Source organism: Penicillium chermesinum, assembly GCF_028974085.1.
Source record: "Penicillium chermesinum strain IBT 19713 chromosome Unknown utg000009l:1.0-952002.0:1.0-954369.0, whole genome shotgun sequence".
NCBI lineage: Eukaryota > Fungi > Ascomycota > Eurotiomycetes > Eurotiales > Aspergillaceae > Penicillium > Penicillium chermesinum.
This window is the reverse complement of record NW_026695319.1, coordinates 26,284-299,018: the sequence shown is the minus strand read 5'-3', so window position 1 is coordinate 299,018 and position 272,735 is coordinate 26,284. Positions and strand designations below refer to the sequence as shown.

The following is a 272,735-nucleotide window of genomic DNA, read 5'->3' as shown; positions in this document are numbered from 1 at the left end:
AGCCTGTATGCCCCCGTGTCGAGTTGCTCATTCTCTGGCATATCGTCAAAGATTAACCGTGGGAGAATCCATTTGGGAGATCTCGACCGATCCTCGGAGTTGACGCCATACTCCGAGTAAATGCTATCCAATGATACTTGCACTCGCGGCTCTATGATAGTTGTCTGATATTCATGAGTTTCTAATTCCGTGGGTGGAATCCTTGCGAGCAATCTTTGACGTGCCGCTTCTGACTTGGGCTCTGACGGGGACGGATGGGATTCTTCCAACGCCGATTTGGACAGAGGGTACCCTGCTATTCCCTTTGCGAGCTCGACAGAGCCTGTTGCTGGAGAGAACTCCTGGGCCCGGATGGTCTTGACGCACAATTCCTGTGCCTGAGCAATCGAATATGGAAGATCGAGGACAAACACAGTACAGTCTGGATTAGCATATAGAACGTGGGGTCCCAGACCCCCCGTCATGGTTGGAATTAGAAATCTCCTCTGATTCGACGGAGAGCGGGCAAGACGGACTTCGATGCGGGCAGAACGGGCAGATCCTCCACAACCTGAGCCTTGGAAGCACGAGAACTGCTTACGTTTTCGGGCTCTGGAATCTGGAAGATGGCACAATTTGAATCAAGTTTCTCCTAGTTGATACAGCAGAGAGCTCATGAGGAATCCTACTTTCGATGCAAATGCAGAATGGGACAGTCTCGCCGCCGCAAATCGAGACAAAAAAAAACAAAACAAGAAAGGACGCCCTATGGCCGTTAAATCGAAAATACATGGTCATTGAAAGTGGCTCCATGAAGATACATGTCTCCCCTTTAGACACCAGACTTTTTTTACCCCAGTCCCCTTCCCCAGAACTCGGTCAAACCTCCCTACGTGGCCGATCACCGATCCAGCGTTCGATCAGGCGAGAGGGAAGATTCAAACCGCAACGCAGATAGCTAGATAACCCGCTCGATCTCCATGATAAACAGCAATTAGAAAAGAAAAGAAAAGAAAAGAAAATGAAGCGAGAAAATGAATTTGTACATGTAGAGGGAAGCAGGAGAACTCGATTAAAAACATATGCATAGATCAGCGCTGGCAAGGTCAGTCAAAGCTGCTGCGAAGAAGCCACTTTATCGGCACAGAAGGGGTAGACTTGCCCGTCCACGTCGACCTCCGCCCGGCTGTCCCTGCACAGATTGTGCTTGGCCATAGTACTGCGGAGGGTATGGGTACATCTGAGCAGACGGCATCACTGGGCTAAATTGTTGCGGAGGATAGTTGGATTGGCCTAGCAGAGGGTTGGGTCCCGACAGCTGGGGTGCCTGCTGGGCAGACATAGAACGCAGGTTCTCAAAAGAGGCTGAGCCGGTAGGGTAGCCAAAGCTGGCACCCGGCATACCCGAATACATACCACCCGGAGACACGCCCCGACCCTGGGCGGCGATGTAGGTCTGATACTGCAGTTGCTGTGGAGTGAGAGGAGCCACTGGATCTTGGAACACGCCATTGTTCATGTTGCCAAGGCCGGTGAGGGGGTTACCGAATCCGTTCATGCCATTGTTTGAATATCCGTCCAGAGAAAGATTGTTCTGGTCGGCAGAGATGGGTCGTGAGCCATCTGGATTTTGTCCGAGCACGTTTGGTGCAAATTGGCTGCCGAATGGTCTATCCAGGGGCGGCTGCGAAGGGAAGTTTGCACTTCCATGGCGGGATGACTGGCGGTGCTGCGACCTCTCCGGGGTAGAGGCATGACTTGCTGCATGATCCCGGTTGTGGTGGTGCTCACGTCCACCACCGCGCGACGAAAGACCCACTTCGTCCATCAAACGCTTGTATCCTTGGCTGGGAGAAGCCTTCAGTTTAATCAAAACTTTAGACACGTTCTTCACCACCTCCGCCCGCATGCCCTCATCAAAGAACGGAGTAGTCAAGACCTTGAAGATCAAGGTGGCACCAGAGGTCTGGTCACTCAGGATCTTCTCTAGGACTTCATCGCCAGGACTGAAGAAGAGGGCCTTCAGCACAATGTCCCGGGCTTCTGCCTCGTTACGCTGGTTGATGACCTTGAGCACGGTAAGATAGGCCACCTTGTGGGTGCACAGGTGAACGAGATGAGGAACCAGTCGAGGCGCGAGAACTGTGCGGCGGCGAGGAAATGTACAGGTGTCAAGGAACCAGGTGAGAAGCAGTGCTCCGTTGGCGTTGGTAGCCAGCTGCACGCTGTGGAGGGCAATGGCAGCCGCGAGTGTCCGCTGCTGGTCTTTCGTAGCGTGATGGCTTTCAAGGCAGGCACGCATAGCCCGAGCACCGAATCGGCCCTGGGCAACCTCCCACATGCGACTGAGCATGCTCTCAAAGATGAAGTCGTTGAAGGGAGCGCCGAATCGCAGGCAGCATTGGAGAACATAATTACCATACTGGTCGAGGAAGAGGGGCACGGCGTAGGGGCGAAGCGCCTCGACAATAGCTTCCATCTGCGCGGGTGTCTTGGCGACATCGATAATCTTCTGTGCAGCCCATGTGCCATTCTTATGCACGCCAATCTCAGCAAGATGAGGTGCAATCTGAGAGAGCATCTGCTCCTTGGTAGTTTCCGAGCAGAACTCGAAAAGCTTTTGTACTACGGTGTTACCGAGATAGTCAGAAGATAACTCAACGATTTCGGGAAGCATTGCCCCGGCGGTTTCTTCTATCTCCTGAACAGAGCAAGCACCGTTGTCAATGCGCTTGCGAATATCACGCAGACGGGGCGCATCAAACATGCGGGTCTGGCTGGATTCTGCAACGGGGGGGATCTCATCTTCATATGCCTGGAATGCAATCGCATTCTGGATAGTATCTGTGATGTGCCGGGTGTCTTCCTCGTTCGCACCAAACTCCTTGACGATATTGATCATCTCAGGAAGGAGCTCAGGCAGCGCCGGAATTTGAGGAATGGCACCGTGGGAGTCAGCTCGGTCGGTGTCATCTGCCGAACCGACATTAGACTTGAAGTTTGGATCAGGTGTAGGAGAAGATTGGATTCCATTGGCACCTGGTGTGCCAGTGGCAGACACGCCGGGGACCTTAGCATAGCCAATGCGCACGGGACCTGCGCCAGGAAAGATTTCTTTGCCATTCAGAACTTGTTTGGCCTGAACTGCGGACTCCAAACGCTCGAAATTGACAAAACCACAGTTCTTATGAGTTAGCACCCGGGTCGACTCAATGTTGCCGTACAGGCGGAAGATGGCTTCCAGAGAAGTCACTGTCGTGGACACAGGAATACTGCCGATCCAGAGCGCGCGAGTCGGCCCATCTTGGTTGTTCTCGTCTGCCATCTCACCAGTAGCCCGCAATCCCAGGGCCGAGCCACTGGCTCCACCGAGATGCATAGAAAGAACCGCATCGGTCAATTCCTCGTATTCGCTGTTCTCTGCAAGCAAGTCTGCCGAGCTGAAACTGTTATCAAGTCGCGAAGGCCCAGTGATGTAAGGTCGAATAGAGGATCGCTGGGGGGGAGCTTCTAGAATACCAGCCGTGCGAGCACGAGGACGGCTGGCTGAAGCATGATTAGCAAAGGCCTGGACGGCCAGATTGTGCTGGTGGATTTGAGCCTGGGTTGCAGCCAGCTGAGCGGCTGTTGCAGCGGCGTTCGGGGTAAGTGTACCCGAAGGAGCATGCGCGTAACGATTCTCATATTCCATGTCCTCGTCATCCGCGTATTTCTCCTTGGCATTTACGGAATACGAGCGAATGCGATTATTATTCTTCATCATCGCCAGCTCGGCCAAGAGTGGGGGCAATGTAGAGGCTTGTTGCTGTTGAAGGAGGGCTTCCATCGAAGGGCGTGCAAGAGTGGCCCGGGGTTGCTGAGGGGTCTCGGCAAGGCCCAAATAATCCAGTGTCTTGACATCGCTGTCTGCCAAGCCACCGCCAGAGAATGAAGATTGGCTCGGAGAGGTAGGACCTTCGGAAGATCGAATGCTCGTCAAGGTTGTAGCCCGTTCGCGTCCCGTCGACCAATTTGATGAAAACAACGAAGGGCCAAAAGGATTACCCGAGTTCAACAGGGTGGTTCTCTGGGGCATCGAACCAGCCCGAAGGCGCGACAGCGACGCGGGGTTTGGTGGAGCTGCTGAACTATTGACCTTCACACCTGTGTCTAAGCCGGACATTCCAGGAGGACGGAACGGACTCGTAGAAGGCGTTGGACGGGACGTCTGCGACATGAACGGCTGCTGGAGTTCCATCTCGTTGAGGGTGCCCATGGGCGGGAATCGGGAGGGCACGGTGCCTGCTCGAGCTCTGCGCCCAGAGTTTGAAGCCGTCCCACTGGACGGAGGGATCAAATCGGGGAAGCTATCCTGGCTAGGTGACTCGGGGATGTTTTCGCGAAGCGGGGTTGAGTGGCCACTGGTCGGCGGGCCCCAAATACTAGGGCCGACGCCTTCCTGTGCTTGGATCTCACGGGCCCTATGGAATGATCAATTATTAGCAAACCTTTGTTTCTTTGGCTGGATATCTCATCGGGGGATGAGCGAGCTTACCGCTTCGAGTACAGGCGCGTCCCCATCTCAGATGGGGATCCAGCCCCAAGTCGCGCAGAGCCAATCGAACCGGTAGAGCTAAAATGCGTCCGTGAAGAATTTGATCCTGCCAGGTCGCTGGGCGAACTGCGCCCCGTTGATGTACCCGACATGGGCTGCGTTGTAGGGATGTAGTTAAAGTTCATTTGGCCTTCCAGGTCGTTAGACCAACGATTGATAGAGTATAGCCTTCAGCCTCGCAGCAAGAGAGAGATGTGAATTCCTCCCACTTGATGGTGCTATCGTAGTTATGAGCCGTGTCAGCTCTCGGAGTCCGGATCTTCTGCTTAGAAGAGGATGTACGGAACCGGCACCATGTGTAGGCTTCGTGAGGGCCGAGCTGTCAAGGGAGAGCAGGAAGAGCGGTGGGTTTCAAATGGGTTGAAAAGGAAGGATCAGACGTAAGACCTGGAGTAAGGAGAGGAAAACAATGAGCGTTGGCGGGATTTGCGGGAGTGGAGGTAGATGTTTGTGGCAGGTTGAGGGGAAGGGGCAGCAGGCACAAAAAATGGGGGGGAGGGGTTGACAAAGCAAATTGTCAAAGTGGAAGAGTGAAGCGAGGGCATTGCGGCCTGTGGAATGGCCTTCTCAAGGAAATGCTCACCGTAGATGAGAGGATAGGTATCGCACGAGGACAATTCTATGTGTGTGTGAAGTTCCGGTCCGCAGGCCAAAACCAAGACAGATAGCTGCAAACCCTCCGTGTCGGCGGAATCGTCTAGGTTGACTGGGGTCGATGCATAAATTTGTCAGGAAGCAAATGAAAGCGAGAATGAAATTGCAGCAACAGAGCACTCGGAGCGATGGGAAAAAAAGAAGCAACGGAGGGTCGAAGGGATCGAGGTGGCTGGATGGCGCGGATTAGTTTGCGCGGCTCCGGCAAGAGGGACCCGAGAACCAGTGAAGCGCGTCCAACGACTAACCCGAGAATCGCAGGGTAAGAATACAGAAGTGAAAGAGAAGAAAGCGAAGGCGAACTGAAAGTCACGGAAGGTGGGAGAGAAGGGAAGTGAAGGGGAGTCGGATGTCGAGGAGTTAGTTGGTTGTGGTTGGTGGAGAGGCTCCTTCCTCAGCTTCACTTTCCGTTTCCCACAATTCAATTGTTTGGCTTACTTGCTACACATTCCCCTTTCCCCCCAGCGCTGCGCGCGGACTACGTGAATTACAATAATACATATCCCAGGAACTGGTCGATTTGTTCAGCTTGGAGGGCCCGGCATCTTCTGCAAATAGAGTGGAGTTTCACACAGCCCCAACGATGTCATTGCTGTTCGAGACTCGGGACTCTACCCGGGACTTAGGGATGCCAATATTGATTTATGCCCTGAGGTTCAACCCTCCCGGCTAACAAGAGCCCATTGCCCCTCCCCCTAGAAGCCCAAGCGCTACATACGTTGTCTGGCTTGGAATGCTGTTAAGCAGACATTGGAAATCAACCGACCGCCCCGCATGCTGATACGTCTTATAGAATCTAAAAGGCTAAGCACACGGTCCAAGTCAGACTTTCACTCTATCATACCTGCTGGCACGATTCCCTTGTAAGCCTGCAAGGGGAGCCGCCCTGATGCTGATCCGAAACCGCGGCGTCCGAGCTGGTTTGTGAGTGGTGCGCGCAAGGGATGGATCAGGTACGTGTCCTTCTTGATCTACTCCCGGGATTTCGGGGACTTCACGTCTTTGATCTGTATGTGCCAGATGTCATCCCTTATTCGCCTCTGGATGAAATGTCTCGACTATCTATCTGTACTGGTATTCCAAGGTCTGTTCCAGTGTCGGGCGATTCTCGGTTGCTTCTGCACGGAAGCCCCGGGATGAGGGGGGTAGTGGGGTGCCACTAAATATCTGCCTGGATCAAAGGATTTCGCGGATCTTTCTAATATGCCGTTCGTAGATGGCTAGGCACCATACGCTTTCCCATGGCGGAGGGTATTCAAATCATTTAAGTAGCCCCGCATTGCCTTGCTGGGTCAAGGCCAGTATTGCCAGAACTTTGAAGGCTAGTAGAATACTATGCTTTTGGGACTAGCTGAATCTTGGAACTTGGAGTATTAGAAGTATGGAATTATTGACGAGCTAGTTTGGCATCCATTTTCTGGTACGGGCATGGAGGATTCAATCGATAATAAGTCTGGCTCTGGGAGTGTAAATAAAAGTCCTCAAAGCTGGAGACATATTTACATTCGTGCAAGCAAGCCACCACGCCCAAGACCAACGTGCATGTCAAAGCCTTCATTCGATAGCATATTAAGAAGAGCTCAAGCTTTCAACGCATGCGTTAGGAACTGTACAAGCCCTCGCGCAAACTGCGTCATGTCGGACATCCAATGTGTTGATGCAAGGTTATTGCGACAGTACTTATAAGAGGCCATTTTTAGACTGTTAAGCTTTTTGGGATTAGACCATCGATAGTACACAAGGGTATGTTGTAAACAGCTGGAAGCTCTACTATCAAATGGTTCCATAACTCAGTTGGTTAGAGTGTCATGCTAATAATACGAAAGTTTATCGGCACGTGAAAGTCGAGGGTTCGACCCCCTCTGGGACCATCTTTTTGGCGTACTTTTTTCTCCCTCCTTTTATTTTTCTTTTTTCTTTTCTTTTTGTTAAAACAGAAACGAGAACGTGTTCGCCTGTAATTGTCATTGGCGTTCCTACGTCGTCTTCTCACCACCACTCACTCGACAACAAGAGTTAGTAAGAAGTGTTCTACTCAACCTTCGAAGATAGACCGGGGTCGGCCGCGAGGACAATTAGATTGTTACTCTTGTATCAAGACAACCAAAAATCTGTGCATAAATATTTGGTTCTACGAGTCAGCGAAATCATGAGCTTGAGCCAGGGCAGGGGCAGCCATATGATACCCACTAATTCAAGCGCATGATTATCATTCAAGTGTGAGATTTTCCCGCCAATGTCCAGGATCTGTCAGAAGGCCTTCGCAAATTTTATCGGTCTGACCTCGACTCTGGTATCAAGACCACACTCTATATAAGCAAGAGCACACAAGCTATGCAGAGCACATAGTCAACCCATCAGAATACGTTTTAGTTGGGGTTTCGTCTCCCAAGCGTGAGAGCTTGTGAGGGATTTCCTTGGCGTAGACGGCGGGAATTGTATATCTGCCACAACCTTCCTAAGGGATGGAACTCTCTCCCTGTTATCAGCCCATCTACCATAACTACCGAGGGAATCTAGCAACAAATATCTCATAGATTTAACAATTCGCGTTCAATACATCAAAACTTGGTACGGACCATTAGACTGAAAGAGGATTGACGGCCTGAGGCATACAAATCACCATTTGTCTGTCGCGGCTCGGTGTGTCGCGTTTGTCCTCCGCAACCATCTCCAAAATCATGTTGGCAGATACCCATCCTACTCTCCTACATCATCTTTTATACTAGTATACCAAAATTCTGATGTCAGAGCCGTTATACACAATAGGCTTGATCATCTACTCATCACAGAGTTGCTCTCTGCAACCACAGCGCCCACTTCGAATCGTTCACAATGGCCGACGGCCCGGAAGCAGAGCCTTCATCAGGCTTTCAGTCTTCGGAAGATGAGGCCGAGGAAGTTGCAGTCGAATCACTGGTACAAGGACGTGCCAAGCGAAGCACGGCAGGAACGCACATGTCCGCCCTGATCGAAGCTGCGGCCGATGACGACTTGACCCTACTTTTCGAGGAGGTGGAGGATGACAATGACTTTGCGGCAGAGGCCGACGGAGCCGATGAGGAGGACGAAGCGCTCGACTCCTCCTCAGACGAGGATGATCAAGGACCGAACGCGACAAATGACTACGAAGGCGAGAAGGAGTTACAGAAGGCAGAGCGCAAAAAGCGTCGGGCACAAAACGACCTCCGATTCCAAACCTTGCGCAAGCGCGTCAAGATCGATCCCACCGCCGTTTCGTCCGTTTCAGTTCCTCCCCGCCCGAAGAAGAAGTCGGAACGAATCTCTTGGATACCTACGGTCGAAGATGGACCCACGCGGTCATCATCGCGTCGGCAGACCATGGTTAACAAGGAAATGACACATGCCCGCTTGAAGGATAGCCAGGAGAAGCGCATTCGCATTATTGCAACAATGAAGGAGGCAGAGAAGCGCAAGGCTCACCTCAAGCCGAAAGCAATGACCCAGGAAGACCATCTCGCGGAAGCGGCACGCATCGAGCGTCTCAACAGCAAGAGTTTGAACCGATGGGAACAAGCCGAGAGGCGAAAGGCAGATGAGCGACGGGCCAAGATCGAAGCTCTTCAAAACCGCCGTCTGGAGGGGCCCGTCATATCCTACTGGAGCGGATTGGCTACGTGGGCAAACGGTCGTCTCATTCGAGTAGGCAAGGCAGAAATCAAATCGAAGCCGGAGAAGGATACTACGAAGAAAAAGAAGTCCGAAAAGGAAGACAAGGCATCCGTGCCAGTGCCAACGCCAGCGCCAGCACCAGCGGAGGAAGGCTTGCCTCAAGGTACTCCAGGTCCAACAACGACCCCAATTCCAGGCCCTGTTCCACAAGCAGATTCCTCAGCTGTTCCTCCAGGCGAACAGTCCCCAGCAGTGGGTGGTTCGACGGCCGCAGCTTCTATGCCAACACCAAACCCACCCACAGATGAGTCTATACATCCAGTCACGGCATCTCCTTCAGTCTCTACCAACCACCAGCAAGAAGAGCCGGAGGGCAAGCAGGCGGACAAAAGGAACATAGAGGAGACGCAGAAGGAGTCGCAGGGCGAGAAGGCCTCCGAACCGTTACCGCCAGTTGTCCCAGAGAAGGAAGAAACCAAGGTTGCCGAGGAAGGTCCCTCAGAGCCTGTACGTATGTCCCCGGAGGGTCACCCTTGCCAACTGTGGAGATTGTCACCCGTAACGAGCGCGATGCCTCCGAGAAACCCCTTGCCAATATCCCCTCTGGGGAGAAGGACCCGGCGGGAAAAGTGGATTCTATGGAGATTGATGCGACTCGCTCAGAGTCCAACACCGCCGAAGCCGCCAAGGCGAAAGAACTCCCACCAACGACCGGTTCTCCACCAAGCGCCAGGGTACCAGACAATCTAACTGAAACGGCCGGGGAAACCACCCAGACCAAGTCTACATTGAATGCCACTGGGGATTTGCCAGTGCAGGTTACACCGTCTGATACTCCAACTGCCCCGCCGGTCTCTCAGGCCCCTCCAACCCCTCATAACGCTCAAACCCTCCAAGCTCCTCAGACCACCACGCCAACGCCTGCCGCGCCTGCCCAAAATAATGCTATCACAGCACAAGCAGATGGCCCTGGCGCACTGGTGCCAAGTCAGCCACCCGTGGTTAATGAGGCATCTATGCAACCAGAAGTCCCGGCACCTCCACCTGTCATCGAGTACACAGGCCGCAACTTGACGATCCTCGAGAACTTTGACGATCGGACCGCCCATAGCAAGAAGTATAGCATGTACTTCAATGCCCGAAAGCCCCCGAGACTTACCAGTATGTGTCCCGCACCGATTCGTGAATTCGCGGAAGATAGCCAGGAAACTAATTATTTGCTAGAAATATCCTCCTCCCTGTGTGTCATCACCTCCCTCCCATCCCGGTATCGGGATCCTGAAACGGCACTGCCCTATGCCAATTCCTACGCCTATGGCCAGATCCGACGTATCATGTCGGAGGGGTACATCTGGAGTTCGATGCTCGGCTGCTTCGTGGGGCCTGGCGAGACAGCAGCGCGTGGAGTTCCTGCCCGGTTCCTCGGAGGGGAGAAAGAGCTGAGCGAGGGGCCCGAATCAAAAGAACCCACGACAACCGAAGCTGCAGAGACGTCCGAACCGCGCAAGAAGCCGGCTGCTCCGACCGAGCCAATGGACGTCGATTCGTAAACGGGCCGAGCCAGCGACGCATGCATGTACTAGTATGATATGTCACAATAGATACCCATTCAGTTTAGAAGCTCCAAAGTCCTTCAACATCATCCCGGCCCCACTTGATATCATTGACTCAGTGGGCATCTCACACGAAAACTCTGTCAAACTCTGTCCAACTCTGTCCAAGTGTCAGTTCAAACTCAATTCGCGCTGTCACTGTCACAGCTCCGAGGCAGCCGCTGGCAGAAGCCAAACTTAATCGTAGTTTCCTCAGCACTCATTGCCTCATACAGAGCAGCCCATTGTCCGAGGTCGCTTGTACAACTGGGCCTTCCGTCGCTTACCGGGAGGTAACCGTGGTCGCCTTCCCTATCCATAAATAGCCGTCCCGAGGTCTATTGTTTAGCTCTTATCAGTTTGAACCTGACGATGTCCGTCTCATCTTCATCGTATGAGGCGGCGCATTTTTATATAGCTGCAACGCTATTGTGCCTTATCTCTGTGCCGCCTCGTACAGCGCCTCCGTCCAACGAAACACACTCTCTGTTTTGCCACTAGACCAGCTCGGCAATCGTCTCTAGTTATTCGGCAGTGGAGAGAAGGAGCAATTTCAACCGTCTCCCACCGGCTCAAATTTCACCGAACCGTAGCCGCCGGACCAGCTCTAGACACCATTCTCGTATATCGTATCCAGCCTTGATGTCATGGTATTCGCCAGCACCCTCTATTCATAGAACCGTTGATCGAGACTTCACATCGATCGGTTCCAGAAGACAGGCCTCACCGTCGCGAAGGGAGGAGGGTTGTCGTGGGATGCGACACTGGCCTCATCGTGGACCCTGTCAACCCCTCCATGACAGCCGATCTCCACTGATTTTCCCTCAGCTCCACTTGTTTCTTTTTTTGTCTGTTTTCTTACTCTCTCCCTTCTTCTTCAGCGTTTGGTAGCTGGTTACGTGGTCCGATCTGCCGAGCCCTAGCATTGCGCGGTTCGCAAGGCCCAGGCCTGGAAAACAGGGGCATCTCCATCGACGCGAAGTTCGGCTAGCGGAAGATCGACGTTTAGGATGGTGCCTAGTAGTGCCTGGACGGGGAGTCAAGTTCTAGATTCCCAAGCACGGACTTGGCTCGACGTGTCAAGGACGTGTCACCCTGGCGGTGGGGACTTTGGAGGGGTGGTTCCACCGTGTCTCGTTTGGGGTTCTCGAACCTCTGCACTTTCCGGTGGCTTGTCCTCCAGGCGGGAAATCCAGGGCGTTCACGGCTTCTAGTACCTACACGGATTGCCGACTGCCCTATAACTTGAAAGATCTGTGGATGGCGTCATGGGGGTAGTTTATTCTGAAAGTTTATCTGTGCATTCGTTCCGAAGATGTCGTCAACCAAATAGTAATCTTTTTTTTGTTATTGCATCATTTGAGCCCTGAACTGGGAAAACCCCAGGAAGGCATGATGTGATGTGGCGTAATGTTAGAGTTCCAGAAGGGTACGCAAGTACGGAGTACGGAGTACACGATCCTGAATCTGGGACTGTGTACTCTAGCGCTTGGGCAGATCCGACTTCCTCCGGAAATAAGCTCCCCCCCATCTGCGAGATCAAACAAGGAAAAAAAAAAAGCTGCAGCTTCTACGCGCTGTGTACATAGTGGGGGGCCCCCTCAAGGTTGGCTCGAGTGTTAATGTTAACCCCAAGGTCAACACCCCCAAGGTTATCCGCGCAATGTAGGATGAATCTACCGAAGAAAAAAAAAAACCGGAAAAAAAAAATTAAGAAATAAAAACTCTGACTATGGGGAATGTCGAGAGATCCACTGAAGATAAATATAGCGAAGAATCAAAGGCGTGCGGTGACGTTTGCGGGTAAAGGGGAATTGAGTCAGCCCCGGCTATGGCCTGGAGGATTACGCGGTCCTCATTGGCGTCCGGGGGCGATTGGGAGGTGGTACCGGCACACTGCAGGTGGTGGGGAACTTGATCGTCCCAGAAGTCTAGAACATCTTCCATCGCACGTTCTCTTGTCCTGCTCTCTCGTTATTTATACGGTCTAGTGCCCCTGGTCCCCTCTGTTTACAGAAGACCTGCCTTGCTTCATTCCCAGCTATTGCCACCTTTATCGGCCATATTTTCCATAGACTTCTCTGGTATGCCCTCCTTGTTCTAGAAGCCTTCCTGTTGGCTGGTCTCATCCTTATCTCCCCCACTCTGGGTAGATAACCGGGATGTGGTGATACCCTTGCTAATGCTTATCAGCCTAGACGAGATCTTGCACATATTTGCGGGGTTCTAGAAAGGGGAAAAAAGGGGACAAAAAGAAACTGGTTGCCCAGTTCTTCTGCAAGATCCCGAAATTCCTAGCGGTCAAGAATCAAAACGGTCAACACGCAATTAAATCACGCAACTTTGTGCTCCCCCTTTGTGCTCCACTCCAGATAAGATAGTGAGGCATTTGAATGAAGCCATTCGGCTTCACCGCCATCCATATGACTCAATCTTCTCACCGTCGCTTTCCTTCTTCTCCTCATGCCTCTAAGTCTAAGTCCTCTCGTCCTGTCCTACATCGACGGGGTACTTCGGCTGTGAACCCGTCCATCTCCAAGCTGGGCCGTGGTCATTCTGGGCATTCGAGGGGAAGCAAGGATTGCAACGAGGAAGCCTCCGAGTTCGACATGTCGGCCAGTTTTCTCAACTTCTGGTAAGTCAAAGAGATTTCTTCTATATTTACCCTGAAGGACCTGAAGGGCCTGAAGGTTCTTATCTCTGCATCCTGCAGGGGCATCCTGGCATACCGTCTCCCTGGACCGTGCGGCTGTGCTTATCAGCCTTCTTCAATGTTTTAAAATAACTAACACCGTCTCCGTAGTGCCATGTGTGAGAAACAGATCACCGTCCCCAACAATTCCCTCCTCTACTGCAGCGAAAGGTATGTCTGATGTCTCACTAGTGATCCTTATTTTAGGGTCTTGCCCCTCCCCGATCTCCCCATGTCCTCCTCCCCAGCCTTCCTCTTTCCTAAATGAGCGCGCACGCGACCAAACCCTAAAAAGCTTCTCCATCCCTTATTAACACCCGCTCTAGCTGCCGCAGAAAAGACTCTTGCAAGCCTCTCTCTGCCTCTCTCCCTTCTGTCACCAATATGTCCTCCATGGCAGCCACGTCTCCACCAACCTCTCCACCCCTCTCTCCCCGAACCATTGTGGCGCCCATGACTCCCACACGCCCTATCCCTGCCATCAGGATACCCGCCGACGCCCACGATGCCAAGTCAGATCTTGACCCCACGGAATGGAAGCCGTTAATATCGGCCCGTGGCGCCGGCACCTCGCTGGCCTCGTCGGATGCCTGGACATACTTGTCCCACTTCCACGGCGGCGACAACAGCATGCTCATCCGCCGCCCAAGCCGCAGCAGCGCCAGCCTCCCCGCTCTGGTCAGCCATGAGAGCGCTGTCGCGGTGCCCTCGCTCACCCACACTCCTTCCACCGTCGCTTCGTCTTTCAGCAGCACTGCCTCGGATGACCTCGTCTCCATGTACGAGGCTAATGCTGCCCAGCGGCCCTTGCCCTCCCGCCACCACAGCTACTTCTCGGCGCCCAAGAGCGTTGAGCTCATCGTTCCTCATGTCGCCTCTGTGACGGAGAAGGACAACGGTGTCATGGCTTTCCATGAGGCTGCGTGGGAGACCCGCAAGAAGACCGCGCCGATCACTATGACCAGGGCTGCTGGACAGTCTGGTATGCGGGTCTAGAGTAATTAAGAGGATCTCATGGTGTTTTGTGGCACTTGTTCAGATGAAAACTGAATTGTGGGATTTTCCCTTCTGCGTATCTTCAAACCCTTGTCTTGCTTTTTTGGGACCTCGAGCGGAGGCCGACGATATACGACTGATGGATTGCTGGAATTGGGCTGAAACAATGATCATCTTCTCACGTGTTAGCTTCCGGCCAATAGACTTCTTTAATCTTGGAAAATTTTTATGACCCCAGTGTGGCCATTGGCATGTGCATTGGTTTTTTACCCTAAAAATAGAGAAAGATAGGAAAAGGGGGTTAAAGGCCGCGCCATATTGCCCAGCAAATCGGATAGATGGATGTTGCCCCGGAAAGCCCAAGTTCGGTTTGAGTACCGTATCGATTCGATAATGAGGCCTTTCATATTCCCCGTCACTACGGAGTAGTACTTTCGGAAGCGAAGTTGGAGAGATCTGTGATTTCCAGAGGCCTGACTACTGCGTAGATCATACTAGAAGAAAATACCCCTAGCTACTAGTACTCGGCAAAACGGCAAAACGGCGGTGTCGATCCAGGCCGCAGAATTGATTGCCAAAACCTTAGGAAAAGTACATACCTTCGCAATAAATCCACGAGAATATGAATACACGAACAACGGAGCACACTCAATATCCCAAGCCAAAAAAGAGCGAAGGGCCTCCGCCAATGAAAAAGCATCAATTTCCACCAAAACCATCCAACCCACTGTAACAACTCAACAGGAGCGCATCAATCTCAATACAACGACACCCCCGACCCCCCCTAAAAGTCAGGAGAGGTGAAGCAACAAGACCAACAGCCCTGGCCAGCCTGATACAAAGGCGAAGTCTACGGGGAAAAAAAGAAGAAACGATTAGCACTCGAAGCCCTTAACAAGGACGAAAAAAAAGGGTAAAAACAAACAAAGAAACAGAAGAACTTACATAGGGCGCCTGACACTTCGCCTCCTCTTTACTACCAAAGCAAGTCCCCATACAGAACGAGTTCCCCAAATCGAGCCCATGGCTCTGCTTCTCACCGGTTACCGGCGCAACGACCGAGCCGGGACTCATCGAGTCCACCGGCGCGATGCCGCCGCTGGGCACATTGCCCATGTCGAAGCCTCCCTCGGACCCTGACCGGAGCGACGAGTCCGAGGCGTAAGGAATTGGCTGTTCGGCAGGGACATCCGGGCCGTACCCTGGCATGGGGGATCCGTCATGAGAGATATTCTCCTCGTTGCCGTTGCCGCCGGTGTAGCCGCCGTGTTTGGTTGTTGCGCCATTGAAGCTCTCCACGTCTGGCGTAGACTGGAGGCCGCTGAGGCCCGCGGGCATGGGGAAGCCTTCCTTGGGGTGGGGCTTGCGCATGCCGTGGGGGCTGTTGGCGGCGTGGGCGATGCTGTGATGCAGGGCTGGGTTGGAAGAGGACGGCCTGGCGGAAGCGGAGGCGGAGGCGGCGATGGACATGGAGGCGGACATTGAGTAGGAGGCGATCTTGTGGAATGTGCTGACCTTGGCTTTGGGGGTCAGGTAGTAGTGCTGGTATAGCATCGGGTTGTAAGAGGCCGATGCAGACGCGGACATGGGGCTTGCTGGAGAGGCCTGGGCTGGGGTTGAGATGGGGGTTGGGGTAGGCTGGAAGGACTCCACGGAGGGCGCATAGGCGTTTGAGATAGGCATAGGCATCATTTGGGCGGAGCCTGAGGTGGCTAGGAGGGCCGCCGAGAGGGCGAGGAGGGAGTACTGCATCTCGGTGATGCTTCACGGTTGCTGGCTGGTTAGAGGGTAGCTAGGCGCAGTTGGATGTCGGAAGCGTAGTTGGTGGAGAGAAGATTGGGAGAATCCGTAAAGATGGATTACATGGAGGTCATATTGGCGAGAACGCATTTCTGTCTCCCCAAGGGGTATATTTGGGACTTGGTGCACGCATTCTTGGATACGCGTGCTGGAATGCGCGTTTCGTATACAAAGCTGCGGTTCCAAGGTTAAAGTATTTGGAGTATGGAGCGCCAACCTTAAAGAACATCATGATGGGGATTCCCCATCATGGATGATGATAGCAATTGGGGTATCTAATTGGCATGATTCCACCGGCATTGAGAAGTCGTGAAGACGTAAATATGAATATTAGATGGGCACGGTTGAGAGCGAGTACTGCTCTTCCCTTTGCGCTAAACCACATTTGTAGGGTACGTGCATGCGCCATTGGCTCTTGTATTGTTTGTATGTAAACTGTTTTAATACTTCCAGGGTTGTGCCGATCGCCATAGTTCCGGGATTCGAAGCTGTCCGTGGTTGAAGAGATCGGCGCTATTGGCCCAAGGCTGCCAAGTCACCTGCCAGTCAACGGGGTATAGTTATGACAGCTACTCCGTAGTGGATACATCAGTGGGTGCTGGGCTGTTATTCACGGCTGTTCTCATGGTCAGTTGACTATTTTTTTCGTGTCTGGTGGTGAAAGCGGCGAAAAACCCACTCTTCCACACAATGAATACGAGAGATCGGCCAGATCCTACCACCTTTTAGCCGCAGTAGCGACGTATATTGATTTTGCAGAGTTTTCAGAGCTCCGATAATGTCACAGCAGAGTAATTGTGGTCATCCTATGCAGATTTGCCAGACTCCTGGAAACCCCGAGTTGAAACCCCGAGTTGTAGCCCTGTGCATGGTTTCTTATACAGCCCCATCAGGACAGGACGAGATTTATAGAGGCAAGATAGAGTGTAATCAGAAGAGTGCTCCGACACCCCAGGCCTAAATATGGTTAAGTACGACTGGCTGTTAGCTAGACGTACTGCAAGCTGAATCTGGCCCACCTCGCAGTTACCGTGCGAGTCGTGATAGTTGTACTGCTGGGCAGACAGCTAGGATGCCTAACTCGGTAATTGGACGGAGCTTTGATCCGGCCTTTGTTACCTCTCGAATGCTCATACCCACAACCACCAACTGCTCGTGCGGCAAGCCTCCGCGAAAGGTAGTCTTAGGTATCATGCGATACCCTGCCCTCATTAATTAAACCCCCCCGCTCCGGTCTGGAATACAGAGAGCCTTGGCATGCCCACACAACGCTGTCGCCTGGGGATGGGGTTTCCAATGATGTTATGACATGCGCCTGTCAACTGCTCGCCATTATTTAAGAGAGGCTTGCTCCCACCCTTTGCACCGAGAGGCGTTACCGAGCAAGCTCGCCTGCAATCAAGCAACTTTGTAGTTGGTAGCTTTGGGATTGGACTGGGATTTGTCATAGATAATATGCTGTCCACTGGTCCACGGGGCGGGGGGAAGGCATGGGGTCTCCTTACTGCAGGAGCGAAGCCCCGGGTTCAACACGCGACTGCTGCTTGAAAGATCCACGGGGGAGGGAGCTGTACGGTATCCCGGAGGGGAAATCTTTTCCTGATCGACCAAAAGTCTCGTTACTCGGTTAGCCTGACCTCGTCAGACACGACGCGGTGCAAGGGTTTTCGCCTCCCTTTTCAGCCATATACAAAACGCAACCGCGCTTGGACACGCAGCGTCCAACAGCAAAGGGAGGGTTGAGTTCTGATGGCCATGGAGGTTCGTATACCCCGGAAAGTTTCTCATTACCCAACAATGCTGGTGTCTGCGTGTAACTGTGACGCTCGTTTGGACTCTGAGTGTCGAGTGGAGCCGGAGGCCCCAATAACCTCGCCAGGAATCATTTTCCATGTCCGAGGCCAATCGACGCCGCAGAGAGGAATCATTTTAGGGCTTCGATTTCCCCTCTAGTTTTTCCCTCGAGAGTGTGGAATCTCATCCGTGCCGGGTCTCGACGAGATTTCCACAGAGGAAGACGCCGTTGGGATGCTCTTAGGATCAAATTTCCTGCCCTTGTTGAAGAGAGGCACTTGTTCTGAACGGACATACATTCTGCCAAGGCTCTTTAGGCTCTTCAGGCTCATCTTTGGCGGCAGTCTGAGAAGTCCACGTTGTCCAGAAGCCATCCCAAATAACAAACCTCAACACGACCTCCACGGCCCAATGCGGTGCATGTCACTAATAATCCCATGAATAAACAGCCTCAAGCCAAATGAATGGCCTGCTAACCAGGCAGAACGTGACCTCTAGGTCCCAGAGGCAAGTCGGACCACTAAGGTGCTTCTCTGACCGTGCACGTGAAAAAACGGCTGTTTTCAGGAAGCAGGGCGACTTATCAGGCAAGTTGATGAAAGTATACCCCTGATAACGATCGTTACTTAGCCTATGCGACAGCGTGGAGAACGACTTTCGGATTTCCCCTATTTCGATCAGCGACTCCGAAACCTGAAGGCCACGAACGGGTAACCACGACCCTGGACCAGCCAACAACAAACTCATTGAAAGAACTTGCGAAACGATCCATCCATATCGGCCCATTGGCGCTGCAGGGTGTGATACTGGCCTCGCCGACCATGTAAGAGCCAGCACCAGCCAACAGACATTGACCAGGAGATGGAAGCGGTGATTACTTGAATCGGCTTCATGAATTTGGAGCTTGGATACTGTCGACTGACACATCTTGCTGCTTTGTACCCTGGGTCATAGTCAAACTTGACACCACTCGAGAAGAAACAACGGTCGCTTCGGAGACTAGCTGCCGTCCTTATCGACATTATCATCCAGGGCAGCTTCAATTTTTGTAACAGACAATCATCGGAAGAAGGGATATGTGCGGCATATCACAGCCTGGTAACACCGGCAATAGGATCTGGCCCAGGACTGGGAAGGCTGGCCCTTGATGCCCACATCGCCTCTTTCTTATTGTGGTGTTATGCAGCGCTCTGTCGTCTTTCATATCTGTGGAATGGATCCCGATGTCGACCCTTCTGAATGACGTGCATTTTTGAATTAACATCCAGTCTAGCGCGTTACTCGTTTGATTTCAAGAGTACAACAGCGGCCGTTGACCTTCGCGTTTGCGTATACATGTGGAAGAACGAAGATACGCAAAGGGCGACTCTTGGGCCCTGGCGGGAGTCTATGGAAGACTTTGTGACGGCTAAGTAGCTTTCGATGGAGCTGGTCGGAAGGGCTATGGCACGTCCGCCGACGCAAGATGGGACCAATAGGGGACATCGTATCGAGGAAAGCTTCTGAAATCTTCACGGAAACAAAAGGACTGCATCAGCATTAACGTTTCTGGCACATTGGAATCATCGGGGTAAGTTACCTTGGACATCTTGATTGTTGGCTAGATCCCTGCGCCGGATCAAGCTCGACCCCTCAGAACAGGCTACTAGGCGACCCTTCCTGCTCGACTATCAGTGTATCCCGGAAGCGAGGGAAGGTCTTTATCATGACTTTAGGCGGTTGCTTGACGTGAGCACGTATGCCTGGTACCCTCGACTCAAAGCCCTGCCCCAATTAGCACCAGGGTGGCGAAAGATGAACGAGACGAACCTCACCTACTCCTTCAGGTTCGCGTCAAGTATGTAGCCCTTGCAAGGAACCTATTGGAGGAAAGGAGAAAAGATGTACAAATGCATCAAATTTCTACCACCTGGATGGCCAACTGGCAAACTTCATCGAATGGCGGAGGTCACGGTGCCGGGTAAGGGAGAGAGGATGCTCGGTTGCTAGGAGATGAAGTCAATATTCAATCATGAGGCTGATACGACCCCAGTACTAAGGCTTCGAGGCTTGGCGGTCGAAGCGATGGCCAGAGAACTTTCCGTGCCATCTGCGAAAGTCTGAAGAACTTTCTCTGCAGTTGCCTTTGCCAGGAAAAGAGGGAGATGAGGCGAGGAAGTGTTCTACCCGAACCCACCAACAGATCCAGTAGGGCCTCTGGACTGACCCAATAGGGATGCCGCGAGCAGAAAGACCAAAACACCAAGTCTTCAGATACGTCAGTCCCCATGACAAATATGAATTTTTGAACTCTAAATCGCCAATTCACTTGCCCCTTCAACTCGTGTTTTCCCGCATGCTCCAACCCGGGAAGGCTGAACGGACGTTGTCGAAACCCTTCGATCCTCCATTCACCTCTCTATGGCCCGAGTAGACTTGCCAGCCCGCCAATCCGTGCCCTCGATTGGTCAGGACACCTTTTCCGTCCCGGAACATAGCATACCATATGTCATATGTGAAAGCTCAACAACCTTCGAGCATCGCAAAGGGCGGCCCTGGCGGGCTTCCATAGGCAAAGGGCCTGTTCGATGTCCATGAGGGATGATGAGATCCACATAATCCCGTGGGAGGGCACTTACGCTCGCACCCTTTCGCGAGTCGGAGGCAGTTCACGAGCTGCCTTGCAATTCGCAATGCATAATACGCCACGTTCCTAGATTGGACGGGAGAGTAACAGGGGTCCAAGACCCATCCTCTTTTCACTCTTTTCTCCCCTCTCCCCAAATATTTCCTTGCTCAGGTCTCCACGGATCCCTAGGCCGGTTGAGTCTTCATTTTAACCTGTTGGTCAGAGCAACAGAGTGTGACAAAAGTATGGCCACCCACTTCACTTCTACTGTTATGCCCACTACCCCCACTGTATCGCTACGTCTTTCTATCTCTTCAGCCTCTATTTGCGCTCTTGCATTTCTTCTCCCCTCCAGTTCTTCTTTTTTTCTTTTTTCTTTTTTCTTTTTTCGAATAATTTTTGGCGCCGATTTTTGAAAGCGATTCTTCCTTTCCCTGCTTTCTCTCCAGTGCCCTCTGACCCCCTCGTCTGCAACCAGGTGGGAGTTCACTAAAAGTCTGTCTTTTTGATCCCAGACACAGTCTACCGAGACAAGCTTCTGTCCGGAGCAGGCTGCTCGCCTCCTCGAATCCTGTATCCTGTAGAGGGGCTGACTCTCCTAGGCGGCATTCGTCATGTCGAGCCGAACTTCACGAAACGAGGGAGCTTCCTCCAGTAACGCTAATTCGAACCGCAGCAACAATAGCCGCCAACGGCAAGCACAGCCAGGCGGGGCACCGAGGTAGGCAAAGCACCATCTTTATCATTGATCGTGTTCTCTTTTTTTTTTTACCCCTTTTGCCCTTGCTGTCCTCTCTTATGCCCGTCTTCTTTCTGCCCTGTTATCTTTTCCTTCCTGTCTTTTTTTTTTCAAAGAAAAGAAGGCGAGAGTGGAGCACAACCAAAAAAAAAAGCCCAATTCGTATTGGTGATCAGATGCTGAACTCCGTCATCCTGGGGGCGCTTTTGTAGGGGCAACAACGATGTTACCAGAAGTTTGGAAAACGAAGCTCGCGAGTTCGCCCTTGGCCTCAACCTCGAAATAGCCTATTATCACGCATTCCTCAACAAATTGCTCAATGTTATTTCGAAAGGTGACGATGAGTCCATTGCCCGTGTTATCTCGGTCATCCGCTCGGGCGCATCGTACACCGAAATTCTTGATGTGATCGACCAGGTCTCCGAGAACAACGGCTTGTCCAACGGGGACAGCAATTCAGGGTTTCATGGCCCCGGTACTTGATCTTGCCTCGACGTCGCTCAACATTTTTTTTTCTTTTTCACAGGGAGGAAAGGGCAAGACTTGTTTCCACCCGAAGCGTGGAAACAGTGGGGGATCTGCGTGACTTTCGGCGTGGGTGTGCGGGTTCAAGTCGATAAGGGTTGGCTCGAACCGGCTTTTATGGATAACCCGGCATTTATGGATAACCCGGCATTTAGGCCTGATGAAGTTGCCAGTACGGTTGGATGTTCATGAATTACAACAGGTGTAATGACCCTTGATGATTTCATTCTGTTTGCCTTTCGCCGCTAGGCAATAACTGCGCTGGTTCGGCACCTGTGATATCTGGTTTCCACATACGGTTGGGGTTGACTAGACTCGTACAAATTGGATGACGAATGCGCACAAGACTCGATTGAGGCAGGAAGCCGAGTCATAATTGCTTCACTGGCTTCGTGCTTTTACCTTTGGCCGCGGGATAAGGGATGGCAAAGGGCAAAACATCGAAGACGTTAGCTCATATTTGAGAAGCGGGGCGTGCGACACATCGCTGATATCATCGCCCGTGGCTGACGTCCGTGTTTGGAACTTTAGATCCCTAGAGTAACTCACTTTGTTTGTACAGAGATTCCTGTCAAGTATTCCCCTTGATTTCGTGTGCCTATTTGAACCCAAACTGAACCCTTTAGAGCCATTCTGAAAGACATCGAGTCAATATCCCGAAACCATGTACCGGCTTGGAACTGGCAAAGAACGCATGGATTATAACCTCAGAGCCAATCGCAGCCACAGCCGCAGCCGCAGGCCGCCTAGATCGAGCTTCGGGTCACTTTGCAGGGGTCTGCGTTTTCATGAAGACTGAACCCAGCCCGTTCTGGCTCCTTGTGGGTGGAAAGCGCAGAAAGTCCAAGGAGAATCAAGTCTCCGGTTTCATGGCACTTGCATCCCAACTATGAGTGTCAGTTATGTGGTGTCAGGGTCCAAGGTACGCTCTAAAAACGGTCTAGCCAGTGGCTCTGTGGGCTGGAGACGGAGTCTATCTCCGTGTGGCCGGAGCAATAAGCATCGCCTGATGCGCATTGTGGATACGCCATGGCCCTTGTTTCCCACCCTAAGCCACTTGCCTCTACTTTAGGTTAGTTCTGCAGGTGGTCCTGGTCAGGTATTGCTACGCAAGCAGTCCCCAGGACACTACTGTTGCCCAGGCTCGAGTCTGACCCGGTAATGCTTTGAACGTGTGCCAGCCGATCCGAGCCTATGGCAGGTTGACTCCTTGGGGGCACGCCTCTTGCGGAACAGGATCGTTGCAGAGTGCTTCAGGAGCCATGGGCTTACATTGCCTTTTTCTCCGTTTCTCCTTTTTGAACCGACAGACGCCAGTTCATCGCTTTCGCCCTCACATCCCTGACACATTGACACATGTGAATTGCGAGCCTCTCTCTCTCTCTGAGACGGAGTTCAGACGAAGAATTATTCACAACGAGCTCAGGCATGCACCCAATTGATGTGGAATTCATCCCATCCAACACGGCTCTCCCCGATCCCAAAATCCCAGCAGCGCATACCCGCGGTACCCCAGCGAAAACATCCCCATCAAGGCATCAATAACACTCGAGTAGCCCCTTTTCCCCAGGAGAAGCACAACTATTAACCAAAGTCGTCCACACACGTCTCCATCCCGTCCTTCCAACACCCGCTAGCCAACGCCCCATTTCTCATACACCCCGCCCCCCCCTTACAATTCAAATACTCAGCATAGCCGCAGCAACTCACAACTCATCTGCAGGAATTGCGAGCCATCAGTACCTTGTTCCTGCAGCTTCCTTCAGGCTTAGAATACCCATAGACCACTGGCAGGCAACTGTGCTAGGGCTTGTGTTGACACAGCTGCATAGCGAGCTCCGATTAATACCTGACTCCTTTTCGCTGCTATTATCTAATCAGAGTCACGAGAATATTCTCATATACGACATGAAAAAGCGCATAATCCTAAGCCTTATATCTCTTATGTTCTCGGCGTAAGAGGTCTTGTGCTGGGGGTTTTAAGTTGTACGAAGTGTCCGATTAGTCGCGGCTGGCGGTGCCGGATAAAGCTGTGCTATGCGTTCAAGATAGGGCTTGGGTATTGCCCCTTCGTACGAGGGGTGGCTGGTTCTCGGCCTGTGGCTTTGGAGCGGAGCTTGTGTCAATCCTCTCGGCGCTAGGTGCAGATCATGTCTAGCCCTTTCCCATGAGGTAATACTAGTGTCCCGGATTATCAGGCGCTGAAGGAAGAAGGGGTTTTTGACGAAGAAGAAGTGAGCTTTGCAGGCATTTACATGCCTTCGCAAGTCGAGGCTTGATATGCAACGGTTGCAGATTCTGCTAGGCGCTGGTCATTTTGATCAAATTCTTTCATTTCCGCAAATCTAATAGAAACCTAGTCCAAGAAACCGTATCCACACATCCATCCGAGCATATGCATTCGTACGTTTTCATAACTATAGTCTTTTTGGGTTTTCTAAGGAGTGCACCGACCGGTGAAACGTGGATATAGCGAGCAATCACGCACGGTGTAACGGGCACACAGCCAAGCCAGGAATCGCTCCAGGCCGAGACCGTAACCGCCATGGGGGGAAGTACCGTACCTATTCAAGAATTAGAGTCTATGCCCGCGGGGGTGACAAAAAGGATAAGGGAAAAAGAAGAGACTTACTTGCGCTGGTCGGTGTACCAGTAGTATGGCTTAGGATCCATGCCCTCATGCTTGTAAGCGTTCATAAGCTCGTCCCAGTCGTCCATTCTCATACTTCCGCCGACAATCTCGCCAACGCCGGGCATCAGCACGTCGACACTCTCGGTAACGCGGCGGTCACTGTCGTCCTTCTTCATGTAGAAAGCCTTGATCTCGGCGGGGAAGTGGGTAAGGAAGATGGGCTGATTGATAATATCGGTCATCTTGCGCTCGGCAGCCTCGGCAATGTCGTCGCCGAACTGATGAGGTTGGCCCTCCTCGTTGGGAATGTCGTGCTCGCGCAACCACTCGATGGCGTCGGAGTACTTCATGCGACGGAAAGGTCGCGAAGGAGGCTTGAAATCGGGGTTGAGCTTGTTGATGTAACCAGCAATCTCGGGTTCCGCGAGGGTAAGCTCGATCACGCGGCAAATCATGTTCTCGAGATGATCGAGCAGATCATTGAATGTGATGAAATCCAGCTCGGCTTCAATGTGGGTGTACTCCGACAGATGGCGGCGGGTGAGAGACTTCTCGGCACGGAAAGATGGGCAGACACAGAATACATCGCCAAGCGAAGGCAGACAGGTCTCGAGGTAGAGCTGGGAGGACTGGGTCAGGTAGGCGTTCTCGCCGTAGTAGTCGAACCCGAAGAGCGTGCTGCCACCCTCCACTTGGGTCTGGACCATGGCAGGTGGTGTCACCTCGAGCATCCGTTGTTCCTCGAAGGACTTTCGGAAAGCGCGTAATGTTGCGGCGCGTACCTTCATCACCGAAGAAGAGGTCTCACCACGTAGCACGAGGTGGCGGTTATCAAGCAGAGTCTGGGGGTCGGCATCCTGTGATACACGGTTTGTAATGGCCTCCTTGTCACCAGCAGCGCGGCCGATAATGGTGAAAAAGTCCGCGTGCAGCTCACGGTCGTTGGGGGCGTGCTGCTTTGGGGGAACCGAGCGCATCTCACCGTGGATGGCAATTGAGGTCTCGAGGGTCAAGGTCAAAATGTCGTACGTCTTGACCATGTCACCTGTCAAGATAACCTGGAGGTAGCCATAGCCATCGGCGAGGGTGAGGAAGACATAGTCCTTCTGCGCGCGCATACGGTGCACACGGCCGAGCACGCGGACTCGGGTGCCAGGGGTGTCGGATTCGGGGGTACGCAGCTTCACGATCTCAGGGTCGGTGGTGTCCAGGCGAATGCGGACGGGCTTGGGCAGCGAAGCATCCTCGGTAATGACAATCTTCTTTGCATCCTCAAGTACCTTCTGGCGCTTGTCAGCTTCGGCCTTCTCACGGATTGCCAACTCATGCTCCTTAGCAGCCTTCTTCTTGCGCTGCTCCCACAGGTTGGTAGCCTTCTTCAACGCCGACTTGGTAGCGGGCTTCCACTCAAGCTTGGCAGCAGGATCGACATTTTCGCCGGGCGCATCGGTTTGGGATTTGCGAGTCAGATATTGGATGCCCTCAGTGGTGGGCTCATGGTGCATGAAAGCATACACGAGAGTTTTGTAGGGCGCGGATTCAGTGCCGGTGGCGGTGGCGTCGTCGAGGCCAACATCCTCGTCGATGTAGATTGAAGGGGCCATTCTGTGGAAGCCAATTGAGGGTAGGGATGTGGACTTTTTTGTCAAGGGGTTTCTAAGGTGGGATGAGTCGCATTAATAGTGTGTCTCGCATTGTGAGTCATCGAGGGGATAGATAAGAGCACTGTGCATCTTCCAGGCCACCAGCAGGGGGGCTCTCCATACCAGGCTTCAATTTGGGAAATCAAGGCGACCACGGGATTCAATGGCAGCCACGCGACCCCAATTTGTAGAATCACACACGTCGGGGAAATCGGCGGAGGGGTAAATTTTGAGCGATAGCGATGGTTCCCCACGTGTGCCGTGTTGCCTGAGGCAGCGACGCTTTGACCTCTGAGGCTTTGATAGTTCGGTCGGATATTTCAATTCAAGTTAGATTGTAGGTAGTTTGGCTTTTCATAAGTGATCTTGGAGCTCTGGAATCTTGGGATCCTTGGTCAGATAGAAGCCTGAGGCTTCAGTCGGGAATCCCTTGCCATAGTAACTGCCGTGACATATAGAAGTACAAGAGGAGATGAATGTGGGGGACTGTAGCACCTGCAACTTCGGAGAACTATTCTGAAATCCAAATCAATGGACAAACACAATAATTCGAACATCTCCTTAATTAATCTGCCTTTCGTATTCATGTCCTAATGTGAAAGGTGGATCAATACCACATGGGACCTCCAAGTTGCGCATAACCGTCACGTGCCCACAACCCATGTTCGCTATCTTTTAGAGTTTAACTCCATAGTACTCCAAATCCTATGGCTACCAAAAGCATCAGAGCTATGTTTGAGGAGAATGAGCTGGGGGATGACCTGCATTTATTTTTTTTTTTCAAACATTTATCCTACCATTCAAGCTGAAATGCCTGCCGCTGAAGCTCGAAGCACCTGCCAGGCATCGTCATCCAACAAGTATGGCTTCAGTCTGTGAAATATGCTATCGTAGAACTGTGTTCCCCTAACTGGTTGATCTGTGTTTGCGGTTAGTCAAGACTCCGAGTTTTCTGAGAGATCAAAGAATCTCTAATGTATTTGCCCAATTCAAACAAATTTTCAGCTTCGATTTGGGAGGATTGGTGGCGAGATCTGTACCACGGCTTCGAGTATAGTCATGCATCAGGGCATCCATGGAGAGATCATGATCCCGAGCAGACACAAGGCGACTTGGAAGTAACATAAGTACTAATATGTCCCTATGACCTCACACAGGGGCACGGCGCTGGTGATTGGCGGGGCGCCCTGTTCCAGTACTGCAGGAGCCACGGAACTTTGAATCTGGGGGAATTACTTTGTTTTCAGGCTCCTAGACAGGGGGGGCCGATAAGGGGGCTGAAGAACATGAAACTCTGGCTTCAAAACAGATCTACGATCTTTTTTAGTTTAATTAATCAAGGTGGTTGGGTCGAACTAGTTCGCGCGCCCCTTTACGGTCCCCCTAAAAACTCCCCTTTTTACCATATGGGAACCATCTCCACCAGGGATCTCTCCCCTTTTCTCTTTCCTTCATACCTTCTTTTTTCTTTTTCTTTTTTACTCCTGCAGACTTGGGACTCTGGGGCTTGTCGTTCACTGTAAGTTGGACTCTCATCTCTTTTAATCCCAATCCCCTCATCTCCCCTCTCTCTCTATTTTCCCCCTTTTCCCTTGACCCCTCGGCACTTCAGCCTTGTACCCGTCTGGCGTCCCTTCGAATCCACTATCCCCTTTTAGCTAATGTCTTTTCTCCTCAGACTTTCTTCTTCCCCTCCCTCATTTGCTTTCTTCATATGAGTTTGTTCGTACATATTGTGCGACATTCATAGGGAAACAAAAAAAAAAAAAGGTTTAGCCGCAGGTTCGTTCCCTCTTGGCCCCAAACCCTCGGGATGAACATTCCAATTGACCTGCCCTTCTAGACACGTCTCTCGTTTCTTTCTTTCTCCCTCCCTGCGCGCCGAATCTTCTTTTTTTTCCCCTGCTTCTTTTCCTCGACAGTTCCCCTGAATGCAGCCCTGAAACCCTCGGTTCCTCGGGCTTTCTTCACACCGGTGTTTCTCCCTCCCCCTGAGGACCACCACTTTTGGTCGGAAGTCTTTTGGTCACCTCGCCATGCAAAACTCGGATGCATCGAGCATCTCGAATAGCGCGCGCTTTGGACCCTCGAAATACAATTTGCACGGCGAAACAGGCTTTTCTCACGGCGCATACAGTTCCAATAACAACCCGCAAGCATTCTCGAACCGCTCCCGCCGCGCCAATATTCCGGCGATAAATACCGCCGCTACAGGCCAAACCGCTGACATGGCCGCCGGGGCTGGGTTCGATATGAACTTCACCCCCCTCCTCCCGTCACAACTGTTGGTTGGCAGTCCCTTCCAGCCCGGCACCCCGTCTGCGTTTGCGTCCCCACAATTCGCCAGTTTTGGCGGCTTTTCACCAGTCAATGGTAACGGACATGCGCAGAACTCGCAAAACCAGCTTGGAAGTCCCACCCAGGGCATGCAGGGTTTACACAACTCGGGGATGTACCCGGGCATGATCTCTACCGATGGACTAGGTGCGTCCCAGCTGATGGGCCCGCAATCTCCCATTAATGGCCTGGGTGGTTTGAATGGTGCTGCGTTAGGCAGCCCAGCTGCGTCAGTCTCCCCAGGGATGTTGTCGGGAACCAGTCGTACGGTGTACCTAGGAAACATCCCCGCTGAAACAAGCGCCGAGGAAATCCTGAACCACGTGCGGAGCGGGCAGATCGAGTCTGTGCGCCTACTGCCAGACAAGAACTGTGCCTTTATCTCATTTTTGGACAGCAGCTCCGCAACTCACTTCCATTCAGATGCTATTTTGAAGAAGCTGGCAATCAAGGGAAATGACATCAAAGTTGGCTGGGGTAAACCGTCTCAGGTCCCGACGTCCGTTGCTTTGGCAGTTCAACAATCTGGTGCCTCTCGCAATGTTTACCTTGGAAATATTGCGGAGGAAACCTCGGAGGACGATCTGCGTGAGGAATTGGGTAAATTTGGCCCCATTGATACGGTGAAGATTGTCAAGGAGAAGGCAATTGGATTTGTGCACTTCTTGTCCATCAGCAATGCTATGAAGGCCGTCACCCAGCTTCCTCAGGAGCCGCAGTGGCAGGCACCGAAGCGTGTGTTCTACGGCAAGGACCGCTGCGCTTACGTCTCTAAGACACAGCAGCAGAACGCGGCCCAATTCCTTGGAATCGCCCCAGGATATGCGCATGTTTTGAACTCGGCGGATCGGGATTTGATCTCGAATGCGCTGGCCCAGCAATCAGTCGCTGCGGCGGCTGTGGCCACTACAGCCGGAGGAGTCAACAACCTCGGCAACAGGACTATTTACCTTGGAAATATTCACCCCGAGACTACTATTGAAGAGATCTGCAATGTGGTGCGAGGTGGTCTGCTGCACCATGTGCGCTACATCCCGGACAAGCATATTTGTTTCGTGACTTTTATCGACCCCACCTCGGCCGCCTCCTTCTATGCCCTGAGCAACCTGCAGGGATTGATGATTCACAACCGTCGATTGAAGATTGGCTGGGGTAAGCACTCTGGGCCTCTTCCTCCCGCTATCGCCTTGGCTGTCAGCGGCGGCGCATCACGAAACGTCTATATTGGAAACTTAGACGAGGCTTGGACAGAGGAGCGCCTTCGCCAGGATTTTTCGGAGTATGGTGAGATTGAATTGGTCAACACGCTGCGCGAGAAGAGCTGCGCCTTTGTGAACTTCACCAACATTGCCAATGCGATCAAAGCAATTGAAGGAATGCGCAACCGAGAGGAGTACCGCCGATTTAAGATTAATTTCGGAAAAGATCGTTGCGGAAACCCTCCACGCCAGGCCGGTAATCACGGCAATGGCTCACAACAGAATCGCAATGGGAACGGCCTTGAGGGGCCCCAGTCTCCCTCTCCTGCCTTGAACGGCTTCCAGCAGAACCTGAGCCAGTCTGGCTCTCAGTCCAGCCCGACTCGCCCTGCAATCTCACCCGCACCGGGCTCTACTGGCTCTCAGAATGGCCAGCAGCACCGCCATCCTATGCATGCCGTGTCATCCCCTCAAGGAGTTCTCAATGTGGGCTCTAACAACCCCCCTGACTATGTACCTGAACCAGATGTCTGCTCAGCAAGCACAGGAGCAAGAGGGTCACTTGGGAGATTCCCTGTCCCTGGGTGGCTTGCAAGGACAATCCCAGGCACCACCGCAGCACTCCCTCTACAACGGGGGCAGCAGCGATCTTGCCAGTGGAAACATCGATGCGCCGCTGCACCAGCACCAGCACAAGCCCTCTACCAATACTTATTTGAGCGTCGGAGGCTCCGGCCACGGCCACCATGCAACCGCTAGCACCAGCAATTTGAGTGTTCCCCGTGCATCACACTCCCGAGCCGTGAGCTTGCCGTCCTTCTCCCAGGAGCCCTTTGGGCCAGTATCTGGACAACCTGGGCATATCCGCACTGGGGCTTCCCACCAGCCCCAGGCTAGCTTCTCCAGCTTTTCATCGGCTTTGGGTGGGTTGAACCACCCTGGCTTTGGACTTGCCATCCAAAACGAAAGCTCCCTGCCCGGCTGGGCTGAGGAGGAAATTGGTGCCAAATAAACGCTATTTCACTCTGGAGATGCATCTCGACTCAAATCTTCTTTGGTGAACTCTAATGGCAATCTTCTGGACTGTTCTACCTTTTACTTTCCCTCTTCTCTTCTCTTCTCTTCTCTTCTCTTCTCTTTTCTGTTTCTTTCTTTTCTTTTCTTTTCTTTTTTTAACATATAGTTCACTTTACTGTGATGCCATTTCGTCCTTCAGCTTCGTTTCTTGTATTGGTCTTAATATTTCTTTTTTTCCCCCTGACTCTTCGCCATTCTCTTCTGCCTATTTCTTTTTTTTATTATCTCTGTTTTGACTCCACCTACATGCTGTCGAACACCCTTCGCCTACGACCTACTTTTCGTAATAACCCTTTACCCCCTTACCACTTTGTATTGCTAGCTGGCTATGTCTTTTTTTTTGGTTCATTTCGTTTCCGATTTTTACCCATGACAAGGGAGGTAATGTTGACGCCGGTTTTCGATTCTTCGGGGGAGCAGACAGTGGGGGGTGTCCGTGGCGCGCTGGCAGGTTCTCAATCCTGAAGATAGCCCTATGTCTGCCCTACTCTTCTTCTCTTTTTATTATTTGTCCTTTGCGCCGTTTGGCAGGTTGCACCGGGCGGCACGATCCAGCGAAAATACCCCTCTTCCTTGCTCTCGGTCGTCTCGTGGTGTGGGTTTGCGAGGTGATCGTCATGCGCTGCAGATGTGTAATTAGTGGAAAGGTTCCCGCGGAGGAATGAAATGAGTCGATGAATCTTTGTCTTGTGTAGAGAAAAATCCCTTATACGTTAGGCAGGCCTAGACGTAGAAGTAAACAGTGTAGTGCTGCATCCCGCTGTACGCTCGTCCGACGGGCTCGGCGCTGTCTTACGCACGCTTCTTGATGTGCGAGTCCACATCCTTGATTCAACTGACGTCTACGCGGGGCGCCCGGCAGTGTACGGCCTATTCCAGACTTTTTCTCTTTTGTGTCTTGTGATAGGATTCGGGGACGAGGATTCAGCGGCGAGGAACCGGCGGCGTCGGCAGGGAGAATTTCGCTCGAGCCCTAACTAATCTTTTCTGTTAGCAATCAGAACTTTGACGTCTGGCCAAATAGAGATTGCAGGGAATGTAGTGTGATAATGGCATAGATCTGGACCCAGACGGCGAGATCGTGTAGGAGGTAGACTCGTCGGAGAAGTAATTGGATTCTTTTTGTGGAGAATGATTGAGACCTTAGGTAGTATGCCTATCCAGGAGCAATGTCCTTCATGCTTCTAAGTCCCTCGGGGTTTTAATGAATGACTGATGGGAATGAATGTCGTGTGGCTGGGAACGCACCTTGGTGAACTCGAACGAGGACTTAGGGGAACTGGAGACAGTCTGGAAGTCTTCGGACTCTACCATCTCAGCCTACCATCTCAGCCATCGATGAGATGAAAGAGACAGCATCGCTCGTGACGAGGAGCTTTTTCATCGATGACAGATGGATTCCATGAAGTCAGAGCGCTGGCATACGCAGAAGGTGTTCTCACAGAACCAGAGAGAGAGGCAATGCTCAAGGTGTGTGTAGTTTTCTCAAACCCTACCTTAGGGCTATCTGGAAGTACTTCGAAATGCTCGACGCGATTGACACAGTGTACGGACGGGACTATCTTACTACTCATCTACAAGAACTCTTGGATCAGGGGGAACATTCCAGGGCACCAAAACCGGTTCCCAATATGCCTTGCAACAATATCCTCCACATAGCCAGTTCCATTCCTGAAACTCATATCAAGGGTCAGTAAACCTCCGACCACCGACAACCGACCACCGACCTTCCGACCCCCCATGTGAAAACCAAAGAACCATGTCCTCCATCAACTCTATGGGTATAGCCGTCGGAATTTTGAAAGCCCCCATGGTAGGAGCCACATAACTCAAACGACAAGCTAAACATAGACCTAATCAAAGGGATCATCTACCACGACCAAGAACGATATCCCTGCCCATCCAAATTCAGCCTGAGCAGACCCCCAACATCTCGCCTCCCCCCCTCTCTGTTACAGCGCCCAGATACCCTTTTTGATACCGTTAATGTTTTGATATTGAAATACGATGTGGATCATCGGGCCCCTCCGTTCACCCAGCGGGTTTATCAGCGGTGTGAGCACGCAAGCCAACACTATCCTAGCCAAGATATATGACGCATCAAGACACCAACGCGCTTCGAACTGTTGGTTCCCACTGGTGAGTGAAGCAAGAACTGGATTTTCTCACGACTGCGCGAGTCAAGCGCGAGTCAAGCCCGCAGTGCCAGCTTTGCCATTGGCGCCGTGGCTGGCTGTAGACACCAGAAGGGGGAAAAGAGAAAAGGCCCAAAAAAAAAGAAAAAGAAAAATTGGTCCGCGGACAGAGGCCTCAGCCATGTCTGAGCCGATCCTGGCCATCGCAAAAGCCAACCATGGAATCGAACTGGGGGGGCCTATGTCAGGCTTTCATCAGTTTGCACTGCAGGAGTTGACGCACCACTTGTGCAACTCTGGTGAGCCCCGTCCAGAGAACGCCCCCCTCCCCGCGGTGGCCGATCCCAACGGCGCTTCCCACCGAGGTCAAGGATTGGCGGTGCAGAGCTCGTATATTGTGGATTCGTGCGCCTGTCATGGCTGCTTTGGGCAGCCTTGTCGGCTTTTCTTCTTTTTCGGCTTTTCCCTTTTCTTCTTAGTGAAAACCCCCCCCCCTTTTTCTTTTTCTTGGTTCACGGGTCTTTCTCTTGGCTGAGGGGGTTGAGCACGGCCGGATGCAGAGAGGAACTAATTTTACTGTGAAGGCATCGGGAATAGTCTGGGGTTAACAACCACTCATCCCACGTGGAAGCCCACCCATGTGGGGGGGGGTTCGATTTGGGGTGGAAGTTCTTGGTCGGAATAAGCCGGTCATCCGCACATGTTCTCCGCCCTGATGAGAAGAGACGGATATTGAAGTTGCATCAGGGGGGGTTTCCTAGGTGTAGATGGGTTGGGAAATGGGGGTTGGTGGTGTTGGAAGGGATATGTGAGATGCAGCTGTTCCTTGTTTACTCCGTACTTCGGTATAGACTCGACTATCGGTAATTCGCGATAGGCTTTCCAACATATGCATATGCACAGTCCCACTCCATGACACAGTTTTTTCCAGTCTTTTGATTCTTTGGATGAATAACATCCAGTTCTCAACCTCCAGAATCAACTACAAGAACTACATACAGACCAGGCGCCCCCTGCGATGCCAACAACGAATGAAATTGCGTCTGACAGCCTGCATGATTTGAAACGGTTCAGTCTGCATGCATCATGCGGCCGATCAAACTCGTAATGCGATCTAGCAGCCACCAAAGGCTCATCCCTCATCCCCTCTACGTCTCTGGCCCTGCCATTCGACGCTCCAGGACTCCCACGCGGAATGAGCCGACAGCCGACTAAACTGAATCGCCCAGTCGCCACGCGGTGAATCTCCCCCCGAATCCTTCCTTCGATGATGCCATTCCGCATCTGGCTCCTATAGGGGTTCTAATCGTTACCGCGTATTGGAAATACCACGCTCATCCCCGATATGGGTATTTAGCCATTTTTGTCTTTTCCTTTTTCCCGTTTTCCCCCCTCCTTTTGCAGAATTCCTGCTCATGACGCGGCAAGAACACGAAGATCTGACGCAGCCGGAGAGGATCAATGCTGGATCATTCAGTCGGGGAGATCCCGTCTGTCCCGCTGCAGAAAATCCCGTGTTCTCCGCTCGGCGCACCATGGTTGCCTTGTCGAATAGAGGCCTTCTCTCGTGGAGCTTTGCCGGTCTTTGGAGGTTTAAGCGAGCTGAACAGGCTGTGAGGCTCTGCGGTTCTTAGTGGTCGACACGGGGTCATGGTGTTTCTTTTCAATTTTATTTTATTTTTTCATTTATTTTTTATTTTTATTTTCATTTATTTTCATTTATTTTCATTTATTTTCATTTATTTTTTTGGCGTATTTGGCGTATCTGGCGTGACGGCTAGGGTATTCCAAGTGGTCCCGGGGGGGCCTGGTGAAGTTAATCGGTGCCCGGGCGGTGATTGGTGCATTTAGTTCAGGAGGGTTCCAGAGCTAATCAGGGCAGCCGAAAGGAGGCTGCCAAGCGATCCTGGCGTAGACTATGGAGCCCTTTGATGGTCGATATCAATTTAATAGTCTCATATAGGTTTCTGTGGAGTTGATCATCGGAACGATGGGGCCCTTGACTTCCCCTCCAGATACACTCTGGACTAAGAGCGCCAAAATCCAAAAGAGTGGGAAGCTCAAAAAGGTTGCTCGTACACAGACCCAACAGTCTCCACGGTCGTTGAACGCCTGTACGGAGTAAGCGTGCCAGACTTCCAAGTTTCCCTGGGTTCAGGTACGTACCCATTCGGAGACCAACCGGAAGACCCAGGATCGTATCTGGTTTCCGTGCAAGAGCGCTGCGCGTGTGCCACAAAACTCAGATCAAGCCCTCGGGAGACTCCCGTTGCCTCCATAGATAGTCAGGTTGATACCTAGGCAATGGCGGAGCGTTTCGGGCAGGTGGCGGTTGGGCCTCAGGCGTGATAGAGTCAATGGGTTGATAGCCTTGCCAAGAAGGAATTTCGCCCCAATGGGACCGATTCTTCACCGAGATGTTTAATTCATCTCCGATCTTCATCTCGGCCGTTGAGTTCCTACTGCGCTGATTCAGTCTTCGGGTTCTATAGTGACCAGTGGGCCATGAAGCCCATCTCTTGCCTAGAAGAGACGAAGAGGTGTTCATCGTAATCATGCGGCGATTTCAGATCAAAGTTCGTCGAGACCCATAGAGGAAAATAGAAAGAAAGGGAAAAAGAAAAAAAAAAGAACCAGCTCCGTACTAGAGAAGAAGAGCGCCAATGAAAGAAGGGCACGATACACAGCGAGTTCTGTTCATATGCGCAGGACGCCCTTGAACAGCCAGCTTTCGTCGGGAATACCCAGCTAGGGACCACTTCCATCTAGGCACTGTCGATAGTTACGCAAGTATCCTGACATCAATCACACGATGATCCTGGCAAGGCGTCCAACCTCCTCATGATCTCTCATTTGGTCTGGATACCTGGTGCAAGGCCCCAGCTCTCCGACTCTTCCGGTCCTCCGTCCTCCGTTCCGTGAACGATTGGCCCTCTACTCCGTAATCCTTTTTTTTCCCCCCATATGGAGCATGCCATACTGAGCTACGGACGCCAGAAGCGAAGCCGGCGACCCATATCCTTGTACGGAGTACGGAGTACCATTTTCCGTTTTGCAATATAGTCCGCAATAACCTAGCGCTATTGGCCCCGGGGCTATGGTATGGGTGTGATGGCGACAGCATTAGTCCGTCTTGGGGTCAGCCCTTATTGGACCCAGTGAGCGAAGGAGGAAGGAGGGAGACACCGTCAGCACACCCGTCTAAGGTATCGCAGCATCGGGAACTTTTTTTTTTTGTCCACTTGATGTCCATGTCATCGATGTTGCGGGTTAGTCATGATGATGGAAGCATCATGTATTGCGCTAAAGTTTCATCTTCATGTCAGCCTTTGATCTCTGCCTTGTAACGCGTGCAGATAATCGTCCGGCCTGCACCTGATACAGGCTTTTTGCTGCATCCACGATGCAGAACAGGATGCACCATTTCGTAAATGACCGATTCCATGGCTCCGATGGGTCACATTGGAATATTTCCTATCCAATCGCCATCTGGCTGCTCAATTATCCAACTGAGAGCATCGGGGATCGGGGTTTGGGGGAAGGCTTCGCCCAAAAGGCCAAGAAAAAAAACCAAAAAAAAAAAACTAAGAAAAGACAAGAAACGGCCGAAAGCCTGCCACAATCTACCCATTCCCTCATGGCTTCATCGCCCCTTTAGCGACTCTAGTTGCGTGATCCATTTTTAGCCGATCATCGAAGGAGGTAAGGCATTGCAGATGCGCTTCACCGGTCGTGTTCCCCTCGCTTGTTGACCGATTCCTGCCAAGAACAGCACCGCTCCAGCCAGAAACGACATGCCCAGAAGTCTGTGGGGGTTTCGATGGGCCGTGTCGAATACATAGGGCAGGATCTGCGGCCAAACTTGATTCTTCAGGATTCCCGGGGCCCGCCATAAGTGTTAAATTGGGGGCCGGAGAACGCTCCTTTCGTTCCTTCGGACCCCTTCGAATACCCCCCCCCCCCGGCCGTTGCTGCAGCACCCTAGACAACTCTATAATCATCGCTTAGATACTTGCTGCCTGAATCACGAAAAACGACATGTCACGAAGGGACCAGCCGACGTAGATCAGTTCATCTTGTTCCGGGACTTGTATATAGCACTGACGTAGCGGGTGGTTCGGGTTGAGAACCACGCATACGCACAGGGAACAGAGTCGTATTGTTGTATAGTGTCAAAATTCCTCCGCTCTGATATTGTCCACAGGTCTCGTGAGCTTGGCCTTGACTGGGATGCTACCCTACGACCGTTGGATCTGTCTCCCCAGGACGGAACTTACCAGCCCGTCAGCGGGGGCAGATGAATTGTCCAGCAGATCTCGGCTCATCTGACACACAAGAAGGGAGTGTTAATGCCATGTGTCTCTTCCCTTCCTGCACATCGCTCCCTTTTCGTGATAGTTCAGATTAACTCTGAAACGACCCAAAACAAAGATCTTCCCCCCCCTTTCGCGGGACGTAATATTTGGACATCAAGCTTGAGTTGTACATTGTGGACCAGCATCGACACCCGAGAGCATTGAAAAAGCCAAGGTCTTATCCCAGCGGCCAGTAGCCCCCGAGCGCCTAAGGTGCCAGTATACAGTGAACGAGACATTCACCGTCCTGAGATTCAAAGTCCTGGACATGAACCTAGATCGGAGTTATAGGAATGCGATACGGAGTACATTTGACTCTATACATCCCAGTGAATGATCCGAGCTTGGCCTAGTACGTTCTGTCCGTCACCCGGCATCCACGTGTTTTTTAGTGCGGGCCCCTGCTTAGGGTGGTCGAAGCGTCCACCTCTCGTGTTCCTTGAGGAAGCCTTTCCCTGAACCCGCCCAACCCGACTCGGCCTAGCGTCCTGTAGCTCGCATGTACCTAGAGAATAGTAGGAGGGATGAAGCTGGTTAATGCCGAAACCTTTCTTTCCCTTCTCTCTTCCCTGCATTTGAGGAAACGGGCCGCGCGCAAACCTAGTCCGCTTGTACGCATGGGAAGGTATCGGACCTTCGCAGTGAAGAGATAATAATAGAGCAGCGGCTTCGATTCTCGACCTTTTCCAAATCTTATCAAGGAATTCAAACTTGCCCACGATCCAAGACGTATCTGGTAAGAAGAGAAAGCTCCGTCCAAGTGTACGACGGTGCATTATCTCAACCCCCCCCCCCTTATCCTCCTATCTGATGGGGGGGGAAGATTGAAATCCCATTGCAGAAGCTCACAAAACGTGGGCGTCTGGGACGAGCTACTTACCTGCCACATAGGGTGATTCCTAGCGAACCTTGCCATCCCGCTCCAGGATAAGCTGTGTGGCGTGGCTAAGGGGGCTTCCTGGCGTCCTGGCGTCCTGCCGGGTTGAATTTTCTCCGAGGAATAGCCTAGCAGCTCCAAAGGAATCAAATCATGTAATTCATCCAACCTCACATCCTCCTCCACGGGTTCCTGATAACAGATGTTGTCAGGGGGAATGCCTCCGCAGTAAAACCGATGTTTTTCCCCTCCAGCACCCCGTAAACACAACCAATCCTAGCCCCCCCCCCTCGGCGAAAACCCTTGCTGAAATTCTCTCCCGTCCAGGCCTCCCATTCGTCCACTCGCTTATTCTTCAGCCTGTGATTCGTGCGACGATCTCTTCCCTCGTTGGTGTTTGGCTCCACTGCATGTGGCACGCTTTCCGTGACGACTTTGTGTAGATCGATGCCAAGCCGCTTCCCTGAGGGCCGTTGTCCAAGCCCCGAGCGGAGATGGCGGAGAAATGTGAAGAGTCCGAGATGAAGCTGGGAAACGTCTGAAGCTCTCTCTCTCTCTGTGTGTGTCCAAGCCCGTCTCATTCTACGGTCATCACCAGCCCTTTTTTTTTGTTTTTTTGTTGTGGATATTTTTTTTTCCCCTTCAGCATTACGTCGTTTAATTTCCTTCCTGCCATTTTCCTCTCTGAGAGAGGCTTGCGAATTTGTTTTAAAGTTTTTGCCTTTCCCCACGTTGGCTGGACCGAGCGGATTCCTCGCAGATTCTTCCTGTTTTCAGAAACGCATGTCAGACGGGATCATTCAGGCACCGGGCCTTGGGAGCAGACACTGCTTTACACAAGGCAGGGCAAAAGTGCAAAACAAAAATAAGAAAAAAGAAGAAAAGAAAAGGCGTCCCTCATTCCAAAGCCATATCTGAAAGCTAGCAGTGACAGCCCAAACCTTCACTCACATGAGGAGCCCTGGACGTGGGGTCTGAGAAGTGGAGGCTTGTAATTACACTAGTTTTTCTAGGCCCTGCTCTCCATGCGGCTGAAGGAGGGGAGAAGAATGGTCCGGCTCCGGCTCCGGCTCCGGGTGAGGTGGTTTGGTCATCTCTTCGGCTCGCTGTCGGCTGTGGATACTACGAGATAGCTCCAAAAGTTACGACTAGACAAAACACAAAACGATGTTACATATCTGCCCACCTTTTTTGTTACAGAGGAGGTCCGTCCCTCTTTGCCCGGCTCTTGCGCGGATTCCCGGCCCTTCCGCACCTGTCAAGGAAGCCCTCGGAGATAACCGGACTCCAAGCTGCCACGAGGCAGATCAGCCGATCCGATTCTAATCCTGTTAGATCGGACAAGGCAGGTTCGTTTCCTCAGGCCTTCCGGCTCGAGCGAATCAGGGCGCCTGGTTGGATTTCCCAGTTCGGAGAAGGTTGAAAGTGAACCATGGAGTCGAGCAGCGCACACCCAACTGAAATAGCCTTACGGTGTGATTGGATCTTGCAGCGAACTGCGGCAATCTGCGGCGTTATTCGGGGAGGAAAAGAAAAGCCAAAAGCCAAGAAAGAATAAAAATAAAAATAAAAAGTAAAAAAAGTTGTTGGGTCGGTTCTAATCCAAGCTCCTTCACTCCTGTACTCCTCCTAACCAGAGGACGCCCTGGAACCCGCTTGTGGCATGTTCGCATTGTCTGGGCAAGAAGTGTTCATTTACTCGTTCCGGTAATGGGGGGAGAGGGCGAATCTCATAACAGAACACGGGGAATTATGATCATTTGTGGTCCGTCCCTCGGTGGGGCGCGCTAGCCTTGATAGCCGACATTGGTGGTTTTGTGGTCTTTTTTAGGGCATTTTCTTTTTTTAGGCCCGTCTCGATTGGGTATGTCGATGTCCATGTAGGGTTGAAGCCACTATGCTCTTTTGCGCAGTTGACTGTGCCAAATCTTGAACAGGGGTATGCTTTAGTGCGCTTGCATGACGGCCGCTCGAGTCAGTTTATGTTGCATTGCGTATCTCGTCTTGGGGTTTCTGCTACTGTAGAGTTTCTGTGCAGGGAAGACCAAAGGAGGGGGACGGAGGGAAAAAGGGGCGTCATCGTTTTATGACATCAATTTATGCGACCTTATGAAGTTGTTTCTGGACGCCCTGACAAGTTACAGATCCCTAGTACACAGCGCTTGTGCGAATTTATGGATATTGAAAAAAAAAACAAAAACAAAAACAAAAACAAAAAAAAAAAAAGCCAAAAGCGAAAAAAGAAAAAAAAAATTTGACGCGACTTCCAGAGATCTCGAACCAACATCCAACAACTCGCACGCATAAGTGCCAAATGTGGACAGAAGTCCGCCACTTGGGGGGAGGAGAGTTGTCTGGTACCGAGTCGTAGACGGCGGCTATCTAGTTTATTGTGCAGGGGTGTTGATTTGCGATGGCGCGCTGCGCGAGTCGCTAGTCGATCGCAGCCAAGGCAAAAAAAAAAAGAAGATCCATGCCCCTCCTGCGCCATCCACCCATGCAAGGTGGGCAAATTGGGAATTTGGAATAAATCCCTGAATCTCACCACAAACCCTGCTTTCCCCTGCACAGCGATACTGTACGGAGTACACAAAGAGCACCAGGGCGGGGCAGCGTGGACTCCAGACAACGAAGACCCCTGTCGAGTTTCTCCGATTCGCAAGGTATCCATAAACAAGGTAAGACAATGCACCAGCACTGTCGATCCCATGGGCAATCCCTCCCGCGCCATCGAGAGCGTCAGGCTCGATTTCCGTGATTGGCGGAGGGCCCGTAAATTATTGCCTGGCTATGATGGCTGCTCTCCGGTGTCCACGTTTTCCCACCCTGAGCTTGGGCCGTGGTTGGCCGTTGGATCTTCCCGTAGCGGGATAGTGTATGCATGACATGACTCGTGCACGGTGTGAATGTGACAGGCGCAGTAAGTAAGGGGGGGGGCCTGCGCTTTTTTTGGGGGGCTTTCCTAGTTACGGTTTGTCCCCACATGTGCAGATGGGGCTTCCTTGGATGGCACAGTCAACTATGCAGCGAACTTGCACCGAGAGGGAAGTCGCGGAGTGCCCCATCTGATCTCCGGAACCGTTTCGGTCTCTCCGGGCGGGTATTGGGCTTCACGTGATGGCCTGAGGCTGCGGCTTAAGCGACTAACGCCCTTGTGTAGTCCTTGTGATTGGATTCAGGGCTTCGGGTGGGCCCCGAGCTGTGGACGCTCCGGCCCCCCTCCCCACTTGGGGACAAAGAGGACATGGATCGAGAGGTTGCAGGGACAGGTTCTGGGCACAGTTGACCTGGATCTGCACGGAGGAGAGGCGGGAGGTTTCCACGACCTGTTCGAGTCTCTCTTTTCCCCTTAAGGTTTTCCTTTTGGGGCAGCCCTGGAGGCTTGCAGGGGCCATGGACAACCAAACAAAAGCGAACAAAGAGACTGGGTGCCTTCCAAATCACGGAAAATCATCGGGGGGGGGGGGGGGGCTTGAAATCTACTGAGGCTGGTGGCTGGATTGGGTCTGGGACAAGTTGGGCTATTTTGATCCAGACTGAGGTCTGTCATTTTGCATATACAAGGGTGGCGCGCGGTTATTGCAGAAAGCAGAAAGCATGGGCCACGTAACCAATGACGGCCTACTGAAGCTGTGCACAGGATCGGGCCCCGGGATCGAAATGGGGTGGAGTTTCTCGTTAAGCGTATTACGGTTGTTGCGCTTGAGATGGCCATTCCCCCTGCTCTCTCCAATCCCCGGCCTGAAGAAAGGGCACTCAGGAATCACGGCGGTCAGACCGGCGGTTCTACGCAATACTGATGGGGGGAGGGTCAAACCGTTTTTTGACATCATATCATGAGGAGGTGTCCCCATTTAGGCGGCAAGTCGGATGATCTGGAAGTGGAGATACAATTCACGAGCCTCGACTCTTCAGTTGCATGGAGAAAGTGGGGAGGCAAATCTCAACTCGCAATGGGGACAGCTGCAAAGTCCACTTTTTTACCTTCCCATTCGCAGGAGCCTACCAAGAGAAACCTACAACAAACCCTGCTGTGGCAGATGAAGAAAGAGAGAGGGGGACGCGCGATTATGCGCATCATTCCCTTCCCAGGGACCATGGTTCGCGTAGTGGTCCCCCTCGGACAATTAACGAGCCCTTTTGTAGCTCCTCCCGGAAACAGCGCTCCGACTTCGCCCTTCGAGAAGGATTCTTGATTCTTCATGGCTTCATAATAAATTACACCGTGGTTATAAAACGGTCAAAAGGCATGTGCTGGCAGGGCTCCACCCTCCTCTACAGTCCCCAATTTGACCTCGCATTAGCGCGTCGCTGTCATTTGCTACACGGACCCAGGGCTGCGGCGTTGGTTACGGGTGACTTCGGTGCGTCCAATAGAAGGCTAGCCTTTGTGTTGGTTTTCTGATTTCTGTTTTTTTCTGTTTTTTTTTCCCTTTTTCTTTTTCTTCCTTTTTCGCTGACTCTTTGTCCCTTCCTGTTATCTTCTGGGTATTGTTGGCATCATGTCTTAGCCAACATGCGTCGGAGCAGAACCGAAACTCTACGGCTCGAAGGACGCCTTAATTCCCCACTTTATCCGTAGTTCATCTTTAGCTTCGACGCTCGTCCCTGGATGCGCTGCTCACACGGAGTAAGAAAATAATAACAGTGCCTATAAACCATCCAGTTAATCGACTTGGCATGAAGACGGGAACTTTATGCAACAAAAGGTCTTCTGGGTGGCCTTGCGCAAGTCATGGCCGGTTGGGCTAAATATGGCAGTTACGATTCTGCCAATCATGTATAAGGTTGGCTTGGGCCTCGCCCGAGGCTTTCCCCTTTCCCATCCCAAGCTCCCAACGGCGGCTGGTCCTTTGTTCTGAAGATTCGCCATCCCTGTAGTTCGGAGTCTTCCTGGTACTGTAATCCGAGTTCTCCGCCTCCGGTTTAACAGATCGTTCATTCACGATACCTGGAGGTCTCCACCTAGTGCCCTGGTGCCCGAGGTCTCGAAAGACTAAAGTTCAAGGTCCTGTAATTTAATTTGGCAGTGGGCTCCCCCGCGTGTGTTCGGAGGACCCCCATTGCACTTGTAAGAAATGAGAGAGGAACCCCCCCCAAAAAAGCGCCGAATATTCCCAATACGGAACTTGTACTTTTCCCCCCCCTTCCCATCGCCTGTGCAAGAGATTGTGTCATCGAGCAGCTTGCAGCCCTGGCAAACTGGCTCTTTTCCAACCGAGTCCCGTAGTGCAGGTGATCAATCAGGTATTAGAACCTCGCCCGATCCATACTGCGTGGATGCCGAAAAGTGGAGGAAGAGCAAGGCCGTAGATCGCCACTCTTCACGGGAAACAGTGGCAGGTCAACAGTAAAGCTTCGAAAGCCATGACTTCTGGGGGTGGAGCCGTGGCTAGCTGTATCTGCGGTACACCATACGGTCTACAGGGGGCCAAAAGAGCAGACCCAGGAAAGCGGTCTCCTGCACCCAACAGCACAGTTAGCCTGGTCCTATTTTTTCCAATTTCGGTTTTTTCTTTTTTCCCTTTTTTTTTTTTCCAAAAAAAAAAAAAGAAAAGGAAAAAAACATTTGAGGAGTTATCCCCGATTTTTCGTGATCTTCTATTCTCTGAATTTCCGAGTTTCTGATATTACCCTTTTCTCTATTTTCCATGATATTGTTTTTTTCTTTTTTCCTTTTTTATTTTGTTCTTTTTTTTCTTGCCCTTCCCCTCGATTCTATGCTCTTAAGCCCGTGTGGTCCAGGTGATCGGCCTTGACGGGTACTCTTACGATCTATAAACTAAGACTATCCTCTCGTCATTTTCTTCCTTTCAAGATCTTATTTTTCAACCCCCCTCACTCTTCCATACTCATTCCTCTTTGCGCTCTTAGCATTTCATACTTTGACAATATTATATTTCAAAAGACGCTTTGGGATTTCACCTTCAGATCATTCGGGACGCGGACACCTAGGGTTTTCGAGTCCACTACCTTGCAGAGCCCATCCGTCCAAAAGGAACAAGAAGGAAAGAAAAGGAGGGGAAAAAAAAAAAGGAACAACAAGCTCAATTCCATAAAAGAAAAACACCTTGATACCTGCCGCCAACAACAAACCGCACCCCAAAATGGATGCGCGCTCAGAATACTCTCAACCAGCAAAGCGCCAAAGTCGCATGAAAATCGACTCGCTGCTGAACCCTCCATCCGAAGAAACGGATTATGACCACTATTCCAAACCCTCCTATCACTCCACCTACTCCAGCCCCGACAAATACTGGCAATACCGCTATAATCCCGAGGACTACCACGATGTCAGCCCCGCCGCTTCAACGGCGACCACCCACGTCAGCAGCGCCAGTAGCTCCAACTCCGCGCCCATCAACCCCAACCAGCAACATCACATGTTCCTCTCCTACAGACCCTCAGGCCCGGGCTCGGGCTCCGCCCGCTCCTCGCCAGACCCTTACCACCCGCGCGAGCGCTACGATTCCGTCTCCAGCAGCTCGAGCACGAATGGTACGGAGCGCCGCCGCCCGCCGCGGCCCAAGTACGAGGAAGAGGAGATGTATTTCATCTGGTACCACCGCGTCGACCTCTGCCAGGAGTGGAAGGAGGTGCGCGAGAGCTTCAATCGGCAGTTTCCTAGTCGGCAGCGCCGCGGCTTCCAGGGCATCCAGTGCAAGTTCTACCGCTTTATTAAGGAGAAGAGGTGTCCCACGCTGCGAGAGCAGAGGCGCATGCGGGATGGCGAATTTCTGCGAGAGGGCACCTCCCTGACGGATGCGAATGGTGCGCCGAGATTTGGGGTCGTTGAGTGGGCGAATGTTTGGTATCCGTGGATGAGGGAGGATCGGGAGACGGCCATGCAGCGAACGTCATGATTTCCTTATGAGTGGTATGGGGAGGTGTGATTTTATCTTCTCGTTTTCTGATTGTTTTACTCGATGATGATTTGGGAGGTTGGTTTCTACCGTCGGCTTTTCTCCAAAGATACCTTGTTTTCTTTTCGTTTTCTTTGCCTTTTTTCTTTTACGTTCCTTCTTTTCTGCTTGTTCTTAGCGTGGGCACTCTGTGTGGCTGTCGGATTCTGTACATGGCGTTTTGGGAGGAACTTTCAATCCAATGAGCTTGTTCATTGGTTTCAGAGCTTATTGGGGGTTTTGGAATGTCTTATTTTAGGTATATGACTCTACCGTCGGCAACCAAATGTCGCACACTGCCACTTTACGTGATGCAATTGCCTTTCGAGCTTGTAAGCCCATTTCTTTCTATATGCGACATCCATGGCTGGAGAAAGTCCTTGCCAATCCCCGGGTTTTCCTCAGGCTTCAGGTTTCTTTTCTCCACCATCGCAAGCCTCTCGCAAAGCCCTAGATAATTCAAACGAAACGCCCGAAACGGTTCCATGCGTCAGAACCTCGTAATGCCTGGGGAAGGATTGCAGTGGATCGCCTAGCTCAACTCCGGTACACAATCACAAGGGACTTCAAAAATCATGATCGGCCGTCGGTAAATTCGGTAATACAGACATTGCCCATGCCAAGCCGCAAACAACTGAGAAGTGGGACCTCGATCTGCATCTTCACGCAAGGGAAACACCGTCACCCCTTTGCTCAGGTTCATGCAGGCACGGGGAGAGCGTTGTCCGTGATGGATCGGGGATAACGGGGACTAGCATTCCCGGCCGCGACCGGTACCATTGGCGTTATTAGGATACTCCTACATCCATGGTTCTTTCCCGTTATGCCTCATAGTGGACTTTCTATCATAAAAGATATGAAAGCTTTCACAAGCAATACACCAGCGATACACCAGCGATACGTAACTCTCCAAGCTACCTGGTCTCCAGGGTTTCTCACAATTGCATAGCCCTCGTACGTGACCTGGAACCCTCCGTTCTTCCGGGGGTCAACTAGCGCAAGGTTCAGGCTAGAACAACTTTTTTTTTTTAACCTCGACGGTGGGTACTAGCGATCCTTCGCGGAACTCGACTCGATGTCCCCGGTTAATCCTGACCCCAAGATGGTAACCATGATTCAGGAAGAATGATTTCTTCAATATATTGGTTTCTCCCATGTGGGGACGAAACCACCTGAACCGACTCGTGGGCAATCCTTCTCAGACTAGTTATGTCACTAATTCCGCTCCAGGTTCTCCACTGAAACGATCCGGCAAATCAAAAGCGGATCGTCGCTCCGAAAGTGCGGAAAGGATTTGTCGATACATATGGCCATGTGGTTTGACTCCACTGTTGCTTCACCTCAAGCCCGCAAAACGCCGCAGCGAACCACGAATCGCATTAGAGTTCGCAATGGGAGCAGCTCCCCGAGATGGAGGCTCTACTTCTTGGCACTTTGAGCTGCCTGATCTGGTCTAGCTTCACGTTGCGACCGGAGTACAGAGCAATCGTAGCATCAACGGGGCTGTCTGCAGGAGCAGTAGTTTCAATCTGGCTTTCTAGGCGTGAAGGTGGCACGGAGAAATTCATCTTATGGCTCCACCAGATAACGGTTCCATTGGATTCAAATCACCTCGACTCGATAGCCGAAAGCAGTTAAACTAGGCCTCCAAGCCATAGGCGCAAACCCCCCCCCGGCGCCCCAGTCTGCTGATTCCAAATGATCTCTATTCTACCAGCAGGGCAAAACCTCCCCCACGGCTCCAATTGCTCTGTTCCAGAATGAGTTCCCACCTTGGTTGCCCGCCTAAAAGCATAACCCTGCTGGTCTCGCGGTCTCACAATCTCACGAGAGTAACCCAATCTCCACCTTCCCCCACCAGTCCCAGTGGGGGTAGCCTTCGGTATATACAAACCGAGAAACCTATCTCCAGGCGATCCCACCTCCCTGTTAGCATATTAGCAGAATGCCCCGGCTAGGGATAGCACGGGAGGCCTATTATGCGAGGGACGAATAGGCAAGAGCGCCGCGAGCCTCCAAATCTATTTTAGCGTCTGGGCCAAGCCAAAGTAAGACCTAAGCTGCAGGCCTGCAGCAAAGCCTGCAGCCCAGGGCGTGGCGAGTCGTGAAGCCAAGAACTCGCTGGCCCTAGCTTTTTCCAAGTTCGTGCTCCATCCTGGCCCCCAAGTATACACTGCAACCCCCATAGTTAATTTAGTGGGGAACCTCTTCGGAATCTTCCGCGTTTCTTAACTGTAGGGCTTTGCTGACGCATGGGCCGGTTGGCATTTGGAAGATTAAAATAGCGTCACATTGGGCCGCCCGTGCCAAGGGTGGGGGAAAGGAGAGAAAGGTGTTGTCACGTTGCTATTCCCGCATGCGACGGTAGCCTCTCGCGGGTATTCCTGGTAAATCTGCGATACGGGGGCTTGTAGCGGCATGGGCGCCGAGAAGAAAGGCCGAAGATAATGCGGTTTTGCTGGGCCACTTGTCCAGCCATGGGGACAGGGCAGACAGGGCAAAAAAAAGAACTGGGAAAAAAAAAAAAGGGAACTTCTCGGTTTGAACAGGCAGGTCGGGTTGGAACACCTTGCGAACCACCGAGCCAAGATCTTTGTGGCATCAGCACTAAAGGGGGCAATCTGCAGGCCGATTGATTTGGTCTGATTTGCTCGGCCGGGTTGGTTCCGTGAATCTAATCGTTGCGGATCCTTCATGGGCTTCTAGAACTTCGCGGCCTGGTGGGGCGTCTTTCGGCTATGGTGGTAGGTGGCGCGCTATTGTTATTATTCCCGGGTTCTATACGTGGGTTTCGGTCTTTTTCTTTGGCACTTGATTGCATTGTTCAGGCGGGCAGTGGCTCGTGCCTCTAGCTCATGCGTTGGCTTGCGACAGGGCTTGCGAGGAGATCGTGGGGGCTTGACTCCGAAGTTGATGGCGCAATGTGCATACTCACGTTTTCATTACGAGATAGAGAGAGGCAGAGTGCGGTGAGTTATGTTTCAGCATCCGTTCCATTTATTATTAGGGGCATCTCAAACTAAAAGGCTCTCACGTGAGAGGTCCTGCAGAAAGGCCCATTCGACCCTGAAGACCTTGAAACAAACAAAAAATCCCACTTTTCGGAATAGCGGAATAGCAGAAGGTGGCAGCAGCCTCAAAATATCAGACTCCCCACATCCAGAAAGCAAGAACAAAGGTATCAGAAAGAACCAGTAGCCTCAGATATTGAATCCCACAGATTGAGAGGGGGCAACAACAAAAAAGTTAAGAAATAATTGAACGTAACCGGGAACGGATGCCACTCCTAATGGGCTGAGGCGTCTCTTCAAACATAAATCTCGAACCCGTTGTCGGCGGCATCGGCGTCGGCCTCCGGCTCAGCTGCATTCCCAGCTGCACCTCCAGCCGCCATATCAGAGTCAGCCTCCGCCTGAGCTTCAACAACAGTGGCTTTCGCCATGGGAGACGATACCATACCGTCGCCGTGGAACCAGTCGGCCGTGCACCTATGTGCAAAAATGAAGTCAGTCCTTATCCTGTGCAACGCGTTGCCGGTGAACGGGGGAACCTTACGGGTCCGGCATGAAGTTGGGCGAGCAAGGGCAAGTGTTCCACCTCGGGCTCAATGATCAGCTTCCGCATCATGTCGTAACCGTCGGTGATTCCGCAGAAGAAGAACCAAGCGCGAGCTTCCTTGGCCTGGAACCAGTAAGTAACAGTGCTCAATCGATGGCAGGGCCCGGGGAGTACATACCGCAGTGGGCTCGAGACGATACTCGAGGCGCTCAAGATTGAGCTCCTTGGCGCTGTCATAGAGTTCCGTCACAGTCATATGGGGAGGCACAATGGCATGAACGACACGAGTAGTGCCCGAGTCGACGCAGCTCAGAATGTGAGACGTCAGCTTGGGGGAAACACCCTGCTCAACGGTGATTAAATGTCCATCCACACGAATGCCGCGGGAAACCTTGTCGTAGTAGTTCTGGGCAGACGCGGCAGTGAGGAAGTCGACGTTAGCCTCACGACCATTCATGGTGACGCGGTCGATCTGGCCTCCGAACACGAGGCAAAAGACATCAGTCAGTTTCGCATTTTCGGGAAGGTTCTTGAGCACCACGCGGCGCTTCTCTCCCGCGGCATTAATCTTCTTGTTGATTTCCATCATCTTCAGACTATCGAGGAACTCCTTCGGCGTGCGAATTCCCTTAACGATCTCGGCCTTCTGCGCAGTTGGCACCGAGTGAGAGGCGGGCGTGAAAGCAGGTGCCTCCGGATTGATGCCAGAAGGAGACTGACGAGGACTGTTCTCCTCAACTGAGTAGGAAACGGTACTGTAAATAGTCTCCTGAGTCTGGCCCGCAGAGGTGTCCCCAGCTGGATGCGTGGCGATCTTCTTGATGGAGCTCAAACGGGTGACGATGTCTCCCTCGGTGGAGATGAACTGCCCATCAGTGGCTTCTATTAGCAACTTCTCCAAGCAGTCACATTCACGATGAATAAGCAGGACAAGAATAATAGCTCGTTATGAGCAGACAGAAACAGTAGATAAGATGAGGAAAGGAGATCACGGGAGGAATGAGAAGCAAAAATTGAAGATGCTGCCTTGGTAACCTACAATGAACTTGGTCCAGATTGTAGAGGTGCGACTCTTATCAGCGAGATGAGACTTGATGAATTCGTCAGATAAAGAACCAGAGAGTAAGGCTATAGACACGAAATAGGGGATGACCCATGGGGTGCAAGCCATGGCGCGAAAAGGGACTCACCGTCTCGTCAATGTTTGCCATCGTCGTCTGCAATTCGAGGCGAGATGCGGCATGTCCCGCGTGCAGTTCTGTGGAGGCGTGCTTGCTGCTTTGCAAAGTCCAAGTTGGACCAGTCGATATCCAGTCGCCGATAACCTAGTAGCAAGCTCGTTGAGTATCTTGTAACTTCTTCAGTTTCTCAGGGTCAATAGGGACTAAAGCCCCGGCGTTACGCACAGTAGCCATGTTGAGATTGTTTAGTATGCACCTGTGGCGTGTACGATCAAGACAACAAAAGAAATTCGTCAGAAGACACGAAGCAAACGCTGAGTTAGAAAAGCAGCGAAGGAGAGAGGGAGATGGAGGGTTGAGAAAGGGAAAAGGTGGTAGGGAGCTGGAGAGCTGAGAACAGCAAACAAACAGAACAGACCAGGGATGTCGTCGCGTGGGTTTAACGCGTCAGTCTGCCAGCCCCAGGCGGCCAATGGGAGTGTTCTCTAGGCTATTATTCACTACTTTCTGTCTACTATTCCCCGTCATTCACTACCACCAGGATCCAATATCCCCCAGCTGTATGAGAGCCAGTCCATCTTTAGTGGAGAGAGACGTCTATACCGAATGAGGAGGCCTTGGATGTGCTAGACTGCCCGCATCATACTAGTAGTTAGATTTACACGGCCTAAATATCTGAATGTTATTTGTATCGATATTGATGCTGTCCCGTATTTGCTCATAAGCCATGAGCTTCTAATAACCCGGATAACCAGGACATGCTGGACCATGTATCTAAATATTATTTTGTCTACTGGTAGAGGGAACTCTTCATTTACTATCAATTGAAATCAATCTAAGTTGATGTTTCTATACCATAGATTGGGAGCGTTCGGAGACAAGGTATACTGGTATTGGTCCATCTCACGTGTAACTCTTTACCTTACATGCATGCTTATAGCTTTGATTCATTCTTACTATGGCCGCCCCTGACCTTGAGAGCTACTTTGAAATGAGGATCCGGACTTGCAGCTTCCTACCATATATTAATAGTGCACATATAGTTCAATTTTCTTAACGACGTCCAGAAACTAGATCACCTTAACGGAGTTTGCACAAATTAAAGCCTAGTCAACTACGCACACACAAGTCGTAAACTGGTGCAGGGGAACATTGTCCCGCTCAAGGAATTATTTATAAGCACATGATGACACGACTCTAGCTTCCAGAGAATATCTGATCAAGGCTAAGAACAAAGACCTGGGTCCCTTCTAAGCGTGATGTGCATTTAATCAACTCAATCGAGTAATTGCCCAAACGGGGCAAATAAGCTTCGCGGGGTTGCTTATCGCAGTATCTGATGCCCGCGGGGTGAGACCGCCCATAAATACTAGTAAATAATTACTACCCTGGCATGCCCTTGCAAGTCTTCTTCAGCTGGCACTCCAAAAAGCCTGATTCCAAGCGCTATCACCTCCCAGCTGTACTCAGCGGCGCTGTCTTAAACACGCACTACACTTGAAGTTGTGCCTGCTCCGCCTTCGCTCCCCGCAATGTCGCAATTCAAACTAATCAACTCGGACGACCCAGTTCCTGGCAATGGAACTCTGCCATCGGAGTTCGTTTTGAAAACCAAGGCTGAGACAGACATCTGGGCAAAGCCGCCTTCCACGACGCCTTTCTCTGCTCCTGTGCTCTACCAGACGGTTGCCCTGGACTCCTTTAAACGCGCTCGCGTCTCGTTCAATGCAGAATGGACGCTCAACTACGATCAGGGAGGTCTTATCTTTGTTTTGCAGTATGTTGATGGATCGAAGAAGTTCATCAAGACCGGCATCGAGCACACCCATGGCAAGCCTCACCTGAGTGTTGTCGTAAAGGATCGCTGGGCGGACTGGAGCTTGCTTCCAGTGCCCTCTGGCGGCAGTGAAGCGACTCTGGAGATCAGTCGGGAGCCCGATGACAGCTTGTGGATCTATGTGGTGGAAGGCAACCACCGATCTCCAATCCGTGAGGTGACTTGGATATTTTCCGAGGAGGGTGTGCAGGAGACATGGGTTGGGGTGTACGCAGCACGACCGTCTACGGGAGGTGAGCTGGCGGTGACCTTCGGACATCTGATTATCGACCTCCAATAGCCTTGCTAGCACAATTACAACTTCGTTTCTAGCGGCCTGCTTCGTCAGACTGTATGAAACTTGCACAAAATTTTGGCGTTACTCCTGGGAAAACATCGCGATATCTAAACATAGACATTATCAGCACGGGCCAGACTTTGGCTGGAAGAGTCCGGAGATTAAGGTGGTCGTGCCAACTCAACCCTGTACCAGATCTGGCCCTCCTAGCACCTCATAGGGTCTAGAAATATGATGTGAACCTGCGCAAGGGCCGGTCCAACAGATCGATGATTCTCCTGGTTACACTATCCGTTGTGTCCCACGTGCCTGCGCCAGTGTGACGCGGTCCCGTAGCCTTCGAAGGTTCTACGGTGCGACAACTCGAATATACAGAGATGAGGAAGATTATCTAGCTGTTAACTTGATCTATATGGTGCAGACATAGCTTTCCAATGCTCTGTATTGGAATGCCAAATCCCAGTCTGCTAAGTGATCGGATGGTTTCATGAAGGCCTCCGGTCCAGCCGCTTCGCCCCTGGTCGGATCATCATCTTAACTATCGACCATATCTGATGTAATCCTATCGTTTATGCTTGGCCGCTATGTAATGATTCTGGTGACTAGTAGTTAATATTTCTGCTTTTTTGATATGTGCAAGTCCCCGACGAAGAGTCTTCGCGATTTTCTTCATGTCACATCGTCATAGTGGGCCTCAGAACGGAACGCTGCCAACCGATCAGGTAATCTGAAAACCACATCCCCCCGCCTGACATCCGATGCTCGCTCCACCTGCTCCGTACTTCTTCTCGTTGTCGCATGCCACAGTGTGTCCGAGCTACCCTGCTGTGTTGCTGTACATAGGGTCCTCGCAGGTTGCAATCCTGCACATGACTCACCTCGTCTAAGTGTCCCGGAATGGAAATGCTAAGATCAGCCTCTCAGCTCGTCCCTCTGCCACCGCGCTCCGTCAACCTGCATAAGTGCGACCGCTGATCGTGGCTGAGATTTGCTCACTGCGCTGCAACTAGTCTCCAGACCTGGTCTGCCGACTTGGCTATTTCCCCTTACAGGAAGCCTGCTCTTCCCTTCCCCGCTTGAAGACATACTAAGGCACGGATTTATCCACCGATTTGCTTCCGAGTCGCAGTTGCTTTAGCGTCACCGGCTTCGTCGACAGCCGCGCTTGCCTACATCCTTTTGCGCCGCCAGCAACCCAGTTTCTCTGATCTATTTTCGCTATTTATCCTCTGAAGACCCGACGCGCTGATTTGTCAGTGCTTCAATTTTGCTTTTTCTATATTTCCACATCGGCGATTGTCCTGACTGGCTAAGACCGCCCCCATATACAGCCCAGTTGCCGTGCTGCCCAAGCGATCGCTAGTCTAGCAGCATTACCGTGCCCTCTTATGTGATACATCAACTCGAATCTGTATTTCTCTAGGGCCTGGCGGGGCTCTATTTCGTCGATGCTTTTGCCGGTTGTTCCCTTCTTATCAATCGCTCGTGCGCCAAATTATACAGCTCCCTCCAAAAGGGTTCACTGCCCGTTATCGGTGATACCTGATATATAGCCTGATGGAAACCTGTTCGTACACACGTCTTTTCATCTGAACGTTCGAAACTCTCGAGGCCACGGCCATGCCGCTTCTCGATGCCCGCGATGCCCCATCCTACGGAACCATTTCACGGGAGGAGGACTCTGCATATGAAGAGGAACAGCTGCTACAGAATCACCATGAGACAGACGGAGAACTGAGTGACGGGCTGGACGAGGCACAGGAGGGTGTACGCAAGATCGAAGCCATAAACATGACTTGGACAACGCGGTCTTTGATGATTGCTTATTGCAGGTTCGTGTCGTCTGCCTTGGTACCATGCCATGCATTACTGACCCAACTGAAAGTATATTCTTGATGGCCTTCTGTACTTCGTTGGAAGGCCAGACTGTTGCATCATTGTCAGCGTACGCAACCAGTGCTTTCAGTAAGCATTCGCTGGTGTCTACTGTACTGGTGATTCAAAACGTAGTCAATGGTGGGTTACACAGCATAGAACGGATTCAGATCTTTCAGTCAGCTAACTAAACCTTCGCTTGCCAGCCGTCATCAAGCCACCGATGGCGAAGATCGCCGATGTGTTTGGTCGTTTCGAGGCATTCTGTCTCAGTATCCTGATCTATATACTTGGTTATGTGCAAATGGCCGCGTCGAATAATGTGCAAACTTACGCCTCCGCTCAAATATTCTATGCTGCCGGGTCGACAGGCTTGCAAATTCTGCAGCAAGTATTTATTGCTGATAGCAGTGATTTGTTGAACCGTGCATTTCTCGCCCTGTTGCCGGAATTCCCGTTTTTGATCACTGTCTGGCTGGGCCCGACAATCGCGGACGCGGTACTTCGGTCATCTTCGTGGCGGTGGGGCTATGGCATGTGGGTTGTAATCCTGCCTGCTGCATTTCTCCCTCTCGCGCTCTCGCTGTTGCTGAACCAACGGAAGGCCCGGCGATTGAATTTGATAAGGCCTTCTAGGCGCAAGCGCAAGCGGAGTCTCGCTGCTGTTATCCGAAAGACGTGGTATGACTTGGATATCGGTGGACTCACCCTCTTATCGACAGCGGTCACTTTGCTCCTTGTGCCTCTTACACTGGCGGCGAACACCAAACAGGGATGGCAAACTCCCAGCATCGTCATCATGATGGTCCTCGGTCTGGTCTGTTTGGTCGCAACCCCGCTATATGAATCGTCCAAGAAGCTAGCACCGAAACCATTACTTTCTTTGCATTTGCTCAAGCAACGAACAGCCCTGGCAGGTTGTGCTTTGGCTTTCTGGTACTTTAGTAGGTATTGATGGAATTTCCCACCACGCACAACGACTAACATCTCTTGAAGTGGCATTTTACTTTTCCGTTCAGCCGTATCTCAACTCCTACCTGCAAGTTGTTCAAGGATACGATGTCGGCACCGCCGGCCGCGTCACCCAAACATTCGCTTTTACCTCAACCATTGCCGCGTTTGGCGTTTCGATTTTGATCAAATATACCCGTCGATACCGAATCTTTGTGACTATCGGATGTGTTGTCTACATGGTCGGCATAGCGCTCATGCTCCTTTGTCGCCAAGAGGGGGCAACACATTTCCAAGTCCTGGGCACCCAGATATTGGTGGGGTTCGGCGGTGGTCTAGTCAACGTCCCCGTTCAGCTGGGCGTGCAAGCCTCTGCGAGCCATCAGGAGGTCGCTGCAGCGACAGCGATGTTCCTTACATCCATGGAGATGGGTGGAGCTGTTGGGGCTGCAATTTCTGGCGCAGTCTGGAGTCATTTGATCCCTCGCAAGCTGTATCAGTATCTTCCTGATGAGGTCAAGCCTCAGGTCGGTGAGATTTTTGGGAAGCTCACAAAGGCCCTAGAGTACCCTATGGGCTCTCCGGCCCGCCATGCCATCAACCGGGCCTATCAAGAAACCATGAATCGCCTTCTCACCTTCTCCATCATTGTTACTATTCCTCTTATCCCCTTGAGCCTCATGATGACGAACTACAAGCTTGACCAGGTGAGACACCGTGACCCCGAGCCCATAGTACTTATCTGAAGATTACCACTGACCCTGAGCAGATGAGCAATCGCCGTAACGAAGTCCATGTTGATGAGCACCCACCACCTCTGGAGGCCGAATCAGACCTTAGCCCCCACAAGCATATATAAGGACTCGCAGTTCCTTGGGTCAACTTACGATCCATGCATGATTATGATTATACGACTTGTCTTCAGTTCTTGTCTTCTTTGAATCTTGTTTCTTAGATTACCCATTGGGTTTGATTTTCCAGCACAGATCATCCAGCACACCAGCATTCATGTTTCGCGCGAAGCCCTAGTCATTCGCATTTTTTCTTTTGAAAGCGGGCTGTTTCAAAATCCCTACTTGCATCTGGCGTTGTTTTTAACACGGTATACATACCAATGCATGCCTTGGTGTACCATGCGATTTGATAGACATGATCCAAGATTCCAATGAAAGCTTTTGGTCTACGGTTTAGGAGAGTCCAGTGCCCCACCTATCCTATTGAAGGCCTTCTCCACTGCTGAAACGTATTGTATCCCACTCATTTCTCGGTTATCGCGACATTCATCTGCACGGAGATCAGGTTCTTGCCTTTGCCTACCTATGGCGGACCAAGGATTGGTCGCTGGTCAGCAAGCATTCAGATCCTGACTGCTCTTGCAGGCCTCATGTCTCACAGCATCTGTAGGCAACAGTCCACTCTCAAAATAGTGCCCAATGACAGTATCGTCCTGCCTAAGTATATGATTCGGTGCCCTGAATTTGTCTTGAAACAAGAAAGAACAGGGCGCCTAGGACAACGGCCAGTCCCGTGACGGATCTCCCGTGTTGGGCCCCCGCCATTCGAGGTATAACACTCGCCAAGCCAATGGGGGTCTGCCAATAAACAATTAACGGTTTTCCCGCTCGAAGGCCAATTTCCAACATTGTCGTATCCGAGTCGTCAATCTACGATACTTCCCCCGTCTTCTGCCTGGAAGCACTTCCACGGACTCTTGATTCGCAGGAGAATCCCCGTTGAGCCTGAAGGCTGGCTATAGAAATCGCTTCTAGCAGTATCTTACCACACGGATGCCTGGCTACTTACGCCTTGGGGATAAGGTGTGCTGCAGGTACCTGCATATCGCCGCATGCATGCATCCTTTCTTTAGGATCTGGCGATGCGCGGCGGCTGGCTCAGATATGGTCTACGGTGCCAACAAGTCAATCCTTCCTAGTAGCAGATGCACTCTTTGGTATGTGACATGTGAGGAGTCTCAACCTTAATTCAGGAACTCAAGTGCAAGTGCAAGCTCAAGTCCCTGGCGATGAATCGTGGAGGGTTATTGCGGAGACATTCCGCGAGGTTAGATATAGGGGGAGGGTACTTTTGCCATTAGCGCAAATTCCGCCACCAAAATCGAAAAGCGTACGAAGTACTCCGTAGATGAGCAGGGCGGTGTGGGTTCGGATAGCCCCTGGACGCGGATAGAGAAGGCTTAGAACCCGCCATCCGACCAGGAGAACGCCAGTCAAGCTCCGGAAAGGGGCGTTCTAGACGCATGTGATACTTCCCGCAGTTCTTGTGCTTCAGTGGCTGCTGTTGCGGCTCGAAGGCCTTACTCTCGGCACTTTGAGTGGAGGCCATGATAAGTCGGCTTAAATCATATGACACCTTAACATTGATGCAATTGACAATTGGTTGGATACGAGGGTCTGGCGCAGGCTTTGCTCGTTCAAAGGGGGGGGGGTGGTCGCTAGGCGGAACTCCGTAGCTCATGCCGGGGCTTCAATACTGCTTTTATCTTCCCGGGGGGTTGTCCCGCTTTGTGCTCTTCTCCACTGGGATTCGGGGGGGAGCTTAGGAGCTTGGGAGCTTCCCACGAAGACGTGAAGAAGGTTATTCAGAAATCGTCCGATGCAGCGAAGTAGCTAGATACGGCCAAGTTACCCAGTAGGCAGTACCGCTGCAGAGAGCCACGGGCGCTTAAAAATCGAGGTCTTTGATACGGAACCTTGGCATGTTCCGTACCGGTTAAAGAACTATGGGCTCTAGAGTAGGGGGGTTTCTGTACGAGATGCGGACCCGCCGGGTTAGCATTGGTATCGGAGGGGAAAGGGGGTTAATTAAGAGCACAAAGAAGAGAACTCGAAAATCGGTGTCTTATCTTTTTTTTTTTCCCTTTTTGCTTTTTGCTTTTCTTTTTCTACGAAGAGCACGCGAAAAAGCTAGAAGTCGGACAATCAAAGAAGCTAAAGGTACAGTAATTTTGTACGGGCGGCGTATCTCACGAGACTGTCTAGACTCCAACTTCGCGGGTGTGTGCCCCATCCAGTCCAGAACCACAGCTCTTCCTCCCTTTCTATCTTTCAACCTCCCTTCCCCTCAAACCCATCCTTCTCCATATTTCTCATCCTCGTCGACGCTTCGCCTCGGAGCTCACAATATGGTTGTCGCTACCATCAAGTAAGATGCCCCTCTCCCTGCCGAGCGCTTCCCCCTCCTTTGGGCTAACCCCGACCTTCCAGGTGTGTCGTGGTGGGGGACGGTGCTGTCGGCAAGACCTGTCTGCTCATCTCCTACACAACCAACAAATTCCCTTCTGAATATGTCCCCACCGTCTTTGACAACTATGCCGTGACTGTCATGTAAGTCCCCCCCTACCTGGAGGCGATTCGGTGCCGGCCTGACGAGCCCAAAAAAAAAAAGAGAGAGAGAGAGAGAGAGGAGGAACCGGAAAGCACAAAGGCATCTTCCAATAAAACTGACGCTGCGATTCTCCCATGCAGGATCGGTGATGAACCTTACACCCTTGGTCTTTTCGATACGGCCGGTCAAGAAGATTACGATCGTCTGCGCCCGTTGTCATACCCTCAGACCGACGTTTTCCTGGTCTGCTTTTCCGTCACGTCGCCCGCTTCATTCGAGAACGTCCGAGAAAAATGGTTCCCAGAGGTTCACCACCACTGCCCCGGTGTCCCGTGTCTCATAGTCGGTACCCAGACCGACTTGCGCGATGATGCCAACGTGCGCGAGAAGCTTGCCCGCCAGAAGATGCAGCCGATCCGCAAGGAGGATGGTGACCGGATGGCCAAGGAACTCGGAGCGGTCAAATATGTCGAGTGTTCTGCTCTGACACAGTACAAGCTCAAAGACGTTTTCGACGAGGTAATTAGCTTTCCGGTTTCCGCAATCATGAATCCCTATTCCTATCCCAGTGTCCGGTATCTTCTCCCGCGGCACACGGAACACGGACAATTTTTTCGGACCACTCCTGGATTCGTGTTCACCGCTAAATGTGCGATACAGGCTATTGTCGCTGCTCTCGAACCTGCGCCAAAGAAGAAGTCCAGAGGCTGCCGCCTGCTGTGAACACATCTTTACGGCAATATTATTTTTCACAGGTTGGTTCCCTCCCCTTCTCCACAAGGCCCTTGCTTTTTTTCCCCGCGGCTTCAATTGACCGCTTGCCTCCGTGCGACCTGCAGATACGATGGAATGAACCTGCTTTGTTTTCTGAAATCTCTTATCTTATTGGATCAGGCACATTCATTGGGGAGCCGGCATTTGGGATATGGAAATGGATCCTGTGTTTTATGGGTTAGCGTTACTATCTGAAGCGATTTGACCGCGTTTCAACCCCGATGGTCTCGGCGACTTCCCATTTGTACTCGATCTGGCGATCTCCCAAAGAAACCCCAACTTGCTTTATAATTCCCCAAGGTTTCCTGCTCCTGGTCCGTCTGCCCGTTTTATTCTTCCTCGCCGACTTTGCTTCCATCTCTGTCCTCCACGGAATTCCCGACTCGTCCCTCTTAAGCGCCCCTGGATCTCTTTTTTCCCTTTCTCTCCTTTACGCCATTTACTGAAGCTCCAGCTCCCCCTCCCTTTCTCACTCCCGGACATTTTTATCTCCATGCTCCTCCATGCGTTTAACCTCTTCTCATCGTCTCTCGGCGTTGGACGTCAGGGCGTCGTGTTTTTGGCTGGCCGATGAAACCTTTGCCTCGTTTCTTCTTTACACCTCGCTGCGAAATTCTTTTCAACCTCGGTCTGCACTTCGGAAGTATGAATTTGAGCTTGCTGCACTTTTTCTGCCTGTCACCGATCTGGATTTCCCTGCATGCCGGTTTATTTTCCCCTCTCATCTAATTTTTCTTATCTTCCAGGCTGCTGGCCTTTCGAGATAAGCATTCTGTCGTCATCTGCTTTACACGTGCTTTTCAAGTAAGCAATTATCCTGGATCTTAGACCAATGCAGAAGATAACCCAATGGATGGATTCTTTCACGGATTGAGCTTTCGTAGATGGGGGCAGGTGTTGGGTGTGGAGCTCCGAGAAAATTAAGCATTTCGCCCACATTCAGGGACTTGGCAAATACCCCAGATTACATAGTAGCTAACATAGTCAAAAGAAAAGAAAACAGATTTGAGGTGGACATCTCTTCATTTCTCATTCTCCAAGACTACAATCATGATACTCGTATATGCATATTTTGAATCAACCGCCCGGTTTACAGTTCGTCCTTGCCAACCTTGGCCTCGTAGGCCTCGGCAATCTCGTCCTTGCGGCCATACCATCCGCCCAAGTTCTCCGAAACGCCAGACTTGACCATGCTCGTGATAATCTCGAACGCAACCTGGGCCGCGGCAAGCGCTGTAGTCTCACCCTTGTTGTCATAAGCAGGGGAAACCTCCACGATATCAGCACCCACGAGGTTCAACTTCTCCAGCCCACGCAGAATACGAATGAACTCGCGAGTCGTCCAGCCACCAGGCTCGGGAGTACCCGTACCAGGCGCAGTCGACGGGTCCAACACATCGATATCCACAGACAGATAGACCGGCTGCTCAGGATCAAGACCGGTACGCTGCATGATAGCATCCACAACACCCATAGGACCCAGCTCGTCAATATCATCCGCATGAACCCGAATAAAGCCCTGCTCCGGTCCCGGGTTCGTATAATCCCCATCATCAACCCCCGTCAAGCGGGTGCGCAGTCCCGCGTGCGCAGAAGTAGAGTTGCAAATCAGTCCCTCCCGACTCGCCTTGTGGAAGAAGCTCCCGTGGTTGAACTGCGTCTGCTCCGACTGCCAGTACGCCGAGTAGCGCACGGGATTCCACGTGTCAAGGTGCGCATCGAAGTGCAGCACCGTAATCGGCTTCTGGTAGATCTGGTACAGCGCGCGCAGCGCCGGCAGCGCAATGCTGTGGTCACCACCCAGCGTGACGAGCTTGGGGTGGCCCGCGCCAATGCTCTTGTCGCCTTTTGGCGCCGCGTTGACCGTCTTCCGCGACCCCAGCTCCAGGAACGCCTCGTACATTTGCCGCTCCGCCAGCCCGTTGTCGAACGGCGTGATGGGGATATCGCCGCAGTCGGTGATCTTGGCCCACGACTGGTACGGGTTGATCCCGGCCCGCGTGTTGTAGCTGGTGCCGGACATCTGGCGGGCGCTAGCGGCGCGGATGGCGCGGGGCCCGAAGCGCGCGCCGGGGCGGTAGCTCACGGCTGTGTCGAAGGGGGCGCCGATGACGGCGATGTCATAGTGCTCGGTGGGTTCGACGAGGCACTTGACGGGCTTCAGGTGGGCGAAGCTGGCGATGCCGGAGAAGGACCACTGCGAGGGTTAGAAGGATGTTCTTTTGGCAATTTGACCTTGGAATTTGCACGGAGTCCTGTCCAAATTGGATATTAGATGCTGGTTCTTCTTTGTACGTACCTCCTGATCCCACTTCTTCAACAATTCCTCACGCTCATGCTCAGGCACGACCTCGGTATCGCCGTGGTGAGCGCACGCTACAGCAGAGCCGGCCAGAGCCAATACGCTCAACAAAGACTTCCAGGCAGGCATGACTGGAAATTGGAGACTGAATGGAAGGAGGGAAGCATGGTCTTTTTTTTGGCGGGGTCGCCACTATATACTGGCTCTCTCCGCCGGACTTCCTAATCAGTTGAGCTTTATCGATCTAAAAGGAAAGAAGAACAGATAGAACGGCCCCGCATGGCACCCCCAGCCAATCACGCCCGTTGGTGCCGCCAACCAATGACTACAGTCGTGCAGACTTTCCCTTCTTGGCTGGAACTCCTTCGCTCTACATCCTTTTGTCTTATACCATGCGTCGTGTTGTGGTGACGGGACTAGGTGCGGTAACGCCCTTAGGTGTAGGTAAGTGGTCACTTTCTTTTTCGTCGCGAGGTTTTTCCACCGACGGTGATGCGGCGTGGGACAGAAGTAGATGCCGATGAACTCCTGAAGCGACTTGTCAAGTCCAGCAAGCTTGCTGGGCAGCTAAGAGGCTCTCTGGTCCTGCCCAGAAGTGAGCACAGAAGGGCCCTCGGCCAAAATCTCGAGGGGTGCTAGTTCTCCACTTCTGGCAACCGCATCGGGAAGGATTGAACCAATGGCGGGACGGCCCAGTGCTTCTGTGGACTTGACATCGGATGGCGCTGCCTTGTTTGTCGGTTCTATGGATGATCGCATGGCATTCGGGGAGGGGGCTTTGATTGTTTGTTTCTGAGCTCGGAGCTAATTGAAATGTTGGGGAACTATAGGCGTGCCTCGCACTTGGAAAAGACTGCTTGATGGTCATTGTGGGATCGTGAATGTCAAACATCGAGATGCACGTTTTGCGGAGCAGCCATGTCAGATCGCAGCTGTCGTGCCGCAGGGTGCCATGCAAGATGGGGGCTGGATCGCGTCGGAATGGTTGAGTCGCGGTGTAAGTATACCCGGTACAATACGATCTTGCATTCAGGCTATAGTTTCTCATAAGATTTTAGGATGAACGCAAGATGGCTCTGTTTGCCCAATATGGAATTGTTGCTGCTGAGGAAGCACTGAACGATGCAAAGTGGAGACCATCCGAGTTTGAACAGAGAGAAGCTACAGTACGAGGCTATGGATCATTCAGTCTTCATCGAGTATCCAGTGCTGATTGAGCAACAGGGCGTCTGTCTTGGATCGGGGATTGGGAACTTTGATGAGATTTATAATACCGTGATTGCATATGACAAAGGAGTAGGCGCTCTTACGATCGAAAGTCTTTCCGATACTGACGACTCCCAGGGCTACAAAAAGGTCAATCCATTATTTGTACCTAAGCTATTGATCAACCTAGGGGCTGGCCACATCTCTATGAGGCATGGCTTTATGGTAGGGTAGAAGTTTGTCACGGTCATACCTTTGCGCTAACATCATCAGGGCCCAAACCATGCAGCGACCACGGCATGCACGACCGGGGCCCATTCCATCGGCGACGCAGCAAGGTTCATTGCCTGCGGTGATGCGGATGTGATGGTGGCTGGTGGTGCCGAGTCATGCATTCATCCCTTAGCCATCGGCGGCTTCGCCCGTGCTCGAAGTCTAGCAACCGACTACAATGATGACCCAGAACTGGCTTCAAGGCCTTTCGATGCCGACCGCGCTGGCTTTGTGGTTGGCGAAGGTGCAGCAATGCTTGTTTTGGAGGACTTGGAGCACGCCCGTGCCAGAGGTGCTCGCATCTATGCCGAGCTTAAAGGCTATGGCTGTTCCAGCGATGCTCACCATATGACTGCTCCCAAGGAAAATGGTGAAGGTGCCTATATTGCCATGAAAAAAGCCCTCAAGCAGGCTCAGGTCAAGCCTGCGGCTGTGGATTATGTTAATGCTCATGCCACGTCGACTGTCGTCGGCGACGCCGCCGAGAATACGGCCATCAAGTCGCTTCTGCTAGGCCCAGAAGGCAAAAACAAAGCTTCTGAGGTGAATATCAGCAGTACCAAGGGTGCTATTGGCCATCTCCTCGGCGGTGCTGGAGCTGTGGAAGCTGTGTTCAGTGTTTTGGCAATTCGTGATGTAAGTGGGTCATAATGCTTTGGAAGACAGTATGACTGATTTGTTCAGAATATCATGCCGCCCACTCTTAATCTCAACCGGCTAGCTGAGGGCTTCGACTGTAACTACGCCCCAGGCAATGCCCAAGACAGGCAGATCGATGTGGCTCTGACCAACAGTTTCGGGTTTGGTGGAACAAATAGTAGTCTCTGCTTCACTCGGTTCCACGAGTGAACGAGGAGCCCCCCCAGTGAATGAAGAACATGTACGATACTTGTAATATATAAGTTGCCCTCCCTAGAATTTCCCATTGGAAAGATTTTCCAAATTCCCATTCGTCCTTCTCTTTCCCACTTTTATCTCCTTTTGCATGACGGAGATTGTACGTCCATCCTGTTTTTCTCCCTTCGACATTCAGTCCCATTACCAGCGCCCACGTGACTTGCTCCAAATGCGGAGCCCCAGCCCGTCCTTCGATCTCGAAACCCCAGGGCGCGACCGATCCCCTTTCTGTTCCACTGTTCGCGATCCTATCCGTACTGAATTGCCATCTAGCGACCTCTCGTGCCCCGAGAACCCCACTGCTGCGCTAATCATGGCGTCAAACGGGGATGCTGGCCGAGGTGAGCGCCACCCGATCTGCTCCAACGCGCGCCAAAGAGACCGAAGGCACTTTCGGTCTCAAATCGCATTGGGACGAGAACCTTGAAGGCCATGAGGCTAACTTGTCATCCTCGATATAGCGTCCGGAAGTCTGGTGGATGCTTCGGGCTACAAATTTACGGAGAAAGATACGAAGCCGGGAAAGATGAAGGTTAAGAAGACAGCCAAGGCTTCTACCAAGAAGAAGGCCGATGGTACAGTTTCATCTGGGATCCAGGACCAGGACGCGTACTAACGGACGTCTCCAGATGTGAAAGATGGCCCTGTCGACAAATCACCTAATACCTCCCCTCTGCCGAAGCTGGACAGCAAACTCGGAGCATATTTCCCGACCGGGAAACCGCGCGAAGACGACCTGTTAGAAACAGTGATCTGCAAGCATTGCAAGCGCCCAACTTTGAAACAAACCGCCCCAGAGCACATTCGTGGATGTCTGAAAGCCAAGCAAGAGAAAGCCCGTAAGAAGAAGGAGGCACGTGATGCTATCAACCGTGCTAAGAACGCGGATGGCAAGGAGGACGACGACGCTCGTGATAGGGTGGACGATGACTCCATGAAAGGTCAAAAGAGCGCGAAGAAAAGTGCAGTCAAGGGGACTGATGACAGCAAAAAAGGCAAAAAACGCAAAGCTGACGAGGACGACGGCAAGGAACCCAAGAAAAAGAAGAAGAAGGACGAGCCTAAGGCCAAGACAGCGAAGCCCAAGGGCCCTGTGGATGTTGAGAAGCAATGTGGTGTCACTTTACCTAATGGTGCGCAGTGTGCTCGCTCCCTGACTTGCAAGAGCCATTCAATGGGGGCCAAGCGATCTGTTCCTGGCCGTTCTCTCCCCTATGATATGCTGCTTCAGCAGTATCAGAAGAAGAACCAGGCACGCCAACAAAGTAAGTCGCGCAAACAATCCCATAGCTAAAACGGGACCGATGGGCCAAAGACACGGGGCTAACAAGATCACTTTTCGTTTTGTCCTTTTACAGAAGCTGCCATCGATGCCAACGCTCCACTCCAAGATGACATCGACACAAATGGCCCGGTGGACTCGGATGAAGAACGAGATACGGTCATGGCTGCGATTGCACGATCAAATCCAAGGCCTCTTGAGAGCCATACTCTCATTAGTTCGAAAACCAAATACCGTTATGTTCGAATTAAGGAGCAAATGCTTCATGCCTTTGGTGGCCGCGGCGGCGGGGGGATTTTCTCTACGGACGATAGTCAACAACCGCTGTTTGGTGGCAACATTTTCCAACCATTTGACCCGATGGATGTCTCCCAGTCCTACCCTCGAGCGACACCGGTGACATCTCTACCGATGGAACCAAGAAGCCCTCTGTCACGGTTTCATGAAGATCCAGCGACAAAATGATTTTATGACCCTCCTTCTCTCTCTCTTTTTTCCATGTTGCCAAGGATCTCTTTACGGCGTCTTTTGTGAATGCTGGCGTTTCCTGTCGCAAGAGCTTATGTGGATATCCCCTCCTTTCCCTTCTTCGAATTTTTTGTATCTTTTATATCCCCCTTCCTCTTGGCTCATTTTCTGTCGGCTTGGGGGCGTGGAACGGAGACGGGTCTACTCTTTGGGGCTTTGTTTTTGGTTTTTATAATGGTCATGACATGATACCCCAGCTACCAAAGCACACACACTCGGTTCAAAGTAGTTTGCAATGAAATGCGTTGAGTTCAAACCACGAAGCAGCCGCGATATCCATAAGTCCTAGTCCTTGCAGATTCCATGAGGGTTTGCAGCTATATCCGTGATTGTGTACCTACATAGCTCTGAGCCCGGAGCCCTGGAGACCCGTGATTGGATTATGTGATGCATCTGCCTGAGGCCGCAACGAGATAATCATCTTTAATTGCGGCGATCATTGTTCCTCGAGCCTCAGCCATAATGCGAGCCCACCTGCAATGCTCGGTGGAGCTCAGTATTCACTGATCAACCGACCTCTTACTTCCGCTTTGCTCAACATTCACATTGGTGTGCACCCGTCATCCTCGCAGACTTCCAAACCGCAATCATCACATCCTCGAACCTCCCCCGCCCCCTCGCCCTAAGTGAATGCATATTAGTTCTACAGACGAGTCTTCGAACCTCATCGAGATCCAGCTCGAACCCTACCTCAAGCCTTACCCTGCCTATCTCAGCATTTGCCCACAACCGTCCACCATGTCTCACTCGGTCCCAGATCTGGACTCCATTGGCATTAAAGCCCATCCGGAGCTCGCAGACCAGTTTCGCCGAGAGGTTGCTCAGCTCCTGGGGCGCACCAACCTCAATTTCCCAGGCGCACAACCAGTCAGCTTCTCGGCGAAACACCTGGCGGAGCTCCAGCGAGAAGACTACTATGTCTGCGAAAAGACAGATGGCATTCGTTGCTTGATGTACTTTGCGCACGGCGATCCGGAGTCCGACACGCCAGAAATTCATTATCTGATCGACCGCAAGAACGACTACCGTTTCGTCCCAGGCCTGCACTTCCCCCAGCCCGGTGACTTCCAATCATTCCACGCGGACACTCTGGTAGATGGCGAGCTGGTTTGCGACACGGCCAAAGATGGCTCGCAGGAACTGAAGTACCTCGTCTTCGACTGCCTGGTGCTGGACGGACAAAGCCTCATGCACCGCACTCTCGACAAGCGGCTAGCCTATCTGAAAGAAAAAGTCCTCAAGCCCTACAATGCTCTCTTCGAAAAGTTCCCCGAAGAGAAAGCCCACCGCCCCTTCGTCGTCGAAGACAAGTCCACCCAATTCAGCTACGCAGTGGACATGATGTTCCGCGACATCATCCCTAAAGTCAAGCTCCTCCACGGAAACGACGGCCTGATCTTTACCTGCCGCAGCACTCCCTACCGCATTGGCACCGACGAGCACATCCTCAAGTGGAAGCCTCCATCCGAAAACACCATCGACTTCCGCATGCGCCTGGAGTTCCCCATCTACGAGCCCGACACCGACGATGAAGCCGACGGTATCTCTGACCCATACCCGGACTATGATGCCCTCCCGATCTGCCATCTCTTCGTCATGGTCAACGCGGGCGAGCACCGACATTTCGGCGAAATGCATATCACCCCTTCCGAGTGGAAAGACATGCAAGCGCTGAACGTCCCGCTCGACGATGCCATCGTCGAATGCTACAAGGACGAGAATGGTCGCTGGCGCTTCCATCGCATCCGCGACGACAAGAATGATGCGAATCACGTCTCGACGGTCGAGAAGGTTCTCGAGAGTATCGAGGACCGGGTCACAGAGGAGGACCTGATCCGTGCTGCGCCGGCGATCAAGGCGGCTTGGAAGAATCGGAACGATCCTCATTCGAAGCCGAGGGGGATGCCGCCGCCTGCGAATGGGAATGGCGTTAAAAGGAAGTATGAGGAGTGATGGGCCAGTTGAAACTGAGCAGATCATTTGTGTAATTTTTTCCCCCCTGATCCCATTTGCAAGGCGTTCGGTGTCATTTGCGTTTTACCTGATATGTAACTTTTATTATCGTGTTCTGGAAGTGATCACTCCGCTGGGACCGCGTACCATGGGGAGGTTATAGGGTCGTAAACATCAAAACGGCGTTTTGAATATTTGACCAATTATCCAGGCTAGTTATTCTTTATCAATTTCCCTCATCGAGGCTAAATCCTTATTCACTATTATAATCCTAAACCATGCACGCGATCCTCTACTTCCAACAACAATTAGAAGTCCATGCTGCCGCCCCATGGCATTGAGGCCATAATTTGCAGGGTAGTTAAGTTACTCCAGAGCTGCCAGTAACCGAGTAAAATCCAGCTACGAAGCTGCGAGTACGTATTGAGCTCTCTACAAGCAATGCATGCGCTAGAGTTTAGCAACCCCTGCCAAGGATAGGGAAACTAGTAAAATATTCATCAAAATACAATATAAATCGAATGGCATCATCCAGGGACGCTATCTACCGCTTCTTGATGCTAGTGTCGATGTTGCCGATGGCCCAAGTGGCGACAAACAAGGTAATCACACCCGCAATGATGGTTAGAGGTTTGCGCAGGGCATCCGTCAACGAGTGCTCGTAAGTAACCTAGTTTCTAGTTAGCACGTAGCTCGAAAACCGGTACAAGATATATCAACTTACCACCAACTGCGCATCCCGCGCTTCATCGGTCAGACTGTCGACCTCCAGGGTCAGAGTAGTCCGGCCAAGAGTATCCATGTAGGTCTTGAATCCTGAGAGGCTAGCATGTATTTGGTTTGAGCCAGGAAGGCCATTGCTGTTCAGACCCTCGACGGTCTCAAAACGAACGTGTTTGGCGCCCTCGGGCAGGATTACGCGAACAACGACGTGCTCGTACTGGACGCCCTCAGACATCTTAGGACCCTGGAGGAAAGGAACCTTCAGAATGTGAGAGTCGGCGCCGGCGCCCTTGCGCAGAAACCGGGACAGGTCGCTGTTCCAGCCGACCTTGAAGCTGTAGTTCCAGCCACCGAAGATGGGGTAGCGGGGTTTCAACTCCAGGTTGGCGGCGGTCTTGCCGTTACCTGGGCGGTAGCGGCTGGTAGATACGTTGCCGATGTCGTCGATGAAGTACGGGTCCACGGAGCCTGGTTGCAGAGGGTAGGCGAGTTCACGGACGGCGGAGGAAGGGGCCTTCTGGTAGTTGGCGAATGTCCACTCCACCCGCGAGAAGTGGTTCGCCAATTTCGAGCCATTGTTGCGAAGCCAGTAGCGCTCTTCGGTGGCGAGGTTGCCGCCCCAATGCGAGACCTCAATGTCGCGTTCCAGGCGAGTGACGGCGATCACAGGGTTGGTGAACTCGTAGCGCACTGTGATAGGGTATTCGGTGCCCGGTGTCACCTTGGCGGTATCATATGGTCCATATGTGTAAGTGGCACCCTTGCGCTCGGGGTCGGCTCCGGATTTAAGACCTGCGGTTGAGGTGTAGTCGGGGACATTGGCGTTGGGGAACTTCAGCTTGGTCTTTTGAGTCACAGTTTGGTAGGCTGATGGCGTGTAGGCTGAGAAGGTGTAGGTAAGGAATTGTTGGTCATTTTGCTTAATGGTTGCAGGGAGCGGGCTCAATGCAGCCAGAATGGAGTAGGAGATGCCCAAAGTTACTTGAGCTTTCGGAGCGAGTGGCTCAGAAAGGTGCACCACGAAGTATTGGTTGCCGCTGTAGGGAGGTCAGGGTTACAGGCACATTTAATTTCATAGCGCGATGCCATTGACGTCACGAATAAGGCTCACCTTGATGGCTCGGTCACTTCCACTTGAAAGCGACCCTTTTCAGGAGCTTTCTTGTCACGAACCTCGAAACCTCCCACGCGATCGAACACCTCGGACGAGAAAGGAATATAGTACTGGCTCTGGGGCTGCTTGTCGATATTCTCCACCACCACATTAATAGTCTCGCGGACGTATCCCTTTTCTAAATTGGTGTTCCGAACCAAATTGGTGTTCCTGAAGACCTGAGGAGGCTTGAAGTCGGCTGGTACAGCGATCTGGTATGGCGTAGTCAAGTTGGAAGCGGTAGCCAGGCTGGGCACGAGGAGCCCGAGCACCGTGGCAGTGAAAAACCTCATTGTGTCTGAGGGTATCACGCCGGAGCACACAAAGACTCCTGACAATTCCTAAAGAGACGGCGTGGGAAAGGGGGGTTTAGAGAGATGGGAATTTCAAGATCGAAGCTGATGAGGTGTCCCCATTGTATACGCAGTACGGCTAGCGCGGCGGCGTCTGCGTGCACTCCGCTTTCTTATCGCCCGATAACAGAGCTTCTCCCCCATTTTTGTACTGCGACGTTGTCGGCACGATGTTTGCTGCCAGGGCTGCCGCTAAATCCAGGAGCTGGAGGCTTCGTCTGCCTCTTTCGAGAGGCTTGCACGGGCTCCAGAGCTCCCCACAGAGCAAGTTTCTGAAGGTATCGGAAGAGGTTCGTGATGCAGTCGCAACTGGCAAGCCCGTCGTTGCCCTTGAGACCACTATATACACTCATGGTATGCATTGGAGTCGAATGACACCCCTTGTCTCTCATCGAGCAATTGCTCACGGCCGTAGGCTTTCCGTTCCCCGAGAATATTGCGCTGGCGATGCTACTGGAATCAGTTGTCCGAGCCAACGGTGGAGTCCCCGCAACAGTGGGTGTGCTCGGCGGTGTTGCCCGGGTTGGCATGAATGCAGAAGAGATTGTTCAGCTGGCTTCAACTGTAGAGAACAAGTCGGCGATGAAAGTCTCACGACGAGACCTCGGCTACATCTGTGGCATGGTATGTATACGCGGTCCGCCTAGTATAATTGATAGCCAATTAAACCTCCCCAGGGCCTTGCAGGGAAATCGATTCACGGAGGAACCACAATTTCCGGGACCATGATCCTTGCGGAGCTAGCTGGCATCAGAATCTTCGGAACCGGCGGACTAGGTAATTGATATCCCTGAAACAAAACAACAACGTCATCTAATCAAGGCATGGTTAGGTGGTGTACACCGAGGGGGAGAGAACTCCATGGATATCTCTGGTGAGTCTCCATTTGCTCTCTCTCAAAGCCCTTCACCTGACCATTTTTTTTCCAGCCGATCTCACGGAGCTGGGACGAACCCCGGTCACCGTGATCAGCTCCGGATGCAAGAGCTTTTTGGATATTCCCCGGACTCTGGAGTACCTAGAGACAGAGGGTGTCTGCGTCGGTACCTTCGCTGATGGTCGTGAAGGCCCAGTCGATTTCCCTGCATTTTACACTCGAGATAGTGGCTTCCGTAGCTCTCGAGTCATCGAGAATGAAGCCGAGGCTGCAGCCATTATTTGTAAGTTCAGTATTCCAATGCTATGCCGCTCGTGGCTCACACACATTCAGATGCGCAATCAAAGCTACCCGTGTCTTCTGGTATTCTCTTTGCCAACCCGGTGCCTTTAGAGCACTCCGTCCCCAAGGCTGAGATAGATCATATCATTGAGGAAGCCATTCGCCTTGCTGAGGTGGAAGGATACAAGGGCAGCGATAATACTCCCTTTGTTCTATCTAAGATCAAGGAACTGAGTGGAGATAAGAGCGTTACTGCAAATAGGGCTTTGGTTGAGTCTAACGTGAAGCGCGCTACTCGCGTAGCCGTGGAATTAGCTAAAATGGAGGAACTTGACCGGGGATCTGGGTCTCGGTGAGTTGGCTGCTAGGCATAATTTATATCGAGAATGAATTACTAAGTTTGGAGATCATCGTGGTAGTACAATGCCTGCAAGCTTAAGCCCTAGTCTACTGGAACAAACAGCCCCGAAGCAAAGTGCTGTCGAGACATCCGAGCCAGCCGTGGCGCCTCTCGAGCAAGCAGACATTCTAGTTGCCGGTTCACTCGCAATAGACCTTGCTTGTGACTTTGCGCCCTTCTCCGAAGATCGCACCCAAGTTGCCCCCGTCCCACACACTTCTAACCCGGCCGCTATCGGGCAAAGTCTCGGGGGTGTCGGCCATAATGTTGCCCTGGCAGCAAGTTATGTCGGCAGCAAAGTCCTCTTCTGCAGTGTTGTGGCAGACGATCTCAGTGGCCGCGCAGCCCTATCCTCCCTCGAAAAAGAAGGCCTTAGTTCCACGGGCGTTCAAACCCTCCCAGGGTCATCCGGTGCACGTACAGCACAATACATCGCCGTCAACGACACGAAGAGAGACCTAGTCGTTGCCATGGCCGATATGGGAATCGTCGAACTACCCAACGAGCAACTTGATGTCGACGGGTTCTGGGGCCCACTCCTCGAAAAGACCAAGCCTAAATGGGTCGTCCTGGATGCGAATTGGCGGCCCGACGTCCTCGCGAAATGGGCTTCACTTGCCAAAAAGCACGGCGCCCGCGTAGCCTTCGAGCCTGTCTCAACTGCCAAGTCCAGCCGTCTATTCGGCCGCGGTGGTGGGACCGACGTGGCTATAGGCCCTGCGCGCACAATCCCCGACAATGCAATCAGCCTTGCGTGCCCCAACCGGCTGGAGCTGACTGCTATGTATTCCGCGGCCCGCGAGGCCCTTCTGTTCGAGTCCCCGGGCTGGTGGTATATCATCGATGCCATGGGTCTGTCGTCAAGCGGCTCCCGCGAAAAGCTCGTCTATCTTACTTCTGCAGCACTGGTTGACGAGGGTCTGCCCCAGCAGTCTATCCAGCTTCTTCCGTTTATTCCGTGCATTGTGACAAAGCTTGGCGCCGATGGTGTCCTTCTCACTCAGTTGCTGCCTCCGGGAGACCAGCGCTTAACGAACCCTGCTTATGCCCAGTATATTCTCTCGCGGGCTTCGTCTACCGAGTCACTTTTCGGTGGTGTCTATATGAGACTGTTCCTCCGGAAGCCACGTTAACGCCTGAGGATGTGGTAAGCGTCAATGGTGCCGGAGATACTCTGCTAGGTGTCCTCGTTGCGGGCCTTGCCAAGGGAGATCAAAAGCTGTCTATTGAGAACATCATTCCGGTTGCACAAGAGGCAAGTCGGAAAACAATTACAAGTAGCGGGGGCGTCAGCTCTGAACTGCGTGGTTTGCGCAATCGGCTACTTCTGTAAAGATACATCAGAACGCCCTTTCATCCCGTTCCATATGACCAGTACCGGCACTTTCAAATACATACATTTGACTTTGATTTTTAACCTAATCACCCAATCTCATCTATCAGCATCAAGACTTTTCGTCTCAAGCCATTCCCCATAATCGCATAGAAGCAGGCATGGAAGTATAATCAATTCCCCGATCTATCCAACTATGCCCTCCACAAACTCTATAAAATGCTCTATTGTATTATCCAAACGCTCACGGAAAGCTGACCAGCCAATTGCGGGCAGCATTAACTTCCTCCGACGCCTTCCCATCATCAACCAGATACCGCTGATACGCCTCCCGCAAGAGACTCTGTCTCGCCACCTCACAATCCACCCGAATATCCTCGATCAACGCCTCCATTGAAACATAGTCGAACTCCGGCCGAATATACCCCAGAATCAGCAGATGCAGCTCCGTGCCGTAGAAATCCGGCAGTCGGTGGAACTTCGGTTGCGGCACCGCCGTCGGGGACGGCTGTGTGAGGGGAGGCATGATATGGATTTCCTATGGACACGTGAGAAACCGCCACAGGCTCTCCACGGGGTGAGGAGCAGAAAGAGATGCGGGATGCAGGATGTGGGATGGGGGGGGTAAGATGTTTATCTGCCTCGCACTTACCACAGACCGCACTTCATTCTTATAGAACGGGTTATACCCAATGCTCAGGACGGCCGGGAAGAGAGTCGTTTGCGCCGTGGCTTCGGCGCCGTCGGGGACGAATTTCTTCGGGTCCAGCGCGACCACGCCGTAGTAGACGCCAGTGGTCAGATCCGGGTGCTCCACGGACAGATTGTCTGCGGGGATGTTCGCGGTGGGAATTCCTAGCTTTTGGCACGGTCAGTTCTGCTGTTCCTCAGATTCTGGCGGAGCTCGGACTACACACGTCTTTGCTGCCACGGCCAAAGCCTTTGATCACTGGGCCGGACAGTCGTACGGGTACGGAGCTTCGGGGCCGGCGTCTGGCCCGGCGACAGCATCGCGTGGCTTATCAGGGCGCATGTTGAACGGCTGGTCGTCTGCTTTGGATGGTGTGGGGTCGTTGCAAGCGTGGGGGGCGCGGGGAAGGGACGTTGGTAATCTCGGCGGTCTTATATACGAACAGACGTGGTATATTCCGATTGGAATACTTTGAGCCTAAGGGGAATCTATAATCTCGAATGCGAAAGCCATCCAGTGGCAGCGAAGAGTCAGAATTGGAGATTCGAATAGGCAGGGGGACTGCGTTATCGATAAGGCGCCGAGGCCCTCGATTGCGGTAGAAATCCATGGATCCGGAGGGGGGAAAAGCGCGACATAGGGGTTCAATTTAGATCAGCGAAGTCAAGTCTACTCTTCTACGCAGGAAGAAGCCTCCACGGATTGAAAATCAGCATAAAAAACCACGTAAATGGCATTATATCTCGTTCAAACGCAATCCCAGCCCAGAGATATGATTTTTTTAAACCCCCCGTAGAGCGCCGAAAGCCAGTGATATGTACGGACGCATCGAAAACCACGAAAAATTGAAGGCAGATGGGGAATCATACAGTCCCAGAAAACAATATTAAACAAAAGAAGAAGGAACGCAAAAAGATGAAAGCCTAAAATAAAAATTTGAGGCAGAACCAAGCTCGGCCAAGACAACCCCAAAGTCCCATAGAGAGAATGTAGAAATGAGAAATGGCACATATCAACAGATCATAAGAAAAAGGCGAGGCCAATTTCAAGAAAGGAAAATCAAATGCAGGGCAGAAACTAAAAAGCTGCATCAGCATTCGGTTCCAAAGAGTTAAGAGGATAGTAACACGGTCACTCACATTCATCACGATAAGCATCGGGATATCGAACACATCACGCTTAACTGTCCAGCAGTACGCGCATTCGACCTTGCCATCCTTAAACCCAAGCTGGTTCATACCAGCCTCTCCGGCAATCCCACCCTTGCGAAGGTGGTTGTTCCATTTTCCATTCTCGTCCGATTGGGCGACGTCCATGTCGTCTTTAGTTTTGTATTTGAGGAGCTTGCATCGGGTCATCACACTACCCCGAGAATCTCCAAATGCCAGGCGCGCAAAGTCCTCGTAGAATCCCACTACGCTCTCATCGTCCATGAGCTCGGCCAAGAAGACGGGCTGTGGACGGCCGGTGGTGTGTTCGACCGAGCTGCGTGGCGTAAAACTGCCACGAGAGGTTGTGCCGGACGCTGGGGCTGATGGACCGCCACCGGTATTGACGTTCATATTAGGCTCCTTGCCTAGAAGCACGTCTTTCTTCCATCCAGTCAGGATACTGAACTCTTTGCCGACGGCGGCGATCTCGCCCGTCCGTCGGCAGACGATGGTGGGGGTACCGCATGCGTTGATGAAATCCTCGTACTCCCAGAGCGTTCGCTGAAAGCACTTCTCCATGAAAATGAGGTCATCGCGGTTGAGGGTTTTCGTCGTGGCGATAAAGGAAGGGCGGATCGAGGCTAGTGCCTTGGCGATGCGCACGGTCTTGGACGGGGAAAAGCGTCGTTGGATGAAAGCAGTGAGGTTGTGGAAGCCACTCGTATATGCGTAGGGTTCCTTGACGCTCTCGTAGATGGAGGATGGGTTGCGATGACGTCGTTTCGATCCGACCTGCAGTTGTTGGTGTTTTAAGCTAGGAGTAGTGATCATCGGTCGCTGGCCATTAGGGGCTAGGCTGTTTGCCTTGGAAGCCGAGCCATTGAAGCCATCATCGAACGTTGCGGGGTTCACATGTGGACTGCTTGCATCGGCAGGGCTGGTGAAGTTGGCAGGGCCGCTCTCAATAGCGAAAGCATGCGGCCCATCTGCTTTCATGTGTGTAGGCAGCATGCCGTTCTGGCCATAGACACCACTGACGTTCACATGCGTTTGGCCCGAGGCTTGACCCGTCGACCAATCATTGAGCAACGGATCGCCGAACATGAACGGCTGATTGCTCGGGCTTTCTCCAAACCCTGGAGCTGGCGTGGAGAACTGTGCGGATCCACTCCGGCCGATCGATCCACGCTGCGTTGCTGAGTCGCTTGGAGAGTCACCGGCGCCCGTAGCCATGTGGCCTAACATCCCGAATTCGAGGGCACCATATCGATTCTCAAAATTCATGCTGGATAAATCAAAATTGAAAAGGGCAGGGTCGCTTGGATCGAAGAACGGGCCGGCGAAAGGATTTTGGGACTGGCTGGTGTCCCCGGAGAGCGCGGTACTTGGAGTAGGTTGTTGGGTCACGGATGATAAACTCGGGTTCCGACCGTTTTGGGTAGTTTTGAGGTTGAATGTGGGCGATACGGGTGACTGTGTCGTAAATGGACTCTGGTTCAACGTATCCTGGTACAAATTGTAGGACCCTGCCTGCGGCTGCGCCTGTGCCTGCGGTGTGGGGTAGTAGCTGTTACTGTTCGATTGGGGAGTCTGTTTATTTGTGCCACCGCCGTGGCCAGGTATAGACAGGCTGTTGCGGAGATTGTCATTGTAGAAACTGCTGTTATTGCCGACACCGGGCATCAGTGCTCCGTCCGGTGCATCGTGGAGGTATTTTGCTTTTTTCCGGACACCGTCATGGCACGCATCCTGTAACCCTCGCTTGATACAGCGCTGGCATGGTCGCTCGTCGCCTATACGGCAGAAAAAGGAAACGCGGTAGGTTAGCCAAGAGATTTCTGGTTTCCAGATGTAGATAGATCGTCAATGCATACCGCACGTCAAATGGGCTCGCTGGCAGGCAAAGCAGGCCCGGCGGGCCTTCTTCCTGCGCGGTCGCGAAGGATCCTTGGCATTAGCAGCTTTGCGACCATTTTCTGCCTTGGCGTTGCCATTCATCTTGTCTTTGCTCGAGTCCAGTGGCTCAGAGTGCTCTGTAGTGTCGGCAGAATCGCGATCGCTGCGCAGATCAGCTGGGGCCGAGCCGTTCTGAACGTCGACGTTCATTGCGTCATGTATCTCGCTGCGCGGCATAGAATACAGATCTCACCCGCGCGTAATCACGCGCTCTGGAGGCTCTACGGAACGACGTCCGGGAGAATTGTAGCTGGCACCTTCGTAGTCTCAAGTGTCAAGTGTCAAGAAGCAAGAAGCAAGAAGATCATCCGCGTCACCTAACCTCGGCGGAACGGAAGCGCGGATGCGCAGTTGCGCGCAGCACGAACCCGACTCAAACGCTTGAATTCTTCCACCACGCGGTTCGCTCTGGTACTAACGAGGACACTTTACCTCCTCCAAGGACGGATCGGTTGGAGGGGCCCCCGGATGCCTTTCACGCGCGCTTGCGGGGAGCCCGAGGATGCTCTAGCCGAGTCAACGGGTGTAACGAAACGCAATGGAGTCGAAAACCAGGTATGTGAGGAGGTTGGCGCATTGAATGGAATTCGTGAGAGGAGTTGGAGGTCGAGGGATCCACGCAACAGGCAAAAAAAATGCCGCAACGGTTCAGAGGGGGGGAGTTTGAGCTGGATCCGGCAGTGGAGAGTTGAAGCGGGCAAGGCTCTTTCGGCTGCGGGGAAAGCGAAATCGGAGAGGAAAAGCAACCCGGCTTGTCGAAGCTTTTTAGCAGCGTGGGGGAATCAAGCGCTTGAGGACTTGGGTTTCTTTTGGGAAGGAAAGAGGAAAGGACTGGGGATGTTCCCGTGACTTTGTGAAGCCGCAGCATTGACAGGACTACGGCCCGATTGACCTGTGGTCTGGGGGGGGGGGGGGAACGTAATTTTTAATCTTTATAATCATTTAGGGCGATTCGTGTTCCAGATTTCAGGCCCTGGAAATTACTGGGATTTACTGGGATTTACGGGGATTACTGGAATCCCTAGACCTAAAGTACTGTGAGTACTGTGCCTCCTAAATGGGTCATAGATCCCCTTGTCGCTTCACGACAGCTCCGGGCTATACTGGTGCTCTTTGAGGCTTCCAAGCCCTCCCCAAGGCTTTTCCCTATTTCCTTTACCTAATTAGAGACTCAGAGGCGTTTTAGCCGCCAACGTGCGGAAAGGCACCCAAACTTACCCAAAACCCTTCCCCGCTCAATACGAGCTGGAAGCTCTGAGGTCTGCGGGAAGCCTGGGACTCACATGCTGACGTTTGGGCCATCGGCGACAGGTTGCTTGTGGTACCTTAGGGGCTAGGTAAAAGCAAAAAACGGACTAGCCATATTGGTTACAGGCATTACAGGCCTTGTTCGCTTTTAAATTACGCATCGAACTATGAAGTGATTGGCTCAAGTGCGGCAGATCGTACTCCTACCCCCGCGACTGGGGCAATTGCCCACGTGTGGTCCAAAATGAAAGTATCTGCGGGCTTGGATACAGTACAGTATATGGTTTCTTGTACTGTACCTCTCCGCACGTCCTTCCGGAATTTCCTGCAAGAATAATTAATAATTAAATGGTAAAAAAAAAAAAGCCTCACCTAGTTATTCGCGCCGCACAGGCTCTAACCCGGTTTCCTCCCCTCGGTCCCGTTTTCGCCCGAGGCTCACAGCTGTGCGGATGCCTCGGCTTGATCACTTCTAATCCATTCCCTAGATACGAGGTGCGATGCAAATACGGCTCATGAACTTTCAATCCAAATCAGAAGACCACATGATCTGGTACATTCTTCGCAACGGATCTGAAGGGGACTGTCGGAAAATTGTAATCAAGACGGGCTTAAGAGCCGGCGGTACGTGGTCGTCAAATCTGATCGCAAAATCGGCTATCATGGAGAAAATCCATTGGACGATGCAAGCCTTGGCAACCTAGGCCTGTCTTGCATCGAAATCGAGGGCAAAGCGGACACTGTACGGCGTAGAGTCATTCATTGTTCTCTGCCTCTGGCATCTGCATTGTAATCTCATCCATACGCACCACAGCTGGAATGTTGGGAACCTTTGGGCCATGGGACCGAGCGCGGTCCCTGTATATCCCTAGTTTCACAGGATCACACTAGAACTAGTAGCTCGCAAAGCAGCATGCGTTGAGGAGCGAAGTTGGATTGCACCAAATGAACCGCACCTGCAGTCGTCCCTCTGCAATGGAGTCAGGGGCAAAAGAGATGCTGTATTGAAATTATGTACTGCATATTATGTATCTAAGCCATGCCATGGTAATATCGCTGTTAGGTAACAGCTTTTTTTAACTTTTCAAAGGCCAATGGATCACTTCTGGGAAGTCGCAAAGCGACTCTTCTGTCGAATACGAGCACCGAAGCGGAAAAAGATATACCTGGATGACGGTGAGCATGTGTTGTTTGAGAAATGCCGCACAATGACCAAGTTGTATTGTCATGTTCCATAGCGGGGATAGGAAAGTTGCCCCTGGAACGTCTGCCCTGAGACTGATGCAGAGTCCCAGAGATCCATACCCGGATCAAAGCGCGGACATTTCCTTCGAGAGTGAGGGACGAGTCGAAACTTACGGGAAGGGAAGCATGGCCAAGGTCAAGAATCCAAGCAGCGATGAGGCCCAGTGATACCCAAGCTTGTTGTACACTATTACCGTTAGTAAATATGGACCAGGCTCAGTGATACTGCTTGAGAGCAAGGACAGCATGTTTGGACGTTCCAAAATTACACATCTTCTATGCAGCGCGCAGAGTAATTAGGAAGAGAAAACTCACTTTGAATACCAAAGAGAGGGAAGATCCCTCCAAAGCTGGATCGCAGGAAGCTGTTCGCTGCCAACGCACTCGCTGCAAAGGTGGGATAGGCGTCCACCAAAAATGTGAAGATACCCGAGTAAACGAGGATCGTTCTACAGTAACACGATCTGTCAGCACAGTGGAAACGCTCCAAAGCTCAACTGCTCCCTTTAAAAGGCAACTGAAACATGATAAGATGGGCTTACCCTGCACCGAACACTGCACTGCCGATGATTGGGGCGATCCAGTGAACATCAGAATAGATTGTCCACGCAAAGATGAACATTCCAATAGTGACGAGAGGGGCGCCTGCGATTGCTATACCTGGTGTCAACATCTACTTCCCCGTACAGAGCAAAATCAGAGCTTACCAGGTGGCAGCCGCCATTCGGGGCGAAATTCATCGTCCGCATCTGCCCTCCGTCTATGGTTTCGCTCCAACCGCTTATAGTTGCGACGCCAGAAGGGATCAGTCAGAATGCCACAGACCATACCAACAAAGATACCCATGAAGCAGAGACCGCGTTGCCACAACTCGAAGCCGTACACGTTTTCGAATACCAACTGGAAGGCTCCGAAGAACAGGTAAATAATACCCAACAGAATGGCTGAGAATAGACAGAGATTCAGACACATTGGTTCCAAAACCAGGAGAAGAATTGGTCGGTACATAGAGCGAAGCACTGTCTGCGCCACGGATCTGTTCATCTTTTCAATGGGAGCAATCCACCGATCGTCGCCGGTTTCTTTCCGGAGTTTCTGTGCTTTACGCCTGAGGAGACTATTTCTTGACGTCAACTTCTGTGACAGATATCAGAAAATCGAAGAGTGGATACGCACACCGGATGGTAAGTTTCGGGGACGAAGAAGATGACCGAAATGAGGATCACACCGGTCCAAATCATCAAGACCCAAAAAGTCCAGCGCCTGTGATGGTTAGTGAAACGGTATTCCCCGACGAACCAAGAGATATACCTACCAGGAAGTGTATTGGTTGATGAACCCGCCCACCCTGTATCCAACATGAGCTGATGAAATATATTGCAGGCGTCTAGAACTCACAGAGGACCAATCTCTGGCCCAACGAATGGACTCGCTGTGTAAAGCATCATCGGCGCAGCAAGCTGTTGTCGATCGAACATGTCCCCTACGGTACCACCAGCAACACTTAAAAATGCGCTCCCAGAGAGACCGTTGAAGAAACGGCAGACAAGCATAGTCTGCATGTTTTGCGCCACGGCACAGGGGATGAGCCAGATCAAGAAAAGGAAGAGGGAGATAATATAGACCCATCGCCGGCCATAGAACTTGATCGGGCTGCGTTAGCCTTTTTCCCAGGGATCCTGACATTTGATCCACGTTTGCTATCCACGACGTACCTCGGACAAAGGGCTAAGGAAGAGCGGGCCAAGGCCTGAGATACATCCAAGAATTAGCAACAACATTCGTTGGAGAGTCCAATGGGCGACTAACCGAGTCCCCAGATGAACGTCGACAGGCCCAGAGTGGCGACTTCCTGGGAGCTGTTGAATTCATCCATGATTTGGGCATATGTTGTAGTGTACATTGAAGATGTACACGTCCTGCCTCGGTTAATATTCACCCCGTACTAGTAGTCAAGACTACTTCAGGTTTCAAGCTAAGGGGTCATTTACTCACACGCACGCTGACCCCAGGGAAACCAGAACGGTGATAAGCCACCGACGACCAAGACTCATACTCCGCGGATTCAAGGTGTCATTTTCATCCCAGCTCACGGTGAATCCATTTTCGTCCGCAGCCTGATCCTGGTCTTGGCCAGGTTCTTGCTCGACATCCTGTCTATTCACACTCACCCCGTCACTCAAAGACCAGGCACGGTCGAGCGATCGAGAGGCATTGGACTGCTGTTTTGATATCGGCTCCTCGCGGGTCCTTGGGTTGCCAATGGGCGCGAAAGCAGTATCTTCCGTCTCAGACTTCGAGTGCTCCGGGTCCCCCCGAGCTTTTTTCAGAGATGGAAAGCTTTTCGGGTTCCATGCTGCTGCGTGGTTGCTATCCCGGGGACGACCCGAGGTCGGCGATCTCTCCGCACTCCTCACGCTAGTGGGCAGCAAATGCCCGTGGGGATAATATTGATCAATAATATGCCCTTATGTTGGCCTTGAGGGGGGTGGAAGGAAACGGAAGCGACGGAGTCAGGAGGCCGGGTACAGCCGCATTATATGGGGAAATGGGAAGGAGAGATAAGTCGATGGAATTGTTCAAATAGCATTTAGCGTGTTTTCGTACCTCCCAAGGTCGGAGCGGGCAAGCTGATTAATTACTAGCTGTCGCAGTCGTCATTAGCCGCTTCGGCGTTAGCGTTGTAGGCCATACATTCCACGAGGCTGCACAGATTGAATTGGGCTTTTCTTTCTACACTCTCAGGGCCAACACAGTACGTTAGCTTAGATTATACTACTATGCTTCAGTGTATCATCAATATCCAAAATAAAAGCAAACGCCGAGTCAAGCGACTGACGTTCGGTAAAACTAAGATTTTTGCGTATTTCCGAGCCCACCGTCGGCCGCCAACGCCGATTGTTCTCATCAACAAGCCTGAGAGCAAACCCCCTTACTTCGACATGAGAAATCCGATATTAGAAATCAGCTGGGAACTACCTGGCCTCAAGATCATCTCAGATTCGACCTCTCCGAAACGTCCGGTTATTTCAATTCCGAGATGCGAAGCGATAATCCTACTGTTCGTCGGCATACAGTAACCGGTATGCCGAGAGCGACAGCACTGATCTCGGCTTTCCCTCTTGCTAGGTATCTAAATGCCTACAGATTGCATTGAAAGCCGTAACTCAATAGTTTATAGACCTTAATTTACCTATCAAACTTGGACAGCCCTTCAGATGTTGCTGAGAGTAAAAATACACCGTCCGAACGGGCCGTGCGGGCCACGCGGGCCTCCCGGATCAACTTTCGGAGGCCTGCAAGGAGCCAGAAAGTCCGGAGTGCCAAATGTTTCCTGATGAAACCAAGTGGTTTACCCAAACATAAGATGCGCTGGATAATGTACCTTGGCGTAACGGACGAATCAGATGAAGCATTTCAACGCGAGATGGGCCGGCAAAATTGGCTCGAACTCCCTAGATGCAGTCGAGAAAGGGGCGGTTGATATGCTTGCGATTCGCTTCCCAGAAGTCTCTAGGAAACTCTTGTGAAACCGTTGGCCGATACACAAGATACGCAATCAATGAATACAATAGCTCGGATTAATACTGAGCACACCGCTAGAGCAATTGACCGGCCTATTCTCCAAGCAGCACAGAAACCAAGGTCAAGAATATCAATATGGGTATGTTCAATTAACTAGGTTGCTAAGACTACAACAATAGACGACTCACTAATACCGCTATAGCGGAAGAAACTCCAAGCAAAGCCCATCACAGCAGTAATCGCCAAAGACCCCGGTTTCTCCGAATCCACCCCCAGAACGCCTGACAGTCATGTAATCGATGCTATCCCCAGACAGTTACCAGATAGCCTAAAATCCGCCGATCATGGTAAAGTCAACTGTACATGGATGTGAAATACGCCGACATATCTCCAACTTTTGAATATCACACAAGCTTCTACAGAGCTTGAGCCAATTGGCTCATGGCGCCTCCGGCATTCTCTTCTGCCCATGAGCCCCAAAGAGCCTTCTTGCCGCGGATCTTCAGTGGAGCGCCAATAGTCTTTGAGGGTTGCTCAACTTTGACAGCGTCCTTGGTTGCCAGAACAAGAAGCTCAAAGAACATCTTGGTAGCATCGGCCTTGGTTGCGCGCTGCTCAGGAAGCAGGTCCTGGAAGATGACACTCTTCTTTTGTTCTGAATCGCCCAACTGTTCGCGCAGAATGTGAACGGCGTGCTTGGTGCCAATGGAGACGGGCTCGGTATCCACAGGATGGATCGTGTCATCGAGCTCCTCCAGAGGCTCAGCAATGCCTCCATCGTCACTCAACTGCAGATCTTGCTCGCCGTCATCTCCGGGGAAGTCAATCTCAGATCGCTGGTTGAACGTGGTATCAAGGCCAATGCCCTCGTCAAGTGGAGCAACGGCATCGTCGTCCCCAAGGTCCAGAGCAGGAAGGTCGGCAGCGGCAACATCCATGTCAGAAATTCCACTGTCACGCTTGCGCTTCAGCTCACCGGCCTTCTTGACGGATTCCAAAGACAGCAAACCACGAAGTTCGGGGGCTAGGCCGCGGCTACGCTCCTCGCCAAAAATGCTGGAGACAAAGTTTCCATTTTGCTGGCGAGTCATGAGAGTGAGGTAAACTGGGTCGCGGGGAAGGAAAGAAGTAGGCTTGAGGATGGCGGAGCGGTCCTCCTGCTGCTCCCGAATTTGACCTTGAGAGAGATGATCATGCTCATCCATCTCAATAAGTCGCTGGCGCTTGGTACGGCTTTGTTGGGCAGCAGCTTCAGGCTCAGCAGATGCCTCACGGTTGTATTCTTCCTCCAATTGATTCATCTGTACAGATCCAGCGTCTGAAAGAGGACTTTCGGTATCGCGGTTGAACCGGTGTGTATCGTTTGCTCGGGGGGTCAGTCCACCAAAATCATCGTCTCCACCAAAGTCAATTGGCGCATCGGGAAGCAAATCATTGACATTATCATCCAAATCCATCTTGTCCAGGGGAACATCGTCCTCGCCCAAGTCGAGACCCAAGTCATCATTATCATTGAGTTTTCCGGCATCGCTGTACAAGTCGTCTTCCATAGGGCGAGGTGGGGGTGCATCTCGACCAACTTCCATGGTGGTGTCCAGTCCAAGAGGCATTTCATCTTCACCCAGGTCCAGATCAACGAGGGAAGGGTCCTCGAGGCGCGCGGGCTCCTGAGATACTGATCGTCGGAAGCTGCTATCCGGGAGAAGTTGGCTTCCAAAGTCCAGAGCGCCAGCCTGCTTGCCTGTAGACTCAAGATTCAGATTCTGAGGAAAGAGAAGAGAAGCATCCAGGTTGGTGAACAGATCAGATTCAGTCAGCACATCGGGAAGAGTAATGCCACCCGGGGCAACAACAGTGGTAGTCAGATCATTGTTGTTTGTTAGGCGGAAAGCCTGGGAGAGGAAAGCGTTAGAGTTGGTTTCGTCTGATCTTGGAATATAGTCTCAATCGGGTCATACCATTTTGATCTTCATCAATGCTTCATTACAATCATCCAAAAGGTAACGCGCTTTGCGGCTGTAAATTCGCACAACACCGAGCAAGAGCTGGCCGCTCAGCCGCAGAGCCATGGGCGCTTGCCCTTGGTCGACAATGGCATTGACACTGCCCTCAATGTCAGACTGCAGGATATGCGACTTGGTCAGTTTGCGTTCGATGTTGGCCGACAGCCAGACACGGGCCAGCGGACCGGTCTTGGAAAGGAGGGTTTCCGAATAGAACATGGCGCGTAATGTTCAGCAAATGACACTATACAATAAGAATAGAAGTCTTCTGAAGTTGGAAAGGGATGAGCCCGCCCGGCGCGGGGTGGAGCGTGACAGGGGAGTGACGCGCGCGCAGTCGAAGCCGGGAAAACAAACGAGTCGGGAATGAGTAGCCTTTCTGCCTCTTTTCGCGTGTAAATTTGACTAGGACCAAATGTGCCCAAGTTCGCAAAGGAGTGCCTTGTAGGTGGTGATGGCAGGTGCGACCAGGGTGAGGCGGGAGCGATTTAGTCAAGTTGGCAGAGAAACCAGAAAGAACGAGGGATGCGCGTGGGAATTTGGGCGAGTCAGGTGAACCCAGCCACTTTGGGCCGCTGGGAATGCTTGCTGATGTAATGGGGTCTGGCAAGATGAAACGGGCCCCGGGCCCTGCCACAGCAGCCTAGAAAATCCAAAATGCGAGAGGCTGGGAATGCGCGTGGCTTGTCTGCACTCTGATTGGGCGTTCGCGTCTGCCCGCTAATCCTAAGACATCCTGTCGGATTATCTAACTTCCGGTTGACTCCAGGTCCCCATTAGGGAAAGCATAATCATGGGATTCGAGAATGAAGACCGTTTCCATACAAGTTGGACTCTTGGAGATTGATAGTTATGCACGTGGTAGGCTCGGTATCGACGCAGGATTGACATCTGGTGTTTTCAGTCTATATATCTTCTCTGCATCGATAGGGGGTGCTGTGAAGTTGTCCGTGATTCCAGTACACGGCCCGTTCCCAGAGTTCCCAGTTCCCACTTAGTTCCATCCCCAGTCTGGAACAAGTCACCATCTCCGAAGCTTTGCTGCCAGATCGCTTCTCCAGCACCCCTCTCCCTCCACATCCAATTGAGGCGGGATGAACACTGGCCTCCGCTAGGCTTGACGCGTTGTTTCTTTCTGCCAAATCCGATATCCGGCCAAGGCATGAGAAATGTCAAGGTCCGCGACGCCTGCGTTACCGCTGCATAATGCACAAAAACCCGACTCGCGACCCTCTCCCACAAACCCCCCTAGGCACGCGACTAGATGTGCCCTCATCGGTAAGCTCCGCCCCTATCGTTTCCTTGGGATCGCACCAATCCAAGCGCTTGAAGTCTGCTAAGGGGCTAACCGCTGTTTCATTCCAACAGACCTCAACCTCCACGTACTCATGGCTCGAACCGTACGAAACTGCGGAGCGCTTACAAACCTCTCTTAGCCATGGACTGACTCCTGCAGAGGCTGAGATAAGGCTTGCTCGTGACGGACCGAACGAACTACCGCATGAGGACCCCGAGCCCCTATGGCTCCGATTCCTGAAGCAATTTCAGGAGTCGCTCATCCTCCTTTTATTAGCGTCCGCTGGCATATCATTTATCATGGGCAATTATGACGATGCTATCAGTATTACTTTAGCCGTCACAATTGTCGTCACTGTTGGTTTTGTACAGGAGTACCGCTCGGAAAAATCTCTGGAGGCCTTGAGTCGCCTCGTACCGCATTACGCCCACCTAATCCGCGATCTGCCATCCGCCTACGGAAACAACGAAAATGCCTCGCCAGGGACTGCTAGGTCGGGCATTGAGCTGGGAGAGCTTCGGAGCAAAAGCCCGGGTACCGCGTCAGCTGCCCTGAAGGCTTCCACGACGGTTCCGGCAAATGAATTGGTGCCCGGAGATTTAGTTTTGTTCTCCACTGGTGATCGAATTCCCGCGGATATTCGAATCACTGCAGCGACCGACCTCTCAATTGACGAGTCTAACCTGACCGGCGAGAACGAGCCGGTCGTGAAATTCTCAGCGGCACTTCGCAGTACTCTCGGAGCACCGGCTCAGGCTCCTCAAGGCACCACGCCCCCTCGATCCCCATTTTACGATGCCCCGGCCTCCGGTGCTGTTGGAGCCGACATCCGTCTGAACGAACAGCATAACATCGCGTTTATGGGTACACTGGTCCGCTCGGGGTATGGGCAGGGAATCGTCATCTCCACAGGAGCGAAGACAGAGTTTGGAAGCATTTCAGCGTCTTTGCAAGAGATCGAGAGCCCCCGTACACCCTTGCAACTCTCTATGGATCGCCTGGGTCAAGAGCTCAGTTATATATCATTCGGTGTTATTGCATTGATCGTAGTCATTGGTCTTTTGCAGGGAAGGAAGCTCCTCGAGATGTTCACTATTGGTGTCTCACTTGCCGTGGCTGCTATCCCTGAGGGTCTCCCAATCATTGTCACCGTCACATTGGCTCTTGGGGTTCTTCGCATGGCTAAGAGAGGCGCTATCATGCGTCGACTCCCCAGCGTTGAAACCTTGGGCTCGGTCAATGTCGTTTGTAGTGACAAGACGGGAACGCTCACCCTGAACCATATGACCGTGACCAAGTTGTGGCATTTCGATTCGGCTGGACCTTTTGATGTTCAGCGGGACATGGCTTCGGTCCTATCGCCTGGGCCAGCAGCTCGCACTATTCTTCGAGTGGGTAATATCGCAAATAACGCCCGTCTCTCTCGCATGCACGCAAACTCCCCGGCAAGCGCATCCTCTGCGGCAATTCTATCCTCAACTGTTGACCAAGACTCGACAGCAGTGAAAAGTCGCTGGGTCGGTCAGCCTACGGATGTGGCTATTTTGGATCTTCTAGATACTCTAGGAGAAGACGATGTTCGTGACAGAATCAGCGCTCGTGTTTCGGAAACTCCATTTAGCTCCGAGCGAAAGTGGATGGGTGTCATCATTGGAAGCAGCTCTGGTGACTCTAGTGTGGCATATATCAAAGGTGCTCTGGAGCAAGTTTTGGCCCGTTCAGATACGTATCTAACCAAGGATGGCCGGGAGGTTATACTGGACGAGCCTCGGCGCAAGATAATTCGAGAAGCAGCTGAGAACATGGCAGCTGAGGGTCTTCGCGTCCTTGCGTTTGCCAGCGGTGCTGTGCGAGACAAGTCAAGAGGCGTGCGTGGCTTTGGCAGCCGATCTCCAACCCCGAACTCCAAGGGCAGCCCTGCCGATGACGACGACCGGTATAACGGACTGGTGTTTGCGGGACTTGTCGGCATGACTGACCCGCCTCGCAAGGACGTGCACAGGTCTATCCGACGACTGATGTCTGGTGGTGTTCGGGTCATCATGATTACAGGCGACGCTGAGACGACCGCCGTGGCCATTGCAAAGAAGCTTGGCATACCGGTCACCGAGTCCGCTGGAGCCCGCTCGGTTCTAAGTGGTCATGATCTCGATCGTATGAGCACCACTGAACTTGCCCAAGCAATCGCAACCACTTCCGTCTTCGCCCGTACCAGCCCAGATCACAAGATGAAGATCGTGCGTGCTCTGCAGTCTCGCGGGGATGTGGTTGCCATGACTGGCGATGGTGTCAACGATGCGCCAGCTCTTAAGAAGGCCGACATTGGCATTTCCATGGGCAAGCTGGGAACTGATGTTGCCAAGGAGGCAGCCGACATGATTCTAACAGATGATGACTTTTCGACTATCCTGCGAGCCATTGAGCAGGGCAAGGGGATTTTCTACAATATTCAGAACTTCATCACGTTCCAGCTCAGTACCAGTGTGGCTGCTCTTAGTCTTGTGCTTCTCAGCACGACTCTCGGCTTCAAGAACCCGCTGAATGCTATGCAGATTCTGTGGATAAGTACGTTTCGCGGCTCTTCATGATTCCACCCCCTCCTTTCTGCATGCTTTTGCTAACCTGTTCTCCAGACATACTCATGGATGGCCCACCGGCTCAGTCCCTTGGCGTCGAACCTGTCGACCCGATGGTCATGACCCGGCCGCCACGGCCCAAGCACGCACGAGTGTTGACCAGGCCTCTCATCCAACGCGTTCTCACTTCCGCCATGGTCGTCATGCTTGGCACACTTGCCATTTACATCCATGAGATGGGCGACGCAACCGATGGCCAGCCGCTGGGCAAACGATCCGGCGTAGTCACCGCTCACGATACCACGATGACCTTCACATGCTTTGTCCTTTTCGACATGTTCAACGCATTGACCTGCCGCAGCGAGGGCAAGTCAGTCCTGCGCGGCGAAATCTCACTTTTCGGAAACAAGATGTTCAACTACGCTGTCTTGGGGTCATTAGCTGGCCAGGCCTGTGTCATCTACCTTCCGCTCTTCCAGCGCATCTTCCAGACCGAGCCTCTCAGCTTTGGCTCCCTGTTTAAGCTTGTCTGCCTTGCCAGCACCGTCTTCTGGGTTGATGAAGGCCGCAAATACTATCATGCACTTCAGCGCCGGCGTGGCCTCGGCTCCGGGTATAGTGCCAATGTCTAACATGCATTTGATCTGGGTGGGTGCGAGCATTGTTTTCTTTTAGATGATTTCTCTGTGTGAATGTTTGTAACCTACCTGGTTGGGGCGATATCCCCTTTTATACATAATAGATTCGCCTAGATGGGCTTTGGTTATTTGCCCGATGAATGGATTCCGTTTACGACTACACAGTATATCTTCGCTCGGTCTATAGCCTCGCAAATCTGTTGTTTACGACGTTTGTCGAGGGTCAAAGACGGGCATTGGTCTTGGGCTTGAGCCTTCTCTAGCTTCCGATCCTCTTAGTAGTCCCTCGGAGACACCCCCTGGGCTTTTCCATATCTATTGCTTGTGTACACTTGCCTATGTCTTTTCGCTATGTACCTTTTGTCACCTCTTCCTGTAGTTGCTCGCTAGTCCGCCGAGGGCTAGATGCAAAGCGATCAAGCTCCGTATCGCAACATAGAAATAAACTATGTCTCCTCTCGATCTTGCTTTCCCTGTTGGCTCCTGAGGTTTCCAGCCGGGCTTCTCTTCTGTTCACACACATGGCAACCATCCGGCCACGCCCAGTTCCTTCCTACCTATTCGATTCCCGAGACTTGAGCCAAAAGAAAAAAGGATTTAACTCAAGGGGATTTTGGAAAAAAAATCAAAAAAAATATTTGACCGACGCAGGGGTCGAACCTGCAATCTCTTGATTCGTAGTCAAGCGCCTTGCCATTGGGCCAGCCGGCCTTGCTTGGGAAAACTGGAGAAAGAGGGGTATCTGATCTCGCGTCAAACTCTGCGAGGCTTCTGTGGGCCTTGGTTGGCCTGTTCCATTCAAAGTGGGGCAGAATTTATGTGAAAAGTGGGACCCGCGGTGGTACGTCTGATGAGTAGGATGTGGGTTGAAAAACTAGTCGTTTGGGCTCCAGCTTTGGTAGAATTTTGATACCATAGCTGCTGAATCCAACATTGTAAGCCCTGGTAGGCTCTAGACTTCTTCTCTTCTAATTTGAGTTGTATTGGTCATATTGAGATTATATATCACGGGTCAGGGGTCGAAGGCAAGATATATATTGCGAGTCGCTTCTGGAGCTCGGGACAAAGCAGGCTTACTGAACACCACTCGAATTATCCTAATTCCAATATCAAAGCAAATGAACAGATCGACCGAAGTGCGACTCGTAACCAAGTAAGCCTCGTGTTAGAAATACCAGAAAAGCAACGCAATCTATTGTTCTTGATGCTCTAGCTAATCTATATACTTATGCTTATAGAAGACAAAGGCTCACTCTTGAACCGGGAACCCGTATCCAACCAACATGGCAGGTTCATCAATGTTATGATGTTGATAGCTGTATACCAGTTAAATCCTGCACATGAGATACGGAGCAAGAGCACTCTTACCTCAGAACACCAACAGCACCCGGCTCGAGCATCAAAGACAGAGGAAATTCGAGTGGATACCCCAGCCAGCGCTTGGTGAAGGCACGAAGCAAATGGCCATGGGCCACCAGGACGATGTCGCAGGGGTTCTCTCCGCGCATGTTGCCCTTGTGGATGGCGCGGATCTCCTGAATAAGATCGTCAATACGGTCACTAACCTGTTGGGACGACCTGAATGTGATCGCGGTTAACTGTGCTCCAACCAATGTGTCCATGCCCCGACTTACTCTCCACCTTCGCATCCGTCCCGCCAGATGTCCCAAGGCCTCTCGGCGTCCAGACCATGGTCTTTACGCAAGGCGCGGATCTCCTTGGTGACGAGGCCTTCATACTGGCCATAGTCCCACTCGGCAAGTCGCTCCGTGAGCGAGACTTTCTTGGCATCGTGCAAGGCCTGTCGATCGGCCTCCGAGAAGGCGATCTCAAACGTCTGGACGGCCCGCCGACGAGGGCTCGTGTAGACGTGGGCCAGATTGGCGGGGTCAATCAGCTTGCCCGAACCGACAATGATCTTGCCGGAGGCAGAGACTTGGTTTTCTCCATTCTTGGTAAGTTCTAGCTCAGTCTTGCCGGTATAACGGCCATTCTGCGACCATTCCGTCTGGCCTAAACAGGTTAGGATGGGACACATGCAAGGTCCATAGCTGGGGCGTACCGTGTCGGTAGAGGAAGACCCGAGGGGTACCGGCGTCTTTGTCGGGCATGGTGAGATAATCTACGGTGTAGAGGGGGGGCCTATTTTGGTTGGATCGAACTGGATATCAGCGAAGATCCCACGCCACCTTCAAAAAGTGGGGGTTGCTTCGTGGAGAGGGAAAAAAGAGTCTCCGAGAAACCAATCACTCCTTCACCGGAGTTCGGTGTGCAGCTTGGTCTTTTCCCAGATTGAACCCCGGAAAATCCCTAAAACCCCTACGCGCAATCATGTGGGATAAGATTCAACATATTACAAATTGTTTTGTGTCCGGTGACGTTGGTCTTGCAGGAGCTTGTCGAGGTTAATCACTTGGACCCTGTGATATGATACCGACGGCCCCACCGATGGGAGAGGGACGAATAAGATCTCGGATAGGGAAACATGCGATCAATTGGCGGAATGCCAGAGGTATTGAGCTGCTAGTGCTAGGAAATATGAATCAGCCTCAAGAAGAAACATTCGCCCAACTTAGCAGAGCACAGATTTCGAAACTTCAGTGCGACTGTGCGCGCCGGAAATGCTGTGGGCTGACTAGATAGCGAGACCATAGCGCCGTGACACGCAGAGTTTCCGACTTTAAGGCCCGAGGAGATCGAGGCTGCCAGGGGCTGTTTCAGATAAAGCTGAGTACCTACATTCTATGGCAGTTGTCTCACAGTCGCACATACCCCACAACTCTACAAAGTATGTAGACACGCGTTCTATGCAGTGGAGCTTCCGAGGAATGGGTCTTCTGCACTTCTGCACGTGATTACGATATTCTGGCACTTGAGACGGCAGATCCGAGTCTCTCAAACTATGAAGTCTTAGTGGAGTTCCATGGAAGAGCTAGAGATCCTGCAGAGAACTATCGGCCGTGTCAAAATTGGGAGAAAGCGGAGCCCATGCGACGGGCAAGTCGATGACTACTACTGCAGATATTAGAGTTCGGATCGGTGGCAGGCAAGACGACTAGGAATTGACGTCTACTAGGAGTAATGATATTTAGTGAGAGAGGTTTTTTTTTTTCCCTGGTACAGTCGACTCAAGATGTACGCAATGTATAGCCTTTCTGTTCAACGGAAATTGTAGTCGAAGGCATTGGCTTCGCAATGGGAGTGAAAAAGCTGCCCGAACCGGGAGAACCCGGCAGCGGCAAAAGCAGCTTATCTGGAGCCAATCAGCATCGCTAGTTGGTGTTGCTTACTAGAGCCCGCTAGACCGAAAGCGGCAGAGGCTTAACCTGCAGCGGGACCCGATTTGGGCCCACTTTGGCTCCACTGGCGGCCGGTGGCCAAAATGGTTTATCTGCAGCCAATCACAGACACGAGAAGCGTGCTCAGCCTGTCCAATTACCCGCCGCTGATAGCGAAGTTGACTTCTTGCAATCCTCAATCATGTCGGGTCCATGATAAGCCCCTTCGGTTATGCTGTCCGGCTCAGAATTGGAGCTCCAGGGGACCCCAGAAACACGCCCGCAGACCGATAAGCTATCTTTGTGTAGGTACCGTGGCGGTGGACATGGATAATTAAGTGCATGTTCTGGAAGCTCTGCTGGGACTATATAAAGGGCGTGGAGAGCCGCAGGTACGATGTGTCAGGGCTCTTCTTCCCCGGAGAGATGGTCTCCGCTACCGAATCGGAGACACCTCGTGTTTCAGCAAAAGGAACCTGCGAGCCAAGACTCCATTGCAAGATCCACGTACCGACGCCTTTCGGACGTCTTTCAAGTTTCGCCACTGCGGCTTTCGGAGCCGGTCCCCCTTCAGGTTGGAGTTCATGATGATGTATGGGTTGTATTGCTGATGATCGTTAGAGAGTGCCATAAATACAATATCAAAGAATATCAAGAAGATCCCAGAATATCTCCCAGGTCCAGACTTCCAAGTCCCATTCTAGTCCAATCAACAGCGTCCCGTTCGGTGTACAGCCAAGCCCGGGGTTTTATCAGCTGTGGGAGGGGATTATCCCATTGCTGTTGTCATAATCTTGTTTGCGGCTTGTTAACCTTTGGAATTCCTCGGTAGCCGCGCCTAAAGGTTCTTTTTTTTTTTTTAATTAGATTGGAGACTAGGACTGCCTTGCCCGAGCTGAGACCATCACTGACCAGGGGCCTCGTTGCTTTTTTTTTTTTCTCGGTGCCCCTTGTTATCTGGGCTCTCGCTGGTCCGATTTTAGGCCTTGGTGGGCCGGTGTCGATCCGAGTGTATTGCCCACTCCGCAGCTGTTCCCAAGGTTTCCATTTCTTTTTATATTTCTGCTCTGCTCCCCCGTGGCGACCATTTCCTTTCCCCCCAGAATCATCGCGTGCCTCAACTTTTGCCGACCTTATTTCTCGCCATATCCCTTCCAACGACCGACCTTGGAGTATCCAATTTCTCTTTTCACCCCACAGACGAGCTCTTCGAGCTCACCCGACCTCTGACTATGTCGGACTTCAACGGCAAAAGCGCCTACGCGCCGGACTATGCTTCGTACAACTGGCTAGGAGCTCCCTCCGACTACGACCTCTCGACAAACCCCGACCTGGGCGGTAACTCCCGTACGTGACGACTGTTGTGGTATCCTCGCTGAGAAATTGCGCGCTCTAATACTCTTAATTGCCACAGGCACCGAAAACTTGAACAAATGGTTTCAATCGGGGGGACCAGGCCTACATTATTGTGGCCTCCGCAATGGTGCTGATCATGGTTCCCGGTCTGGGTTTCCTGTACTCTGGTCTGGCCCGACGAAAGTCCGCGCTGAGCATGATCTGGGCCTGTATGGCTTCTTTCTCGGTCATTACCTTCCAATGGTACTTCTGGGGTTACTCGCTCGCCTTCTCCCCCACGGCGACCAACGGCTATATCGGGAATCTGCGCAACTTTGGCCTGATGAAGACTTTGGCGGCTCCCAGCCCCGGCTCCCCATTAATTCCAGACATACTTTATGCGTTTTATCAAGTCAGTCTTTTCTCCCCCCGCCTTCAATTGCAAAGAAGGCGACCATGGACAATCTCTAACATGAGCAGATGCAATTTTGTGGTGTCACAGCAGCGATCGTCATGGGAGCTGTCGCCGAACGCGGTCGGCTTCTCCCCGCCATGGTGTTCACTTTTATCTGGGCGACAATTGTTTACTGCCCGCTGGCCTGCTGGGCCTGGAATGTTAACGGATGGGCTTTCAAATACGGTGTGATGGATTACGCGGGAGGAGGCCCCGTGGAGATCGGATCTGGATTCACGGCGCTGGCTTATTCGATGGTCCTTGGTCGCCGACAGGAGCGCATGATGCTCAACTTCCGCCCTCACAATGTCTCGCTGATTCTTCTCGGCACGTGCTTCCTGTGGTTCGGATGGCTTGGATTCAACGGCGGTTCCTCGTTCGGTGCTAACCTGCGCGCGACAATGGCCTGCTGGAACACCAACCTGACTGCTGCTTTTGCAGCGATTACCTGGGTTCTGCTCGATTGGCGCCTTGCGCGCAAGTGGTCTATGGTCGGTTGGTGTTCCGGTACTATTTCCGGTCTTGTGGCCGCTACCCCAGCTTCCGGTTTCATCACGCCCTGGGCGAGTGTGATTCTCGGAGTCGTGACTGGTATTGTTTGCAACTACTCGACCAAGATCAAGTACTGGATCCGCATTGACGACTCGATGGATGTGTTGGCGGAGCACGGTATCGCGGGCATCGTCGGTCTCATCTTCAACGCTCTCTTCGGCGACGACTCGATTGTAGGCTTGGACGGCGTGAACACGGGCAGCGGTGTTGGTGGATGGGTCATTCACAACTACAAGCAGCTTTACATCCAGGTTGCCTACATTGTCGCCGCTGCAGCCTACGCGTTCGTTGTGTCCGCCATTATCGCCTTCGCCATCAACGCCATCCCCGGCCTGAAGCTGCGCGCTTCCGAGGAAGCAGAGCTCCTCGGTATGGACGACGACCAGCTCGGTGAATTCGCCTACGATTATGTCGAAGTCCGCCGTGACTACCTCGCCTGGACCCCCCAGAAGCAAGTCCAGCTGGAGGACGGCCACCATATCCCTGACGATCAGCGCTACGGCATCGGCGAGCACAGCGAGGATGATGCTCGACGGCCGAGCTCCCAACGGTGTCAGTCAGAGCAGCCACGGTGGCAGCGATGGGGACATGGCCATCCATGAAATGAAGGTCACTCCTGCGCCTCGTCAAGCTGCTGAGCGGAACCCCCCCTGACACCGGCGAGGCAGTCGAAGTGCCTTCCTCCATCCTCCCCGGCAACGAGAAGACGGAGGGCGCATAGACCGGACATTTCTTCTTCTAGTATTCTTTTCGTTTCTTGTCTTAAAAATTTTGTCCATATTCCCCCCCCTTAGCGTGTTTCTTTTTTGGCATGTGCAAAGCCTGGCGCTTTGGCTATATCACCCTTTTTCCTCCTATCCTCTCATCCTTGATTTCCTCCGACATCTTTTATATATCCCATCTGCCGCGCCCTTCGAGATTCCGAATATCAAACCCTTTTCCTGCTTCTCACACCTCCGTCCACCTCCTGCCCCTTTTTGCACGTATATTGGAGAAGATGAATCTGCCTCTTTTGTTTTTCTCTCTGGCGTTTCCCCCTTGGGACGAGCGGATGTCATTATTATGTCTTGGGAGCTGAAAATGTACTTGCATATTCCATGTTCTGATCCAAGCACGCGACGAAGTTCTGCTATTGCAGACTTGAAGATATCTGCTATACAATATAGAGACTTTTTGATTTTGAACCCGTCCACGTTCCCGATTTTACAAAATCATGCAGATAAATCGTAGCAAAATGAAACCAAGTTAAATAGACAAATTATAAACAAAGCTGCGCTACTCATGCTATGCCATTTCAAATATCCCGCACCGGAAGCAATCCGTCCAAGTGCCTATATAGCCCGTCCATGTATCAGACGTAGCTTTTACCCACGTCTCACCATGCCCCGGACACGCACCCTCTCCTCGCGGCCCAGCTTCTCCACCACCTCCGCCGCCTCCCCACCACTCAGCACTTCATCCCACTCATCCTCATCCATGCTCATTACCAGCGTCATCTGCACGCAGCGCGCGAATGCCTCACGATGACGGTAGCGACCGGGGACACCCGCCCCACCAACATCCACTGCAGCACTCACCAGACCCGCGATGTCGCGCTCCAGTCTCGCCGCGCCTAACGGGTTCACACGACCCTGGTAAGACCAGAGTCTTTTCTCAAGGAGTCGAGCAAAGTAGGCAATGGTGACGGTCAACAGTCGGTCAAATGCTTGCTGCGTCATGATCCGGGCCATTGGGCCGAGGAGCTCGGCCCAGCCTTCTGCGAAGCGCGGCCGGACAAGCTCCTTGCTGCCTGGATCGTGGTAGTCGTCGTGGCTGTCGGGGGGCGTCCGTTTCATCGCCGGGCTGGTACTCGATGTCGCGAAAGGCGTCGGCGAGGATAGGTCGTAGGCGATGCTTGATCAGGTTGTTGAAGACGACTTGGATCCCGTCCGTGAGGAGTTCGTTGACTTTCGCCTCGAAGGAGGTGCTGAGGGATTGGAGGGTCTTGGCAACGCGCAGAGCGGAGGCCGGATCTGGGAATCGCGAGAGTAGTTGCTCAGTGACTTCGGGCTCTTGCCCTTCGCTGGAGGGGGGCTGTTTGGAGCCGGTGTTGTTTTGGACGATGCGGCGGATGTAGTCGACTCCGACATCAAGATTGTTGATTTGCACTAGGAATGAGATGATGGTCTGCTCTGGAGGCTGAGTGCCTGGGGTAGGCGCTCGGGGATAGTATTCGTCGCGCATTTTACGCTGCGTCATGCCGATGAAGTCGGAGCCAAGGACTCGTGAAAGGGTTGGGACCACACTGGTTACCACGGTTTCCTGAGAGGTCGCCAGGGACTGCTGCAATACTTTGTCCACGATATACATGATCGTATCGACGGCCGACGTTATGTAGGGAGGGTCTGCCCTGATTTGCTGGTGTAAGCTCAATCCTGTAGGGGATTCATCTAGCTGGAATGCCTTCTCCACGGATCGACGGAAGAAAAAGGTTGTCATCACGTTGAATGGGTTCACCAGTCGGTCATTGATTTTGCGGGCCAATGTGGACTCCTGTAGGAAGGAAGGCGGTGCGAACTGTTGTTCTTCGTCACCCCTCGATTCTTCCGTAGGAGGCTGCGGGCGAAGTCAGGGCTGATTGTTCGTTTGGGTCATGTTATTCTTTGAGGGGGAAAAAAAGTCTTACGTTGCAGGCAGTAGTCAAGAACCGGCAGTACAGAGACCACCGGCCCAGCATGATTGCCATCTCGTTTAATATTTCGTCGATCTCTCTCATGTCAACTCCTTCCTCATCAGTCGCTGGTACTGTTGGTGATTGAACGCGAGCCTGGCCCCGTTGAGTAGGCAAGAAGCTTTGCACAAGAAATGTAAATGCATAGGATTTGACATCCATCAGCTTGCGATCCACATGCCGCTCATCGCTCCAGGTATCCAGAACAATGCCACCCTGAACATCGGCTTCAATCTGTAGACGTTCAATCACACGAGTCATTTTCCCAGGGCCATAGTGGCGCTCAACTAGCCCGCTATGGCTGTCAATGATCCCGGCAATATGCTCGAACAGCTTCGTCAATGCATTGGCGTAGAAGAAGCCGTCTTTGTTGGCGCCGGTACTATTCAGGTTACCACGTGCTCGTGCAGCCACCCCTTGGCAGACATAGCGCCCGTACACGTCCAACCCAACCTCAGATCGACCAATCAGCGGGAATAGCTTGAAGAACCGAGTAATTTTAGCCCCGTCGTTCTCCTGAACCGCCTTGTCAAACTCGCGCAAGAATAATCCACACAGCGATTCAGCTGCATTTTCCAGAGTCACGCTCGGTGGGTCGGGCACTTCTGCTGTAGGGACCATCTCCGCTGCAAACGCGCCATTGATCACCGCAGACGGGACCTGCGACGCCCGGTGCAGATAGCTGGCCGCCGTTTCCCAATCTTGCGAGGCGCCCATAGATCCCGCCACTCCCAACGCACAAGCCTTGAGCTCTGCAACCTGCTCGACTACCTCCAATGTAGCCTTGACTCGCGCCTGTTCGAGGTCGAGCCGGCGGACGGCGCGGGAAATTCGGTCGGCGGTGCCTGCGGCTTCAGAGAGCATGCCATGGCTGATTGTTCGCGTAGTGGCCGTTTGTGTGCCGATATGGGCGCGCAGGAGATCCAGGCGACCCAATTCGCGCGAGAAATCCTTTTGTGAGGTCACCAGAGCATCGAGGCGGGCGGTCACGGAGGCTTCTTGGGTGTGGAGGTGGGACAAAGCGGCCTTTATCTCGGCGACGGAACTCGCATTGAATACATCGGGTTGAGCAGGGGACTCATTGGTATTCGCGGGATTTGACGGGGAGCCACGACCGTTGGTCAGGTGAGAGACGGCCATGGTTTGGGGCTCAAAGTGGGAGCTTGTGAACTCCACGTTGTTGACAACGATACGAAAACCCGCAGGCGGTGAGTGCGGACTTTGAGTCTCTTATCGCCATCAGAGAGTAAAAAAGCTTTTGAAGCTGAACAGGTAAATGCCTTGCTGCCTGTCCTGTGAGAAGCTGCCCTGGAATCTGGAAAAACACCGACTGCCTGTGTTTGATCTTTGAGTTGCCAATCCAAAAGTCTTTGTGTTCCTCATCTGCCTTTTCCCCCACTCCGCAACTACTTTATCTCTACTATCATCTTGCGCTTGGACGCTTGCCGTGATAGTCTGTCGCAAAGGACTTTACTACCGTCGCCATCGGTCGCCGCCACAGGCGTCGTCATACAACCCCCAGAAGACCTCGTGGCCGCACCATGGGCAACGAAGAGTCGACTGTGGTGGATGATTCCACTCCCCCATCGGTGCTGGAATCGCGCACTATGGAGGGGGTGGCCAAGTACATCAAAGATCATGAGGTGAAAAAGATAGTAGTCATGGTATGTACAGGAACGAAGTCTAGGAAGTATAGGGGCTCATCATTCAATCTATTTCGAATTTAGGTGGGAGCAGGAATCAGTACCTCTGCAGGCATACCTGATTTTCGATCTCCGGATACAGGTCTCTACGCGAACCTCGAATTCTTAGATCTGGAAGAGCCGGAGCAGGTCTTCGACATCAGTTTCTTCCGCGAGAACCCTAAGCCATTCTACGCCTTAGCCAAGGAGCTTTATCCCGGTCGGTACAGACCTACCATCGCTCACTCTTTTATCAAGCTACTCTACGATAAGGGTATGCTTTTGAAACACTTCACCCAAAATATCGACTGCCTCGAGCGACAGGCCGGGGTTCCGGGGGACATGATCGTGGAAGCCCATGGCAGCTTTGCGACCCAGAGATGCATTGATTGCCAGAAAGCGTTCCCTGACGATCAAATGCGCGAGCATGTTGCACAGGCCTCGATCCCACACTGCCCCGACTGCAATGGGCTCGTCAAACCCGATATTGTCTTTTTTGGAGAAGCCCTGCCCCGCGAGTTCTTTGAAGAACGCTCCAAGCCGGAACTCGCAGAGCTGTGTATCGTGATGGGGACCAGCCTGACGGTCCACCCATTTGCTAGCCTGCCTATGCTCTGCCGAGAGGGAACCCCCCCGTGTTCTCATCAACATGGAGAAGGTCGGTGGATTGGGATCTCGCGCTGACGACGTTCTCCTCCTGGGCGACTGCGATGCTGGAGTCCGGAAATTTGCTAAGGCTATGGGGTGGGAGGAGGAGTTGGAGGCGCTGTGGGAAAAGACGAACCCAGACCCCAAGGACCGGGAGAGGAAAATGCGCCCCTGGAGGACCGCGATGAACAACTGAAACGAGAAATTGAACGTTTGACGGAGGACGTTGATCGTACATTGGACTTGTCCGGTGCGTACCAGGACCGAGTCCGCGCACGGTTGGGGCAGTCAGCCTCACAATCTAGCTCCAGCTCGCCCGAGAGTGGACTGGGCCATGTTTTCCCACACTTTGGACGCCGTTCCCACTAGATCATGAATTGAGATGAAGCTACCGAAGTCTCCAGGTTTAGCTTTTACATCATTGACGCAAATCCAGCTTGCGTTTAGTTCCCGAAGATTCTCCCCGTGTATCCCCGCTTCCGAGAACCAAAGCCTAAACAGTAGCTTTTATGAGCATGACAAGCAAAAATCAAAGGAAAAAAAAAACAAAACAAAACAAAACAAAGAAGCCATAGCTGAGAAAGTAGTAAAACAAGACATCTGAAAATGGGGCGAGGTGATTCGTGGGACGGCGCAGCAAAATGCAAGGAAAGCGAAGCCCCGAGCTTGGGGGACTTTCCCACCGGGACCCAAACCAGGTTGATCGCTGCCCCACGTTCTTATCGTCATATTTCCTCCCTTGGTTTCCTGCCCCTCCCATCTACACCTACACCTCCCAAAACACACCATGGTTGGAATCGGCCCCAAACAACCTCCCTCTCGCAAGGGTGAGCTCGATGAATTCGATTTGTGTACTCTTCCTGTGCTAATCACTCCGTCTGTCCAGGGTCCATGCATGATCTGCCGCAGAATCTTCTGCAGCAGATCAAAGACTTTGAAGATGTCTTCACCGTGGACCGCCAGTTGCTGAAGAAGATTGTCGCTCACTTCGTCAAGGAGCTGGAGAAGGGTATGTTTGGACTCCGCGACTTTCCGAAGTATGAATGCGATCCAGGCTTACGATAATTAAACATTAGGCCTGAGCGTCGAGGGCGGAAACATTGTAAGATCGCCAGAACGCCGAATCGAAGCCCTGCAAGTTCGCTCTACTAATAAAGAAAATTAGCCGATGAATGTTACCTGGGTTATGGGATTCCCTGATGGCAACGAACAGGGTACCTTCTTGGCCCTCGACATGGGCGGCACCAACCTGCGTGTTTGCGAAATCACCTTGACCGACAAGAAGGGCGCATTCGATATCACTCAGTCCAAGTACCGCATGCCGGAGGAGCTCAAGACAGGTACCGCCGAGGAGCTGTGGGAATACATTGCCGATTGTTTGCAGCAGTTCATTGAGTCCCACCACGAAGAGGAGAATCTGACCAAGTTGCCCTTGGGTTTCACCTTCTCCTACCCGGCCACCCAAGAATACATCGACCACGGCATCTTGCAACGCTGGACGAAGGGATTTGATATCGACGGCGTCGAAGGTCAGGACGTTGTGCCTCCTCTGGAGGCCATTCTGCAAAAGCGGGTATGTCAACATCCGCGCCATCGTTCCCGCGCCCCATCTGAACTAACTATGTTTTCAGGGTTTGCCCATCAAGGTGGCTGCCTTGATCAACGACACCACCGGTACAATGATTGCTTCGGCATACACCGATCCTGAAATGAAGATCGGCTGTATCTTCGGTACTGGTGTCAATGCGGCGTACATGGAGAACGTTGGATCCGTGCCAAAGATTGCGCACTTGAACCTTGACCCCGAACTGCCGATTGCTATTAACTGTGAATACGGAGCGTTTGACAATGAACGCGTGGTCCTCCCTCTTACTAAATTTGATGAGATCATTGATCGCGACTCTCCCGCCCCGGCCAGCAGGCTTTCGAAAAGATGACCGCCGGTCTCTACCTGGGCGAAATCTTCCGGTTGGCCCTTGTGGATCTGGTCGACAACAAGCCCGGCCTGATTTTCAACGGCCAGGACGTGTCGAAGCTTCGCAAGCCATACATCCTGGATGCCTCATTCCTCGCCAAAATTGAAGAGGACCCCTACGAGAACCTGTCCGAGACCTATGATCTCTTCGTCCGCGAACTCGGCATTCACCCTACCGAGCCTGAATTAGAGCTGTCCCGCCGCCTAGCCGAGCTGATTGGAACCCGCGCTGCTCGTCTGTCTGCCTGTGGTGTGGCTGCTATCTGCACAAAGAAGAACATCGAGTCGTGCCACGTTGGCGCTGACGGCTCCGTCTTCACCAAGTACCCTCACTTCAAGGCCCGTGGAGCCCAGGCCCTCCGGGAAATCCTAGACTGGAAGCCTGAAGAGAAGGACAAGGTCGTTATCATGGCTGCCGAGGATGGTTCCGGTGTTGGTGCTGCTCTTATTGCCGCCTTGACCCTGAAGCGTGTCAAGGCCGGTAACCTGGCAGGTATCCGCGACATGGAGGAAATGAAGACTCTACTGTGAGCGGATCTCTCTTTTTCGAAGCTGGAAACAAAAGAGAGAAAAGAACACAAGTCGCGAAGAAAGGAAGGACTCTGGATATCCCAAGCATTTCACGCGCCGTTTCACTGTCTTTGGTCATGCGAATTGGTAAATTTTGTCAAGACGGTGGCCAGACTTTGATTCTGTATACTCCGAGGGAGCGAGAGAACAGACTCCTCGCATGCTCTACTAGTAAATTAGACCACAAAGATCAATGGAATCTGAATTCTAGCGTTCAAAGATCAGCAAACTAGGAATTACTAGGAATTTCGCGAAGTTGTGAATTATGTACGGGGCCGGTGGGACCTGATTCAAGCCGATAACCTTAAAAAGCCCAGGTAGGCGATAATGAGATTATGACCATCCAAACCATATTGACCCCAAAACTTGCATGCCACTAAGTTATGCTGCTAATGATGATAATCTTAAACACTCGGCATCTCGCCGAACTGTGAAACGGCGCGACTTGGTGGAATTGACTTTTGGCTCAACACGCAATCTGCGCTTCGATGTCGTGATTTTCTCCACTTATTCACCAGTTCTCTCAGCGCCTGGAGCCGTGCCAATTTAGGCTGATAACGACTTGACAGGACCTTTTCTTCAGTAATCCTAGTATAGATATCGCGAGAATAATTAGAAATGATAGTATAATCAAACCGGGAGCATGTGTCCGACGCCTTGTGTCCTGCTGGCGACGGCTCCATCTCGATCAGCACTTTGATCCTCGAATAGAGCTACCCCCGGACCTCTAGGCTCTAGTGGGGCCTATAGCATCCAGCTTATGCTCCACTTAGGCCGTGTCAACTGGAGGAATTTCCCTTAAAACCCCGCGAGGCCCAGGAATCGGAGATCTTGCGGAAGCCGTTTCGTTTTGCATCTGGGAACCTGCGGCCCTGTACTCTGACAAGATCTATTTACCCGGTTCTTGGTCGATATGGGAAGCGAGAAGGAACTCGAAGCGGCGACTTCGCCTCCGCTGACGACCACGGCGTCCTCGGATCTCGACGAGAACTACGATACCTATCGGCGGTACAGGGGCTTGGTGTATACGCCTGAGGAAGAGAAGGCTGTGCTCCGCAAGATTGATATGCGGTTGATTCCGTTATTATTTCTGATCTACTTGCTGCAGGTTCGTGGCTCCTATGGCGTTGGATGCTCATTTGCTCATGAGGCATAGTATTTGGACAAGAACACCCTCAATTTCGCGTCTGTATACGGCTTGAAGCAGGGCACGGGTCTTGTGGGGCAAGACTACTCATGGCTTGGTATGTTGTAGGCGTCTTGGATATTTTGCTAGGCTGCCATTCCTAATTAGAGTCTGCTCCAGGCTCTATATTCTATTTTGGCTACTTGATCGCGCAGTACCCGGCCGGGCTGGCAATCCAGAAACTGCCGGTCGGGAAATTCCTCGCATCGACGACGATTGGTAAGATGTGATAATATGTATTGCATGAACGGAGTAATATATAGCTAAAATTTGGTGATATAGCGTGGGGTGGTATTCTCATGACTACGCCCGCATGCTACAACTTCGCTGGCATCGCATCGAATCGGTTTGTCCTGGGCATGGTTGAGGCAGTCGTCAACCCCGGCTTTGTACTAATGATGGGCATGTGGTATACCGCAAGAGAACAGCCTCTGCGGCTAGAAGCATGGTACTGCACCAACGGCATTGCAACCATGTTTGGAGGGTAAGAGACCATTCTGCCTTCTGCCGGGCAGGACCCCAGCTCACATATCGATCAGTCTGCTCGGATACGCTATTGGGCACATCACAAGCGGACTACCCAGGTGGATGTACGTCTTTATCATCTTCGGCGCCTGTTCCGTAGCCGTTGGTCTTTTTGCCTTGTGGCTCTTGCCCGATCTCCCTTCGACAGCGACATTCCTGGATGACCGTGAAAGGGCCATCGCAGTCGAGCGTGTGGCGGTCAACAGACAAGGTGTCAAGAACGAGAAGTTCAAATGGGAGCAAGCGTGGCAAGCCGTCCGCGATCCCAAGACCTGGCTCTTGTTCGTGATGGCGATCGGCGCGCAGGTGCCCAACTCGGCTCTTACTAGTGTATGAGCCCTTCGTATCAACCGAGGCAGAAACGAGGCTAACGAAGGGTAGTTCACGTCCATTATCGTGAAGTCGTTCGGGTTTGATACGCTGGGCACCCAGTATCTCCAAATCCCCGGAGGCGCCGTCCAGTTCCTCACTATTCTGTTCGGAGGAGTCTTCGCTACGAAATACGACAGCAAGTTCCATGCCCGGAGTGCTTGCATGATCTTCGCCAATATCACCTGCATCGTCGGAGCAGGCCTGCTGGTCGGGCTGCCCGATTCGAATAAATGGGGTCGTCTCGTCGCGCTTTGGCTCTGCTTTTTCCAGGGGCTCGGGTTCAGTATGGCCCTGACGACTCTCAGCTCCAACATCGCTGGGTACACGAAGAAGCAGGTAACTAGTGCGCTCTTGTTTACTGGCTACTGTGTGGGGAATATTATTGGACCGCAGACCTTCAAGTCGAGCGAGGCGCCTGGGTATCACAGTGCATACATCGCGTGAGTGACGCGGACATTGTCCAATCAATCCACGGCCATGGCCGAGCTGACAAGTTTTCAGAATGCTCGTTGGCTATGTTGTCAAGCTACTTTGCATTGTCAGCCTGTACTTGTACATGTACCTCGAGAATAAACGCCGAGACAAACAGGCACTAGAAGAGGGAGTTTCCGAGGAGGATGCTGTGGAAAATGGCATGCTGGTCTGTTCCCTTTCCTGGCTGGACTCGCATAGACGACTAATAATTTTTACAGGATCAAACTGAGATCGAAAACAAGGGTTTCAGATATGTATTATAGTGCACTATATTAGTAGGGATTGATGCAAGCTCCGTCGAAGAAAGGCAACGGGGGAAGCAAGCTCTGGCTCGGTAATTTTATTTTTCGCAGAAATGACTATCTGAGTACTATGAATATTTTGATGGGTGACCGATGATTAGATAGGACTAGCCTACTAGCATTCAAATCCTCCGTACAAACATGGTCAGTGCTTGTACAAGTAGAGATTGGGTCCTCCTTAGAAGGGCTGATGGGCCAACGCCTCTGCAGCAAACGGCGCAGCGCCATTTCTTGGGAGACCCACTCAACATTGCTAGAAATGGACTCTGGTAGTGTATCCCCAGCCTTTTTAGCTTACGGAGAACTGTCGCCAATGAACGATGATATCATATAGTAGGCTCTGGGGGGGCCCTAGTGAGATCCCTGGCTCTATTTGTAGACTTTCATACTGGACCTCCTACGGGGAATAGAAGGGCTTTCTTAGAAGAAAAAGAAGATAAAAAACAAAACAAAACAAAAAACAAAACAAAAACAAAACAAAAACAAAACAAAACAACCATAGAAGATCCTCCGTGGTCGCGTATGGTCGCGTGTTTGCGTGGTCGCCTCGTAAGTTGCATCGTAAGTTGTATAGAACAAAGTGCTTTGTATACTATCACGCGGTGGGCAGGCCGGCCACAAACGTCAACAACACATGTCCCGCTACTGCGCATACACCAGTTCTTCTCCAAGCGGCCGGACAAGCCGACACGGTTGATGAAAAAAAGGGTGAAGAAAGGTGAAAAAAAAAGGTGTTCGCGTCGAGAGGGAATAGTGTAAGCCCAATGACACTGTGCGGCTGGCATGCGCAAGCACAGAGGCCGGCCGCGGGTTCCAAAAATAAGAATAATCAGGGTGTTCCAGAGAACACTTTCAGTGATTAAACTGAAAAGAACAGATACTACACTTGATCTAAGCCAATTGGCAAAGAGCGCTGAAAAGGAAAAGAAGAAGAAGAGGAATGGTAGGAGAAAGCGACTGACTATATGTCCGGGGTAGAGGGTCCGTGCGCAGAACTCCCGCTAGCGTCCAAAGTGGGGCCTTATGACACGCCAAGAAGCGAGCCAATCACGATAACGCAGGCTAGTATGCAGCGTATAATGCCAATCACCATTGCTTGCATAGCGGGGACATTGGCTGGTTGCTGCAACCATGAAGTACATAGTGTGGCAACTGGCGAATGGAAACAGCCGTCTTCCAGATCAAGGCCTTATCTCCCGGTATCTGGCTTTCTACTATCCGCATTTTCTTGTCTCGAGTGTCAGATCTACCGCGGCAGGCCAGACTTCACATCACTTTTTACAGCAAAGATGACGCCAACGTTGCCGTCCATGGCCGGCGGCCTTGGGATGGCGGCTCCACTGATTGAGGGTGGTTAAGGGCATCCAACACCACAAGGGATCTGCTTAGGAGTTTTGCGGGGTTCGCCCCAAGTTTACTCGTGTCAGAATACGCCTGCGATCATGGGTGGACAATAGTCCGGAGATCCAAAGATGTGAAGAAACAAAGATAAGACTTATTGCATGAACATGATGATGACGAGAACTTCGGCAGGTACGAGGGTGCTGTAAGGATGGTGGCGTCTACCTCCGACCAGTTGTTTCTGGTGGTGAATTGTCACCAAATGCTTCGATTGTGCCCAGTACCAGGATGGTGACATCTACAAGAACCATACGGACCTGGCATGCTTCCATGACCGGCTGCTCGGTACGACCACGGATGCTTCCTTCACGTTGATCTCCAGAGAGGACTTGTAGGCTTGAGGGAGATTAATCAGGTGCCGAAGGCGCTAAAGGGTATATGAAAGTTTCTATAGGAGAAAATCGACTGTTCTAAAATATAACACGTTCAATAAATATCAACGCCAGAAAGATGCATCGTGAGGCCCCTTGTTGCTGTGGACCCCAGGCTTTCAATTATAAATACATGGTGGTTTGGTCTGTCCTGAGACTGCGCGTCGTGCTCCCCTTCTATATCCTCTCCAAGGCTTTATTTTCGCGCCCGACTTTGTTTCTGATGAACCCGCCGGTAATGGTCGCGCATATTGTCCATGCGACTGAAGAGTCGAGGACACCCTTCCCATTCGCAAGTGATGGTAGGGTTATGCCGCGCCTCGTGTCGCGCACGATCTTTTCTGCTTGAAAACCCGCTGGATATTGATTTCGGGCAGCCGTTGTGTCGGCAGAAGAGATGTCGAGAGTGGCGCTTGTAGTGTTTGCGGAGATCACAGACTCGCTCGTAGGAATTCTTGGAGTTGCAGCTGGGGAATGTGCAGCGCCAGGTGCCATCTTCCATTTGGGCGCCCAGGTATGAGAGATCGGTGGTAGCGGGTGTTGGAGAGGCGGAGGGAGGTCGTGAGGAGGGCTGGGGAGATTCCCCCCAGACTGGACGGAGCCGAGGTTGGCCATGAGAATAGACTGTCTGCATGTGTTGGGGCGGAATCGCCGTATAGAGGCATCTCCGGCATGGTCGGGACTTGCAGCCATGTATAATCTTCGGTTGTAGGGATGGTGCTGCCCTGGAGGAATGGGCTGTCCATGGCGGCCATGTATGGCGAGTAAGTGTCATAGGGCAGAGCACATTGTGACTCGGGTGGCATGTTGAGATGTGGAAGGTGGAAGCCTTTGACGCCGTGGCCTTCGTACCCTTCGTACCCTTCGTAGCCCCCGTAGCCCTCGAGGCCCTCGAGGTTCTCTTTCCGGGGATAGTCGTACAGAGGCATGAAGTGGGAATCCATAGTTGAAAGTGAGCTTTGGGGTGAGCTTTACGAGTACGCAGTGGGGTTCTCCATGGCTTTAAGTAGATGACCACATGGCGCGACTTGCGTATCGCGCCCGCATCGACGTAGGGCTGGGCTGTGCTGGTGAGCCGCGGTTGGCTGCACCATACGAGCGGTGCTGATCGCTGCCCGTCTCAGGACCTTTTGCCTAGAATTGGCTCAGCTCGAGAAGCGCGCTAAGATTGCGCCGACAGCTGAAGGGCGAATCGCTGGCCGTGCCAGAGCGGCCAAGCCTTCAGCTTGGAGGGGCATGGCCTCCATCACCGCCATGTCTTGAGCCTCTGCCATATTATTAAGTGAAACTGCCCCCAAATCTGTCGGTGTGCTTTCCCCTCCTGAAGGTTTTCCCTCCCATGGGAGTTCCCCCCCCCCCTAGCGGCCCAGACCGCTCAACCTCCTTTGTTCTGCTTTCTCCGTGATATTTTAAATCCTCATCACACGCTAAAAACAACTTTTGGACGAGCCGACCAATAGCCCCCAACTCAGCCCAACCCAGTAGTCCAGCTTCCTAATTCAGTATCCCGATTACCGCGGAACAGACTACGGAATTAATCATCCCCCCCTTTACGCGGAAGAACCTCCGCTGGTGACCTCTTGGTTCTATCTGCTTTGGAGGCTTACTCGCTTGGGTAACCTGTCATTCTGTTGCTGTCAAGACTCGGTGACGTCGCTGACTTGCTACCGATTGTCCATTTGCATACCGTATTCTGGGGATGCTCGCCGTCTTCCTCTCCAGCTCGGAAGGATCTGCCTAGGGGCTTAGTTTCTAAGAAGGCTTACAAATGACCTTTACGACAATTGATGACCGATAGCTCCTGGAAGATCAGGTCAGGCTATAGGGGAAACTTGGGCATGATGCTCTAAGCAACACAGCCCCACTGGCGGTGCCAAATCGAGGCAATGCAAGCTTCGTGGACTGATAGGGCTGGCGAATGACATGCCAGGCGAGAACAGGAAGTGGGACTGTAGGACGTCGTGGATTCTTCATCAAGGAACTTGTTTCCCACTTTGATCCCGGCAATTTCGGGGCTAAGCATATGGTTCTTGTCAGTCAACCCCCGTCCTTCCAAGGTTCCATGCTATTTTTGTTCGCGAACGGTATAGATCAAGAAGCCGGGCTGAGCGGAAGGACCCTGTCACTCATTTGCATCCTTTTATTCCTATTTTATTTCCAAGGTTCAAATTTGGTAATTTCTTTTCTTGTCTTCTTTTTTTTTTCAAAAAAAAGGGGGGAAAAAGAAAAAGAAAAAAAAAACATCCCTGCCGTGTAATTGCCGGCTCAAAGCTTATAGGCCTTGGCTACGAGCTGCGCATTCACTGGGGTGAGCGCCTTACCGGTCTGTTGGAATGATAGGATGTTTTCCATACCCAAGCGCTCAAACCCGATATGCGAGTCCAGAGAAGCCCCTGCGTTATGAGACATGACTTCCACATTTTTCATCGCGGCCAGTTCACGGTTCACCTGAGGTTCGTTGAAGTGCACGTCCAGACCCGCTGCAGAAAGCTGCCCGCTCTTCAACGCGTCGATCAAGGCCGTCTCGTCCAGGAGTTTCCCCCGGGCAATATTCACGATCCGAGCTCCGCGCTTCAGCTTCGATAGAAGTGAGGCGTCCAACAGAGTCTCGCCGCTGAACGGAGTCGCCACCACCACGCAGTCGGACTCCGCGAGGAGCGTCTCCATGGACTTGTGAAAAGTGGCCTTAGATACATCTTCCAGCTGTTGCGGCATCTTGACGAGATCGTGATAGAGGATGTTCATGTCTAGGGCCTTGTATGCCTTTTCAGCCGCCCGGCGACCGATCTGGCCAAAGCCAATGATCCCCAGGGTGTGGCCCTTCGGGTTTTGGGACACCATGGCCAGGTTCCGGTTCGCGGCGACAAACTTGTCGACATCAGCTGTGCGGGCAGCCATGGCGGACCATGAGAAGAGACGAAAGGTGGAGATTACCAGCCAAAGGGCCGCGTCGGCAACTGACTCGGTGCACGCGGCCGCAGCATTGCAGTAGATGATACCTTGAACGGGGCTGGGTCAGCTGTTTTGCACCACATTGGATAAACTGCAGTGATGATTCCTTACCTCTCTTGGCCAGGCTAGCAGTGTCCACCCAATCAAACCCAGCGCCCGCGCTGGCGTAGATCTTACACGAAGACGGCAGTAGCGAGATCAGTTCCTCATCCCAGTTGCCCATCTCTCCCCCGGTATTCCAGAAAGGTCGGTACATGGCCACAAAGTCTCCAAATTTGCGGTCCTGCAGGGCGCGGATGAAGTCCGGGCGCGGCAAGCTGTACGACCGGCGCACCTCGAATTGCTCGCTGAATTTGGCGTAAAGTTCATGGTTCCAGCGGATGTCGTCCCCCAAGTGCAGCACAATTGGTTTACCCATTTTGCTATGATACATAGATGGTTCTAAGGGAAAATGCCTAGTTCGAGAGGCCAATTCTAGGAGGGAATCACGAATACCCCCGCAGGTTTGTTTAAATAGAAATGGTTGCTTGTCTGGACGGCATTTGGACGGCTATTGAAGATATTCGGCTATTCATATCCGAGCGTCATTCCTGGCGGTCGTTGGAGATCTTCCCATGCCTTTTCCACGCCGGCGCTTTGCTTTTCTGGAGTTTCCTCGCAGTTCAAAATTTCGGGGAGAAGACGCGCGTGAAGAATGGAACCCGGAATATGTCGATGGCTGTTATAATCGGCCACTATTAGGGTACACCTGCCCGATCATTCCCGCCACAAATTGGTGGCAATTCACTACTTAACGCTAATTGGGCGAAATATGTAAGTTTTGCTCTCAGCGCCCCCCTCCCGGTCCCAGTCCCAGTCTACGGGACGAGAAATAAGCATGGCTCTTCAAACACAAGCGCCCGCCCGCTAGGTTAAAGCCAGACAACACACCAATATTTCTATTCTCATAGTCTGGAGATTTAAAAGGCATTCTTCTCTAAGTACCACGACCAACGGCCAGCATGGCAACGCTTGGAATCATTGTCTCCTACCCTGGTAAACATCGGATAATGAAGGCCAGTCTCCAGCCCTAAATTCCTTGCACGAATTAACTATACCCTTGGCCGGAGCTGCAGCCAGGACCAACTACCTGAATGCCGCCCAGCCAGACTTTCAACTTCGGCAAATAGAACAAGAGAACTTGTCCAAGTGAAGGGCATCAAAACAGGCTTTTGGAGAGACAGACTTCATCGAGAAGCGAGAGGGATAACTCCAAGTTGGAGCTCTGGAGCCATATTTAGTTACTAATGTACACTTGAGATGGAAGGGGTCATGTCAAGCTGTCGTTATTCGTGATTTTTATCTTTCTAGACCATATCCACTCCCTTGTGCCTGTCACAGCCCACTAGGATGATTCCTGATTCCGAATACTACTAGCAGCTACCGGCATTCATAGTAGGACCCAAGTACCATGATGAGTGTAAAGCCCTTTTTAAAGACCCGTAGCAGCTACTTGATGGCAACAAGGAAAGCATATTTTGCTGACTATGTAATGTATTTGGAATAAGACGTGTAAACGATTGACCGCAAGGCAGAGATCTCAAATTACAAAACGACCCCGCCGGAGAACGCCCAAGCGCAAGGAATACGCGCAGAGACAGCTGCATTTGTGTTCAAAAAGGCACCAAGAAGATAGGAACCTAAGGGCAACCAAGGGCAAGGTCAATGCAGTTCAACCGGAATGAGCGTCCAAGGAGCTTAAATTAGGACATAAAAAAAGGAACAAAAGGAAAAGGAAGAAAAAAAAAAAAATCAAAACCATGACTAGCATCAAGACAAGTCAGTAGTCTCCAAGCGAAGGTGGAGTAAGCAAAACGCAAACACTCGGAACTCCGTAAACCCCTGTAGTCCAAACAAAGAGAACGCCATGTGATAAGCGAAGTGAAAGAAGTTGTATAGAGCCGTACAAACGCCAAAAATTTCCAAGTCCAATCCATACTGATATCCCAGTAACCTATTGCATTGGTAAACAAATAAGAAAAAAGAAAAGAAATTGAAGAGGAAAGGGAAAGAAAAGATCATCCAAGCCGTATTTTCGGTCATCCCTATATCTTCGTGGGTCTCTCTAGCCTCGTCGGCGACGCAGCCCGAATTCTGCTTCCTGCAACTCGCGGATGAGCCGCAAGCTTTCAGCATCGGGCCCTTCTTCATTGGCAAAGTGATTGGAATGTTTAGATTGGTGAGGGGATAGCGAGGCCGTTGCATGTCTCTCAAAAAGCCTCTCGGCCATGGGTGAGCTCTTCTTTGCGTATGACGACGAGGGACGCGATGAAGGCTTCTTCGCAGAAGACGGTGGGCCGGGAGTACGGCGCGTGGTGGACGTTGCGGGCTTGGTCGTCGGTTTGGGGACACGGCTCACAGTCGCATCGGGTAAATGCCGTTCAAGATGTCGCGGTTGACGTGATGAATGGCGAGAACTGGAATTCGGGGTTTGGAGTGCGGTAGAAACCTCGCCCTCAACAGATGCAATGGCTTCACCTTCCGGAACAACGTCCATCTCGTCAGCCAGCGACGTCGGAGGAGATACCAAAGATGCAGTTGGCTTTGATGACGCAGACAAGAGACTGGGGTCTTTGGCCTCGACCGAATCCGCGTGGAAGGCAGGAGGTGAGGCATACATCTTCTGGTCAAGATAGACTTCACTCTCCTTAATAGGTTCGGCGGTGATTCGATCGATATTATGGTACGCGACACCGTTATGTCCATAGGGAGGCACCATTGGCGCCATGTGCGCATCGGTTCCGCCATGACTGAGAAACGCTGGATGTGCAATTGGAGAAGTACTTTCTTGCTTGGTCTTCTTAACAGTAACAGGCGTGCTCTCGTCTTCATTCGGCCGCGGTCGTTTTGCAGTGGCAGTACCGCGAGGCTTGGATCGTTCTTGGGCCTTGATAGGATCGATCCGTCCATACTCATCGTGGATGCAGCGGCGCTAATATGGTCAGTCAGCATTGAATCGAAGGGTACCCCGGGGGGCCCCCCTGGGCAGAACACGATATAGAAGTTGAAGCTTACCTTGCTTTTCCGGCAGTCGTCACATGCCTTACTTCGGCCTTTCTTGCCACCATTGACATCGGGGCTAACATCATTGAGCCCGTTGCTTGCCATAGGTGCACCCATCATAGAATGAAAAGCCGGTGTATCAAAGCGCTCCAAGCCAGACAGACCATTCCCTTGGAAGTCGGTTTGGGAGGCAATCGCAGCCAGTGAGTTCAAGGCAGATACCGCATCCTGTGCCAAGGACGATGACGGGGTACTCATACCGGAAGCAGGAGCAAACCCGTTAATAGCCATCTGCCGGTTCAGCATCAGATCACTTGGTTCATCCTTGTGGCGGCATCGAATGCGCCTCTTACGGCAAGCATCGCAGGCGACTCGCTTAGGAACCAAGCCCTGATCCTCGTGGTGCAGATCGTGACCTCCCGCTATTTGCGTCGCGAGCAGCGTGATCAGATGCGAAACCGGCTAGAACATTTGGATCGTTCTCAGGTGGAGGGAAATTGCTGATGCTAGTCGAAGGAACTGGAGTGGCTTGAATCTCCACAACTGGACCTTGGACCGCTTGACGTTCTGTATAGGTACGCTGTGCCTCAACATTGCGCTCAGATCGTCGGCTAGGTCGACCAGCAGGCCGTTTCTCAGCAAGAGATGCCTTTGGATTGCTTTCGATAATGCCAGGTCGAGTCCACAGCGGAGCTCGCTCATTGCCCCGCTTCCAGGCCACCCAAATGCCGAACCTCCTGATCACATCGATTGGGTCTCCGACTCCCTTTGGGATGGAGCGCCGGACCGCATTGCTCACCTCACTCGTCACACCATCCACAGAATATGAGCTGGCGATGAGTGCTGTCCGAAGAAGATACTTAGTCAATTCCGGCAACCCCTCGAGCTCTGCCTGGGAGTAGAACCGAGCATTGAAGTAAGGCGAGCCTCGTGGTTCGTTATTGGTTCGATCAGCAAATTCGTAGTAGACTGGGTAATGCCGGTGGAATCGATAGGTTTCATCTTGGGCAAATGCGTCTAGAACACTCTGCGGAATGGGATCGTCCTCCAAATACCGCATTGCTGTATACCACTGGATTTTCTGGAAGAAAGGATACCTGAACTTCTTGGGAACCTTGGTGTCTTTCTCGATGTTCAGAATCTTGATCTGCATGCCGTAGTTCATCCTGGTGAGGAAATTGCCTCCAATCACCAAGCTGTTCTCTGGGGTCCATACTGCATGGATCCAGCCTGACGGGATCAGCATGGTGTCACCTTCAGAGAGATCCACACGGTAGCATTCTTTAGTTTGATTGCCCAGGAAGATGGAATCTTGTGCTGGGGAGTTGCACCACTCCTCATATTTCTTCAGATGCTGATCTTTTGGTGGAATGAAGAAAAAGGTCTTCTTTCCTTTGAGGATATGATAGTACACCGACGACCCACCAAAGTCGATGTGAAAGTCCGTATAGCAGTCGGCGACCGACATCAAACAATAGAACTGAACCTTGGGGAAATCACCGATAGCTTGGAGCTCTTTTGGCCAGACGGCATCTTGCAGATCTAGATCGCGAACGATCTTTGGGCGCTTGATGAGACGGCCGAGCCTGCTTTGCGAGACCTCTAGACTGATAACGTTGCGCACAACCTTGTTAGGCTCAGAGCTCTCGTAGTAGTCAGCCCACTTTTGCATATTCCATCGCTTGTCTTCTCCTTGCTGAGATTTGACATCGATGACCTCAACTCTCTCCTCAGGGCCATACAGCTCAGCGACGGCCCGAACTGTCAGACCTCTGGGGATGACCATGTCCAGCTGATCCTGACCGCAGTCCAATGTCTCTTCAAGGACCGTCTCATTCCTAGGGGCATGCTCCATCAAGTCATCAAACATTTCCTGGGTGGAGGTTTCTTGCACGAGGTTGTCAAACTCAATATCCTCTTCCGAGACCGGTGCACTGGTGTTCCAGCAGGCCGGGATGACCACGGGCTCGGTCCAGCCACTGCCACGTTCAAACCATTCCGCGGTCACGAGCTCTGGTCTCATGCGGGGAAAAGTCTCTGGCTGGAATCGTATTTTCCCTTGGCGAATAGGTTCCAGGTAGTGATGCTCCACCGTGTCCGTGGCAGCTTTAACCACACCTTGGTTCAAGCCAGCGTAGTCAATAGCAGTGCGAGCCCGTGAAGATTTTCGTACAAATGTCGTATGTCCGTGTATGGGACGACATTCGCGGCAGATGAATTTATCAACAGTCCGAATCTCCCGGTCATTCTTAAATCCCGCGCAGACGATATGAAACCAGCGTTTGCATCCATCGCAGCCTATCCAAGTGTCCTCGTCTTGCTCATCTGTCAGGTCGGGGATCCGAACCATGTGGCAAGCAGCACAGCTTGCTTGTGTTGTGTCACTCTCCGACTCTTCTGTCTTCGGAATGGGGTCAATTCCTGGAACATCGGGCCTGTGCTCTCCGCCGTAGCCAGCAAAGCGGGAGATATCAGAAGGGGGTTCTTCGTTCTCGTCTTCCCAAACAGTCGGAGGTAGTGTCCCAGCACTCGTCGTTGGGCGAATGCTACGGATTACAGGGCGGGAGATGAACGCAGACCCATCAGAGCGAGATCTCATGCGTGATTGGGGTATCCCATTATCTGCCCCAGGATGAGTTCCGTTGGTGAAACCGACTCCAGAGTGTCGCATTGGGTCACCTCCATAGTAACCTTGAGACTCATCGATGCTAACATGCTTTGTATGAGCCTTGGGTTGGAAATTCGTAGGTCGGGCAAGGTTTAATAGGAGCTCCGCATCTGTAGTCATACTGTCCATCGGATTAGGGTAGGAATTACTCGGGGGTATGACCCGAGCTTGTTGCGGGGACGGTTCTCTCTCGGACCGAGGGCGCTTTGCAGGCCTCTCGGGGTGACTGTCTGATGGGAATAGAGAAACATTTAAGTGGGAATCAGGAGTAGGTGGTCGGTGAGGAAGTGGGGTAAAAGTTGGACTGGTCGCAAGGGCAATGGTCGCGAGGGTGTCGATTGTAGAATTTGATCGGCCATGGCCCGACCGGTGGTGAGAGCCCCGATCGGTGGCAGTAATCTGACCATTAGTTGATCTGCGCTGATCACCGTCAAGGCTCGTGGCCCGAGTGATGCTGCGCTCAGCCCATGGCGTGCGGAATTCGGCGGTGGATGGTGTGATGGGTTCGACGGCGCGTCGCGGCGGGGATGGGGTTCGGTATTGAGGAGGGCGCTGGCCCAGAGGATTCGAGAAAGAAGCAGCGCTCATCATATTTGCTGTCTCTAGAGGATCCGAGGCCAGGAAAAATGAAGGGCTGCAGGCGCAGGTGTGTAAATATGTGTTTGCGGCAGGTGGGTGCAAAGCGGGGACGTTCGACCACACGGACTAGCGAGAGGCCGTCGCAAGGAAGAAGCAAGTCATTCCTGGCAGGCGATCATCCGCATCGGAATCCGAGAGATGAACGTAGATGTTCGAGGAATGATCAAGAACGGCCGGAGGTGGTAACTGAGGTAGGCGATCCGCGGAGCGCTTCAGTTGAGGGGGGTTTCAAGTTGAGCGGCGGAAGGACAAAGGTGCCGAGAGTCGCGCCGCGCAGCTTGCGGGCAGAGACGTATAGCGAATCGAATGCGATCCAGTCGGCAGGAATGAATTCCTGCAAACTGGATAACACGCGGATGAATCGCGAGAGGATGGGTCGGTTTCAAGGTCGGTGGTGCGAGGAGGGGAGGTGAGTCGCAAGGCGTGCGAGAGGGAGAAGCAAGTCCGACTCAGCTGGCCAGGTATGTACGCGGGGATAGGGTCTGGAAAGACACTGCGCTTTGGGTTTGCGGGATTAGGTAGCGAAAGAAAGGAAGGCAATTGGAGCTTAGAATTGGGATTCGATTGATCTGCCAGAACGAACGAGAGGAAAACATAACGGAGTGCCATTCCTCTGAGCCCCGACCTCTAGTCCAGTTGCGACGAGAGCGTCTTCGCCGAGCTAGACTGCGGAATACCGTAATTTACGCTTAGTTTGTTACGGATCTAGGCAGCTAGTAGTTGGAGATCCACGATATCTCCCATCTAATCGGTACCGCTTGTTCCGTATTGTCACTTGCTTACTTCATCTGGTGTCCCGTGACCACCACTAAGCCGGATCGGGTCGTGCCAAGGCCGCACCTCGTGCATTCTGCGTGTCTTGGTCTTGATCCTATACGCCTCGCTCTTTCGTACTACCGCTGCGCCGATACCCTGGGTATCTAGCTCTCCATTTCTATTCCGAATTTCATCACCTAACTACACCCCTTTTTCTCTGAGGATGAGCCGGAAGCTCGCCCCCAAAGCAAATCGGTACGTTTCAGTTCTCGTGCCCCTCCTCTGGCTTCCACGAACAGATGCATCTATCTTCGCAGGGCATCTTTCCTGCTCCTATATCTCAGAGATCATGATCTCTAACACGCCTTATTTTGTCTAGGATTCTCTTCGTCAAGAACCTCAAGTATGAGACCCCATCTATACGCACTCGCTGCTCTTGTGACCATCTCGATGCCAGCACTATCTCTGCAAAGTTTCGCCTTGATCGCTGACTTGATCCCCACAGCTACAACGTAACAGCGGAGCAACTTTTCGATCTATTCGGGAAATTCGGCCCTATTCGGTATGTACTGCGAGAAATTCTGAAGTTACGTTTAGGGATTTGCCACTAACTTTTTTTTTCTTTCTTCTTTATCGCAGGCAAATTCGCCAGGGTATCGCCAACAACTCAAAGGGAACGGCTTTCGTGGTTTACGAAGATGTCCATGACGCTAAGCAGGCATGCGATAAGCTCAATGGATTCAACTTCCAGAACAGATACTTGGTCGGTATGTTGCATACGACTCCTGATGAATGCGGGCAGATTGAGAGCTCTAAAGCTGACTGGAATTTTCCTGCAGTCCTATACCACCAGCCCGAGAAGATGGTCCGCTCACAAGAGGATATCACGGAGCGCCAGGAAAACCTGGAACGTCTCAAACAGCAGCATGGGATAGAGTAACGCGACGCGTCAAGGCTCTTTGCCCCTCCCTCTGCTAGCATTTAGCTGCACATCGTGCTGCAACGGCTCTTCCATTCTATCGATTGCGGGTCGGTTGAAGGGGTTTCTGGCGTTTTCGTGATTTCTGGGTTCATTCTTTATTTCAATGAGTTCGACATCTGGAGAGTGCCGAAGGGTTTATGGTGCTTTTCTTCTTTTCTCTCTCTTTTGATATCCTCTTTTCTTCTCGACCGACGTCGAGAAGCTTCTCGCTTGAGAAATATGATCGTCGAGAGATGGGACTCTTTTTCTTTGTGCATCTTTACTCACCTATTATTCCATTCCGTGTCCCTTCGCAGGAGATCAATAAATCCTATTCTGCTCGGCAAAAGAAGATTATCAAGTCCGATGGTATCATCAAGATGTAGTGTGGTAGGGACCCTGAAGAAACGAATCTCATACCGCGATAAGAATAATATCGGCGGAAGATAAGGATCCTAGCGTAAACTCTGCCCGTCATCAGGCCTCCACTCCATGCTGGGTCTTGGGAGCGACACTGCTGGGAGAGAAAGCCCTTATTGTGATTAACTGGTTACAGTCTATAATGCTCGTACTTCATAACACGAATAAGCTCTTGTTTCTTTATTTCCTTTCATCTCAAGTCAACCATGTTGATATGCATTAGCAGGCTACACCATCACCCCTAAATTTAACCGCGCCGATCCCGTGCGGGGACCGACACCGCCCCAAACCTCTCGCTCTGGTTGTAACGCTGCGCCTTGCCACTCCCGGCTCCAGATAAATCCAAAGCTCTCAGTCATTATTTCTTCGTCTTGCTGCAATATCCCACCCGAGTAACCCCATGAACGATCGTCTGAAACCTCGATAAGCCCGTCCAGCGACTATTTGGACTTCGCCATTCCATAAGCCTTGGTGCGTGAGGCATCCTCCCGGTCGCCTATCCGTCATCGACTGGCATCGCATTCGCAGTATGGTTTCCCAGGCTGTTTATCTTGCGGCGAGAGCCTCAACAACTATTATTGCTGTGGCATCCCCCAGCACAATGCCATCGCCATCGACGTCATCTCAGTCAACGCTTCACTTCCTATACTACCATGGTGTGACTCCCCCCCGGTCCAGTGGAGGGCCCAAACGACGAGAGCAACGAATGTAAGCTTCTTGGGCCTTTTTCAATTCTTGTACAGGCCGCACTGGGGCTACTCGCCTTGCTATCCCTGGTGTTCAAACGATGGAGAGAACGCCCTCAGCGCCCAATCAAAGTATGGGCCTTCGACGTCTCGAAGCAAGTGTTCGGCTCAGCGATGCTTCACCTAGCAAATCTCCTTATGTCAATGATATCTGCGGGCGAGCTCGAAATCCACCGAGAGTTCAAGCCGAATCCCTGTTCTTTTTACTTGCTCAACATCGGTATTGATGTGAGTTGCCCGTTTTGCCACTTGATATCGCATATCTAATGTCGACTACAGACCACACTCGGTATTCCCATACTGATTATTGCTCTTCGTATTCTGAATTTTTTCGCGTCCTACACCCCTCTCGCCAACCCCCCTGAATCGATCGAATCCGGTAATTACGGTCAACCTCCCAGAGCCAGCTGGTGGCTCAAGCAGTCCTTCATCTACTTCTTGGGTCTACTCAACATGAAAGTTTGCGTCTTCTTTCTAATCCAGTTTCTGCCTTTTATTGTAAAGATCGGTGACTGGGCGCTTCGATGGACGGAAGGAAACACTGCGTTACAGATTACCTTCACCATGCTCCTTTTCCCGGTCATCATGAACGCTATTCAGTACTACATCATCGATATTTTCATCAAGAAACCCTTATCACACGAGCTCTATACTGAAGAGCGAGGTAACGCAACTTCCGACGAAGATCTCCATCGGCAAGGCCTTCTCGCGGGCATGGATGAGGATGATGCATCTGACGATGATATCGCGGCAGACCCTAGGAAGACAGCCTCCACGGACACTAAAGCCGCTATCGCTGAATCAGAGCAGGCTCTGGCTGAAGATACTCCCGTTCCTCCATATGAGCCACCCGGTTCGAGCTCAAGTGGCGATGATCAAGATAACAAGCACTCGCGGCCAGTTGGATGATCACTGTGGACGGAACTTACATATCGGGCGTTTGGGAATTTTTTTTCATGATCTTCAATGAGCGTTAACGGGTAAACGATCTGTCTTATACATGTGCAACGCGTGGACTCTTTTGCAACTATTGTCCTACTGTAACGATATTTCCTTCAGTAAACGCTACGAATGAATTTCAGATACACTCTATAATCGCGACAAATCCAGTGAAAAAGCGCGAGTTCAGCAGCCTACAGCGAAGGAACGCCTTCCGAGTTATCTAGCCATAATACCTAACCGGCACACCCTGATAGACCGCGCAGACGGCTCTGTGACCCACAACATCGTTGCAGTGGATAATACCGCCACCCACACCGCCTTTATCTGCCGGCAGTGCAAAAATCAGACCGAAAAATATTCCAGTCCCGCGGACGCAAGCCTCAAGTCGCCGATACGAACAGCAATTCCGGTCCAAAGGTCATTGACCTTCAAAAGAAAACATGGCCAAAGCAGCGCTCAAGGAAAAGTCCAAGCCGGCGACCGCCCGGCCTGCATTCGATAAACCGTCTGCCAATCAAATCCCATCCGACGACGATGTCGATATGGATGAGACTAGTGACGACGAGAGTATTCCTGAAAAGGACGAGACTGAGAAAAAGCTTGAGCGCATGTTGTTTGGAGATGACGAAGGGTTTATGGGGGCATTGAAAGCCCAACAACAGCGAGCTGATGGTATGCAACTCGATTTACACACTGAAAGAGAAAGTGAGGGCGAAGAGGATGCCGAGGACGATGAGAACCTCGAGGAGCTGGCCGATGAAGACGTATGTGACAAGAATACATGCTTGCTGTTTCTATTCTTCTTCTCTTGGCTTTTTCCTGACGTTCTATCTCTTCTTTAGCTTTTCTTCCTCGACTCCGGCACTGCGGCTGCATCTACAGATATCATTCCAGCACCCGAGACCCCATCCGACGATGACGAAGAGGAAGAGCAGGTCCCTGCTATTTGGCATGACAGTGATGATGAGAAACTAGCCGTCTCACTCGCAGGCAAGGCTAGGCTTCGCAAACTACGTGTGGCCGAGTCGGAAGACGTAATCAGCGGCAAAGAGTACATTCGACGACTGCGCCGACAATTTCAGAGTCTGCACCCAACACCAGACTGGGCAAACCCTGAAGCTATAGCCAACCACCGCAATGCCGGATCTGATGCAGAGGACGCAGATTTCGACGAGGAGAATGACCAGTTATCTGTGCAACCACTGGCGAAGTTGCTTCAAAGCTCTGCCGAAATTACCAGCATCGAAGAAAATGCCTGGTCAGCCGGCAAGCGTAAGCTTCGCCAGGAGGTGCTTGATATCCAACGTCTAAAGGACGTTGGCAAAGCTCAGCCCGTAAGTACCTATATGGAATTCCCAGAAGAGTTAAGGCTTACCCCCTTTCATAGTCATCTATCGACTCACTCAACTTTCACCCTCACTACCCGCTCTTGCTATCTTCTGGCCCTGCATCCACGCTCTTCCTGCATCACATTTCTCCATCCGCCCTGCTCCTAACCCTCTCTTAACTTCATTGCATATCCGGCGCACACCAATCCACACTTCCGCGTTCGCCCCGCCAACAGGGAACAAGATCCTTGCGGCCGGCCGCGCCGCTACTTCCATATCTGGGACATGGACACCGGCAAAGTGGACAAAGTAAAGGGCACAGCGGACAGGAAAGAAGAACAAAAGACTATGGAACGCCTAAAGCCCTCCCCGTGCGGCCGATACATCGGCCTAGTCGGTAGCTCGCGCAAAGGCGGCGGGCTAATCAATATCCTCGACTCCAACACCGCCCAATGGATCGCCCAAGTCCGCGTCGACGGTCGCGGCGGCGTCGCAGACTTTGCCTGGTGGTCTGACGGTGAGGGCATGACAATCGCCAGCAAGAACGGCGAAGTGACTGAGTGGGATGGCCGTCTGCGCCGCGTCGTAGCCCGGTGGATGGACGCTGGCGCCGTGGGCACCACCGTGCTTGGGCTGGGCGGCCGCTCGGGCCGCACGCAGCTGGGTGGAGATCGTTGGGTAGCTGTCGGCAGCTCGAGTGGTGTTGTCAACGTGTACGATCGGCGTGATTGGGCTGCCGCCTATGCGGCATCTGCGGACGGGGCCCAGGCTATCCCGCGCAACCCTACTCCCACCCGCGCGCTCGAGCAATTGACTACGCCGACTAGTCATTTGGTCTTTTCCCCGGATGGGCAGATGTTGGTTATGGCTAGTCGGTGGAAGCGGGATGCGCTTAGACTTGGTATGTTTGCCTGTGCCTGTGTGGTGGAGTCCTCAATGCTAATTTTGTTCGAACAGTTCATCTGCCTTCTTGTACTGTATATCGCAACTGGCCTACCGCCAATACGCCATTGGGTCGTATCTCGGCGGTGGCCATCTCGCCAAATTCAGAGCAGTTGGCAGTTGCTAATGAGCAGGGCCGTATTCGGCTCTGGGAGATTAGAGGATAGACATAGAATCCCTGCTTTTCCCATATTATGCTTGTATGTGTGACCGATTCGAGTTTCTTTCTTTTCTTTTCTTTTTTTCTTCATAGACCAGTAGAAAACTGATACTAGTGGTGTATTCTCGGTGTTCTATGGCTGCCAGTAATAAATACCCGTCAGATTCACAGGAAAATTGCACTTTGCAGGTTCGCAACATTTTTCTATTGCAGTGTAATAGTATTTAGATATGCACGAGCTATCTAGATGATATTCTAGATCGAGGGGTCATCGCACAAGGTATCCAATCAAAGTAACGCCAAACACCAAACTCAAACAGACGCCGAATGTAGGCCAAGGTGGCTGAAAAAAATTTCGTCGTATCATGCCGTCCATAGATCGGTCGAGCAAGACAATTAAACGCACCACAACTGGTCTGTCGCATGTCTATACCAGTCCTTGATTTCACAATTCAGAACTTGAAAAAGGAAGGGGTATATATAATCAACGCAGTCAGATAAAGCAGCAAAGGGGAGGGGTATCAGAAGATCAACAGGTCCAGTTCAATATCAGATGGAGTCTCGAATTAGACAAGGAGACCAGTCTGAGCCTTGACACATCTTGTTTCGATTCAGACGTTTGAATCGAGGCCCAAGGGGCCCATTCACATAGTGATACTGACCGGCGAACCGGTACTGGCGAGTATCACCAAGCGGGTAGAATTTGTCGCCCCAATGACCGCGGAAGTAGAACCATTCAGTCGGCGCATTGGGGGTAACCGTGGATGCACGGAGGGTTTTCTCCTGGCCGTCATAGGTATATGTATGGGAATTCAGCAAGGGATCCCAGAGGGGGCCCTTGTCAGTAACATCGTACAGGAGACCCCATGGCAGAATGTACGGGTGGATTCCTGCAGTTGCATACATGGCATGACTGCCTTCTGCTGAGTAGATGACGGGCTGTATGAATTAGCATCGATCATCATTGCTCTAGATGTAAGAGGAAAAAAAAATTGTACTCACACGGCGGCCGATCTTTTCTACTGCTTCATATCGATATGCTTCACCGGCGGTGTGAGCGCTGAAAAACAGAGCCTTGGGTTTGCCATGGTGGAATCGGACCAAACAATGTTCCCAATCGCCCACATGATTCCCGAAACGAATATTGAAAACAGCGTTGCCCAGGTTGAAGCTGTAGAAGAAGAACCAGAAGGCATCAACAACGCCATTACCCTTGTCGATAGTGAGCAGCACGGCTGGCGCATCGCTGCGACCACCGGGGCTTCCGGCCAGTGGTTCTTGGGGCTTCTTGCCGCCGTATCGTTTGCGTAACTCTTGACGGAAGCGTTTCCGCGCTTGATCCCACAACCGTGCCTGTTCCCGCTCCTGCTCCACGCGAGTCTGTTCATCTCTTAAATCGGTCCAATCGTCGGTGTCTTCAGCGTCGCCTGGATCGGTGGGGTCTGGTTGTTCATCCCAACCGGGCCTCATTTCATCCACCGGGTCCTTTTCCCGGTCATTCTTGGGTATATTGGCTTCTCCTTCCAGCCACGGCGGCCGACTCTCCACATTGTCGTTACTTGTAAGGAAGACATGGCGGCCATTGAATTCATTCAGTCGATCAAGGTCATTGAGAGTGAGGCGACCCCCGTCCGCTTGGATTGGGGTGTAGTTTAACGAAGGTGTGGTGTGATAAAGATGTTCGGCGATATCGCTGGGCCAAAATTGTTCTTGGGAGTAAAGGTGGACGAGTGGGGCGTACTCGAAGACATAGTCGGGGATCTCCCGCTTAGATCGCTCCTCGGCAGCCCACTCGGACTGATTAGCCCCGCTAGTCCAGAACGAAGACCAGAGCCCGGGCTCGGCGTCGGGCTCGGCGTCGGGCTCGTCTAGCGAGGTCCAGCTGGCGGGATCGCGGTGGCCAAAGGGCGAATGGGCCTTCTGCAGATGCGCCAGTCCGCAGATGCTGAGCCAGCGACAAGCTTTGCGATCGAGCCAAAAGCGAGAGGTCGCGATCCAACTCCTCTCCTCCCAGTCCTCCTCGTACCAGACAAAGGCACTCGGATCGAGAGCCCGCGCGAGACTGTTAAGAGATACGTAGATAATCAGAGTGGACAGAGTCACAATGGCTACCTGGGCTTTGCGTGTCATTTGCCGGAGAGGGGGACAGACCGCCTAGCGTAGGCTGATCTGCAAGCTCAATGTCATGAACGGGGAGGCCAGCCTCAGGAAACCCGGTCGACACCGGAAGATCAATGCAGGGAGCAGCTGATAAGATCTATGGGCATGCCGGGGCTCTGGGACGAGAAGTGACAAGAGGAGGTCAGTACAACAGGATGGGGAGGAAGGGCCTATAAACAGTCCATAGCGGGTGGCCGAGACTTCCGATACTAGCTTAAAGCTTCCCTCGTGAACAAGGTAAAAAAAAAATGGAAAAAAAAGAGGTGGATCAAATAGGTAATCAAAATGGAAAATGAGAAAAAGAAAGAGGTATGGAACAAGGCAGAGAGAACGTCCGGGAACGTGCGGAAATGGAGATAAACGAGATGGGTCCGGATGCGATGACCATCAGACCCGAATCTTCCATGGGGAATCCTCTGCAGAAAGGAAGATACGGAAGACTCGGATACTTACGAGCGCATGATGCTCATGCACTCGACTGGACCTCAGGCCTGCCCAGACATTTGCCAGGGTCAGCCGGTAAGGCTGAATGCCCGAACTTGGCGCTTCCTGGAACCCCGAGAGGGGGAAACGTCGATCAATTAGGCCAGCCCCCTCTCGTTTCCCACCCCCCATCTACGTATACACATCAGAGAGAGCTATTGAATCTAGAATCGCGTGGCCAAGGTAGTATTAAGCACCCTGGAACGATCCATGGATTGACCCTACTGTCCAATCACGCTGTAGGCGCAAAACAGCAAGGATACGCCATCTACGCAGTACCCTGACTCAGTTGCCACCTCCTGCGGGTCCAACCCCTCCTCGTACAACACCTAGTGCCCTGACGCTCTCGCACACACGCCAAGTACGCTACATACATGCCCCGCAACCTCCGAGATCCCGCTTCCCCATCCTTCCCAAGGCTTCACCGCTCGGCTGTTTTGATACCGCTTCCGGCTGACTCAGTTCTTTTACCGTCTTCAGGGCTCCCAGGAAGCAGCCCAGAATGGACGATTATGAATACGAATACCATGAGTCAGAAACCGAGGTATGGAGACTTCGGGCCCGGAGAAGATTCGGATTTAGCTCACCTCTCCCGCAGTCCTTCTACTTGAACCTAGACCTAACGTCCATCAACGGTCTTTTGCGCCCCCCACGCAGTCGGCAGGTTGATGTACCCCTCCCTTCCGAAGAGGACCCAACGCCCTATGACCCTCAAGGCGACCGTTTCTTCGACGATGGTGCTCCCCTAGATGGCCCTGAAGCCAGCACGTTGTCTACCGAGCGAATCCAAGTCCTGGGCCTCGACACGTGCAATCCTGTCGTCTCGTATTACAACCAAATCTTCAGTTGCTCATGGGCCGATCAGATCGGCACAGAGCTAATTTTCTCCCATCCGGAGGAGGACGCAGGCCTGGGTCATGACCAGACCTGTCCACCGCTGCAGCAGGGCCCCGCTTTTCACCTGATTGCTGCCAACAGCGTGAAGCTCTTGGGACGCAAAGCAAACATCGCGTCCAGTACAGGCCCGGCATCGGTCCCAGAGGCCAATCCTCCCGCCAACTCTATATCTACCGATTCGTCATTGGCATCCACTCAGGAACCGACTCCCAATGCTGTGCCTCGGCGGCCAGAACCCCCTTCGCATCAAGCGGCATTCATCCAACGTCTGCAAGCCCTCAAAGCTGCCAAGGGCCAGACGGACACCGTGCGTACTGTCATGAGTTCTAAGCGTGCCAACCCTAATCTCATTGAGCGCTTGAACGCGTGGGCTCGCACCGAAGCGCAAATGGCCAACATTCAAAGCTTAAATGAACGCGCTAGCAATGGTGACCAAGAAGCGGAAGACGAATTGCTTCAGATGCTCCGAGATCTGGATGATCAGAATGTCCAATCGGTCTGAACGACCCTATTCGGCAGCATGTCTGAGGCATGGTCTATATTTCACTAGTCTGGTAATTCCCAGTTTTAAGAGGATTGAAGATAACGGCGGAAGACGGCGGGAGATGGCGGGAAGGTCGTCCATCCCCCCCGGACTGCTTGCATCTCATGGGTGCTTAGTGGCCGTCACGTGATGAGGTTCCTACGTTCCCCAATTTTCCGATCTGTATGGCCAATGCGATCGTTTAGATACCCATGCACAACCTGTGGTCATGGCGAACTCCGGCGACCTTGGTTCTCTCGTTATCTCTGGGGCTGATGTAGGTCTCATGGATTGCTGGGTGAACACTGAAAACCCTCGGTCCGGAGCGGCCCCACCTCCAGCCTAGGTTACTTTCATGGAATAAAACTTCAGGTATGAAAGTCCTGGCCTTCAGGGCTAGTGATGTGAAGGTGACGTTAAAAGCGTTGATCGCGGCTGTTTAAAAGGTCTTTACCTTCGCTCGCGGTAGTCTGCCGCGGCCGATCCCTCTAAATGCGACCGATCCCGGCGATTGCTATCCATGGATTATCTTGCCAGCCTTACGTGCGACTTCGGGTGCTCCACAGGGGGTGTTGTTCGATGACGTCGTGATCGGCAACTGGTCTCTTGCTCCAGGACAGGTATGAGGTTCTCGTTTCACCGCTCAACTGGCCGGGGTAGAGGTCCTTTTGTCCGGGGGACTTCGTAACGAGTTCGCAGCTACATTTGATCCCGTCTGGCCAGAAGTACGTCGCTAAACCAGAAAGACGGATGTATCAGGGTCCTCAGCCCGGGTGCTCTTGCGCCACACCGCCAATCCATACTATCTTAGTGGTGAATCCCTGTCCGCACCAACCGGGTATCCTTTTCCGCTAGAATAGGTCAGAAATTGAATCTCGATCCTGAGTGATTTCACATGAGTGTAATGCTGCAGTTTCCTTCCGGAGCCTCCTCCACGTCCAGCAAGCCCTCTACGTCCATGACCGTCTCCGTATGCAGCTTTCTCTACAGATGGCTGGCTCTACTCGCTCCAGATCCGATAGTCAAAACAAATTTCAAGAAAATGTCAATCTGAATGAACCCCTATTGCTATTAGAAAAATCGATTGACGCCAAAACTCCCCCTTTTTATGTAGCCATTATCCCAAAGTCATTAGAGTCGTGCCAATTAAAGAGGCAGACCAGAAATTCGTCCGTCACGCTGATGCTGGAAAAAGAAAGAAGAGCAGGGCAATTTGCCGCGAAGACCACCCGAAGAGACACGAGAAACAAAGAAGAGAGACCGAGATCCCGCACCTCGCATTTTCGAACACAAGATGATAAGATATGCCGAGTTCGTCGAGAGGAACGAGATGAAGGAATCAAGCGCATGGCCAGCCGAGCGTAGAAAAGGGCGTAAACGGGGAAAAGAAATAAGAATAGAACGGTTTAGCGGTAGTGGTACAGATCTCGGCCCGGAGGGATAGATTGGTTTACTCCAGACTCAAGCTGGGGATTTTCTCCCGTTTGCCGCCGGGGGCTTTGCCAGTGCTGTTGGTTGCAAATGACACTGGAGATGGCGGCGGTGCAGGAGGGAGGTTGTCCACCAGATGGGGCCGCTTGTCGGGCTTGGCATTAGATCCAACCATGATGGCGCGGATATCCTGGGTGAAAGAAAGAGCCTCGTGGGAGGTAGGCGGGACGACGGTGACGGGGGCAGTCTTGGAAGACATGGTGCTTTTGGTTGGAGATAGGAAGCTGGGGTCGGGAGCTTTTTGTAGGTGTTTCGTAGAATGATACCTCGGCACAGAGCGGAGGCGAATTTGAAGTTCGGGAGTCGGAGGACTGGAGATCTTTGATGTTCAAGCTGTTTTGTATAGTCAGCTTGTGCTGTTGCTTGTAGACATATGCCTGTCCTTCCGAAACTGCCCGAAGAAAGCGTTCGGGAGAACGGGGCTGAATGATGTAACTAGCACGGGCTCCAGATAAACTCACATGAAGGCGGAATGCAAGACTCAAGTTGGGGACCTGGCAAAGAATGCCGGGGAGATGGGGGCTTTATGGAGAAATTATGGACGATAAGCCAGGGTTGCAGGGGCTGAAATCCTGGGTGTGGATGGGGCGTTTGTACACGTTGGCGAGATAAAGTCTGAGAGCAGCAAAAGTTGTACAAGTACTTATAAGAATGTTCAGATCTGGGGCCCCCCCTGGAATGGTCCTCTTAGTTATACCCTCCCAAATGCTCAAGTTCCCACTCTTTTTGGTTTAATCATTAGCCGGGGAATAACCGCCTCACAATTCAAAGCGGGAAAAAAGCTAGAAAAGGAAAAGAAAAAGAAAAAGATGTGGAGTAAACTAGTCGGGGCATTCGTCAAGCCCCCCCTGGCGATGCTGCGACCAAAGTACTCAAGGCCCAGACCTCAGCCGGTTGGGGAATACATATAAGATCGCCCAGCCTGATCGCCTCATTCTCCTCACCCCCGTTACCCAATAATTGACCAAAGCCAGGGATGGGCATCCCCGACAGTAGTTCTCCCTCGCCTGATACGTTACCAGTGTGGGGAAAGCACTGTCACACATCAGGGAAAAAAGTGATCCCCATGGAACCACCAGCTCAAGGGCCACGGGCTCCGGGGAACCGGGGCCAGAATGCCGGGATCCCCCTTTTGCAATTCCCAAATGCAGTACCTTCCTAGTTGATTCTGAAAGCAAAACGGCGGTGGACAATATTCCTAAGTCCTTCCACGACTTCTAGCCTCGATCGTCGGGTGAATACCGGCGCGGCACCCTCTGCACAAGATCTTCCCAAGGACCAGACTGTCGGGCGTGCCAGAATCGCCTCGAAGCAGTCGCCTCTATACGGATCATCCCTTCTCTAGAAGCCGTTGACGCGAATGTTCACGTCATAGTAAAGAAAACCAGGGTTAGCACTGCAGGTTTGACCCTCGGATATCGACAAAATGTTTCATCCCGTCGTTATTGCAGGATTAGGGGGCGCTGGACGTGCCAAGTGGAGCAAACATGTCAGGGGTGACGGGCCAGTTCCTCCAATTGCTGAAGGGTGAGAAGAGCGGTGGAATTGCCCAACTCATCATGGGTATGGCGAATAGGTTTCCCCCAATATGTGGAGTCTCCTGTTTCCTCTATTGATTCCAACGCTTTTCCCCGGACGATAACAGGGGGGGAATTCCGCGGAGGTTATTGTGGCGCCCTGCAATGCGCTCTCCACTTTTCCACACAATGGGATTTTCCGGGGGTCAAGGGAGCCCCATATTATTCATGCCGGAGATTCCCTTGGAGAGCGCTTGATGCATTCCCTGGGGAACCAACCTGCTTCGGATGTTCTATGCACCATGATTACGATACATGCCAGACTTGGCGCCATATCTCCCCCTTATATGTAACAGCGCATCCCCCCCTGATGATGTGGCCTGGGGCTTTCTGAAATGATCAGCGTCCACTAGCTGATGGGTCATACCTGCCAAGTCCGGTGGATCACTCTGCCCCCCGGATTTGCAACCCCATCAGCCCTGTCACCTATTGAATCGTGCCAGCTTCTATGGCCGGCCTTATTGAGGCCTAATGTCCAATGAAGCAGTGCAATCAATCAAGATCAGCAGTCAGACTCGGCATCTTGTCGCTTCGTGGCGTGTTACGAGCTTGTCATCTATCACAGCCCGTTCCTGAAATAGATGCTCGTGGCCGCGGCCTAATAAAGACTGATGCTCACTGGACACCATTATCTTTTGACCCTAATCGTACTTTGAGGACACCTGGTGTTCCTGGAAAGCAAAAAAAGTACCAGAAGATGGTTCGTCACTGGAAATAGTCCCTGAATTTTCTGGTTCTGGAGGAATCCTTATTGATTGGCCCTTTAACCCCGCAAGGTGGCCATAATTCCATAACACACTTTCCACCAAGCAATCGGAGGCTAAGATGTACGACAACTTTGGAATCCATTGTATATCCCGACTCGACAGGCGTAGGCAGATGTCATCTTCAGCTGGCAAATCTCATCATCCAGGCAAACTTTTATATCATGAGATAGTAGCTCTGCTATTCCAAATCTCTGAGCAAAATCAATGTTGCCTGTCGCTGCAACCTTTACGTCGTGTCCACAGTTCGGAAAGTGGGATTAGTAACCAGGACAGAATCATGGATGTCTTGTGCAGACTCTGCGGAGGGAGCCGTCTCGGTAGTTCATCCGAAATGTCCGAGGAAAGGATCTATCGAAGGCCACACGGTTTTTGAGTGTAAGTGGAGATGGGCGCTAGGTTTAACATCGGTCGTGCCGGAGCAAAACATATGTTCCAAACCCCAGACATTCAGTAAGTGGACTCGTTCAGTTAGGATACGTCACTAGCGGGGCGAACAAACAAGGCTTCCGCCCGTGACTACCATTCCCAGGCCCGCCTTCAGAAAGATCGTGATGCAGTTCCAGCTGGACTAGGATCTCGGTGTCTGGTAGTTCCTCCTTGTCAAAACTATAGACACGGAGACAGCATCAACCCACCCACCACCTCTGCCGTCCAGATCATCAAGTTTCTTATCTGGCAGTTTTCAAAGGCTAAACTGACTTACATATCCACATCCCTGCTGGCGGCCTGTCTGCATGCCCCACACAGTACGCCATCTTGTCGTATCCAGTGGATCTGGCCCTGCCAACATTGTAGTCATGGCAAACCTGAAGACAGTCTCAACCCAGGTCAATCTTAGCTCAAACCTAATATACTCGCGGATGAGAGAACCAAATTGGAATGGAAGGCCCGTCTTCAGGATTTGCAACCCTTCAGGTCTGGTCGACCGTGTCGAAAGGCTAATAGTGAGCAATAGTTCGCTGTTGCTGCTAATCCTTCCTTGATGGATGATTCCCTCGCCGCTTTATTTGGGTTTGCTATATTTATGTAGCCCGAAGTCCCATTTCTTGTAAGCAGACTAGTATGCACTCTCCATGATATATACAATTTTGTCGGTCATATCGCATCTAAATCTTGCACTTCGGTACTTGTTACATTGAATTCCCCTCCATACTAGGATTCTTTTATCCTTGCTTTCCTATCATGAGGTTTTTCGGATTATGGTATCAGGATCACGATCTAATACGAATAGGAGTAGTGCGCAATTGAACGGTAATAAGTACCTCAAAGTCGAGGTCAATACAGAGAGGACCCGTTGTCCGTCATATATAAAATGGTGAGCCCTATACCACCAGGCTAGTATAGAGGCTAGGGGAGAGTTCTGAAATTTGGGAGAGCTCAAATCGTATACCGTACTGGATCCTTTGGCAGTATGTCTGTGGCTCTTTTCGATATTGATAGTAGAGCGTGGTAACGCCTTCAGTTGACGGGATTCAGTCTCGAAGGCCGGAAAACCCATGGAGTACTCCATAGAGTACCTTGAATTAGGGACTTCAGGTACATTGTTAGGTGTTTCAGTCCGAAATGGCTCCGTTACCCCCAACGAGTCCCACTTTATTGAAAGTCCCTTGGCTTGCAAGGTCGGAGGAGCCAGACTGAAGATATCACCACATCCAATACTCTGACATATTCTGGACCCTTCAAACGGGACACATCATTGGAGTCCGGAACATCCTTCCCCTTCCCAGCCAAGCTATTACCTCATTGTTCGCCGATCGGAATCCTCTTCCAATCGCGAATCCGCCGAGAGGGGCAAAGCCCAAATTATCACGTAAGAACCCCCCCCGCCACTCCAACGGGGCAGGTGAAGATTCTTTCGACGGGCGATCCATCCCGCCTGGTGATTCGCTCCTGGGGCATAAACGTGCCTAGGGGGACCTTGGGATCGAGCCACTACCCCGCGTGGACGATCCAGGTACCAGCCCCTCTATGGGGCGGTGACCGGGCCGGCGCAGCGAGCGACCTCCAACGAACCTGATTATTTCTCAAAATTTACAAATCTTTCCCCATTCCATGGGGTCGTCCGTGCGGGACGACCTGCTGGTGGCCTTGGTCTGATCTATTAGCGGTCCCTGGGCGAAAATCCCCCGGACTCTAGCCACAATTTGACCGCAGAAAACGTGGTAGGGCTGGGGCACGGGAGCCGGAGAGGACACGATTTGGCAAGATTTGGCACAATCTGAGGCATTTACTTTGACAACTAAGTTCGTTGACGACCTTTGCATGACACATCGCATTCCACAATATTCGACACACATTACTTCGATGAGGCCATTGGCGGACACGTCCTGTCTACCCCCCAGGTCCCCTCGACTGGAAAGTATGACCATCTCAGGTGACTATACCCCTTGGACCGTGCCCCCTAGAGAAGCGGGAATGGGAAATGTCTCGCTCTTATTGTCCTTTTTTTAGCCGTTTGGCCTCCGCCGGCTCTTGTTTGAGGCTTAGAGAATCACTTGACTGCGTCCAAAAGCATTGAGGCAATTAATTGCCCATTTTTCACGCTATTTTCGGCCCGCATGACGCAGCGGGATTTTCCCAGTCGGCTTTGCCCTCGGAAAAGGGCGATTTGTACCAATCACCATCGCGCCTATCGCCGGCTCTTAGTCATTCATGGGGAACGAGCGTGCGTCAAGTGGAGCTGGAGCCCTTCGAGACCGTCAACCAACTCCGCCTACCGTCGGTTATGACTGGCTGTGCCAGACATCCTGTCGCATAGGGGATTCCAGGTTTTGGGTTTGGGGGGGGTTTACAATTAGGATTAAATTTTTTCTGCTTTCTGGTGGCTTCTTCAGTTCCTACTTAAAAGGGCCCGCGTACCCCGGATTTTCAATGAAACCGTAAACACTTCCTGCTTCGATCGTCTCGAACTATACCGCTTAGTTGGTCCATGGCGACGGTGAGTCTTATCTGCCATTCCCTTTCAATCCCGGTTTTTTGTTGTTGTTGTTTTTTTGCCCCCTCTCTTCCACTCTCGATTTCCTTTCTAAACCCATCCCCCTTACCTCTTATCGGTCCCCGGAACCAGTTCCTGTTGGGACGGAAAGGGTCCTTTTGTCGATAGAGAAAGAAAAAAACGGGTCTAGGCAGCGATAAGCGCACATTCCTGTGCGCTTATCTCTCTGGGCCCCGCTGCAGCTCCCCAGGCCGACAACCAGTCTTTTCGCAGTTTCTAATTGATCTCTAGCGTTCTTTTCTTTCTTCTCGAATCTAGAGTCTTCAGACCAACATGTCCACTCCCATTTCCTCTACCACCCCCGTGTCCGAGACCTCCAATGGCGATGTGCCCCCCCGCACGCCCTCTCCCCAAGCTGGTCAACAGCCAAGATGGCAGCTCTGGCCCTAGTACCCCCATTGGTTTCCAGCGCCCTCACAATAAGCACTTCGATCATGTGGTAGGGTCAGCTCTGCGACAGCCTTCGCCCCAGCCTACTCATCTGGGAGTGCCGGGCACTCCCCACCGAGTGCTTTCCGAGGAGGACCCTGGTTACGTCGCTGCCACTTTCGAGGGCAAGCAGAAACAGATGGAGCAAGGTGCGTAATGTGGATAGTGGAGCGGCGCCGGGTCAATTTCTTTTCGCTAACAAATCCCAGTGATGGATCAATTGGAGGAGAAGGGCTTCTTTCCTAGTGATTTTGTCGTTTCTGAAACCACCTGGTTTTACAACATGCTGGGTATCGACGACACCTACTTCCAAACCGAGACCGTAGATGCCATTGTGACTCAGATCCTTTCTCTTTATGCGGCCAAGGTCGCGGCCTATGCGCGGGATGACAAGCAACTGGAAATCCGCCTCGACAAAGAGGCTGAAGACCACGCCGTCTATATCGACACCAGTAGGCCTGGTGTGTCCTCCATGCACGGTCCTCGATATGAGCAGCGTATCGACGAAAAGTACCTGAACACCTCAAAGGGCTCGGAAAGCTATCGTGTGGAGACTTTCCGTTCCCCCACTACTCTTCCGGGGACAATGGCCAGCAGCTTCGTTGCTACTTCGTCTACAAGTGCCAATTCGCCAATCCCAACCCCTCGCCGAACGAGACCAACATTGAAATCGTCGGCGAGAAGCGTTTCTTGCAAAAGGCGACTGAAAACACCAAGGCGATTTACCAGGAGATCATCACCACCGCCGTGGGCCGCACTGGTCCTGTGATCGAAATGTTCGAGATCGAAGGTAGTCGCGAGAAGCGATTGGTAATTGCCTACCGCCAGGGCTCTGCCATGGGTTTCTTCAGCGCTTTGTCCGATTTGTACCATTACTACCGCTTGACTAGCTCCCGGAAGTACGTGGAGCAATTCTCCAATGGTATCACTGTTATTTCAGTGTACCTTCGTCCTTCCAGCAATGCTGAGGTTTCCTCGCGATACCCCCCCATCGAGGCCGCGATCCACCAGATTATGAAGGAGGCCTCTCTCCTGTACTGTATCCCCCAGAACCGATTCCAGGGCCACTTCGCTACTGGTCGACTCAGCTTGCAAGAGACCATCTATGCTCACTGTGCGTGGGTGTTTGTACAGCAGTTCCTCAACCGTCTTGGCTCAGAATACAACTCTCTTGCAGCCTTGCTGGACTCCAACAACAGTGTTCACGCAGAGCTGCTTTCCAAGATCAAGAAGCGCCTGCGCACAGAGACTTTCACTGCCGACTACATCTTCGAGATCATCAACAACTACCCCGAGCTGATTCACAAGCTCTACCTTGATTTCGCCAATACCCACTATGTGCAGACTCAGGGTCCCAACGGCGATGATTTCTTGCCTACTCTCAGTTACCTCCGTCTGCAGGTGGACGAGGTGCTGGACAGCACAAAGCTGAAGCAGTTGATCCGGAGCACCACCATGAACGAACATGACGAGATGGTCATGACTTCGTTCCGTGTCTTCAACTCCTCCATTCTGAAGACCAACTTCTTCACTCCCACTAAGGTGGCCTTGAGTTTCCGTCTGAAGCCAGACTTCTTGCCAGAGCATGAGTACCCTCAGCCTCTCTACGGTATGTTCTTGGTTATTAGCTCTGAATTCCGCGGCTTCCACCTGCGATTCCGAGACATCGCGCGTGGAGGCATCCGAATCGTCAAGAGTCGAAATAAGGAGGCATACGGCATCAACGCTCGCTCGCTATTCGACGAGAACTATAACCTTGCCAACACTCAGCAGCGCAAGAACAAGGATATTCCCGAGGGCGGTGCAAAGGGTGTCATCCTCCTGGATGTGGCCCACCAGGACAAGGCGCGGGTCGCCTTCGAGAAGTACATCGACAGTATTCTTGACCTCCTTCTGCCCCCCGTGAGCCCCGGTATCAAGGACCCTATTGTCGATCTTCACGGCAAAGATGAGATCCTGTTCATGGGTCCTGATGAGAACACTGCCGAGCTGGTTGACTGGGCTACCGAGCACGCTCGTGCTCGTGGTGCTCCTTGGTGGAAGTCCTTCTTCACCGGGAAGAGCCCCAAGCTGGGCGGTATCCCTCACGACACTTACGGCATGACCACCCTCTCGGTCCGCCAATACGTGCTCGGAATCTACCGCAAGCTCAACATTGATCCTTCCACCATCCGCAAGCTGCAGACCGGTGGCCCCGATGGTGATCTGGGTTCCAATGAAATTTTACTGTCCAACGAGAAGTACTGTGCTATTGTCGACGGATCCGGAGTCATTGTCGACCCTCAAGGTCTGAACCACGAGGAGCTCCTGCGCTTGGCCAAGAAGCGTGTCATGATCTCCGAGTTCGACCTATCCAAGCTCTCCCCGAGGGCTACCGCGTTCTGGTGGACGAGGTGAACGTGAAGCTTCCCAGTGGTGAGATCGTACACAACGGTATGATGTTCCGGAACACCTTCCACTTGCGCCACGTTGAGAAGTTCGACACTTTCGTCCCCTGTGGTGGTCGCCCCGAGTCAATTGATCTTTCAACTGTCGGCAAGCTTATTCAAGACGGCAAGGCTATTGTTCCGTACATTGTCGAAGGTGCCAACTTATTCATTACCCAGGACAGCAAGCTCCGCCTGGAAAAGGCTGGCTGTATCCTGTTCAAGGACGCTTCCGCCAACAAGGGTGGTGTTACTTCGTCATCTTTGGAAGTTCTCGCCTCGCTTTCTTTCGACGATGCCGAGTTCGTGGCCAACATGTGTGTTGGTGAGGACGGTGCTGTGCCAGAGTTCTACCAGGCCTACGTGAAGGAGGTCCAGGAAATCATCAAGCAAAACGCCACTCTCGAGTTCGAAGCCATTTGGCGCGAGCACGAGCAGACCGGTGTATTGCGCAGCGTGCTCAGTGACCGTCTCAGCCTCGCCATCACCAAGCTGGATGAGGAGCTCCAGCAAACCGAGCTCTGGCACAACGTGGCTCTCCGCCGCTCTGTGCTTGGAGACGCTCTACCGCGTCTTCTTCTGGATAAGATCGGATTGGATAAGATCCTGGAACGAGTGAGTATTTCCCTCACACCACACATCAATCATTCCATCAGTACTGACTATGTGCAGGTTCCCGAGAACTACCTTCGTGCCATCTTCGGTAGCCACTTGGCTAGCCGATTCGTGTACGAGTATGGCAACAATCCCAGCCAATTCTCCTTCTTTGACTTGTAAGCTCCATTTTTCTGCACCTGCTGATTTTCCGGGCCTTGATGCTAACCAGTGTACAGCATGACCAAGCGTTTGCAAAAGATCCAGTCATAGATGTTCATCCGACTGCGACCAATTCTGTGTTCATGTTCATCTGTTCAACCCCGGCGTCCCATGAAAGATATACTTAATAAGGAAACTTAGCCAGTGCTTGTTTCCCTTGACGAATGTATGGCCTAGAAAAAGTCTATCGAATTTCCAATTGCATTGGCATCGAAATGCTCTGGGGTACTCCTTTGTATCTGCGCTAAAAGTGCTTCACTCCGTATCATGATTTGTAGTATATCCGTCCAGCGTGAAATACCTTGTTCAATTAGCCCGAATCCGATATTCGTGCTTGACAAACTCCGCGATGATGAGCACAATACTGACGGCCTAAGTCACCTGTTAGTCCTCGGAGTTTCCGGGGGAGCCCCTGTGTTCTCGTCTTTTCAGGGGCGAGAAAAGGAAAGACGGGAAAAAGCAAAGGAGATTACTCACCAATAATAAATCCACGCCCTCGGCAACCTCGACCTCCCATCTTGGCATTGACCCAAATATATGAGAATCAAGCACCCGTTCCTTGCGCACATAGATGATCCGCTTTTCTCCCATCGTGACAATCGCCTCCGTGCTATTGAGTTGCACCACCTTCAAGTCCACCATTGCATTCACCGTATCCACAATGCCGCCCTCAGACCTCGGCCTGGGCGGCGGAAACGAGGCCGTCGAAGCCGGCGCCGGCTCTCCCGGAGGCTCAATCGCATCCAGCAGATCCCGCAAGGAAGTACTCGAGAACCGCCTCACAGACTCATAAGACGGCAGCGGCGCCTGCTGGCGATCCGCACGCACCTTGTCGTCCTCATCAAGCGACTCTTCACTCTCCGCCCCGCTGCCACTACCCTCGCTCCCCCCATTACCATGTCCTTGGCCATTGGCCTCCCCACGCCTCACCCCCCGCGCATGGTCCTCCGCTAGCACGGCGCTGTACGGCGGCGGTGTATACGGCGGTGGGGCGTCGGGCTCGGGCTCCTGTCGGCGGCGAAAGGGCGGGTTCCGGCGCGAGGAGGAGAGCGTATGCCGGCGCGGGTGCGGGCTGCGATAGGCGTCCAGCCGCCTGTTCATGTTCATATTCATATTCACCAGCTCGTCCGCGTCCCAGCGGCCCGAGGCGAGCGCGTTCTCGAAGCGGACGGCGATCTTGATCCCGATGCCCCAGCGCAGCTCGGCGCTCAGCAGGTCATCGCCGACGCCGCCAGGCCGTTTCACGGTCCATTGGCCCCGCCACCAGATCCGGCGGAGCTCGAGGAGGGGGCGGCCGTTTGGGTCGCGGATCTCGCGGTGTTGCGAGTTGCTCCAGAGGCGGCCGAAGACGGTGTAGAGGAGGGTACTGCGGCGGGGGCTGGTGACTTCTTCGTCGCTGCGCAGCTGGTGGATGCTGAAGTCGCGGCCGGAGAGGGTGTTTTCGCGGATGACGCGGAGAGTGGTGGGGGCGTTGGTCAATCGGTCTGGTGAAGGGGAGAGTAGATGTGAGCGGCGGAGGGCGACGGGTTGGTCAGGGGGCTGCAGGGATGGGTTCGGCATGGCAGCATTGTATTCTTGGGGAGCCTGACTTGTTTGAGGGGCGTGAAAATGGGGAGATCTAGGAGAGCTGTAGGGTTAAATGGAGTCGCGTAGTGCAGCAGCGCGGGGTGGACTTGGCGGTGGTATGACTGGCAGTAATAAACCGCTCGTGCTCAAGGCAGCCATTTATGGGCGAAGGAACTATTATTCTTTGGTTCTTGGCATTACGGCTTAGACGTTTTCGATAGCGGAAGTGAGGGGGTGTTTTAGTGTCGTAGACTAGTATGAGATAAGAGCTCAGGTGGAGGTACCATTGGGGGGACTGAGCGGGAGAGGGGAGCGTGGGAAGATCAGACCGCGAAGTGCCCCATGGTCTACTCGTAGTCGATCTTTCTCTCGAAGAACTAAACAAGCGACGAAGTAAACAATACTTGGCAGGTTCAGGTACGGCTGTCATCCGCCAAGTTCCATGGAACGGGGCCAACAAAAGTAGGACTCCGCTCAAACGGTCCTCCTGGAGGGAGGCTAGTGATGCACTAACGTGCAGGATAATGGGGCCAATCATCTGGCGGCGGGAATCCATGTTCCCTGAGGTCTAGATCTATAACGTCTCAATCAGAGAGTGAAGCGAGATTTGGGACCACCGCCGGTCCTCTGCATACCACACATCGTTACACCTATCAAGGTCTCCAGAAAGACACGCACCAAGGTCAGTGTCGACAATCCAATGACGGTGGATACTATTGTATAGATCCACTTCTCCCTATTCAAGTTCCCAGCATAATTGTGTACATAGCATAGCTGCTATGCAATTATGCATACAAGAGACATGCGTCTCGGGGGCTTGACAACAGACAAGAATGGAAGTGAGACTCCATGTTGACCATGTGCTCAAGCGACATGCGGAACAGAAAATGTGTCAGACAGTTCCAACCGAAACGGATCAGGACATCTCATGGGCGCCAGGGCGGAATCTCAATATCAAACGGGTTGAGGCTTTAGAACTTAAGGGGGCATGATCCTAAGATTCCATGATCAGAGATGATCGACGAGAAGAACAGCCAGGATAGCCCGGAATACCCAAGATACCAAGGATACCCCTGACGCTAAACCTAAGCCAAGATCTGCGTTCCCTGATGCAGAAGGCGGGGGAGTATAACTAAATGCCTCCGCCACCTCGTGGCTGGCCGCCTGTACTTGATACGCGCGAACCTGAACGCCATCTGTGGATCGACGGCGCGTATGGCAGTATCCGGTCCAATTCCCAAGTTCTGGGTCTCAATTCTGCTCCCATTGAATCCTCAGATCGGGGTCCTCTTGAGCCCGGTGGGGCTGACCAAAATTCCAGTCCCACCGCATTCCGGGGCGCACAAGTTTGCTGCCGTCGAATTGGCCATCGTCCTCCCGGACCCTACGATTTCTGCTCTTAGCGCAGGCTTAGCGACAGGGAGTCAAAACTGTAAATTCCACGATGTATTCCCCATATGCTACTGTTGAGTTCGAGGGATCCCTGTTCCTGAACAGCCTGCGGGTGGTTCCAGAGGGTTCTAGACTGATCACCATGGATCGGCTTCAGGAACACCAAGCGCAGACACGTCTGCTCCGGCCCACTTGACAATTTTCTTGGAACGACGCCACTGGGTTTAATGCGAGATGGGGGTTATGACTTCAAAGGGCGTTAGTGCCGTGGGTCTACCGACCATCGAAGAATCTCCGGTCACTGGCTCGGCATTCGTCTCGCAATGAAAAACCCTTCTCCACCCCGGATCACGCGGCGTTTCTTCTTGCTTTTCCTCCAGAGCATGACTTACCTTCACTTCTGGGGCTGCTCAGAGGACTTACTGCCGTACTTGCAAACGCTCTGGTACCCGAGTTAACACTCGTTTGTTCAGGAGGAAAAAGTGCATTATTGTTTCTTTGGAGTCAAATTCGAACTTCCCCACATTCCCTGCCCGAGCCCTTTGCTTGAACTCCGCATGTTTCCGCGTGGCTCCGTATGTCCGATCACCAAGAGAAGCCTCCACCCACCGAACCTCCTTTGAGAGATTCATGGGAGCGTGGAGAGGAGAGATCGTCATATGAGGATGAGACCCTGCATCCAGAAGCCAATGCGAATGCGAATGCCAATGCCAATGCCAACGCCAATGCCAATGACGCATTTAGTGACCGGCCGAGCACAAATTCGATCTCGCAAAGATGGAGGACTGCAAGCCAGCGCATTCGCAATCGCTCTGCGAGTATAGCGCAAGCTTTCGGAAGACCTCATGAGAGAGAGGAAGACGGGTTGGAAGCAAGCCTTCATCCTGAATTCTTCGGTGCCACCGATGATCTGAAGAGTTTCCAAGCTCGCCAGGCGGGCGATACGGAGGACAGACTGCAGAACGTCAACCATGGTAGTCAGGCTCATGCTTTGTTGAAGCAATTGGGATTACATGGTCATCATCGTCACAGTTCAGAGGCCCAATCGGCCCCATCGACCGGCGCTTCAACCCCAGCTTTCGATAGTGGTGCATCCACCCCACTCAATGGGGGCCTCCTCTCCCATCTACTTCGGGTATATGCCAATAACATAGGTACTGGGAGCAGGATCAGCGTAGCCTCTTCCACCGAAGCGGATCCCGAGACGGAAACTCTTCCGCCAACCACTACGGGGACAACTACCCCAACAGGAACGCCAGGCGGAAAGAAGGAGAAGGTCAAGTGGTACAACAGTGGAAACAACAGCCAAAATGCAAGCAAGTTCAATTTGAACCACCTCAAAGGTGGAGACAAGCCATCCAAAGCGCCTGGACACCATTACACGTCCTCTCTCATCTCAGCATCGATGGGCATGGGAAAAAATCGGCGTCCCGGCGGCCGATGGGCCGCCGCCAATGACGGCCAAGGAGCGCAAGAAGCAGAAGCGCAAGAGTCAAAAGAACGTGAAGCTGACCGTTCACATTGCCGCTCTTTTGGCTCGTCAGCAATACATGATGCAGCTTTGTCGTGCCCTGATGAAGTATGGAGCCCCCACCCATCGTCTCGAGGAATACATGATCATGACCGCGAATGTGCTGGAGGTAAATGCGCAGTTTTTGTATATCCCAGGCTGCATGTTCATGTCCTTTGACGATCCCCTCACTCGTACCACCGAAGTCAAAATCATTCGTGTTATCCAGGGCTTGGACTTGTCCCGTCTAGCTGAGGTCCATAGCGTCTACAAGAATGTCGTGCACGATGTTGTCAGTGTTGACCAGGCTACTACTGATCTCGATGAGATTATGCAGCGCAATCCGCGTTACAACAAGTGGCTTCTGGTGCTCTTGACTGGGCTGGCGAGTGTTGCCGTGGGCCCATACTCATTTTCTGCCCGACCCATTGACCTCCCCATTATCTTCATTCTTGGGAGTATTGTGGGATTCATGCAGCATATTCTTGCCCCCGCCTCAGCCACATACTCAAATGTCTTGGAAGTTTCTGCGGCCATCCTGACCTCATTTTTGTCGCGCGCTTTTGGAAGTATTGAACACAACGGTCAGCCATTGTTCTGCTTTTCCGCGTTGGCAGAGTCGTCCATCGCACTCATTCTCCCAGGCTTTGCGGTGCTGAGCAGCAGTTTGGAGCTTCAATCACACCAGATGAATGCTGGATCCATTCGTCTGGTCTATACAATCATCTATTCTCTGTTCCTGGGGTATGGTGTGACGGTTGGCACCACTATCTATGGATTGATGGATAAGAATGCGACGAGAGCCGAGACCTGTCCTGCTAACACTCCTGAGCTATGGGGTAACGAATATATCCAGCATTTTCCCTTTGTGGCGCTCTTCTGTCTCTTCGCCGCTCTCATCAACCAAGCCAAGCCGAAGCAGCTCCCGATGACCGTCTTCCTGGGCATGTGTGGCTATGTGACGAACTACTTCAGTACGAAGAAGCTGGGCGCAAACCAAGTCGCTAATACCGTGGGTGCTTTCACGATCGGCCTCTTGGCCAATCTGTACAGTCGCTTGTGGCATGGTCATGCGGCTGCAACTATCATCCCCGGGATATTTACCCTGGTTCCTTCGGGTCTTGCGAGCAGTGGTTCGATTATATCCGGTCTATCCTATGCGGACTCTGTGGCTGATGGCAGTGCTGCGAACAGCACAAGCGCTATCAGCTCCGATTCCCAAAACTCTCTCACCTCGCTGGGTTTTGGTATGATCCAGACCGCTATCGGCATCTCGGTCGGATTGTTTGTGGCCGCGTTGATCGTGTATCCCCACGGAAAGAAGCGGAGCGGCATTTTCAGCCTCTAGACAAAAAAAATGTTCCCGGTGTACATATCATAACTGGTGCTTATCTTGCATTATCCCATAGCGAAATTGCATACGTAGCCTTTTTCAAGATTTCCAATGCATTTTTTTTCTCTCTTTTCCCGTTTCCTTACAGCGTCAATACAGCCCCCACGAAAGCGATCCAGGCCGGCAAATCCGCCACCAGCATTCGTACTCGGTGAACCGCCAGCCACTGGGCCATCTGCCCAGTAGGCGAGTCCGCCGCATCTGCCTTCTCCCCCTTACTCTCCCGATACCTCTTGTTCTCAATGATTCGCTGCACAGGGCCCGCCACAAAGGGGATGAACGCCAGATGGCCGATTGCTCCTACTAGGCCCATCCAGTAGAACCGTGTAGTTTGAAGACCTCCTCGTTGCCGGTGAAGGTATAAGTTGGCCGCTGCCGTGGAGATTGTGGTGAGGTTGAGGAGCAGGACAGACAATACTCCTTTCCCAAAGACCGTCTCATACCATGCTGGGACAATTGCGTCGGACTGGGTGCGGATGCTTGGGAGTAGGAAGGCTGAGTTGGTAACGAGTTCCACAGTGGCATGGACGAGGGTGCCTGTGCTGGATGCGAAAGGCGCAACCTGTAGCAGGCGAATGGGGTTGAAAAGAAGTCCTGACGCCATTTCTCCTATTCTAGAATAATCTCTCAAGCTTGGGGTTTGTTTCGAATGGGTTCACGCTCTATGGATGGAGGACGAGACATCTTATATACCTTGGCCGTCGTCAGATGTTCAATTATGATTATGCGAACGAGCCAATCGGATGGCAGAGTCGCAAGAGTTCAAAAGTGCTTAGGCTGTCTTTTTGCGAATGGGCCAATAGGAAGTCCACGTGCCGGGTTAGACTCCACGCAGGCATGAAATGGGGGCGATTTTTGCCGCCTACAAAAGTACTGGGATGGGCCGGTGAGTTGAAAAAAATTCAATGAACTTGATGCAATGTAATTACAGATATGTACACGAGAGGTTTCTGTATGTCCTCTAGACCCACACTTCGTTGGTGATACCGTCAAACTTAGGTCCTTCCTCATGTTCCGTACGGGAGAACTGGGCCAGATGCTCCCAGTGTTGCGGATACTTCTCACGAGCCCACTTCTCGACCTCATCTTTCCAGTACTGATGCGGCATTGCATTGTAGAAAAGACCAATTCTGTCAATGGATTAGCGATTAAGAAGGCCGAGCAAAATCGGGTTCGGTCGGTACTTACGTTGTGCTCGTGGGCAGCAAGCCAGTCTCGGTTTCCATCTGGTCGATGGCACTCGTGGCCATGTCAAACTCTCCTTGAGCCGCGAGTGCCTCGATGTAGGAGGTGTAAAGCCTGCGGTCGAGGTTGATCGCCAGTTTCTTGACCTTGGCCATCATCTTGAGAGCTTCTTGCGCACCATCGGGGTGGTTCTGGCAGACCTTGAAGAAGATCGGGATTGTCTTCTCGGATGGTCCCTCATCTGACTGGAGAATTTGCCGGAAAATAGCCATGCTCTTTTCCGGCATCTCGCAGGCAGCATAGGCTAACATGAGCCCGTTAAGGATTCGAGTATTCAGATCAACGCCGAGATCCAGTTTCAACATATTGTGTACCAGCTCCAGGTTCTTCTCATCAGCTGTGCGAGCTAATCCCTGGAAGCAACGCGCGTAAGTGTCGGGCTTGGGCCGAGCAGCCCAATCTTCTGCTTGGCGCATATGACCAAATACCAAGACCCCAAGATCGCTGCGCTTTCGTTCAAAGAAGGCGCTCATGATCTCAGTCCGCACGCTAACGCCAGTCTCAGAAAAGGCTAGCTTGAGCAATTGATAAACTTCCCAGGCGTCCGTATCACTCTGGCCCATGTCCAATATGAAATCGGTCAGGGAGATGCGAATCAGAGTTTTGCCTTCACTGTCGAAGGTTCCGAGACGAGGGCGAAGTAGTTCAGTAACGGCATCCCAGTCATGGCGGTAAAGCAACATACGCGTGAGCGCCGCAACCGTTTCTGCTTCTAACTGCACATTATCTTGGAATAGGGGGTCCAGAAGTGATGAGATTTGTTGGAAGAGGTCATCTTTTTGCTCTGAGAGACAAAGCATGGTGATGAGCTTGTTGGCCAACGGCAAATTCTCACTTGCCAGAATCGCTGAATCAACCTTATTCTCCAGTGTAGCTAGCGTCTGTTCGACATCGCCCCTTTGAACGAATGATTCTAGTTGGAGAATGTGGGTTTGCTCATCAGGCGCAAGGTGCCAGTGCTCGGCCAGCTGGAAAAACTCATCGGCCAACCCAGGAGCTCGTACACTGTTGGCGTATTGGAGCAAAGCATTGACATCACCAATATTCAGAGCTTGGGAGATGCGGGGTTCACCTGCTGTCCATTCCTGGACGCACTGTTTTAGTGAGGTCGCGCTGCTGCCATGTGCCGCCTGCCATAACAAAGTAATCCCAGCAGTCTCGCGAACATCTTGGGGAAGTGACTCAAAGATAGGCTCTGCCCAGGGAGCCTCTGAATTCAATATCGCATGTTTGATAGTGAGGATTTTGGTGGCCATCAAGGGCTCATAATTTCCAGCAATGGGGCATTCATATGCGTGTTTCGCAGCCTCAAAAGAGCCCTGCGAAATTAAGAGGTGGACAAGCTCCTGATGGGATTCTTGGTCAAATTTGACGCCGTAGCTCTCCAGCTCCTGGCTGACTTTCCGCAGGCTGTATTGGTCATCTTTCTCAGCGTATCCTTTGAGGACAGCCAGCCAGGGCGAAGGTTTGGCCCCACGAATTTGACCGCCAAATTTCATTAGGACATGGCGAGCCTCCTCAGGATTCCCGTTATTTGCCTGGAGGTTGGTGTAGAGAATGAGTGCCGGGCGTGTTATGGAATTAGGCCCAAAGCCATGATCTTCGCATAGTTCGGTGTAGACGAAGCGAGCAAGCTTGAGTATAGTATTGCGACATTCCGGGAGAATCGGGCTCTTCCGAGAGCACAAATAGAACTCTTTCGAGACTCTCTACGGAAAACACATCATGCCATTCCTTTTCCGTCAAGTCTTCTTGTTGTGCCTTCAAGTGCTTCCAGGTGAGGGATAGCAGCCGCGCCTGAAAAAGATTAATCACAGCCGGAGACTCTACTCGGGAGGTGAAGAACAGGTGAAATGCATTGACAAGGATATCATTTGGAGGTGCTCTGCTCTGGTCCCCTAGAGACTGTTTCAAGTCTGTCATGGGCTTTAGACCCTTTTCTGAGGGCAGTATCTCGGGCAGGCTCTCGCCAGATGCGTTTGCGGTTGTATTGAAGGCGAAAAGCGTCCGCCGAGATGTATAGGTCAGATTGGGCAGGCCCAATCGTACTCTCGAGGGAGACGTGTATAAAAGTTGATTTCGGCATCGCGAAAAAATGAGTGGTTCGTTGTTTATGAGCGCCTGGAACACCCGCCTTGTGAGGTGAGACTGCATGGTTCGGTCTCCGTGGCCGAAGATCAAGCCCGGAAATGCAGCAATGGCTGAGTGTCGATGATATTGAGCGCGAGTAAAGCTAATGGAAGCTCAAGAAACTGGAGTTGATCCGCGGAGTCGACTCGAGGCGGAAGGCGGTCATGGGCAGAAAACGCGCGAAAAACGTTCGGCCTCCTTGGCGCTTTCAGTCTCCGAATCCTCCGACAACTTCTGGAGCGCAGGATAGAGCCAGGTATCAGTTCAGCATGTCCATGAGCCTCTTCGCTTCTCTGTTGCCACAAAATGGCCTGAAAGCTGCTGTCCCATCAACATGCCGCTGGAGTTCGACGGCCGCTGCTGTAAGCGCCTTCACCTCTCAGCGAGTAGCAGCTGGACAGAGTATGTCAATTGCACCCCTCGATCCTTGCAAAGAGATTTCGCTGATCCAAATAGGCCGTCAAACTGTCAGCAAACGCAAGGTAGCGAAGCCAAATCGCCTACGATTCTTGGAGGACCAGAAGGCCCAGAACGAGAGCCGAGCCCTGGAAAAATTCCAAACTCGCAATTGGCAGAGCGGTGATATCTACGCTCCTCGAGATCTAAGTCCTGTTGAGATGAAAAAATGGGGTCGTCGGCAAAGTCCCTCAAGGGATGCTTTTGATGCCTTGAACTTGGATCCGTTAAGTCTATATAAAGTACGCCTTGCCCTCTTTTGTTCCAGTTCCTACCGGTACAAAAAAAGAAAAACTAATAACTTCCATGAAGAACTTTTCGATCATGTCCGAATACGTCTCGCCTTTAGGCCGTATCAAGCACCGGAACGAAACCGGCTTGCGACCTGTCAACCAGCGAAAGATTGCCAAGGCCATTCGGAGAGCTGTAGGACTTGGCTTGATGCCGTCTGTCCACCGACACCCTGAGATTCTAGCTTCGGAGACGAAGGCTAGAATGGGAGGCTTCTGAGAGGCTCCTCAATTTGTTTTTTTTTTCACTATTCGACCATGCGGTGGTTGCCACAGCGCCCTGCTAGGCGGCAGTCTCTCAGGGGGCGGTGTATTGTATTATAAGTATCTAGCGTTGATCAAAGAACACTTCAGCATATGAGTCAATCTGAATTTCTATTTTCCCGATCCCATCGAGCTCCAGGCCCACTAAGAAAATGTCGATGGCCATAGATTCTATGCATCAGTCACCCGAGCCCGACAAGCAAAATGCCAGGATACAATTATGGGCTATATTTATTCAATGCATTTGAAAATATTTATGTAGTGCCATAATAAGGACCATCGACTCTGAGCAGTGTTTCATCAACAATCAGGACTATGAGGGCGAGCTAAATACGGTCGCCTGGAGCGGGCTTCGTCATTGCGAATCTGCCATCGTCCCGCCAGAGCTTCCCGCCTTCCAAGCTCCGTAAACAACTCATGAACGCTCTCCTTTTCAACCGCCCCCTACCACCTCCTCAGACTGCTATCAATGTCAATTGTCAACGGTATGTGATAAATAATCCGAACACTCTGTATTGATCAGACATACTGCGACAAATATACATCGGCACGGAAGGAAAACTAACTTAACCCCGCAGAGTCCATCTGGGCTGCAAGCCCCTCCACCACTCGCGGTCAAGCCACCCAGCTCTCTTCCGACTCCAAAGGTGAGCGACTGGCTTATGGAGTGAGTGTCTTGAAATAGGCTTGCTGTGCTCCTGCTGATGCTCTACTTTAGTCGAATAAATCCGTTTTCGTGCGCTCGATCGACAACCCCGCAATCGCCCGTCAGTACACCGAACATAAGTCTCAAACTACCGTCGCCCGGTTCTCACCTTCCGGATTCTATGTCGCAAGTGGCGACGCTTCGGGCATAGTCAGAGTTTGGGATTGCCTTGGGGACGGAATTACCAAGGGCGAATATAGCATCGTCAATGGTCGAATCAACGATCTGGCATGGGACGGTGATTCGCAGCGAATTATTGCTGTAGGCGATGGCAAGCAACGATATGGCCATTGTATTTCCTGGGACAGTGGAAACACAGTGGGGGAGATATATGGCCACACGCAACAAATCAACACAGTGTCGATTCGACAACAGAGGCCTCTGCGAGCAGCAGCCGCTGGTGACGATAAGAAGCTGGTATTTTACCATGGAGCTCCTTTCAAATTCAATACTGGCATTGGAGACAAGCATACGAACTATATCTATGGCGTCGGTTTCAGCCCAGATGGCTCGCACTTGGTGAGTGTAGGCGCTGATCGCAAGATCTGGTTGTATGACGGCAAGACTGGAGAGACCAAAGGTCAGATCGGCGAGGGTGAACACAAAGGCAGCATTTTTGGTGTCTCTTGGTGTAAGGATTCCAAGAAGTTTGTGACTGCCAGTGCAGACCGAACGGTGAAGATCTGGGATGTGGAAGCAGGCAAGCCCACCCAGAGCTGGACTCTCGGAGAGGAGGGTGCTACAGCGGTCCGTCATCACCAGGTAGGAGTTGTATGGCCTCCTGGTCGCAGTGACAACCTACTTATCAGTTTGTCATTGAGTGGAGACTTGAATTATTTGGTCGAAGGCACTCCTCAGCCTCGCCAGGTCGTTCAGGGCCACCAGAAGAGTATTACCTCTCTGACCGAGTCTGTTGTAGACAACAAGAAGACTCTGTGGACTGGCAGCTTTGATGGGCGGGTCTGCAGCTGGGATGTCGCCTCGGGCATCGCAGAAGAGGTCGATGGAGAGGGCCACCCTGGATCTGTTGCTGGTTTGGCTTCAACACCCGAGGGCGCGGGACGGATCTATAGTGTTGGCTGGGACGATACTATCCGTTCTATTGATGCTGCTGTGAAAACTTACACTGGGAGTACGACAAAGCTTACTGGCCAGCCGAAGGGCGTGGCTGCAGGCGATTCAACCGTCTTGGTCGCGGCTGCCGAGGCCCTTGAAATATACCAGGATGGTACGAAAACTGGCGCCTACAAGGCCAAGTTCCCCATCACCACTGTAGCTGCACATGGGACTGTGGCAGCGGTTGGCGGCGAAGATGGATCAATTCAGATCGGCCAGGTCTCCAGCTCTAGCTTCTCCAGTCAAACCGATATTAAAGCCTCCCGAGACCAGATTTCCTTCTTGGCGTTCTCCCCAGATACCTCCCTTCTCGCCGCGGGTGACTTCCGTGGTCGCATCCTGGTCTACAAAGTGGCCGATGGCAGTTTAGTCACGGATAGGTGGACTGCTCACACGGCACGTATTACGTCCATTGCCTGGAACCCGACAGGAACGCACGTCTTGAGTGGCTCCCTGGACACCAATATCTTCGTCTGGAGTCTGGCCAACCCAGGTGACTGGGTTGAGATGAAGAACGCTCATAAGGAAGGCGTTAACGGCGTTGCATGGGTGGAAGGAAGCTCGAAATTTGCTTCTGCCGGTGCGGATGCTGCTGTGAAGGTGTGGAAAGTGGAAGGATTGAAATGAGCTGGTATCTATCACAATCGAGAAGTAGAAGTTGAGCTAGACAAATCAACATCCCGTGTAACTCTTTGACCTGAAGTCCTAAGCGTCGAGAAACGGCACTAGCAAAATACATGCAGATGCACCGGGGCCAGCGGGCCACACGCTGAGTCAAAGTTGGCCACAGCTTTCCAGTCCTCGCGTCCCCCGCCACGTCTCCCAAATTCGTTGAGTGCAATTGCATCTGCAGGCCCCTGGTGTATCTGTGGTGTTCTCTCATAATGCCGCGCCGAACTCGCTCGTGAAACATACCTGCCGATGCCATCTGAAGCTCCAGGTAGCTCCAGCCGCTCTTTGCGGCCCAAGGTATGTGTACTCACCGCAAACTCACCAGCGCCGAGATATTGATCCCCGACAGCTACCACAGGTAGCTACGTTTATTCTTCCCCGGACTGGCCAGCGCCTCAAAGGCCTTCTCAATATCCGCGGCTCCGGCCTAGCAGACACATCCGACCGGAACGATGACGAGCGGCGCGGGTTCATATCGAACGAAATCCAGACACATCACGAGGGCGACACTACGCCGCTCTACGAGCGAGTACAGGGAGTGCAGACATGGATCTATCAAGGCTTGGCCACAGAGCATGTGATCCCCATTTTAAAATGTGGACTGGCCTACGTGCTTGGCTCCCTCGCAACTTTTGTTCCCGCCCTTTCGGCCCTTCTTGGCCATCAAGATGGTAAACACATGGTGGCTACGGTCACGGTGTATTTCCACCCGGCAAGGACACAAGGGAGCATGTATCGTGCCTCGATCTGTGCATTGCTTGCCTTTTGTTACTCGGCATTTCTATCGATTACAAGTATGCTTGTGGAGAATCTCTTCCAGGACACCTTCGACCTCCCCGTACTAGGCCATGCGCTGGTTCTGATCGTATTCTGTGGCGGCGGACTTGGGTTCGTCGGATGGACCAAACAGCGACTGGGCGATCCATTGGTTAACGTCGCCTGCTCACTTACGGCGCTCTCCACCATTACTGTCTTGACTAAAGAAGGCGCCGTCCAAAATGGAGATCTGTCCCTCAACAAAATTCTCCAGGTTTTGAAGATGGTGATCATGGGAGTCGTGATAGCCATGGCGGTCTCATTCTTAATCTTCCCCACTTCTGCGCGTAAGGACCTTCGTAAAAACCTCGTGAAGGCCGCTGACACGTTGGCTACTATGTTGAGTCTCATCACTGCAAGCTTCTTGGATGGATCAGAAGAAATATTGGCCTCGGAGAAATTTCTGAAAGCTGAGAGGGATCACCGCCAAGCTTACAATAAACTGGACGGTTTGATACGAGACGCCAAGCTGGAGCACTTCCTAGCTGGAACGGAGAAAGAGTACCGGTTGGAAAAACGACTTGTCCGATGGGTACAGGATATCACCCATAACATGGGAGGCCTGCGCAGTGCCGCCGCGTTACAATTCAGTCTGATTCGAGAGCCAACTGCTGCCGACTCCGACACGCCAACTGGTATAGCCACACCCAACGCAGGTGAAGCTATGCCGCTCCAGTATTCATGGTCCTATACAGACGGATCGTTCCTTGAACCCATTGAAGAACGCCCCGAAGAGGACTTGACAGATGGGAACTCAACACACGAGTCAGTTTTCAGCCCGGCGGGCGTTTTTAGCATCTTCATACAACATCTTGGCAGGCCTATGGTAAGTGACTACCAAACTTAACGAACAATGCCTCCATGATGTTTTTGCTGACGAGTCAGCATTCACTGGCTTTCACACTGAAGGAAATATTCAATGAGATCCCATTTGGACCTGCTCCTGACTACAAAGTGTCAGTGGATAGTCGGCTTCGAATCAGCCTTGACCGGGCACTGGATCTTTACCGACAGCGGCGACGAGAAGCTTTGAAACTGCTTTACCAGCAGACCGAGGCAATGAGGCTTAAAGGCCCCGATGCCGAAGCCGATTTGGAAGAGATCTCAGCCAGCTGCGGTCACTTCAGTTTTTCCCTTTTGGAGTTTGGAGAACAACTCCATGAACTATTGACGATCCTTGACGAGCTACAACTCGAAACCGAGGAGCGACCAAACGGACGTTCCTGGGGCTGGATCAAATTTTGGAGAGTAGAGAAACCCTCCGAAACAGGTATGCTCGCTACGCCATATTATAAGAATGTGCTAAAATGTCTTAGATGAACCAACTCACCCGGAGACAAATACGCCCCGACCATCCCTGCAGACTCAGCTCCAGTTTGATCAGTTAAATGCAGCCTCCCTCAATCGGAAGCCTTCAGCGCCAGTGACCGAAGCTACGATCAAACAAAGGATTGGCTATCGGTTATGGAAATCCCTCGAAATCATACGCCGTGACGACATCAAGTATGCCATCAAAGTTGGGCTGGGAGCCGCTCTTTATGCGTTGCCCGCCTTCTTACCCTCAACTCGCCCTTTCTATCAACGGTGGAGGGGCGAATGGGGTCTGCTCTCGTACATGTTGGTATGTTCCATGACAATCGGCGCCTCCAATACCACAGGATATGCCCGTTTTGGCGGCACTTGCCTTGGGGCCGTGTGCTATCCTATTCTGGCACATTACGGATGGTAATGTGTTTGGTCTTGCGTTCTTTGGATGGTTAATGGCGACATGGACTGCCTGGATTACACTTGCAAAGGGCAACGGGCCTTTGGGCCGATTTATCATGCTCACATACAATCTTTCAGTTCTTTATGCCTACTCTCTGACGCAAAAGGAAGCCGACGACCCAGATGAAGGGGGTGATCACCCGATCATTACTGAGATCGCCCTTCACCGAGTTGTTGCTGTGTTGTCCGGTTGCATATGGGGTATTATCATCACCCGCATTGTCTGGCCAATTAGTGCCCGCAGTCGATTGAAGGAAGCGCTGAGTAGCCTTTGGCTACGGCTAGCGCTTGTCTGGAAACGTGATCCATTGTCAGTGATGGCGACGAGTGGAAGATCTACTGTCTATATGACAGCTCGGGAAAGACTCTTACTCGAACGCAGTCTGTCCCGATTGGAGTCTCTTCGAGTTGCAGCAGGCTCCGAGTTCGAATTGAAGAGCGCGTTTGCTGATATTCCATATGCCAACATTCTGCGGGCTACTCGCAGCATGGTAAATGCATTTGATGCGATGAACTTAGAGCTCTTGAAGAACGAAACCGCCACTGAGGGAGAAATGCGTCTCCTCAAATACACTGCCAGGGAGCGGCAGCAGCTCTCTGCTCGCATCAGCCATCTTTTGATTGGTAAGTCCGCGGATGCGCAACATGTCCTTCGGAATGCTAACTCTCCATTAGTGATGGCTTCTTCCATGAAACTTGAATACCCCCTGAGTGACGTCTTACCCAGTGTTGACCACGCACGCGACCGACTCTTGGCTCGTATCTATCATTTCAGCCAGGGCGAGGAATCCTCCGCCATGGTGGAAGAAGATCGCGCTTTGCTGTATGCGTATAGTAAGTTGCTTCCCTTGACGCGAGGCTTCTTGAATTGGCTAATACCTCTTCTAAACAGTCTTGGTGACGGGTCAACTGTCCAAGGAGATCACTGCGATCCTGCAGGACATCCGAGATCTATTCGGCGTATTGAACGAGGACGTAGTGCAGTTTGTATAGCATGGACCATCGAAAATGAACCACATATTCCGAAAATCCAGAAATTCCCGAAGTTCCTTGACTAGCCGTAAGCCCGCAATGAAAGCTCCCTGAGTCTTGTATGCTACAATTCCACTTCAACCACGTTCTATCGTTTCGGGAAGTGGAAACCGTTTCTGGCGGGGACCTCAAGGCGGGAAACCTTCCACCCTTCACCCTTCGCCATCGCCCTTTTCATCATCGATCCATCATCCTTCCCATCTAAACCATCCTCCATCTTCGTCGCATCCCCTTCGTTGGGTCCCATGAATGTCTAGTTCCTAATCCTACCTGCGCCCTTCGGCCTCGCCTCGTCGCGCACCTGCGAGTCCTCCCAGCCATGCAGATCGACCCGGCCGCCCTGAGTCGCACTGACTCGGTGTCAAACGCGGCCAAAAATGCGGCGCAAAATGCTCCAGCGACCGTGAAGTCCTCGAGGGCTTTGATCTCTGTGCCGAGGTTGGATCTGGAGCGTGCCTACACCGATCTCAAGGCCGCGATCGGGGATCAATGGACCGAGTACAAGGAATCTACAGCCCTCTTTCTACTAGGTACGGCACATACACTCTGCAAATTCCTTACTTTGTCCCTCAATTCGTACCGGACATTTGGCTGGCAAGACAGCTGGACCGATACTGACATCAGACGTAACTAGGACATTACAACCAAAACGAGTACGCGTCGCGAGTCGACCATATCCTTTGCGCCGACCCCAAGACCGAACATCTTCATAACAACTTTGTCTGCGCAATCATCGGAAACCTCACGCGAGATCTCCCCGATCATGGCGTAGCGAATTGGGTGTCAGCTAACGACAAACCCTCGGTGGTATCGAAGCCGGTCTCGGGAGACGCAGCGGAGCAGCGGTTGAAGACCGAGGTGATGCAGCTTCCTCCTCGAGATCGCAGAAGAATCAAAGCAATTCCAGACGTATGAAGCCAATTCTATTGCCGGAGTTAAAAGGTTGAAAGGCGAGGAGGCTGACAGATTTACAGCGTGATCCAAATGATTCTGTGCCCAGTGAACTGGAAGAATACCACCTGGCAAAACAGATCAAACTTCCAAGCCAAGTTCCTGCAAGTGCTGGAGGACTCAATAAGACTAGTAAGAATACCGCACCACCCACGCAACACGCATCTGCTCGTTCGTTCGAAATTGGCTCTAACCACCTCGGAAATTTGCAGATTGGGAGCTAGAAATCCGGAAACGATACGCACAGCCTCTTGCCGCCGAAACGGGCGAGTTTCCCGACGCCGAGTCTATTCATGCCCGTATGGTCCCTATCTGTTACGAGGAATCTCTGCCTGGCGGTGCCGGTTTACCGGCCGCTGAATTCATGGCCATTGCGACCGAAACGTTTGTCAAAGACGTGCTATCTTCCGTTTTCTCGCGTACACGCTCCAATGGCCCGTCCGGTACGATCAACGGAATGATGATGCGTAAATACCGACAGCAGCTCGAGATCGAAGAGCTCGCCTTCACACGTGGTGAAATTACCAAAGACACTGCAACGGGACTACTTCCGGTCGAGGCCAAAGAAGCTGCTATTCGAAGGCCCCTTGGCGTCCGAGATCTGCGCCAGACCCTCGAGCTTAATCGTGGGGTCTTGGGACATATGCCACTCATCATTGACCAGGTCATGGGTGGGTACTTTGAAGATGAGCTGGAGACCGAGAAGCAAGACAGGTTGGAGAACGGCGGCACTGATTCTTTTGACGTCAAAACCATCGAGGATGATGAGATGGATCTCGACGATAACGATGATCTCTTTTCAGATTGGGAAGGTGGCACCGCCGCAGATCATGGTCAATTGGGCTCACTGCTCGATGAGTGTCTCTCCATGGCCGCATGAAGATGACAGAGACTTGACAACCCAGTCGCGATTATCTTGGTGTCTCTTCTATTTTCTATTTTTCTGCGTTCCAAGATCCGATCAGGTGAAATGTGGCGTCCGGGGCTTCTCTAACAACCACTGTGTGGTCATCTTTTACTCTAGCATTATGTCTTGGCGTTGCATCTCTTTTTGTGATAATGGTTTCATTTCTGCGTGTTGGCAACCTTTCACCTTTCTGTCTTACGCTCTGTCTTCCCTTCATGGTCAATCGCCTTTGATGTACAGTACTTTTTAAAACGGATGGATTTCGGGGGCCTTTTTCTTGAAACTACGCAGACATGCAAACAAGGCCTCTCCTTCGAGACAGAGGCCAAGCTTGTTCGATACCCATATGAATTTGATACATGATTTCGAAACTTGATCACATTTCGGGGGCTACTTTAATAGCCAAAAGCAACAGTACAGCGGACAACAGGAGAAAAGCAGGGCTATCATGCCGTGCTAGTAGACGCAGCCAGACCCACTTCGATTTCTATAAGAAGAACGCGTTCTCACTGCGGTCGACACTCTACTAGAAAACAGTAGGTTTACCTCCAATTATTCATGCTAACAACGTGGACTGAACGGCAAACTTAGAAGCGCTAGAAGACGCAAGGCAGGAGGGGCCGACTAATATCTTCTATACAACCTTGGAAGAACTCAAGGATGGAGATGTTCTAAAAGAGTTCTTCCACGGTAGAAGCCGTGAACTGCTAGTACTCTTCGTACTCATCTTAGTCCCCAGATACACATTATGCACCTTCCGAATCTTTCCTGCTTCCACGAGTCACATATAGTGTTTACTCTATTACAAAGGACCTACTCGGCAGAAATCACAGACGACGAAGAGACAGGGAAATTGTTTTGGTATCATTGCACTAGCTAGCTACGTATGATAGATAGGTACGTCAACTTCAACTGGGGGACCCTCAGTTGGCATTCGCAGCAGCTTTCAAAATCTTAGGCGACTCGCGCGGAGGAGCCAGGTCTTTGGAAATAGAACTGTCTCACTTCATCATGCCTGGACTCGCTCAAAAAACACAATTGGATATCACGTCGGATCGTTACTCAACGGCATTGGCAGCGGCCTTCAAAATCTCCTCAGTTGAGTCGCGTGGCGTATCCAGGTCCTTGGAAATAGACTGCCACACTTCACCATGCTTGGGCTCGCTTGAAACACATTTGGACATCACGTCGGCTCGTTTTTCCTTCGGAAATGTCAGTAGAGCACTCTTCTGAGAAGAAGCTGGTGTACTAACCTCGGTCCCATGCAGCGTCAAAAATTTGTAATACCAAGCCCACCCATCGCCATAGTCACGGTCTGCGACAATGGCCTTTTCGAACCAGGTCATTGCCTTTTCTAAGCGTCGCTCAGACCAGAAAATCCGGGCCACGGTGACAAACAAGGCTGGATCGTTATCCACCTTCCTGATGGCTTCGAGGCAGCGTGTCTTGCGCTGGGCACGATTCTCCAGGTACCAGACATTTTCACTCCAGAGCAAACCAGATTTCGGGAGTTGCTGGAGCGCTTGGGCCATAATATACTGGGCGTTCTTGATGCTACCGTTGCGGCGTTCCAGACGTACACTCTCCAGCCACAGCAACTCGCTCTTCGGATTCTTGATGCGTGCCTGATCGAGAATGCCACGAGCTCGAACCACCACGCCGAGCTTTTCGTTCACCCGAGCACCCAGGATCCAGAGCGGCGCAGAATGGGGACAAGCCTGATAGCCAGCATAGTATGCTTCACGAGCCTGGGGCAATTTTTTGAGTGCTTCGTAAATCTGCCCCTTGCTCATCCAAAGTTTAGCAGCCTTCGGGTAACGAGAAAGTCCGTCGTTGACCAAGCGAAGCGCATCTTCGTTATTGCCGTATCGTCTTTCAAAGGTCACGCTCTTGACCCAGACGCGATCCGTCCCAGCCTCTTGGCGAGCAGTGGCAAGCAGTTCTCTAGCTTGTTCGATTTGGTTGGAATCCGCTTCAAGTTTAACGGCAGCAAGCCAAATATTCTCATTGCCGGGATTTTTGTCGAAAGCAAGGCCGAGCACCTTCCGGGCCTCATCGATCTCACCCGACTGGGACAGTTCCTTCGAATACTGTAGCCAAAACTGTTCGCCTTTGGGGCAGGCCTCAACCGCTTGCTTCAGGACCTTCAAGAGAGCCTCCTTCGTGCCGTGGACGCGCTCCAGATCCACCGCTGCATTCCAGAGAGATTGATCTTCAGGGAACACACGCACTGCAAATTGATAAATGGCGCGGGCTGTTGCATAACTACCACGGCCAATACAGGCCTTTGCATCGTCCTCCCATACGACCTTTCGATCGTCGTTTTCGCCTAAGCCCCATCCGAGGGTCTCGCGGATGATGGAAGCACAAGTCAGAACATCGCCTTCCTCCTCGCAACGTTCAGCTTCTCCAATCCATTCTTCCCGCTTTGGCATCGCATTCTCTCGAGAAAGAGCCTTGACCGCACGCTCCATAATGTTAAGTTTCTCAAAGGAGCCCCCTGTTTGCTCATGAAGACGGGCAGCAGCTATCCAAATTTCGCGACTTGTAGGGACAGCCTGGCGTGCCTGGTTTAGAATCTGCTGAGCACTTTCGGCAGTCTTCTGCATGCGGGCTAAAGCCAGCCAAAGCTCCACTGCCAAGGGAATAAGTTGAACTGCCTTGGTGAGAAGCTTGCTCGCTTGCTCGGCGTGTTCCTCCAAACTGACTGCTTCTTTCCAGATCCGAATCGACGTACGGTTATTCTCAATAGCCCGACGTGCAACATTTTTCTTCATCTGGGGGGTCCGTTTCCAGTCTTATCGCCTCAACCCAAAGGTTGGCCGACTTTGGAAGCTTGTCAAGAGCCTCAGCAGCAACGATTTTCGCATTTTTGCCTTCATGCAGTCGGATATTCGCTAGCCATAAATCCTCACTCTTTGGGCAGTGCGCGCAACCCTTCTGGACAGCCTTCTTAGCAGCGCCAAGTCGACCTGCGTTCTCCTCAAGGTTGACGAGGGCAAGCCATCCAGGGGCGTACGTTGGGTTGCTTTTGACCACGTTTTCGTAGAGATAACGATTTTCTTTGACTTCGCTGCTCTCGCTTGCTTGCGCCCTCTTTTCGATTATGTCAAGCTCCTTAAGATACTGCTTAGGATCAACGCTAGTAGCACTTCCGTTGTATTCGGCGTCCTTCGCAGCTTGATCCAGTCGAAGCCTGAGCGCTTTTCCACGCGCTCCACCGATTTCCGCAAAGTCCACTTGTTCACTCTCCGGTTCAGCAGCTTCATCGTCGGCAATTGTCGAACCATACTGGGCAGATCTGCTAGCACTGCCAATGACGCTATCAGGAACAGCATAGGCCCGCTGTCGTTGGTTTTCTCTGGCACGACGGTTCTTGCCGGTAAGGTCGCCTACTTCCGGGATATTTTCCCATTCCTCCAAGGTGACAGAGGCGAGAGCTCGTTTTTCAGCGGCGAACTGCTGAGAAATGGTGGGGTTTTTCCGTTCACGTTCTTCGCGTTCGCGTTGCTCACGAGCGGCCCTGTAGATTGCGCACACGGGTTAGCACTGTATCCAAACAATCGGGGATGAGGGCGAAGACTTACTGGCGTTTACGGGTATGCCTAGTTTGCTTTTCCTCGATCATATCCCATATGCGGTCGGCTTCCGCGTCATCTGCATCGTAAGGAGCTTTGCTGAACAGGCCAACCTCGTTGTCGGGGTCTTGGTATGGATCATTGTCGTCTTCGTCAATTTCCTTCTCTTTCCCTTTTTCACGCGAGTTATTGATGTAAGCTGTTGGTTTTCCTTTACCCAGTTCTTCAGCTCGCTGTTTGAGGGCTGCTTGAATATCCTCAGGCGTTGGGCCTTGACGCGCAGGGCCAAGGTCTGACTGGGTCACGAATCCAGTCGCACCTCGACCCAGGCCCGCGACGTAATTGGCTGGTGCTGGCCGCTTCAGAAAGTCCTGGTCGGGTGCCATGAGTTCGGGTTCGATGAGGCTATCGTTGGAGTCAAGGGTCTGGTACCCTTCCGGGGTGCTTGGAAAAGATGTTGAACGCTCCCACCGCGACGACATGGTGCTGATCGAGTGGGGACGGGTAAACTAAAATCCGTATCCGGGACCCACCGATAAGAGATAGTACTGTGGCGATGGTGAAGGTTGACGGAGAAAAGAAAGTCCGATGGGGAAGGTTGACGGAGGAAAGAAAGTCCGAGCCCGGGGCCCCCACAGATAAGAGATAGTGGTGTATGCAGAAAAAAAATGTCCCACAATCAACAGAGCAGCCTTTACTTGGACAATCCTGCTTGGATCATACAGCCCCCAATGCCTAAAGCGCCGTACAAGAAGCGCAATAGCGCACATGCAGATGCTGCAGCAAAGACTAGTGCTGCCCACAGCATTTTTAAAATGAATACAGATATCGGCCAACACGTTTTGAAAAACCCCGGCATTGCAGAACAGTAGGTTCACTCATAGAGGACGCTCCTTGCACCGGACTAACGCCAACTTCTTAAAAGAATCGTGAAAAAGGCCGAACTGAAACAAAGTGATATTGTGCTTGAGATTGGCCCTGGTACCGGGAACTTGACGGCCAAGATCCTGGAAGAAGCGAAGAAGGTTATTGCGGTTGAACTTGATCCGCGAATGGCCGCCGAAGTCACCAAGCGATTCCAAGGCACACCCTCCCAAAAGCGGCTCGACGTCATCCTTGGCGACGTGATGAAGACTGAGCTTCCCTACTTTGATGTCTGCATTTCCAACACTCCTTATCAGGTGCGCCTCCTAGAGTCCCTATCTCACAGGTCATTGCTGATATTTCTATCGGAAAGATTTCATCGCCCCTCACATTCAAGCTGTTAGCCACCCTACCAGCGCCTCGGGTGTGCATTCTCATGTACGAATATATCCTCGCCCTCGACGATGTATCTTGCTAATGATTTTATTTGGTTTGTAGGTTCCAGCGTGAATTTGCCCTTCGGTTATTTGCCAAACCCGGCGACAAGCTCTACAGTCGACTTTCTGTCAATGCGCAAATGTGGGCCAAGATTGATCATATCATGAAGGTTGGCAAGAACAACTTCAAACCCCCACCTTTGGTGGAATCTAGTGTGATTCGCATGGTCCCGAAGGTTCCACGGCCGCAGATCAACTATGAAGAATGGGATGGTCTGTTGCGCATTGCCTTCGTGCGAAAGAACAAGACATTGCGAGCCAGCTTCATTGGCACAGCCAGTATCATGAATATCCTGGAAGCTAACTACCGCACCTGGTGCGCTCAAAACGATATACCTGTGGAGGACGGCCCCGTGGAGGATGCAGATGGCGATACTATGGACATGGGTGGAGAGGATGCGGGAGCAGAGGAGGCAGATGAGGCGATGGAGATGGACGATGACGATGACGTGCCGGACTTTTTCAAAGAAGAGACAAACGCTCGCCTCCAACAGGCGCTCAAAAATCAGTCGCAGCGAAAAAAGCGGGGGAAGGTTTCGGAGGTGGTACGAGAAAAGGTTCGCCAAGTGCTAGAGGATGAAACAGGGCTGGCAGACAAGCGCGCCAGAATGTGTGATGAGAACGACTTTTTGAAAATGCTGTGGGCCTTTAACCAGAAAGGCATCCACTTCAATTGAGGCAGAATGGGAAAATATTAATGATTATCAATAAAAGATACCATTTTCAGGAGGCGTGTCACCCGCAGGCCGGAGATGGGCACGGGAATCCTGAAACAGACTCTGCCATATAAATGCTTCACTTAACAAAAGTTCAATGTCCTTCTCCGTCCAGTCTTTTGTAGGCAGTGCCTGAAGGAACATCATAACCTCCTAGGTAGTGTCAGCTGAATTTTTGTCCAATCCACCAACAAGAAGACGTTGCCACGTACCTGAAAGTCCATCTTTACTAGTTGATCTGTCCATTTGACCAGAAACGCAGCACAAACGTAAAGATGGAATCGTGAAAAGCCCTGCTCCTCAGCCTAAGTTGATCATTAGCTCTGAATCATAACACGAATTATTGAATCGCACATACCATGTACGTGTCCCACATGCGGATTGTGTTCTTGATACTCATTTCACGCATGAGGAGGCAATTCATCCATCGGAAACTGAATTGCATGAACTCGACACCTTCCTGTTCAAGGTGTTTGGCAAGGGAAGCGTCAATTCGCACTGTCAAGTCCCGCAATGCCCGAACCTGGCGATGAATACCAGGCTGGGCGTAGATGTAATTATCCTGGATGCCATCCAACAGCTTTGTCAGACACCAGAACGTGTCGGCTTCCACAGCGTCCAGCACACTTCTGGGGAGTTGGCCCGGGTCCATACCCTCTTCCACATTGAGATCAGTTATATAAACCCCGAGGAATACCTGCCAAAATGGCGTCGCAAGGTCGTTGATACCTTGCACATACCCACTCGCTGGATGCCGGATAGCCCATAGATATAGGATTCGCTCCAGAGATCGCTGTGTCGCTTCATATCCGTAGAGGGGGATATGTGGGCTCGTTCGAGGAACATCAATGCTAATCTGGTGCCAGATCGCCTCGTCCAGTCCTCTGCCACGTCCAGCGCTCGCAGCTGGAGGGTTTGCTGTAGTGGAGCTGCCGCGCTCAAAGGCTTGCCTTACGCCATCAAGATACTCCTTGCGCTTCCTTTCGAGGGTCGATATGCGTCGTTCACTGTTCGGGGGCAGGTAACCAAGCAAGAGCTGCCATGTCATGGGTCGAACTTCCTCTGGCACCCCCGACCATGCAAGGTCTCGGAGTTCAGTGAGAGACACCGTGCTCGCCTGTAAAATGCGTTTGAACTTGTTGATGCGCGAGATCCGACTGGAATTAGTCTCTCGTTCCTTGGGTGTGGCGTTTGTAGGAAGCGTAGCATGGTTAATAAGATTCAATGCATTTGCCGGATCTTGTAGAATGTCCTTGTACTGCGGTCGGAGGATCTTGCCGTCAATTTTGCGTGCGCTTGGGTACATGGGCGTCCCTCGCTCTTCTGCAATATCCGAGCTATTTGCTCGTTGTCGATTGTTGCTGGACAAGCCAAATCCAAGCGAGGTGTTGCCCGAAGATCCACCAGGGTCAATGTTCTTAGGTTTGATCGAAGCAGGTGTCTTCTTTCGCCTCATGCTTGCTAGGCTTGGGAGGCCAAATTCATCTTCATCCTCATCGAACACAATCTCGTCATCTTCATCCTCCTCCTCCTCTGCGGGGTCCCGGTTCCATTCATCAGCCCCTTCGGTCATGACGGCATAAGGCTCTCGTGGAGGCGATGCGATATTTCCTGAACGGTGGGCCAAGTGCGATGACACATTGGCAGCAGACGGCTTGGGTGGCGTTCGGGGACGCGTGGTAGTTGAAGATCCTCTATCAGATAGTTAGCATGAACAATTTGCCCACAATGTTTTTTCTCACGAACTGTAGGATATTGGCATGGGAGTATGATGCGCCGACCACGGTGTTATGCCCGTAGACATTCGGTGGCTGGTTTAGTGACGTAGAGCGCCCAGCCCAGAATGGAGAATCTGTGCGTCTGATATCAATTAGTATAGAACAATTAACAGGGACGGGCAGGAAGGAAGGAATAGGGCAATGTGGTACATACTCGGAGTTGTCTAATTTGTCGTGAGCGGACTGTGTTTAGCTATCGCATTGCAAAGAACCCTGCGGGGGACACTCACCCACTTGTACCATTTCCTTCGATGCCCATTAGCGTTTACCCAAGACTTGAAAAGCCCGAATGACATACCTGGTTTCCCTTTTTGTTCGTCATGGCGATCTATGAAAAGGACAGCGCGAGCTCGGGATGTCGAATGCGGGGCGCAGTGAACGCACTTGATGTCTCCTCCCGCCTAGCCACAAGGGGGTATAACCTTAGTATAGCATGACGTGGAGCTAGTGTGAGACCGAGTTGAGTTATGAGAGCGAGTAGGGAGAAGGATCCCAGGAGATCAGACCACCTCAATCACTTAATGTATCAACCCGTTTGAACCTTGCAGCATACGAGCCTAGAAACGTCAGAGCGCTGCGTATGTAAGCCACGGCTCCTCCGCCTCAGGGCTTTTCCCTCCCTTCCCAAGGTTCAACTTGTTCAAACGTCCACTCTCTTTCCCTCTTGATTTCTGCTAGGCAAGTCGCCACTGGACGGAGCTTCTTGCTTTTCTTCATTTCTCTGCTCGTGCTCGAGCTCTCTTCCATCCAATTGTCCCTTGTCTGATCTGCAGCATCTTCCCCCTCCCAACGCCATGGCCGAACCAGAAGATCTGGAAGAGGATCTCTTCGCTGACCTGTAAAGTCCCCGGCCAGCATTAAGCCGACGCGTCGATCGCTGATTTTTACTATTTTAGCTACGATGCCGACGAATCTACCAACCGTACTACCTCTGCAGTAGAGCCGGTCAAACCCGCTGAACCTGTCGCAAGTGACCCTTCCCCAGCACCTGCGCCAGCTGCAGCGCCAGCTCAGGATCCATCGCCATCTGAGCCATACCAACCTCAGGCTCCTTCCCAGCCCGACCATAGCGCAGAGTACAACAACGGATCCCATGGGGCTAGCATCAACCCCGCAGCTACTCCTGCCGAGAATGAGTCTCACGGCACTGGAATCAAGGAAGATGGGTGAGTACTGACTTCTTCCCTAGTTCTGTTTTCTTTCTTCTCGATTTATGCTCGGTGGCGCGAGTTGCTATTTCACGGATATGCGACTGGGAAAGATCCCAAAATAAACCGGACCCAAATATAGACCATGAACTTCTACAATCGGAACATGGGAGCAGAGCGGCAAGAAATCCAATATGGCTATCTCTTATGCATCATAAGGGTTGATCAACACAGTCTATGAGCTCAGTGATCCTACCAGTCTGGCTGGGTGGTTCCTTCTTGATGACCTAACGCGCCCTTCCACCATGCCATGGTCTATTGTCGGCCGTCAGTTTCCAAAAATGATGACCTAAACAAATCCCAAAACATGAAGGAGCATACGAGCTGGTATTCCAAGAGGTGGTCTTTGACACAAGGGCTCTTTGGCCGCAAGAATCAACCATTTCGTTGCGAGCGACATATATAGTACAGCGGATACTATATAGCCTCTTGTCGATATACCTTGATAGAGCAGAGAGCATGAATTAGCAGCGCTGTCCGGTGGGAGGTTTATCCGGCCCATTCAAGCTAGCTTGGGGCTCTGTGAGACTCACGTCCTCCCCCAAATCAAAGACAGAAAGACAGAGACAGAGACCAATTGACTCCTTACGCCTGATATTTCTCTGTGCCCTCTATCTCGCTCTCGTTCCTGGGTGCGTGTATCAAACATTACGTCCAAGAGACGGCGTTTACTCTATGCTCATGTAAAACACGAGACCTTCCTGGTCTTCATACATGCTCGCTCACAACGTATATCGACATCGACATCATGGATCCGTGTTGGGAGCTCCGGAAATACCAGCATATCGTGAATAGCAGCTTAGCGCCACCAGCCTCTCCATCGCTTTCGTGTTCTCGTTATGTTTTGCATCTTCAATACCAACTGGAGTTTGCCTTAATGCGGCAACAGTTGTCCTATATACGCTTTTGGATTGTCGCTGATTATCATGGAATAGAAAAATGTTCATTGGCGGGTTGAATTGGGAGACAACAGATCGTATGTACCATGATCGTCGAAGAAAGGTTCCTGGGTCTAACTTCCAACAGAATCCCTACGCGACTACTTCTCGCAATTCGGCGAGGTCCAGGAATGCACCGTCATGCGCGATAGCACTACTGGTCGCTCTCGTGGATTTGGTTTCCTGACCTTCCGTGACCCGAAGACTGTGAATACTGTCATGGTGAAGGAACATTACTTGGATAGCAAAATCGTAAGATTCCCGACCTTCATAAAACCGCAAAGCTCATCACTCACCTTTGCCTTTCTTTAATTTCCAGATTGATCCCAAGCGCGCAATCCCGCGTGATGAACAAGAGAAAACAAGCAAGATTTTCGTCGGTGGTGTGAGCCAAGAGGCTACCGAGCAGGATTTCAAGCAGTTCTTCATGCAATTTGGTCGCGTGGTCGATGCCACCCTTATGATTGACAAGGACACTGGGCGCCCTCGTGGATTTGGCTTCGTGACTTTTGACAGCGAAGCTGCCGTTGAAAATGCCCTTTCTATGCCCCTAGAGATTCTCGGCAAGCCCATTGAGGTGAAGAAAGCTCAACCCCGTGGTAACTTGCGTGATGAAGACCGAGGAGGTCGTCGTGGCAGAGACAATTTTCGGGATATGAACCAAGGAGACAGCTCCCAGCAGCAAGGTGCCCAGCAGGGAATGACTGGCGGTATGACCCCCCCAGATGATGGCGCAATACTGGCAGCGAATGCAGCAGTACTTCGCGATGATGCAGCAGCAAATGGCCATGGCTGGTCAGGGCCAAGGAATGGGTGGAGGCATGAACCCGGCAATGCTACAGCAGATGCAGCAGATGCAACAGATGCAGCAGATGCAGCAAATGAAGGGGATGAACGCGCAGCCACAGGGGAACATGAGTCCTAACCCTCAAAGTCCCAACACGGCTGCTATGCAGCCAATCAACCCTGCCATGATGCAACAAATGCAGAATCCAGGCCAGGCGGGCAGCGGTAATGGTGGTGCTAGCCCTAATCCCAGTATGAGCGGCAACTACAACAACCGTCAGGTCGGACCTGGTTATAATGCACAGGAGCAGATCGCCTTTGAGCAGCAAAAGTATGAACAGCAGCAAGCCCGTCGCCATCTGGAGACCCGCGCTTTCTCTCCCCTATCAACAGGGTGGCCCAACTTCGTGGGAGGGGATGTATGACGAAGTCCCTCAGCCTAGCATTCCCACAGGACCGCAAGGAAACGGTATGAAAATACCTCTCGCCTTAAAATGTCGTTGACCTTGAACTAACTCGATCTAGCATCTACCCCTCAACCTCAGGGCACTCCTCCAGCAAATGCCCCTACCGGTCCCCGGAACGCTGGCAAGCCCGGTGCGAACTACCGCGGCGGTGGCAGAGGAGGGCACCGTGGATTCCACCCCTATTCTCGCTAGACGAGTCTGCATCGAGGTTCTCCTTTCCTTTTCTTTCTTTTCTTTTTTTTTCTGTCCGTTCGAGTATCTCTTACCATCGTGGAGACCTAACTCTTGACAATTGTTTCTGAAAATTCTTTTTATTACTGGACCTGATGGGGCACGGCCTGTTCTTTTCTTGTCTTTCTTGTTTCCATAAAATGAACAGCCCATCCAGCTGACGGGTGATTCGATACGTCTTTCGAATAATCAAACAGATGATTTCAATTATTTTGCCCTCTCATATCCTGTGTAGTAGATAGATGTAGTGTTCTGCGTCCTAGTGGAGGACTTGTCCAAGCGAATGCCCTTCGGGCCTATTGATCCTACGCAGAAAGCTTTGTGCACGAAGATCTTAGATTCTAGTTCATACTCTTCCTGGTCATACTACGCTCTCTGAATATATCACGAAAGGATTTTGCAATGACAATCTATGACCGATGTACAGGAAACACATTTTGGAGATGTAGCTAAGGTCAGATCAAGATATAAAAGGGAAAAAAGAGAGGTTGGATGCGAAGGAACGTCGAGATCCGAGATGTAAGCACGAGGATATAAGAGGTACAGTAGAGTATCGTAGGAGAGAGTGTGATGCTGTAGGTATAGGCAGGTATGAAGAGAGCGAAAGGAGGGGGTGAAATGAAAGGAGTGGCGCCACAGTAATTAAAAAATGAACTCGTTCGGCCTTCGGACAACGCTAAAGAATACCAGTCAAACAAGAAAAAGAAAGAATTCTTAGTGGTGTAAAAAAAAAGGCCACCGGCAAGACCTGATTGCTCGGGAAGAAGGTGCGTACGCAACATGACATTTCTAGTACGCCATGCCATAGCCGGGGACAGTGGGACGCCGCCCCTCAAGTGACGGGCTTCTGCTCCGGTCATCATCTCGATAGTCATCACTAGGATTGTGGCTATGTGCCACGCCGTAGTCCGCGTAAACCAATCCTTTGTGGCTACCGGCCGAATCAGGCCGATCAGCAGGGTGGTCGTGATACGGTTCGTATGGACCTGTGAAATTGAAGTTGCTCATCTCGGTATAGTCTTTTCTTTGAGGGTGATCAATGAGAAGAGACTCCCGCGCATCCAAGGGAGTGAGGTCGTCCAAGCCATTGGCCTTCTCGGCTTCTCTCCTTCGCTTCTTGTGGATGTTCTCTCGGAAGAGCGAGATCATAGCATTGACAGCGATGAGGATTGCGAGAACGGCAGTGAGAACGGACTGAATGACTATGAGCACAACACCCGTCACTGTTTTGGTAGTCTGGGAAAGACCCAGCTCATCAATGAAGACCAGCACGCAAACCACAGACAGCACACGCACAATCTGGATGGTCATGTTGATGCCCATGGTCGATTTACGAGCGTAGGGCCGACCCCAGAGCAACAGGATAAGGAGGAGAGACTCGCAGACCAATTGGGCAATGGTTTGCGCCATACCATGGCCTTGTGCACCAGCAATGATACAACCCTTGGCCAGCATGTATACGATGAGCGGCACGAAGAGCCACCAGAAGTCTGTCTTCGTGTTGTCGTAGAAGAGACTGTATTTGCGCCAGGTTTCCTTGTTCTCGTACAAGGAGCTGGTGTCTCCTTCGGCCTTCTTGTACTTGCGAGCGATGTGAATGATACGCCAGGCGAAGAAGGCCAATACGCCAGTGAACACCACCAAGGTCACCCCGGCCAGGAGCTTGGCTGCCCATGAGTCACCGTTCTTGAGCTGATATATACAATACATCACCCAGATAGTATAGACGATAAGGATCATGTTGGTGATGGTACGTGCCATCAGGCCCCAGTAGTCATTGCGGAAACTCGTTAACTTCTCGGGGAATTTGCCGTAGAGGGCCCAGACCTCCAGGATCACTTTGAAGAGCAGAATTCCAACGATGACTGCAGCGACGACAATCGCAAAGATCAGCAGAACAGTCATGAAGATATTCGCCGAGGGAACCATGAGCTCCTCGGCAATTTTCTTAATATTATCAATTTCACTGTTGCTGGAGCCGTCCGAGCTATCGGAGCGGGGGATCAGGTTCAGAGATCGACTGATCAAGTCCAGGCTGCGCTTCGTGGCCGAGGCGTTTGCATTCGAATTCGACTTCAACGTGCCCAGGTAAGTGTAACTGTCGTCGGTTAAATTGCCGCCCGTCGCTTTTCGGAAGTTGTCGATCGAATCTTGCAAGCCATTCCAGGAGATGAGACCGGTACTCCAGGCGAAATTCTTGGTGAAACTCTGGTAAATAGGAGGATAGCTGACGCTGAGCATGCCATTGGTAGCCATTGAGTGAAACCACCCCATCACATCGCCGAAGCCCGGACTTGACGAGGAAGCACCGGGGTGACCACCCACAGCAGCCATAGCAGAAACTCCAGTAAACGCTAGTGCACCGGCCGCAATGCCTGCCGATACCCAAGCGACGCCCGTCACATCGGCTGACTTGCCATTGGACAAGACCGCGTTCACGCATGCGAGATTCTCCTTGTTGTCTTCGGTTGAAAGGACCAGCTTGGCTTGGCCATCGAGGTCGGGAACCTTGAATGCGATTGATGGGATTTGGCTTGCGATATCGTCGGGCACAGCCATCTTGCCTTGTGCTGAAAAGTTACCGGACGGGACTGGTTACGGCGATATGAGTTAGCTGTTGGCTCCCCTTTCCATGTCGCTCCTGCGGCTCCTGGCGGGGTTCGAGGAGCAAATGGTGAGGAGAGAAGGGTTATCTACTCACCGGGACAGAGCTCGTCCACATGGACCTTGGTGCCGCACGGATCAAAGCTCGTGCTGTAGACCTGCCTGCCATAGGCAGTGACCGTCAGAGTAGCCATGACTTTTTGTTCCTTCGTATTGGTACCAGCCACGTCGAAGACAACTTCTTTGCTTGAGCGAGTGTAAGAGACATCCAGTTTCTGGACCTGGATAGGAGCGTCAGATTGGCAGATTTGGAAGCCCGAAGTACTCAGAGTGTCGGCCGCGAGCACCTGAGGGGCAGCACCCAGGGCCCAGAGGGCCCAGAGGAGCGACCGCATTCTGACGCACACAGGCTGTATGGCCTGGATGCGATGTGAACGAGAGAAGAAACCGGTATTATAAAAGCGCGTAGAATCGGCCCATACAAGCACAAATTGAGAGAGCAGTGGCAGGATCAACCTGGCACAGATAAGAACAACAAAACACAGCAAGAAGCACACGGTCGCAAAAGAGAGGAAGAGAGTGTAGGAAGCGCGAGACAGGGTGGAAAAGAATGCACCACAATCCAAAAAGCGAAGGTCTAGACACAAGAGAGTGTGAGGATGCGCGGCGGATACAACCCCCCTACGTCCAAGCTTGTCCCCGACCCTGGACTTGCACTACTCCATATCCAGGTAAGGGCATTGTAATTTAGAAATTTAGTACGCCGTAAATTGGGAAAAAAGAGCCTAGGGAAGCCACCCCAGGCTTTTCCTCTTGTCGAGGATTGCCCCTGAGATGGGCCTTGATTGGCCCGGCAGCTGTTTCAGAGTCAATCGCCCACCCCCTATTCGTGGAGCCTTGAGGATTTTCCTCCTAGTTGGCTTTTGCGGATTGGATGAGATCATGCCTAGAGAATCCACCTTGGGCAGCGCATGTACTGCGTACTCGTCAGCCGTACGTTCTGTGCGAGCAGGATGCGCATGTATCAGGGCACCCTACCATGCATCTCTTACAGATACTACGGAGTCCTTTTGCGACCAGTTTACCACGAGTCAGCAGCCCCTGAGAACGACTATGGCCTTCCTAAGCGTTTAGGTCCAGGTTAGCGGTTCACTAGTGGAACCATGGCACGCGCACAGCTTCCCAGGCGGCCCGGCCGTCATCCATGGCTCCAATCAATGTTCAACTGGCTTAATCAACCAGCTCCAATACTCGAGGCTAAGGGAAGGGAGCCCCGCCACGCCACTTCAGCCACAAATTTCGATGCAAGGTACTGTAAACGTCAGGTACATCCCTGTACTCGAATAGGGGTTGTGTACGGGACAGGTCAACATGACGCGAACTTGGTTCTCGGCTCGGTAGAGCACGGTTCCATACCATTGCTGATGAGTCTAGAGTCCTGTACGTCCTGTCAGTCCAGTCAAGTCTTGTGCGAAATGCGAACCCGCCACAATTGTCGATCGTCCCGGAATATGAGATGGTCTAGATGCCCCGTGGACCGTCTTGGCGGGATCAGAGAAAGTCGCGTGTTTTTGGGGGGTCCGTTGCTGGAGGACATAGACCAGTCTAGAAGAACTGGTATACTGTACGACTGCTGCTACTTTCTCGATGTCTTCCATTTGTCCTATCGACTCGGGTCAACTCAGCCACGTACACAGGTAATGTGTTCGGAAGCCATTTTAGCGATTATTTACTTGAGACAAGGGCGCAGCGCCCCATCCTACAAAGTGGCGTCGACAGACGAGCTCCCATTACGATGGATCATTCCAAGTAATCTCTTTTGACAGGTAGAACTAACGGTCTCGCACTCTTCAGATTCAAGAGGGAAGAAGAAAAAATATAAAATAAAAATAAAAAGAGAAAAGAGAAAAGAGGGGGGGGGAAAGACTTTTCATCGGACCGCTCTGGTGCTGCTCAAGAGGTCGGCTCTGGCTCAAGCTCTAAATAGTATACAGTGCTCCGTACATGCCCCATCTCTTCTCACATTGCTTAAGCGGAATGTGGTGAGTAGGTTCTGGTGAGTAGGTTCTTCGCTGATCCATAAATAAACCATGCCACTGTGCCAATACATTGCAGAGAATCAGCTTATCCACATTCCAATGTAATCATTTAGGCAGCCCCGCAGCTCCAGACCGTGAATGGTAAAACAAAACGATAGTCCGGGACCTCTCCAATTCCATTATGATTAATTCACCGAGGGGAAATCTTGGGCGGGCTCGCCCCGCCAAGGTATCATGTTCTGACCACCTTGGTCACGGCAAGTACTGTACCTGCAACAGGCAGGTATAGATGATATAGCCCAAAGCGCGAGAATGGGGGAAGGATCCGTGTCATTTCTGTCCCGCTTTGCCCTGCATCTCCCGCATTGCTGCTCTTGCGCTGCGACTTCCTCCCAGTTTGGGACCCTTGGAAACTTCGGGTCTTATCCGTCCGTGTCGGTCGCGCGACTCTCTTACGGGACTGCATTGCATCCATGAAATCTCGACGGAATTGCTCGGCAATCCGGTCATCGGCGGCTTGGTCGTCCCCGAACTCGTCCTCCTCCGGTTCATCGTACACATCCACTGGTAAAGACTTAGCAGAGTCGAACTAAGGATAAGGCCATTTGGTAGCACTTACACTTGCTTTCTCGCATAACTTCTTCGACCAAGCGATCACGCTCAATATCTGCACTGGTCCGACGTTTGGATTTGCGCCATGACTTGTCAGTCGTGGGACGACTGGGCTGTGTCTCGATCCCGGACGTATTAGGACCCTCCTCTCCAACTAAACGTCTGGTCGCTGCTTCCGTCCGTGCGATATTCCGCAATTTGGCTTCCTGGCCAAGGTCGATTTCATGTAGTTTGCCCAGTGATGCAGGTTCGCGTTCTTGCTGCCCAGCAGTAGATGCGCTCCGTGTATTTTGTGTCGTAGCTGTTAAGTTGACTGCTGGGTGATCTGGTGGTGGATTTCGTTGGAAACGCTTAGCCATCTCGGAATCTATATATGCCATCCTTATCTTGTTAGTCTGCAACTCGACACGCAGTGCGCTATGGCGGAAGGGGCAGGGTTTCAAACATGTGCTTATCGACATCCTCCGTCTGTCCGATATCCGATGTGAATCGGTCACACATAGCCTGGACTCGTGCTTTTTCTGCATCTTCCGCCGACAGTAGTGTTGGCTGCTGCCCTCCACCCGATTTCGGGCGTGAGGTAGCAGAGAACTCTATGCCACCTTTCCGAGTAGCATGTGGCCGTCGTAGGCGCACAACGCCTGGATTCTCTTGGGAGTCATCCGCGTGAATAGCTTCGGAAGGTCGAGAAGTGTTTCCACTCGTAGTCGCGACGGCTTCTCGAGCTAATGGGTGTTCTTCTGTGCTATCGTCTGGTCGTCGCCGTATGAACTTCCGTCGCTTTGCAGATCGAAAAAGTGGTCCAGGAGAGGGACTGGTCTCAGTATCCATGCTGGGTTGAGAGTAGGGAGTGAAGCAAAGAAGAGGAAATGAGCCTCAAGGAAGACAAAAGATCAGGGAGGGTAGAAAATGAGCCGCGGCCCTAGAGACGTTGCGATGGGTGAGGTCATCTCGATCGTTGGCCGCCAAGCAGATCCAATCCGTCTCCGCCAAAAGCTCCCGCACCGAAAAAAGGCCGCTTTCTTCCCTCTTCACCCTCCCTTGTCCCTCGCTGCGCGTGGCTCTCACTTGTTGTGTCGACTCGAAGTGGTTTGAGCCTCTTTAAATACCTTCCTTCCTCGTGCGTTTCCGCTATGAATCCCTCTAATCCGCCTCAAACTGCCGAATATGGCGGAGGTACGTACTTTGCGCCAGCGCCCTAGATCTCTTCTCCCAGCTTGCGAGCCCGCCCAGTCACCATCCATCCATCCAGTCTGGAGCACCTGCTAACGTATGTCGCGTCGCGCCTAGATGAGGTCTCCGCCATTGTCCTAGATCCCGGCTACTCCACAACGCGCGCTGGTTTCGCCGGTGAAGACGCTCCCAAGTCGCTCATCCCAACCTACTACGGGAAATACAACGCCGACGGCCAAGAGAAATTGATCTTCGGTGACGACGTGTTTGTGACCCCGCGCCCGGGCTTATCCGTCCACAATCCCATTGGTAGGGATGGAATTGTCGAAGATTGGGATATGGCCGAGAAGGTGTGGGAGTACTCTTTCACGTCGCGACTTACCGGTGCCAAGGCGAGCGATCCATTTCACAACGGATTGAATGAGATCCCAAGCGAGGAACTCCCGACCGAGATGGAAGTAGAAGCAGACGAAAAGCCTCTGGCAGACAGTCCATTGTTGATGACAGAGCCTGGCTGGAATCCGGCCAAAGCACGCGAGAAGACAATTGAGATTGCCATGGAGAAATGGGGCACCCCGGCTTTCTACCTGGCACGCAATGGTGTTCTTTCCGCGTAAGTGTATGCTAGGTATTCACTTTACAGCCAATACTGACAAATTTTGCAGCTTTGCGTCTGGTAAGGCTTCCGCGCTTGTCATTGACATAGGTGCCTCGAACATCTCTATTACCCCGGTCCATGACGGTATGATTCTCAAAAGAGGCGTGCAGCACTCTCCGCTTGGGGGTGACTATATTTCATCTCAAATCCAGGCATTGTTCAAAAAAGAATTCCCCGCAGCCAATTACCATCACGCCCCATTACTTGATCAGCTCCAAGACCGCTGTGGAAGCTGGACAGCCGCCCCAGGCCAAATACAAAACTTTCCCCGCCGATAAAGCCCCAGATGCTTCATACCGCAGCCTTCTCGAGGAGCGTACGATCTCCGAATTCAAGGAATGTGTGGTCCAGGTCTGGGCTGGTCCTAATAAGCTCTCTGCCACCGGCCCCAATGGCGTGTCAAACGAAGAGGTCGCTCGCACTACCCCTGGTCGACCCTTCGAGTTCCCCGACGGCTACAATCAGGTCTTCGGTGTTGACCGGTTCCGTGTGACCGAGTCTTTGTTCGATGCTAAAGCGGCCATCCCAGACCCAGATTCGCCTTTCCCAGCCCCAACCCCCTCTCAGACTCTGCCAGAGTTGATCAAGGCCTCCCTTGCCGCTGTGGATGTGGACCTCCGTCCCCATTTGCTGGCAAATGTGGTTGTCACGGGTGCCTCCAGTCTGCTCTATGGCTTCACTGATCGTCTAAACCATGAGCTGATGGCTCTCTACCCTGGCCCACGGGTGCGAATCTCGGCACCTGGCAACACGGCTGAGCGCCGATTCGGTTCGTGGATTGGTGGAAGTATTCTTGCCAGTCTGGGCACTTTCCATCAAATGTGGATCTCAAAGAAGGAGTATGACGAGCATGGGCCCAACATCGTAGAGAAGCGCTGCAAATGATTTCAGTCTCCTGGGTTCAAATACCGGTTGCCTAGTCTGAATCTGCCTACATGCTTTGGTACTCTTTATTTCTCCCGTTGTCTTCGGTATAGGCGTTTTTTTTTTTGAACTTTCCCTTTCTCTTTTCTTTGCTGCTTAGGCGCTCGCTGGGGCTGTGCGGGTTCAGGTTCTGTCCTGAGGACCCGAAAATGAATTGTCCATGTTCCAAGACTAATTGTTGTGTATGAATAATGCCATTGCAACTGATCTGGTATTCGAGTAATTCTATGAGAAGGATCCCGTAGGGGGCGGGGGTATTGTATGCAAAGAAAATCAACCGCTATGCTAATGAGAAGAATGAGGGTAATATCAGGCGGGACCAGCCGCAATGTCGAGGCAGAATATAAGCCACAATGTTAAGTTGAATGTTTCAGCCTTGTGCACAGTCGACAGTCTGCGGTCTCTGGATGCTCAAGGATGGAAGTGCTGTAATGATCGAGCCTGCATCTCCGCCTACTTCAGAAGCGCCGTCGACGGTATCCTCACCAAAGTTCATGTCTTCGTCCAAAATCATTTGAACGGATACAACATGGATCCGCGGAGAGATTTCAGGTCTTCGTTTGAAGGAGTACGTATTCAGAATTTCAGGTTCGTCTTGCGCCCATGACATCTGCCTCCTCAAACCGGTGGGAGATAGTCCATCTTTGTTCCCACGCCGGATACGCAGCGCATCAGAAGGTTTAGCTCGAAAAACGCTGCTTGGCCACCCTTTTGTAGTTTTGGTTAGGGTGCGTCCACAATTGCCCGTCTTGTTGGCCACAGTATCCCATGCATCGACCACCCGGTCCGTCTTGAGATACTGGGAGATTTGTTCTTTCATAGATTCTCCGCGCACGGGAAATCGTGCGGATGTTGGCTGATACATATTAGCGGCAGGATCAGCCGTTGATCCATGTGGTGGGGTCTGGAGATGGCCGTTGGACCAGAAAGACTTTAAATGTTCGATCGAGGCACTGCGTGATTTGAGTGCCCGAGCAGGGGCTGTCGCTGGCCTACTCTGTGTATTGTCTAATTTCATGGTGGAAAGTCGCTTAGAGAGGAAAGGCTTAGAGAGTTTCCTGCTTAAGCGGCCTGGAGTTTGTGGAGATGTAACTGGTGGGGTCGAGTCTGCTGGGACCAAGGCACTGCATGATTTTGCTCGATTCAGAGCTTGTACTGTTTTTGCTTCCTTCGCAACTTCAGTTTGAGTTGGGCGATTGTTGCCAGGCTCGATAACAGGTGTCCTGGCGGGAGTTTGCACGGATCTTCTTGGCTGTAGAGAAGGATCCCGGGGTAGTGGTTTGTTGGAGGACATTGGTCGAGACCATGGTGTAGTGGGACGCCTTGTAAAAAGCTTGTGTTTGGCTGGTTGAGAGCTGCCCACGGCAGCGAATGATCGCTTCTTCGAGTTAGGACTTGACAACCAGAGAATGGGCTTGGAAAACTTACCACATCCTTCCGGCTTGCTATGCCCACTCTTCTCTGCATCTCATTAGTGGAGACGGCGAGCTGGCGAAGAGCTTTCAATAGTGCTGTACCACGCCGACGCAGCTTCCACAAAGCTACAAGCCAACCCTCCAGATTATCCATCATTGTTTGGTAAAAAGGCTTAAGGCTATCGGACTCAAAACAGCCTCCGTCAGCCAATCGAATCATATACAGCCAAAGAGCACTGATCGCCTCTTTTCCCTTCCGTAGATCTTTAAGGGTATCGGTGAGTGCAAGTGTAAAGCGATCTACGGCGTGCTCGATCTGATCGTTGTATGCCACCAGGGAGAGTCGAAAAGTGCGGTCCTCCAGCATCTCGTCAAATACATCGAGGTTTCCGAGAGGGAGGCTGAGGTATTGAATTCTTGTTCGAACATCCAATTCGATGATGAGAAAGTCCTCTGTAGTTCTCTGCAAGACCCCGTCTAACTCGTCCACATGGTCCTGGAGAATTTTCATCACTTGGGGCTTTGATTTTGCGAGCTTCTTCGCCAATAGGTGGACCCCAAACGCCATCTGGGCGATCAACTTCCAAAGCGGATGATATCTTAAACGATCAACGGTGTGCCCTATGGTTCTCCGAAGCAGCTAACTTACTTTTCAGTACCCTTTTGGCGCCATTTGCGGCCACATATGCGTTCGTACTCATCATTCTCAAGCAGATCGCGGCGACGTGTTTGGGCGTCAATCTCAACCACGCACTCATTGGCGGTGTTTTTATTTGCTTCTTCAATTGACTCTTCAAAGGCACCCTGTAACTGGGGGATTGGGTGTACGGGGTATAAGCAGACCTCTTTTTCTTCAACAATGGTTGGAATCTTGGGATCCGCACTAAGGGCATCCGCAGGCAAATTTTCTAGAGCTGCCATCTCGTCAAGACGTTCGAAACGTGCTTCTGTTATACGTCGGACCGTCGAGGACGGAGACAAAGCCAATTGCAGAAGCCGACAGTATGTACTGACTCCCACAGGTGAGGGCTATGGGTGGGAGATCATATCAATTAAAGAGTACGCGCCCGTCCATTGAGAGCCGCTGGGTATAGAACGAGGCAATTGGTATGAATGGCTGGTTTCTGGATCAACGCAAGGTTGAGTTTAGGGAAAGAGTGAAGTGAAACACTCTGAACCAGAATGGAGGCCTACCAGTGGGCCGGACGGGAAAGCACGTATCGGGTTTCAAGATTTACCCCGTATCTATGCAGCGCGGGAATTGGGGCCCAGATCGAAAGAGAAGGCCTGCAGTATGATGCGATCTTGGCCTCTGGGTGGATTGTATCCCACCCAAGGAAATTCCACCTTGTTCGGAAAGTTGAGACTTCGAAGAAACCAAAAAACGAGGAAGACATCAGGAGGTTGGGGAGGTACTGGCTGACGGGGGGGGTATGCCCTCCTTTTTTTTTCAGGTCTTATTACGGAGTACTTTTATTCTCCATCCTTTCCGTTTCTCCACTGCCCCCTTGACGTCTCCTTCCATGGAAGCGCTGCGACAAATCTCCATCGGGCCCTCCAAAGCCCAATGAAGAATCCAAGGCGGCGATCGGGAGGCCCACCACAACCACCAAAACCACGAGTCCGAGGCTGAATGAAAACGCCAGCTTACAGTTTGGGGGGGTTCAACACGGCCGATCCCCATCTAGCCAACCCCCACATCTACAGACGGACCTGGACCGCTGCCACAGGCCGTTAAGGTGCGATATGGATAATGACGATCGGCAGTCTAGCGAAATGCCAATTCCCGGTCTGGCAAACCGTTCCGGCACCACGGAGATTTTGGACTGGAATTTATGCAGTCAATTAAGTCATGGACCACTCGGGTCCTGTTCTGCAAAAATAGGGTCCCAGAAGTTCGTGGGTAATGAGAGGTCCAGGAACTCCCCGAACAATGTGTCAATTTCCGCAAACCCGGCCATGTTCACATCTGGGTCCTGAATTTCGGGAATCGGGCCCATGCTCGTACCCAAGTCATGCATCTGGGGAACTGCCGTCCCGTCAGATACCACACGGTCTTCGCAGGCAAGTGATTCCTCCTCCACGGGAGGTCCGCTCGGTCCTTGCCGGGGGCCCGATCTGGAGTCTCGAGGTGGCTCGGGATTGGAAGTTGCTTGATCGCGTTCTGTCTGCTGCAATGCTTTTCGCCCTAGACGAGCCATGGCCTCGGCGGAGTACCACTGAGAGCTCAGGCTCTCAAGCAACGTGCAACATGCCTCCAAACTAGCTTTGGCCCGCTTGGAGTGCGTAATTAGCTTGCTAGACCGGAGCTGGCGGTATGCCACTCCCATGGAGAGAGCAACTGCATACGGCACGATGGGTAACGGAGGAAGATCCCCCGTACCCTCCGATGCCACAATGGAATGGACTCGGACCGCTGCGAGTCCTTGTCGAATAGACGAGATACGGGTATTATCGAGACTGTCGTTTGGTTTGTGCCGGCATGACAGAATGGCAACGGAATGGTAATATAACTCCAGAAGTCCTAAGTAGAGAATAAGACATGTGGGTGTTTCGATAAAGATACAGTTCAGACCCACCTAAGGTCGCAATGTCCAACTCTTCATGACCGGCCCCTCCAACTAGGTCTTCAAACGCAGGGAACCCTCTTCCCATCCAGTGGTGACTGTTGCAGATGGGCGATAGTAAGATATCACGGTAGCAAGCAAGTCTGAAATGGTGAGCCATACACCAAATGCCCCAGCAGCCTCTGTGCTCCTCGGCTTCTCTGCGCCGATGTCACGATCAGCTAGTAGGACTGGCCGGCCACCAATGCTGGCATGCATTTTATCTAATGTCCACAGGCTCCAGAAAAGCTGGGCTAGAGGATCAGCGGGTGCCCTATCAGGTCGATCAAGGTGCAAACCAATCGTCTGCGCTTGGTGAATTGCTTGACAAAGATGCGATGATGCTGCCTCGGCCCCCTCATGGCCTTCACAATGCAAAGACATGAGTGCAAGGACCCGAATGCGAGTCACGCGATCGGGCTCTAGCAGAGCGTCCATAGCCACAGCCAGTCCCTTGTAGAGTTCTGAGCAGAATTGGCGTGACGACAAGGAAGCTCCATGATCTGTCAAGCGGAGATAGGGACTTGCTGTGGGATCTTTGGCTGCAACAAGACATATGGCCCTCTCGAGGAACACAGAGACAACACCATCATCCTGAGCCTCGAGGAATGCAGATGTATCCAACAAGGGGATGATGGGATTGACCTTGGAACAATATATGGCAATGAGAGGTTCTCGAGTAGATGCGGGGAGGCGGTTACATGCTGTTAATGCCGAGGTGTATCGATGTTGCAATAATGTCGAGATTGTGTGTCTATTTTCTGAGCGAGAGGTCTCATGGTGACCCTGCACGGTTGCCCCGGAATCCTGCGTTGATGGGGTTCTGAGCCAAACGCCAATACGGTTCTTCAGAGGGCTACCGGCCGGCTCATCTAGTCGCTCACGGATCAGGGCTTCAGGGTTCAAGTCTCCGACAAATCGCTCTGTACTCGGTAGTGACCGCATGGCCGGATCTTCTGGTAGCTGGGTTTGGGCATTGGAATCCGAAGGCGGGATCAAATCATTATTCGATATGATCTGCCCTGGTAGATTGGATGACTGTATTTTTTTATCTACCCATTCTGACGGATGTGGGAGGTGCCGACAGCGTTTCTAAGATCAAAGCATTGGATACGTCAGAGCTTGGATCATCCAGCAAGCCATGTTGCACACACCTTCCGCCGTTGGCATGTGGAACAGGCTCGCAAGGCGCGAGTCCTGTTCCGTGATTGGGGTGTATCTGCGAGCCAGGTAAGCTCCATCAAAGTTGAAGGGACTGATTATCGCATCCACTTCTCATCCTGTCGAGAGAAAGCTTGGGGGTTAACGGCTTATCGATAAGCCACGGCCCGCCAATATATTTGCCTGGCATTGCAGCAGACCGTTCTATCGCTCCCCGGGTATCAAATCAAAAGAACTCAAATGGAGAAGGGAAGTTTGGATTCTGCGATAAGCAAAATGGCCAATTTGAGAAGACATACAATTAATTCTGAAAAAGGAGTGGAGACGGTTCAAGAAGAAATAGAATTATATTTAGGTATATTTATGATTTCCTTTGAAATGGGACCTGGACACATCGACATTTGCTAAAAGCATCACCTGCCGCGGGACTAATCTCTCTGAGTTAATTGGCCTCGGCCTCTTCCGAGGCTGCTGCAACCAGAGCTTCGAGAGCATCTGTATCGTCATCGAACTCGTCTGCAGAGCACGCCACGGGTTTTGGCAACGCCTTGCTGGCGCTATCGACGCCCGAGGGGAATGCTTTCGGTGAGCCTGATGAGACATTAGCTACATTTGACGAATTTTCTTTGTCCGAGGGCGGCGTGCTGATAGCTTTTTTGGTTGGCACCAGATTCCAGTCAATGATTTCATCCTCGCCATATCGTGAAGCCAACCAGTCATTGCACTTTTTGAAATGGCCGTTTTCAAACTGAGACCCGTCAGTACATTCATCTACTTGGCTAGGGCCGGGAACACTTACAAAGCCTCCATGTGCACTCAACGGGCTGGGATGTACCGATTGTAGCACGCAATGTTTTTGGCGATTAATTTTCGCCACTCGTGTGCCAGCAGGCTTCCCCCACGCGAGGAAAACAACTCCATGAGTTCGGACACGAGCCACGAGGTCAATCACCCTCTGGGTGAAACGCTCCCATCCTTTGTTGGAGTGACTGTTGGCCTGGTGCGCTCGGACCGTAAGACAGGTATTAAGAAGAAGGACCCCTCGATCAGCCCATGGAGTTAATAGTCCGCCATTATTTGGCGGCACAACAAAGTCTGGGTAGCTTTTCTTGATTCCCTTGTAGATGTTGACAAGAGATGGCGGGGCGCGAGTAGGAGGACGAACGGAGAATGCCAGACCGTGGGCTTGGTTGTCATTATGATACGGATCTTGTCCAATAATGACTACTTTAACTTTATGCAATGGCGTATGTCGGGACCTAGAGTTTGTGAGACAGTGAACAGCCTAGGAGATGAGTCTAGCCTACCAGAAATAGACATCCTCCTCTGGTGGGAAGATTTTTGCCTTCGAATCTTTTTCCTTCTTCAGGAAGCGTTTCAGGTTCAAAAAATCGGTCGAGACTACATCATCCTTCAGGTGAGCAAGCCAGCTCTCGTCCAATGTATCAATCTCTAGCTGCAGGAGGTCTCTTTGCTCTGGTGTGAGGGACGCCACCCATTTAGCTTTGTTGAAGGAGCTGGATCGGGGGGGAGATTGGGCGCTGTTGGCTTGGCTGCTGGCAGGCTTGGGCTTTGGAACGCCAAAGAACGAGGTAATGCTCCCTCCTTTGGGTTTCTTGCTGTCTGCTGCTGAGGCGGCCAAGTGGTCCGCGTTCCGTTTGAGGGTTGGGCTCATTATTGCGCAGACTCGAGAAATTGATCGCGAGGGGTTGAGGATTGGGATCATAAAAGAAAAAAGAAAAAAAAAACACTTGTTAAAGGAGAGTCGAGACCTGTGAAGCGTTGAAATTCCTAGGTGGTTGCTATCCCGTTTCCGTCCTCGTTTATGAGGAACGCGCCACGCGTGGGTAGTTGGACGCGTCAAGTGCTTTCGGACGGATGTATTTACCTGATAACGTAGGATGACTAACCCTCTAGCTCGCCGGCCCGGGGCCCCTAGGGGGCTCGCTCCTGTCGAAGGGCCCGGAGGTCCATGTTGTTCCTAGCCTTAGCCTCACGGCAGAAGATGCTACAGCTCTGAGTCTCTCTTGTTTTATCTCGCTGTGTTATTACAACTGATCTACAAGCGATGATCGTTCTACTTATCTTTGTTGAGACTCGTTGAGACTTGTTGAATACCAAGACGGGTGATGCGAAATGTTCTTTATCAAATTGGTGATACAGATACTTCCTAAGACCGTAGCAAATTCGGAGCAGTCGTTTAAAGCTCATCATGCACCTTCTCGGATGATGAGGGTGTCTCAGCTGAGGCAGAGGAAGTAACGTCCTCAGCTTCCTCAGCATCACTAGCAGTCTCAGCTAGACCATCAACCTTGTACTTGCCGTTCTCCTTGATGAAGGTGACCAGGTCCTCGACTGTACGGGAGCCTTCGTAGTCAACAGGCTCGTCTTTCTTACCAGCCGGGAAGAGCTTGATGGTAGGGAATCCGGTGATGGAGTCCGGCACGTCATTAGCGGTCGCATCAATCTTAGCCACAACAACCTTTTCAGGCACGTTGGCGTAAAGAGCAGCGAGTTCCTCGTACTTGGGAGCAAGGCTAATGATAAAGATTAGTGCGGAGCAAGGGCTGAAGATCACTAGTTCACTTACGACTTGCAGTGTCCACACCAAGGAGCGTAGAACTCAAGCAGCACGTCCTTTTCGTTGTCAATCACGACCTCTTGGTAGTTTTTGCCCACAACGACAGTGACAGGGCCTTCCTGGGTCTCGGGAATGGGCTCCGACTTGATGCTAGGCTCGGTCTTGCCGTCCAAGACGTCCTTAACAAACTTGCCGATCTCCTTAGCATCAATCTTCTTTGACTGATCATAGGGATACTTGGCGTTTTTGGAGGTTTCCTGGATAGCGAAGGCGGGGAACTTCTCTGGCTCTAGGTTCAGGTTACCGGCATGAGCGCCGAAAAGCTTGGCATCGAGAGTAACGAAGTTGATCTCGCCGCGGTGCTTTTCAGCAATGGGACGGAAATCATCCGCGAACTTCTCCCGCTCTTCGGCAGTCTCAGCGAAGATGTATGCCAAAGGAATGCCAGCCTAGTAATAGATTAGTATCGATATGGTAGCCAGCAGATCCATGAATCGAAACTTACTGCCATGTACTTAGAGTACGTCTCAGGGCCAAGTTCGCCAACAAGGGGAGTGCTGGCAGTTGTTGTCCAGGCCAAGATAGATGCGTCATCAAGCTTGCCATCGTACACAGCCTTCTTCTCGTCAAAGTCCTTGTAGAGAACGATCGACGGTTGCTTCACGCCCTCGGCCTTGGCGAGAGCAGCGTCATTGGAGGCGCCAAAAAGGAAGTTGTCGCGTTGTGATTCGGCGAAAGAAGTGAAGGACTTGTTAGAGGCCTTATCGTCCGAGGCGATGTAACCAACGATCACAATCTTATCTGGGGTCTTGAATTCCTCTAGGTTTTCTTCGTTCACGGTGGAAACGGCGGGCATCGACTGTTTCGTCATGTATGAGATAATTCTGTCGAGGTTAGCATGGTTAAACATGGCGATTATTCGGCTCAGCATCACCTACGAGTCTGTTTGGCGGGAGCCACCGTATGGCTTGTGTGATTCGGGGCCACGGAACACCTTCAAGGTAGGGTAACCGTCGACTCCGAAGCTTCGGCATAGCTCTTCTTCTGCAGTGCAGTCCACCTTCACCAGAGGGATGTTCTTACTCTTGAGCTCTGTAGCTGCTTCTTCATACTTAGGGGCCAGCGCTTTGCAGTGGCCACACCACGGTGCGTAGAACTCAGCCAGAACCAAGTCATGCTCTTTCACGAAGTCATTGAAAGTATCCTGGGTCAAGGAAAGGACATTGGATTCTGCTGAATTGGCTTCAGTGGCAGAAACAGTTGCCGCAGCTCCGAGGAGGCTCAGAACCAAAGGAGTGAACGACCGCATGGCTGTATATTTTAGCTCTAAATCATTGCCGATACATTAGTATATTATGATATCCCAAGGTCTTCAAAGGGGATTAAATATATCTTACCAAGTCGTCGATGGATGGGGGGGGGGGGAAACTGAAATGCGAGGTGCGAGGGTTCCCAGGTATGTTATTTAAAAACAACAAGCTGGAGGGGAAGGGGAGTGGAGATGAGGACAGTTTGTTCACTTGGCGGCTTACAAGGGTGGAGCTTTCCCGTGCCCAGGCTTAACTATGCAGGGCGGCCCCCCTTCGCAAGGGGAAGGCGGCTCCCATGTACCTTCAACGGGATTCTTGTACTTTGTCAGTGATTATTTGAATGAAACCGTGATAGACATAGATGGCTCACGTTGACTCGCCTCCTCTGTTACACCGTCTACTAAAAGCTCGTCAATAGCGCGGCCTCGGGTGCTTGGCGAGACGCCGTGCTGATGTCGTGTGACGATACACTTACTAAAAGATATATTATGTCGCTTTTTAGAAAAGGATACGTGGACATTTATACCCCGTCAAGGGCTACATTCGAATCCACATTGATAATCAAAATGCTCACATGGCTTTAAATAGACACATTTCCTTATCATACCGATTTCCGTGTATGACTACGGGTTGGCTAGCGTTTCCCCTATATCTCCCTCACATCTGCCTGCTGTCGGGACTGAATCGTAGCTAAAGCCGCCGGTATGAATGTCGCGGTCGAGCTCAGACCCAAGCTCCAGTGCATCTTGCTTGCCACGCTCGACATCCACAAGCAGCATCAGTGGTAGAGGTAGAAAGATCAAAACAGCCAGAAATATGAAAGCTGGTCGGATGCCACCATACCGGTCGGTGATGAAGCCAACAATAGCAGGGCCAAATATACTCGATCCTTTGTCCGTGATGGCGTACAAAGCATAGAATGCGGCTTCGTAGCCAGGGGGGGATTAATTCGGCGAAGAAGCTTCGGCAGTATGAAGAAAGGCCACCCATGACGAGGCCGTAAACCGCCCCCAAAGGATACATCTCCCATGGCTGCTGAAGTCCGAGGCCGACGCGCTGCACAGAGGGTGAAAATCCAAGGATTCCGTAGAGGGGAATCAGCTCAAAGAGAAGGATACAGGCGATGATTGTTTGGGACGCGCCAAGGCGAAAGAAGGAAGACATGTAACTCCATGAGAAGGCGCCGCATACTCCCGCAACCATCACAATCACGTTAATCAGCCCTAACGCTGCCGGCTTCATACCAAGCTCTGTCTTTGCAAAGAGAACTGCGGTCCCACTGACGGTAGCAATTCCATCACTGAGGAGAAACCAAGCTGCGAGGAAAAGTAGAATATCCTTCAATCGTCGCGCTCGCATTACAGTCTTTCCAAGAGACTTCCAGGCATGGGCCATATATGCCGTCCAAGAATGAAGAGGTTTCCCATCACTGAGCAGTGGCGGGCCCGGACGAGAACGAAGCCATAAGCTAGCAGGAATCGTGAAGATAAACCACCAAAGTCCGATAAGAAACAAGACAAGGCGGAGAGAGAACGTTGTTTGGTGGGTCGTCACTACCACGACTATAGCAATGATTTGCAGAGTCACAGCTCCAATATATCCGATTCCGACGCCAAAAGAAGAGATTCTAGTTGAAAGATTCAATTCAATAGACGCCACCGAAGACGATGTGCGTGTGCTCTCGATCAAGGGACTTGTCTCGTTAAGTACTCCATCTGCTGCTGGCCGTTCCTGATACTTCACCATCAACGGGTGATGGCGAACCAACAGAGGCAGAAATGAGTTCAAGAGAACGAATGAAGCACCAAAGCAGGTGTTGGCAATGATCGCGAGTAGAGCTCCCACGAGGTAGATCCGGGGAGAAACTAAGAGAATCGACATCGTTGCGATAGAGCCCATCAAGCCGAATAGGACTAAGAGAGTCTTCCGATAACTGCCATGATCTGCTGCGCCGGACATAGAGATGATCAGGACAGCCTGCACCAGAACGCTAACAGAAAATGTATATAAGGCAAAGCTCGCGGTGTTGACCTCTGCGCCAAGGAAGAAGACAATACATTGCCCTGTGCCATACCCTGGTGGGTGATTAGGCTGGTTAGAAGAGCTCCAAGTTGTGCTACACGGCGTGGATTTGTCGGACAAAAGGACTCCTCTATCCCGGGCCATTTGCTCCAACGTTATTGGGAGAAACGAAGCTGCTCATGAGTTAACCACGATCGCTCGGTGGATATGGCGAGATCAAAACATACACATGGCACATACGGGGAACACCTCCGCGGCCCAGCCATAACCATACCAGCCTGCTAATTCTTTCTTACTAGTCAAACGAGGATCATCTCCTGGGTATGAAGGAGCCCGTCCTGGGGCCTCCACTGCCTCATCTCGTTGTCGACTCATTTCCTCTTTTTATCTCCAGCAGACAAAGCCTCCTGATGCGGAGGCGCGAAGATGGAATGAGGTTGTAGATCATGGATCCTGCCCCGGGTGTGATGGGAGATCATGACCTATCCATTACATTACGTTACACATCACAGCGGCGGACAGCGCCGTTTCTAGGCAAAATGACGTAATTACCTTACATACCTAAGACAGCCGCGTATTGATCTGGTCCACCTGGAACTAAGGCCGATATATCAGGCACCAAGGCATGAAGACGTGCAAAGGCGGTGCATGCGCAAATCGCGCGCTTTCATTCTGTCTCGACTGCCTTTGGTAACGGATCACTCATTACCTCCACCCACCCCAGTCCCTCTTCAAATCGCACGCTCTTTAAGGCCTCTGTACCTGGTCGTATGAATTTCGCTGTTCAGCATATCAGCTGAGCATCTGCAAACTCACTCCGGGTTCATTTGTCTTTGTCCATACGCCCACCAACCCGGAATCTGCCCGTGCAGGAACCGGCGCATTTGCAATAAACCGATCGTCCGGCTCATAACATTTCCCTCAAGTCAGCAATTATCATCGGTCTTACTTCGACCTTGCGCTTATCCATTCAACCCTCCGAACACGAACCCTCGCGACCTGCGGTACTCCCCTTGATTATGACCCCGGTGATAGTCCATTACGGCTAGTGATACGCATGGCACTGGGCTGAGACTTATTGCTCCGCTCTTTCTCGATTTCTCGATCCCCCTGCCGTGAAATTAAGTGGCGGCGGTGGTAATCCAAGAGGGAAGCCGAAACGCCAGGGCGTCTGGCATTGAGCCATGCCCGGTGTGATCATGGAGACTACCAGTGTTGATGGATCTTTCCAGCGGCAAAGACTCAACGAAGGTGTCAACGGCACGCTAGGGTCTCACGATGAGAAGGGGTTCCAGGCCTCCGCCATGAACGGGCCGGTCCATGTTAATGGTGCGGGAACGCAGCCTTCTCAAAAACCAGACCTAAACGAAGCCCTTGTGCCATTTGAGCTACCACATATTACGCAAGGGTTTTTCCCCTTTTCCATGTTGGTCAACCGATCAGTGCAGCAATGCTGGAACGACCTATCCGAGCTAGTGACAGAATTGGCTGCGACTTAAGTTTCCCCAGATTCGTCCGCCCTCATCAACGGCAAGTCACCTGGGAACCAATCCACGGAAAATATCCGCAAGAAACTGCGTATCCTCGACTTTGCACATGTCAAAAGAGCCGAATTCATCAAACTCTTGGTTCTCTCTCAGTGGAGCCGACAGGCTGCAGAAGTGAGCAGGTTAATCGACATCCAAGGCTTTATTCGCTCGCGCCACCAAGCATATGCTGCAGCTGTTCAGGTCGTTGGCGAGATGAAGCGGGATCTGGTGCGAGCTCAAGTCGCTAATCCTGATCTGAAGACGGCTTTGGAGGTTCTTTCCAAGGGTCGAGTGGACGCACTACCCGATGTAAGTTTGTAAATGAAATCTTGTTGAGCAATTTACCTTTTAACATTGGATACAGTTTGGCTACAAACCACCAAAGCGCCTGACCGCACGGGGAACTCTCAAAAAATTACACAAGATCAATCGAATAATAAGCATTAGATTGTCCGTGTACGATCAAGTGCCCCCTCAATTACGAAATTACCGTGTCCATGATGGCCGAGTAACTTTCACAGTGCCCGGGGAGTTTGAACTCGATCTTTCTGTGGCTGAAGAGGCATATACTTCTCAGTTCTTCTTCGTTGATATTCGCTTTGACTTCTCACCCTCTTCCCCTGTACCAAGGGAAACATTTTCAATCAGCTTGATGCGAAAATCAACGAGGTCCTACATAATGATGGTCTTCTAGGGTGCTTTGAATTTTTGAACGGCCTCGTCTTGACGAATAAAGTGAATACGCTCTTCAGGCAAGCTGTCGAGCTCACACAAAACCTATGGGCAGATTGTCTGCGCATCGAGTTCCTTCACCGCACTCTTGTCATTCAGTACTGGCCTACAAAACCTGGACCAAAAAGCTGGTTAGAGATCGGCGTCCAAAGAGGTGGTCAAGGGTCTGGCGGGATTTGTGTACCACATCTTGGTTTTCGCTGGATGCGAGATGGCCAGCAAGCTAATCACACTGCTCTTCGGTTTGACACCAAGAATCTTGATATCGAACGACTTTTGCGGAGCGTTATCGCGACACATATATCGCATATGCTGTCATCCGTGTTTGCCAAGCTGAGGACGTATACTTTGTTCTCACACAACAAGCTCATGCTACGAGGCCAATTGTCCCAGACAGAACCAGGGGATTGCCACCTCGAGATTCAGCTAACTTCATCCCGGTTTGTGCGGGTCTCTGTCGAACCTTTATCTGGGGCCATGATTTTTGGACATCCCGATGGTCCGCGCCCTGATGCAAAAATTGCTGCTTCTTCCCTCGAGGAAATTCTCTCCCGTGTCATTCGCCTTCGATGTGCTGCGGCTTTAGAGGAAATCGAGTCTGGTACTAAGGCAATTGGTTTAGAGATGGTTAGCCAAAGGACCCTAGGGCTTGATGCTCGACGATTGTTTCCTTCGCAAACTTTACACACTGCCTTTTTTACTCACCCCATATGGGATCGGCATTGGGTTGTTGCGGCAACGAGCAGCATGGATGGCGACGGCTGGTGGCTCGTACGACTGCCGCTCCAAACCGATGCCGACAGGCCAAGCCCTTCTGCTCATCTTATCAGAAATAACCTCACGACCCGACATTTCTCCTGTACTGCAGGCGCCGAACTTGTCCATGGCCTTGCGGGCATCTTAGCAATATATGCCAATGCTCGGTGCTTGTCAGGCTTACCAGAGATCCACCTGGAGCCTTCATTGGAGAAATTACAGTTAGGACCTGATCTTGAAGTCCCTGAGGTGACTTTCCGCTACAATGCAGCCATGCTTCCCCCTGCCCTTAAAATCTTACGGCCTCGGGGAGGAAGATATTTGCGGGACAGCATTCGTCTTCTATTCCATGGAATTGACCATGCCAGCCAATCCACGGTCCTGGTGGCCTATGGCACTCTGCAGCGTTCACTGAAGTTTCTTCCCTCTCTCCTTTCCAAACCCGAGACCTCCCTTCTCATGCTCTCTCCAAGCGGGGTTGCGCTTCGTCTGCTGGTCCCAGCTGGACGCTCTGTGACCCTTCACCTTTTTGAACGCCTGCAACGCCTTGAATGTGTGCTCTCAATCATTCAGTCGTTGATCGAGAAGCAGATGACCCTTCTTGCATGTTCATTTTCGCAAATTGAGTTCGCATATGGCCCAGGGAAGAGGTTCCGTGCTCGATTCGATATCGATATCTCTGGCCCCTCTCTTTCCGACCATATCGACATTTCACATGCCTTGTCTATGGCTGATCCTCTTTTCCGAATGCATTTGAGGATAAGCTTCGATAGTCCCAGTCCGCACCGTCGGGTCCAGGAGGCACTAACTGTGGCTCTAAACCACCGCTTCCCGAAAGTTGGCATTAGCCCTACTCTGGGGTATATGTCCAAGACCTTCCCTCTCTTGCAGTGCCTAGACCAAATAACATCAGCACCCACTAGTTCATTGGTATTACATGTCACCGTCCGCGGCCCTACCGATTTTCATTTGCACTACCCTCAATTGCGTTCTCGGTTTCGTTTATGCGCTCGGCCACAAAAGGGGCAAGCGGTTTGGTTACTTGAAGATTCCAATCGACCTCCCTTGCCCGAAACCGGACAAGTCTCACACGCAGTCCACGAGAAAATTTACAACTCCAAAGGCGACGGCTGGCAGGGCCAGGGAGATGGGGCAATTTCCGAGGTGGAAAAGGTCGGAGACCTTCTATCCACGCTCCATGCATGCCTCAGCGCTTGCCCTCCTGAAGCACTTCGCCCAGAAACAGTGGTCAAGCAACTTCCTGAAGCTGAAAGTACGCAGAGAACCACAGGAGGTGCTCCTATCCAGGCCACCACCCGAAGGGCCGAACTCCCGAATAACCCCGATATCATTACGATTGATTAGCGTGCTGTGCAAGGGGAGTTCTATGGAGTTAAAGTTATTCATAAGGTATGCAATTGACCTTGTGGAGTGTATTCTTAGTCTTAGGTCTTAATCATGACACAACTACGACATGTTCTTATCCCATGACGCCGATTGTCAAATTCTAGACTTCGATAAATCGCAGCATGTATTTCCATCATTAGGTCTTGGCGACACGTATTCTAGCGTTCCGACTCTATATACTCGTGCCCAGCTTAGTACCGCTCCTCTTTTACCTTGCCCCTTCCCCGTAGCACATCATATTCAATCCATCTGACGGCTGGAATGGCGCCGTCCGGCAAAAGTCGCCCGGGGTTCATCACATGGCATCCTTCGTATGTCATGCAGAAAGGTGCAGCCTCAGCATCTGCCAAAACGAGGGCCGTGGGTAATGGGTAAAGCTGCAACGCTGAAGCGTGGTCCCACAAGACAGGCCGCACCGAGAAGTGGAAAGGGCGAAATCGTGCCTTGGTCTAGAATGGTCTTCACTAGTTTCCGGGCCGAGTTTGCAGCAGGGGTAGGCAGCATTTGATGTTTAGAGCCATCGTCGTGACCATCAGCTTCCGGTACAATAGAGACGGCATCGTCTTCCAATGTCTCATGCATGCTAGAATCAGGCTCGTCACTGTCGACTTGTGTATCGATAGCGGTGCGTCTTAACCGGCTTGAAATGTCATCTCGAAAGATGACAATATCATGGACAGGCCCGAACCATGAAAATCGTGCTGGGTTTGAAGTCCAGATAGCTTCACCCGGTGTCTCTGACGCGTGGGTTCGATCAAGTTCAGATGCGGCAGCCGCAAAAGCACGCTTGATCCGAGAGGTGAAAAGTTCGGGAATGGGCTGCCGAGGAACAGCAGAGGCTGCCCCAGAGGAGAATGCAGAGGCCCATGGGTCGTTGTCGCCGGGGACGAAGACGAATGTCGAGTGTTGTAATAGTGCTGGGAAGTCGGATAGCACCACTGCGAGGGAGTCAAAATATTCCTTGTATTCAATACTCCCAGCTCGGCCTCCGCCATTGATGATCGCCTTTTGTACGAAGTTGCCCATCAAAACAAAGGTTTGCGGGCGCTCTGATATAGCGAGGTCATTATAGGTGCTGAAAACTTTTCGCAGCGCATCAAGGGTCTTCATGTTGTCCAGGTTGACCTCGCTCAGTATAGCTATTCTCAATCGGGCTGGAGGCGCCATGGACTCCGGTTCTGTTTGCAGACATTTTTCTTGGATCCTCCTCATTCGAGCTCCTTGGGCCCGCTCGCTCCCAGTACCCAAGAAGTCAACCCAACCAAAGCCCCCATTTGCACTCACTTCACTGCTTCCTTGTCGGGTACTTGTTCCTAGGGAGATTTCTCGTCTCTCGCATGGGGGCCCACAGATTGAAACACCAACAAAGTGGCCTCCAATGGTGCCTCCAACTCCTGCGTTTCCTCCAAGCACGGACCCACGTATCATCTCTTCCTCTTCATAGATCCCATCCACAAGCACAATCATGCCCGGGGCAAACCAAGCCCCATCCTCGGGGATCATGCGTGCATGACTCAGGTCAAGAGCAACACTGCCAGTCAAATCAACAAGAGAGAGATCACCGGTGGGGGAAATGGAGAGGAGCCCCAGCAAGAGATGTGAGCTCCCGGTGCGTCCCAGCAGATTGGCAATAGGGGTGAGTTTATAGGATTGCTGCATGGCTAAATTCGATGGGGCCCGTTTCAGCGACGGAACTCCTGTCCCTCCCAATGAGCTTTGGAAAGACTCATTTCGTAGTAATCTCTGGTAGACCAGGTTGTAACGATCCCGGAATAAAGAGGTTTTGTGCGAAGGGTTCGGAAATAAAGAGGGTTTGGACTTGATAGCTTCGAAATACTTCTTGTCCACGTTGTAGGTCAACCGGGGAAGATCGAAGGAGTCAACCACTTTGAGCCAGTTCCGAGGATGGAATGACAGCTTGGATTCATCCTCATCTTCTTCAGCGTGGCTGTCAGGTCTAGAGTCACTCGGCGCATTGTCAATAGTCGCTCCACTCACGAATCCACCTTGAGGGTTCGTTTTGCCAACCGCCACCCTCCCACCACTCATGCTTCCTTCAAGTGTCTGCAATATCGCCTTCAAAGAAGCACCCTTGCCCTCTTCCATGATGACGCCTCCGCCCGATCTTTTCCAAACCTTTGCCACTTCATCTAAGACTCTCTCCGCCAGGCCTTCTTCTCGCCATCCTGAACCACAATTTTTGCCCACGAAGACAGCAAGCGTTTGTAGTGCAGACGATGAAATGGTGAGATTGTGCTTGCGAGTGAATGTGCGAAAAGCCACCGGTCGAAGAGTAGAAGGAGGTAGCAAGATGGGTAGGATAGATGTCTTCGTCGGAGGAGCATGGGCTTTGTGCACGCGAAATGGACGGGCCGGGGTCCCAAATGCGGGTGATGAGGATGGAATTGGGTCTGGGGCCCCCATCTGTAAGTGCGCTGGGTGCCGCGGCGTAGCTGGATCCATGACGATTGGTAGTGTCGTATCGGCTTAGAGGCAAATTGCAGTCGAATTTGACAGAAAGATGAACGAAACGCGTCGCGCGGGACGCGGTGGACCCGCGCCGTCTTATCGATAAGCTGGCGTTTCGTTTCTTCGTTTTTGTCGCGACCTCATTCTTGACTTCTAGTGACTCACGCTCCAATATCCTTCGGTTTTCCTTCCATCAAACCTGTTATCTGCTCTCGTGCAGGCACTAACATGGCCGACCTCAGCCCACCCCAGGAGATATCTTCGGAAGACAAGCAAACACAGTTGAAGAAATTGATCGAACAAGCCGCTGCGAAAGACGCGATCAAAGACCACAATGCCGCTTCTGAGCTATACTCCCAAGCTACAGAACTCCAAGCAGAATTAAATGGCGAGCTATCCCCGGAAAACGCGGATCTACTCTACGCGTACGGGAAGTCCTTGTACAATGTCGCAGTGGGCAGAAGTGATGTGCTTGGGTCTAAGGTTGCTGGTGAGCCTCAGGGTCAGTCAAACAAAGGCTCTGCGGCGACCGCTGCGCCTCCCGAACAGTCATCTGAAGGCAGTAGCTTAATCAAGGATGCCATTTCAAACGCCACAGCCAAGCATCCTAAACCAGCAAAGAAAGCCGATCCGGCGCCAGAAACTGAGCACTCGAAGCCTTTCTTCCAATTCACCGGCGACGAGAATTTCGTTGACTCGGATTCCGATGAGGAAGCCGGCGAGGAGAGGAAGAAGAGGACGAGGACGACTTCGCCAATGCATTCGAGGTCCTCGACTTGGCACGCATCCTTTACCTTAAGAAACTAGATGCAGCGGAAGGCGACGGTGACGGGAAAGACAAAGGAAAATCAACAGACGTTCCGGCAGACCTGAAGCACATCAAAGAACGACTCGCTGACACCTATGACCTCCAAGCAGAAATCTCGCTGGAGGGCGAGAGGTTCAGCGACGCAGTTACCGACCTACGAACTGCCCTCGACTTGAGATACTCTCTATTCCCGTTCGAGGATGCTTCGATTGCTGAATGCCACTATAAGCTTTCATTGGCCCTTGAATTCGCATCGGTCCAGCAACAGGGAGAAGATGGAAAAGAGAAATCAGTGGACAAGCAAATGCGAAAAGAAGCCGCCACTCAAATGGAACGTGCAATCGAAAGCTGCAAAGTCCGCATGGAGCAAGAAGAGAAGAAACTCGCAAATAATGAAAGCTTGGAAGAAGATAAGGTCACGGCCACAAAGAGGAAAATCGCCAACGTGAAGGAAATAATTGCGGACATGGAGCAGCGAGTGAGAGCCCCTCCTCCCCCGACCTTTCATCGCCAACAAGGCAATGGTGTCAGTAAATTTGTGGCTAACATACCGCCTTTACAGCTGGTCGACCTTCACCGCTCGCCGGTGTCGATTGAAGAAAGCAATCAAGAGAGCGAAGCATTTCTCAAAGGGATCCTAGGTCAAATCGTCGGGCAACCTGCAGCAGATCAGAAGGCACAACTCGATGCCGCTAGCAAAGGAGCAACCGATCTTTCCTCGTTGGTAAGGCGAAAACCGGCAAATCAGTCTAGCCCGTCCTCGGTTGTATCAGGCAAGCGTCCTGCGGAGGATTCGTCTATCGAACAGGAGGCGAAAAGGCCTCGTGGCGAGGTTGCTGACGATGCAAGCTAAAGGCAGCCAGCTTGCAGCGGGGCTGTGAAGAGGCCGATTACTATTCTTCCTAATGGCGAGCTTTGTTTATCAATCTGGGTTTCGATAGCTTTCAATCTTAACTCCTCGTTAACATTCCTACTAATAGATGGATTATGTATTGATTATAAACGTCACGTAAACGCCCCCCTCCTCCCCCCCTTCCAAAGAAAAAGAAAAAGAAAAAAGGGTATCGTGTAACAAGAGAGCATTGCTTCATCAACGTGTTCGGCTTTTACGGCTTTTACGAAAGTCCAAACACTGCTGGTCGGCGTTCAATTTTGCGATCTCTGCGACGCATCGCCAGTCCTGGGCTCCAGATTCCTGCAAATAAGTCTTCACATTCGTCTTCGTCCTGGCTATCAAACTCGGCCTCTGCCGACTCGTGATGGATGTTGACAGCCGATGTGCCACTGGCTAAATGGTGTGCTTCGGATGGAGACTCCCAGCAAGACGTCGCTGTGATCTTTTGGGTTTCCAATATGAATTTGCCCACTTTGTAACGTTGTGATTCTTCCTGGGCAGCCACATATTTCCACCCCAGTATGCTGCCACAGATGACACAACTGACATCACTGACGGTATGAGCTCCTGTCACCAGCTGACGTGGTACTGGATGATGTAAAATTGTGTTGGGGAGGGTCGCAGTTGGCGATGAGGATGCGCTGACCGATACTGCCGTCGCAATTGGCTCTGCGGATACAAGGTAGGCGCGCCCATGACGCCCAGTAAAACCTTTGCTGATTATTTGCGATGTCAAACAAAGATGAGCCGCGCACCCAGTGCATTGAAGATATGAGACATGACCATCAAGATACTTCGTCGAATGGGCTGAGGTAGCCCCAGTGGACGGGGCCTTGCCTTGATCCCTGGAGAAAGGAGCGAGTAGAAATTGTGGGAAAGAATAAGCTCTGGTCTTTCCTTTTGCCATGCTCTTCAGCTTTGGAAAGAGAAGGTATGAAACAACTCCCACCTCTTTCGTATGAGAAGAGGCAGGTTCCACTTGGGCAGGCAAGTGTTGAGGTCATAGCTTGGCCGTGCTTATCTGATCGCGTGTGGGGTCGAGCTTATCCTGCCCAGGGGGGGGGACCCACCGTGTGGAGTGATATCCGACTTCTAAATTACGGTGTTCTTCGTATGTCTTTACTGTCCCATGGTAGTATGCAGGAATCACATTAGAGGTTGAATTTACTAGTAATAAGAACTCAGAAAAGGGTCGCCGTCAGCCATAGAGCTGAGACCTGCCTCGTCACTGCTAGGATGGGCGGTGATGGCCCGATGTCCACAGGACAAAAGTCGCACCAACTAGTAGGGAATGACAAAGACTTTCCCGCACGTGAAACAGCACCAGATTCGAGGGCCGTCGGTCCATGAACTAGACTTCGGCCACCAGGAAGAGCCACTTCGTACTCAGGGTTGGGCCCGAGCTAGTACCCATTGCCCAAGGCTCTAATGTGGTCAGGTTGAACCCACACCAGCCCAGGTTATGAACCAGCTCTACTTCGCTCCTCTGCTGCGAGCGCCTCACACATGCAACAATCTGGGAGCAGTTGAAAGCATCGATTCCCGCCAGCTCAAAGAGAGCAATCAACCTATGTGATATACATTAGCCATTATTTCCAGAGATGGGCATCCAAGTCTTAAGGTACGAACCCTGACTTTAATCCATGGCTTAGCGCTTCGTCTTCCAGGAATACAAAGAGCGTCCTTTCCCCTTCCAACTCCGCAACAAATCCACGGTAGATAGCATCCCCCGTGTAATCCCATACTTCAATCCATCTCTGGATTCGATCATGCTTGGACCCGAGTTGATTTGGTTCAATATCTTGAAACACACCCATTCCCAGTGACTCCTGTCGCGCTCCAATCCTCTCACCAAGGAAAATCGCGGACAGTCTGTCACAGAAGAGCCTCTCACACTCTTCCGGAATAGTATGCGTTGCCTCCCCTTTATGCTCGGGCTGAGTAATCCCTGGCCAGTTTCGTTCGGCACTGGCAGCCGGGATGTCGAGGGGAGGGCTTAGTATAGTCGATTTAATCCCTGAGGGGACCTCAGGCATACCACTGGGCTCCTAATGCGACATGTGAGGAAAGGGTGCGGAATTAGCGGCAAGGAGGCCAAGCTTACCGGTGCCCGGGGTAGTGCAATAGTGGAATCCCTGGACCTTGGCAGTGGAGGACTCAACGGAGTAGCAGCTGGCCAAGGCAGTAGACTCTTGATCGAGCAACTGAGTCATTCTGGCGAGATTACTACTGTGGCTATTGATGTATTTCGCCATGGTAGTTGTTGTCTTTATCTTGATAATCAAATGATGGTTGGCAGATCGGGAGGAGGAACATAAGGTTGACGGAGATGTCTTGGTGGTGGAATGGATACTGTCAAGATGAATCGGTGAGATGATGGTTTTCTGTCGTATGGCTAAATCACGTGTTCTGGGGAGTCAGCAGGTGGGGCTACTGGGGCAGTCTTGTACTCGAGAATTCCATTTCACTAACTACTTAGTTAGTTACAGTATCTACTCTGTCATCTAAGAGTCTCCCTGAGTGTGTACACAACTACCTTTGAGGAAGGATACTAACGTATTAGTATTCACCACTATTTTAAAAAAGGCTGTTACGAGGAGCAGGGCAAGCATAGTAAGAATGATCCTCTGCATTGAAAATTCTCTATTGACTAGTAAATCGCCATATAGAAAGATGTGGGGGGAAATGAAACCCCGGGATGATGACTGGCTAGAAATACATATGGCAAGACCTGAAAATGCAACTATCCCACACAATGTCTCGATAGACACTGTTGCAGAACTCATGCAAGAGCACAAAAGGGGGAGAGGAAGAACGAAGCAAACCACGAAAGGGCCAAAGATAGAGAAGGAATAAGGAAGTAAAAAGGTGAAAGACAAAAAAAAAAGAAAGGAGAAAGGAGAAAGGAGAAAGGAACATCCATAGCAGTCATCGTAAGAGGAATGGAAACACACTGCGCCGCCAGCTGAATTCAGCGGGTACCAGTTCGATACCATTCCACATAGAGCCAAGTGTTCATCTTCATCATAACTCTCGATAGTCACTCGGTCTGACCCTTCGATGTCTAGCCTGATGACGCTGCGGATTCACGGGTTGACGAAAGTACGGCGAGTCCTCTTCTCGCGAATATGGCCCACTGAATGCTGTGCGCTGCTGGTTCGAGAAATGACCGACACTTGGACCTTGAAATCCCGGGTTTTGCATAGAGACTGCCATTTGTGCCATTGGGAACATGTTCATTGAAGGGTCGCCGTTGAACATGCTAGGGAACCCATTAGACTGGTCACCGAACATACCAGGTTGCATGGGATTGAATGGCATGTTCATCGGGTTCCAACCTGGGCCCATCGGGTTGGGGAATCCTCCGGGCATAGCCATAGGGTTCATGAACCCCATTGTATCGTTTCCAAACCCAGTATCAGGAAAAGGGGGAGGCATCCCATTAAAACCCCCAAACGGCGGCTGGGTGTTCATCGGCATTTGCGCATTGCCACTAAGAGTATCCTTGGGTTTGTAATGGGGTTGACTAGATGGATCTGAACTGCCATCGGTCTTTTGTTTCTTTGCTGCTGCGTCCGTATCAGGGCTTGATTCAGAGGCGTCCCGCTCACTCTCAGCGGGCCTCTTCTTAAATTGTGAGGGTCTGTCGTCGGTCTCCAAAGACTGAGGCGGGGATTGCTCCTTGGATTTCGAGCTCTTCGGATGATCTTGCTCGGAAGCCTCCCGGGCGGCGGATTCTTCTGGATTGGATCCTTGCTTTTCTTTCTCTTTCTTGGCCTCTGCTTTTTCGGCCTCGTAGGCTTTGATTTTGGAAACTGCGTCATCATCTGGGGTGAGATTATCCAGCAAAACTCCTTCAGTAGAGCACCCCGGACAGACAAAATCACTTTCAATCAAGGCATTGGAGATACAATCATTGCAATAAGTCCTTTGACAACATGGAGTCTTCGTTGGCTCTAAGAACATTCTCTTATCAATGGGGCATTCCAGCCCTCGAGCCTGCAACACCTTGCTCTCCTCCGCCGCCGCAGCTTCAGCTGCCGCTGCCGCAGATGCCTTAGCCTTTTCTTGATACAATTCCCAAGATGCTTTGTCTGGTTTTGCAATGACAAAATCACCATCAGCATTGACCATGACCCCCGTGTTTCTCGAATCGTCGCTGGATCCATCGGGTGCCAGCGATTCCGGCTTCTCAACCTTAGTTTGGAGGGATCTTGGAATCCCAGTGGATCGTTTCACACGATACTTGCCGTCGAACTTCGGGTCGTTGTTTGTGGGGCATGCCTGAATCCAATGGCCTGCAAACTGTCAGCCTTTCTGCTTTTGAAAGGGGAACATCATAGATTAAATAATATGTACCTTTTTCTCTGCACCGATAGCACAGGTACCCAGGAGGCGGAGGGTGATCAGGGACATTGATCGGTTTTCCACGACCACGACCAAATTGTATCGGGGTGGCGCTGTAACCAGTAAGTTAGTGTCTTCTCTGGGTAGGACATCGCAAACGTAACTGAGTCGACTTACTTGGCCATCTCCTGCTGCTGTTCTTGCCATTGACTAGCCTGTAGATTGAAGAGAGCATTTATCTTTTCTTCTTCTGTCTGCGCATTATTGAGTTCTAAGACATTGCTGTTGACGGACTGGGCTCCAGGTGCAGCACGATTGAGGGGAGGTTCGGTGCGAGAGGCATTGCGCGCATTCACTGGCATCTTGCCCGACACGTATCGAGCAGCGCCACCTTTTCCTGGACGTGCTGCAGGCAGGCGACGAGCTACCACTGACGTGGAGCGGGGTATGATAGTCGTATCATCGTCATATTCTAGGTTGGTTAGAGAGAATGGTCAAAGGGACAAGATTGCACAACCTACCTTCTCCTGTATCCTCGTTGTAGATGGACAACTCAAAGTCGGACCCGTCGCCCAATCTACTCTGGCTGATGATTTCACGCTTCAGCTCGAAGACAGATATACCAGTGCCATCAAAAGTGACCCGCGAGGGCTCCTTTTGAGACTTGAATTTGAAATGAACGGAGGATGACATTGTATTGAGCTGTGTCTGGGGGGGGGTGTAGTGTGTTGAGGCAAAGGAAAAGGAGCTGCTCAGCAAATCATTCGAATCATAAAACCTTGCGGGCACTACCACGAGGACGGATGTACAAGGTGCGAAGGGGCAGGATGCGTGAGGTGGGAAAATGGAAGGGTAGCAGTGAAGTATCAAAGGTCTCTAGGGCAGAGTATCCAGAACCAATAACGTCAGAGCCTATTGATCAGGATGTTGGAAGATGATAAAATTGCAAAGAAATCTCTCTTGTGTGAGGTGAACAATCACACTGCATACAAATGAAGAGCAAGAACTGATGAATACACTGGTCGAAAGAAAACTCGTCGCCCGGGAAAAGAAACAGGAAAACCAGTCCCTGTCTTTCGCAGAGCCACCTTCCGTCACCTAAAATTGAACTCGCCGAAAACTCACGGTTGGGCCTATGTGAGAGTCGCTGTTCGAGGGGTTGGTACTTGGGTCAGAGTAGAAGAAAGTAGTAGAATCTGGGGTTCGCAGAGAAATAAGGCAGTAAGGAGGTCAAAAATTGGGGTTCGGGGTAGAGGTGGTCCAAGGGAAGGTAAGATGGTGTTCTCCCGCCAAGGAGAGGGGATGTAAAGAGGAAGTGAGCGAGCGGAGTGGCGATCCATGAAAAGTCAGAGCACACCGCCTCACACACCGCTCTGTTAGTCATCGCGATCTTTCGATAGGGTTTCCGAAGTCGGAGTGGCACCGATTGGAATTTCAGCTTCGTATAACTAACAATTGGAGAACACTTATGCTGACACGATGGAGAAAGTGTTCCAGTTTTATAAAGAGCAATGGCACAAAGTAACGGTACCCGCGTTTTTAATGATTCTAAGTGTATAAAGTCATGAATGCAACCTACCACACCCTTTTGCACACCTTCAAATACATCACTGGCCTTTTCTAAGGAAGTTTTGTTGAGGTCTTCAAATCTGGGCCTCGAATTGCCGTACAAGGAAGCCTTCCGCTTGGAGATGGTCTTTGACCTGGCTAACAGTGTATTCGCCTCGGTGGAACTGTTTCAAAGCGTGAGCATGTGTCATATCATCTCGGAGGGAGCTTTAAGGTCTCTCTTACCATGCCTGCGCCTAGAGCTGCATCAGTCGGGGTCTTTTTGAACACCTCGGCGAAATGACCAGGGTTGCCTGCTCCACTCGAAGCTATGACGGGGATTTTGATAGCCGCTTTGACATCATTGATGAGTTCCAAGTCAAACCCACTGTTACTGCCGTCCTTATCAATGCAATTCAGTAAAATCTCTCCAGCCCCCATTGCTTCTACAGCCTGCACCAACTGCCGCACATCAACATCTCGGGTTTCTCTGCCTCCCTTGACCGTACACTGGTACCAGCAGAACTCCTGACCCGCCGCATTGGGAAAGGCGGTTTTGATAGTATGATGAGTGGTGTCCTCTGGACGATCCACATAAACCCGTTTGGGGTCCACGCTTACCACCACGGCCTGATTACCGTATGCTTGGGAGATCGTTTCAATGGCGGTCCGTCCACCTAGGGCTTTTCCGGCTTGGTAGTAATCCTCTGCAGCAAAGACGGCATCTGAGCCAATGCTGACCTTGTCTGCTCCTGACTTGAAGTACATAGTCGCGACTTCCAGCGCGGTGACCTCTGTGCCATCAGTGTCCGTGGTGTCCTTGATTCCGCCGCCGATGGTCAATGGCACAAAAACAGTCTCTGATGCCCTTCGTAGAATCTCCAGCATAGGAGTATCTGCCAATGGACAGTTTCGAAAAGAGGTGATATTCAAAAAAGTGACCTCGTCCGCGCCTTGCTCATAATATTTCTTCGCCATATCCACTGGCTTCCCAAGGTTGCGGACTTGACCACCCGCATTCACGCCCGCCTTTTCACGGACGTCATATTGGTCACCTTTGGTAACAACAAGATCGCCTGTGTCATTTGTGCGCACATCGAGACAGGCAATAACACGACGTGTCAGACCATCCTTCTTGCCAACGATCGAATCCGGGGAAAGTGACTGGAATTGGTCACCAGACAAGAAAGCTCGAATGGCTCTTAGACCAGCAACACCGCTCTTTTCTGGATGAAATTGTGTTCCAAATATATTTCCGCGGCTGATTGCACCGATAAACTCCTCATCACCATAAGTAGCTGTGGCAACAGACCAGCCTTCCGCCTCAAGGATACCGGGCGTGTAGGGGGCTGCGTACGAGTGGACGTAATAGTATTTGCTGGTCGGTCTTAGTCCGTAGAAGCTCCGTTCATTGGCTGCAGAATTGATCGCCGAGTTCCATCCTATGTGAGGTACGCTCTTAGACACATCCTTGAACTTCTGAATATGAATTGGGATTAAGCCCAGCCCAGGAAAATTTGGGTCCTCCTCTGACCCTTGGAAGAGGGCCTGTAGGCCGACACAGATTCCCATGAAAGGTTTCCCGGCATCGACGTGTTCCCGAATGGGGCCCAAAAAGCCGCCCTTGTCGAGCTGCGAAAGACAATGACCGAAGTGACCGACACCCGGAAGGATCAGTTTCTGAATGAGGTATGTTCCTGTCAGTCCAATCTTCTTTCAAAGTGCGAAAAGACCACAGACCTCTGCTTTTTTGACATCCTCGGGAGATTTGATCCATTCCACCTCATACCCGACTTGATTGATCGCATTGACCAAAGAGCGAATGTTGCCCGCGACATAGTCTAGAAGGTGCACGGTCGGCATGACCAAAATTTGATTGTAGCCTATGAGACTGGCTGCGCTGTCCTGCAACTGGAGAGGGTCCAATGGTACGGAATCATTTATATTTCTACCCCTCCAAAATTTGGCCGGGATGAGTCACGCCCCGCGGGTTTTCTGCCAGCCAAATCGACTCCCCGCACGCATCGAGGCATGCTCTACAAGGATCTAATGGGCCATCCCTTTCCTCGGGGCCAGGACGTCTTAGGAGTCTTGGATTTGATCTATGGAAATTTCTAAGTGGCTAATGGGCCCGCGTCCTGCAAATAAATGAGCCCATTGGAGGGCTGATTGTCGCAGTTAGCGTTCATTATCAAATAACCATATAAATTCAGCGCAAGGGGGAGAAGGGAGGCTGCATCCTACCGGGCTGAATTGTCGTAGACGAACACCGGCCGCTTCGAGGATGGCGGCGCTCTACAAAGGTATTAGCCAAAGGTTTCGTCAACATACTCGGTCATATCATACATCGCTGTCCATATTGTACCCTTGCGAGTAAACCACCTCTGATATCCCAACTTGGGTTATCTTGACAGTGCAGGTCAGACAAGGGCACGTATCACAGTAAAGGATTGCCCCCTCTCGAATACGTTCTCGACCGGCTTCTAGAAGCGCATTTTCTTCGGCATGTAAGCAAAGACAGGTTGAGAGGCCTACTCCGCCGCCGTCTCCTCTGTTACAGCGCGGACCTAGGAGAGGATTAGTGATAACCAGCCAACGTTAGGTCTGAAATTGCCTTACATCCACCTTCATTGCAATTTGGAAGATGCCGAGGGGTCCCATTGTAACCAGTGCTAATAACTCGTCGCTCTCGGACTAGAACGCATCCCACGCGTCGTTTCATGCAATTGCTTCGCTGCGCGGCAAGAGACGCAAGTTGCATAAAGTATTGGTCCCAATTTGGCCTAAGTCGCTGCTCATCCGCAAGGTTAAGCTTTTTAAGAGACGTATGAAGCTCATCGAGAGAGGAGGATGAGTTGAAGAGGCGTACTTGGGCACGATCTGTTAGGTATACTCGCCCGATATTTTTCTGGTAGAGATGACGATCGTTCCATAATACAAATTTCTCAAGATCTGGAGGATCCAATTGTCGTCTCCAGCATCTGTAGAGCCACGATGATGGGTTAGGTGGGTTAGATACCGCGAATGAATGCGACATGGAGGGACGAACCGGTCGGTGAATCGTTTCCAGCGTAGGCTCACTGGAGCATCAACACTAACAAGCAGGAAAAAGGGCCGTAACACAAACCGATCAAGGGTCGCAGTATCTGCAATATCGGTCGTCACCCAGCGTTCTTGCCATCGTTTCGTTACAAAATCCAGCAGGGCATCTGCGGTCTCGAAGGCTAGATGTGGTGGGGAATCCTCGTTTTTTCTGATATCAGACGCTTGAAGCCGTAGATTGTCACCCGGCTCGTCCCCAAAGTAGGTAGGAGGCTTTGGGTTCAGTTCCAAGCGCTGGAAACCTTGGCTATGGATCAAATATTCCGCGATTGCATGTTTGCCAGCGCAGATGCCTTGAAATCAGGATTAGTATCGATGGGATGGGCAAAGCCTCAGAGAATCTTCTGCTGACCTCCACATAAGCCAATGAGCATTTCAAAGTGATCGACAGAAAAATTGGGGGTCAAGCTATATGGTCGAAGAAAGGCTCTCGGTCCCGTGGACGAAGCACGCGTATTGGGCACGGGAAGCAAACTATACAAACGGCACACGTCCAACGCATCTGATCTGCGGTCGCGCGCGTGGGCTCGGGATTACATCACCCCGCACCCCACTCCCCCCTCATTTATTTGGGTCTCCTCTCCTCGATATACTTGCGAGGCTCTGTCGCCAGCATGCAGTACACGCCCTTTGCCTCAGATATCGAGTTGCCGTTCTATACGGCACTCGCGTCACACAAAATCAACCATGACAAGCTGAATGACTCCCCCCCGCTCGGTTCTTGGTCTCTATGAGATCCGCGCTACAGATCCCGCAAATGTCTCGTGTCGTATGCAAATACACGGCAATGCACTCACCAGTAACGAGTAAGGCCACTTCGCAGACTGGAAACGTTTCCCGTCCTTACTCACGCATTCATTAGGACACCCTCGGGTTTTTATCGCGCTGAAGGCATGATCAAGAATGTCAATACCATCGAAGATTATCGCAGCCTGGACAAGACGCAGATGATTGTCCAAGCAGGCAAGACAGTATGAGAGCCCCTAGACTGAATCAGCTTTTTATTCTTCTTTTTTGAGTCATTTCAACAGCCATGCTAACACCCTGGAAAGATATGGGATGCCATCAAGGACGGTACCATTTACTCTTGTCCTTCTCTTTTGTCGTCTTTCATTATCGTGTCATTTGCGGATCTCAAGAAATATAAGTTTTACTACTGGTTCGGGTTCCCAGCCCTTCACTCCGATCAGCCGTGGACTCTCGTGGATTCAGACAGCTCTCAAGCCCAGCCCCTCTCGGTAAACGACACTGCGCCGCTTGTAGATGCTGTGCAGGAGTGGAAATCTATCACCGATGACCGACAGCATGGGTTCTTTCTAGCTCGCAAGCAAAAGAGGGCGTCAAGACCGGAAGCTGGAAGCGTCTGGCAGGTAGCGGCTCTCTCTGAGTATGAAAATGGATTCTTCACTGGCGCGGCTCTCAAGGATCGTTACATATGTTTTGCGGATCCCTCGAACTACGACCACGCTTCCGGTTGGATGTTGCGAAATCTTTTGGTGTTAGTCAAACAACGGTGGAGACTGGATAACATTCAAATTCTTCGATACCGCGATACACCGTCCAAGCGAGATCAAAGCCGCAGCACCGTGATTCAAATGACAACTACTTCAAATACTAACTCGGGTCCATTGTCACCACCGCAAAGCCCAGGAAAGATGCCTAAAATCACGGGCTGGGAGCGTAATCCGGCGGGGAAACTAGCAGGGAGGATTGTTAACTTGACTGATTACATGGATCCAAAAAGGTAAAGCAGGTCAGTTTGCCTATAACAAAGCCTCAGACTAACTTGTCGGGTACAGACTCGCAGATCAGTCAGTCGACCTCAATCTCAAACTCATGAAATGGCGGATCAGCCCAACATTGAATCTTGAGAGAATAAAAGGAACCAAATGCCTTTTACTTGGAGCCGGTACCCTCGGAAGTTACGTGGCTAGAAATCTGCTGGTAAGGAAACCGATACATTCGACTGAATGGCGGCACAATCAAATGGCTGACGGTGATCTAGGGCTGGGGAGTCAGAAAGATCACGTTTGTGGACAAGGGCAATGTTTCATTCTCTAATCCCGTTCGACAACCATTATTTACATTTCAAGACTGTCTGAACGGCGGAGCGGCTAAGGCTACAAGAGCGTCCGAAGCGTTGACTGAGATTTACCCAGGGGTCGACACCGCGGGGCATCAACTATCTGTTCCCATGGCGGGTCATCCCATTGTAGATGAGGATGTGACTCGAGCGGAGTTTGAAGCTCTGCGAGCCCTCATCGAAGAACATGACGCGATATTTCTTCTCATGGACACTCGAGAATCTCGATGGCTACCCACCGTTATAGGCAAGTCCGCAGGCAAGATTGTGATGAACGCCGCGCTGGGATTTGATTCATATGTCGTAATGCGTCATGGTATTGTAGAAGACGGCAAACCGGCAGATCTTGGGTGCTACTTTTGTAACGACGTGGTAGCCCCAGCAAATGTCAGCCTATACCCCTAAAACTCCCCAAAAGACACGCACGGAACTGATATCATCACAGTCCATCAAAGACCAGACTCTTGACCAACAGTGTACTGTCACTCGTCCAGGCGTTGCGGCAATCGCTTCTGCGCTTCTTGTGGAATTGCTTGTTTCGGTTCTACAGCATCCAAGAGGCGCCGCAGCACCGGCCCCGTTGAATCGAGAGGATGACCGTGGAGACCACCCTCTCGGGCTAGTGCCGCACCAAATTCGAGGCTTTCTTGCTACCTTTGAAAACATCACGGTGACTGGCAAGAGCTACACCTGCTGCAGCGCTTGTTCAGAAACCGTGACAAATGAGTATAAGAAAGAGGGCTGGGGCTTCGTGCGACGAGCATTGAATGAACCAGGATATGTCGAAGAGCTGAGTGGACTCAAGGAGGTGGGTCTCTCTTCAAACGGTCAATGATATGTCCAGTGACAGCTGACGGATATTTCCAGGTCCACAAGAAAGCCGAAGCGGCTTTAGCCAATGTCGATTGGGAAGAACCTTCCGATGACGAGCACGAAGGAATGGAAATTCTGTAGTACTTGGACAGACCCAAAAGACTTATTCTCTGCGATCTAAGCCGACAAAGAACGCCTCTTTGGATTCCTGGCTCGCGAATTCAGCTGTTATCCTCGAATGACGTTACAACAAGAGGCTTACGCTTCGAGATGATTCCGGTTTAAGTCGGTGAACCTTCTGAAACCTGTCTTTCAGCTCCTTCTCCAACTCCTTATCCTCGGCACCCTGGTAGAATTTACACACAAAATGCCCTCCCACCTTGAGGACAACCGTGGCGAAAGATAAAGCGGCGTGACAAAGATCCTTTGATTATCAGCAATGTAGAATAATGGTTCGGACATTGACAGCATACCATGCTTCCGACGTGGTCTCTAAAGTTATTACCGCTAGTGTTCATCATCCTGTTATAAGGATTACTTAGACTTCGCTTCCAAAAGCCGGATGTCTGGTACCAGGGAGCTGACATATCACTGAGAACCACATCCACCGTTCTGTCAAGATATCTATCGGTGCTTCCAGTACCGGTACTGGCAGTATCAGTGATCCTTGATTGCACTGCTTGCTCGGGCTCTAGCAGGCTGAGGTCGACATCGCTGAAAACATCGGACTGGCGGGGCCGCCCCCTATTCGGGCTGCGCAAGAACTCTTTGATGTAGGCCTGTATTTCGGGGGCGAGAAAATTACCCTGGATGGTCGAGACTCCCCTCGGTGGCTGGGCAGGGATAATATCAACCCCAAGCACCCGTCCATTAGGCTGGGTGCGACCGACGGCAACCTAAATTCGAGTAAGAGACACAATTCTCAAATTCTACTGCCCGTAAAAGTACTCACTTGTGACCATGACCCCGGAGCATACCCCTGATGCAAGTTGAGCCGTGAGAAAATTGCTCTAAGTTTTTCAGGGGAGGTGTAGCATAAGCAGTCAACGTACCAAGTCAACAACAGTCTGGCCACGTTTGAAAATTCGATATTTTTCATCAATCTATAATCCGTTAATCCGTCTGCTGACCCGCAAGGTAGGAGACTCCTCTATTACTTGTAATAGCTTGAACGCAGCACGGCTTTTCAAGCCTTGAACCGCTGCCTCACGGGTAAATTGATCTTTATGTTGACGCGCTTGCCATCGCCTAGATGATGAGAAGCGGACTTGTCTAAGTAGTCCAAAGGGATAAGTTCTCTGAACTGGTCGAAGGAAAGAAAGAACCAGCATGATTGGCTACTTGAGAAGCTGTTTTTGACTCGAACAAAGCACGATATGAGAGGCTCTGATATTCTGCCGGCAAACTCCGGGGCTCGCCGCCTTTATACGAGGAGGCGTTTACTTTCATATACAGGATATCAAATAGAAGAGAATGAATGATTTTCTTTTCACCGCTTACGGTCACGCTTCAGAGGCGAAAATGTTCCAAGCCCTAGAGTTCGCGGCAATCTTTCAGCTCCTGAAGGTGCTCCAGGCGGCTGCGACGTAGTGAATGCCGACGGTCGGCTTCCTCCTAACCCGACCTTACGCCCTGGCTTTTTACCCTCAAAGGCTCCTTCCTCCACATCCTCATCAAATAAGGCCCGGTCTCCACGCTGGGCACCTAGCTTGCGTTTTCTAGGTTGCCTCGCCTGCCCTGGATCGACAAGCGTGTCTCGAGGGTCGCCTGCATCTCTCCTTGGTATAGTAGTAGATGCTTTCCTTGATATACTGAGAGGCTGGTCTTCGTGGATTTTAGAAAATGATTTTGAAACGGCTGCGAAGGGTCGTTTCCCGGGAATCGGCTCGGGGGAACCATCACCAGCCACAGCCATGCCCATGCCGTTCAAGGTGCGAATCTTGTCAGGCAATCCGCTTGGCTTTGGAATCTTATCCCTCGGCTCGTCTTCCTCTGCCTCTGAGCTAGTGGATGAGTCCCTTGGAGCTCCAGTTCTGTTCAAAAATGGAGTTATAGAAAATACGGACTTATCACCTGGCAGAGCCGATTGCCTATTTGCTTTATCTTGTACTCGAACCGCCCCTGGGGTTGCAATAGTAACCCCTTCCTGGTAATTGGCACTAGAGCCAGCACGCTGAAGAGGAACCATCCGTGTCCGAGGCTCCGGTTCTTCATCGGCGCCGACTCGCGCAAAGCTGCGTCTCTGTTGCAGATCGTGCTGGGTTTCCTGGAGCTTGTCTTTCGTCGATCGCAATTGCTTCTTTAATGTTTCAATTTTGCTCTCAAGCGCGGAACGTTTGTTCTCCCATGCTGTGAATTGCTGACGCTCATCGATTTCGCGTTGTTGCTTTGCTCGCGATTCTCTGACAATTTCCCCTTGAAGTTCTTCAATCCTAGCCATCAGAGCATTCATGCCAGCTGCCTGTTGTACTCCCTTTGCACGTGTCCGCTCATGAGCATGCCTTTCGTTCTCAAGTTCGACCTCTAACGCGTTTAGCTGCCGCTCTATCTCCGATCTCCCAACCGAAGCTGCCTGCTGAGAGGCGCTCTGAGATTTTAGACGCTCTAGCTCGGATGTAAGATTTGCCACGTCACGAGAAAGACGGACGTTCTCCGACATCAACTTTTTGTGGCTTGTTGACGATTCGTTCAAGGTAGATAATTCAGCCTATGCCATGTTCAGATGACAGTACAATCACCGTGGAGCTCGGCTTCAAATTCGAGCCTTACCTTGAGATTTCCAATCTCGCTGGAAGAAATCGCAGCGCCCCGTTCCAGGCGACTGATTTCTTGACAAGCGTGATCGAGTTGAAGCAACATCTCGGCTTCAGTACGCGCAGACCCCTGCAGACGTGCGTTGGCTTCATCCAGCTGCAAACGCAGGTTTTCACTTTCGAATTGAAGGAGCAAGTACTCCATTCGCCTTGCACGATCCCGCTCGGCGTCTAGTAACCGCGTAGAATCCGCAATTGTCTTCTCATATTCTTTTTCCAGGAGAATTGTTTTGATTGACATTTGGCACTGTCTGGAGTCAGATAAAAAAGCATGCGATTAATGATAAACTAGAGGAATACCCACGTCCAAAAAGCGAAGGCTCCGTTAATCCCGCCATCATGTTGATTCGGTGGAGGTGTGCTCAAGAGGGTTGAACGCGGCGCGCGGGGACAAGCCGAACTGGAGCGGGTCCGCGTTTAAGCAAAACAAATCAACGAGTGGAGCGGCCCCGGGGGCGGAGATCACTCTTACATAATTCGGGCCACCTTTCAACATTCTGCCAACCGCTCTCCTCCCCATAGTCAATTGCGTCTTATTGCAGCTCATTCAAGTCCTCAATGCCAAAATGAAGCCCTGGGCTCCTTTTGTTCTAGCCCTTTCTGTTGTTTCTGGTGTGTTTGCTGCCAGTTCGTCTGCTGAGAAGCTCCAGAAATATCAGTCGCTTTCTCGATCTGGCCCGGTTGACCTAGATAGTGCGGCATTTGAAGAGCTCACATCGGCACCGCGCGATTATTTTACTGCAGTTATCCTCACAGCAAAGGATGCTCGGTATGGCTGTCTCATGTGTCGTGAATTTGACTCGGAGTGGAATTTCATCTCCCGCAGCTGGAATAAAGGAAGCAAGCCTGATGACTTAAAAATGGTCTTTGGCACCGTTGATTTTGATCAGGGCAAGGCGGTTTTCCAGAAGGTACGCGAAATCAGCTTGAACCTCAATTGCCTGAGCTTGAGTCACTTACAAGATCAATAGTACATGCTTCAAACAGCTCCCGTTGTTCTCTTATTCCCCCCCCACTTTTGGACCATTTGCTAAAGTGGAAACCGACCCAGCGAGGTTCGATTTTACAGGGTATGTCGGATTATGTGCATTGCAGGACCTTTATCTGCCATTGGTACCGGGGTGGTGGCTAATCTCTGATCTGTGTCTAGACCTCTTTCTGCCGACCAACTCTATGCGTGGATTTCTCGTCACCTTCCTGATGGCCCTATCCCTCCTCTGGTGCGACCTATCAACTACATGCGTATTATTTCCGCCATCACGATTTTGATGGGAGTCGTCACGTTGTTCACCGTCCTCTCGCCCTATGTACTGCCAATCATTCAGAACCGGAATCTTTGGGCGGCTATTAGCTTGATCGCTGTTCTCTTATTCACAAGTGGCCAGATGTTCAATCATATCAGGAAGGTTCCCTATGTCGCTGGAGATGGACGTGGAGGGATCAGTTATTTCGCCGGTGGGTTCCAGAACCAGTTTGGTATGGAGACCCAAATTGTGGCCGCCATATGTAAGTCACCCCCTGGTTCAGTACAATTGACTGCTCCTGACCGTCATTACCGTGAAACTAGATGCTGTCTTATCTTTCGCTACTATTGCACTCGCGGTCAAGGTCCCTCGAATGGAAGACGTCAAAGGACAACAAGTAGCGGTCTTGATTTGGGGTGGATTGCTTTTCGGAACATACAGTTTGCTGCTCAGCGTGTTCAAGACTAAGAATGCTGGCTATCCATTCTACCTCCCTCCATTCTGAGCCTTCCGGTACGGTGGGCTATGGGATCAGCTTGTGCGGAAGAGGAAGACTAGTAGCATATTCCCAACCATACAACAATATCTGCGAGGGACATAGACTTGTTGTTGACCCCTCACATTCAGACGATGAGTGTTCAGGATCCTGCTGGCTCCTGCGTGCCCTGTCGCTGGCGACATGTATTCACTACTGTACATCAATCAAACCACCTCTTGGTCATCATTCCCACAGCTTATACTGTTGACTCAACCAATGTTCGATCTTCAAGGGGTTGCCGTGTTCTACATTGTTCCCCACCACCTTTCGCTCAGACCTTGTCAGGATCCCTGGCCTCCTTCTGTAGGTCGATACAAAGACCTTGGATGGCAAATGGCCTTACCTGCAAATAGGCTAACTCCCGTAGATCTGGGCAGCAATCTCGGAAGATTGTCTGCCAAATGCCCGTGCCCCCATAATCTTCGTGTACGTAAGCGGCTGGGCCCCGGAACACTAAGCGGTCCGTCGATGGATAGACACGTTGGCCCTTGGGGTGCTTCGTATCGACAATTATAGTTCCGTCCACGTGAGGCCATTGCTTGCTATTGCCGCATTGATAAGTACAGTCTGGGCCACCACGCAACTTCTTTCAATCATCTTTTCGCGATGTCGCATGCCAACCCTTCCTCTGTCGGTGAAGTGCTCGCATCATCTGCCTCTGGAACGAAGTTTTTGATATTGATTCAATTGGCTTCGCGTGTGTTCACATTTGCCTCAAATCAGCTGATTTTGCGGGCTTTATCACCGGTGGTGCTAGGTGCTGCTGCTCAGTTGGAGCTTTACCAAGTCTCGATCCTATATTTCTCGAGGGAAAGTATCCGGCTGGCTATACAGCGACAGCCGTTATTATCAGGGTCTGTACCAGGCGACTCCAGCGTCCATGATGGCCCAAAGAAAAACCAAGATCCCGCCACTACACCTGCCATTGCATCTCAGTCTGTGGTCAACATATCGTACCTGAGCATTTTGCTTGGCTTCCCATCTGTATTGGTGTTTACCCTTCTCTATCAACACTTTGCCGCCGAGCAGACCCAAGCAGTCCCTTTCTTTGGCATCAGTGTCGGTATAACAGGACTAGCAGTGCTTTTGGAATTGAGTATAGAACCCTGTTTTGCTATTGTCCAGCAGCAACTTTGGTATGATAAGCGTGCTACGGCGGAGGTGCCTGCGGCGTTACTCAAAAGCATTACAACATGTATGTCCTTTATGTATCTGTCTCGACGGGGATATAATGCTGGGACCCTGCCTTTTGCACTCGGTTTTCTCAGCTACTCAGCCACTTTGATCGGGGGCTACTGGTGGTCTCTTCTACGACGTGGTAACGAGCGATCGTTTTCATTTCTCCTGACGAAACTATCACCTCGGTAAGTTGTACGTTCCTGGAGTGGGAAAGCGGGAAAGCGATTAATGCGTTCAGTAGTGGAAATCCAGATTATCTCTTCGGGCTGTTTTCTCGACAGCTGATGACCGTGGCAGCGAGTGTGTTTTTCCAGTCTCTGGTAAAGCACCTACTAACTCAGGGAGACTCGATGATGCTTGCTGCTCTATCCACCCTGGAAGACCAAGGGATATATTCTTTGGCCGCCAATTATGGCGGGCTCTTGGCTCGTATTGTCTTTCAGCCTCTTGAAGAAAGTAGCCGCAATTTGTTTTCCATGTTGCTGAATCCTGATGACAGCGGACAACGCAAAAGGAATCAAATTCGCCTCGCCAAGGTGCATCTAGTCGACGTTCTTCAGGCTTATGAACTCCTGTCAATTCTGCTTTTCCCCATCGGACCAGTCATGGTACCACATGTACTGCATATCATTGGCGGTCAACGATGGGCTTCGTCCAAAATCGGGGCCTTCTATCGCTCTACTGTTATTACATCCCGTTTCTTGCATTCAACGGAATAACTGAAGCATTTGTGTCGTCGTCAGCCGACTCAAGAGAAATAAGGAGCCAAACAGCTTGGATGGGCGCATTTTCTGCCTGCTATGCCCTAGCAGCCTATTTATTCCTAGAGGTTGGAGCTATGGGTGCGTACGGGCTGGTGTTGGCGAACATTGTGAACATGGTGGTTCGAACTCTATGGAGTTACTTATTCATTAAATCATACCTTGAAAAACAAGGAGATGGTCTCAGTCTTAGAGAAGTGGCAGTTCGGCCTGTCACGTTTGCGTTGGTAGCCATTGCAACAGCGACACAGGCCACTATGGACTTTCCAGACCTCTTTTCGAAGATGATCCCAAGCACAGCAATAAGTGTTGCCTACACCCTTTTGATGTGAGTCAACTTGTGATTCCCTTTGCCTGGTTTTGCTGCAACCATGATTCACCCCCTTCTCCTCTCCCAATACGAGGCCATGACAGCTAATAGTACATATCAGTTTATTTGTCGAAAGGCGCTACGTCTTAAAGCAGTGGGATAGGTTTCACTATTTGATACCCTCTCGCGGCGCAAAATCAAAATCAGAATAATATTATCAGCCCTAATCATCAAACACAATCTTGGTTGCTTTTTTTTCAGTGTCGACATCTTTGAAGAATGCACCGTATGCATCGTGTTGCTTCTTCTTGACCGTAGTGCCGAACTTCAACAAGGACTCTGGGACATCTTGCTTGGCAGCCTTGAGAACATTGACCAGTCTGCCCAACATTATTAGACACGGGTTGAAGAAAAGGAATAGCATTGGAAGTTGGCAGTTGGGGTTACTTACCCGCCTGCTAGGCCCTTATCTTGCTCAGTAAATAAGGTAATGGCATGCCCCTCCGCTCCAGCACGGCCTGTTCGTCCAATGCGATGGACATAGTCCTCAACAGTGAGAGGAAATGTAACATTGATGACCAACTTGACGGCAGGAATGTCTAATCCCCGTGCAGCCACGTCGGTGGCCACAAGGACGGTAGCATTGCCCGTTTTAAAGGCTTCAAGGTTTCGAAATCGATCAGATTGGTTCAAATCACCGTGGATCCCCGCGACCTTGAACCCCTTGGTTTTGATGAGTCTCTCAATTCGCATGGCCTCTTTCTTGTACAGGCAGAAGACCAGAACCTTCTCAGGGTTTTTATGTCCTCTCTGGGAACGATTGAGGAGCTGGATGAGTCGACCCTCCTTGTCCCTGGGATCCACAACCTCGACTTCTTGCTTGATTCTCGTGTTTGCTCGAGGATCGCCGAGGGGTCCCCACCAATGGTCACAGTCACCGGTGTTTTCATAAAGCCTTGTGCCAGATCGCGGACAGACCGAGGCCAGGTAGCAGTGAACATAACGGTCTGTCGTCTAGAAACGGGCATAGGCTGAATTATATCCTTGATATCTTGTTCAAACCCCTTATCAAGCATGCGATCAGCCTCGTCCAGAACCAAATACTTGACCTTCCCAAGGTTGACAGAACCGTCATTCTGAAGGTCCTTCAAACGGCCTGGGGTGGCAACCACAATGGCTGCTGTTTTCAGGGCCTCGCGTTGTGCATCCTTCCCCACACCGCCATAGATACATGTTACGCCCGCCTTAGCGACCTCCGCAAATTTTTGGAGCTGGTCATAGATCTGCATTGCAAGCTCTCGGGTTGGTGATATGATTACGGCTGCTGGGTGGTATGGCTTCCTGCTTCGCTTCGAGTCCATTAAACCCTTCAAGCAAGGCAAACCAAAACCCAAAGTTTTGCCGCTACCAGTCTCTGCGATACCAATAACATCACGGCCTGCGAAAAGAAGGGGCCAGGTAGCAGCCTGGATGGGCGTTGGGCTCGAAAAAGCTTTCAGCGGACTATACAAGTCACCGTCGCAAGCTGGTAAGTAGTCAAACGAGATGAGTGGGCGAAGGGCCGTGCCATCGGCAGTAGGATCGGTAAACTTGATGATTTTTTCCTCAAGAAACAGATCGATTTGAGATTGCGGGAGGTTGCTGAGGGCAGGAGCTTCGAAGTACCTGCTTTTTCCTGCCGAAGAAATTTCATTGTCGTCTTCATCTTGCTTGGCTTTGCGCTTGTTTAATTTGTCTGACTTGGATTTTTTGGACGGCCGAGGCTCGGTAGCTTCGGTGATTTGACTGCGTTTCCCCATGTTTGGATATGAGAAATTTCTAGTTCATGTCCAGAACAGCAATTGCAGCGGTTGTATTGAATATTGGATGCTGCAATGGTGTACAGCCGGTCCAATGCAAATTGGCTACCTCTTCAAGTCTGCCGCAAAAAAAAAAAAGACAGGACAAAAAACCAATTTGCCGCCCGTCGCCGCCCTTGCCACCGTGGAGAAACTCTCCACGCCTTGGGGTCAATCAATAGCTGAAAATAGGTGCCCTCAATCAAAACTATCTCTCCTACAAAACATTTCCGAATTACCATGTATCCCCTACAGTCGGCAGTTGTGAATTTTTCGCAGATAGAGTGGTATGGATATCGTTTTTCTTTGAAGTTACTGCTGTATCATAGTTTAAGAGCTCGTCTGAAGATCATAATCATAGCATACAAGCAAGAAAAAAAAAGAGAGCGGGGGTGCAAATATCGCAATGATAAGCCTTAGGGGGAAATAGGTACGATAGATGTCGTAGGAGCGGTGCATCTAATTTATGTGGTAAGAGCTAATGATTCCAGCCAGGCGAGAAGCCTCCTCCGAGTAGTTGATGGTTTTCGCGGATGATACCTGGTAGCGTACACTAGATAACACTGTCAGTGAACTTTCAGGAGTATATAAGGCTATCATGGCTACTTACCGTTGTTGGTCACCGAAGTTATCGATTCGGGCCCTGCACCGGAAGCTCCAGGTGCGGCAATTAGCTTCTTGAAAAACCTCGCCAAAGGCCGTTGGATCATCTTCTCGAAGCTGCATGAGGTCGTCGGCGGTCATCCCCATGACCAGACGTCCAGTGTCATCGAAGCAGCTGAGCCAAAGTTGGCCAGTGTGATCGCTCACACTAATAGGCATGATGTACCGGTATTCCGGCTTAGAGTGTGTCTTGTCGCACATTTCGCAGCGCCACTGTCCAGGGTCAAGCTCAGTCACTTTCTTGTTGCAACCTTCAGAGAGGCATGCAGGGTAACACCAAGTAGAATCCTGACGGATGTAAACGACTGTTGCCTTCAACGAGAAGTAGTCGGGTTGGTCTGACATGCCCAGCTGCTCCTCTCGAACTTGGGCAACGGTCTTGAACTGATCTGGTCTTGTAGTCGAGTTTGTGGCACCAGAAAGTGATGCATGCGAGGTGAATATCTCAGTGCGGCCTTGCGCGTCATACCAACCCTTGAGACGGTGAGCTTCGCTGATATCAGGGTCAACACTCATGGAACCAGAGCTCAGTAGGCTCAGGCTACGACCACCGTAGTCTGAAACCTTCACTCCTTTGAAGGCAATGACAGATTCCGGGGCAACATTGAAATTAACAGCACTGGCGCCCCAAATGGTCAAACGAACAGAGAATCCAGTATTGTCAACAAGAGTAAGTTCCCGCTTGTCATACGGCTTCCCAGTTCCTTTCGAAACAATTTGAGAGGTTTCAGCCACTTCCTTCAGTATTCCGATCACATCGGTAGTGGTTTCCTTCTCGACAGACTGGAGATCTTCAATCGTGGTGAAGTTGAATCGTATCTGGGGCACGTCATTTTGGTCTTCAGCCTACAAGACGGATTCTAGTCAGTACTGAGGTAGCCTAAGAAGTGGTAGTACTATACACTCTCACCTTCTCGACTAATGTATCGCGTTCAAAGGTAAGTTCGTAGTCGTTGTTGAGATTCGAGAATTGTTTTTTAGCAATCTGAACCCGACAGGGGCTTGAAATGTAGTAAACCCCGCCTTCCTGGAAGACGTCATATAGCATGTCACATTGCTCCTGGAAGCCGGTTGCGCGAATTTCGCCACTGTCGTCTAATAGGTTCACACTGAAGAGTTTTCCTTCACCGTTCTTGTTGTGCCAAGTCTTGATGCTTGACTTGCTGGTACAGCGAGCTTTGATTGTCCATTTGTTAGAGTAGGGAGAGATTGCCTCGATGGGATAGATGGTGGTGTGGGCAGATGTAGACGGGGCCCGTGCTGCTGAAGAAGTTCGAGGTGCCTGTTGCGGAACAGCTTGAACCTTGGATCCATAGAAACCATTACTGGAGATGGTGGTTGGTTGCGCTCGGTCTTGCTCTTCCGGCTTGACCTCCAGAGGCTTCGGCTCACCGATCTTCTCAGCTTCGCCCAAATCTTCCAAAACTTCCAGGTCCAAGACAATCAAAATCCTAGGGGTCGTTTAGCAGAGATAAAACATACAAGGCAAGATACCTTGCTTGAGTTGACTGACTTTTTCCCTTTGACAGAGTTTGCCTGGAAGCTTTTTAACCGAACAAAACACCCCTTTCGAAGGGATCCGCTGGTCACCACATGATTAATCTCTTGGGATACACGTTAGTACAATACCATCGATATGTCGGGATTTGGCTAACGTACGGGTCGCAAGCATGGTCTGGACATAGTTGGCAACATCGCTGAACACAGCTCGATACCGTTCCTCGTGATTCGGCTGTGGTGGTAGGGGTTTGACCTGGACACATTGAACGATCGGCTCCCGAGCCTCTTCTTTACTATCATCGAATATGGCGCTGGTTTCTGTGTAAGCTTTGTACCATTCTATACGATTGGGACAGACTCACCTGAGAGCCCCAACAGTGATCATAGAAGCTGCATCTGAGGCCATCTTTCTTCTACCCTCGGTGAATGGGAGCCAGAGGATTGAATGCGAAGAGGTTCAAGGACGGTGGTAACAATGAGAATCAGTCGCGACGCGTCCGGGACCAAAAGAACGCGTAGAGTGGCCCCGCTCAGGTGACCCATATCATGGCCTTAGGCCATCGGATTTTATCAGCACTCCAGGCTTCAGACTCCCCACATCTATTATATAATCAATCTGCCCCACGTCGAGAGCTTCTTCTGCCTTGCTTTAGTTTTCTTTTTATCTTTCTTCCGTAACAGATATTTTCCCCTGGGGCTTACTCGCGCACTCACCACAAATCTCAGGATATCTATCACGTCATTCCCCATCCCCTGTTACCTTGTCCAAGGCCCATCTCAACCTTGAAGGATGGCCTGTGTCCATTCAGGCGCTTCAGGTTGGTGAGAGGAATGCTTGTATCCATGGAGTGACAAGCTGACCTTGCCAGATCTTCGTCCACCGGGTCCCTTTGAAACAGTTTATCGAGAGGACTGTACTCAATGTTTTGACAGCATTGTAACTCCACCCTTTCCCTTGTTGAAAGTCCTAGCTCCCTAACTGAAATCTCATCTTTTCAAGGATGATGCCGAGGGCTTAAACGTTTGTCTCCATTGCTTCAATGGCGGCTGTGCTGGAGACAGAAACCACTCTTTACTTCATTTCCAACGTTTTGGGCATCCTTTAGCCTTGAATATCCGCCGGACTCCAAAACAAATTCAGGTAAGGCCATCCTGACAGTTGGGTATTACGAGGCGCCGGGTTCTCATTTGCCATGATAGAGAGATGAGCCACCCCCCAAAATTTCGAAACTTGCGATTGCGGCCGAAACTGAAGAGGACCGATATGATATTGCGACGTCTGTAACATGCTACCAATGCGCATTGCATAATATCGATAAAACGACTGGCCAATTACCAGTAGTGATTGATGGGGTCATGACTGCAATGTCATTTACAAAGCAAGAGGAAGTAAAAGCCTGGGAGCAAGAGTTTATCCCTTGCGAACATACCTTGGGCCTTGTTCAGCCAAATGGTGCCGATTCTCACACCCATGGTATGTATTGGTCTTTTTTACGATTTGAATCACAAATTAACACCTTATCACAGATTCCAGCCAGTGCTCAATGTGCGAGCTGAAAGAGAATCTGTGGCTTTGTCTCGAATGCGGAAATACAGGGTGTGGACGAAGCCAGTTTGGTGGTTCCAAAGGGAATTCCCATGCACTAGCTCATGCTGAATCAACATCTCATGGTGTAGCAGTCAAATTAGGCTCAATCACCGCAGAAGGTACCGCAGATGTCTACTGCTATACCTGTAATGAAGAGAGGACAGATCCTGAGCTAGCAAAGCATCTCGCACATTGGGACATCTTCCTTGCCGGTCGTGAAAAGACTGAAAAGAGCTTAATGGAAATGCAGGTAGAGCACAATCTTTCCTGGGAATTCTCTATGACCACTGATGATGGTCGAGAGCTGACACCAGTATTCGGCCCTGGCTTAACCGGTCTTATAAACCTCGGCAACAGCTGTTATCTATCCAGCATCATGCAATGCATTTTCTCGATTACTGGATTCCAGGACCGCTATTATCATCCTACCGAGGAGCCGCCATTGTGTGAAGCTCCAGCGAAGGACCTTGAAACTCAAATGAGGAAGCTAGCTGATGGTCTGCTCTCTGGTCGGTATTCTCAAGGTCGTATACGTTCAGGAGTCACTGCGGACTCTTCAGATCCTCCTCGCCAAAATGGACTGGCACCGGCTATGTTCAAGTATCTCATTGGTAAAGGTCATGAAGAATTCGCAACGATGAGACAGCAAGACGCTTTCGAGTTCCTTTTGCATCTTTTTAAATGCGTCAGTCTTTCGAAGCATTCGGATGGTCAGGGTAATCCTGTTAAACAATTCCGGTTTCTGGTGGAACAGCGACTTCAGTGCCTTTCCTGCAAAAGAGCTCGTTACAAGATAGACGAACAAGATAACATCTCTATCGTGGTTCCTGCGCGTCGCGCCACTCCGGGGTCCGACAAATACGATCTAGTGACATTGTCAGAGTGTCTAGACATTTTCACGGCAGACGAAGTAGTCGAGCTCAATTGCCCGGCCTGTCATAGTGGGGTTGGCTTCTCAAAGCGGTCGTCCTTCAAGACACTACCCAGGAGCTAGTTGTGAATGCCCGTCGCTTCGAATTGGTTAACTGGGTTCCTACAAAGTTGGACATTCCAGTAGCCGTAGACGATGGCGCTATTGACTTTGAACCTTATCTGTCAAAAGCGCACGATCCTGATGAGGAGCTCCTACCGGATGTTGATGACAGAGTGACATTTGTACCGAACGGGGCGGTATTGGATCAACTTCTCAGCATGGGGTTTCCAATGGCTAGGTGTGAGAAGGCTTTACATGCAACAGGAAATTCTGACCCTGAGTCAGCGATGGAATGGCTTTTTTCACATATGGAGGATCCCGATATTGATGAACCGCTGGTTCTAGACAAATCCTCCAGCAAGCCGAACAGCGTTGAGCAAGATCCTGCAAAAATTGCGCAGTTGGGGGAAATGGGCATTGATGATATGAAAGCTCAACGAGCACTGACTGCCACTGGGGGGGATGTCAATAGAGCTCTTGATTGGGTTTTCAGTCATCCAGATGATCAACCGGTGAATGAAGACCAGCCTAGTCACGATGAACCATCTCGTGAGGATCCGCCTGGCTTCGACAGTACGCCTGCTTGTTACCAGCTCCGGTCTATTGTGTGCCACAAGGGAACATCAGTACATGCAGGGTAAGTAACAACTCTTGAAATTCAGTGACATATATCAAACTTCTCGGTCTCAGGGGCTAATATCAAGTGAAGTCACTATGTAGCTGTTATTCGCAAATTATTACCAGGTCAAAGTGAACCGGTCTGGGTCATGTTCAATGACGAGAAAGTGGCGAAACTCGAGGATGTTGAGCAGATGAAAAAGACTGCCTATGTGTACTTTTTTACTCGACTTTAGTCTTACTTTATTAACCAGTCACAAATTTTGAGCTTCAATCAAATCAATAGAAGGCATAAGGCCTACTACATGGTATTTAGGTACTTAGTTCCTGGTATAAGCAATTCCAACCCAGACCTGGGCTAGGTTAGGTTCTAGGTCATAATCTTCGACCTGAGTATTACGGACCCACTTCGGTTAAAGAAGGGGACCGAACATAGTGGCCAGTCAGGTGTTACGCCACGACATGAAAAGCACGCTAAGCCGCACAGGGCTAGGCCAAGACATCAAGGCAACGACGGATCATCAAGCGATAAGCACTGCACATCAAGCGATGCACGGAACGCATCCAGCAATATATTCCGAGCACATCAGTTCATAGGAAGGACTGGGTATATAAGGACACTTATTTGGCAACATGTATTTAGTTCTTCGCGATCAATTATTCTTGTATCATTCTTGTTTATAAGCTGTTACTTAAGAACCCCCCCAGATTGGAATACGACAACGGTTCAATTGTCTTCTTGATTCGAATCCAAACTTTAACGACGCAGGAGAGATCCATAAGAACCTGACCTCGTCGGCGCCCTTAGCAGTTCCACGTTTACTAAGCAAGACCTCCAAGGACTTGAGCATCTAAGGCCTGTTGCTGTGTATGATCGGTAGGCATTGCAATAGAGAGACGAGACACCCTTGGCGTGCAGAGTGACCAAGAGAAGTATAAGCTTTGAGGAACCACTCACCGAGACTCGCTAGGTAGTGTGTAACATAGCGAATATAGAGACAGAAAATAAAGAATACGGAAAAACCAAGGGAATAAAGCTAGAGATTTGAGGCAGTGATAGGTGCAAAGCTACCTTAGACATCAGTTAGCAGTCCGATAGCCAAGCTCGAAGAAGGGCTGTGGACGTAGTCCACAGCTAGAAGGACCTGGCACGGCCCTAAGGCTGGATACCTGAGGCCAAAGATACGCCTCCCGACCTTAGACGTATATCAGTCGTGTCACGGGCCAGGGCCCGGTGTTGATCACGTAGGACACGTGACCTTGGCGTACTAATAGCGGAGGACCGGCGCATTGAACTCCTTTCCTTAAGTTTATCGAACACAGTTCGTGGCCTAGTATAGATTGAATCAAGTCTTGCCTTAGCCCTTCACACTAGTAACTAGTCTTGGATTAGATTTAGGTTAACTAACTCTAATCCGGACCTAGGTTAGATTAGGTTCTAGATTATAATCTCAATCTAAGTTAATTATATAAAATTTTATTGATATTATTATATAGATAAATCATTATATAGATTTTCTAATAGTATTCTAAATCTTTTTTCTATAATTATTTTTATATTAAAGATATTTTTATTATTTATATTTTTAATTATGCTTTTTTCAATTTACGATTAATAATTTTATAATAGAAAAAAATATATTTTTATTATTACTATATTATATACTTCTAGCAAGTCTTAATAAATCATTTTTTAAAGATTATATTTCTTTTTATTGTCTATCTAAGGATATCTATAATCTATATCTGAATATCTATCTTCTTTTCTATAATATATAATTTTTCTAAATCTGTTTTATTAATTATCTAAGATATTATCGATTTTGAATATAAGATGAAAAATAGTATTCTAAACCTTAAAGAATTTGTTTATAATGAAAAAAGAATTTAATAACATAAAATATACTCGATTTATAAGTGCTTTTAGTAGAAGTAGATAAATATCTATTATAATTATTTTATGTAAAATGTTAAATTCTACCAAATGTTTATAGCGTAAATAAATATTAATTTGATATTAAATTTCTAAGATTTATTAGAGAGCTTTATAATATTATAAACTAATATAGATATAAATTACTAGATATTAAATAATGTTCAAAATATTTAAGATCTTTCATTCTAACTATCAGCTATAGATATTTATTTATTTATTTTTATTTTTATAGATATTATTTTATTGAATAATTTTAATTTAATTTAGAAACTAATCTAGACTAAGTTAGATAATATAATAAAGAAATAAGATATAAATAATATTTATATTTTCTAATAATATTAGTCAAAGTTAATCTATTGATATCTTATTATCTATTATATTATCAATTATCATTCTAAAAATCTTATATTTTAGTTTAATTAGAAAATCAAGAAAAATTTAACTTAGTAATATTAGTATAGAAAACTTGGTAAAAGATAATCTTTTTAATATATATAATTATTAAAAAATAACAAACTTTTAAAAATATTAGTTAATAAGAATATGTTAAGATATTTAAGATAGATTTAAAAGTAGTTAAGATTATTAGATAAGTTCTAGTTAGATCTATAAATAATATATATACTAAGAAAATATATTAAAAATTATTAATTTATAGCTAAATTAAGATCATAATTATTTAATTATAATAATATTATTATATAAAGAATACTAGAAGAAATATAAAATATAGATTTAAGGTCACAATTCTTTGTATATTTATTTTATTTAATATCTAATAAATATAAGATCTATATCTAAATCGATAATTTACTATTCTCTTAAGATTAGATAATAAAAATTTAATAAATCTTAAAGACTAAGAGTATAAATAGTTAAGACTAGCTTTTAACGAATAACTAGAATAGTTAATGATATAATTCATATTAACTAATTTTCGAATATATTTATACTTATAATTCAAATAATTTAATAAAAGTTATTATACTATCTTTTTTTAATTTATAAAAAAAAAGAATTTAGTGATATCTTAATAGTAATATATATATATATATATATATATTAATCAAGTCTAGATCTTTATATCTAATATATTTATATTAGGTCTTATTAAGACTAAATTATTATCTTTTATCTACTTATAGTAATAACAATAGAAATTTTAGATTATATCCAAAAATTATTTTATATTTATATATATTACTAAAACTAAAAGAATACTTTTATAAATCATATATATTATTAGAAAATGTATTTAATTATATTTTTAGAAAAAAGAGAGTTAATATCAATTATATCTAATAAAAAATTAAGAATTAATATTAACTTTATTAATATATTATTATATAGATAATAAATTATCTTATCCTTAAATAGTTTCATTTATCCTTTATATCTTTTAAATTAAATTTTTTAGGAAAGAATTTGTCACGGAACAATAGGATTCGACGGCAAAGAGCCGTCGAATCGGCGTTAAAAGCACCTTCGAAGCTATATCGAGGCCCTTTGAGCCAAAGTCATGTCATTCAATGTCAATAAGCGGGGTCGTCTGGATCCTCCCGCATTTCTATTAGCTAGATTAGGGTTGAAACCTGAGCTAGGGCCAAACCCCCAGCGAATCCCTATATAAAAAGGGCGTTTATTTAGAAGAAAGAGTAAGCTTTAGTCTTTATTCAGACCGGAACCCTATAGTGGGATCCTATCGAATATCATTATCTCGCCTGGTCAACTGGTGCTACCCAAATCTGGCAGTTCCCTTACAGAATTGTAATAAATATTTTATTTTATTTTATTCTAATTATTAAAAAATAAATTAAAAGTTTATTATCTAAAATTAATATTATATTATTTATATAAAAATAACTATAGATATTATATATTTACAAATGATTTTTATCAAGTTTCTACTAACTAATCTTAAAAATTATTAATATCTATATCCTTTAACGTAACACCCAAGCAAGCGCGCCACCCAAGCGAGCGCGCCAATCCCCACCCGAGTTCAGAAGAAACACTCAAATTTGATATTATTAACCACACAAAATTTAGTTCTACTATCTATTAGGGCATTTATTATATAAATACCCAACTACTCCACATAATAAACAAGTCGGAGGCCTCTGTATAGAAGGCTGTAGAGACAAAACTTGCCCCGAATTAGAGATCTCTCCTATCTCTTCTAATACCTTTAATTATATCTCTAGTAATATTTAAGCCTCTATATCTGTTAGCTCTCTATTTTATAGTATTTGGGTCTTTAATTTACCATGTTTTGAAGATTGACACTGGTTTTCTGTAAGATAAGTTATAAGGTTATATTTAAATATAGTAACTTGATCTATATAAAATTCGCCACTTTTTCTAATCTGTTTGAGTTAATATATTAAATTCTCTAGAGATTGTGATCGTAATCGTGATTATTATTTTAAAAAACCTTTAATAGAATTAAATCGTTGTTATAATTAATACTTATTTTTAGGTATTCTAGACAAAGATTTATTTAATTAATTTAAACTTGGAGAAGATAGTATATAAAATTACATATCGAGTTTAAAGATAACTCAATCTAGATTAAAAGAAACTAAATTAGTAATATAAAAGAATCTATAATATTATCAAATTTAAAGGCTTTTAAATACATTTCTAGATAGATTTAGAGAAGATCGAGTCTATTAATATAACTAAATCTATATTAGATAAGATCTTGAATATATATTCAATATATCTTTTGTAATATACTAAAATAATCTATACTAAAAAATTATAATAAATATAAATATATACATATATAAAGTAGAATAATATATTCTTTTTATAAACCTTATTAAATTAAGGAATTAGATGATTATTATAACTATCAAGTATTAAAAATCGATATTTTCTAATAATTCGACTTGTTGTAGCTAGAACAAAAACTTTTTGAAACTAATAAACTCTAATTTTATTAGTTATCTAATTATTAGTACTTATTTTAAACAGCCAGTTAGATTAAAGATAATTAAACTAACTTTAAATCTATAAAGAAAATACATAATATTTATATCAAAATAATTAATTGTCATAATAAGTATGGCAATTAACATATATATAATTTTAACAAAATAAAATAAAAATGTAGAATAAAATTCTGGGTTTTTTTTAAAACTATCTTTATATTCTTTAGATTGATTACAAGGCATAAAGTTACATACATAATTTACTATTATACTACCTAAGTATTTAAAAATGTTACTAATGATTAACATATTTTTGTTTAATGATTTTTTTAATTAGATATTTATTATATCGAGACTGTATACAGATTGCAAGTTATAGTGAACGTTATCTTATTACAGATAACAACGTTATTATATATATATTATACAATAACGTTAAAAAAAATATTTAAAAATGTATAACACATTTTTAAATATTAAACTTTTTAATTAAAAAGCATTCTTACCCAAGACTTGAACTCAGATCTAAATATTAGAAGTATTCTGCTCTACCATTGAGCTAGTAAGAAAATATAAATATATAATTAATATATTTAAGATATAGTATATTAATTAATATTTATTTATTTAATTAACATTATAAATTAAAGAAGATACTGAATAATGTAAACCATCTAATATAGGGGCAGGGTATAAACCAAATAATACTGTAAATAATACAAATACTAGTAACATAATAAATTCTCTTCTAGTTACATCTCCAATATTTTCTACAAAATAAACAGAATATGATCCTCCAAAAGCTATTCTATTATACATAAACATAGTATAAGCAGCTGATAGTACTATAGAAGTACTGGCTAATATACCTAATATAGGCATTCTTTCAAATGCACCATATAATGACATAAATTCACCTAAGAAATTTAATGTTAATGGTGTTCCACTATTACCTAATGATAATATAAAGAACAATATAGAGAATATAGGCATAACTTGAGCCATACCTCTATAGTAAGTTATAAGTCTAGTTGAAGATCTATCATATAAAATACCTCCTGCACAAATAAATAAACCTGGAGATACAAAACCATGAGCTAAACCTAAAAGTATTGCACCTTCAATACCTTGTATAGTATTACTAAATGCACCTATTAAATATACAGCTGCATGAGATACAGATGAATATGCAATAAGCTCTTTAATATCTATAGTTCTTAAAGTACTAAAACTAGCATATATAATTGTTATTACACCAATTACATAAATAATATATGTATAATTTAAAGAAGCTTTAGGTAATAAAGGTAACATTAATCTAAATATACCATATAAACTTAATTTTAAAACAATACCAGCTAAAATTATACTACCTGATAATGGAGATTCAACGTGAGCTTTTAATAATCAAGTATTTAAAAATATAACTGGAGTTTTTACAGCAAAAGCTATAAATATACCATAAAATAAAAATGATTGTGTTACATAACTAAAATTTGCTTTTGATAATGCATCAAAATCTGTAGTACCCATTATTGAAGACATCACTATTATAGATAATAACATAAATAATGAACCTAATAAAGTATATAAAAATAAGTAAAAACTGGCTCTTACTTTATTACTTGAACCAAATAAACCTATTAATAAAAATAAAGGTGGTAATATACTTTCAAAAAAGATATAAAATAATAATATATCTAATACTAAAAACACAGCTAATAACAATGTTTCTAGTAATAACATTATAACTACAAATGATAAAACATTTTTAGATTGTATTGAATTTCAATTAGATAAAATAGCTACAGGCATTATTATTGTTGTTAATAATACAAAATATATAGATAATCCATCAATACCTAAATAAATATCAAAATAACTTATTTCATAGTGTTCTTCTATAAATTGAAATTGTTTACTACTAAAATCAAATAGTATAAACATTACTATTGATAAAATTAAATTTATAATTGATGTTGTTAAGGCTATAGATTTTATTCTTACAGTATTAACTACAGATAAACCATAATTAGCCTCTAAAGTAAGTAAACTTATACCTATTAAAGGTATTATTAATAATAATAAAGACATATAATAATATAAAGTAAATTTATTAATACATTGCTTACTGATATAATATTATTACACCTAATACACAATACAAGGTGATTTAATTTTGGCTAAACGCCAGCCCTTAAGATGAATCGAACATCTATCAAAATATTAACAGTATCCCGCTCTACCATTGAGCTATAAAGGCTATTAAATATATTTATATATATATATATACATATATATTTTTTGTATATTATAAATAATTAATTATAATAACATTTGAGTAGGTAATGAGTCAAGTCCATATACTACACATGTAACAAGTACTACATAAGCCATTATTAAAGGTAAGAATACAGTTCAACAAACTGACATTAATTGGTCAAAACGTATTCTAGGGAAAGAAGCTCTAGCTCAAATAAAAACAAATATTAAAAAAGAAGTTTTTAAAGGTAAATTTATATGTGTAAGTGATAAAGACAATTTTACAAGTAATAATTCTATTAACATAATATAATGATCAGCTGATGATTCATTTCCTAAATAACCAAAAGATTTATTTAGTAAAAAACTAAATAAACTTAATATAGAATCTACAGGTATTATAGATAAATAACCACCTAAGAATAAAATACTATTTAATATACATATTAATACTATACTAGCATATTCAGCTAAGAAAAAGAAAACAAAAATACTAGCAGAATGTTCTGTCATAAAACCACTAACTAATTCTGATTCTGCTTCAGCTAAATCAAAAGGAGGTCTATTAGTTTCCGCTATAGAACCTATAAAGAATATTATAAATAATGGAAATAACGGAAATATAAATCAAACTGTTCTTTGTGCTTCTACTATATCAATTACATTTAAACTACCTGTTAATAATATAACTAATAGTATGATAGATGTTAAAACTAATTCATAACTTATTAATTGAGCTGTACTTCTTAAAGAACCTAAAAATGCATATTTTGAATTAGCAGATCAACCTGCTAATAATATACCATATGAAGCTAATGAAGACACAGCTAACATATAAAATATACCTAAAGCATAATCAGATATAAATATACCTGAACCTAAAGGAATTACTAAATAACCTAATAAAGAAAATATTAATGTTATAATAGGACCAAGGAAAAATAAAATTATATTAGCCTGTGTAGGTGCTACATATTCTTTGAATAATAATTTAAAAAAAAAAATTTTTTTTTTCTTTTTCTCTTTTTTTTTTTTCCATCCTAATTTTTCTTTTAGCTATAATAACAAACGCGCAACTGATAATAAAGCTGGTACAATTAAAAATAAAATTAAAAATAATAAAAATAAATAAAATTTTTTTTTATTTTTTTTTTTTTTTTTTTTTATAAAAAAAAAATAAAAATTTTAATTTTTATTTTTTACATATACTTGTTTTACAATATAAATATTTTATAAGTAAAAAAATAATACTTATATATTTATTTAAATATTTTGTAAAAATATTAAAAATTAATATTTATTTCTTAAATTTATCTTATTATAAAATAAAATAAATATATCTATACTAAAACTAAATATATATTCTTATATAACTACAAATATTCAATTAAAATATTTAGTTATATTTATAATTTTAAAAATGTAAGCATAAACTTTTTTTTTTTCATGACACCTATATTGTGTAATTTGTTTAATTATTGTATTTTTATTTAAGTATTTTTTATTAAATCTATTTATATATAACTAAAACTAAATAAGTTATTTAGTTAAAAAGATATCTAATAATAAAAACAGGAGTTCGGGGAACTCGAATCCCTTTATTTCGATTTGCAATCGAAACGCAGAACCTTCTACTCAAACTCCTATACATACATATATAAAAATAGTTATATATAAAAATAGTTATATATATATATATAACTATAATTATATAATATATATTATATAAATTACAACCTATTTTTTAGTAGATAATTCTACTAAACTGTTTTCTATTATACTTATAGCAGGAACTATAACAAAGAAATGTGCAAAATATAAAACTGTTGATATTTGACCAAATTCAATAAATGGTGTTTCAACGTGTTTTGCACCTATTTGCATTAATACTAAGAAATTAGCTACAAATATAAAGAAAGCTATTTTACTTAAAGGTCTAAATTGTACTCCTCTTAATTTAGATAAATCTGTAACAGGCATAACCATTAAACATAATATAGAAGCAAACATAGCTATAACACCTAATAATTTATTAGGTATAGATCTTAATATAGCATAGAATGGTAATAAGTATCATTCTGGAACAATAGCTGGTGGTGTTTGCATAGGATTAGCCATAACATAATTTTCACTATCTCCTAAAGCATTAGGCATAAAGAATACAAATACTGATAATACTATAAAGAATATAAATATAGTTATTAAATCTTTAAATAAGAAGTAAGGAGCAAAAGGTAATCTATCATAGTTAGCTGATATACCTAAAGGATTTCCTGCTCCTACTACGTCATGATAAGCTATTAAGTGCATTAAAACTAACGCAGCTAATACAAAAGGTAATAAGAAGTGTAATGCAAAGAATCTATTTAATGTAGCATTATTAACTGAGAAACCTCCTCAAATAAACTCAACTATATCTTGACCTATTCAAGGTATAGCACTCATTAAATTTGTAATAACTGTAGCACCTCATAAACTCATTTGTCCATAAGGTAAAACATAACCTAAGAAAGCTGTAGCCATCATTAATATTACTATTACAGTACCTATAGCTCATGTTAAAGTTCTAGGTGATTTATAAGATCCATAGTATAAACCTCTTCCTATATGTAAATATAATATAAAGAAAAAAGCTGATGCTGTATTTGCATGTAAATAACGAACTAATCAACCATTATTTACATCTCTCATAATATGTTCTACTGAGTTAAATGCTTCTGCTACACTTGGTGTATAATGCATAGCTAAAGTAACACCTGTTACTATTTGGATTCCTAAACATAATCCTAATAATGATCCAAAATTTCATAAATAACTTATATTTGCTGGAGTAGGTGCATCTATTAAATATGCATTTAATAATCTTAATAAAGGATTACTTTTTATTATTCTCATTGTTTAATTTTAAATAAAAAAGTTTTATTTTACTTAAATTTTACTGATAACATAGTAAATATTTACTATGTATAAAATAAATTATATAAAAAAAAAAACATATAACTATGTTATAAAATAGAAATTTATAATTTATTAAACAATTATAAATTATTTTTTATTGTAATATACCATCCACGCCCACCCTACATTTATATATTATAATAAGAATATTATAGTATAAACAATATTTAAAAATATGTATAAATATACACTTAAAATAGGTGATTACACCTTTACTTACTATTGTAGTACATTTACCAAATTATATATTTAAAGCTGTTATTAAAAAAATATAATTTTATACTATTAATAGTTATATTAAAATCTAACCTATAAATAATATTAATGACAATAAATTTGACATATGTAATCATTCATTAGGCATAAACATAAACAGAAGTATAATCAATGTTAATAAAGAAATTGTTATAGACAATGAACTAGATAAAGCAAATTTAGAATCAAAATAAATTTTTTCAACTACTTTATCTTTTTTTAAAACAAGAGCAAAAATATTTAAATCTTTAATTTTACTTATATATGTATAAGTATGTTCATCAAAAAACATTGTTTTAACAATAAATAAATAATACACTGCACTTATAACACTAGTTAACACACCTATAAGTGTTAAAAATACAAATCCATCTTGTAATGCAGCAGAAAATACCATTAATTTCGCAAAGAATCCCATTAAAGGTGGAATACCAGCAAATGAAAATAAAGTAATAGATAAACTTAAAGCTAATATACTATTAATATGGAAATATCCTTTAAGTTGACTTATTAATTGTATAGGTGAATTTTTTCTATCTATTAAATTATCATGATTTACATTTTTATCATTATAAGCATATAAACTATAACCTATAGCTACTAAAATAACAAAAGCATTTAAATTAGATAAACTATACTGTATTAAATAAAAAATAAATGATTGTATAGATTCTACACTATTTATAGTTAATGCTAATAACATAAATCCTAAATGAGATATTGTACTATAAGCAAATAATCTTTTTATTCTAAATTGAGTTAATCCTAAAACAGTACCTATTATTAAAGATAATAAAGAACTTAATAATAAACTAGAAGTTCAAGAATACTCAGTAGTAATATATATACTATTAGTATAATGTACTAATTGTAATAATAAAGTTAAGATAGATATTTTAGCTATTATAGCTACAAAAGTAGTAACTATTGTAGGTATACCATCATAAACATCAGGAGACCAGAAATGAAATGGTGCTGCTGATATTTTAAACAAGAACCCTATAGAAATTAATAATAAACTATATGGCACGTATGTAGTTATATCTTGTTCATTTAATATACCAGCTAAGTTATTAATAACATAAAAACTATCTAAATAAGTTACACCTAAATTAGCATATATTAAGGCAATACCTAATAAAATAAAACAAGAAGATAAACCACCTAATAGGAAATAAGTTAAACCAGCTGAGGTAGATGATTCAGAATTTCTATACATAGTACATAATAAATATAAACCATAACTTTGTAATTCTATAGATAAAAAAATAGAAACCAAATCACTACTAGAAATTAAAAAAATACTACCTGTTATTATAAATAATAACATTAAAGTATATTCTATAATAGTATATTGTTCACCTTTTTTTAATATTATATTCGATACTAATATATTTTTTATAATTCTTATTATAGATATAAAGATTAAATATCTCTTTAATTCTACTTAGGATATCTATTATTATTATTAAGATTTTCTAAGATCTGAAACTATCTAGAAGTTTATAATATATAGATTTATAACAAAATTTAAGTTTAAAGATAATAATCTTATTCTAAAAAAAAGAATATCTTATAAGTAGAGAGATTAAGATAGAGAGAGAAGAGAAAAGTCTTTAGTTATTATAAGATATTAATCTTATTAGTGATAATAAAGAGAAGGATATAGAGGATATATAAGAGCTAGATACTATCTAAGATCTTTCTTATAAAGCTTTATCTAACAATAAAGCTACAAATCCTCTTCTAGAGACTTAAGAACAGATTTTAGATAGAAGTCAGAAGCGGAGACAGGATAATAATTAGTTTATTAAGTATTAGTTATAGAATTAAATTGATCTTATTTTAACCTCTTTAATACTAAGAAATCTCTTAAATCTTGACTAGTAGTTGTATATAAAATACTCAAAATTACAGCTCGAATATACATAAAATATACAAGTTATGGGGTCCTACTTGTTTGTATTGTTTGACTATCTACGGGTATCTAGAAAATATCTATGGGTATTAACCAGCTTCCCACTACCCGTACACAGATAGACAAACCCTACCCATTACCCGCCAAGAAATAGGTAATAGATACCCCGTTTAGGTAGACCCGCGGGTCGTGACAAGATCTAATATTATATAATATAAAACCAATAAATAATAGTCCTTATTTAACTAAAGCTTCTATTCAATAATAATATACTACTACTTAAATTAGATTAATATTTCTCTTTTAAAAAAAATATATTAGATATCTTAAAAGATTTCGATCGATCTCTAGTTAATATTATACTTAACTCTCTCTTAATATACTATTAAACCTATCTTAAAGACTCTAGTAATATATAATATTCTATAATCATATCTTACTACTCTTATAACAAGACTTCAAGTTCCTTATTAGTTTAGATAATATACTCCTCTAGCTATATTTATTAGATCTACTACTAAACTAGTTTTTTCTTAAATTTTAATTATCTCTTATTCAAAAAATATATTATTATAGTTATATTACTCTAAAAATATCATAAATTTCGCCAAAACAATTCCTCAAACTTCTCGAAATATTTAATATTAATAAAAAAATAACTATTCTAATAAATATCAATAATCATAATACTAGAGATTAACTCCGCAAATAATTTATAGATAAGATTCTCGCTATATTTCTCGATCAGAGATTCGGGGAATATATCTAGGATAGAGATACAGCTCTAGATCTACTATTTCACTCTTTCTAGATTATATTTTCGACTATAAGAAGATATATTAAAGATAGTTTCTGTTATAACAGATATCTTAATACAGTCAACACAAAATCGAGTATCGATAATATATATTATAGCAGAGAAAAGAAAAAGATAAGCTTTAGTATTATTAAGAGAAAACCTAAGCAGAGTTGAGATATAACAACAACAGCGTTTCAATTTAGAATACTAAAGCTAAAAGGGGAAAAGAAGAAGGAAAAGAAGAAGAAGCTGTAATAACCGATCTAATACCTAACTCTAACGCAATCCTCTATCCCATCTTTACCAGTCTTATAGTTCAGACAGACCTTATCGATTTCCAAGGCGGTAGATGACAGCAGAATCGGCCAACGGCTGATAATAGGTTGTTAAAATTATTTAAGGAAGATATAGCTAATCTTTAAGATTAGCTTATTAATAGTCTAGTATGTTTATATACTATCGATAGAAGTTTATTAGCTAAGGATAGTGATAATAATATTATCTATTATTAATATCTTTACTAAATTACAAGCTTTATATATCTTGATAAATATGATATTAGGTTTTTAGTAAAGAATAGTAAAAATATTTAGAACCTACTAAAGATATTATTTACTAACTAGATCGATTTTATTTATATTAGAAAAGTTATAACTTTATCTTATAAAAAGCTAACCCTATTTAGTAGTAAGAAGATTAGACCCTAAAAATAACGGTCTTATAATAATATCTAGATTACTATATATATCATCGAGTAAGATCAGTTATATCAGGCTATTATAATATATATCTTATAGTTGTTAGATCTATTACTGATCGGGACTAATATAGATAATTTAAAGCTGTTGGTTATATCAAGTATTTTAGACTCTACTTCAATATTCGATCCTTTCTTTGCATATTTATTTCTGATATATACAAGACAGTCTCGGTTCTACTATATCACTCTAGACTTTTTTTTATCCCTAGCTAACTTAGCTAGATTTGTGGTAGTATAGTTATTTAGTATCTTACCCCACTCCAAATATACCACACCACCAATATATCTTTTCCTAACTAATACAAGAGTCTAATATCCTATCCAGCTTATAAGAACAACATCTCTATTTTTATAATCAGACTTCTATTTAACCTCTACCAAAACATATACCTTATCTTACGTTTCTACAGACCTATATACTAAGATAATAGAAAGAAACAGCCTTAATATAATAAAGAAAAAATTTCAGCTGTTATTTCTATTTACTTTTAATAATGATTAAGACAAGAGTGTGGGCGCACGAAAAAAGCAATAGATCTCTTATTAATAAGAAACACTTCTTAGAGTTTTTTTTAGCATAGATATAAGCCTTTTAGGGGTGATTACTACCGCTCCTAGCGCCTGGAGCATTTATTAGGTTATTAGTATAACCTGGTTGAAAGGGATGTCTGGTCTGTTAGGGCGGATAGGATAGAAGATACTAGAGATACTTTTAAAGATGCTGAGTCAGATCTTTGGGAGGAATATTATATTCTACCTACATAATAGATATTCTAGTACCACTCTGCCTTCCATCCGGAGAAGACTCCTAAGCTCCATTCTTACAGAAATGGTGTCCCAGGGCCGAGGATAGATATGCAATTTTATAAGGAGCCAGCCATGAACATGGCCATTTTCCTACTCAATTGTGATTTATTTATAAATTTAGTTTCGACCCTTCCCTTTTTTTCATATATCTCCAACCCAGCCAAGAGCCTATCATACTATCAAATAGCTTCCAAAGTGTCGTTCATCATTGACATTTCCGATACTGTCAAAGACTATACACATACAGCGCCGGTGTCACCACAGTTCCCAATGCTGTCTGCACGTTCATCGTCCTGGTAGGAAGCGTGGCCGAGACTTGCTGCCCGCTGCAACACTAGTGGTGACAGTGACGGTGATGGAATCAACAGTCACCATGTTTACCCCGACGATTGTGAGGACTTCCTATGGGCACTTCCGGCCAAGGCTCGGCATGATTCTCGGGGCATGTGTACGGTTCTTGTCTCCCTTCTCGGTCCCGCAGGCGAATATAGTGGTATCCCAGATTTGACACATTATAATGTTTCTTTAAAAAAAAAAAATTAGCTCGAGACTGGCTTAGCTCGTAGGAAAGACTCACGATTTGATGAGGTGATGTGGCGTGGTTAAGTGCTTTTGTTGATTTAGGATGAAAAAGACATACCAAATGACCAAAATGGTGCCGAAGCTGGAGGTTGGGGATCGGCTAGGATCACATTCTTATAGTTGTGTCATCCACTGCTCGCTTTTGTTTGATATTCACGCGTAATGAGTTTAGCGGCAAGTAACTGGTTTCCTTAGCAAACCCAGTATAGCTATCCCGCCTCCTCGGTTACAATTGCAACACGTGCTGCTAAGCTACTAGATCCCAGTTCTGTCGGGGAACAAACGTTGATATAAGTTATTTATGGAATTTTGGATCATTATTAGGGTTATGTTTCTGGCCACGGTCGAACCAAGGAGAGTTGCAGCCAGGAGCGACTCGCGAACCAACGTAGCCGCTGGCTAGATAACGACGTGAAAGTTTATGCATCAGCGCGACTGTAGGGGGGGATAGAGATGGAGGAAGAGATGGAGGAAGAAATGGAGGAAGAAACGGAGGAAGAAATGGAGGAAGAAATGGAGGAAGAAATGGAGGAAGGATGGGGGAAGGGATGGGGGAAGAAATGGAGGAAGATGAAGGAATAGATGGAGTCATTGGTTAAGTGTTCGGCGAGATACGTCGTATATACGCGACGCCGCGTGTATTGACACGATTTTTTTGGTTTGGGTAGCTTGAACAGCGAGTTCCAGTCTACCCTCTGAATTTGAGCGATCTATCGCGTTTTTTGGTGGCATGGTGGATAGTTGGTGGAGTGGTGTGGGAAGTTTGATTGGGGGTGGCGCCCGCGCTCGCTTGGGAGTTACGTTATATGGCACTAAACCTTATTTGGTAAAGTAAGTCCGTATTGGTACTAGTGCACGGATATCTATAAAGCGGATATCTATAAAACGGATCTCTGTAATGGTCGTAGCTGCTAACCTTCCTCCCTCCCGTCCGGTTCACAAACTACTCTGCTATCTCGATCCCTCACGCGCTCTACACCCCATCATTTTCATCACCAGTTTCGCTATGTCTTTTACAAGCCCAAAGCTTTTGCCCACCAGGCAGTTAATCACTCCTCCGGATTCTCCTCGCAAACGCCGTAGGACCCTCCGGGACTCTGAAGAGACATATGGAGAACTTTCGCTGGAGAGTTACCTCCTGGCGAGTGATCCCTACAGGAGTACAAACCTGCCAAACCCGCTCCCTTATCCATTGTGTCTTATCCCCTCTCCCGCCTTGGCTGAGGCCATCCAGCCTATAGTGCAGGAGGTATTCGCTCTACTTCGCAGACATGGAATTCCCGATACGGTCACTGTTCAAGCTGTCACGCTCACAAAGCCATTATACCCAGGGGGCGACAAGCCATTCAATGTACTGCGAGTGGAAATGCCAAGCGACAGTCCTAGTCTTCATTTCGGCCCGGTGAAAGACGAGATCATCCAGTTGCTGCAGAGAAATGCTATACAAGACGTATATGTGGAGATCATAAATCCTACGCTCCGCCAACAACCCTCGTTTTTCTTCCTTGCAGGAACGGACACATTGGCAGTATCATTCCAACAAGCGAAGGCCTCCCTCATAACGCTCTTAGATAGCACAATCCCGCGGCGCTGGCATCTGTTATGTCCTTTTAATGTTGGAAATTCAGAACACAAGGCACAGCCATCCATCGCGGTGATTGTCGAGCCCAGCACTATTACAGATTGGGCGAGACTACGAGAGAAGATGGTCTCCCTGCTAAGAAACTTCAAGCTAAGCGGTCAAATCGACGTTGAGTTCGTCCCGGGAGACCTGTCCCTATTAGGTAACAGCGCGGTATCATTCATGGGTCGAATGAAGCCTACACCAGTGATGGGTTACTCTGTTGGGATCGTGGGTCAGAACACTGCAGGAACACTTGGCGGATGGGCCGAGCTTACACATAATGGAGTTGTCCACCGGGGATTCCTCACTAATTACCACGTTATCCGGCCATCGTTATCGGAGCAGTACCCCCCAGTCTTTTCTCAAGGAGCTTGATCGCTTTGGCGCAACGTTTGAGCGCCCTTTAAGCCGACCTATTCATGTCCACTGTCTTTCAAATACAGACTGTGGTGAGACCTTATCATCTATCGTTGCATCCTTGGAGGCAGTCCGCAAGGAAGTAATTACACTGGGCACCAGGATTGAGCAGAATGAGATGATAGGCAAAGATACTACCAGACTCCGCACAATATTGAGTACACGACAGAGACAGATCGACGATCTTACATGGGAGAAGAACCTAGTGCAAGGGATGCCGATTGTGCTTGGTCAAGTGCTTGTCACGTCAGGGGCATCTATCCTAGGCAAACGGCTAATGGACTGGGCGTTCATTGAGCTTAGCGATGAAGCCCAGAAACTGTATTTTGGGCCAAATTCAACATTCGAGGTCCCACGAAACCAACAGCCTAGTGCATACTGGAAGGATCTACCCAACATAGCGTTGCCCGTCGGTTCAACAGTGACAGATTTTGGGAATTTGACCAAGCTAGGTTACTGTGCCAAGATCGGGCGAACTACAGAGATCACGGCTGGTATCTGCAATGGGGTCGAGGCTGTTTGTCGGTGGAAGGGCCATATCAGATATGACCATAATGGCCAAGAGATGATCTTATCAGACAACTCAACTGAAGAGTATATCATCCTTCCAAAATACTTTTCCAAAGAGTCCACATTTGCCGAGGATGGAGATTCTGGGTCATTCATACTGAATGAGCTTGGAGAAGTTACAGGCCTGTTGTTTGGTGGTGCAAGCCATAATGCGTCTTTGGCCGGACTGGCAATGAGTTTCGAGGATGTTATCACATCGATGAAATTGAAGCTTGGAGACTCGATTACTCTTAGTCTTCCAGCTTGAACATCGACTTGCAGGATGCGACTCAAGTGTTGCTTACATTTGTACTCAGCATCATTATTCGCTGTTACTCTGAGTGTTGCTTACGTTTGTACTCAGCATCGTTATTCGCTGTTACTCTGAGTGTTGCTTATATTTGTACTCAGTATCATTATTCGCTGTTACCCTGTATCATTATTCGCTGTTACCCTGTATCATTATTCGCTGTTACCCTGTATCATTATTCGCTAATAGCTTAGCAATGGAAGTTTACTCCTTATTCTCTTAAGTCTATTCTACGGAATCAAGCCTAATCCATTTTTCAGAGACCCGCTAGAAGCCAAGTCAGAAAAACACGGGATCCAGGATAAACACAGGCTGATAGATTACAGCATCGAAGATAGCCGTGTCCTCCGCGCAGAGGGAATCACCGAGGAAGCGTGGACACCGTGCTCAGCACCCAGGTCCTTTAAGCCGTGAGTGACCTGAGAGATGTAATGAAAGAGGTCTGGAAGCTGCTCAAGACTGGAGGCAATTTTGTGTCTGGGAGCGTGGGACGAGGCGCACAACTCAGGAGAAAGGCATCGATATAGCTTGAAATGTCATAAAAGGACTCTGGATAGTCTTTTAGTTCCTCCCGACGTTGCGCAAAGCATTCAAATCGCTGCTCAAGCCGGTTATCCTGCAGCCACCGTCCCCGCAGGGTGAGCAACGGGTCTGGGAAACCTTACGGCCTGGCGATCATGAACCCGGCTTTCTCAGAGCCTGTCTTGATCAAGTATGTCAGTGCTATTGAAGATCTTCAAAAGTCCACTAATACGAGATGGCAGCGATATCTCCCCGAGTGGCGTGGCTACTTGGAGCGTAACATGCCTGTTGTTATGTAAAGTGCGAGCTGGGAAATATGAACACCGCCCCCTAGGTAATATATTGGCGTAAGTGGCTAGTTGCAATGATGCTCTGTATGTTTCCTTATACAATATTCATCGTGGTAGCTTTATGGAGTTTTCAGGCTTTGCAAGTTCAACGGGTATACTAACCCAAACCGCTAATAACGTGTTCGCAGTAAGTCTGTTGACAAACCGCTGCAGAGCGATTGGGAAAGAATATTAATTACGATAGAACCAGCGACTGATTCTCATAGGGAAGTTCAATTTGACATTTTCCGACATGTACCTTGTTTCTCGCTACATGGAATTGAAGCTCTAAAGATTGCTCCCCAAACTGACCGATTCCCATACAACCGAGCGGCCTATACATCTCCGATCCCTATCAATCAATATGGGGCCAAATTACAAAAGTGGATCCACTGATCAGATTGGGGGGGCACCTGGGCATAGAGCTCCGATCTGACTCACGGATTGCGTATCGCGAGTCAAATAATATTTCTGGGATACGGGTGCCGCCGCACGGCCCACACATCTCCGATCACTGTCAATCAATATGGGGCCAAATTACAAAAGTGGATCCATTGGTCAGATTGGGGGCATAGAGCTCCGGTCTGGTCCTCGGATTACGTAGCGTGAGTCAAATAACCTGCAGGCAGTCAGCTTAGCCACTCATGTGCCAAGATATTTTTCGTGTTCCTTCTCTGCGCCCTCGATAGACGGTAAGAGAGAACGGAAATGAAGCGTGAATAGTACTGGAACACGATATATAATATCCACTGGTTACTGTATATTACGCTAGATCACTTTTCTATACAGATATTTGCAAAAACGCCGATAGTGCAGCCCAGGGGCTGTTATTGTACCTTGTAAAGACACGGTCATACAGTTTTACTGTAGTAACCTGAATTTTTCCAAGATAGATAGTAATAAAATGAACAAGGCCAAGCGAAGGTAGACCTAACCAAACGCAAGTAGAGAATCTATCATGCTGAACACATCATCTTTTCGCCGTCTTCTGTCTATAGTGGAAACCTTAGCAGCAAACCATTCGGATCGAATTAATGCGGCCTGTTCTCATGGTAGCGGGGGCGGATAAATATCTCGTTTAGCCTGATTCCTAACATGAAATCGGGACTAACTTCTTCTCAACCACCAACATAAATACGCTGTATACTAAATCAAAGCCTGAAGCTTTGTTCTATGGTAACTACTGAGCCAGATCAGGTGCCGCAATTACGATCAACAAATTGTCTGCCCTCATAATCTCATGATTGTTGACAGTGAGTTACGCATACACAGCTTTTTGTTTTTAAAATACTGCATATGCTGACATTATCAGAAACATACAGTACGGTAATACTCGACCCCACTTCTTTGACTCCATACATGAAATGGTTTTAAATACAAGTAACGATAATCCTAGTCGACTTGTAAATTACACCTGTAGTTAATGGGTACTCTCTCTGCTAAAGATAGTAATTAAACAAAGGCAGTCATTTCCCATCCTTGAATCTCTTCGTCTTACCATATACGTCCAATCCCCAAGTGCCATAAAATGCCTTCCCCTCTTCCATATATTTATATATATATAGGTAAAATTAAAGATTTAAATATTTTTGCTCTTATTTTAAAAAAAAAGATAAAGTAGTTAAAAAAATTTATTTTAATTCTAAATTTGTTTTATCTAGTTTATTATCTATAACTATTTCTTTATTAATATTGATTATACTTCTATTTATATTTATATCTAATAAATAATTATATATATTAAATTTATTATTATTAATATTATTTATAGATTAGATTTTAATATAATTATTAACTATTAATAATATAAAATTATATATATTTTTTAATAACAGTTTTAAAAATATAATTTAGTAAATATACTATAATAGTAAGTAAAGATATAATTATCTATTTTGACTATATATTTATATATATTTTTAAATATTATTTATACTATAACATTTTCATTATAATATATAAATATAAGATAGATATAAATAGTATATTATAATAAGAAATAATTTATAATATAGTTATATATTTTTTATTTTTATATAATTTATTTTATATATAGTAATTATTTATTATATTATTAATAAACTTTAAATAAAATAAACCTTTTTTATTTAAAATCAAATAATAAGAATAATAAAAAGTAATCTTTTATTAGGATTATTAAATATATATTTAATTAGTTTTTTTGTTTATATTATATTTATATATAAGAAGTTATCTAGAACTTTAATATAAGCTATAGATATTATAATAGTAATATTAATAATAATTATAGTTTTCTTAGGTTATATTTTATCTTATAGATAAATAAATTTATGAGATACTATAGTTATTATAAATTTAATAAGTATTATATCTTGAATAGATCAAGATATAATTAAGTTTATTTAAGGAGATTTCTTAGTTAATAATGCTATATTAAATAGATTCTTTATATTATACTTCCTATTATCTTTTATATTAGCTATATTAGTTTTAATATACTTAATAGCTTATCATAACATAATAGGAGCAGGAAATCTTTTAGATATATTAACTAACTATAATAGATTATTTTTTGTTTTTTACTTCTTATTTAAAGATTTAATAACTATATTTATATTCTTTATATCTAATATTTTAAGAGATAGTGAAAATTATATTATAGCTAATCTTATATAAATATTACTAGCTATTATTCTAGAATGATACTTATTATTATTCTATGTTATATTAAGATCTATATCTAATAAATTATTAGAAATTATAGTTATATTTATTTCTATATTATATATAATAGTTATATCTATTATAAGATTTATCTAAATTAAAGAAAATATAATTTAGACTTTTAAGTAGAATAGCTTTCTTTATATTTATAACTAATTTCTTAGTATTAATATAAATAGGTATAAAATATATTAAAACACTATTTATTAAATTTAGTCAAATATTAATAGTTTTATATTTTATATATTTCTTTCTTAAATATAATAGAAAAAAATTTAATAGAATTATCTACTAAAAAATAGGTTATAATTTATATAATATATATTATATAGTTATATATATATATATATAAGAGTTTGAGTAAAAGGTTCTATATTTTGATTGTAAATCGAAATAAAAAGATTCCAGTTTCCTAAACTCCTATTTTTATTATTACATATCTTTTTAACTAAATATATATTCTTATATAACTATAAATATTTAATTAAAATACTTAAATAAAAATACAATAATTAAATAAATTACATAATATAGATATCATAAAAAAAAGTTTATACTTATATTTTTAAAATTATAAATATAACTAAATATTTTAATTAAATATTTATAGTTATATAAGAATATATATTTATTTTATTTTATAATAAGATAAATTTAAGAAATAAATATCAATTTTATATATATATATAATATATTAAAATAGATATATAAATATTATTTTATACTTATAAAATATTTATATTATAAAACTAGTATATATAGATAATAAATATTAAAATGTTTAATTTAAATTATAATAAATAAAAAATAAAATAAAATAAATAGTATTATTTCAATTGTTAAATCTTTATTATTAATTATACCAGCCTTATTATTAGTATAAGACTGACTTTAGTTATCTTATAAATAATTATAGTTTTATTTTTAATATAAAAATAGTTTATAATAGATTTATATTTATTATAATTATATTAGTTGATATAAGAGCTGATATCTTTATTCTTAAAGATTAAGAAATAGTAATTATACGAGGAAATAATTCTAATTTTAGATCTGATAATTTTTTTATCTAATTTTTTTCTAAATATTTTAATAGATAAGATATCTTTTTAATTATATATAAGATAGTATTAATCTTAATCTTAAATAGGTAATAGCTAGTCTAGTTTTTTATTAATAATTATATAATTAAATCTTGGAAAAGATCTAATCTTAGGATAGTAGATTCTAGAATATTAATATATGTTTTAAGAGTTAAAAAGATAATTAACCGAGATATCTATCTTGTAGTACTATAATTTAAGTTTTTTAATATAAGTTAAAACCGATATCTCTGATAATATATATAGAATAGTCTTATTATAGTTATAATCTGACTAATAATATCTAGTAGCCTATTTCTTAAAGATTATAGACTAAATAAAATTATTCTATTTTATCTATAATAAGGAAATATTAGTTATTATCTTAATATTTAAAAAATAGTACTCTAAACTGACTAGTCTCTAGTAAGAAGATTATTTTAAGGTATTAATAGATTATAAGATCTTAAAGTATTTTAGTATAAAATAATAGTTAAATATAAGATAAGTCTAATAGATAGAAAAGATTATAGATTATTATTTTATTATTTAATACTAATTAAGATAATAAAATAAGATTATTAATATATTATCTTAAAAAAAATAAGATAAATCTATTATAAAGATATAGTTTTTATCTAATAATAGCTATAAGAATAAGCTACTAACTATTATATATACTAATCTATAGATTATAGTTGAATAAATTAAATAGATAAATTGATTATAAGATAATCTATATAAGTATTGAGTTAAAGGAAGATTTATCTTTAAAGATAGAAAACTTATTATGTCTGATATTTACTAGTTATAAACTAAACTATTAGATAAAATCTATAGATAATTGTCTATATATTATCTAAGATAAGATCGAACTTTATAGCTATTATAAGATTGATTTTATTAGGACTAGATATATTAAGATATATAGCGATATATCGATAATTATTAAATTTATAAATAAATAAAGATTTAGAAGGATAAAATCTCTAGTCTATTATAACTATTAGAAGTTTTAAATAAGTTATAGTTATATATTATAATCGATTTTTGTAATCTTTTAAAAGATTATTAAGACTTTAATATTATTATAATAATAATTAACCGATTTATTAAGAGATTGATATTTATTTTGTACTATAAGAAAACTAATACTATTAAGATAATATATCTATTTATTAATTATATATATCTTTATATAAGACTTCCTGACTTAATTATATCTAATTAAAGACTATAATTTATCTTAGAATTCTAGGAAAATCTTTATAAAATCTTATAGATTTCGAGAAAGTTTTTATTTATTTATTACTAATAGACTAATAGTTAAACTAAGATTATAAATTAATATCTATAATAATATCTTTAATCTTATATAAATTACTATTAAGATAACTAATTAGACTAGATTAGATTAACAGATTCTGTTGTTATAGTACTATCTTAAATATTTACTAGAATATCTTTTTTTTATATTAAGAGAAGATATAAATTATATCTTTTATTTAATTAATAGATTATAATATCTTTTAATAACCAATCTTTTACTTAATAAATATAAGATATCTAGATATATATATAATAATAAATATAATAGAGTTAAAACATCTAAAAATAGCAGATAGACTATTATAAAAGAGAGTCCGATTTTATAATTAAAGACTAAGTTTATATAATAACTCAAAATTAGTTAATAGGATAGCCGAGTTATAAACTTACAAATCTTGTAATAAGATTATATAAGATATTAGAGAAGATAAAATATTTATTCTAATTTAAGCTATCAAGATCTATCTAAATCTATAATATCTTCTTATTAAACTAACTATATAAGATTATAAAACTAAAACTATTACTAGAACAAATCAAAGATCTAATATTATCCTTAATTATTAATAGAAAAAAAAAATAGGAAGTTAATTAAGTATTTAATTTATATTTATATTACTAGAAACTCTAATATAAAGTCAAATAGAAAGACTATAAAAACAATAATAATAATAAATAGTATTTAACTACTAATTTCGCAAACTTACTACTACTACTATAAGACTTCTATTATCAATATCTAAACAAAATAGGGCTATTATTATAATTAGACAACTAATTAAAACATATAATATAGCCCAAACTATTGACTTAGGGACAAATCGAGTCTCAACAGAGAGATATCAGCTGTTAGCCGATTCTGCTGCTATCTACTATCCTGAGAGTCGACGAGATCTGTCTGAACTACAAGACTAGTAAAGATAAGACAGAGGATCGTGTTAGAGTTAGATATTAGATCAGTTGTTACAGCTTCTCCTTCTTTCCTTTCTCCTCTTCCCTTCTTAGCTTTAGTATTCCAAATTGAAATGCCGTTGTTGCTGTATCCCAACTCCGCTTAGGTTTCCCCTTGACACCTATCAATATCCTATACAAAAACTAAGAACAGGATATATTTATAAAAATTATTAAAAAGAAAAAAAGACATAATAGTGATATTAAGAAATACTGTTAATAATAGATAAAGCCTTAGATAACAAGCCTTGGTTTTATCTTTATCACTAGAGCCTATAAAAAAGTTGCTATTAGCGTCCAGAGTTTCTAGTAGACAGTTTTTAATAAGCCAGGCAAATTAGATCAGGTAGTTATATAGAGCTACATATCGTATGTAGTCTATTTCCTCGAGATCATCTTGTAAGAGATTATTTTGCCTGATAAGCAGGTTGGTGATATCTAGAAGTTAAAAAAAATCCATTAAACTAAGGATATAGTATTTGTCAAAGGGTTATAACTCGAGAGGAATAAATCTTATACAATAAGCCCCTGTAAAGACCTAGTTTAAAAACAGTAAGCGGGCGGCCAAGACGGGTAATAAACTAGCTAGTGTTCTAAAGATTCCAACCGTCTCTCTAACTGTCTTTGAATGTCGCTAAGTTGAACCAATTACTCCTTTTTCTCTTGGACTTACCTGTATGAGAGATCTATAAGTATCTCAGATGTTTTCCGCAGTCGTACCGTTGCCCAAGGCCTCCAGGGCTTACACCTGCTCAGATTTATAGGCCTACTTGTAAATATCATCCCGGTCACATTGTGGTCAATGTCAGAGTAATCTTCTGGAATGGCATAACATACTTAGCTAATTGACCATATTTTCCTTCCTTGGTATGGTCGCTTCAGACCGTCTGATTTGATATCCCCTCCTTTTCAGGTGCCACTCTGGCCCACTTGTGTTCCTCGCGCCCATACATCGTATCACTAGCCATAGTGACAGTGACCAACTTCCAATGAAACATGGATGCGTTTGCAATCAAGTTCTCTCAATACCGAGGATCCTCATATTTATCAAGAAGAGCAGATGATATCCGACAGCGGCGCTTAAATTCAAAATGCTAAGGCTAGGGAAGGAATGAGAGGAGAGGAATAACAGGGGTTACTGTAACAGATTCAAAATCCCTCTCCAACCCACCCTCTACCCTGTCTCGTCTACGTTTGGACGACGATAGTCCAGAGAGTGCCTACCACTCAGGGCGGTGACAAGTGGCAAAGTCGGGTGATGCTAACAGCCATTATAATTATCGAGTTATTTATGATATTTATAAACTCTTATTTATTCTGCTAGGGATAAGAGATCTAATAAGAAGGAAAAGGCTGTCTTCTTGAATAATGTAAAATATATTATTTTACTTTATAGAGGACCTTGTACTTAGAGCCTAGTATAATTTTAGCGTGGAGCGGAGGAATGTTGTAAGCTCACCACGCACAGCCCTGGAGCAGGATATATTGAACGCCGCTTTCCGTTGTTTCAACCAGTTCCTCATACAACCTAAATAGGACAGTCCTCGGCATTGGTGACAACGGAGAATAACATTCTCATCGTATTAGGTCCCATCCTTAGCCAGGCGAAACATGCAGTAAATGACGTCCTCCTCCATGGGTTAATGCTAAGGTGTACTGAGTAGTCTTTTTGGGCTAGCCTTTTCCTGCTGGGCTCGACTGACGAAAAACTTTGCTACGAGCTTATCTAGAGATAATCCTAGGTAGTCGCCTCGTTAGTCTTAGAATCGTTCAATCAGCGAAGTGGTGAATGATACCTACCAAAACTTACAAAATACACAAAGCACCGACTAGGAAAAGGCGAACGAATTAGAACGAGGTTACTCGAGATAATTTCGTAAATTATAGTAAGAATATAGAACATAATCGAGGATAATGTCCTTCTCTAGTGCACATTGCCAAGTATTATCCTATCTCGCCTGTATAAGAGAGTGGTTGAATCGGCGTAGCACGCTTTAATATCTCCTATTATATCTAGTAAACTCAATACACTATTGGCAAACCGCGATGCCGACGGGCATACAGCTAAAATACAGGGGCGCTAGATACCTAGACCCGGCCGCTGCGAGTTCAGACGCTTGCTCATACACCCGGATGTGGGAGACTAATTGCACAGAATACATCCCGATGTACATAACGGTCTGCCCTCAGCATAGCCATCCCGGTATCACGTAATATGTCAGGGCAGATCGGAGCACTCTCTCCCGGCCAGATCGACTCCCATGGAGCGTTCCTCTCCCTGCGCTTCTTCGCCTATCGCAGAAGTTTACCGCTGCATATCAACTACTGGCCGAGTCCGCCGGCGGTTGAAGCTTGCCGTCTCCCTTCTGAGACTATCTATAACGATGGCCTCAAGGTCACTGTGAAAGAGGACGCTTCGCTCTTTCCGCTCAGGTATTTACTCATACCCCAAACAGTAGGAAGACCAGCTCTAATGGCTTTCCCAGGGTCTCTCTTTGCTGAAAATCTTTCATACCTTTGTCCGGCCTGGGATTGTCACTATATGGCACAGCTAGGACATGAATTTGACGGATCGCAGCTCCAACTGGTCTTGCTAAAGTGCACTTTACATTTGTAATAGGCTTACTTCTTTCTAAGAATGGGATACATCAATAATTCCGTGAGGGGCAAGAGAATTAGTACATGGATAAGTGCAGGAGGCATCTCAATAGATAATCTATAGCACTATTCGATACATGTTTAGCTTCCTTGGGATCCCCCTTCCCATTGAAATGGCCGTGTGCTGTGTGGTGTGCATAGCTAACTTATTGGAAGAACCAATTTGCAGTCAGTTTGTCCGGTCATATTACGAAGATTTAGCATGTCCACGGGCCTCAGGCACCATCAAAAACAAGAAGACTCTGGACACGAATTCCGCCGTATCCGCGTTGCCGTAAAAGCTCGCGCCCGCGGTGGATTGGAAACTCGGCGACAACCATCACACTTATATCATGGACCATAACACGAGCTTTCCTGAGCAAATCTATCGTGGCACACAGTGTCCTGCCTGTAGCCAAAACGTCATCCACTATCACAATCGATGTGTTGCTAGGGATCAGGCTCGGGTCCATTTCGATCCGACCATCACTTGAATGGCAAGACGCGATATGAGATTTGGGCTTGTGCACAGAAACGATTGGCGGTGGAAGCTTGCCTGCTTCGCGGATAAGGACTAAGGGTATGTCGACAGTCGTCCCCAAAGCCGACGCAAAAGGAAAGCTGCCAACCTCGCAACATACGATCCTATGGACTTGAGTCCAGTCACCGACAAAATGTGTCTTCATGAGATGTGCACACAAAGGCAGTCCACTTTGAACTTGCACTATGTTCAGCACATGCTGGAATGTGACCCCAGAGCGTGGAAATCCGGATACTGAACGGACCATGTCAGCCAAGCGCTGCAGGTCTTTGCTCAGGAAAGGTAGGATGTATTTTCGCGCGAATTCACTTGCTTGGACCGGGCCGCTTTCGTCGTTATAAAACTCGAGGCTCGGAATCGCAAGTGCTGTTCCCGACGTATTGTCGCTGCTTTCTCCATGTGCCTGGCCCCTGGCGCTGATATTGCAATGGCCTTGGCGAGAAGTTCGCTCCTCTTCCCGGCCAGATACATGTATCTCAAGCAGCCTGCTCCGTGGTACAAGGGGCGAATAGGTCGAGACTGGAGCTTCATCTCTCATTCCACTGATGAGCAGTACATCTATATCTGCTGCAGTTGCGACTAGCTGCAAGAAGTGCTCTTCGAGGAGCTGAGGATGTCTCTTGAGCTGAGCCCGGAAGAATGCTGTCAATGAGGCCCGGTGGTGTTCCTTGTATTCGCGATCGCACAGAAGACGATCCCGATCGGCACCGGCAGCTACCGCATAATCGCATTTGGTCTTGTCACTGATACTCATTTTCCGCACCGTGATCTTACGGTCGGGTATGCTGCTAATACAGACCTCCACACATCAGCGCAATAGTCCTTTCCGGCACCACTGCTGCCTGAAACCATAATAATGAGCTTCGGTCCGACCAGTGGCTCTCGGAGCGGACAAGCATGCACTAACACGCCGTGCGGATCTAACCGGCGTTTTAAACAAGCTAGAGCCGGCAAATTGGCTCCAAAAGCCCGGCATGCTAACATCTTATCCCGTGGATCCGGCCCAAGGTCGGCGCCATAGACGCCATCACTAAAGGGGAGAAGCGCTGCAGTGACTTGATACACCCAGTCCACAACCGAGTGCCGGAGTGCCGTGTGATCGTCCTCGCGTGGCCAGATGCCGGTAACGACGCACGCATAATCCCAGTTCCTACAACTGAATGCGCTGGGGGTGGCTACTCTCTGGGCCGCCTCGCCTCCTTGTAGAAGATGTAAATAGCACATTGGGGTTGGGCGTGTCTCAATAGCCTTAACCAAAGTTGTGGCGGGGTTAGCCATGTTCCTCAAGAAAACGCACCGTTTGAATGAGCTTGTCTTGCCCTTTCCATGCCCACCATGCATTCCATGCATATACATGTCAACATCGAACAGTCCAAGACTGTCTACCGTACGATGCGTATTTGCTGCACCTAAAGTCGCCTCCATAGCCGCCGACACGGAATTATCTGGATCGGTCCTTTGCGTGGATAACTCAATCACAGTGACTCCAAGACACAGCTGATCAGCTTCCACGTAGAGATAGAAATCAGCTGAAGATTCTAGGGGAAGACTGTCGGTACACCAGATGGTGTAAGTGCCAAGCTTGAGGATTGCCTCTTCCTGATCTTTCATTCGGAGAACCCATTCGCGGATATGATATGTTGGTACCGGAAATGTTCTGAACACTACCTTGAGTACGATGCCAAAGTTGGTTCCTGCGCCTTTGATGGCGGGCAACAGATCGCTTTCGTACTCCGGGCGGATTGCGTCAGCCGGTTGGTGGCTGCTCGGTACATCGCCGATACAGAGCACCTGCCCAGATTCCACACCCACCATTACGACACCAACAATGGCATCACACGTGAGCCCAAATGTTCTCGTCAGATGCCCAATACCTCCTTGTAACCATAGTCCAGCCCCAACGCTTGGGCGTGCTCCTAGAGGGATCGTGAGGTGTGCATCGCTTGCCCGGCGGGTGATATCCCCAGTCTTGCAGCCAGCACCAGCGACTATCAAGGCTCTAGACCCTGTAAAGGGTCGAGATTCATTCTCTTCTGCCGGAACAATATGAAGCTGATCAAAGGCTTCCATGTCAATCGCAACCACATTGGGCCTCACGCAGTGGCCACTATGTCCTCCGCCAATAATACTCAGACTGAAGCCATGCTTGATGGCCCAAAGAATACATTGCTGTATTTGACGAATGGTGGTTGGCCTGAGGACCGCAGTGGGCTGATTGTCAGATGCTTCCCGGTTTTTCAATCGCCTTTTCTCACTTCGTAGAGGCACTTGCATGGCCAGTTCGGAAAAAGAGACAGAGCGCTTGGTGAAGGTGGCCAGCATGGTGGGGGAGCGGAAAAAAAGACGGTTCGAAAGAAAATCTCCATCACCGCACTCGCGACAAATATCTCGCCATCGTTCTTGGATGGAGCATTGAAGATCGTCGTCTTTTGCCGCAAAACCCGCGACCAAACAAGCAAAGTTGTTCAATTCCTCGTCACGATTGGTCACAGATGCCATCCCTTCGGGAAGGTCATTCTTTCTTCACAAACCAAACCATCAAAACGTAGCTTCCCATCCCGATGGAAAACAACCACCAGGCCATGCTCAGGCGCATCCACAAGCATGTTTATCGCCTCTTTGATAAAATCACCTTCCGGTCTCATGCCATACATACTGTGACAGAAGAGAATAATGTGGAACCGTCCTTGATAGCTGTCATTTACAGGACATCTTCTCTCGGGCCGTGGATGGAATGCCATCTCATGGACAATGGGCAGGCACCGCTGGTTTGGGAATGGGGTTGATCCTCCGATTTTAGAGCATAGCCAGTTCTTCAGCTTAGCGGCAAGGAGGCCAACAGGCTCGAATGCAACATAGCTGCCGACTTTCTCTCTTTGGTGTTTTGGCAGATGTCCCAACACGCTTTCAGCACCAGGGCCTATTTCCAAGACCGAGAGATGCTTATGCGTCTTGGTAAGGGCTTCTAGGAGCCTGGAGAGCTGTGGAATGATGAACTCACGGTACGTTATCAGCTCTGAACCTTTCATTAATTCATCAAAACCAGCTCTGTACTTCTCTTCGGAAATCGGCTTCTCCGGGAAAGTGCGAGGGCTCGCTTGTAGTAAAGCTTCCTTCAGGGAGTCAAGTGTAAACATTTCGTGCGTTTTGAAAGCAAGATATCCTTGAATATGCTGTTACTCAATGAGCTGAAATCTGTCGGTGGTAGGCATTATCAATAAAGCTCTAGGCCGGGAAAGATAAGGCTTTTTCGTTGGCTATGCATGACGCGCCAACACATCAAGCCCTCTAACCTATCATCCAGGGTATTAGATTTCTACCGGGCCTATTCTTTGTCTTTACCTCGGCTTCGTGTCTTCAGTTGATTGGTAGTAGCCCCTACAGTAGGGCCAGCTAGAGAGCCACGTATCTATCAACCGGACGCCTCGGGACGGATCGTCGGGCCAATAGTGGCGGAACGCTGCAGGAGGCAGCCTTTCGTGCGCTAGCCTAAACTCTCTGTCAATCACAAGAGCAGACCTAGTCTGAGGGGACTTTTCTGTATAAATTTGGCAGTTTGGATTCTGAGCCTATATCCAGTTCCCAGTAAACCCCAAGAACACAACTCTGGCTGATATTGCTTTTTGAAAGGGAAGAAAATTTCATTCCTTACCTTTCGTTCCACAAAGACATAGAACTTTATTTCTGAAATGGTTGCTCGTAGTGTCACTGGTCCTCTGGCTTGCGCCTCAGACAGGGGCTTGGAAGCACTGCAAAGTTCTAGCTCTACAGAGTAAGTCTGATATTGAGAAAGAACCCTATTTTTTTTATTTCAGTGACCAACCCGACTATCCTACAGACTTGAGACACCGGCCTCTCACTTGCAATACGAGCAAATGGTCAAATCAGTAACCCCGGTGACCTCCAATCACCTAAAAGGTAACAATTGACTTGCCCTGACGATTCCTCCACCCGTGGACCCGTGGACTCCACACTGAAGATTAGTCAGGATCTAGGAACCCCCGGATCTCAGAGTTGACAGAAGAATCGAAGACGATCCGTCTGGCGAAGCTGGCAGATGCCGTCAAGACGATAATCGAGTGTCTTGGTGAGGACACAACCAGAGAGGGTCTCCAAAGGACCCCTGAGCGATACGCCCAAGCCATGTTATACTTTACTAAAGGCTACGAGGAAAGTGTGGATGCACTGGTCAACGAAGCTATTTTTCATGAAGACCACCATGAACTGGTGATTGTGAAGGACATAAATGTCTCCTCGTTGTGTGAGCACCATTTGGTTCCTTTCACAGGAAAGGTCAGTCGCCATGAGAATAGTCCTCCTGATCGAGCTAATTCCTTTCTTCCCAGATACACATCGGCTACATTCCAAATCAATACGTCCTTGGGCTCTCTAAGCTCTCACGACTGGCTGAGATGTTTGCGCGTCGGCTGCAAGTACAGGAGCGAATAACGAAGCAGCTAGCTTCCGCCATCACTGAAGTCCTCAATCCACGTGGGGTTGGCGTCATCATGGAGGCCTCGCATCTATGCATGGTAATGCGCGGAGTAGAAAAGACTCAGAGCATGACCATCACTAGCTGCATGCTTGGCAGTATGCAATCAGATACCAAAATCAGGGACGAGTTTATCATGCTTCTACGTGGCACAAGATCTTGAGAAAAAAAACGCTTTATGTACTGATCCAAAAAACATCAAAGAAATGAAGACTTCGGTCCTTGCCATTTTTGCATGGCAGGATAATAACGGTGCTCACTAGATCACATATTTAGACGCATCATATATGTACAATTTCCTGCAAGTCTACTTGACCCCGCAGTTTGCCCAAATCTGGCTACCTGCAGCCGAAACAATCCACTAGATACGGCCATTATGGGAAAGATGCGTAATCTAACTTTACCAGAGAAGCCAGTGCCTACGGACACGAGGCGAAGGCCGGAATGGCGGGCCATCCAGGCCAATCGATGTATCCTTTGTATGATGAATTCTTTGTTCGAGTGTGTGTAGTAGGTTAAACCTAATGTCGCATTCATGCATTCCAGCATTAGAGAACGCAGTATGCTAAATGTTGCGAGTGGCGATTCTTTTCCTCGCCTGTCAACCCTGCCAATTCGTTTTGCAGTACCTTGGAGATAGAATCCTGCCCCTACTTGCCGCAGACTCAAACAACCTCATATAACCAGGCATCTTCAACTTCTATACTTATGAGAATTTCGGCTGCTTTGCGCCTATTGCCAATCTATGGCTCAGCAGCCCTTACAGGTCCGACCGCTTATGGATTGCGCCAAGCACCATCTGTCTTAGTTGTCACAGCCTGTTACTCCCCGGCAGACTTCAGCTGGGGGGCTACAGCGCGTTCAAGTGCCCCGGCCTCTATCTAGCTTCTAATGTAGATTTGGAAGCTGCTAAGTTGCCTGTGCCGCTATTTGCCTGAGCCAACTCGTGGGTGTCATTGGCATCGAGGCACCCTGTATAGCGATTTGGAGATATTTTATATCAAGGCTTGCGCCCCTTTCATAATGCAGGGAAACACGATGGAGGGTTGGAAATCCACGCGATGCTATCGGAGAGCTTCTATATTGACGCAGGGTTATACCCTTGCTTCTTGACTTAGCGATGGATCTCTGAAAGCCATTGGATATGGGAGTAACCAGGTGAAATTCCCAGGATTTGAACAGATGTGATAGATATGGTGGACTATGGAATCGAGATATAGATAGAATGAAATCTTGAAGTATTGGAATTCAGCTATAGTATGATACTTCTGGGAATTGGAATCGGGTCTAGATTTAGTTATATTCTCCCCGCTATGTGTTAATGTGATACATTCCTGTGCCTAGTCCCTGTGCTTGCCAATCCATTTGACACCTTGGGTTCGGAACAACGCCGACCTTCGTCTTCAATTCATCATTTTTTCTTCGGTATCACCCACATCATCATGGTTCATAGGATCAGGCATTAAGCTTGATCTGCTCTTCTTGTTTTTTTTCTTAGAAAATTTTTCCCGACTTGGAAGAGCGCGTGTCAATGATGAACCAGATTCTAGTATACTCTGTTCCTCGGGAAAGCCATCGGTGGCAATATCACTGACTTTAACTGGTGACCCAGCTTGTGTATTTTCCGAATCAGAATCAATGGGAGTCATCTCTGTGGGTGGATTGACCGAGATATATGAGTTCTCCGAGACTTCTTGGTTGCTCCGCCCCGAGGCTATCGTATCAAAATTTGGATCTTGCAATCAGTCAGTATGAAGCTAAAGATAGGATTTATTGCCTTACCAATCCCTCTAGTACCGGCGAACCGCCTGCAGGTATTTGATCCCTGGTTTAGAATCCAAAGCTTTCTATTCAGCTGCTCTCGGAGGCCTTGGCTCTCCTTCGATTCACCAGCGATTTGATTCACTAGGTCTATAGGCATCTGAAATGCTGTCATTGGGTCAAATAGCCCAGTCAACGCACTCAAGAGTTTTACTTCCACCACTTCCGTAGCAATATCATCCACAAACCGTTTGAGTGCGACCTTTATCTGTTAGGTAATGAGCAATGCAGTGCGGCTATAAGACTTACTTGGTAGTACGCAAGCATGCAATCAAGCGCTTCTTCGGAGGCAAAGCATGTCATGCTAGGTATGGTCTTCAGAAGAGAGTTAAAAAGGCCCTGAAGATTGATCCCATAATCCACCGCATGGGAAGTGGTTAGAGTCTCAACTTTGAAGTGCGATTGAAGAGCTTTGCGGAGTGCCTCTTTTTGGAGATCAGCACGGGTCTTTTGCAGTGTCTCGGTGAAAGAGTGATTGTAGGTAATAGGATGGCCTTGCAAATGAGGCATTAGAAAATCGTTGCACGCCCTTTCCAAGTTCTGGCGTTGGGTCGTTAGAGCCGGTAAGATGACTTTCTGGAAGAGGGATTTTGACGTCGCGCTATCGGCCACATGGTCGACGGCAAGTTGAAGGAAACTCTGTGCAGCTGCCCAGGCCGCAGCGACATGATTTTGGGCAATGTTTTTCCACGGAGTACACTGCTCCTGGAATAAGTCTTTCACGATCATAGGATTGAAAGTCCCAGGCAATTCTCGGCCCCGGGTCTTCTTGAGAAGTGTTTCTATGTTCTGCACATAGTTGCTCCGAGATATTGAGATCTGGTGGCTTGATAGAGGTTCTTGACTTTGATCCACCAAATGGTATAAGTGGCCGGACTTGAAAATGTCTTTCGTGAAGTCCTCATTCAAGTTTTGAATCACCGCACGAATACGTTTCTGGCAGCCAGCGTCCGTCGTCGCATCTCCAAAGAATGGCTCATTGTAAGTACCATCCACTGCTGCTTTGACAATGGATTGAAACCCTTGACTGATCTGCAAGAGATACGACCGTTGCTCATCGATTGTCGAGCGTGGATTGCCAAGCTTGGTCAGCTCCTGCTGACAGACCGTAATTTTAGAATTAATCTCCTCAATCAGACTAGGCAACTCATTCGAAATCTGGCCAAGAAGAAGACTGCTTAGACGATTCCTCAAGGTTTCCACGCCGACAAGGGACCGGGATAGCTCTTCCCAAATTCCCTGCGCAAAAAAGTCACGCTCTTGAGCATTTCGGTCTGCCAAGCTCCACTGGCCTTTGTCTGAGTCCGTGTTTCGTAAGACGTGCCATCCCAAGCGGAACTCTACCTCCTGGTTCTTGGCAAGCGATACAAATGACGCTTCACTCTCAGATCCTGGTACCAGCATATCCGGCTTGGAAATCACTCCGAGCGTTCGAGTCCCTGTTGAGTCGGCGTCGCGTGCAAGACGGAGGACGATTTGGTTCGCAAAGTCGTTCTTGGCGGAGACAACGGCAAGGATAATACTCCGTGGCTCTCTCATGTATGACTGCACCACCTCCTGGACCAACTGCACATCCGCTGCCGACTGCTGTCGTGTTTCTGAGTGTATCAACCCCGGAAGATCGACGATTGTAAGATGTGGCCGATCGGGTCCTGAAACTTCCACCCGTAGTAGATCATTAGAAAACGCTTTCCCGTGGGTCGAGATCCCCATTGCAGCCTTTGCATTCTCTATAAGTGCGGGGAGGCCGTCAAAGCCATCCAGCTGTTCAGAGAAGCGACCAAGAGAGCTCTGCTCCACTTCGCTGCGCGATTGATAGGGTACAATGGAGACCCGAACTCCCACCTGCGAGTTCTTTCTAAGAACCAATTCAGTTGGAAACCTGGTGCATAGACTGCTTTTGACTGGGAACGAGACTCCAGAGATTGCTTCGAGAACGGAGCTTTTCCCGGAGGATTGATCTCCACAGACAATGATCTGCGGTAGAGAGACATAATGGCTGATTCCTTGAGATCGGAGAGTGTCAATGGAATCTAGGAGCTCGAGCTGTTCCTGCGTGCAAAGGCCCGCGAGGGCATCGGTTTCGAACTGAGTGAGAGTCATGATGATGAGTTCAATTTATTGTATTGATATCTAGTGGTAGGAGGCAGAGGTGACGGCAGCAACTACTTTATATATGTAAAAGTAAAATGAGATTCTCTTATCTTTACAACGAGAATACTTGGAACGGACGCCTTGCTGCTTTCTGCATTCCCGACATTTTTGACCTTGCATCCGACTGCTTACTTGAGGTCAAGTATGCGGGAGAGGATTGGACGAAGAAGCTTATCTTTTGAGCGGCGTTGGGCCTTCAGGAATTATGCGACAAGAATTGATGGACAGACAAGGCATGCTGCCATTGCTCCTTTACTGTATCAAGGACTCTTCACCGCTGGTACAAATATATCACCAAACATTTGCCCTGTATAGTACAAACTGCTAAGGCATGTCGCAGAGAAGCTGATCTTTCTTAAGTTCGAGACAAAGTTGAACATTTCTTAATTTCAACAAAGCCATCCTCGGAGTTTTTACCTACTGGTACGTAGGCTTTCATTACGCTGTACGACGAAAAGAAATCGCTCCTTGGCGGTCGGCATCATTTATCATTGACATGAAGGACTGTCGAGGTATATGTTGACCAGTATTAAATAAATCTACTTTTACATCAAAGATTAAGACTATTATATCATACAGCCTGTAATCGCCGTCACTAAATGCGTATATAACGCAAACAAAGGCCACAGAGATACAGTTAAGGTCGCTATTCACAAGCGATCTATTTGCATAAAGCGACACAGCTGTGGAATATTCACAGGATATGACTTGGCCCACTTAGTTCTAATATTGTGACTCATTCTTCTCTAACCAGGTTAGCGAAAAATGTGCGGCCATCCGGCATGCACCAGAAGCTTGGCAGAGTAGCCTTTTTGGCTAGACACTAGTGTTTGGTATTCGAGAAGATGCGGTGAATTTTAATTGCCATATACAGTAATTACAGGTCTCTGGGTGAGTAATTACCTAACTAGGAATATGGACACCTTGGAACCTTGAGAAAACCGCACATTCCTCCGGGTCAATGCAAGTTTCAAGGGGTATTGTATAAAGGGGAAATTAGTTACCCGCAGCCCTACGTCACGTAAAGCAACTTTCATCCACCCAACATCTTTCAAAGCGCTTTGGAAATAGCGCCCTACACACCGCCAGCACATCTGGCGGTCCAAAGGCTGGCAGATATGGCTTGTGCCCGACTGCATACATCCCCGTTAAGGACGCGCCCGACAGCCCGAAGCGAAGTCTCCGGAACAAACGCCAAAGACAGACGACAGGCCATGAAAATCCGCTCCCTCTAGAACTCCTAGAAGAACGCCTCCAGACTATCGGGATAGGGACGTCGAAACTTGAGTTTATCTATCTATACATCGTACCACCATGGTGGAAACCTCCAGAAGTGTGTATCTTTAACTCCAAAGAGGAAGCGGTAAAGGCCTACAGGAACCTCCTACCCTCCTCTGAAGACTAGGTGATAGCATATACAGACAGTAGTGGCTCTACCGGTGGTATAGGAGCGGCAGCTACAACCTCCCTTAGAGGAATAAAGATAAGAAGAAAAGAAAGTAAGACTAGTTATACTGTATACTTGGCAGAACTCCAGGGATTACCAATAGTAGATATTTCTCTCAATAACAACTATAATTGTTGTGTAGACAAATTTACAACTTTGATTCCACTTTCGATGGATGCTCTTCCCATCTACCATTTCCCATCCCAGAATCTCCTCCTCTTCCTCCTCCCTCCTCCTGTTCTTCTTCATCATTGTCTTGTCTAGTTCTTATAGTTCGTCTCTTCATAAAAGTCTTTTTCCTTATTCGTCTACCCTTGCCCCCTCCATTTTCTTGTTCTTTTCCTCCCATACCCCCCTCTATCTCGAGGTCTTCATCTATTTCCTCATATATTTCCTCGTCCTGTCTCCCTACTTTCTTCTTGCGGTCCCTTCTTCCTTCACCACTCCCCTCTCCTCCCCCCTCCACCTCCTCCTTCCCCGACCCTTCCACTTTTTTCTACTAGGGCTGGCGTAAGGGGATCGCCTTCATTCATAGTATCTTTTTCGACCGAGTTGCATGATAAACCCCCAATTAGATCTGCCTCCATATCTGAAACCATGATACTGACGTTTTGCTTGACGTGATGGTTGCCCAATATTCTGTCGGGCCTGGTTAGTCTGGAACAGGTCTCAGTGGTACAACCTGTGGATATATATATATATGCGGCAAACAGATCAAGAATTCGCACGGAGATCGAGGACCTTGGGAGACTTTTGACCAGGGAAAGTAGTCATACAACCAATAAAAGTCAATAAAGTAGCCAAGCGGAAATGGCCAATCTAGATCAGGAGTATATATCGTCTGTGAAGAAGTGTCGCAGGGAAGAGATGGAGTTAAAATATTTCCTGGCAGGACAAAATTTCATTTATACTAACCTAGAAAGGACAGCTGTGGCTCACATTTACCGCTGGTATATAGAAATCCTAGTTTTGGATCTCAAGCCAAAGTGTGAAGTTAACTAAAGAGATAACTCTAGCGATCATATGAATCGGACTTAAAAGTAGGCCATTGCCGATCGGATGGGGTGATAACATATCGAGACCCCGCATTCTGGACCAATAAACCGCACATTCACGAGGTGGTCTGTGCGCTATGTCCCTTTCGGGTTAACACAGACGGAGTTTCGATTTTTAGGAAATGTGCCTTATAGTCCGGCAGACCGGGAATATGCACGATGCTTTGATAGGGGCCATAGCAACGATGGTATACTTTAAGGGTCATGTTATCTAACCTCCAGTAGAAGGCATCAATAGGCAGGGCCTCACATCGCCAAAACTGACTGGCTTTGCTCTATTAGCTCGCGCTCGAGATTGACCGTAACGCCGCTTCTTGCATGCTTTAACGACACTACCCAATAGACACCTCCGTTATAGACACCTTTGCATAGGTCCCAAGTCGGCCGATTCCTCGAAGGCTTATAATTGATGGCTCAAATTTATGACGTTATAACAAACCCTCTTCCCACAGTCTTCCCGAAGGGGATATCATAATCTTAGATCACGACCCACATCTCGAACCTAATAAAATATCATCTTATACATAACCGCCCCACATATAACCGATCTTCATGCGTTCAGTTAGTTACCTATACAGTAGTAACTAACTACTCCATAGCCAAATAATAAGAGCAGATTAATTTATTCGCACGAAGTCATCGCTCATGGCGTAGGATAGCACAGCATGCATTCATATGACTAACCGCAGGTCTTTTGACGCAGAGTCTGAAAGACATTAAGAGCCAGGAACAACATGATCTATAGGATCTTCTAGTAGCACATATATTACAGTTAAAACCGGTTCCGTACTGATTCGTTGGGCATCTCTCTCATTCGACCACTATTCGAAGAAATGTCCTGGCTTCTTAGCGGTTGTGAACTACGAAGATCCAGTAGATGGTTGACAAACACTTGACTTTTATCACGCTGCTAGTACGAGTCTGGTAGACTCAGGGCTTAGATTTTCTGTCAAAAGAATTGCCCTACAGCCACTCTAATATTATCTTTACAGCTAATGTTTAATATTTGTAACTGATAAGCTTGGAGCCTGATGAGTTTCATGGCAGATTTTGCTAAAAGCTTTGGGCGGCGGGCCTTGGTTTGTGGTTCAAAGCCAAAGTAAGCCAGTGCTCCTCTGTTTGCAAGAGGTTTAGTTAGGCGTTTTTATGGTAAAAGCGTTCTCTCCTAAAGCTCTAAAGACTATGGTCTCTCTCTAGGGTGGCTTATGTCCTACAGGAAGCTGCGGTTCAACACTCACCGTGAGTAATGGGTCTTCAAGAAGATCAATACATATGAAGAGGCCATTTGCACAGCCACCAAAGTACAATATGACCGGCAAGTTACAGAAGTCCAGGGCTTCCCGATGAGTGCAAAGTTGTTCGATTTGGTCTCCACTGTCGGCCTCGTACAGTCAAAAATTGCCATCCTATATCAATATTATCATCGGAGATATCGCGACGAATAGTATGGCAGTGGCCAAGAATAAGGATAACATTTCAAAAGAAAGGAAAGTAGCTCCTATACCTTCTTTGGCATGACTAGCCAGTGAAGAAAATATTATATAGAGGACTGAACTATACAATACTAGAATACCAGTTTCGGGAGGAATTGTTCATAAATTCATTGGCATGTGTAATGTATACATATATGATATAGCTGATTTGAGGGCTCAGATGTTACACCTAATGCAAGTTGCCCAGTTCTCGCGCAATATATATTTAAATAGTTTGAATCTATATTCAACCGAACAAGACTAGGATTTCATAGCATAGAGATATAACTAAGCAGCTCATTAGATCCTTTCAGGCATTAAAAGATTATTTCTAGCTCAGCTCTCTCTAGGAGAGATTGATATTCTAGAAAGGTAGAGCCGATTAGAATATCTATAATACTTTAAGCTGCTGCCACGAAAGTTCTTAATAAATCGCCTTGCGAGCTTTCTAAAATAAGAATGAGTTTTTTTGAATTTATTGTCCAGAATTTTTTGGAACCTTTTGTGATAGTCAACGCTACCTAGTTTCGGATTCAGATACTTACATTGCTTCTAAGATTGCTAACTCGGACCTTTCTTTGCTTATTATCAGGCCTAGTACTTCCGGGCTAAAGGCTGATATTATAATTAACAATACTCGCCCGAAAAATATATAATTTTCTTAAGTCGCTCTTCCTTCTATCATATCCAGGAGTATCTAATATTATATCAAATAATAGCTTATCTATTATTTGTTGCACAATTTATAATTTGGCTGTATATAGAGGATTTTTGTATTAGCCCAGCTAGCTTCTTATCGAAGATACTATAAAATTAACAAATCTACTCGATATACCAGTCTTTATATCTTTATAAACTTATAAAGCTCTAATATATAGACTAGTCGAAGTAGATAGTATTAGACTAATTCTTCCCCCAGTATTTTTATCAAGTAGAAGCGACTTTTGTTTATATCTACTTTAGAGAGTGTTAAAGGAACAGGAAGATTTTGCTTCGATCGAGCTATCTCCACAATTAACTTCAGTACAACTACCAATTTAGGACTGGTAATATAGAGTACAAACTCAGAAATTATGTCCTTGAAATACCTCATTTCGCCAAGGATTCTTGAATGAAAGATAAGAAATAAGATTGGACTAGCGGTACGCACTAGAAGCGGGAATACCGTTCCATCTCTGTTTCTAAAAATTTTATAATAGGGAGAGATTAGACTAATTTTCCCTTAAATAGGTGATGTTTCGGACCTCTTCTAGTATCCTCTGGTAAAGATGACTTTCTTTTCCTTGCTATATCAGATCCTGTATCAGTAAAATAGAGTAATATAGAAATCTGTATATATAAATTTGACCGAAGGTCTAGCAGATAATACTGTCCTAGAATATAATCCTAAAGATATAATTCGATAGATCTAGTTATCTAAATAACTTTACATATTTCAAGATTCGCTTAATTCCATTTCTACATCACTAGACTTCTCTTTCTAAACTTCCTTATAAAAGCATCCTTAGAATAGTAAGGATACATTGATATTCTCTATATCTCTATAGATAATATAACAGATATTATCCGTACTATAGATCAATAACAAGATAAATATATATACTACCGAGTTTACTACAATCTCCTTAAACAGCTATAAGATATAGTAGCTAGAGCGATAAAGGATCTAGATAAACTTTATAAGACTTTTTTAGTTAATTCTTCGGAAGAGTTTTTATCTATATATAGAATTACCAAGAAGCTAAGATTATCTATTCAAGATATTATAACTTAAGAATGTCTTATCTGGTCTGTCCTAGCTAGTCTTTACTCTCTAGTTTATAATGATATAAGCTAATAAATAGAAGATCTTATTCTCTTGGTCTTATTTATATAATAATCTAATTACTTCCGAATCTTATATAATAAGTATATTATTTCTTTTACTTAAATAAGTTGATTTTATCTATAAAATAGAGTTACTTATTATAGAAATATGGCTATTTATATTATTAGAGTAGTTTTTATTTTTTAAAAGAGTATAAATAAATAACTCTTTAGTCATAATAATCTCTTCGAGGAATAGATTCTAAGTATATATTCTTACTAAAAACTTATTCTTTTTTAGGAATCTTTATGATATCTATTATATAGTAAGATAATTAATATAAAAAGTATCCAATACTGTCTAGTATTAAATAATACTCTTATATATAAGTTAATATAGAAAGATATATTATAAGAGCTAGGGTTTTTCTTACTTAAATCTCTTTTTTAGATTTTTGTATCTTATAACAATCTAGTTTGATACTAACTAAATCTTTTTAGAATAGATATTAGTAGATACTAGCTGATTAAATATATTAGTATAGTCTATAAGCTATCTTGATATATAGTTTCTAGTATTTGTTTGTTTTGCTAGAAATAGAAATTAAGTTAAAATATTTTAAGTCTTATTCTTATATAATAATATTATTTATAGAAGTCTTATTGTTTTTATATAACTATATTTAAGTATAGAATCTATCTAGATTTATTATCTTATATTTTTTATAAAATATAGTATATCTAATAACTCTAGTTTTAGAGATCTAATATTATATTAATAGCTAGAGTAGAGTATTTAGTATTATACTATCTCGAGAAGGAAGAATTATTTGGTAATAGATATAAGTTGTATTATAATATTATAAATAGTCTTGTTATAGACTTATGTCTTTTATCTATTTATTGATAGTATTTCGGATATATAAGAACTTTAAATTTTTCTTAGTAATATCTTTTCTAAATTTAATATCGAGTCTTATATTACTAAAAAAAAGTAGATAAAGATCTAGATCAAATATAATTTATAATAATATATATTTTAATAAGAATATAACTTGATCTATAATATAAGATATTTATACAATAAAACAGATTGCTCTTATTATATATATACTAGATATCCTAATTATAGTATAATATCTTTTATATAATATTACAAAATATAATACTATCTATAATACTAAAAAGAGATAGATAAGACTAAACCCTATCGATAATAGATAAATATATACAAGAAAATATTATAATAATAATAATAATATAAGAATAGTTACTTGACTAGATATAGATTAATATTATCTAAATCTATTAAAGAAACCTTAGACTAATTAATTTACAGAATATAATAGAAACCCTATCTAAAGATCGAACTAATCTTTATAAGAAGGAAAGTATAAATATTTATCGACTCCAGAATATATAGAAATTTTATATCTAAAATATAGGCTAAGATTTATAAGATACTAGTCTATACTAATCCTAATACCATACTAGTTACTAGACTAGATAGATATATATATAGAATAGAGATATAGTATAAAACTAGATAAATACTAATATAACTCGGAAACTATTTTAAGATAAATAATTTCGATATCATCTCGGAATTAATAAAGTATAATATATTATTAAAAAGTCTATAATTAAAATGATATAACCTTAAAATCGACTAGAAAATATATATACTTAAATTTATATAATATAAATACCAAATAATAAATAGTAAGATAATAGATAAGCCTAGAAAAATTATCAAGTTTAGGAAGTTTAGTCTTAGATAAGTAAGTATACTAGAGAATATATATAAGCAGAAGATCTAGTATAGTTCTCAGTCTTTAGAAGATAAGACCTTATATATTATCATAAGAATAGATATCTATATCACAAAAGAAGTTATAATATCAGATAACAAAATTGATAACTATATAGTAATCAATTATACTAAAGATACAAAAACCTTCTATAAGATAAAGAAAAAGATATAGATATCTAAATAATATAAGAAATTTAAAGATATATTTATACTATTATTAATTAATATATTACTAGAATATAGTTTATATAACTATAAAATTAAGCTTAAACTAGAGATAAAATCTAAGTTTATACTAATCTACTAACTTAATAAGAATAATAAATATCTTAAAAAAGATTATATTAATAAGAACTTAAAAAAAAATATATATATAATTATCCAAGTTACTAGTAGGATATCCTATCTTATTTATTATAAAAAAATATAAAGATCTTATAAAATAATAATAAATATATATTAACTATAGATAGCTAAACAAAGCTATAATTAAAGATCGATATTTATTATTTTTAATTTAGAATATCTAGAATATTATTAAAAAGACTAAGATCTATACTAAATATAATATTATAAAAGTTTACTACTAACTATAAATTAAGAAAAAAGATAAATAAAAAATGATATTTAAGACTAAACTTAGATATTTCGAGTATATAATTATATTATTTAGATTAACTAATATATCAATATTATTCTAAAGATTTATTTTAGATATCCTTAAGAAATATCTAGATATCTTTATTATTATCTATCTAGATAATATCCTAGTTTACTTAAATAATAAAGATAAATATATCTAGTATAACAAGTTTATACTCTAGAAACTTAGAAAAACAAAAATTATACTAAAACTCAAGAAGTACAAATTCTATATAAAAGAAACTAGATTTTTAGGATATATTATTACTAAAGAAGGATTTAACATAGAAAAAGAGAAAGTATAAAACATCCTAGAATAGCTATAATTAATTAAGATTAAAGAAATATAGCAATTTCTAGGATTAACTAATTATTATTAATAATAGATTAGAAGATTCTTGATAAAAATATATAATTTAATACAGCTTATAAAGAAAGACTAGTTATAAGAATAAGATAATAAAACAAAATAATTATTTAACAAACTAAAATAATTATTCTTAGAATAAATTATACTTATAAGAAATAATCTATAGAAATTATATATTATAAAAATAGATATATTAGACTATATATTAGAAGCTAGATTTATATAACTTAATAATAAACAAAAATATCGACTAATTATATTTTAGTCTAGGAAAATAATATTAGCTAAATTAAATTATAATATTTATAACAAGAAACTATTAATAATAATTATAGTATTTAAAATATAAAAACTATATTTAAAAAGAATAAATTATTAAATAATAATAAAGTTAGACTATAAAAATCTAATATATTTTATTACTACTAAAAAACTTACTAGATAATAAATATAATAGATAGAAAAACTATCCTGATATAATTATTAAATCAAATACTATAACAAAATCATAAATAGCTAAGTAGATATATTTAATAAAAGACTAGACTACTAGAAAAGAGTTAAAAAAATATTATTAGTTATCCTAAAGATAAATAAATAAGATAATATTATCTATAATTATTAATAACTAGTAATAACTAGTAAAATCCTAGATAAATAGATAACTCTAGACTTAAGAAAAAGACAACTAAAGATAGAACTATCTAGAAAATCCTAAAAACTATACTAGAAAAAATAATCTAGAAAAATAGATTTGTTATTATATATAAATTAATCTATATATCTAAGAAATTAAGATAGAAAATAATTAGAAATTATTATAATACTCTAATAGAAAAATATATAAGAATAGAAAAGACTATCGAAAGTATTATAAAGAACTACTTTTAGCTAAATATTTATAGAAAAATTAGAAAGTATATATAAAATTATAATATCTATTAATAAGATAAACTAATAAGATATATATAATACAAAAAACTATAACTTATTAAAGTATTATTAATATTATTTGAAGTTATTATTATTAACTTTATTACTAAATTATCTTAATTAGATAAATAAGATATAATTATAGTAATAATATATAAACTTATAAAATATATATATCTAATTATAATTATAGAATAGATTATAGTAGAAGAAATAACAGATCTATTTATAAGATATATTTTTATAATTAATAGAATATCTAGAATTATAATATCTAATTAAGATAAGTTATTTATCTCAAGATTCTAGTAATTACTTATAGATTTAATTAAGATAGAGTTATAACTTTTAATAGTTTATTATCTATATATTAATAGATAGATAGAATAAATAAATTAAATAGTTAAATAATAGCTATATTATTATATTAACTATTAATAGAATAACTAGATAATACTTTTACTTATTATATAATTTATATTTAATAATATTATTTACTTAATAACTAGTAAAATACTAGTATTTATAATCTTCGGATAAAATCTTATATTATTAGAAGAAATAATTAGAAAGAAAATAATTATAGAATATATATAACTAATAGTATAAGATATTAAATAATTGTATATCTAATTTAATAAAGATATCGAAATTATAAATTATTAAATAAAGATATATTATAATTATATTTATATAAAAGAACTAGATCTAAAAAAAAAAGATAAAAATATATTTCTTATAATAAAATATTAAAACTAAATAACTAAGCTTAAAACTTGATTACTTAAAACTTAGACTATTTAAGATTAAAAAGAAAATCAGACTAGTTAATTATTATTTAAAATTATTAGAAAGTATAAACAAAATATTCTCGATATTTTATATCTTATTATTCGAATCTATACTAGAAAATATAGAATTAGAAATTAATATTAAATTTATAAAAGAAAAAATAGAGAACAAATATAAAATCAAAATTATTCTAGAGGATAGATAGATAAATAATTAATAATATTTTTTAATATACTAGAAAAGATATCCTATCTTATAAGATTCTTAAGAATCTATTATAAATCTAAGAGACTATTATTAGCTAGTTTAATAATATTATTATAAGATAAAAAAGATATCTTATTAATAATAATAATAAAAATATCAAAATTAATATTATTCTAATCTATAAGATTTGATAAATTAATAGATATAAGAATCTATATTAAAGTAAGACTTTCTAATATAGTTATAAAGATCTTATCTAGATTGAAAGAAATAGATTAAGAAATCTTGCTAATAATATAAATATTTTTTGTATTATAACTTTGTTGTTCTATATCGATATATTCTTTTTTAATATAAATAAACTTTTTAGTTTTATAATACTCGAGATCCTCTAACTTAGAAATCTCTTTAAATTTATAAGCAATAAAGTTACTAGTATACTTTTATAATAATATTTCTTGTTACTTAAGATATATAACTTAGGCTAATTTTTTTTTTGTTAAGTAATAATCTCTTATTATATTTTAACTAGTTTACACTATTTAGTATTAGAATATATTAGTATCGATATTATATACTTAGCCCGACTATTACTAGTAATACAGCTAAGATACTTATTAGAATACTTAATACAAAAATATACTTATTTCAAATAAATATAATATTTATAAAAAATCACAGCCCTAAAATCTTCCTTCTCGATTCTTATCATCAAATTATTCTTATAAACAAAAGACCGGCATACTATAATAACAAAATAGTAAGAAAATAGAGAACATAACTTATCTAAAAAGAGAAGATACTATTTAAGTCTTTAGAGATAAAGACTATAAAAGAGAGAGATAATATTACAAATCTACTCTATCTAAAAGAAATAAGTCAACTATAACTAACCGATCTATCAAAATTAATATATACATAATAAAGAGACCAGATATAATAACCAACCAACTAGTATAAAAGATACTACACTACTCAATATAGCAGTTAGTAAAAGCTAGAGAAACTACTAAGATAATAAGATAACAACAGCTTATCAAGCAATAAACACTATATATCAATAATATACAGAATATATTAGCGATATATCCTAGATATATCAGCAATAAGCAAAGACTAGATATATAAAGACACTTATTTAATACTATATATTTAGTTCTTTACGATCAATCTCTTTCTATTATTACTTAGAACCACTAGATTAGAATACAACAATAGTTCACTATTTACTCGATTCGAATCTAAACCTAACAATACAGAAGAGATCTATAAGAACCTGACCTCATCAACACCCTTAACAGCTCCACATTTACTAAACAAGACCTCTAAAGACTTGAGCATCTAAAGCCTATTACCATATATGATCGGTAGACATTATAATAGAGTGACAAGATACCCTTAGTGTACAGAGTGACTAAGAGAAATACAACCTTTAAGGATTCACTCACCAAGACTCGCTAGGTACTACATAACAATTATATATAATAACTATATAACTATATTTAGATTAAAATCTATAATTATAGAATACTATTATTATATTATATAATATCTAATATATTTTTAGAAGGTTTGTCTTATAGTAAGATAGATATTACTAATAAAAGGTTTTAATATATTTAATTTAGATAACAAAAATATATAAAAGATTATATAGCTCGGCCTATTTTATTTATTAGAGAAGTAATTAGACTAACATCTTTTAATCTAATCTATTAATTTATATAGAGATATAAATACTAATATATCTAATCTTAGATAGTCTTAAGTTATATTACTAATCTTTAATAGAGGATCTAAATATTATAGATCTAGTCTTTAACAGTTCTTTTATAGATACTAGCTTTCACTATTTTATAAGATTTATAAGATAGATCTTTTATTAATAAATAATACTTATTTAGGCTATCAAAATCCTAGTTTAGATAATAAACCTAAAGAGCTTTTTTTTATATAAGAAGTATAATAATTATATTCTAGAAGAGATCTTAATAATAATATTAGGACTAGATTATTAGATCTTTAATATAGAGATAACTTCTAATATTAAAAGTTAAGTAATAATTATCACTAATTATATCTTAGATAGGAAGATCTATATCTTAGCTAACTATTATGATATTAGTTAGTATATAGGATAGTTAATATATAAGTTCTTATTACCTTAAAGTCAAGAATAAAATCTATTCTTATAGGAAATATAGATAAAAATCTTTTCTCTATCTTAGAATCTAGCTAATATATTTTAATCTTTAATACTCGATATAATATTATTATCCCGGGATAAGTATAAGATATCTAAAATAGGGATATAGCTAATTAGACTCTCGATTCTTCTAAATAAAGAGTCTATCTAGATTCGGCCTTTTATAAAATAAAAAAATCTATATAAATAATTCTTTATTAATTATCTTAAAAAAGTCTAGTTTAATCTGGCTAGATAAAAAGTCTAATCTACTAATCTTAATAAAGACTAGATTTATTACTATTAATTAGTCTTATCTAGATAGCTTATATAAGTTTTTATAGGATAAAACTATACTCTAACTAATTTAAGTTATTATATTATCTTTACTAATAGATAAGGAATAAGTTTTTCTTAAGATATTAAACTATATCTTTAACTATATATAAAAAGATATTTACTAGATAAACTAGATATTAGATAAATCTCTCTTATAATTAGATAATATAAGAAAGATAATAGAATTAACTAAGTTATCTTTTTATATCCTAGATAATCTAGTTTAAGTAATCTTAGTAATAAAGATATTCTTTTTCGAACTTAATAACTATCTTATAATAAGATAGGATACTATTTTCTATAAAAGATTAATTCTTTGTATAAACCTTTAGTTCTAAGAGTTAGTTAACTATATATTAGCTAAGATTCTAGATATTAAGTTCTAGATTAACTATTAAAAATCTTTTAATATTATAAAGGAAAGTAATAGTTATCTTAAATATAAATATTATTATAAAAAGGTCTCTTTTATTATTAAGAGTCTAGATAAAGTATTTACTATTTAGATTATTAATTCTTACTTTAAATAATGATTAGAGAGGTTTTTTAAGATAGTCTAGGATCTTCTAGATAAACAATAAATATATAATATCTTTGATTATTTAGACTATCTGATTATTAAATAGCTTTTTATATAATTATACTTCTATAGCTAGAGAATAAAAAGATATATTATTTTTATAGAACCTTTCTAGAATATAAAAAGATAATATTTATAAATTTTTAGAGAGATTAGATAAGCTAGTCTGGTTAAGATATTTATTTAGATTATTATTAATTAGTATAAGATAATTATATATTTAAATATTATTTAAATCTATTTATTATCCTATTTAATCATTTTTTTTTAAGATAAAGAGTCTTTATAAGAATCAGATTAGTAATTCTCTTATAAAACTAAATATAATAAATAGTAAATATTAGTTATTACTAGAATAAAAAAAGATTATTAATCTAGGTTAATAATCTTATCTAGAAAGTAGTATAAAAACTATTATTATATAATATAAATAAATTTATTTATCTAGGATCTTTTCTAGGCTTAAACTACTAAGAAAAGATAAAAATTTCTACTTAGCTTTATCTTATATCTTTATAAATTAATAGAATAGATATTATTATATTAATTTTATAGATTATATATTACAAGATTACTATTTAATAAGTTTATTAAAAAGAGTCTTTTTATAATATCTTATATAAATCTTAAGCTATTTAATATTAGATATAATAATCTTCGGCCTTTTAATATCTTAATTAATAAAAATCTTTAGATTATAAAAGTTATAGATTAGAGATTTATATATATTATATTAATAAAATTCTTTTATATCCTATTATAATAGCTATTTTTTAAATAACTAGAATATTAGCTAGATAGAATAAAGACTTAAATAAAGATATAAAAATTATACTCTTAGATATCCTTAAATATATTATATAATTAAAAAGATATAGTTATAGACTATAATAGATTAAATAAAGAATAAAAGGTTTCTAGATCGATAAAACTCCAAAGATAATTATTAAAAAAAACAGATAGATCTTTTATCTTAAAGATAAAAATAATTAAAAATAATTAAAAAAAAAAACTAGAAAAGATAAAAATAAGAGATAAAGTCTAGAAGCTTAATAAGATAGATCTGAAGATATTAAATATTTAGGATAGGAGTTATTTATATTAAATCTTATTTAGGAATAATAACTACTATTTTTTATCTATATAAGTTTTTAAATAATCTTATTAAGAGAAAAATATCTATAGAGAGATAATAATATTTATAATTGACTAATAAGTAATTATATCTCTAAATTAAACTATCTTTTAACTTTTTTTAATCTTATCTTTTAGAGATAATTATTAGTAATATTAAGACTTTAATCTATATATAAAGTATAAGAAAGTTTATCTCTTTCTTCTATTTCTTACTTATATCTAGAGTGATATTATTTATAAAGACTACTAGACTATATTATATTTATATAAATATAGTATATCTTTAGTTATCTTTAGCTTCTCTTATTAGCTTGCTAGTATTTCTTTTCTAGAGAAAATATAGTCTTTATCTTGTCTTGTTAGTTTTTATTTAACTTTCTTATTATATAAGATAAGATTGTTTAGCTCAGGTTCTAAAGTTATAATAAGCTATTGTCTAGAGATAAGTTCTTCTATCTCTAATACTAAGAACTATATAATATTTAGATCTTTTATCTTATCTATATTATATTATCCTAGTAACTTTTTTTTATATTAAATCTTATTATCTTACTTTATATAATCTAGTCTTAGATAGAGATTAAGAGAAAGGCTGATATATTAATTATAATTTATCTTTTCTCTTTTTTTATTAGACTATTATTTAGCTAAATATCAAGTCTTTTATATATTAACTAGGATATTTTTATATAAAGCTATTACTAGATAAGCTATATATATCTAATTTACTATCTTTTTATAAGACTATTATAAGAGAAATAGTCTAGAAAAATATAGTAATAACAAGTCTTTGGTAAATTAGGATATATAATATATAATAAAAATTAGTTTTATAAACAATCTAGTCTTGTAATTCTTCTAGACTTATTATATAGAAAAACAATAGATAAAAGAAAGACTAATATCTTAAGTATAATATCTATAGTTAGATATATTATCTTGTCTAGATATTCTATTATGATAATATAATAATCTTAAGCTAGAAAAGCCGACTAGATATATTTATTCTAGTTTAGGATCTAATAATCTTTTAAAAGTTAGTAGTCTATATCTTCTAGGTCTATAAGATATTACTTAAGATAGCCTAAAGACTAGTATTATCGACTAAGATCTAGAAATATCTTAATTATTAATATAATAGATAGAATATGAAGACTAATATATTAATAATAATAAATAGATAATATAGTTTAAAGATTAGCTAAAGATATTATTATTATATTATAATAAATATTATTAGTAATATAATAACAAAACTAAAAGTTATTTATATATTATTAGTCTTTTTTATAAAAATAATATAAGAGTTATCAAGATATAAAAATCTTTTAAATCTTTCTTTTTTTCTAATAACTAGTCTATGATAATTATAGGAGAAAGATAGTTATATAGAAATTAGAAATCTTTTAAAAGATAGACTAGAGTAGTATTGTTAAACTTAAGTTATTTCCCGAAATTTAAAAAAATAAAAATAATATATTACTCTCTATTTAGAAGATCTATAATAGTAGTATTATATATATTAAGTATTTTTAATTTAAGATATAGATATAGGATAATATCTAGTATCTTTTTGAGTTCGATCGATAATATTTATAAATAAAAGATCTGGTCTGTTCTAGATCTAGAGATTATTAGTTAGGTTAGGATAAGATAGGGTAGGTTTAATATAAGATATCTATAATTAATCTTCTTTCGAGTAAATATACTTTTTATAATATAACAGATTTTGTAATTATAAATTTATTATTTAGATGTTTCTTAAGAAGGTTTATTTGAGGTTCTTTAGATTAAAGAGAATTAGATCTTATTTTAATAGTTTTGATCTAAAGGAAAGGATAGAGGAATATATTAATAAGCTATATAAGAAAATAATAATTATTAATAAATAATATATCTAGCTTAGTAATATATCTTACTCTTTTCTAGTCTCTTTATTATTTTATATTTACTTTTATAATGTATACTAAGATA

General features: G+C 47.7%; 83 protein-coding genes across 83 annotated transcripts in view; 40 read left to right on the top strand and 43 right to left on the bottom strand.

Annotated features, from left to right (window-relative positions):
* The window catches only part of N7468_010545 (MT-A70 family), a gene marked incomplete at both ends in the record, with an annotated part of 1,464 nt that extends 1,000 nt beyond the window's left edge, over window positions 1-464 (bottom strand). The window contains one exon of the mRNA XM_058479840.1: window positions 1-464. This exon is cut by the window's left edge and continues 165 nt beyond it. Within this exon, the coding sequence (XP_058325363.1) occupies window positions 1-464 (464 nt within the window).
* A 650-nt stretch (window positions 465-1,114) lies between these two features.
* Window positions 1,115-4,698, bottom strand: N7468_010544 (putative RNA binding protein Jsn1; the record flags this gene model as incomplete). The annotated part of the gene is made up of 2 exons (XM_058479839.1): window positions 1,115-4,439; window positions 4,514-4,698. 2 exons carry the CDS (start codon window positions 4,696-4,698, stop codon window positions 1,115-1,117), a joined length of 3,510 nt encoding a protein of 1,169 aa, XP_058325362.1.
* Window positions 4,699-8,062: 3,364 nt separating this feature from the next.
* N7468_010543 (putative signal transducer) lies at window positions 8,063-10,410 on the top strand (the record flags this gene model as incomplete). The annotated part of the gene is made up of 2 exons (XM_058479838.1): window positions 8,063-9,367; window positions 9,409-10,410. 2 exons carry the CDS (start codon window positions 8,063-8,065, stop codon window positions 10,408-10,410), a joined length of 2,307 nt encoding a protein of 768 aa, XP_058325361.1.
* Window positions 10,411-12,875: 2,465 nt separating this feature from the next.
* Window positions 12,876-14,125, top strand: N7468_010542 (uncharacterized protein; the record flags this gene model as incomplete). The annotated part of the gene is made up of 3 exons (XM_058479837.1): window positions 12,876-13,087; window positions 13,256-13,315; window positions 13,471-14,125. Coding segments are annotated over 3 exons (927 nt in total), but the record flags the coding sequence as incomplete, so codon positions are not given.
* Window positions 14,126-14,924: 799 nt separating this feature from the next.
* Window positions 14,925-15,892, bottom strand: N7468_010541 (uncharacterized protein; the record flags this gene model as incomplete). Its single annotated transcript, XM_058479836.1, has 2 exons — window positions 14,925-14,990; window positions 15,086-15,892. The coding sequence occupies 2 exons, from the start codon at window positions 15,890-15,892 to the stop codon at window positions 14,925-14,927; spliced, it is 873 nt and encodes a 290-aa protein (XP_058325359.1).
* Window positions 15,893-18,477: 2,585 nt separating this feature from the next.
* On the bottom strand, window positions 18,478-18,756 carry N7468_010540 (uncharacterized protein; the record flags this gene model as incomplete). Its single annotated transcript, XM_058479835.1, has 1 exon — window positions 18,478-18,756. One exon carries the CDS (start codon window positions 18,754-18,756, stop codon window positions 18,478-18,480), a length of 279 nt encoding a protein of 92 aa, XP_058325358.1.
* Window positions 18,757-20,956: 2,200 nt separating this feature from the next.
* N7468_010539 (uncharacterized protein) lies at window positions 20,957-21,798 on the top strand (the record flags this gene model as incomplete). Its single annotated transcript, XM_058479834.1, has 3 exons — window positions 20,957-21,063; window positions 21,315-21,556; window positions 21,608-21,798. The coding sequence occupies 3 exons, from the start codon at window positions 20,957-20,959 to the stop codon at window positions 21,796-21,798; spliced, it is 540 nt and encodes a 179-aa protein (XP_058325357.1).
* A 2,059-nt stretch (window positions 21,799-23,857) lies between these two features.
* N7468_010538 (asparagine--tRNA ligase DED81) lies at window positions 23,858-25,842 on the bottom strand (the record flags this gene model as incomplete). Its single annotated transcript, XM_058479833.1, has 3 exons — window positions 23,858-23,962; window positions 24,095-24,170; window positions 24,239-25,842. The coding sequence occupies 3 exons, from the start codon at window positions 25,840-25,842 to the stop codon at window positions 23,858-23,860; spliced, it is 1,785 nt and encodes a 594-aa protein (XP_058325356.1).
* Window positions 25,843-27,917: 2,075 nt separating this feature from the next.
* On the top strand, window positions 27,918-30,429 carry N7468_010537 (putative differentiation regulator (Nrd1); the record flags this gene model as incomplete). Its single annotated transcript, XM_058479832.1, has 2 exons — window positions 27,918-29,903; window positions 29,944-30,429. The coding sequence occupies 2 exons, from the start codon at window positions 27,918-27,920 to the stop codon at window positions 30,427-30,429; spliced, it is 2,472 nt and encodes an 823-aa protein (XP_058325355.1).
* A 13,539-nt stretch (window positions 30,430-43,968) lies between these two features.
* Window positions 43,969-44,724, top strand: N7468_010536 (uncharacterized protein; the record flags this gene model as incomplete). The annotated part of the gene is made up of 1 exon (XM_058479831.1): window positions 43,969-44,724. The coding sequence occupies one exon, from the start codon at window positions 43,969-43,971 to the stop codon at window positions 44,722-44,724; it is 756 nt and encodes a 251-aa protein (XP_058325354.1).
* Window positions 44,725-48,070: 3,346 nt separating this feature from the next.
* N7468_010535 (uncharacterized protein) lies at window positions 48,071-49,736 on the bottom strand (the record flags this gene model as incomplete). Its single annotated transcript, XM_058479830.1, has 5 exons — window positions 48,071-48,251; window positions 48,314-48,444; window positions 48,500-49,186; window positions 49,512-49,646; window positions 49,728-49,736. 5 exons carry the CDS (start codon window positions 49,734-49,736, stop codon window positions 48,071-48,073), a joined length of 1,143 nt encoding a protein of 380 aa, XP_058325353.1.
* Window positions 49,737-51,034: 1,298 nt separating this feature from the next.
* Window positions 51,035-51,619, top strand: N7468_010534 (uncharacterized protein; the record flags this gene model as incomplete). Its single annotated transcript, XM_058479829.1, has 1 exon — window positions 51,035-51,619. The coding sequence occupies one exon, from the start codon at window positions 51,035-51,037 to the stop codon at window positions 51,617-51,619; it is 585 nt and encodes a 194-aa protein (XP_058325352.1).
* A 1,617-nt stretch (window positions 51,620-53,236) lies between these two features.
* Window positions 53,237-55,188, top strand: mirC (siderochrome-iron transporter MirC; the record flags this gene model as incomplete). The annotated part of the gene is made up of 4 exons (XM_058479828.1): window positions 53,237-53,448; window positions 53,502-53,632; window positions 53,698-54,435; window positions 54,488-55,188. 4 exons carry the CDS (start codon window positions 53,237-53,239, stop codon window positions 55,186-55,188), a joined length of 1,782 nt encoding a protein of 593 aa, XP_058325351.1.
* Window positions 55,189-56,533: 1,345 nt separating this feature from the next.
* Window positions 56,534-56,917, bottom strand: N7468_010532 (uncharacterized protein; the record flags this gene model as incomplete). The annotated part of the gene is made up of 1 exon (XM_058479827.1): window positions 56,534-56,917. One exon carries the CDS (start codon window positions 56,915-56,917, stop codon window positions 56,534-56,536), a length of 384 nt encoding a protein of 127 aa, XP_058325350.1.
* Window positions 56,918-57,584: 667 nt separating this feature from the next.
* Window positions 57,585-58,510, top strand: cdc42 (Rho family GTPase CDC42; the record flags this gene model as incomplete). Its single annotated transcript, XM_058479826.1, has 3 exons — window positions 57,585-57,604; window positions 57,667-57,786; window positions 57,928-58,510. 3 exons carry the CDS (start codon window positions 57,585-57,587, stop codon window positions 58,508-58,510), a joined length of 723 nt encoding a protein of 240 aa, XP_058325349.1.
* A 1,141-nt stretch (window positions 58,511-59,651) lies between these two features.
* N7468_010530 (agmatinase) lies at window positions 59,652-60,992 on the bottom strand (the record flags this gene model as incomplete). The annotated part of the gene is made up of 2 exons (XM_058479825.1): window positions 59,652-60,758; window positions 60,861-60,992. 2 exons carry the CDS (start codon window positions 60,990-60,992, stop codon window positions 59,652-59,654), a joined length of 1,239 nt encoding a protein of 412 aa, XP_058325348.1.
* Window positions 60,993-61,255: 263 nt separating this feature from the next.
* N7468_010529 (uncharacterized protein) lies at window positions 61,256-61,502 on the top strand (the record flags this gene model as incomplete). The annotated part of the gene is made up of 2 exons (XM_058479824.1): window positions 61,256-61,303; window positions 61,338-61,502. The coding sequence occupies 2 exons, from the start codon at window positions 61,256-61,258 to the stop codon at window positions 61,500-61,502; spliced, it is 213 nt and encodes a 70-aa protein (XP_058325347.1).
* A 40-nt stretch (window positions 61,503-61,542) lies between these two features.
* On the top strand, window positions 61,543-64,986 carry N7468_010528 (3-oxoacyl- synthase; the record flags this gene model as incomplete). The annotated part of the gene is made up of 10 exons (XM_058479823.1): window positions 61,543-61,647; window positions 61,810-61,860; window positions 61,922-62,029; window positions 62,088-62,294; window positions 62,343-62,978; window positions 63,027-63,142; window positions 63,513-63,580; window positions 63,701-63,814; window positions 63,869-64,504; window positions 64,598-64,986. 10 exons carry the CDS (start codon window positions 61,543-61,545, stop codon window positions 64,984-64,986), a joined length of 2,430 nt encoding a protein of 809 aa, XP_058325346.1.
* Window positions 64,987-65,679: 693 nt separating this feature from the next.
* N7468_010527 (mRNA guanylyltransferase) lies at window positions 65,680-67,002 on the top strand (the record flags this gene model as incomplete). Its single annotated transcript, XM_058479822.1, has 1 exon — window positions 65,680-67,002. One exon carries the CDS (start codon window positions 65,680-65,682, stop codon window positions 67,000-67,002), a length of 1,323 nt encoding a protein of 440 aa, XP_058325345.1.
* Window positions 67,003-67,546: 544 nt separating this feature from the next.
* N7468_010526 (dolichyl-diphosphooligosaccharide--protein glycotransferase subunit OST1) lies at window positions 67,547-69,171 on the bottom strand (the record flags this gene model as incomplete). Its single annotated transcript, XM_058479821.1, has 3 exons — window positions 67,547-67,672; window positions 67,727-68,762; window positions 68,837-69,171. 3 exons carry the CDS (start codon window positions 69,169-69,171, stop codon window positions 67,547-67,549), a joined length of 1,497 nt encoding a protein of 498 aa, XP_058325344.1.
* Window positions 69,172-69,401: 230 nt separating this feature from the next.
* On the top strand, window positions 69,402-72,123 carry N7468_010525 (pseudouridine-5'-phosphate glycosidase/carbohydrate kinase family protein; the record flags this gene model as incomplete). Its single annotated transcript, XM_058479820.1, is given in 8 exon segments — window positions 69,402-69,585; window positions 69,647-69,847; window positions 69,919-70,008; window positions 70,064-70,105; window positions 70,161-70,391; window positions 70,442-70,742; window positions 70,810-71,887; window positions 71,899-72,123. 8 exon segments carry the CDS (start codon window positions 69,402-69,404, stop codon window positions 72,121-72,123), a joined length of 2,352 nt encoding a protein of 783 aa, XP_058325343.1.
* Window positions 72,124-72,367: 244 nt separating this feature from the next.
* On the bottom strand, window positions 72,368-73,156 carry fmn1 (riboflavin kinase; the record flags this gene model as incomplete). Its single annotated transcript, XM_058479819.1, has 4 exons — window positions 72,368-72,661; window positions 72,776-72,982; window positions 73,041-73,047; window positions 73,092-73,156. 4 exons carry the CDS (start codon window positions 73,154-73,156, stop codon window positions 72,368-72,370), a joined length of 573 nt encoding a protein of 190 aa, XP_058325342.1.
* A 717-nt stretch (window positions 73,157-73,873) lies between these two features.
* N7468_010523 (Zn(II)2Cys6 transcription factor domain-containing protein) lies at window positions 73,874-76,098 on the bottom strand (the record flags this gene model as incomplete). Its single annotated transcript, XM_058479818.1, has 3 exons — window positions 73,874-73,891; window positions 73,954-75,758; window positions 75,840-76,098. The coding sequence occupies 3 exons, from the start codon at window positions 76,096-76,098 to the stop codon at window positions 73,874-73,876; spliced, it is 2,082 nt and encodes a 693-aa protein (XP_058325341.1).
* A 2,170-nt stretch (window positions 76,099-78,268) lies between these two features.
* Window positions 78,269-81,059, bottom strand: N7468_010522 (MFS transporter; the record flags this gene model as incomplete). The annotated part of the gene is made up of 12 exons (XM_058479817.1): window positions 78,269-78,335; window positions 78,529-78,601; window positions 78,730-78,863; window positions 78,957-79,068; window positions 79,122-79,531; window positions 79,591-79,677; window positions 79,730-79,762; window positions 79,813-80,057; window positions 80,130-80,164; window positions 80,224-80,333; window positions 80,410-80,832; window positions 81,022-81,059. Coding segments are annotated over 12 exons (1,767 nt in total), but the record flags the coding sequence as incomplete, so codon positions are not given.
* A 1,296-nt stretch (window positions 81,060-82,355) lies between these two features.
* N7468_010521 (kleisin alpha) lies at window positions 82,356-84,161 on the bottom strand (the record flags this gene model as incomplete). The annotated part of the gene is made up of 2 exons (XM_058479816.1): window positions 82,356-83,831; window positions 83,898-84,161. 2 exons carry the CDS (start codon window positions 84,159-84,161, stop codon window positions 82,356-82,358), a joined length of 1,740 nt encoding a protein of 579 aa, XP_058325339.1.
* A 987-nt stretch (window positions 84,162-85,148) lies between these two features.
* On the top strand, window positions 85,149-88,447 carry pmr1 (Ca(2+)/Mn(2+)-transporting P-type ATPase PMR1; the record flags this gene model as incomplete). Its single annotated transcript, XM_058479815.1, has 3 exons — window positions 85,149-85,220; window positions 85,311-87,804; window positions 87,873-88,447. The coding sequence occupies 3 exons, from the start codon at window positions 85,149-85,151 to the stop codon at window positions 88,445-88,447; spliced, it is 3,141 nt and encodes a 1,046-aa protein (XP_058325338.1).
* Window positions 88,448-89,702: 1,255 nt separating this feature from the next.
* N7468_010519 (uncharacterized protein) lies at window positions 89,703-90,564 on the bottom strand (the record flags this gene model as incomplete). Its single annotated transcript, XM_058479814.1, has 4 exons — window positions 89,703-89,769; window positions 89,822-90,031; window positions 90,088-90,466; window positions 90,516-90,564. 4 exons carry the CDS (start codon window positions 90,562-90,564, stop codon window positions 89,703-89,705), a joined length of 705 nt encoding a protein of 234 aa, XP_058325337.1.
* Window positions 90,565-92,096: 1,532 nt separating this feature from the next.
* N7468_010518 (uncharacterized protein) lies at window positions 92,097-92,317 on the bottom strand (the record flags this gene model as incomplete). The annotated part of the gene is made up of 2 exons (XM_058479813.1): window positions 92,097-92,207; window positions 92,243-92,317. The coding sequence occupies 2 exons, from the start codon at window positions 92,315-92,317 to the stop codon at window positions 92,097-92,099; spliced, it is 186 nt and encodes a 61-aa protein (XP_058325336.1).
* A 646-nt stretch (window positions 92,318-92,963) lies between these two features.
* Window positions 92,964-94,793, top strand: N7468_010517 (uncharacterized protein; the record flags this gene model as incomplete). Its single annotated transcript, XM_058479812.1, has 4 exons — window positions 92,964-93,078; window positions 93,146-93,330; window positions 93,547-94,628; window positions 94,682-94,793. The coding sequence occupies 4 exons, from the start codon at window positions 92,964-92,966 to the stop codon at window positions 94,791-94,793; spliced, it is 1,494 nt and encodes a 497-aa protein (XP_058325335.1).
* A 643-nt stretch (window positions 94,794-95,436) lies between these two features.
* On the bottom strand, window positions 95,437-97,922 carry N7468_010516 (Golgi transport complex subunit COG4; the record flags this gene model as incomplete). Its single annotated transcript, XM_058479811.1, has 3 exons — window positions 95,437-95,884; window positions 95,922-96,667; window positions 96,738-97,922. 3 exons carry the CDS (start codon window positions 97,920-97,922, stop codon window positions 95,437-95,439), a joined length of 2,379 nt encoding a protein of 792 aa, XP_058325334.1.
* Window positions 97,923-98,323: 401 nt separating this feature from the next.
* Window positions 98,324-99,308, top strand: N7468_010515 (SIR2 family NAD-dependent protein deacylase; the record flags this gene model as incomplete). The annotated part of the gene is made up of 3 exons (XM_058479810.1): window positions 98,324-98,446; window positions 98,510-99,049; window positions 99,087-99,308. The coding sequence occupies 3 exons, from the start codon at window positions 98,324-98,326 to the stop codon at window positions 99,306-99,308; spliced, it is 885 nt and encodes a 294-aa protein (XP_058325333.1).
* Window positions 99,309-99,899: 591 nt separating this feature from the next.
* Window positions 99,900-101,618, top strand: N7468_010514 (putative hexokinase Kxk; the record flags this gene model as incomplete). Its single annotated transcript, XM_058479809.1, has 6 exons — window positions 99,900-99,939; window positions 99,999-100,121; window positions 100,189-100,214; window positions 100,278-100,685; window positions 100,744-100,971; window positions 101,031-101,618. 6 exons carry the CDS (start codon window positions 99,900-99,902, stop codon window positions 101,616-101,618), a joined length of 1,413 nt encoding a protein of 470 aa, XP_058325332.1.
* Window positions 101,619-102,570: 952 nt separating this feature from the next.
* Window positions 102,571-104,477, top strand: N7468_010513 (putative MFS transporter; the record flags this gene model as incomplete). Its single annotated transcript, XM_058479808.1, has 8 exons — window positions 102,571-102,765; window positions 102,814-102,901; window positions 102,952-103,062; window positions 103,126-103,327; window positions 103,383-103,698; window positions 103,750-104,180; window positions 104,242-104,380; window positions 104,433-104,477. 8 exons carry the CDS (start codon window positions 102,571-102,573, stop codon window positions 104,475-104,477), a joined length of 1,527 nt encoding a protein of 508 aa, XP_058325331.1.
* A 2,007-nt stretch (window positions 104,478-106,484) lies between these two features.
* On the bottom strand, window positions 106,485-106,922 carry N7468_010512 (uncharacterized protein; the record flags this gene model as incomplete). Its single annotated transcript, XM_058479807.1, has 1 exon — window positions 106,485-106,922. One exon carries the CDS (start codon window positions 106,920-106,922, stop codon window positions 106,485-106,487), a length of 438 nt encoding a protein of 145 aa, XP_058325330.1.
* Window positions 106,923-108,553: 1,631 nt separating this feature from the next.
* N7468_010511 (D-mandelate dehydrogenase-like dehydrogenase) lies at window positions 108,554-109,658 on the bottom strand (the record flags this gene model as incomplete). Its single annotated transcript, XM_058479806.1, has 2 exons — window positions 108,554-109,287; window positions 109,352-109,658. 2 exons carry the CDS (start codon window positions 109,656-109,658, stop codon window positions 108,554-108,556), a joined length of 1,041 nt encoding a protein of 346 aa, XP_058325329.1.
* Window positions 109,659-111,344: 1,686 nt separating this feature from the next.
* jhd1 ([Histone H3]-lysine-36 demethylase) lies at window positions 111,345-115,541 on the bottom strand (the record flags this gene model as incomplete). Its single annotated transcript, XM_058479805.1, has 3 exons — window positions 111,345-112,211; window positions 112,295-112,704; window positions 112,742-115,541. 3 exons carry the CDS (start codon window positions 115,539-115,541, stop codon window positions 111,345-111,347), a joined length of 4,077 nt encoding a protein of 1,358 aa, XP_058325328.1.
* Window positions 115,542-116,568: 1,027 nt separating this feature from the next.
* N7468_010509 (putative pre-mRNA branch site protein p14) lies at window positions 116,569-117,285 on the top strand (the record flags this gene model as incomplete). The annotated part of the gene is made up of 5 exons (XM_058479804.1): window positions 116,569-116,600; window positions 116,725-116,748; window positions 116,851-116,907; window positions 116,985-117,112; window positions 117,185-117,285. 5 exons carry the CDS (start codon window positions 116,569-116,571, stop codon window positions 117,283-117,285), a joined length of 342 nt encoding a protein of 113 aa, XP_058325327.1.
* A 1,325-nt stretch (window positions 117,286-118,610) lies between these two features.
* N7468_010508 (STIMATE family protein) lies at window positions 118,611-119,381 on the top strand (the record flags this gene model as incomplete). The annotated part of the gene is made up of 2 exons (XM_058479803.1): window positions 118,611-118,700; window positions 118,752-119,381. The coding sequence occupies 2 exons, from the start codon at window positions 118,611-118,613 to the stop codon at window positions 119,379-119,381; spliced, it is 720 nt and encodes a 239-aa protein (XP_058325326.1).
* Window positions 119,382-119,854: 473 nt separating this feature from the next.
* N7468_010507 (WD40 repeat domain-containing protein) lies at window positions 119,855-121,851 on the top strand (the record flags this gene model as incomplete). Its single annotated transcript, XM_058479802.1, has 4 exons — window positions 119,855-120,178; window positions 120,257-120,752; window positions 120,987-121,643; window positions 121,700-121,851. The coding sequence occupies 4 exons, from the start codon at window positions 119,855-119,857 to the stop codon at window positions 121,849-121,851; spliced, it is 1,629 nt and encodes a 542-aa protein (XP_058325325.1).
* Window positions 121,852-122,393: 542 nt separating this feature from the next.
* On the bottom strand, window positions 122,394-123,974 carry N7468_010506 (uncharacterized protein; the record flags this gene model as incomplete). The annotated part of the gene is made up of 2 exons (XM_058479801.1): window positions 122,394-122,783; window positions 122,847-123,974. The coding sequence occupies 2 exons, from the start codon at window positions 123,972-123,974 to the stop codon at window positions 122,394-122,396; spliced, it is 1,518 nt and encodes a 505-aa protein (XP_058325324.1).
* Window positions 123,975-124,369: 395 nt separating this feature from the next.
* On the top strand, window positions 124,370-124,944 carry N7468_010505 (uncharacterized protein; the record flags this gene model as incomplete). Its single annotated transcript, XM_058479800.1, has 2 exons — window positions 124,370-124,523; window positions 124,682-124,944. The coding sequence occupies 2 exons, from the start codon at window positions 124,370-124,372 to the stop codon at window positions 124,942-124,944; spliced, it is 417 nt and encodes a 138-aa protein (XP_058325323.1).
* A 45-nt stretch (window positions 124,945-124,989) lies between these two features.
* N7468_010504 (TFIIIC subunit 6 family protein) lies at window positions 124,990-125,886 on the top strand (the record flags this gene model as incomplete). The annotated part of the gene is made up of 2 exons (XM_058479799.1): window positions 124,990-125,031; window positions 125,086-125,886. The coding sequence occupies 2 exons, from the start codon at window positions 124,990-124,992 to the stop codon at window positions 125,884-125,886; spliced, it is 843 nt and encodes a 280-aa protein (XP_058325322.1).
* Window positions 125,887-127,357: 1,471 nt separating this feature from the next.
* N7468_010503 (uncharacterized protein) lies at window positions 127,358-127,597 on the bottom strand (the record flags this gene model as incomplete). Its single annotated transcript, XM_058479798.1, has 1 exon — window positions 127,358-127,597. One exon carries the CDS (start codon window positions 127,595-127,597, stop codon window positions 127,358-127,360), a length of 240 nt encoding a protein of 79 aa, XP_058325321.1.
* A 4,169-nt stretch (window positions 127,598-131,766) lies between these two features.
* On the bottom strand, window positions 131,767-132,111 carry N7468_010502 (uncharacterized protein; the record flags this gene model as incomplete). The annotated part of the gene is made up of 1 exon (XM_058479797.1): window positions 131,767-132,111. The coding sequence occupies one exon, from the start codon at window positions 132,109-132,111 to the stop codon at window positions 131,767-131,769; it is 345 nt and encodes a 114-aa protein (XP_058325320.1).
* A 945-nt stretch (window positions 132,112-133,056) lies between these two features.
* On the top strand, window positions 133,057-136,459 carry N7468_010501 (glutamate dehydrogenase (NAD(+)); the record flags this gene model as incomplete). Its single annotated transcript, XM_058479796.1, has 6 exons — window positions 133,057-133,315; window positions 133,376-133,713; window positions 133,761-135,492; window positions 135,525-136,207; window positions 136,265-136,365; window positions 136,426-136,459. The coding sequence occupies 6 exons, from the start codon at window positions 133,057-133,059 to the stop codon at window positions 136,457-136,459; spliced, it is 3,147 nt and encodes a 1,048-aa protein (XP_058325319.1).
* A 255-nt stretch (window positions 136,460-136,714) lies between these two features.
* N7468_010500 (uncharacterized protein) lies at window positions 136,715-137,968 on the bottom strand (the record flags this gene model as incomplete). The annotated part of the gene is made up of 2 exons (XM_058479795.1): window positions 136,715-136,780; window positions 136,886-137,968. 2 exons carry the CDS (start codon window positions 137,966-137,968, stop codon window positions 136,715-136,717), a joined length of 1,149 nt encoding a protein of 382 aa, XP_058325318.1.
* A 1,142-nt stretch (window positions 137,969-139,110) lies between these two features.
* N7468_010499 (uncharacterized protein) lies at window positions 139,111-139,377 on the top strand (the record flags this gene model as incomplete). Its single annotated transcript, XM_058479794.1, has 1 exon — window positions 139,111-139,377. One exon carries the CDS (start codon window positions 139,111-139,113, stop codon window positions 139,375-139,377), a length of 267 nt encoding a protein of 88 aa, XP_058325317.1.
* A 566-nt stretch (window positions 139,378-139,943) lies between these two features.
* Window positions 139,944-142,224, top strand: N7468_010498 (threonine/serine exporter family protein; the record flags this gene model as incomplete). The annotated part of the gene is made up of 2 exons (XM_058479793.1): window positions 139,944-140,642; window positions 140,710-142,224. The coding sequence occupies 2 exons, from the start codon at window positions 139,944-139,946 to the stop codon at window positions 142,222-142,224; spliced, it is 2,214 nt and encodes a 737-aa protein (XP_058325316.1).
* Window positions 142,225-142,351: 127 nt separating this feature from the next.
* On the bottom strand, window positions 142,352-145,668 carry N7468_010497 (uncharacterized protein; the record flags this gene model as incomplete). The annotated part of the gene is made up of 4 exons (XM_058479792.1): window positions 142,352-142,883; window positions 143,241-143,399; window positions 143,458-145,185; window positions 145,235-145,668. The coding sequence occupies 4 exons, from the start codon at window positions 145,666-145,668 to the stop codon at window positions 142,352-142,354; spliced, it is 2,853 nt and encodes a 950-aa protein (XP_058325315.1).
* Window positions 145,669-145,913: 245 nt separating this feature from the next.
* On the top strand, window positions 145,914-146,610 carry N7468_010496 (mitochondrial 37S ribosomal protein bS18m; the record flags this gene model as incomplete). Its single annotated transcript, XM_058479791.1, has 3 exons — window positions 145,914-146,046; window positions 146,101-146,342; window positions 146,413-146,610. 3 exons carry the CDS (start codon window positions 145,914-145,916, stop codon window positions 146,608-146,610), a joined length of 573 nt encoding a protein of 190 aa, XP_058325314.1.
* Window positions 146,611-147,123: 513 nt separating this feature from the next.
* N7468_010495 (WD40 repeat-like protein) lies at window positions 147,124-154,594 on the top strand (the record flags this gene model as incomplete). Its single annotated transcript, XM_058479790.1, has 14 exons — window positions 147,124-147,139; window positions 147,233-147,321; window positions 147,373-149,076; window positions 149,330-150,790; window positions 150,850-151,234; window positions 151,281-151,585; window positions 151,623-152,355; window positions 152,407-152,565; window positions 152,624-152,714; window positions 152,766-152,791; window positions 153,021-153,293; window positions 153,398-153,672; window positions 153,738-153,846; window positions 153,927-154,594. The coding sequence occupies 14 exons, from the start codon at window positions 147,124-147,126 to the stop codon at window positions 154,592-154,594; spliced, it is 6,294 nt and encodes a 2,097-aa protein (XP_058325313.1).
* A 1,085-nt stretch (window positions 154,595-155,679) lies between these two features.
* On the bottom strand, window positions 155,680-158,681 carry N7468_010494 (U4/U6-U5 snRNP complex subunit PRP6; the record flags this gene model as incomplete). Its single annotated transcript, XM_058479789.1, has 3 exons — window positions 155,680-157,398; window positions 157,433-158,144; window positions 158,209-158,681. The coding sequence occupies 3 exons, from the start codon at window positions 158,679-158,681 to the stop codon at window positions 155,680-155,682; spliced, it is 2,904 nt and encodes a 967-aa protein (XP_058325312.1).
* Window positions 158,682-158,930: 249 nt separating this feature from the next.
* Window positions 158,931-160,237, top strand: N7468_010493 (dimethyladenosine transferase; the record flags this gene model as incomplete). Its single annotated transcript, XM_058479788.1, has 4 exons — window positions 158,931-159,067; window positions 159,125-159,380; window positions 159,437-159,501; window positions 159,562-160,237. 4 exons carry the CDS (start codon window positions 158,931-158,933, stop codon window positions 160,235-160,237), a joined length of 1,134 nt encoding a protein of 377 aa, XP_058325311.1.
* Window positions 160,238-160,264: 27 nt separating this feature from the next.
* Window positions 160,265-162,376, bottom strand: N7468_010492 (GTPase-activating protein GYP1; the record flags this gene model as incomplete). The annotated part of the gene is made up of 7 exons (XM_058479787.1): window positions 160,265-160,429; window positions 160,489-160,581; window positions 160,635-161,970; window positions 162,023-162,136; window positions 162,209-162,218; window positions 162,285-162,300; window positions 162,353-162,376. 7 exons carry the CDS (start codon window positions 162,374-162,376, stop codon window positions 160,265-160,267), a joined length of 1,758 nt encoding a protein of 585 aa, XP_058325310.1.
* A 472-nt stretch (window positions 162,377-162,848) lies between these two features.
* On the top strand, window positions 162,849-165,645 carry N7468_010491 (uncharacterized protein; the record flags this gene model as incomplete). The annotated part of the gene is made up of 8 exons (XM_058479786.1): window positions 162,849-162,892; window positions 162,951-163,220; window positions 164,198-164,238; window positions 164,289-164,452; window positions 164,520-164,995; window positions 165,135-165,380; window positions 165,430-165,455; window positions 165,512-165,645. The coding sequence occupies 8 exons, from the start codon at window positions 162,849-162,851 to the stop codon at window positions 165,643-165,645; spliced, it is 1,401 nt and encodes a 466-aa protein (XP_058325309.1).
* An 828-nt stretch (window positions 165,646-166,473) lies between these two features.
* On the bottom strand, window positions 166,474-168,683 carry N7468_010490 (transient receptor potential ion channel family protein; the record flags this gene model as incomplete). Its single annotated transcript, XM_058479785.1, has 2 exons — window positions 166,474-168,275; window positions 168,386-168,683. The coding sequence occupies 2 exons, from the start codon at window positions 168,681-168,683 to the stop codon at window positions 166,474-166,476; spliced, it is 2,100 nt and encodes a 699-aa protein (XP_058325308.1).
* Window positions 168,684-170,559: 1,876 nt separating this feature from the next.
* On the bottom strand, window positions 170,560-171,770 carry N7468_010489 (telomere length and silencing 1 family protein; the record flags this gene model as incomplete). The annotated part of the gene is made up of 3 exons (XM_058479784.1): window positions 170,560-170,891; window positions 170,947-171,320; window positions 171,385-171,770. 3 exons carry the CDS (start codon window positions 171,768-171,770, stop codon window positions 170,560-170,562), a joined length of 1,092 nt encoding a protein of 363 aa, XP_058325307.1.
* A 302-nt stretch (window positions 171,771-172,072) lies between these two features.
* On the top strand, window positions 172,073-173,655 carry N7468_010488 (actin family protein; the record flags this gene model as incomplete). Its single annotated transcript, XM_058479783.1, has 4 exons — window positions 172,073-172,115; window positions 172,173-172,725; window positions 172,778-172,927; window positions 172,983-173,655. 4 exons carry the CDS (start codon window positions 172,073-172,075, stop codon window positions 173,653-173,655), a joined length of 1,419 nt encoding a protein of 472 aa, XP_058325306.1.
* A 409-nt stretch (window positions 173,656-174,064) lies between these two features.
* On the bottom strand, window positions 174,065-176,030 carry N7468_010487 (uncharacterized protein; the record flags this gene model as incomplete). The annotated part of the gene is made up of 3 exons (XM_058479782.1): window positions 174,065-175,072; window positions 175,123-175,708; window positions 175,759-176,030. The coding sequence occupies 3 exons, from the start codon at window positions 176,028-176,030 to the stop codon at window positions 174,065-174,067; spliced, it is 1,866 nt and encodes a 621-aa protein (XP_058325305.1).
* A 929-nt stretch (window positions 176,031-176,959) lies between these two features.
* On the bottom strand, window positions 176,960-178,956 carry N7468_010486 (transcription factor domain-containing protein; the record flags this gene model as incomplete). The annotated part of the gene is made up of 3 exons (XM_058479781.1): window positions 176,960-177,688; window positions 177,839-178,807; window positions 178,870-178,956. The coding sequence occupies 3 exons, from the start codon at window positions 178,954-178,956 to the stop codon at window positions 176,960-176,962; spliced, it is 1,785 nt and encodes a 594-aa protein (XP_058325304.1).
* A 362-nt stretch (window positions 178,957-179,318) lies between these two features.
* N7468_010485 (uracil-DNA glycosylase) lies at window positions 179,319-180,551 on the bottom strand (the record flags this gene model as incomplete). Its single annotated transcript, XM_058479780.1, has 3 exons — window positions 179,319-179,624; window positions 179,676-180,135; window positions 180,184-180,551. 3 exons carry the CDS (start codon window positions 180,549-180,551, stop codon window positions 179,319-179,321), a joined length of 1,134 nt encoding a protein of 377 aa, XP_058325303.1.
* Window positions 180,552-181,076: 525 nt separating this feature from the next.
* On the bottom strand, window positions 181,077-182,766 carry pdiA (protein disulfide isomerase PDI1; the record flags this gene model as incomplete). Its single annotated transcript, XM_058479779.1, has 4 exons — window positions 181,077-181,413; window positions 181,467-181,906; window positions 181,963-182,341; window positions 182,396-182,766. The coding sequence occupies 4 exons, from the start codon at window positions 182,764-182,766 to the stop codon at window positions 181,077-181,079; spliced, it is 1,527 nt and encodes a 508-aa protein (XP_058325302.1).
* A 624-nt stretch (window positions 182,767-183,390) lies between these two features.
* Window positions 183,391-185,164, bottom strand: atg22-1 (putative autophagy protein Atg22; the record flags this gene model as incomplete). The annotated part of the gene is made up of 3 exons (XM_058479778.1): window positions 183,391-183,692; window positions 183,754-184,962; window positions 185,017-185,164. 3 exons carry the CDS (start codon window positions 185,162-185,164, stop codon window positions 183,391-183,393), a joined length of 1,659 nt encoding a protein of 552 aa, XP_058325301.1.
* Window positions 185,165-185,973: 809 nt separating this feature from the next.
* N7468_010482 (mediator of RNA polymerase II transcription subunit 14) lies at window positions 185,974-189,171 on the top strand (the record flags this gene model as incomplete). The annotated part of the gene is made up of 3 exons (XM_058479777.1): window positions 185,974-186,118; window positions 186,299-186,627; window positions 186,967-189,171. The coding sequence occupies 3 exons, from the start codon at window positions 185,974-185,976 to the stop codon at window positions 189,169-189,171; spliced, it is 2,679 nt and encodes an 892-aa protein (XP_058325300.1).
* A 378-nt stretch (window positions 189,172-189,549) lies between these two features.
* N7468_010481 (DNA polymerase epsilon noncatalytic subunit) lies at window positions 189,550-191,676 on the bottom strand (the record flags this gene model as incomplete). Its single annotated transcript, XM_058479776.1, has 1 exon — window positions 189,550-191,676. The coding sequence occupies one exon, from the start codon at window positions 191,674-191,676 to the stop codon at window positions 189,550-189,552; it is 2,127 nt and encodes a 708-aa protein (XP_058325299.1).
* Window positions 191,677-191,910: 234 nt separating this feature from the next.
* On the top strand, window positions 191,911-193,343 carry N7468_010480 (SHNi-TPR domain-containing protein; the record flags this gene model as incomplete). The annotated part of the gene is made up of 2 exons (XM_058479775.1): window positions 191,911-192,372; window positions 192,411-193,343. 2 exons carry the CDS (start codon window positions 191,911-191,913, stop codon window positions 193,341-193,343), a joined length of 1,395 nt encoding a protein of 464 aa, XP_058325298.1.
* A 262-nt stretch (window positions 193,344-193,605) lies between these two features.
* On the bottom strand, window positions 193,606-194,292 carry N7468_010479 (yippee/mis18 family protein; the record flags this gene model as incomplete). Its single annotated transcript, XM_058479774.1, has 1 exon — window positions 193,606-194,292. One exon carries the CDS (start codon window positions 194,290-194,292, stop codon window positions 193,606-193,608), a length of 687 nt encoding a protein of 228 aa, XP_058325297.1.
* Window positions 194,293-194,736: 444 nt separating this feature from the next.
* On the bottom strand, window positions 194,737-195,640 carry N7468_010478 (ornithine decarboxylase antizyme; the record flags this gene model as incomplete). Its single annotated transcript, XM_058479773.1, has 3 exons — window positions 194,737-194,953; window positions 195,021-195,402; window positions 195,490-195,640. 3 exons carry the CDS (start codon window positions 195,638-195,640, stop codon window positions 194,737-194,739), a joined length of 750 nt encoding a protein of 249 aa, XP_058325296.1.
* Window positions 195,641-196,409: 769 nt separating this feature from the next.
* On the bottom strand, window positions 196,410-198,425 carry N7468_010477 (cleavage polyadenylation factor subunit MPE1; the record flags this gene model as incomplete). The annotated part of the gene is made up of 4 exons (XM_058479772.1): window positions 196,410-197,683; window positions 197,745-197,845; window positions 197,910-198,204; window positions 198,254-198,425. 4 exons carry the CDS (start codon window positions 198,423-198,425, stop codon window positions 196,410-196,412), a joined length of 1,842 nt encoding a protein of 613 aa, XP_058325295.1.
* Window positions 198,426-199,375: 950 nt separating this feature from the next.
* Window positions 199,376-202,756, bottom strand: N7468_010476 (histidine biosynthesis bifunctional protein hisB; the record flags this gene model as incomplete). The annotated part of the gene is made up of 8 exons (XM_058479771.1): window positions 199,376-199,465; window positions 199,527-200,960; window positions 201,021-201,191; window positions 201,525-201,575; window positions 201,627-201,847; window positions 201,900-202,261; window positions 202,330-202,675; window positions 202,735-202,756. The coding sequence occupies 8 exons, from the start codon at window positions 202,754-202,756 to the stop codon at window positions 199,376-199,378; spliced, it is 2,697 nt and encodes an 898-aa protein (XP_058325294.1).
* Window positions 202,757-202,996: 240 nt separating this feature from the next.
* N7468_010475 (putative autophagy ubiquitin-activating enzyme ApgG) lies at window positions 202,997-205,419 on the top strand (the record flags this gene model as incomplete). The annotated part of the gene is given in 8 exon segments (XM_058479770.1): window positions 202,997-203,099; window positions 203,131-203,188; window positions 203,206-203,353; window positions 203,435-204,094; window positions 204,195-204,326; window positions 204,388-204,852; window positions 204,911-205,273; window positions 205,333-205,419. The coding sequence occupies 8 exon segments, from the start codon at window positions 202,997-202,999 to the stop codon at window positions 205,417-205,419; spliced, it is 2,016 nt and encodes a 671-aa protein (XP_058325293.1).
* A 22-nt stretch (window positions 205,420-205,441) lies between these two features.
* N7468_010474 (uncharacterized protein) lies at window positions 205,442-208,332 on the bottom strand (the record flags this gene model as incomplete). The annotated part of the gene is made up of 9 exons (XM_058479769.1): window positions 205,442-205,486; window positions 205,541-205,702; window positions 205,752-205,800; window positions 205,852-206,174; window positions 206,231-206,257; window positions 206,331-206,381; window positions 206,489-206,550; window positions 206,779-207,985; window positions 208,048-208,332. The coding sequence occupies 9 exons, from the start codon at window positions 208,330-208,332 to the stop codon at window positions 205,442-205,444; spliced, it is 2,211 nt and encodes a 736-aa protein (XP_058325292.1).
* A 325-nt stretch (window positions 208,333-208,657) lies between these two features.
* On the top strand, window positions 208,658-209,840 carry N7468_010473 (OST3/OST6 family protein; the record flags this gene model as incomplete). Its single annotated transcript, XM_058479768.1, has 4 exons — window positions 208,658-209,002; window positions 209,079-209,161; window positions 209,242-209,597; window positions 209,659-209,840. 4 exons carry the CDS (start codon window positions 208,658-208,660, stop codon window positions 209,838-209,840), a joined length of 966 nt encoding a protein of 321 aa, XP_058325291.1.
* Window positions 209,841-210,479: 639 nt separating this feature from the next.
* N7468_010472 (uncharacterized protein) lies at window positions 210,480-212,145 on the top strand (the record flags this gene model as incomplete). The annotated part of the gene is made up of 3 exons (XM_058479767.1): window positions 210,480-211,237; window positions 211,294-211,748; window positions 211,862-212,145. The coding sequence occupies 3 exons, from the start codon at window positions 210,480-210,482 to the stop codon at window positions 212,143-212,145; spliced, it is 1,497 nt and encodes a 498-aa protein (XP_058325290.1).
* A 201-nt stretch (window positions 212,146-212,346) lies between these two features.
* On the bottom strand, window positions 212,347-213,922 carry dbp3 (RNA-dependent ATPase DBP3; the record flags this gene model as incomplete). Its single annotated transcript, XM_058479766.1, has 3 exons — window positions 212,347-212,503; window positions 212,575-213,002; window positions 213,056-213,922. 3 exons carry the CDS (start codon window positions 213,920-213,922, stop codon window positions 212,347-212,349), a joined length of 1,452 nt encoding a protein of 483 aa, XP_058325289.1.
* Window positions 213,923-214,420: 498 nt separating this feature from the next.
* Window positions 214,421-216,530, bottom strand: N7468_010470 (replication factor A subunit protein RFA1; the record flags this gene model as incomplete). The annotated part of the gene is made up of 6 exons (XM_058479765.1): window positions 214,421-214,514; window positions 214,572-215,470; window positions 215,535-216,075; window positions 216,138-216,228; window positions 216,284-216,435; window positions 216,487-216,530. 6 exons carry the CDS (start codon window positions 216,528-216,530, stop codon window positions 214,421-214,423), a joined length of 1,821 nt encoding a protein of 606 aa, XP_058325288.1.
* Window positions 216,531-217,668: 1,138 nt separating this feature from the next.
* Window positions 217,669-219,539, top strand: N7468_010469 (ubiquitin-specific protease UBP14; the record flags this gene model as incomplete). Its single annotated transcript, XM_058479764.1, has 3 exons — window positions 217,669-218,580; window positions 218,703-219,322; window positions 219,395-219,539. The coding sequence occupies 3 exons, from the start codon at window positions 217,669-217,671 to the stop codon at window positions 219,537-219,539; spliced, it is 1,677 nt and encodes a 558-aa protein (XP_058325287.1).
* Window positions 219,540-235,417: 15,878 nt separating this feature from the next.
* N7468_010468 (uncharacterized protein) lies at window positions 235,418-237,377 on the top strand (the record flags this gene model as incomplete). Its single annotated transcript, XM_058479763.1, has 2 exons — window positions 235,418-236,487; window positions 236,663-237,377. 2 exons carry the CDS (start codon window positions 235,418-235,420, stop codon window positions 237,375-237,377), a joined length of 1,785 nt encoding a protein of 594 aa, XP_058325286.1.
* Window positions 237,378-238,096: 719 nt separating this feature from the next.
* N7468_010467 (uncharacterized protein) lies at window positions 238,097-238,562 on the top strand (the record flags this gene model as incomplete). The annotated part of the gene is made up of 2 exons (XM_058479762.1): window positions 238,097-238,217; window positions 238,498-238,562. 2 exons carry the CDS (start codon window positions 238,097-238,099, stop codon window positions 238,560-238,562), a joined length of 186 nt encoding a protein of 61 aa, XP_058325285.1.
* A 7,991-nt stretch (window positions 238,563-246,553) lies between these two features.
* On the top strand, window positions 246,554-246,955 carry N7468_010466 (uncharacterized protein; the record flags this gene model as incomplete). The annotated part of the gene is made up of 1 exon (XM_058479761.1): window positions 246,554-246,955. One exon carries the CDS (start codon window positions 246,554-246,556, stop codon window positions 246,953-246,955), a length of 402 nt encoding a protein of 133 aa, XP_058325284.1.
* Window positions 246,956-247,211: 256 nt separating this feature from the next.
* On the bottom strand, window positions 247,212-250,653 carry N7468_010465 (phosphoribosyl transferase domain protein; the record flags this gene model as incomplete). Its single annotated transcript, XM_058479760.1, has 3 exons — window positions 247,212-248,265; window positions 248,316-250,037; window positions 250,169-250,653. 3 exons carry the CDS (start codon window positions 250,651-250,653, stop codon window positions 247,212-247,214), a joined length of 3,261 nt encoding a protein of 1,086 aa, XP_058325283.1.
* A 738-nt stretch (window positions 250,654-251,391) lies between these two features.
* N7468_010464 (GTP cyclohydrolase I) lies at window positions 251,392-252,171 on the top strand (the record flags this gene model as incomplete). Its single annotated transcript, XM_058479759.1, has 3 exons — window positions 251,392-251,434; window positions 251,505-251,809; window positions 251,863-252,171. The coding sequence occupies 3 exons, from the start codon at window positions 251,392-251,394 to the stop codon at window positions 252,169-252,171; spliced, it is 657 nt and encodes a 218-aa protein (XP_058325282.1).
* A 1,551-nt stretch (window positions 252,172-253,722) lies between these two features.
* Window positions 253,723-255,932, bottom strand: N7468_010463 (putative dynamin GTPase; the record flags this gene model as incomplete). The annotated part of the gene is made up of 2 exons (XM_058479758.1): window positions 253,723-254,037; window positions 254,079-255,932. 2 exons carry the CDS (start codon window positions 255,930-255,932, stop codon window positions 253,723-253,725), a joined length of 2,169 nt encoding a protein of 722 aa, XP_058325281.1.
* Window positions 255,933-272,735: the final 16,803 nt, after the last annotated feature.